Source organism: Caretta caretta, chromosome 1 (assembly GCF_965140235.1).
Source record: "Caretta caretta isolate rCarCar2 chromosome 1, rCarCar1.hap1, whole genome shotgun sequence".
NCBI classification, from domain to species: Eukaryota; Metazoa; Chordata; order Testudines; family Cheloniidae; genus Caretta; species Caretta caretta.
The window spans coordinates 192,523,663-192,812,020 of NC_134206.1; the positions used below are offsets into that span (position 1 = coordinate 192,523,663).

At 42.4% G+C, this 288,358-nt stretch overlaps 5 protein-coding genes across 21 annotated transcripts; 2 read left to right on the forward strand and 3 right to left on the reverse strand.

The window, feature by feature from the left end:
* Nucleotides 1-537: 537 nt before the first annotated feature.
* On the reverse strand, nt 538-60,088 carry ZNF654 (zinc finger protein 654). Of its 2 annotated transcripts, XM_048870255.2 has the most exons (9): nt 59,908-60,088; nt 39,972-40,117; nt 32,807-32,888; nt 30,507-30,642; nt 19,068-19,270; nt 18,012-18,151; nt 7,595-7,736; nt 2,434-4,732; nt 538-2,044 (listed from the first exon to the last, which is right to left on the reverse strand). In XM_048870255.2, the coding sequence occupies exons 1-9, from the start codon at nt 60,037-60,039 to the stop codon at nt 2,037-2,039; spliced, it is 3,288 nt and encodes a 1,095-aa protein (XP_048726212.2). In that variant the 5' UTR covers nt 60,040-60,088; the 3' UTR covers nt 538-2,036. The 2 variants fall into 2 exon arrangements, with proteins under 2 accessions (XP_048726212.2, XP_074974260.1); XM_075118159.1 differs by lacking the exons at nt 30,507-30,642; nt 32,807-32,888 and adding an exon at nt 59,115-59,216 and having other exon boundaries at nt 59,908-59,999.
* A 451-nt stretch (nt 60,089-60,539) lies between these two features.
* On the forward strand, nt 60,540-66,432 carry CGGBP1 (CGG triplet repeat binding protein 1). Of its 3 annotated transcripts, XM_048870288.2 has the most exons (3): nt 60,540-60,687; nt 62,168-62,733; nt 63,543-66,432. In XM_048870288.2, exon 2 carries the CDS (start codon nt 62,184-62,186, stop codon nt 62,685-62,687), a length of 504 nt encoding a protein of 167 aa, XP_048726245.1. In that variant the 5' UTR covers nt 60,540-60,687; nt 62,168-62,183; the 3' UTR covers nt 62,688-62,733; nt 63,543-66,432. The 3 variants fall into 3 exon arrangements, with proteins under 3 accessions (XP_048726245.1, XP_048726230.1, XP_048726235.1); XM_048870273.2 differs by having other exon boundaries at nt 62,168-66,432; XM_048870278.2 differs by having other exon boundaries at nt 60,548-60,687; nt 62,173-66,432.
* A 5,714-nt stretch (nt 66,433-72,146) lies between these two features.
* LOC125645155 (OX-2 membrane glycoprotein) lies at nt 72,147-215,697 on the reverse strand. 12 transcript variants are annotated; one of them, XM_075118196.1, is made up of 10 exons: nt 215,203-215,697; nt 209,593-209,743; nt 200,343-200,457; nt 199,010-199,091; nt 197,710-198,030; nt 196,783-197,055; nt 189,392-189,502; nt 184,723-184,807; nt 159,872-159,917; nt 158,685-159,675 (listed from the first exon to the last, which is right to left on the reverse strand). In XM_075118196.1, the coding sequence occupies exons 4-10, from the start codon at nt 199,065-199,067 to the stop codon at nt 159,625-159,627; spliced, it is 945 nt and encodes a 314-aa protein (XP_074974297.1). In that variant the 5' UTR covers nt 199,068-199,091; nt 200,343-200,457; nt 209,593-209,743; nt 215,203-215,697; the 3' UTR covers nt 158,685-159,624. The 12 variants fall into 12 exon arrangements, 11 of the variants coding, with proteins under 11 accessions (XP_074974297.1, XP_048726318.1, XP_048726311.1 ...); XR_007359221.2 differs by lacking the exons at nt 158,685-159,675; nt 159,872-159,917; nt 184,723-184,807 and adding exons at nt 72,147-75,905; nt 135,405-135,477; XM_048870361.2 differs by lacking the exon at nt 184,723-184,807.
* On the forward strand, nt 81,924-103,464 carry BTLA (B and T lymphocyte associated). 3 transcript variants are annotated; one of them, XM_048870304.2, is made up of 6 exons: nt 81,924-82,126; nt 94,523-94,843; nt 96,129-96,164; nt 98,343-98,498; nt 99,600-99,646; nt 101,810-103,464. In XM_048870304.2, the coding sequence occupies exons 1-6, from the start codon at nt 82,039-82,041 to the stop codon at nt 102,149-102,151; spliced, it is 990 nt and encodes a 329-aa protein (XP_048726261.1). In that variant the 5' UTR covers nt 81,924-82,038; the 3' UTR covers nt 102,152-103,464. The 3 variants fall into 3 exon arrangements, with proteins under 3 accessions (XP_048726261.1, XP_074974272.1, XP_074974279.1); XM_075118171.1 differs by having other exon boundaries at nt 98,355-98,498; XM_075118178.1 differs by lacking the exon at nt 98,343-98,498.
* Nucleotides 215,698-265,319: 49,622 nt separating the features above from the next.
* Nucleotides 265,320-279,505, reverse strand: LOC125645191 (OX-2 membrane glycoprotein). The gene is made up of 5 exons (XM_048870407.2): nt 279,411-279,505; nt 277,415-277,750; nt 268,457-268,762; nt 267,773-267,918; nt 265,320-265,710 (listed from the first exon to the last, which is right to left on the reverse strand). The coding sequence occupies exons 1-5, from the start codon at nt 279,457-279,459 to the stop codon at nt 265,606-265,608; spliced, it is 942 nt and encodes a 313-aa protein (XP_048726364.2). The 5' UTR covers nt 279,460-279,505; the 3' UTR covers nt 265,320-265,605.
* Between the last annotated feature and the right edge of the window lie 8,853 nt (nt 279,506-288,358).

The following is a 288,358-nucleotide window of genomic DNA, read 5'->3' on the forward strand; positions in this document are numbered from 1 at the left end:
CGCCCCCAGCATCTGGACCCCCTCCTCAGCCTCCCACACCAAAACCCTCCTGCTAAGTTCTATTCCCTCCTCATACCCAGACCCCCCTCCACTGAGCCCCAACCACCTTAACCCAGACCCCCCGGCAGAGTCCCATTACTGTTGCACCCAGAACCCTCCAAGAAGCCCCTGTGCATCCAGATCTCTTCCACACCCGGATCCCCCACTGAGCTGTCCGCACCCAGAAACCTTTCAACCCAAATCTGGATTCCCACACACTAAGGCCCTCCACACTTGGATCCTGCCTGGCTGAGTCTGCCTGCCCACACCTGGTGCACCTGGCACAGAGAGACAGGGCCCTGGGCTGTTTCTGGGGCAGGTCCTGTCCTTGCACTATGTTACGGGTGGGTGCAGCCTCATCGCCGAGTCCGTATCCTGGGGTGGAGGGGGAGCTGCACAGTGATCTTCCACCTCCGTGCAGCCAGTGGCCTGTGCTCCCCAATGCCATGCTGGAGCCTCCACATTTATTTCACAAATGAAATTTGCAGAACATTAATATATTGTGTGCAGAATTTTTAATTTTTTGGCACAGAATTTTTGGCGCAGAATACCCTCATGAGTAAAACTCAGAAATGCCTTTTTGTTTTGTGTGTCTTTAGGTCTGTTAGGCGACATATTGAAACTTTCCATCCTTACAGACTCATTCTGGATGCCACTTTTACCAGCAACCTTTTGCTGCCCAAAGTACTTAAACACTTTGCTTTACATTGCTGAGCTCTTTCATTGGTTTCTGATAAGGACCACCACCTTTTTCAGAGAGACTGCCACTGCTGGCTGTACTGTGTTTTAAGGTTGATCTGTTAACATTTTCCCATTCCTCCTTTACATGACAGAGCATTACTTGGTAAATCAAAACTCAGTGCTGATCACTGAGGGATGCTGAGTGGGTACAGAAGTTTCTTCCTGATCTATTTTTGCTAATAACTGACATTCTTTGCTTTGTTCTCTGTTCTATCTTCATTTAACTCACATTTTTAAGAGAAAAGCATCTCTATTAAATTTTATCCATCAGTCATACTAAGAATTAAAGGACCTTTATATTTGGATATTATTTTAGCGCTATACTCCAGTTCAAATTCATCTTTCTTCACTCCGGGCATACATTATTTTTTAGCCTCAATCTGTATGGGTTAGTACCAGCAGCTGCTGTACACATACGCCTTGTGTTAAATCTCAGTGCCTGTAATGGACTTTTTATTTAACATTTCCAAAAAGTCAGTATGTGTAGTTTTGCCCTATACTTTAAGTGGGCTTTTAAGTGCATCTGAATTGTGTCTTGTACAGCTGATATATTTAATATCAGACTCTATATTCTGTGTTTTAACTTTCTGGCTATTGGAACACACTGTCCATCTTAGACCTCTCTCTCCACTCTTCATTTTGGATTCTGAACACAAGTTTATTAAATGACCTCCGTGAGTTTTCGTTAAAGACACAAACTTTGAAAAAAGAATGTCCATTTCCTCTATCAAATTTTTATCCATACCATGAAAATAAATGTAATATTTCTTTAAATTAAATCTTTTTAATAATGTGGAGTGACACCCTCTGAACATGCATGGATAGGAAGGGTCTCTCTTATTAAAACTTTTTAATCCAGTGAACAGGTTACAGTGGTGTTTCTTCTCTAAGGCAACAGCCACTTCTCTTCTCGGCCTGCTCAGCTGAGTGTTTTATTTTTCTTAAGCGCTCATGCCGGACACACTGTGCTGCTGTTCTTTGATCATACACTGAGAATTCATGGGGCTTTCTGGATAACTGGTACTTTGGGGAGTTTGTAGCAACCTTTCTGGACTCAAAACCTGCACAGCTCCTACTATTCCTGTGTGAGTTCTATCTCGAAAATGTGCTTTGTCTTTTATCAAGGTCACATTTTTCTTTAGTAATCTGAGTCTGCTTTATGATTAAGGCCATCTGGGAAACAGCAAACTGATGCTTCTTCGTGTAGTGTTTTCTCACACCACTCCTCAATTGATACATCTTCCCGCAACATTTAATCAGGCACCTATAAAATAGATTAAGTTTGTTAGGTTTCATTTTGTTCCCATGCAAATGGTGCTTTAAATTGGAATTTTGCTTGAGTTTGTCAACATGCCTAGTTTTGAACATGCAAGTAGAAAATGCATAGATTAAACTACCCAAGTCTATCTTGTCTGAATGCTCTCTCATCAAAGCTGTCTGGCTGATTTTCAACTCTCATTTCTTTTCCTAAACACTTAGTTTGACTGAGTTTATCTTCTGGTTTATTAAAATACTTGGTTTTTATTCAGGTCATTACCACTCAATGTCTTTTTTTAAATCTGCTCTGTCTTGAAGCCTGACTGTTTCCAAGGACCATTTCTCTGTTAGTTTCTATCTCTAAATGTATGCATCTAGAAGCATTGTAAGACTTACTTTCATCATCTGAATCGAATCCAAAGAGCGTCTGACATTTCTTTTGTGCAAGGTGAGCCTCAAGTGCTTCTGAGTTACAGTAGATGGTCAGGCAGTTCCCACATCTAAATCTTTCTGCTGATTTGCTACAAGCTTTATCTTGCTCAGAATGGGCATCTATTTTATCAGTGACAGTTTTTCTACGTTTTGGCATGCTAATGTATCGTTCATCAAGGTAACTTGGAGGCAACGGTCTAACATATGGTTTTGTCACAATTAAGCCATACGAAGTATTTTCAGTTGTCTGATTTGGTTTGGAAGGTGACTGAGAGACTGCAGCAGTATTGTTTTGTGGTATATCATTGCAGTTCTGTAAAACTGGTATTGACCCATTTTCTGTCCTTGTTTCATCTGCCACTCTGTCCAAAGCTGCATCTGATGAAGCTGAACAAGTCTGCTCTAGTTCCATGTGCCCATTGACCAGTTGGTCACGAACATTACAGTTTTCAGAATTTGGCTGTACTATAGGCATCTTTTGGTCTATCAAGCTTAAAACTGTAGCAGTAACATCAGATGAATTTTCACTCCCATTCTGAATTACATTGTATGCTTTCTTCTCAATACTCTGGATATATGTCTTTGGTTCTGTAGAGTCTTTCCTTGCCTTCCAAGTTGGAACTGGTAAATCTACAGCTTCTTTTTCACTACTAGATGCATCTTTTTCTTGAAAACCACAAAGTGACTCTGATAGCGTATCTGATGAATTTTTTTCATTTACTTCAGAACACTCTGTTTTGTTTAAATAATGCTGAGCCTCATGTTCATACAGCAAAGGAAGCTCTTCAAAAAGCTCACAGCACTCTGCAAAATTGCACTGAGCTTTAAAAACACTATGACTTTTTGTATGTTCCACAAGCTCAGTGGACAGCTTAAATCTCTGATTACAGTTAAAATGTAAACAAAAGTAAACATTTGGATATACGTGTCGCTTCAGGTGGTCTATGAAATGCTGAGAATCTGCAAACTTTCTCTGACAGAACCGACATTTTCCTTTATTCCACTTCATTATATGCTGCTGCACCTTCAGATCAGTTGGGTGAGCTTTTCTTGCATGTTTATTGAGAAATCTTATCTTTTTAAACACTCTAATGCAACTGTTGGCAGGGCACTTGAAGTTACCTTCTTGATCCATAACATCCAGATCCTTTTGAGAGCACAGAGCTCCATTTACTTTGTGAAGTATAGGAGACTCTTGACTCGGGCTATCGCCACCCTCAGGCAAACTCTCCGTAGTTAAAGGTTCAGGAGTATTATTTAAACAGTTGTCACAACTGCCATTTTCAATAACATTATCCTGTTTGCTTATATGATTTTCAGCCACATCCAATTCCTGGTCAAGGTTTTGTACTTCTGTATCAGTACTTGGAACTACTGCAGCCTCTGGTTCATTATCTTTAGAACAGTTAAAATTCCCATTTTCAAAAGAGACAGATGCATGAGAGCAATTTACTTCACTTAAAGCAGGGGTTTCCTGATCATCGTTATGGGTAGCAGCAAGATGCTGTCTTTGTATTTTCTTGACATGATTCCTTAAGTGCTTCAGCATGATTCCTCTTTGCCTGAATTTCCTACAGCATATTACACATGAAAAACTGCCCTTTTTCTGGTGAGCCTGTGCATGCCTCACAATGTGACCACCAAGAAATTCCCTGTTGCATAATGCACAACGGTGTCTTGGTACATTATGATCTATTTTAGATGCTCCAAGAGCTGCATGGTTCTTTCTGGCATGACCTTTAGATTGGGCTTCAGAGGGGTCTTCAGGGTCAAGCTCCCCATTACTTAGATCTGTTAAAGAGACAACTTCTTCACTCAAAGCCTGATGTTCCGTCGGCTTCTCTGTATTAGCAATAGAATTTTCCAGTGTACTTTCACCTAAGCCAACAGATGCTTTATCCCCCAACAGTGATAAACAATTCTGCTTGATCATCAAAAAATTCCAAAACTCAGGATCAAAAAACAAACCTTTCTTCAAAATTGGAAGCAATTCAAAACGTACACGGTTCTGAACAGAACTAGTGTGCTCATTATACTCTTCATCTGCACATTTATATAGATGTTCAACAGTGTAATATGATTCTAAGGTGCGCTCAAGAAAAAAGATAGACAGCGCACAAATTCGGAGTATCTCCAAGTCATTTGGCAAAAAGTGAGCAATCGTTTTATATATGAGACATTTCATGATTGGATCATCACGAAGGTCCAACTGCAGAGCACATCCACATATTTCAACACAAATCTGCAAACCATCTTCTCCAACCTGCAGAAAAGAAATTAAGATTAATTATACATCATCCCCTGCTTTTATTGTTGGCTTGCGACAGAGGCATGTTTGAATGCAAAATAAAGCAGGAGCAACAAACAAAAATTCAGTTCTAAAACAATACTTGAATTTCAACATAACTTTGTTTTAAAATATTTCAAAGCTAAGCAGAATTCAGAAGGCATCTTAGTTGCAAAGTCCTCCAAAAGCAGATTTTATTAAATTAAATAAAATTTAATATAAATAAAGCAATAAAATAAACTACAGTTATGCTGAGCATAACATTTGGTTTGCACTGCAGGCTGCATATCTAGTGCTGTCAACAAAGCTTCAGATACTTTTGTATTGCACACTTCTGTAGTCAAAGAGACAGCAGTGTTTTGGTTAAGGTTTGCTGAAGCTTGGGCTCTCTAAATTGGTCTCCATCTTGACTCATTTAACTTGTACTGCATAAAAAATGAAAACTACAAAATTTTTCAAAGGTGACAAGTGATTTTGGGTGCCCAACTTGACTTATCATAATGGCCTGACATTTCAGAAATGGTGAGCTATCATCCTGAAAAATACTAATCACTTGAAATTTAAACTAGGCCCTTAAGTGAAATTTATAATTAACATGTGTTTCTGAAAATTCCTCCTATCTGAGATGTAAGATATTTTGATAAAGGAAAAATTTGGGAACAAGCTTTTATTATAACTATATGTTGCATACATCTTCAATATCTATGTATTAACAAGTACATACATATTCACATATTTGTTGGGGCATTTAAAAATCTAAATGGCACTTAAGTGTTTAGTTAAATCTTACTAACAGAGCAGTACTAGATTAACCTAACCATCAGGGATATTTTTTGGAGTATTTACTTAGAGTCAAGACATGGTGAACATAATAGAATTGTTTCACTTGTGTATAACTATACTGTAACATTAACAAAATAGGTTTACTATGGTTCAAGTGAAAAAAATGATTACACTCTTCATCCACCTAAGTCTCAGAATGCCAGGAAGACCGAATACATTTCCACTACTATAAAATCTGCTGTCAGCTGTAAAGTTAGTCAGATACTAGATGTGGAATTTGAGCTATTTGGCACATTAGGATGAGCAATGCTGCACTTTATTACAAACTTCTGTGAGACATGGGAAAGCATATAGGACAAGTACAGGCTGAACCTGGTACCAAATGCCATCAAATGAGTGTCTGAAATACAATGGGTTTTAGCATCTTGGTTTACTCTATTAGCTCTTTTGCATAGAGCTTGTAGAACTTTCTTTTTTCCAGGATCCAGGCTTGATTAATAATCCCTCAGGACACTGCCACTATCATACAAACTCAAGATTCATGTTAAAAGAAATAGATCTATACCTTGGCTACAGACAAAAAGGCAGAGAACCAACTAAGTTTACCATGTCTTCTGCGTAGAACCTTGTTTAGCCAAAGGTAAGTAATACCACATTAAATAGTCCAATTCTTCAGCAAATATATTGCCAATAACAAGGCTACAATTAATCATGTCAGTTTCTTAATTCAAGGGGTCTCAAATGTACATAGTGTGGGACTTGTCTTAGTAGAGGCTGCCTCACAGATCACACTTCCTCTCATTTGAGATTGCCTGGGTCATCAGCTCTCCCACCAGCAAACAAGTAACATCCCTCTGTCAACTGCAGCAATTGCTTACATTGCAAAGGAATATTAGAAAAGCATTTCGAGTATTTTTAGCTCCTTTTAATACAAACAATGAAAACAGCACCATGTAACCAGCCAGGTGTTTGCAGACCACCAGCAAGTGCTGTAGGAGCCACTTGTAGTGGATGGGACGATCGTTTGGCAACTACTGATTTAACGGATAACACCTGCCTAGAGACCATTCAAAAATCTCTATTCGCCTCCTAAATGGTAAATATATACAGCTTGCTTGGGAAAGTACTTCAAAAAGCTTTAGCAGATGTGCTCTTCTGGAATTAGGATGCCAACGGACACAGGACAGATATGAGAGGCCCAGTGAAAGCCATTAACAATAAATGGTGGTACATTTAATCCAAGCGGTAAACAATTCTATGGAAGATACTATTTAATCAAAATGACAACTGAATCTCAGCCACAATGAAGAAAACCCAACAAAAATACTGCAAAATGATCTTCTACTAATCTTGATCTAATTGATCGAATACGAAAGAAATCAGCCAAACCCATCTTCTCGGTGAGAAATATAAGTCTACAATGTTTTCATTCCCATTTTCTTTTGTAAGTCTACAGATGCTTTGATCATTTAGATCACTGGAAGTTTAACTCCCCTCCGTGTGCTACAGATAAGTTACTTGTATTGATCTATTGACACCTATTGTGTTGTAGTATCCTATTATAGCTCATTGTAGAGTGGCTGTTGCGGAAGGAACTCTTAAAGGTATCTGATTTCTGCATGAAAGCATGTTACTATCATTACAACACTTAAGATTATGAGAACAGTAATTAAATTCGAAAACAAGTAATTTTTCTTTTTCTAGTTTGTTTACTTTGTGCATTTATTTATTAGAAATGGCAACATTACGTTGTGTCAATTTCCTCTTTTATTTATGTGGGCTCCTCCTAACCCTATAGAAATAGGAGAGAAAAACAATTTAAATAATAGGAAAAAGTGCATTTGTAAAACCACAACAATGGACAAGGGAACTCAGGGTCATATGAAGTACCCAGAAGTTCTTTTAGCTAGTTTTTTGGGTCTTGACTTAATTTGAAATTAATGTTGTCTAGCTATCCCTTCTTTCCCCCTTTGCTGCAATGGACCAGCACACAAAAAAATGAGGTCGCAATGACTAAGTTAAATTGGTAATACAAGAAAAAATATCACCACTTACTTCATCCTTAATGACCTTCATGAAAGGGAAAATTACTCTGACATTCGTAGCTATCCTTAAAAGTTGGTAGCACTGATCAACAAATACTTGTTTCGAAGGGTTAGATTTAAGCAGCAGTTTACTCCACATAAATATCAGGTCCCTATAAATATAAAACAAAACAGCTTTGTTAAGCTATGGTTGAAATAGAGCTGGCCCTAAGCAAGATGTGTTTCTATAAGCAGCTTGACTATGCATATTGTTTGCATGCTAGTAATTCTGTAACTATAATCATATTTGACAGTTAAGAGCAAAGCTAATTAAAACCACAAATATATGCATGAAGTTACATGATGGAAAAATGTCATTTTTAAAGCATCTATGGTATACCCTATCACGGACCAACTGCAATATGCAACAGAAGATTAATGGATCCAGCTTAGTATCATAGAGAACTGGACAACAAAACAAAAAACTTATAGCATTTACCCCTCCTTTCCCAAGATTATAGGGAAGATGACAGTCAGGATGGCCATGCCAATATATCAATATATTCTGGGATTAAATTACATTCACTTTAAGGTGGGGAAACTTTCAGGGGCACAAATGTCTGAGGGAGACAAAATGAAAGGATGGTAGGGACACACTCTAATCCATTCCATTATTAGGGGAAGCCTATGGGTTACCATTTAGAAGATATCGATGTTTTCCATGTGCAAGTCTATATCACTATTGTACTGTCCTTTTCTGACAAGTGACATCTTCTGTACTATGCAATGTTGTTGTAGCCATGTCGGTCACCGGATATTAGAGAGACAAAGTGGGTGAGATAGAATCCTTTATTGGACCAACTTCTGTTGTGAGAGAGACAAGCATTCAAAAATTTGTCTCTCTCACCAAGAGAAGTTGGTCCAATAAAATATTACCTCATCCAGCCTATCTTCTGTACGAGCCCTTTTAGCCTGTAACATGTATATGGCAATATCAGGCCATCTGTTGAGGATGCTAGGGGAAGTCTCTGGCCTGCATATTCAGGATGAATATAGAAAAAAAAAAGTCTCCTGCCTTTCCATGCAGCTTGACCTCTTTGATGTTATCCATCCCATAGTTGGGTGCAGGGGGGAGTGGAATCTTGTGAAGAAGGAAATGAAGTCTGTACCATCTTGGTGGACAACCCAGTGAACCTCTAATGAGCAGGTACATTTGCAATTTACGGGATACTATTGGGATCCAGGAAGTGGGAGGGCGGAAGCCTGCCCACCGCTAAGGGGTCCCCCCCAGCTTAAGGGGGAGATCCACAGGACCTGGAAGCCAAGTGATTTCAGGGGCCAACTAATAAAACAGGATAGTAGGCAGAGTTTTCACTGGGATACATGCTTCACAGCTGAAAACTGGTAGAGCACATGGGCAACAGGAAATAAAGACAATTTCTTCCAACTTTAACTATGGAGTCACTACTGTGACTTCCTGAGAGATGGATTCAATATAAGATACCTTTCAAAAGAAAGAAGCTTAAAAATAAAGTATAAGGCACCTATACCCCAGAAAGAGGTTCTTGAACACCTCTAGAACAAACCTAAGCAACCACCCTGTGGTGGGGCAGAACCACACCCCGACAAAAGGGCTGAACCAGGCCAGAGAGGCTGTGCGAACCAGCAGCCAACCAGTGAAGGCCCGGAGAGAGCCAATCAGGGTGGGGGAGGGGCAGCCAATCAGGACCGAGCAAGGTCCTATATAAAGGCTGCCCAGCTAGGGCGCAGGGCAGTCTCTCCCTGACTGGCAAGGGAGGAGGACTGGCTCTTGAGCAGAAAGGTAGCACCTGGGACAGAGCAGTGCTGGGGAAGGGCAGAAGGAGCTGGGGCGCTCCAGCCAAGGAAAACCCCAGGCTGCAGGCCCTGCTACAAAGGGCTGAGCAGGTGCACAGGACCGAAGAGGAAGCGGCCCAGAGACAACAGTCTGACAAGGGGAAAGGAGAGCGGGCAGACAGGCTGCCACTAGAAGGTCCCTGGGTCGGGACCTAGAGTAGTGGGTGAACATGGGTCCCCCCCTTCCCCCTTGTACTACACCTGGCTGAGGAGGAGCGTGGCCTGATACAGGCTGTGGCGGACCCCTGCGACAAAGGGGCTCGACTTTGAGGCTGCAGTCGGCCACTAGAGCTGGTGTAGACAGAAGACTGCTAACACCACCAAACCCCCGGAAGGGGGTGAGACTGGAGCAGTGGGCACTGCCGGATGGCAGTGTCCTGAAGAGGACGCCGCCGAGCAGGCAGCAACACAGGTCCCCAAAGCAGCAGAGCCGATGAAGGGCAAGGCACCACACGCAAAAGGTGCTCCATGACTGGACAGAGCTAATTCCTGGAGTAACCAGCAGGAGGCACCAGCAGTGGGTCCTGACCCCGTCACACACCCTTAGTTAATAATTTAAAGAATTACATAGAACTACCTTCCAAATTTCATGGGTTAAAAAAAGAGCCAAGATTGGTTGAATCTCAAACTTTTATGAAATGAGCCTTGTCATGACCAGGTTGCAGTCCTATCAAACTAACAATGAGATGCGATCACGCCATTTGGATTTTTTTCTAGTGAATCCCACAGAACCTAGTGAATTAGTATAAAAAAACCAAAAGGTTTGGCTGACTTTTTAATCTGTGCCAGATGTAAGTCTAGCAAACTGTTTGACATCAAGCTTCTGAAGAACAGCCTCACTAAGCAGAGGAAAAAACATTGCCAGGATTGACTGAATATGGATAGAACACAGACATCACTTGAGAATTTGGGATGTTTCGACAGCTCCACGGTACATTTAAAAACACAATGCAAGTTGGTTCTGATACTAGATCTTGAATCTCACTTATTCAGAACTTAAGTCACTTCCCCCAGGAACATTAAGTTCCAAGTAAAATCTGAGCTCACAGGTAGTGGACTAAATTAAAAATGAGCTTTCCTCAGTGTAATCGCATATCTTATCATTGTGTAAGTGTACGAAGCTAAAAAAAAGACCAATAATTTTAGCCTCTTTGCATTTGGAACTACCTATACTGTGAAGCCAGCCCCCCAAAAAGAGCCTGAACTGATAGCCATTTTTATGCACAAAAATATTGTTCCAACAAATTTCACGAGGGGAAAAAAACCTCCTGCCTTAAGGATTAAACAAAATCTATGAACCACACACTTGTAAAGCTTGTGAAAGCACAGAGAAACTGATTATCTTCTGCATAATCAAATAGCTATTTCAACCCTTCACAAACATTAAGAGAAGATGTTCAGAACCTAAACATCCAAGAGAAGAAAGCTGAGCAGCTAGCGTGGGGCATATAAAAGTATTCATATGGGCCTTTTAGCACAGGATTTTGAAACTTTTCCCCTCCAATTCCTATGTCCACCAAATAGAATACTCATTGTCAGTTTTCGTGCTATTTATAAACACCAAGGGTAAAATTTTCAAAAGCATCCAAAAGACTCAAGAACCCTAAGTCCAATTTTCAAGCCATTTAGGCACATAGGAACTTATGTCTAACTGAAAGTGAATAGGATCTAGACTAAGTGGCTCGGTAACTTTTGAAAATGGGACGTAGGTTCTTAAGCCACTTGGATGCTTTTGAAAGTTTTACTCTAAGCCTCTATCCTCTCGGGGGCCAGACTGACAAGAAGTGTGAACACAGGATATGGTGCAGAGCTTCCCTGGTTCTCTGACCAATGTAGCCAGACATTCAGCCTGACGTGATCCATTATCACCATCCTTAACAAATGCTGAAAACAGTATTTGCCACTGCAAACAGCATTTGAGGCTTTTTGAGGCTGTCTCTCTCCTGACCTAGACCTAAAACCTTTGCTACCTATGTTAAGAGGAAAGGCAAATGTGACCTATTTCCAGTAAATGGAAGAAACATCCCTGCACATAGATATTGGTAACACTAGATGTCCGTTCTGAATGATTGTAAGTTGATCCCTCTGGTGTACCCTACACAAAAGATATTGAACTAACTACCAAGGAGCCAAAGGTCAACAGCAGATCAGATAAACAGATCAACAACTGTATTTCTTTCATGCCAAGCAAGTGACCATGACAAATGTCTGGAAACTATCAAATCACACACCTGGAAGGTGTGATCCTGTTCTAAGTTTGCTTAGGTCAACATCCTCGTTGTCAGTTTGAATCATGACTACCTTGCTATACTTAAAATGGTCGTAGAGCTGTTTTTAAACTAAGGGCTGGGGGAAAGCAGACAAGTGCAGAGGACCAACATGGGTAAACTAGAGTTCCTCGTATTAAATAACGATATTGATATAACAGGCAACACAGAAACCTGATGGAATGAGGATAATCAATGGGACACAGTAATACTAGGGTACAAAATATAGCAGAAGGACAGAACAGTTTGTGCTGGTGGGGGAGTGGCACTGTATGTAGAAGAAAGCATAGAATCAAATGAAGTAAAAATCTTAAATGAACCCATATACTATACAATCTCTATGGATTGTAATTCCATGCCTGAATAATAAGAATATAGCAGTAGGGATATATTAAAAAACACCTGACCAGGATGGTGATAGTGACTGAAATGCTCCGGGAGATTAGAGAGGCTATTAAAATAAACTCAATAATAATGGGGGATTTCACCTATCCCCATATTGACTGGGTACATATCACCTCAGGAAGGGATGCACAGATAAAGTTTCTTGACACCTTAAATGACTGCTTCTAGAACCCACAAGAGGAGAGGCAATTCTTGATTTAGTCCTAAGTGCAGTATAGGATCAGATCCAAGAGGTGAATATAGCTAGACTGCTTGCTAATAGTGAACATAATATAATTCAATTTAACATCGGAGGGGGGGAGGGGGGAGGAGGAGGAGTAAGAGAACATCACAGCGGCCCAACACTGTAGCATTTAATATCCGAAAGGGGGAGTACAGAAAAATGAGGTTAGTGAAACAGAAATTAAAAAGGTACAGCATCAAAAGTAAAATCCCTGCAAGCCGCATGGAAAATTTTTTAAAGACCCCATAATAGAGACAACTTAAATGTATACCTAAATCCCACAAAGGGTAGGAATAAATGGTAAATTTTCAGAATGGAGAGGGGTAACAAGTGGTGTTCCCCAACGGTCAGTCCTAGGACCAATCCTATTCAACTTATTCATAAATGATCTGGAGAAAGGGGTAAACAGTGAGGTGGCAAAGTTTGCAGATGATACTAAACTGCTCAAGATAGTTAAGACCAAAGCAGACTGTGAAGAACTTCAAAAAGATCTCACAAAACTAAGTGATTGGGCAACAAAATGGCAAATGAAATTTAATGTGGCTAAATGTATAGTAATGCACACTGGAAAAAACCCCAACTATACATACAATATGATGGGGGCTAATTTGGCTACAACTAATCAGGAGAAAGATCTTGGAGTCATCGTGGATAGTTCTCTGAAGACATCCACACAGTGTGCAGCGGCAGTCAAAAAAGTAAACGGGATGTTAGGAATTATTAAAAAAGGGATAGAGAATAAGACTAATATCTTATTGCCTTTATACAAATCCATGGTACGCCCACATCTTGAATACTGCGTACAGATGTGGTCACCTCTTCTCAAAAAAGATGCTGGCAGTGGAAAAGGTTCAAAAAAGGGCAACTAAAATGATTAGGGGTTTGGAACGGGTCCCATATGAGGAGAGATTAAAGAGGCTAGGACTTTTCAACTTGGAAAAGAGAAGACTAAGGAGGGGGATATGATAGAGGTATATAAAATCATGAGTGGTGTGGAGAAAGTGAATAAGGAAAAGTTATTTACTTGTTCCCATAATATAAGAACTAGGAGCCACCAAATGAAATTAATGGGCAGCAGGTTTAAAATAAATAAAAGGAAGTTCTTTACTGAGCGCACAACCTGTGGCACTCCTTGCCTAAGGAGGTTGAAGGCTAGGACTATAAGAGTTTAAAAGAGAAGTGGATAAATTCATGGAGGTTAAGTCCATTAATGGCTATTAGCCAGGATGGGTAAGGACTGGTGTCCATAGCCTTTGTTTGTCAGAGGTTGGAGATGGATGGCAAGAGAGAGATCACTGATCTTTACCTGTTAGGTTCACTCCCTCTGGGGCAACTGGCATTGGCCACTGTCGGTAGACAGCATACTGGGCTGGATGGACCTTTGGTCTGACCCAGTATGGCCATTCTTATGTTATGTTCTCAAATTAAAAAACAGCATGAGAACCAAAGAAGTGCTACCTTGGCTAAACAACAAAGTAAAAGAAGCAGTGAGAGGTAAAAAGGCATCCTTTAAGAAGTGGAAGTTAAATCCTCATGAGAAAAATAGAAAGGAGCATAAACTCTGGCAAATGAAATGTAAAAAAATATAATTCGGAAGGCCAAAAAAGAATCTGAAGAACAGCTAGCCAGACTCAAAGTAATAGCCAAAAAAAATTTAAGTACATCAGAAGCAGGAAGCCTACTAAACAACCAATGGGGCCACTGGACGACAGATGATAAAGGAGTACTCAAGGATAAGGCCATTGCAGAGAAACTAAATGAATTCTTTGCATCGGTATTCACAGTTAAGGATGTGAGGGAGATTCCCAAACCTGAGCCATTCTTTTTAGGTGACAATTCTAAGGAACTATCCCAGATTGATGTGTCATTAGGAGGTTTTGGAACAAATTGATAAACTAAACAGTAATAAGTCACCAGGACCAGATGGTATTCACCTAAGAGTTCTGAAGGAACTCATATATGAAATTTCAGGTCTACTAACTGTCATCTGTAACCTATCATTTAAATCAGCTTCTGTACCAAATGACCAGAGGACAGCTAATGTGACACCAATTTTTAAAACGGGCTCCAGAGGAGACCCCAGAGATTACAGACCAGTAAGCCTGAATTCAGTACCAAGCAAACTGGTTGAAACTATAGTAAAGAACAAAATTGTCAGACATAGATGAACATAATTCGTTGTGGAATAGTCATCATGGTTTTTGTAAAGGGAAATTATGCCTCACCAATCTACTAGAATTCTTTGAGGGGGGTCAAGAAGCATGTAGACAAGGGGGATCCAGTGGCTATAGTGTATTTAGATTTTCAGAAAGCCTTTGAAGAGGTCCCTCACCAAGGCTCTTAAGCAAAGTAAGCAGTCATGGGATAAGAGGGAAGGTTCTCTCATGGACTGGTAACTGATTAAAAGAAACAAAGGGTAGGAATAAATGATCAGTTTGCAGAATGGAGAGAGGTAAATAGTGGTGTCCCCCAAAGGTCTGTACTGGGCCCAGTCCTATTTAACATATTCATAAGTGATCTGGAAAAAGGGGTCAACAGTGAGGTGGCAAAATCTGCAGATGATACAAAACTACTCAAGATAGTTAAGTGCCAGGCAGACTGTGAAGAGCTACAAAAGGATCTCTCCGAACTGGGTGACTGGGCAACAAAATGGCAAATGAAATTCAATGTTGATAAATGCAAAGTAATGCACACTGGAAAGCATAATCCCAACTACACATATAAAATGATGGGGTCTACATCAGCTGTTACCACACTCAAGAAAGATCTTGGAGTCACTGTGGATAGTTCTGTGAAAACATCTGTGCAATGGCAATCAAAAAAGTGAACAGAATGTTGAGAATCATTAAGAAAGAGATAGATAAGACAGAAAATATATTGCCTCTATATAAATCCCCTGGTATGCTCACATCTTGAATACTGCATTCAGCTGTGGTCGCCCCATCTCAAAAAAGATGTATTGGAATTGAAAGGTTTAGAAAATGGCAACAAAAATTATTAGGGGTATAGAACAGCTGCAGTATAAGGAGAGACTAATAAGACTGGGACTTTCCAGCTTGAAAAATAAGACAATTGGGGGGGAGGGGATATAAGAGGGCTATAAAATCATCACTGGTGTGGAGAAAGTAAATAAAGTGTTTACTACTTATAACACAAGAACTAGAGGCCGCCAAATGAAATAAATAGTCAGCAGGTTTTAAAAAACAAAAATAAGTATTTTTTCACACAACACACTGTCAACCTGTGGAACTCTTTGACAGAGGATGTTGTGAAGGCCAAACTGTCGCAGGGTTCAAAAAAGAACTAGATAAATTTATGGAGAATAGGTCTATCAATGGCTATTAGCTGGGATGGGCAGGAATGGTGTCCCTAGCCTCTGTTTGCCAGAAGCTGGGAATGGACGGGGTGGATCACTTCATGATTACCTGTACTGTTCATTCCCTCTGGGGCACCCGGCACTGGCCACTCTCGGAAGACAGGATACTGGGCTAGATGGACCTTTGCTCTAAACCCAATATGGCCGGTCTTATGTTCTTGGGCTCTGAAGGTCCTTAGTCCTCTAGTGTGTCAAGGACTGCCCTCTCCTCCACAACATCTATGTGCAGTTGATCCTGGAGAGACCAAGTGCAGCTTTGTGTAAAACACCTATACGTGGGTGTTTTTATTTCAGGCAGGATGCATCTGTATTAACTACATTTGGATCAGCAGACTTTGTTAATCCTTAACTGCAGATTAGACTGATGGCAGCCGAGAGATGGACTGGCTCAGAGGCCATCCTTCTGTGTGAGGGTATGTGAGTGAATGGCTCATATTAAGAGATCTCAGGATAGACCAGGCTTGCTTCAGGTGGAGGTGTGCCACAGATACTGACAATATATGTGGCCATCAGCCCAACATCCTTGCAGATACTTGTTGGTCCTGGCAAATCCTCTTTGCTAGATCCATAGGGCCCTGGATCCTGACTGGGGGCAAGATGGTTTCTTGCTACGCATGACACTAGCTGAGGCATTCCAGTAGCCTCAGAGAAAAGCTGAGACTTGGGTACTTTATCTTTATGGTCTCCAGCCCTCTAATAATGGCACTGTGAGTCTCAGATCTCTTCACAAATGTTGCCCATGATGACTTAACTTTTTGAGGTCTGAAGAGTTATTTTGAAATGTGCGCAGCTGAGATAGCTAAGAGTTTTTATAAACAGCCCAGTAATTATTCCAGCTGTGGACAAAATTATTTGCCCCAGTACTTTTAGAAAATTCAGAAGCTTTTGCTGCTTCTGGTTAAGGACACCAAGCACCAAAAAATGGTAAAGTGTTGCAATTCTGAAGACAAGTGATAAAGCATGAAGCACCTTTACTGGAATTTCTGACCCTGAATGCAAAAGCAAACATGAGGATGAGGAGATCTTTGGTTATAGTTTTTACAACTGACTAAGTACAGTGGCTAAGCCAAAGATCAATTGTATGAAACTTTTAAAAAACTTAAGGTAAAGGAAACAGAGTGAAAAAAATGTCTGAAACCCAAATAGTAGACAAATTATTCATTTGTAATCATGAATTGTGGGTAAAGTCTGCATCTGTATCTTTGTATGAATGCCAAAAAAATAATTTCAGGTTCAGAATTAATTCAACTTTTTTGCTCCATCGTAAGTAGTAACTTTTACATATGAGATATAATACAAACTTTAGCCAGAAAAAATAAAGTTTCACATAATCTCTGTGAACTCCTCTTTAAAAAGGCAAAACCCTCTCTTGTCTTTCTCATCTCCCTTGATAAGCCAGGAAAATATTGGGATCTGAGGATCCATATTTGAATCTGATTTTAAACCCTCTTTTGATCAGTCACAAAGCAGATCAGTAGGATTCAGCAAAACTAACGGAATCTTCTTGCTTCACCACCATGTTAAACACACAAACTAAGTGTACTTTAATAAATGTGTCAAATTTTACCTGGTTTAAGAAGAAATTTCAGAAGTAAAACAGATTATTCTCTGCTCAGACACCTTTCGGACCTCAGAGGTTGGAGCAATACTTGCTTTGATGTATTCTAGAGAATACATGTTATCAAAAAAATCTCAAGCCCTAGCTTTTCCTCTGAAGGCATGGAGATTTTTTTAAATTATGTGACTCTTATCTAAATGGGTACATTTAACTGTGTGATTCTGCAGGTTCTTTGGATTTGTAACACAATAGCCAAGGGAATAAATTAGATTGGAATTAACAAAATTCTCAAATACAGCAGATTTTCAGAACAGATTACAGATCCCGTTAGATATTAAAGCATACATCCATGGGATGCTGTAGGTAAATTACAATAATGTTGGTGCGGCTATTTAAAAAGCTGGATAGCAAAATACTTGTGGTGCCAGAAAATTTAGAAGTAGGTTATATTTACTGATACTGACAGCAGTGCAAGTCTCTAGTTTAGACACTCAGCCTTCTGCTGCTACTTTGAAGCTATCATCAAGTATAATGAATGTAGCATGCATCCACTACAAGAGCTACCTCCCATGTATAACTATATAGAGACAGGCTAGATATGCACAACATGCATACTAGAAAAGAAAGAACAGTTACAACTACAGTTTTAAAGTTTAGCTGCATCTTAAAGTTTACACACTTCACTTCCATCTTGGCAATAAGCATTTATCTTCTAAGCTCCTTAACCAGAAAGAAAGTATTTACCAGATACAATACATGTCCCCATTTTGGAGCTGTGGGACCAGGAACGATTCACACAGCTGTAAGGCTAAGGTAGTCTTCCCTTCTTTTTCAGTGTTGCAGATGATCTCAATTCCACTCTTGCAATCAGTCCTCAATAAGTGCTATGCAATTAAAATAAGACCAGTTTAGATAGGTTTGCTAATGCAGGGGGGGAAAGTTGATCACACCTTGCTATACTAAAGTAGTCATTGATATCTCCAGGAATTGCTACTGACAGGGATTCTTTGGCAAAGGGTTCGTGTTTTTCTGCAGATAATCATCTAAGACAAGTTGTCTTATGCCCAAATAAATTTGTTAGTCTCTAAGGTGCCACAAGGACTCCTTGTTGTTTCTGCTGATACAGACTAACACGGCTACCCCTCTGAAACCTAAGACAAGTTTATCTGTTAGGCATCAGATATTTAGGGTAAAGTTTTCAATGGGATTTAGGGGTTAGTACATATAAAACCTATTCTTTCTAGGCATTGTGTTGCCCTGGAAGCCCACCTGAAAGTTTTAGCTTGATTTTTGACAAATTAGACACAAAACACACTCAGTTGTAACATGTACTATCAATATTACAAGTTTCTCCTATTAAAAGGAGAAACTATATAGTGCCATTTCACATACCAGCATAAACAGAAAGAAACCACTTTTTTAGAAGTTTAAGAAATTTGACAAGGCAGAAAGAATTAAACTGAAAGTAATCTAAAATTAACCTCTTCTGGTATAGCCACATTGTTTAAAACAACTATTCTACTTTGTTACAAAATGTCTCTGAATCTGTTAGAGAATATCTGGGGAAAATTGTGCCTTCAGGTAGGTATATGTAAACGACCAGTGAAGTCACTAGCAGTTGTAGGTTCAGACTTCAGCCCTCAGAAAATAAATTCAAGTGGATACCAATTAGGTCACCTGCTGTTCGGACATTTGGCTGCAGTATGAATAAAAAGTTTCATATGTTTCTCTTGATGACTATACAGGAGAAGAGTATAATATATTACTAGAGGCATAAAAATGTACACTGACACACAGTACCTCCTGGAATAGCTGATCTTCTACTGGAGACATATAAAGACAGGTGAAAAAAGCTTGATGGAAATACAAATCTTTACTGATTTCTGGATGATTTATGCAAGATTTGATAAGAGCCATTGCCTCTGGGATGCGTTCGCAGGCAATAAGGTATCTGGCACGTAGTTCAAAGAACAGTGGATTTTCAGAGCTTAAATATTTGTTAACTGTATGGAAAAGAAAAATTTAGAAGTAATTAGAATCTCAAGTCCCCATAAAAATATTTAAATTACACACATTTTTACAGGCCTTATCTACAAGTTGTATACTCAACTATCTGCGAATGAAGCCAATCATGTATTTAAGTACCATATTCCAGTATTTAGCTTCAAGTCTGGAGTGAGAGGCATTACTACACTGACCAAACTAGTGGTCTTACTCATTTAGTATCCTGTCTCCAACAGTGACCAGTATCAGCTGCTTCAGAGGAATGTGTAGTAAACCTTGCAGTAGGCAATTATGGGATAACTTGCACTCAGACTTTCTCTCTCACCCCCAATAGTTAGAGTGTGGCTCATGTCCTGAAGCATGAGGGTACATCTACCTTCCAAAACATTCTTTAAAATGTCGAACAATCCTGGATGTTCTTGTTATACATAAAAATGGGGAAGGTGGGAATGAGAGAAGATAATCAAATATAATTTAGTTTCAGTTCACATACTGCATGTTTTAGTTTTTAATACAAATGTATTTTATCTGCTTAGATAGATGGAAAACTATAGCTTCTGACAACTATTTTTAAGATTCTGATTTACACAGGGCTCTTTTCAGTAAATACGGTGGGGCGTGGAAACATTTTGAAGTTGAAATTCTGAACTGTTAGAGAACTGAATTTAAATAAAAGCTAGAAACTTCCAGAACTGTTCAAGCTCTGTTATCCCCACAAATACATTCCATAAAAAGAAAAGTAAAAGCTAGGGCATTTGTGCAGTATTAAATGACTACCTACAATGTTATGCTGTGGACACCAGATTTAATGAGTCACACAGCAATTCCAAAGCTAACCTAGATCAGTGGTTCTCAACCAGGAGTCTGGGGCCCCCAATGGGGCCACAAGCAGGTTTCAGGGGGTCTGCCAACCAGGACCAGTGTTAGACTTGCTGGTGCCCAGGGCAGAAAGCTGAAGTCCCACTGCATGGGGCTGAAGCCTGGGGCCCTGAGCCCCGCCATCTGTGACTGAAGCAGAAGCCTGAGCAACTTAACTTCATGGTGCTCCCTATGGCATGGGACTCTGGGCAACTGCCCTTCCTGCTATCCCCTATCGCTGGCCCTGGCTTTTATATGCAGAAAACCAGTTATTGTGGCACAGGTGGGCCGTGGAGTTTTTATAGCATGTTTTGGTGGCTTTGGAAAGAAAAAAGTTGAGAACCCCTGATTTAGATCACCCCAGTTCTACTGTCAAAATGCATTTCTATTTGAAATTATAGGATAACCTCAGACTTTAGTCAATATATAGTTCTCATTAATATCTCCACAAGCCACAATTCCCTCACATATCATTTACAAAAAGACAAATGTTTAGATATACAGTTTATTTCATCACTTCATTGCATCAACCCAAGGTGTCCTTATAATTAGGATTAAGTTAATCTCAGCCTTAAAGGTGCACTAAACAACAAAGAGTACGTTATGGTTTACTTTCAACAAGGACACTAGAATACTACTTATGTGCAACACAACCAAGTTACAGTTGCAGTAGAAACCTTAGAACATATTTCTAAAGACATTTAGGAGCCTAAAAATGCAAAAAGGCACTTTGTAGACATTCAAAAGCACCTAATTATCTTCAAAAATCTGGCCCCCCGACTGAGTACTCAATTTTCAATCTGAAGATTGTTCTCATGCTAGATTTTACATTTAATTTCTTCAATTTGAAATGGAAAAAACTTAAGCGTGTTAATAAAAATAGAAAAAACTAAAGCACACGTGTAACATAGCAGATTTTAGATCAAAGCTTACATTAACATATTCTCTTTAAACTTGAACAGTTTAAGACTCATTCCAGACTACAAAATTGCAGTGTGATGCTTCTAGTTTGAGGAGCATATGTTACATCCTGTCTGTTGTGTACACTGCGAGTACTCTGGGGCGGAGACTGTGTTAGTTACATGTCTTGGACAATGAGGCTGATTTTTAGAGGTATTCTTAGCTGCTATCAAAACAGAGAAATAATAGGTTTATCATAATAGTGAAGTAAATTACTTAAGTGTACACAGCTGTATGACAATCTTATGTAATGCAAATAGTTAGACTAATTCTACCTCAACTTTAAAAAAAAAAAAATCAAAGGTACCTGTATGAGAAAGTTATGAGCAAGTGAAAAAGGAGTGGGAAGGATTTAAATGGAAGGCAGAATTCAAGCATGAACTACAGTAGTTACTGCAGACTACCACTAGAACCAAAATCACTGATATTTCCAATTAAATTAAAAACTACTTGTGTAATGCTAAATCTGTAATTAAAGGTAACCCAACCCTCAAGCACATATTTTACATGCAAAAAAAAAAAAAAAAAAGTCCCTGACAAGCTATGAGATTTCATATTTAACTCCTACCTCTGCTCATGTCAAAAATACTGAGCAATACGATTTGGTACATCATCCATTTTCTCTGAGTAATGAATGGAAAGTCTGCAGTACTATTTCAGCGAATTTATAGAGTTCCCTTTTTCAGATGATACAGCCATGGGTCACCATGCCCCAGCATCCAAAGGTGAGAGAGTTCAATTTCACAGCAGGAACCCTTGACTACTGACTCTGTCACCTACATGGGGACTGACCACAGCCATTCACTTCAGACTTTTAGGTGCTTTTTGGTTGATTAACCCCACCTGTTTTCCTTTCCTCTCCTCTCTTGCATAGAGGGCCCTACCTTCCCAGGCAAGAATACACATGCTGCTGATCTAAGCCCCAAAGCAACAGATAAATCCTAATTACAGGTGCAGTATTTTAACAGGTGTTAATTTAAGAAAGGTAAGACAAAAATAAAATAAAGCATCTATTCTAGTCCAGACAAGGACTATGCAGAATCTTGCTTGAATTTACTGAATGTTCTGATTATAAAGGTTGGTAGCAGAAAGCTTTTATGTCAGAGTCTCTGCCCCGTCTAATTTTAACTCCTCCTGCAATTCATGGCAGGCTGCTTTGAAGACTCAATCGTCTGCCTGAAAGGTCCATGTATCTCTGTATCCAGGAAAGCACTTTTTTTCCCCCCAATAGTAAAGCCTAGATCTTTTTCTAAAGATTGCCCTTCTGCATGGCCATCTGGAAATATTGCTGAAATGCATGAGAGCAAGCAACCATTGCTTGTCCTAGCCTACTCCTCTGTCTACAAATTGCAGGACCCAACACAGCATAATAGTTATTCACACAGTACACACTGTCCAAGTGATTTCCATAGATGTAATACTTAGGTTTTATCATTAAGTCCACAGACAGATGGATGACAGACAGCCGTCACGGGTTAACCAAAGGCAAAATGCATAAAAATCCATGATTTTAAAAAACAGGGCTTTTTAAATTTAAATTGATTTTTATTTATTTAAATACAGGTGCTTTTTAAAAATAAACCTACTTAAAGTAATGACAGCGTATAGAAAGATTTAAACTTACATGATCTATTATCATTTAAACTAAAATACAAAGAATAAAATTAAGCAGTAAGTTTGCTGCCAAGTTTTTTTTTAAACTATGTATTTAGGAAGTTTTAACCAGTTTACAAATCCTTGCCAAGTAAATATCAGAACAAAACAAAGACTTCACTTTTGTTTAAAGAGACATATAGGAATATAGCCTTCAGATCTTTCTATTTAACAGGGTATTACCATATTACAAAGTAAGCATCATTACAATATCTATGACATTTCTAGTGATATTATTAAATTGAGTGAAATCTTTATACACACTTAACAGACCAGGTATGTCTATCAAATGTTAAGATCCAAAAAACTGGATTGGTGTGCTGGGTTTTTTTGGCCACGTGCACGCAATTTCAGTACTGACAAAAGGGTAAGCAAATATCTAAGTATTTATCTGTCCTCTGCCTATTTTACTGGGTATATAATTGGTGTGAATTTTTCCATAACCTCCCATTTTTTGAACCATTCTGCAATGGTTAAGCTATTTTTCTTTTTCCTATGAGAGGCTACCCAGAGCTGAGCAGCTACGAGCAGATGAGAGATTAATTCTTCTTGTCCTTGTGTGAGACCATTTCCACTAGGAAGCCCCAGGAGCATTATCAAAGGATCATTTGGTAATAAATATCCAACAAGTTGTGACAGATATTTACCAATTGTATCCCAATACTCTCAAGTGACTGGACATGTCCATCATATATGCATAAAAACTCCATTTTCACCACAATTTCGCCAACATTTATTCCAGTTCGTTCAGTCTATTTATATTTTTTAACTTGGCTTGTGTGAAGTAGCACTGAAACAGTATCTTAAATACATTTTCTGCAGACTGAAGTTGCTGGTCCTCTTTTCCAGATCAAACCCCATTCCTTTGGCTTGATTCGTCTATCCACATCATTTTAAAAGCATATATGGACATTTTTTGGTTAGGAAATCTGTCTGCACAGATTGATATAAATTAGTTACAATTTTCTGTTTTCAAATTGACTAGATGCCTTCACTTCCATTAAAGTTAGCTTACTGTATAAAAGTTTTTTCTGGAAAGCTGATTAACTGTGTCTGACTTGAAAGTCCTGGTACCAGGGAAGAGCAGGCCAGTTAAAGTTATCCTTAATCTCTAAATAAGAGAAAAATTTACTGAATAGCTGGCCAACCATGTTTATTCCAAGACTCACCCAATCTTTGAAGCTCCCTGGTTCGCAATTTGAGTTAAGATCTGGATTATTTGCAATGGGTGTCGATGTGGAAAAAGAACTGATCTTACCTCTAGTTCTATGCAAAACCCATAGAGAAGCCTTTGCTAAGAGGGGTGTGTAAATTTCTGGCAGATTTGATTTTTTATTAATCCATAATCGCCCAGCAATGTTCACACTGCCACAATTTTCTTGTTCAATACAGACCCAGTGTTTGGCTGGGCTAGAGCACCCCCAATCCACTACTGCTTTCAGCTGGCTGGCTTGATAGTACCATAGAATATTTTGAACAGCCACGCCACCCTGTTTAATGGGACCATACAAAGTATCTGCTCTCATTCTTGGTCCTTTCTGATTCCATATAAATTCTAACAACATCCTCTGCATTCCTACTAGGGCTTTGTCTAGGATAATTATAGAAAGATTTTGAAATAAAGATATCCTTGGCAGAATATTCATTCTCACTGTTGCTATTCTTCACAACCAAGGAACTGCATACTTTTTCAGAGATCTGGAGTGCTGGCATAGTGTTTGACATTTAAATCATCGAGCTCTTCTAGGTTGTTCTGAAACTTGAATTTCCAGGTCTCTTACAGAATATGTTGCCCATTTGTAACCAAATGTTTTCTGGAAGAGGACCTTTTCAGAGTCTGGCAGATTTATAGCTTTATTTTCTTGAAATCCAGACAGTTTCCCAAAGTCCCAAATTTCTTTCTAAACTAATTTTAGGGAAATATTTGGTTTAGATAAAAATATTACATCACTTGCATATACTGCTATTTTCTGATGTGTTCCTGCAACTTTGATTCCTGTGATGGATCCATTGTCTGTTATTCTCTGTACAAAAGGCTCCACAGCTAGTGCAAAAAGTGAAGGAGACAATGGACATACCTGCCTAGTCCCTCTGTAATTCAAGAAGAGGAGATTTAATCCCATTAACTCACAAACTTTGTTGCCAAGTTTTGAAGAAAGTCAAACCAATGAACTGGGGAAGTCACGAGGTAAACTCCTGGAACCAGTCTATTGAAGTACTAAACTTCTGACAGAAGTAAAAAAAGGTTATCAACCTTTCGTAACTGTTGTTCAAGATGTGTTGCTCATGTGTACACACATCAAGCATTGAATGGACGCCATGTGCACAGTTGCCAGATATATTTCTCTTAGTGATATCTGTAGGGCCGGCCCTCACACTTATGTGCTGGTATAATGGGCACCACCAGCCCCGTGCCCTCTCAGTTCCTTCTTGCCGATAACTCCGAGAGAGGAGGAGGAGTGTGGGTCGTGGAATGGTCATGATCAACACATCTCGAAGAATAGTTATGAAAGTTTGGTAAAAGTTTTTCTTCAAGCGCTTGCTCATGCCCATTCCACATTAGGTGACTCACAAGCAGTACCACTGGACGTGAACTCAGTTCACGGATGTGCTGACTGCAACACTGCCCTTTCGAAACTGGCACAGTCCTGGGCCTGCTGAGTGATGGCATAGTGGGACATGAAGGTATGAACTGACAACTATGTTGCGGCCCTGCAAATGTCCTGGATTGGTACTTACATGAGGAATGCTGCTGACGAAGCCTGAGCTCTCATAGAATGAGCTGTCAGGATGGCCGGAGGCAGAACCTTCGCCTGCTCCTAGCTAGCCTGGATGCAGGTGGTTATTACAGGATGAGATTCTCTGGGATGACACTGGCAGACTTTTCATCCTGTCTGTCACTGCTACAAAGAGAGTTATGTTGACTTGTGGAAGGGTTAGTCCTTTCAGTGTAGAAGGGGAGGGCCCGTCAAATGCTATGGTATGCAGCCAGCATTCCATATTGGTTCCATGAGCCTTTGGAAAAGACATGGAGAAAAATGTCCTGGCTGTTATGAAACTACGATACCACCTTTGGTAGGAAGGCTGGGAGGGGAAGTAGCTGAACTTTCTCAGACACGGTATAAGGGGGCTCTGAGGTCAAGGCTCTGAACTTGGAGACCCTCCTGGCCAAGGTAATTGCCACAAGGAAGACAACCTTCCACAAGAGGAACAGTAGAGAACAAGATGCCAACAGCTCAAAGGGGGACCCCGATGAGCCTTGACAGCACCAGGTTTAAGTCCCATGGTGGAATCAGCTCGCAAACCTGCGGGTAGAGCCTCTCTACACCTTTCAGGAACCACACCATCATCTCGTGGGAGAAGACTGATCTACTGTGGACCAGAGGATGGAAGGCTGAGATAGCAACCAAATGAACCCTGATCAACGATAGAACCAGACCTTGATGCTTCAGGTGATAGCCCAGAATGGACTGTAGGGACAACCGGCACAGAGAGAATTTCCATTATGAGGTCCAACAAGTGAAATGCTTCCATTTTGCCACGTAAGTCACATGGGAAGAGTTTCCTGCTGCTTAACAAGATCTGCTGGGCCTGCTCCAAGCAGACTTGCTCTTCTGGGTTCAGCCACACAGCAGCCATGCCATATAGGGAGGAGAGGTTCAGATGGGGTAACCAGCCTTGGTTCTGCAAGATCAAGTCCGGGGGTGGTGGGAGCCCCAGTGAAGCCGCTACCGAGAGGTCCAGAAGCATGCCGAATCAATGTTGACGAGGCAATGCCAGGGCTATTAAGGTAACCTTTACTTTGTCAGTCTTGATCTTTAAGAGAACCTCGTGAACCAGGAGTATTGGCGGAAAAGCGCACAGCAGTCCCCCCACAGCCCAGGACAGCAAGAAGGTGTTGGAGAAGGAGCCCTTGCTGAGCAGAACTGATATTTTCTGTTCTGTCTGGTGGCGAACAGGTCCAACTGGGGGGTCAGTCACTTCTGGAAGGAACCACTCGTGATGAGAGGACGACAACCTGCTGAGGTAATCCACTAGCACATTCTGATCTCCTGGGAGATGCGCTGCCTTGAAGTGGACTGCATGATCCACACAGAAGTCCCACAACCAGAGGGCCTCCTAACACAGGGTTGAAAAGCCATCTCGCCCTTGTTTTTTGATGTAAAACATGGCGATCCTGTTGTCCATTAAGATCTGCCCTACTCCACCTGACAGATGGGGAAAGAATACCTAGTGGGCTAAGTGTATGGAAGTGAGTTTCCTGACATTTATATGCAAGGAAAGTTCTTCCTGGGAGGAGAGGCCCTGGGTTCCGAGACTGCTGAGATGGGCTCCCTTGTCCAAGGTCTGAAGCATCTGAAACTAAGGTCACTGAAGGATACAGGGCAGCAAAGGGCACGCTGTTCGTCACTGACCATGGGTCCACCCACCAAGTCCAAAACACTAAGATGGCCGATGGAATTGAGAGAATCATGTCCAAATGGTGCCTGCCTGGAAAACAGACTGAGGCCAGCCACATCTATAGGTGTCTGAGATGCAGCCACACATACTGCACTATGTAAGTACACGCTGCCATGTGACCTAGCAACCTGAACCACACCCCAGTGGTTGTGAGTGGGTGCACCCCGATGAGGGGATTAGGTTTGACACAGTTTGGAACCAGGCATCTGGTAGGTTGGCTCTGTTGAGTCTAGCATTGCCCCTATAAATTACCTGAACAGGGACTAGCGTTGACTGTTTCTTGTTTATTAACAGGCCCAACTCTTGACAGGTAGTCCATACTAAGTTGACGTTGCACTGGATTTAAGCTTGCGAATGGCCCTTGATCAGCCAATCGTCGAGGTACGGAAAGATTTGGATGCCTTGATGTCTCAGGTAAGCCGTAATTCCTTGGCCTGAAGCCCCTCAAGATCTTGCACTTGTCTTTGATGTTAGCTTCCCTGAGGCACTTCGGACAAGCTGAATGCATGTCCCTCACAGGCATGGCTTTACTGCAGGTGGAGCACGCCTTGAAACGTGGAGTCTTTGCCAGTCTTTGGGACAAAGTCCCTTAAGACCGGGACAACTATCTATACTTTAACCCTTACTGTTTTAACTAAGATAACTAGAGAGAACTATACACAACAGAAACTACGTCAGGTCAGAAAATCATACGAGAGCAAGAAGCTGTTTCTGCAACAGTCATGGACGGTAAGAAGGAACAGAGGGGGGCCGGTGGCACCCCTTATAACAGCGTATAAGTGCGGGGTTCCCAGGGGCGCTAGGGCCCGACCTGAGACCATTAAGGGGAAAATCTCCAGCAACTGCACACATGGCATGTGCACACCTAATCAACATGAGCAAGCACTGGAAGAAGAATCTCATTTCTTCATTTCAGTTTATTCAACTAGTTCAGTTTGACGACTAGTTCATTCAAAATTAAGAAACCAACTGGGAGTTGAAGAAAATGCAGGAAAGCTTGTTTTCCTCTTCCAATCCTTATGAATAAAAAACTAGGTGTTGGTGAGATCTATGGGCTCTAAAATCTTGAAGGACATGATGACCAGAAACAACCAGTTCATTAACTAGAGATAATACTGCCTTTGATTAGTCAAGTCAGTTTTAAATGCAAATCATGTTAGTTCAACTTTTTGAAACTTTTAATGAATCTAATACCTTTATTTAAGAAGAATGTTGCAGTGCTGTTTGTGCATTTTTAAACTGAATTTGAATTCTAACTAGAGCTTAATATAAAATCACAAGAAAAAAGTTAATCTAAAATGCATGGTTTGCCATTTTGTAACAAGAAAAACGCAAAAATTAAGAATCTGAATAAAGGTAACGTAAACTATTTAAATTGTTAACTAAATGTGTAAAGATAAAGTATCCTCCTGGTTAACAAAAAGAAGCACCACATTTAGTGTAAAGGCTATATTTAGTTGCAAACATGTTTTAAGTTACCAAATAATGAAAATAACGAAGTACAAACACAAAACTTGGTTAAAATTGATTATTTAAATCAAGGTTTCCTGCTTCCTGATGTAACCTCATGATTTAAATCAAACCACCCTGACCAAAAGTACCCACTGCGGGAGCAGTTTGGTAATGTTTAGAAAGATAAATATAGCCTAAATGTATTATTTTTGTAGTACTGAATTGCTCACACTAAGGATTCAAAAATCCTCCTATGCTCACTGAAAGCTCTTTCCAGAAGATTTGGGCTTTAGAGGCAGCCAAATTTAAGTAGCAACACTTTTTTTTTCTTTTTTAAAAACAAGGAGATATTTGCCTGAAAGGAAAAGTATAAAGATATGCTACCACCTCAGAGATAGATGTGTGAGAGAAAGCCAGTAGAAAATATGAGCTAAAATACTTAGCAACCGGAAGGAAGGGAGATCCAGCCTGAAGTCATCTTAGGTAAAATGATCATCTGAAGGCTACAGCTAATTTTATTGTGGGAGAGACAAAGAACCAGGTAGCAGGAAAGTATGCCGGGGAAAAGCTTCTACATAATGACTAGCCAGGCAAATCAGAAAATAGATAGCTCTTAGGGAAAGGACTGCATTTATTTTATTTATTTATTTTGAAGGCCAAGAATTTGGATCAAGCCACCTGAAGTGTCCAAAACTGAAGTGAACGTGCTATGTATTTGAGCACTCTCAGAACATCCTGTTGATATTATAAAAAGCCCAGATCCTTTTGGACTTCTATCCCTTCCATTGCTTCTATTACTTCCCTTACCTTCAGATCAGTACAACCAGAAATCCTGGTGGAATTTGCAGCGTGATACAAAACTCTCAAACATTTCCATCCCACCCATCATTATTCCACTTTCAGACAAATGTACCTATAATGAAAGGTACACTACTGACACCTCTGAAGACCCAAGTCCTTTTGTCCACAGACGAGGTACAGCAGTCAAAGCTTCCCCACATTATCTTACTAAATTCCCTCCACTTTGTTCTGGAACAACCATCTATGCTTGAGGGAGGCAACTCAGTTTCCATGGCCTTTCAGTCTTTACCCTCTTAATTAATGCTACCATAAAAGGTGAGAATTATAATGTACACACTTGTCCATTGAGTGAACCAGTTTGTCTCAAGAAACTATGGTGACAACTAAAAATTGGAAAACTAGTGAAAGATGGTGACATCCTTTAGTCAATATCAAATTGAGCCACTTTTGAACTAGTAAGGAAGAGGTAAAAAGGTGCCATAGACCACTGCTAGTAGACCACATTCCCTAGGTTAGCAAAGACATTTATTTAAAATAATTTGTTTAATATAGTTCATAAGGTTAGTGGTACAAACCTTTCACTAATCACCTCAAACCTCAAAATCAGTTTTATTTTCTTGTATAAAGCTATGCATACGTCAATTACCTTGATGTCTTGTCTTGATAGAAATTTAATGAAGAGCTTGCCCCTCCTCCCAAACTATTGTGTTGACAGGTAAATACCTGGCTTCAACAATATTATATGTGATTACTTCAACTAAAAAAAACAGCCTCAGGGTCTCTCGCATCAACATACATCAGAGTAACTGGCTCATTATTCCCCACAGGGTGAGCTAACAGTGAACAAGTTTTTCAAATTAGTACCTATTATATAGGACACCAAGTATAACATGTATAGTAAATTATATCAAAAGTACAACTTGAGTACCATTGACACCACACTTTCCCTGTCAGTATTGCCCCAATATGCACAAATATTTTATAAAATAATACTTAAACATGCATGTTCTAAACTCTTTTTAAAATGTGTGTGTGTGTTAAATCAAGTACCTAACTCCTGAGATACAGGCTTTGCTTTAAGAACTGCTTGTAATACTGGATCTTCCCATGGCCCTCCATCTCTGATAATTCGAGTCACTAATTCCAGGTTCACATTTCCGTATCTGCATAGGAGGTTCTGGCATTCCTAGGAGTAAAAAAGTGCATTAGATTTAAAACTGTCAAGAGGTCTGACAGACCTGGTTTAGTCATTTAATGGCTGAAAGAAGTCCAACTTCATGAGAAGGGTTTGAAAGTTACCATACAAGTTAAATACGTTTTATAAAATATTGTAAACAAGTTTTAAGAAATATTTATTTTGAGTTAAAACTATGATATCGTATACATGTTGACTGAAGCTGTATACATGTTGACTGAAGCTATATATTAAAATAGTACCCATCTAGCTTTTCTGTAATCTACAGGTTATACACAAACCCTAGTAAACATCCTAACAATGCCGTCAACTAAGTCTGACAAGTTTGTGCCATTTCCCAAACGTTTGGGAAGCTGTCTTCTAGACTCCAATTAAGAGATATTTAAGTGGCACACATAGTAGGGCAGCTCTTCAGCTTGCATAAATCAGCACTGATTTACAACAGGTGACGTTTGGTTCAGTCATGCAGTCTATACTCTGGTAAGTTTATTCACTTCTGCCATTAAAATTAACAGTACAAAAAAGAAGTTATCCTGGAACAAACTGGTGATTCTGGAATGTCCTAAAGCAGATAGGGTTTTAAAACCCTATAACTCTTATATCAAGCCAAGTTTACCTACTTCCAAATGTTTACTTATAGTATCTGATAGCAGCAGCCACAATTTTTATGCTGCCCGAGTTTTTCTTTCCTTGTGATTTACTGGTATAAAGTAGCCTTTGCCACCAGCATCAATTAATAACTTAACACCACAACCTGGTATCAGTCATCTGCGAAAAGAAACAAGGTACTAAAAGGAAAGTAAGATGGTATCTGAATTTCTTTTCAGATCATTCTATTCAATAGGATTTATCTATCATTCCATTTTATTGCATACTGAAGTGTCTTTGGGACAATCCATATATTTCATGGAAGCTAGAAAACAGCTTCCAGGCATTTACAATTCACTGCTTTAACATTCATTGCTGCTTTAGGTTATTTTAGCTACTACGTTCTTCAATTCATTCCTAAGTTTGTCTACTATGTTTGGGTGAGTTGTGTTTGATGGTCAAGGAACTGAAAATGATTTTCATCAAGACAATTTGCATGTAGGTGTTTGGTTGAAAAACAAATCTTACAAGTTTCCTCATAAAAAGAGCATTTTGACCATTAACGCACTATTGATTTAAAAGAAAATCAAACTAGTGTGTGTCAAAATGCAAAATGACAACTGATAGGCAAATGGTTTAAGTAAATCAAATAAAAAGGGACAAACCCAAAAAGCTAAAATAAAAACAATTTAAGGGTAAAGAAAAAAAGGCCCATATTTTATCAGTTTCCTCATACATCCCCTCTCTATTTTATAAATTCTTTACGGCAAGGATTAGTCTCAACTTGAATCTGACATAGCAACCATACCTTTAGGTGCCCTAAATATTAACAAAAAACAGTCCCACAAAACTTAAGCAAAACAGACTACACCATGACATGCTGCATTCTTTAAGTGTCTAAACCGGCCCCACCCAATTCTGCAGCATGTGCCTAGGTAACTCATGTCAGATGGTTAATGAGAACATTACCGTTCAATTATAAAGCAGTTACTAGATGTTCGCATCCTATAATACTAAACACATAAGGCACATAAGTGTGAACACAGCCTAGTCCTAAGCAATAAAAGAAGACAGTTTTGCTTTTCCAGTCCACTGTCTAAAATTGTGGATGAGGAAACTGTAGATTTAAATCATAACCTGGAACACCTGATTACTTGAATGACACTAAACTCTGGTCAGATACTTAAAGGAAAGCTGTCAGAAATTAGTCTGGTGATGGTATCTGTATTTAAATTTTTTTTCTGTCTCTTCAAGAAATTCACAAAATAGAACCTTATTAATAATCAGTCATCATTACAAAACAAGGATTGTGCTCTAATTTATTTAGGCTTTTGATATGAACAGTAGTACCAATGGCAAGCGAACTAAAAGATTTTTCCTCTGATAAAATTAGAGAGGGGAAGTGTAAATAAAATGACTCACTATCTTTCTTCACTCTACTGAAGTGTTCTACCAATGCTTGCATCCTCCAACACTCATGAAAGCATGACTTTCTACAAACAGGTTTATCTTCAAAAAACAAAAATTGTGTTTTACAAACATAGAAGCAAGCAGCAACTGTTATTACCTGGATTGAACCTAGAATATCTTTTAAAGGATCTTCATAGAATTCATCTTTTCCAAAGAACAGCAGCAATTCAAAAAAACTCCTACAAACACAAGTAATGACAAGTCAAAAACTAAAGCAAATCATTTCAGCTGTCTTCAGAGCTAGGGATCCTGAAATTATTTGGTACCTAGGCAAACTACAAAAACTCTATTACAAACAGTATTACATATCACAGCAGTTAAAATATAGAGTGTAGTGTTTTCCACAGCACTTACCATTTGTTTGACTCTGACCCAATTTATACCAATAGTAAGAGCTAGGCAAAAAATGTTCAACACTGAAAATCCCACCCATAATGTATGAAAGCTATCCTCAGTTCTGCACCACTTAACTCAATACTTTTGGCTGTAAATGAGAAACCTCAGGTCTGGCCCACCCCTAAAAACTCAAACTACTGTGTAACTCATATGATTGAAACCAAATTAGAGATTTTTACTTCTAGTGTTAACTCAAACAGCTGCTGAAAGCAAGAAAATAGATTGAAGAGTTGATACTTCCTCAACTTTTGGATCTGAAAATTCCCAATATGATTATGATCTCAGGCCACTCTTTTTGCTAGAGAACAAAGGCCTGGACCTATCTGATATTTCTAAACACAAACAGAAAAAACCCTTTGGGGACAGAAAATGCTTTTGATTTCCTTTATATATCAAGATGATGCTATAAATTAAAGCAGAACTGTGTACAACACATTTAACTTGGTTTCTGCTCACTCTAGGCATTTGACATGGAGATGGAAATTGAATAGAATGAGGTGAAATTGTCTCCCTTTCCAAATACATAGTGTGCCATTGTAACAAAAAGATGGCAATACAATTGCATAATTTATATTTGAAACTCAAAGCCACAACACTCAGGAAAAGATTCACAAATTTCTTCTTTTCAGATTTTTGAATCTCATTAACAGCAGCTGCTAGATGGGATTAATTTTAATTGCACTGCACAAAGATTTAGCCCTGAGTTATCACTAGTCACAGCTAAGACTCCATGAAATCCTCTGAAGCTGTATTTCTACAAGCCTGAGTATTCGAGTGTAAGAAAAATTAGCAATTTGAATTTTCACAAATGCTAGAATATACTTCCATGATGTATAATTCAAGTCCTTGTGAAACATACAACTCTTGTCAGTTAGCCTGATAACTTTGCACAGGACTTTGGGTGATAGAGACTTAACCCTTAACATGTTCCTTTCTATTAAATGTCAAAGTCACAAGTAATTTACTTTCTCACCCACAAGTTTTCCATTCCTTATTTTATCTTGTCACTACATACTTATTAATTGTCAAGGTCATGTGTGACTGAAACTGTTGTACCAGAAAAATGACTAAACAGTTGATAATTTGTTTTGTATTGTCTATGGAAAACTTTTTAAGGCGTTTTCAAGAATAATGTTTTGTTTTTACAACCCAATGAGACAATTTAGCTTCTGTGTGACAAAATTCAAACTGGCATACAAATGAATACAAAACTGGTAGGTCTTAATTCTGACCTATTTTCACTGCTCCTCCCCTATATTTGTATAGTTTCTATGTCTTTCCCCTCACTCAATCCCTTTCTCACAAAAAAAAAATGATTTAAAATTTCTTTTTGTAAGGAAAACTGCAGAGTAATAAGATACTGTGCTCTACTCACAGCTCAATCCTTGACAAATCCTGCAGTAAGTCAGTCTCTAGCTAGAAGTAACTCACTTGCCACTATGTGAGCAGAGAAGGAGAGCAGTGAAGTATCCCGTGGCAAAACTCCCACCTCTGCAAGATGCAGACTAACTTCCCTCCTGACACAGAACTGCTGGAGTACAGCTAAGCACTGCTGTGCTACTCTACTCTACTCTATTTTAGCTTACCACGTAACTTGAGCGGATTTCTGTAGGGGTCCACTACATCTAGTTCTGAAGAAGAGTCACTAAAATTTTTTTTTTCAGTACCTTAACTATAAAAATAAATGTACAGAAATTAACCAACTTAACTGCTAATAAAATTCTGCTATTTGATAAGGCAACAGGACTAAAAATCACCCTCAGTGTTAGAAATCTTGAAAAAACTCTAGTAGAATGGTTCAAAGATATATCAGAGGTTGTCATGAAAAATTAATGCACCAATGAAGTACCCAGCAAAATAGACAGAGGACAAACATATTTGGTTTACCATTTATTCAGTGCTCCGACAAAGTACATTCATCAGCCCAAAAAAAAAAAAAAAAAAGCATAATTCTATTTTTTTTGGGGGGGGGGGGGAATATTAACAGTTAACAGACATGCCTGGTCTGTTAAATGTGTAATCATTAGAAACACATTATGGGCATTGTAATGATACTCACTAGAACATGTTACACAGAGCTCCGATGACTATATTACTGTACAGTGTCTCTCAAAACAAATCTTACTATTGTAATAACTATTTTCTTTCTGATATTTACATAGCAAGGATTTGTAAACCTGTTAAAACTTCCTAAACAAACAGTAAAAGAAAAAAATAATGGCTTCCAAAATCAGGTTACTAGTATGAGTAACTGTAGCAAAAGGGCTGATTTTAAGGTTTTGTTTGAAGAAAGTTAAATTTCTAGCCTTTGGGGTTCCAAAAGTAACTTTGCCAATACAGCACAAACCCACTGGGATCCATGCCATTTGTTTGTTATAGCCAGGGGTTCGTTATAGTGAAAGAGCCCCACCGCCTTGAGGGGTGATACAGCTGATAGCTCCTCCAGCGCTGCTGCAGCCATGGGGCTGGAGGTGGGATCCAGGGACCAGGTTTATTATAGCTGAAGGTTCATTATTAGGAACATTGTTATCAGAGTGTGAAAAATCCGCACCCGGGAGTGATGTAATTATACTAACCTAACTCCCCCATGTAGACAGTGCTACGTCAACAAGAGGGTTTGTCCCATTGACATAGCTACTGATTCTCGGGAAGGTGGGATCACTACGCCAACGGGAGAAGCCCTCCCATCGATGTAGGAGCAGCTTCACTTAAGTGCTACAGTGGTGCAGCTGTGCCAATGCAGCGTTTTAAGTGTAAACCTGTTCTCAGATTCTGATCAGTTTCACTCTGCTGTTCAGAATTCTTTGGGAGTCAGAGGAATTCCCGTGAATCATGCCCATATTACATGCAGCTCCTGATTGGGAAAGTTATGAGGAGTACTAGAGCAAGACAGCTGAATTATTTATTCAGAGGATGCAAATTCAGAGTAGTATGGGAAAGGGAATAAAGTAATGAAGGCACTAAGTGTTTCAGCCACAAAGCTCTGGAGCATGGCCAGAGTAGCAAAGGTCCTTTCTCTCACACCCAAATAGTTTTATGTACCCAAGACCAGACAAAGCTCCTTTTTCATTAGAGAAGCTAGTGAGAATGGAGCTTGAAGTTTATCAGACTGATGCCAATCATGGGCGGTCGTGAAATATTAAGGCCCAAACAGGGCTTCTGTGCAAGTCCCAGCATCCTCTGCCTTTGCAGCTGCTGAAGGTAAGAGAGGACTGATCTTAGAACGTACGGGTGGAGACAACTTATCCCTGTCTTGAACACTTTCTCTGCCTGGAACATTTATTCCTTCAACTGTAGGTGTCAGATAAACTTTAAGTAGTGAAAGACCGTTTCAGAAAATTATTATAAAACAGCTTAGAAGTTTTGGTCAACTTAACAGTTCATAAGTTACCTAGAAAATAATCAATTAAAATTCACTTTCTATATTCACTACTTTTGAAATTCATTTTCCAAATATCTCCTAAAGTAAAAGGAAATTGTTTCACTCTAGCTTCAACCCTAAACCGATTGAAAGGAATTAAAGGCATGTACAAATGCCAAGAAAATCGAAGGTGAACAGAATATCTACGTTACAGGCGGCACAGCTGCACTGCTGTAGCATGCCATCTTTCCATCAACGTAGGTAATCTACTTCACCAAGTGGCAACAGCTAGGTTGATTAAATAACGTTTCAGTCTACTTAAGTCATTTCTACGCTCGAGGTTAGGTCAGCTTAGCTACAGTGCTCGTGGTATAAATTTTCCACACCCTTGAGTGACACAGCTAGGTTGATCTACATTTTAAACATAGACCGGACCAACAAACATTTCTGTAAAAGTCATGTTCTTTATAAAGGGAAGTATGGTTGAGCTCTTTGTACACTAAGTTGCACCTAATTCTTCTCTATCCAATGATGAATCAAAAAGTTACTTTGAATTTGTCAAAAAAAGATATTTAAAGATATTCTACATTAGAGTCTCTGTTTTTAAAACGGCATGGTCAATTTTTGTACCTTCCTTGATACTAAAAGCTGTAGTGGTTCTTTTGCACAAGGGCCCTTTAATCTCAATCCTAAAGGAAAATCAGATCAATTTTGCTAATTGAAACAACAAATACCTCCTGCTAACCACAAATTTTCACTGCCATTCTGAAGTAAGATCAGTAAGTTTAAGTCACATGTCATGTGACTGTTTGGAAAACTACCAGCCTCGGGAACTCTCACACTGCTTGGGAAAGACTACACTAACGCGAGCTAATTATCTGTTTTTATTTGGTTTCTGACTGAATTTGGGATCACCTGCAAATACCTTCATTCTAGTTTTTATTAAAAGTGAATTGCAGATATAAATTTTCACATTTCTTCAACATGCGCTGCAAGCTTAAATCAGCAGGCTCAGACGGCCATTCAAAACAAGACTGAAAACTTCCTTCCCCATCGATCTTTTTTACATACATATCAAAATTACAGTAGTTAATTTCATCTCTCCTGATGCTCCAAAATGTGATCTGACACACCACACCTTTTTTAAATAGGTATCTACATTCGTGTTGTTTACTGCAATTTGCCACACCATCTTTTCAGACAACATCGGTGCTACAAGTCAGTGCTTGTATACGTTTGTTTACCAACGACCCCAGTACACAGCTCCTGTATTAAAGTGAATATAGATGTTGCCTCATTTATTATGAATGGTTTGCTTAGTAAGTGCACAGAGAGAACAGCAGCCTCTGCTCTCAGTAGTTTACCATCTGGTTACCAAGGAAACCCTGCTCAAGTGTAGAGAAAGCCCATATGGGGTCAGGCAGATTCCTGTTTTTATTTCTCTCACCCCCCTTCCCTCCCCCCCTTTCTCTCCCCCTCTCTCCTTTCAGAGCTAGGACTTTGTATTGTGTGTGGTGTATTTTCTGAAAGACTGAGACTTCAACACCCTTAGGGCTAGCATACTTCAGCAATGTTTCCTTGGTAACTGTTATGCCCCAGAATAATTTTGTGACATCACAGCAAAACTAAGCCAACCAAAGCAGGGTTTTTTTTGTTTTTTTTCTTTGGGGGGGGGGGGGGGGAGGGAAGAACGGGGGAATACTTTGTTTTGTGCTCAATGCTCCTAAAATTCGTAAGCTGGGGGTAAGCAAGCAATTAAGGACAATCCATTCCCAAACTCACGTGCATAGGTTTAACATAAGGGGTGATAGCAGATTGAGAAACTCATTCCACCCCCTTCTTGGGCAATTAGCCCCAATTTCTGATCAGTACCTAATCTAGACTAGGACAGACACTAAATTTGGTGTCACTGTTATTTATTATTTGTGTTGTAGTAGTACCCACAGGCCCCACTCAGGATCGAAATGACATTCTGCTATGTGCTATACAGACATGTATGAAGGTATTGTCCCTACTCTGAAACACTACATTTTTCTTAGAATGTATTTTGTTTTTACAAGATTCACAGTAGCTAATAAGCATCAACTATGAGCCAGGTATTAAACAACTTGAATCATGCTTCAGAAAATTACTCATCTTTCTCTAAAAGGCAATACTATGACTATATTCATTCTACTCTATAGGGGCAAGTAGTTTATCCTCAGGTACATGTGACCACCATACCTTGATAAATCTATTTTTTCTGGTTTCGCTCAACAGTTATTCATTTTTAAGAGTTATATTTCCACATAAATCTACTCTATTCTTCAGTTTCACTTTTCTAAGTATATCATGAGTGCACAAAATAAAAGCGTCATGTCTCCTGGGATCAGTGATGATAGTTCAAAGACTAGGTAAAAAAGGTGGGTCTGCCAGCTCACGCTGAAGATGCAAGCAGGAGATGTGAAGACCAATAAAGTGTTCCCCTACAGATATTTTTCTAACCCTCGGTTCATGGAGCTAACACAAAAACCCACACTGAGATGACTAATTCTGACCAAGTGAAACTAGTAACAAAACCAAACTAAGAAGAGTTAAAACCAGAGATCAGCAAGACAGGGCTGTTCCACCTGCTGGACAAAATAATTAACTCATTTACTCAGCCAGAACTAGCTCTTATTTGTGAGAGCAACTCTCAGTATGCTTTCAAATTTCCTCTGTCCGCCTACTGATGACAGGAGCCAATATCTATAGGATACAAGAAGTGTTTGTTTTTATTTTGACATTTTCAAGTTTTTGGCATCTACTTCACTGAGTCAGAAAATAAATGTTATGGTGAGAAGGATTTTGTTAGGGCAAATTAATAGGATAACAAAATCATCAGTTCAAGATGTGTATATTAACCCTAAGCAAATCTTTTCCTCAAAAGAAAAATGTTTTCTTAACTATCTTATGTAACAAACTCTTCTCCAAAAAGTGTTTTGTTGAAGAATCAGATTTAGAGTCACAATTTAAACAGTTTTTTTCCTGTTACATAAACGTTAGGCGATTACAATAATTTTTAGTTTATTTACTTTTTGCATTTCACTGCTTGGACAACAGAAATGTACCAGTCAATTTCACTTTTGTTCATAGCCATTTATTGCCACAATGCCACAAGGGTTGGTTTGCAAATATTTCAGAACATAACATTTAAAATGTCAGTGGAAATATAAAATGATCACAGGCACACTTCTATTGTTAATTAGGTGGTTTTGTTAAAAGAAACCCCACACACGTTCACAAGTTTGACCTGAGCATGTTCTTTGAGTAAATGTGATACAAAAAGAACAGGCTAAAGTCATCCCTTTCAGAGCTTCCTTTATTTAATTCACCAGGGATAAGTTTGGTCTTGTGTATTTAAATAGTAGAAAGTAAGACTGCCTTTACAAAACAGGACCTCTTATGACATGCTGCTTTCATTACAAAAGTAGAACACTAACAGTTAGCCTATAAATGGAGTTAATAGGAAAAAGGATGTACTTACAAAGCAAGGCTACTCAAAACATATTGTACGTGCTCACATTCAGCTGGGAATGATACACAGGCAGACGTGAAACAACAAAGAGCTGTCTGAAGCACCTGAAGCTGAGGCAAAGGAACCTGCCATCTTCCAGCATAGTCTTCAACAATCTATAGGGAAAACAGTCACAAACCTGTATTACAACAGAGAATGTTCTCTTATACCAGAAATAGTAAAAAAGGTCTGTAGTTTAAAGGGAAAAAAAGGCTTTTAATGATCAGGTTTCATAGAGGATATCAATATAAAACCACAATTCATTCTTCTACGATGCAACAGTTTTAAAATGTTTCATATACATAAATTTTTTCGTGTTCTTTCATTTTGATAAAGCAAAAATATAAAGGAAGAAGCCCTGTCCTTCTTACACCACAAAATATGGACCAAAAATCATTTCTGACTGATTCTTTTCAAAAAGCAATGGAGGAAGAATTCTTCTCACATGCTATCAGATTAGCAATTATGTTCTATGCTTAAATACATGCTTTTGTTTTGCAACAGAAGAAAAAGGTATAGTCTGCAACCATATTAAGACCTACCACTTTAAATGTCACTAAGCAGGGGAAAAAACGGTTGTTTTCTGATTGACATTCCTTATTCCTAAAGTCAAGAGCAAGTCTGGACTTTTCCCCTGAAAGGCACAAAAACATGGAGAATTGGAAGTCTCACCGCTTCCAAGGCAAGGGGGCAGAATTTTAACTAACAGGCTTTTCTTCCAAATAGACCGGACATTTCAGTTAACTGTTTATGAAAAAGCCCAAACAGGATAAACTATGTTTGTTGGAAAGGAGTACTTGTGGCACCTTAGAGACTAACCAATTTATTTGAGCATAAGCTTTCGCGAGCTACAGCTCACTTCATCGGACAAGTACGCCTTTTCTTTTTGCGAATACAGACTAACATGGCTGTTACTCTGAAACCTATGTTTGTTGGTTGGTTTCATGGTTAGAAAATCCCTTAAAAAGAAGTTCACATCTTGTGTGCAACATTTTTTCTATGTATGTCACATTTAAACTTATTGACTACTCCAGTTTTGTAGGAGAAAAAGTACAATTAGAGAAAGGAAAACAAATTTAAGAGAGAAGTACTTAGAAATACATACTGCTAGCACAATGTACTTTTCTGCAGAAATGACTCTTTCCTAAATATGAAGTACATACAAGTAAAAATAAAGGGTTTGATAGCTAAATGTATTCATCATTATAAAACACTTCTTAAGTGCCCCTCAATATAAGCATGAACAGGTTAATGTGTTCTCATGGTCAAGTCTTGTATGTTCTGCCAAAACATTATTGACAACAGGTTCACCTTAAAAATACAAAGAATTCAAGTGTATGTACGCACACTATATACCCCTCCCTTGATAAATTAGTTTCAACACACCAGTTCGAAGCCTTGGCCAGTTAAAATATGAGGCCAAAATCATCCTTGGTTTAACTCCTCTGCATTAATAGAGTTATCCTAATTCGTGTCTGCATGCAAGATGTTTACAACTGTTAATTACTGAATCCTAAGTAGTCCTGGCTTTTTATATTTTTACACTATTAACAACATTTGTAAAATGTAGCCCATCCAAACTAAACCCCAAACAATTAAAATTGAGACTGTGGCCATACTAGGAACACAAAATAAACTCTTGATGAATCTTATGTAGCACTAAAGTATTACAATGTTCTAAGTAGGCTTTAGAGAATTCTATTCTTTTTTTTCAATTTTTATCAATGTTAGTTTTCACACTTGTGGGAAATTATGGGGAGGTCAGACAATTATTTAATTAAAGGAGATATTGGGATTTAAAAAGTTAAAGCTTTATAACCATTAAAACACAAACTATCAACATCACATATCAGAATATACAGAGTAAATATCCTTGAATAAAACCCTAGTAAGCTCTTAAGTGGCATTTTTTTTTTTTTGCCCATCTGTAAATTTCTGTTATCACTGATGGAAATTTGTGTTTTGTTATTTTGTATGTGTACAATGAAACTGACATTTACTGACATTTAATTGATAAAAATCTAATTCTTCCAAGCCTAAAGTTATCAGAAATGGAACTATAATGATATACTACTGTATCTAAGACTGTATGCAACACAAATTTACAAATACATCAAAAATATTCCTTAACTGATTAAACTTAGGATAGGTCATCAGCACAATAAAGAATGTGAGATTAAAATGAAGATCATTTAGTTCCCATCCAAGGCCATATCCATGCTACAGTTTTCAACTGTAATCCCCATAACAGGCAGAAGCATGGCCACATTAACCAGTGACCAATAACTCTGTTCCATTTGTGTCCATACAGTACCATTCCTGCTACAACAGTATTCATGCATTTACAACTACCATATACTGTCTAACTATGTTCCTTTCAGGGCATCTGGGAAAAATCAGAGCAATTAAATGAAGAAAAATAGAATGTTCAGAAAACATGTACACTGGGTGGCAGTGCATTCGGATGTCCTACCACTGTTCTCACAGCTCTGTGCGGACCAACCAGACCAGCTACGCAAACATGAATAGGGTATCCATTCTACGATCCAAAAAAAGGCATGACCATTTACAGGAAGCCAACCATGTGCCACCTACATCTCTGACAGGCAAAATATTGTTAGCCGATTACCAACAACAATTCTAAATATGCTGTATGCAAATATAAATGGTTAGAGCCGAGCCAAAAATGGCAGTGCAGAAAAAAAGGTGATGCTACCTGGTGGCCAAAGTACAGGACTGATTTAAAAAATGCAGATTCAAAATGGGCTCTGACTCAGGCTGTATCTACACTGCCACTTTCAGCACTAAAACTTTAGTCCTTCAGGGGTGTGAAAACACCCCCCCCCCCCCGAGCGACAAAAAATTTAGCGCTGAAAAGCACCAGGATAGACAGCTACCACCGTTCGTTCGGGGTGCGTTTTTTTGTTTTATTTTGGTTTTTTAATCGCTGGGAGAGCTCTCCCCAAGCGATAAACTATGTCTACACTGCGCACATTACAGTGCTGCAGCGCCGTAAGGTGGGCAGTGTAGACATACCCTCAGACTTCTCAGATACCTTTGGGCAAATCACTTGACTGCTCTGTGCCTCAATTCTCAACTGTAAAAAGGGAATATTACTTTTGTGTGTCACAAGTATGCAAAGAATAAACTCCTTTATTTTTTTTGTGGTGAGCAGATGTTACAGTGAATCGTAACACAAATAGCCAAGTTGAATGGATGAGGTCCAAAGCTGTGATGGGGTTCCTTTTCATTTCAGATTATAACACATTCAGAACAGATCCAGTCTAGAAGAAACTGTGTGCGTTTCCTACTTTACTTAGAGTGGACTGGGTGATCGGATATGAAAATTTTCACTTCTGCGCCTCTGGATCAAATCAGTAGTTACCAAAATCCATTCAAACTAAGATGTTCACTGGCCTATGGGATATGAGTAGGTGGCATCGGTCCTGGTTGTAGCAGATATCTGTCTGCAACATGAACACCTCAGGCACAATTAGCACCTTTGGCAGATGGTTGAAGGACTGAATAGTCATGGAAACTAAACTATGTTTTCAAATTAAGATTTAGTCTCATACAAATCAGGACTGGGATTTAAGGATGGTGTGGAGGGACGTTTTCTGTTTCTACTCTATAAGCAAATGAAGATCTTCCATCTCTAGGATATTACACCAGTATGTTTATTTACACTATTCTATTAACTTCCAAAAAATGTCATTCATTTGCAGATAAACCGATCTTAGTATTACACTTGTTTATAGACTTTGACAGAACTGGCAAAGGAACATATGAATTTCACACGCTGGATCAGACCAGTCATTTAGTTCCATATCCTGTCTAAAACAGTAGCCAGTATCAGTTCCTTCAAAGGAAGGTAGAAGAAACCCCATAGTACCACCTTATGGCATAACATGCCCAGGGAAGGTTTTTTCCCTGACCTCCAATAGTTAAAATTTTGATTTATACTATGAAACATGAGACACTGAATAGCTTTCAATACTTGGGTTTTTTATACTCATTAGATTAATCCTAGATATTTTTGTTACCACTATAAACCATGTCTGACCCTTTGTGAATCCTGCTAAGCTTTCGGGCTCAGCAACATCTTGTAGTACTGAGTTCCATATGCTATTGTGTTGTGAAAAAAGTGCTTTTATCCATTTTGAATTGCTACCTTTCCATTTCATTCTAATTCACTTTGTCTCCCCTCTATTTGAAAGAATATGTATGCATAAATAAGCACGAGAGATGTGAAGTACATATGTCTAGTGCAGGGATGGGCAAACTTTTTGGCCTGAGGGCCACATCTGGGAATAGAAATTGTATGGCGGGCCACAAAACTTCACAAAATTGGGGTTGGGGTATGGGAGGGGTTGCAGGCTCCGGCGTGGGGCCACAAATGAGGAGTTCAGGGTGCGGGAGGGGGTCCGGGCTGGGGCGCTGGAGTGCGGTGTGGGGGTGGGAGGGGGCTCTGGAGGGTGGGAGGGGGATCAGTGCTGGGGCAGGGGCATGGGGGAGAGGCTCAGGGGTGCAGGCTCCAGGCGACGCCTACCTCAAGTGGCTCCCAGAAGCAGCAGCATGTCCCTTCTTACGCGGCTCCTTACGCGGAGGCGCAGCCAGGTGGCTCTACACACTGCCTCATCTGCAGGCACTGCCCCTGCACCTCCCATTGGCTGCGGTTCCCGGCCAGTGGGAGCTGCAGGGGCGGCGCTCAGGGAAGGGGCAGCGTGCAGAGTGGACGCCCCCGGCTGCCCCTACGTGTAGGAGCTGGAGGAGGGGGGCCATGTGGCTGCTTCTGGGAGCCGCATGGAATGGCCCGCAACCCCGTTCCCCAGCAGGAGCTTGAGGGCTGGTTAAAACGGCCAGTAGGCGATAGTTTGCCCAACCCTGGTCTAGTGAGTCGAGCATGCATTCATCACCTCCTGCCAAAATTCATGTCCTGCCACCCATCCAAAGAGTAACTGTAAATAACCAGCACTCAAGAACAGCGCAACCATCAAAAGGAGACATGCTTTAAGTACAAAGAGTAATATGCTTAGGTACAATCACTATCACAAAATAAAGGAAAAACAAGATCGAAAAGGATGAAACGTGGACAAACAAGAGAAATGTAGACAGGAAGACAGAAGTTAGCTAAACAAAACGGAAAGACTAGAATAGCGGTCCTGTGTTTCTTTATTCATTTTTCAATCTACAGTGAGGTCTCCATAAGCCCAAATCTATGAAGTTAGACATTTTCTTCACCCAGCTAACTGGAAACACCAGTACATGGAGGGAAGAAATATACTGAAGTATTTGTTAAGGAAAGAAATTCCAGACAAGATTGAATATTAGTTTTTTGGGGGAAATGATCCATATTTATTTTAAACTTGCTTGTATACTTAAAGTTTGAGCTTAAAGCCCTCTCAACAGCTGTGAATTCTATATTAAAAAAAACCTGAATTTTTCAAGCTGAATTAGCATGCCATACATTGCATATCTTGAAACTGTCACACTACTATGACCTTTAAAAATAAATTTGGATCTACATTTATAATCCAGACTACAAAATAACTATTGGTTTACAAACACTGGAGAAAAGAAGAAAGCTGTAATTCATAGGGTCTACCAAAATTCCTGGACCAAAGAAGGTATCTGCTACCTAGTGTTTAGTCACTGCTTAAAACAGAAAGATTGGTTCTCCTGACTTCACTATTCTGATCAGTTTCTCAAAAAGAATGACAACTAAATAAAATACCATCAGAGACTGCAGCAGACAAAAAAAGCCTGGCTAATCACTTCAAATTCCTGTACTTTGGGAATGGTTCTACTCTAGTACCAGCACTGATCTTAATTACAGTAACTGATGACTAATACACGGCCAGGTCAGCTTTATCCCGGAGTAAGGAATTATGGCCCATTTCCACTACAGGTTATTAAAACTGAACTATTTAAGTTTAACTATAGTTTTAGTTGGAGAAGTTGCTCGTTGCCACTCCTAACATATGCATACTGTTGTCAGTGCAAAATAGATGCAAATTTTCACCCCGGAGTTCAGTACATTTTAGCGGTGAGTGAGCACTTAGTAAGACCTTTTAGGACCCTTAAGAAAGAAATGGGTATTATCTATGTACAACCAACTTTCAATTAATGAAAACATTGTGAGGCAGTGCTGCACCTTCCCTTTGCGTGCAGCAGTCTGGTCTGTGCCCACTGTGGATCAGCTTCCTGAAACCACCAGCCTCCGGCAACTTCCAGGCCTTGTTCTCTCTCTGTAGGCACACCACCCCCAAAAACTTAAGAGGATTCCCTGCAGCACCCACTGAACTCTCAGAATTACCAGGCTTACAATTTGCAAAGGAACAGTACATCAGTTTGTAAGATTCAACTCAGGACCATTTTGCTTAACACCACAGCACAGATATATTTATTGTGAAAACGAGTAAGTTTCTCATCAAAGAAAAGAGATTTGAGTAAATAGTGAGTAAGAACATTGGAAACAAATGGTTACAAATAAAAAAGTAACATTTTCTGCAGACTAAATTTAACTAACAAGAAGCTTATCTCACCCAAAGTTCTCTCCAGCATTTTCAACCAAGCCTCATTAAAACATTTTTTTAATTAAGCAAAAGCGCTGTCCTCTTACTTCCTCAGTGAAGCATGCCTGGGTGTCTTCTAGGCTCCCAAATATAGTCAAGCAAACTTTGGTATACACCTCAAGATAAATTTATCTACCCCATGCTGTGTTGCTTTTTCCCCCCTTAGTTTCTTTCTTACAATCCTACATTTGTATTCAGTTCAAAGGGGTGATCCAGGGGACACACTGTGAACAAGACAACAGTCAATTTAAACGTAAACAGATAGATGACTAAATACCTCCTCTGACAGAAAACCTGTTTTTCACCATTGCTCGTGACCGTACCTTGATAAACTTTAAGAGTAATTTTCCTGTGCATAAACACAACTTCTTATACAGTATCTGTACATACGTTTCACTATACTCATGACCAGTGTAACAAGAGCTATCATTTGAGGTCCCACATGACATCACTTGATGGACTATAATGTACACACCAGTCTCATGAGATTCCCTCTGCATCACCTTGCCAATTGTCATTAAGAGGTCTTGGGTCACAAATTTTTTAACAGTAATTTAAGATATTAATTTGAGGAAAAAACTTGTTAAAGTGCATGCAAGCTAATTCTAATAAATCAAATGCCAGAACATTTCCTGCCCTGCTTCCAATGCAAAAAGCTGCAGCAGGGAACACTTTCCACAGGATTCCTTCACAGAAAGGATTCCTGCACTTTCAGGTGAGGTTTGCCTTCCTCCCATAAAGGCTGAGCAGCTTGCCCCCAGCCTTAGCCTCCTGTGTAAAGGCCTTAGACTCTCATGCTGGCCCTGTACTCCTGGCAGCATGGCTCGATACAATATCACTACTAGGTGCTGCAAGATAATGAGTAATAAGAATAGTTCAAGTAACCAATAAATAGCAGTAGGTGGACAAAGAATACTATCCACAAGAGTTTTCTCATTTACTGGTGTTTACAATTACTTTTTTCATGACCGTGTACTTCAAATTATAATGGAAAATTTAAGATTTGATTTACTTTATTTTTACAGCCTAAATTAAAAATATAGTTCAATTTCTATTAAAAATTTTCACCTATGACTGTGCTGCTGTCTTCAGGAATTAAGAATATTGCAAACATTCTGACTCAGCAGGTATTAGAGGTCAAATTCCGCTCCTAATTACACTAGCCTAAGTTACGAGTCAACTCTACTGAAGTCAACGAAATTATTCCACATTAACACTCCTTCACTATGGAAAAAACAGTGTTACAAGATACATGCTAAGGTAAATTTAACAGGACAAAACAGAGGCACAGTTTACCTACACTGTGCTGCAGCCGCAATTCTTTTTGGAAAAGTGGCATTTAATTTTAACTTGATGTTCTACATGTAAAAATGAGATATACTGGTTAATCAGTTTTTAATTTGCCAAAGTAAGTCTCTCCTTTTGTACTTGAAAAAAGAAGTAGTTATTGGCTATTCTAAAGAAAACAAATTATACAACTAAGTTGTCATGGGTCTTAAGGCATGAAAACTAAGTTTTGCCGTAAAAAAAAGCCATCCAGATGTTCATTGGCATGGGTATTTTTCTTGGGACAAAGTTTTGTTCAGTGAAAACAAACATGGATTTCAATATTAGTGTCATTTGACTAAATATTTATATTTCTGAAAGAGTAAAATCATATTCCCCTCACCTTATTAATATTAATTTTAATCTTCTTTTTTTAGGTCCAGTTTGGATTAGAGAGCTGTTGACATTTTTATAAAATTGGCTACTTTATACAGAGTAACTGATTTTACAAAGATGAAAAAGGCAAATGCATCTGAGATCACCTCCAAATCAAACAAGAAGGTGCAATGACATTGCTAGTACTCAGATAAGAGGTAGGGGGGAGGAATGGAGTCCCATGGGGGGTGGGGGAAAAGAAGAGACTGACAGGCCGAACCCCTCACTGTGGCAGGGGGAAAACATCCCTGACTCCACTAGCTGCAGTGAGAGGCACAGCCACAGAGGGCACACAGCCCCTGCTCCAGAGCTGGCCCAGCTACGGGACAGGGGTGCGTGGCCCCCAATTCAGTCTCCGCCAAGCCCCGGCCGTAGTGGAGTGGGGGCACACACGGCTCTGGGAAGTCGCAAGGGGGGCGCTTGGCCCCAGCTGCTGTCCCTGGTGAAAGCAGCGGGGCTGGGGTACATGGCCCCTACCAAGCCCGGGATGCACTGGGTCTGGGGGGCCTGACACATGACAGGTTCCGGCCCCAGATGCAGCCTCCCCCGGATGAAACAGCAGGAGTGCAGGGTCCTGGTTCCAGCCAGTCCATTGTAGGGCAGGGGTGCAGTCCCGCCTCCTCCTCCCAAAGCCCTAGAAGTCAGGGAGGTCTGGTAAAGTCACAGAATCCCATGACCTCCGTGACTAAATCGTAGCCTTAAACATAAATAATGGTTTTGTAGAAACATTTGCTTCAGAAAAAAATATATTAATGTACTATTCAAGTTACCTTATGGAAAATGAATTTTTCTCCTAACTTTGGTAAAGGTTGAATTTGCAACCTTACCTCTGTACTACTTGTATATATCCATACGGTAGTTTTTGATTACATGATCACATGGTATTTCTGCATAACTTCCATAATTTTTCACAACTTCATATAGGTTTTTCATTCTTGTTATTTTGTTGCATAGTTGCTCAGTAAAATTTCTTTTAGACTTTTATGCTAGTTCTCTTCCAGTTAAATCATGTTGCAACTGTCAACATCTATATATTATGTTTAACACGATATTTTTCATTCTTTTGGGAACAAATCCTGTTATAGCAGAGATATATTTTGCAAACTGTTTTTCAAAGAAGCAATTAAAAAAATACAATGAAAGCGGTCTTAGAGCATATAGTTTTAACATAACCTAGCTTCAAATTGTCTCAAAACCAACCGATACTTCTTTTGCATATAGGATATACTTTTGCAAAAATCTGGGTAATCCTTCTTTAATGGATATTTACATACAGAATACATGATTGTACTTTCACTGGAACGTTATCAATATCTGATTTAAAAATAAATAAAACAAAAATGGATTTCCCCCCATAAGGTGAGAATAATTTGTTTTCACACGGTAGCATTAAATACCAGCTGTTTGAGCAGCACCAGAAATGTACTTGTTGACAGTTTATTTAATTTAAAACCCATAATTTGTCAGCCCCTTTATCAAAAAGCTAAATCCTAGAATTTTACACCTATAACTGGTTAATCAATATTAAAATATTTTACACTAATAACTTATGTTAATAATATCCTAATGAATCGTCATTACCACAGCTCCCCCTAAACTGTGCAAGCATGTACTTATGCACCTTGCTGGAATGGACTACACGATGAATAGTGCAGTGGTTCTCAAACTTTTTTACTGGTGACCCCTTTCACACAGCAAGCCTGTGAGTGCAACCCCCTTTATAAATTAAAAAAACTTTTATATATTTAACACCATTATAAATGCTGGAGGCAAAGTGGGGTTGGGGTAAAGGTTGACAGCTTGCAACCCCCCATGTAATTACCTTGCGACCCCCAGCTTGAGAACCCCTGGAATAGTGAGTGTTACCACAGAAACAAACCCTTTCAGCAGGAGACATCTACTTTGTAGCTGGGGAAGAGTTGGCTTTGGCGCTCATTTTCCTCCCAAATGGAGGAAGAGGATGCTGGTTCTCCTACTCAAAGAGATGCAGGTCCCTTCCTCCAGCACCCATTGTGACCCCTTTTTCCCCTCAGCCAGGAAGTGCGAGTTGTAGACACGGGAGTGATTATCTAAGGCTTGATTGCCCCTTCCTACCAGAGCTTGTGGGAAAAGAAGAAAAGATTCAGGCTTGACCTTTCCCTAAGCTTGTGGGATAGGAAATAAAGAGTGAAGATCCCAGTGCCAACACTATAGAACAGAAGAGGAAAGAAAATCCGAGCACACAGGTAGTGTATTTTTTGTCAAATCCAAATTTCAAGGTCAAGGTCTCGCCAAGATCCAGAACACTCCTCCTGCCCCCCGCCAACCACCCACCAGCTCCCCACCCGGAGAGTAGGGTGACCTTATTTCCCTAAACTGAAAAGGGGACACACGGGGCAGGCGCGAGCTGCCTGGTGTTGCCACTCCCCCTCCCTGTCCTAAGTTCCTCTGTGCCCCAACTGAGCCAAGTAGCAGAGATGGAGGCAGAGAGGAAGAGGAATGGGTATGGGCTGGGATCTGGCAGCAACGCAGGATGTGAGTACTTTTGAGTCAGAGCCAAGAGATGAAGCTATTGGACTATGATCCAGCTAGCGGTGCAATGCCCCTTTGGGTGCTGGGATAGCAAATGGGCAGGAAGGAATCTTCAGGTAGCAGGAGGGACCAAGGAGACTTCAGATACCAGCCCTACGCAGATGCGGGGAGGCCGGGATGTGGCAGAAGCTGACCGGAGGTGGACTAAGGAAGGAAAGAGACCGGTTGGGGTGGGTGGGAGGGACTGGAAAGGGCTCTGGGGACTGGCTCCAAAGGACAGGGGGTGGAGAGCACACGAGGACAGGGTGGGGGGCTCCGGGGACCACTTGTGGCTGAGGTGAGGGGGGCTCAGGGACCACATGGGGGCAGATGGCACTGAGGCCAGGATGAGGGAGGGCCCCAGGTACCGCTCGGGGGTGGCGGGGGAGGGTGGGCATGAGGCCAAGATGAGGGGCACTGTGTTGCACTCAGTGCCCCGGCACAAGTGGATGCTGCAGAATCCTGTCAGGCGCTTACCAGCCAGGTTGCCTAGGGCCCACGAGTCGCAGCTCCATGGCCCAGCTGGGCTTGCTGTCTCCAGGGAAAGAAGACAAGAGTTTGAATGAGGGCCTGGACAACACTGCCCTCAGATCGAGCACGTGACACCCCACTGCTCCCTGACTGGAGGAGCAGGGTATATTGCAGACACATTAGGCTGTCTGTGGGGGAGGTGTGTGTGGAGACATCCCACTGCAAACATTGCCGCTTATCCCTCCCCCACATCACTGTGCTGCTGCCCGTGGGACTGAGGCTGCACAAACAGCTGTCCAGGGACACCCCATGCCCCACAGCCCCGCCCAGTAGGGGGTGGAGGCCCTGCACTGGGGAACAGGCACAGCCCATGCAGTCCACTGGAAAACATCTGGCGGTCCAGATCTGGCCTGCAGCCTGCTTATTGACTACTCCTGTCCTAGCAACTTCCCCTGTCTCCTGGTGCACAGAAGAGCAATAAGAATAGAGACTCCAGAGACTCACTAAGGCCTGGTCTACACTACAATATTAGGTTGACCTAAGGCAGTTTACATTGACCTAACTCTGTACGAATCTATACTAAAAATGTAGATCCCACCAAAGTAACTTGCCCACTACATCAATGTAACTCCACGTCCAGGAGAGGCGTTGCGCTTAAGTCAATGTAATTAGGTAGACGCTGTGTTACTTATGTCAACTATTGCTGCCTTTCAGAAATCATCCCACAAAGCTCCACACTGGCAGTTAAAGCTGTGCAAGCACTCCTGGTGAGGACACACACCATCAACACAAGGAGCGTAGCGTGGACACGTAAAACTAATTAATTCACTGCAGTGGCTGTATGCTGACGTAACTTAGGTCGACTTAATTTTGTAGTGCAGACTTGCCCTAAGACTGGAGGAAGGACAAGCACTAGTTTATTTGGGAGTGGGAGTAGCCAATTACCAGATTTGGGGGGTGGGTGTACAGGGTCATCAGCAGTTAACTGACTTGGGGATAGGCATAAAGCAAAGATGGACTAGATGGTTAGGAGAAACAGTAGGAAGTAATTGAAGGGGAAAATACTAAACAAGCAAAAGATGAGTTGGCATGACCAGGGGAGAATGTAAACAAGGACAGAAGGACTGAATTCAGGGGAGGGTAAATAGGAGCAAGTGAAACAAATGAATAATTTGGTAATATGAATGTGAACAGTTAAGGGATTATGCCCACAGGTATTAAACATTTCCTGCATGATGTTTAGAAATCAGTAGTGACTACAATTAGGCCGGCTTTCTGGGAGAAGTCCCAACAAAACAGCAAACCAAACAAACTGCACCAATGTAGTTCACAGTAATTTTATTTTTCATATTAACAGTGATTTGCACAAGGTTTGCAAGTATCTGACCAAGGAGCCCAGAGTTCTACTACACCAAGTTTCCTGGGCAAGTTATTAAATGGTTGTTTTTCCATTTGTAAAATGGGGCTGCTAATTTACACCCAAATAGTCATTGTTATGTAAAGTGCTTATATGAAAAAGGGTTCGTAATGGACATTTTCATACAATCTTTAAAAGTGGCGACAAATCTAAGTTTAGAAGTAAGATTTTTTTAAAATTTAAGACCAAAAGAAACAATTTAAACCAAAAAAAAAAAGAATCTCACTACAACCTTAAATACACCCATACATGCTTAACACGTACGCAGAACTAAAAAATTTGAATGTTTATTATAAGTGAAATGAACTTCATTCCTTTTTATTGACCAACCCGAGAAAAATGCAGCAAATATGTAAAGTGCACTGACAGATTAAATGAATTTTTAAATTCCATTGGCTTCCAATAATCCAAGATGTTACACACAAGTTTATTTGCAACATATGATTTTCCCTTAGTAGGTTTCAAACAACTGTATTAGATCCATTTAAAAATAAAATCCAATAATATTTATTCTGAAATTGGCAAAATTAGCTTCTATTGGACTTCTGCATATGAAACAGCCTGAGAATCAGGGCCTACACAAAAAGAAAAGCATGCTAACCTGAGGGAGTGGCTATAAGAACTTTGATAGATTTTGTATTATCAGATATTGATACAAGGGGCTGTAACATACATTCTGAGGCCTTGAGAACTACCTTTTTATTATGTGAGAGGGTTAAGATGCAGAGTTATGCATAGGGATTGAACTCTGCAACTCCCTAGAATGTCAGTGAGATTTCAGTGGTTAAATTCCAATGCATAACTTTGAAAAAATATTAGGTATGAGACTCATGAAGGCCCCCAAATACATGAAGGTAACTAGAGGTTGACATAAACCCACTATACTAAGGTTTGTTTTTTGTTTTGTTTTGTTTTTTTGGGGGGGGGGGGGGGGCGTTGCATGTTTAAAAAGTGAACACACTGTTGAGTCTGACTCTAGTTTAAACTGAAAAGTTTTTTAAAAAGTTGTATTTAATAGAAGGGTAATAAATGATTTACCCAAAACAAAAACTCAAACATTCACATTTTTCCTACATTATGGACATATCCAATGTCTTTGTATCTGAATTCCACATGAAAATGAGGCACACACTCAAAACAGATATAGATAAAAACAATATTTAAGACACTACCGTAGCCATTTTATTTCCCGTGAAAAATGCAACAAGTTACACCATTTTGGCCTAAATGCTTACCAAATTCTCTTTTTAATCCCTAGCCTTTTATTTTTAAATTAGAAGCACTGACCAAGTTTTTCCAGTAGCGTCTTAAAAGGTTTTATAAACAGTATTTTCAAAATTGCTCCCTGGCTAAAACATGTATTAAACCATTTCAGCAAGTAAGTTTTCACTACTAAATTATTATCTGAGAACAGAAAACCATTATAGACGAGCTGGCATCTGCAAAACAAAACAGAACCAAACTGTGGTGCAAATGGTGCCACCTCCCTCTGTGCAGGGCTGTAAATTGATGTCACAGTAGAGGATAGCAGGCACTGTTCAGTCCTTACACTCCTTTGCTATTTAAGACCAGTTTTCAGAGTAGCAGCCGTGTTAGTCTGTATCCGCAAAAAGAAAAGGAGGACTGTAGCTCACGAAAGCTTATGCGCAAATAAATTTGTTAGTCTCTAAGGTTTCAGAGTAATAGCCGTGTTAGTCTGTATTCGCAAAAAGAAACGGAGTACTTGTGGCACATTAGGGACTAACCAATTTATTTGAGCATAAGCTTTATTTATTTATTTATTTGAGCATAATCCGATGAAGTGAGCTGTAGCTCATGAAACCTTATGCTCAAATAAATTGGTTAGTCTCTGAGGTGCCACAAGTCCTCCTTTTCTATTTAAGACCAGAATCATTTAGTAATCATTTTAGCAACATTTAAAATAAAATTTAGTATCTTTACACAACCGTATAGACAACTATATAAACCCAATCACAAAATACTAGCTATGGTGAACTTGAATTTAAATTATTAACATATATGCTGTAAACTGATCTACAGAGCTCCCTTTAACCAAGTCACTAGATAAAAGATTTCCACAAGTATTTCTTAGGAACACAGAAAGTAATCTTCTCAAATTTATGCACATTAAGTGACCTGAAAAAAAAAATCAAGTCAGTCACAGCAGTGTTGTGTAACATCAAAACATTACTATGCACTCAGGGGGGCTTACTCACTACACTGATAAGGCATATCTCAATATTGTTTTTACCATAATTGCAGTGATCTGTCAAGATATTTCCATTTTTATGTGCTTCCACAGTTTACCTTTAAGGTTTGTTTTCAAAGCAGCTAACACTGGAAATACTTTCTTTTGCCAGGACAACATCCATAAACACAATTATAACCCTCTAGAGAGTTGCCTTAACCTTCTACTTTAGCCTATCATTTGTCTGGAGCCACCATTTCCAGTTTTGCACCCAGAGGTAACAACTTCCAAATGACTGTTGTCACTGAAAAGAATAAAAACAGAAGTCACTGAAAACAAAACATGCGTTAACGACTTCAAATTTTATGTGCACCATTACTTGTTTTTGTAAAGCTCTTTCAGATACTCAGTTAGAAAGATACTATTGAAGGGCCATGTATAAAATATCAAGACACAGAGGTGGTCACTTTCAGCCTGTACTGGTATACAGAAGCTTTGAATTAAAGATCTTTAATTTTACACAGTTAGAAAGTTTGAATTAGCTCTTCTATACGAAGAAATCATGCTGTGCTGACAAAGAACAAAAACAGCAATCCAGGGCACAAAAAAAATAGTCTAGAAGCAATCTCTTGCAAGTAATCCATTGCAATAAAGGAGTGGTCCTAAATGAACAGCGAAACTAACAAAAGTCTTTAGGTCCTTGTATATATGTTTATTGTTTTAAGTTACTAAATACATTCTACAGAGCTTGAAGAGTTAGTTGTACACTCCTTTGTTTTCTACCAATTTGGTAAATAAGCACAGACATGTACAAACAGAGATATGCTATAGATATGTGTATTTTAATACAGATTTAATGGATATGGGTGAGTATTGCAATAAGTCACACTGGAGTAGGACACAATTGGGTACTAGGTGCAGGCTACCTAAAAGGCTGTCTTGGGTACACTGTGAGGCACAAGACTGAATACCTTCAGCCACTCAAGAAATGCAGCAATTGCCTACTAATACACAATCTGGATGGCTGACTGCTATTGAAATATGGCTCATTCACGTCACATTTTTTAATTTATTTTTTCAAAAGCTTTTTTAACATTTATGTGTAGGTTTAAGCAACTCATTGCCACCCTATAAAAAGTACTTCAGAGTGAAAGAATAAGAAATTAGCAGGGAAATTATATATACTCTCTCTACTATTCTGAAAACAATTATTTTCCTGACTTTTTTTTTTTAAATACCTATTCACTATCACCAGAAGCTCATTTACCCTTTCAGAAGCAAGTGTTAACTTGCTTTCTTTTATAAATTTAAGTCCCCTGGTCTGCAGCAATCTCCACCTATCCAGAGCCTTTGCACCCTGCAGAGCCCCTCGCAGAAATCATGACCTACATGTAGAACATAAAGCATCCATACTTTACCTTTCACCTACGAAGTCTGGCACAAGTGGCTGAAATGGCTACAAACTGCTTCAGAAAAACCATTGTCGGAGAATGAGACAGTTTTAAACTGTCACTTACTACCTCAACCTCCTATTGCCTCCCACTCCCACTAACTGCTGGTTTTGTCTTTCCCCAACATTCCCCACCTCTATTCCACATAATGGGCTCAGGTATTTTGTGAGGAGCTTTTTTTTTTTCTGATCAGATCCCAGCTGCAAACTATTGCATGCTGGCGCACATCTATGACATCATTAAAAAAAAATCAAGCAATTATGTCATTTTAGAGAATCTATGTACCACCACACTAATCCCTTCTTACCCTCTTAAAATGTAGGCACACCTATCTAGAAAAGCACTATTTGATATAGAATATACAACAGAGATATTGTCATAACTGCCTCTCCAGCCAATACCTTAAATTGAAATTCCAATACAATAAAGCACACTTCAACAGAGTAAGGGGTCCTTCTGTTCCAACACATGGTACCTCTTTATAACATATCCCAACCATAAAAATCAGCTGTGTACACATTCCGCAGAGTGCTAGGATTATACCTGAACCCACAATAATATTATTTGCTGACGCTGATTTATACCACTGTCCATATTAACTTGCAACCTAGTTATTTTAACAGTTTGCTTGCTATTTTGGAAAGGAACAAATAGCTTCCTTTAGACAGTTCAACCTCATAGCATCTTTTCTAAGAAATTATCCACACAGCTGCTTTTTCTCTTTGACCAAGGAACAGGAATACAGTGATGTTAATTACATTCCACACTACTGAAGAACTTCAGAAAGGAGAAGTACAAGCTTTTTTTATTGGTACAAAAGGGAGGGAGGAGGTTCTGAAGTGGCCTGTCTCTTGGTTGAACTTAACCAGCACAAAGCTCAGATCAGGAGTCTAGAATGTTGTGATGGGTTCTGAACTGAGTGAAGAGAAGATACTGTTTAGAGAATGAAGAAAACATCTAAATGAGAAAAGGAATGCCAAAGTAACATAGCATTTAATAGCAAGACGGATTGTTTTTGAGTTAGTTTTAAAAGGAGAGAACAAATTGAGAGAATGCAAGTCATTGGGATCTAGAAATTTATATCATCATTCTATATTAGTGAGCAGTTCTGCTGCACGCACACTGAGGTTGAGGGCTTTTTGCACCACTGCAAACCTCACTATAAATGTACCGCATTGATTTAATATGGGGCTTGTACATATGCAACTTAATCCTTTTCCAAACTATGATAAATCATAGCTGCAAACCCTGCTTTACACAGCTGCAGCTCCTCTATGGTGGGGATTTGGAATAATGCAGCTACACAGGAATAGAAATCCCTTATGCCAGTGGTTTTCAAACGTTTTAGGCTGTGTAACCCTTTCTAAATAGTGTGGTCCACCTTGTACCCCCATCTGAGACATGTAATGACCCTAACCGTGATTGGATTGCCAAGTCTTACTAAATAAAGTACACTGTCCACCAATATAGGATTTTTTTCACATATCTCTTGACAAGTGCTCAAATATACCAATGTGAAAACCACTGCCTTATGTTGACAAGCCTTGAGACTCAAGGATACTTCCACAACACGCCAAGGATTATACCTTGAATAAGAACACAAATTTGCATTTACTGTTCATCTAGCCAACACTAAAAATCAGATAGAATGAAAACAAGTTCTGACACTTACTTTGATTTGGATTATTGAAAACTTGTATACTGTCTGAAGAAAAAAAACTGAATCCTTCACACACTCAAAATTAGCACCCACCTCCACTCTTCAAACAGAAGAGTAAGAGGCTGGGAAAGTTTTGCAAAATCTCTAGCCAACAAAACTGCAGCAAAACCCAACTGTTTGGTGCTTTAAAACACTGTATTGCTAATAAAATGGATTATACATTTTTTGTATCCAAGTTCCCTCTCTGGTCTTGGCCTCTTCCTGTTGTCTATTTATTCATCTCCCTGTGTGGGTGGTGGGATTAGCATATACAACTATCACCTCACCAGTACTTCTTCCTGAGGGAAGAGGGTGCATTACAAAACAAGTTTCACTGGAAAGATTTAAGACCAAATGCCTATCCTTGGATAAAAAAGTATACCATTCCCTGTCAAAATTAAGACAGCCCATCAATTTCAAAGTCACAACTTCTGTCTGAATATTTTTCCCTACTATTGTTGCAAGCAACAGTTAAAATATTATAACTGAAATATTTGACAGATTTTTCAGTTTGTACTTTTGACATTGTGTGCTGGCAGTTTATGTTTATATGAGTGTCTCACAACAAAGGGGAAAAAAAGTTTGAACAACAGAAATATGGCTGTAAATCCACTACCAAACTATTTTCGACTCATTTATTATTTTTATTTATACTACCATAGCGCACACAGTCATGGACCATGCTGTGCTAGGTTCTGCACAAACACAGACCAAATGGGCAGTCCCTGAACTAAAGAGCTTACAGTCTAAATCTCAATACACTCAATGTCAAGTTAGTGTCCCATTCAAAGAGACAACAGGAAAGCAAATTACTGAAAACATAAAATATCCAGCATTCTGGCAATATCTGCTGAGAAAATATGGAACTTTGGTAGACGACCCCCCCCCCCGCCCCGTCCTAAAAGTCTCCCGGAGCTGTATGTCAGAAGTTTAGAAATGAAATACATTCACGGACATTTTCTAGGCCAGATACTAGATAGCTGGGTGGCACTTAAATGGGACAATGCTTCCTCAGAAGGTACTGCCTGGTGTCCAATTAAAGGATACAGAAAAAAAACTACCTGCAGTTTTCGGGTTAGCTAGTCGGGAAGCTACTTCAAGATGAATGTCGGAGGCAACCCAACCATTAGGAAAGGCGTTAAGAAGAGGGCCCTGGTAGTACGCTGGGAGAGACGCTACATTTAGAGGAGTGTTTCCTACCGACGGTCAGTTTCAGAAATCCTCCCCGCAAGGATCCCCGGTCACACAAAAGCCACACAACCTGTTTGGCCCCCAGCGCACAAGAAAACAACTCAGCACGTGCTGCCATTTCTCTGGCCAGGGGGGTGCCAACGCCTAACCTGGGGTGGCTGTACAGCCTCCCACCCCCGCCGCAGCCAGACCCATGACCCACCCCTCCTCTCCTCCCCGGCCTCACTTCCCCTAGCGTGGACACGCCCGAGCCCGAGCCCCGGCCAGTCCTCGAGCGCCCAGCGCTCCCCTCCGACCCCGCCCGTGACACCGGGGAAGGCCGCGGCAGAGCCACGGGGCGGTGGGGGGCGGCACATCCGGCAGCCAGGGGAGGAGGCCGCAGATCGGACGGGGAGAGCGGCCGCCCCCAGTCACCGCCAGGGCTCGGCCCCAAACCGACCCCTCGGGGGGAGGGCGAGACTGGGCTCCTCGCTCTAGGGACGGGACGACACCTGCCGGACGGGCCCCCTCCCCCTTCGCGGGCCCGCGGGAGGAACCGAACCGAGCCGCCCTTCCCCCCCCCGGCCTGTGGGAACCGAACCGGCCTCAAGCCACCGGACACCCCCCAGGCTGGCGGGGGGAGGGGCGAGGAGCGGCCCGGGGGCGGGGCGGGGCGGCGCTCACCTGGCAGAAGCGGCGGCAGTAATACTGGCTACTGAGCGCGGGCGAGACCCCGGCGAGGAGGCGCGGCCCCGCGATGGCCTCCAGCTCCTCACCGAGCCGCTCCGACTCTTGATCGCTCTCGTCTTCCGCCATGCTGCTCCGGCCGCCCTGCGCGTACCGAGCCCCCCGCCCCCGCCCCGACACACCGGATGGCCCGCCTGCTCCCCTGCACCTCACATCCGGCACCTCCCACCGGCCGCGATCTCACGGGCTACTGAACGTGCCAATCATCGGCGCACGGGAGAGAGGGAGGAAAAGCGGCCCACGATCTTTCACCCTTAACTCCTCCCTTCGCCCTGTCTCGGATCGCTTGCGCTTGATTGGATGAAAACTACCGTCGTTACTTCGGTTCTGCCTTGTGATTGGTAAGAGGTGAAGTCAATCAATTTCAGAACACTTTTTTTCCCTACATCTGATTGGGTTTGATATCCGTCCCTCATAGTGAGCATCCCTCCCCCCGCCTCCAGATTGGACGAAAGAGCTCTCAACCATCAGATTTTTCCCGCCCCCAACTCTGCCAATGGACGGTAGCTTTGCTCATCTTTTTGCAGTCTCGCCCGGCGACCAGTCCCCTTTCGGTGTACAGCTCACTGATTGGAGCAGACGTCGCTAGGCTGCCACGTCCCGCCTACCGCGGCGGGTTGGGTGGGTGAATCGGTGCGGCCGCTGGTTGTGCAGTGCCCGCTCGCCAGGGGGCGGAGATCGGGGGCTGCCCGGCCGGGCCCCGGCCGCCCTAGGGTGGTAAGACGCGAGATGGGTGGGAGAGGGGGGCGCTGCGCTCTTGGCCCTGCGCGGGGAGCCGGGATCGGCTCGCGGCTGGGGCGGGTAACGGGGGGGCGGGTTGTAAATGGGGCGGGGGGAGAGACTAGGTGGGGGGGGGAGCATGGGGGCTGCGGGCGGGCGGGCGGGGGGGGGGGTGTTTCATTCCGGGGGGCCGGGTCCGCTGCAGGAGCGGGGTGGGCGGGCGACAGCGGGTGAGTGGGTGTTAGCGAGCGAGTCCCCTGCGAGAACCAGACACCTCGCCCCCCGTCATAGCTCTCAGCACCCCCTGTTTCAGTCTCTTTTCTTATCCCTCCCCTAGACACCCACCGTATGCTGCCTTTGTGACAGCAAACTACTTACTGTGAAGGGTTTAGGCCAAACAGAGGTAACATCTGTGCATTCGTCTCAGAGATACATCACCCCATGCTTCAAAAACCTAGGCCCCACTTTTGCAATGAGATGGATGCAAGTTGTCTGTTGATTTCAGTGGGGCCCTGTGAAGGAACAAGGGTTGCCTGTTCCTGTCTAATGCTGTGATCAGTAGGGCTTTCTGTTGGTAATCCCTTAACACTCTTATTTTCAGACTCTAATTTAAATACATATGTATTTGGGATATGAGTCGACAGAGAGTGGATATTCTCAAATTAGTTCTGACAAAGGGTCAAGTGTTTCCATTAGCAATTTTTGGCAATGTCTTGTTAATACTACATTGAGAAGGGTGTATTTTCTGGAATAAAGGGTATTGATTCGAAGGAGGTAAACAGAATGAAGCAATGTTTACTCTCAAAACAGTAGTTATGCATCAAAATCCAAAGTTTGTCTAATAAAAGTAGTTGGGAAGAAGCTACATTTCTCTAACAGTAAAAATCTCTTCTTAAAGTACACATCTAATTTCCAGTGATGAGCAGTCTGAATTTATTTAAAACTGGGTCCTGCCTCCTCTGCAGCTATAGAAACTTTAGAACATTTTACCCTCGTTCATGAGAAATTTCTGCCTCAACAGAAACCTATTCACCATGGCATGAGGCTACACATTCTTCCATTCATGTAATTTTGTCTCAGCTCCTGGAAATTTGTCTGTTGTTCAAGATAAATACCATGTCAGCCAGTTGGTGTAAACATTTTAAAATAGAATAGCTGTAGGTCCTTGTGTCTCTCACAGGCTGTTCAAGGTGACTTATTAACCAAACAAATCTGAATCATAAGTAAAACTCTGCATTCCCCAGACTACTGTAGGATAGTTGAGTGGGATATCTAAATTATCTTGACGTTTCTATATGTTGTTTCTTGAGTACACGTCTCTCACATTGGCTTCCTGGTGGTCATATCTAGCATGTACAATATTTTGCACACAGTTATATCTAAAGTGAATAAAATACATCTAGATATATAAATGTGGAGCCTAGGCCACTTGACTTACGTGAATCTGATATGTATTTGTCTTGTTTTTTAAAAAAAGCGTAGTGAAAACAACAATGGAGCGATTTGGAGTGAAAGCTCCTCCTTCCCGTAACCGTTCTAAGACGGCTTTGTATGTGACCCCTCGGGATCGTGTAACCGAGTTTGGGAGTGAACTGCATGAAGATGGAGGGAAATTGTTCTGTACTTCCTGCAATGTGGTCCTGAATCACGTTCGCAAGTCTGCAATCAATGACCATCTCAAGTCTAAAACTCATACAAAGCGGAAGGCAGAGTTTGAAGAGCAGAGTGTCAGAAAGAAGCAGAGGACTCTGACTGCTTCTCTCCAATGCAACAGTGCTACTCAGACAGAGAAAATCAGTGTCATCCAGGACTTTGTGAAGATGTGCTTGGAAGCTAACATCCCACTTGAGAAAGCTGACCATCCATCGGTGCGAGCTTTCCTGTCTCGCCACGTGAAGAATGGTAGTTCCATTCCGCAGTCAGATCAGCTAAGGAAAATGTACCTGCCTGATGGATATGAGAATGAGAACCAGCTCCTCAGTACAGAAGACTGTTGAGAAGATGACTATTTTCGGGATGGAGTATTAAAGTTACATATTGATGGTGTGGTTTATTTTTATATTCATGCATACACAGTGTTATATATTGGTTTTACAGCTTATTTTGTATTACTGTCGAAATGACAATCTATCACCAAAATTAGTGATGTGCCACAGACTCTTGATAATCCTACTGTAGAGTTTATATCCACTGTGATTCAGAACTCATTTTCAAGGTAGGGAACATCATATTGCTGACTATGTAAAGGCCAACCATAACTGGTTGTGACATTAACAAACGCTCACTTGTGCATGGGAGACTTTCTATGCCAACTCAATCACCAACATGACATCTTCATTACGCAAGAAAAGACCAAACAGTAGGAATTACTTTACTACATCAGACCGATGGACCATCTTTGTCCAGTATTCTGTCTCTGTCAATGACCAGGAATAAGTCCTGTACTGTTAGAGTGCAAAAAGTCATATAATGGCCAATTACATAGTAACCTGCACACAGAAGCAAATTCTAACTGCTGGTAAAGGTTGACTTATGCCTTGCAGCATGGGGACTTATATCCTTTTTAAAAACACTTTTTATCCTATCTCATGTAACTCTGGATGTTCTTGTCTATCTAAATACCTAATTATGGCTTCACTTTTCTCTTAAAGCAAGGAGTTCCATAGGTTTGTTACACATCGCATAAAAGAAAAAGCAGTTTCTAATCTCAGTTTTAAATTTGCTGTCTTGCAGTTTCAATGTGCCTCCTTATAGTAAGCCGACAGACTAGTGTCTTTGAGCAAGGTGCTGGCCTATGAAACACATGCCTGATCACAGTCACTTATACTATATTTTGCTGTGTGTTTTCCTAGCATGACAGCAGAAGCAGAACATCTTTTTAATCTGTTACCTATAAACCAGAACCCAGCTGGAGCTGATCAGGACATGGGAGCTGCAGTTCAAGAGCCCTACTTGAGGATGGGGTCACTTAAGCTCTTGCACTCATATCCTTTTCCTGGGTCTTGTGCTTGTCGCAGACTAAGTGACCTCAATGTGTTTTTAAAACAGTTAATGTTGATGCCAAATAGCTCATGTAGCTATGAGGTAAGTGTACCGAAAAGGACGCAACAGAAGAATAAGTGTTATCTGGGTTTCAGTTCCTTTTCCAAGCCAGTGCCACATTCACTGGATCATAAAAAAAGGGAATTACTGTGTTTCAGTAATGTATTATCTCTTTCTCTAAATTGTGTAATTCTCAACCCTTTTCACATCTTTTTGAGGGGGAGTTGTGTTATGCCTATATTAAGTATGATGGTAGCCCACTAAACTTTAGGGTCCAAGAAAGCTCTTGGGTGAGGAGAGAGAGAATATTGTGCAGAGGGAAGTAACACAACTGCCTTTTCTGCCTGCCTCCTCAGGGCTGGGATTCTGTGAGGTGCTGAGCATGTCCTAGGCAGTGCAACATGCCCTCCACTCACCATAAGTGTGCTGTCTCAGGTTTAGCTCCTATTTTACTGCTTTTTCCCTGTCTTGGTTTTCACTAACTATATTTCTCATTTTTCTTCATTTTGCCCATTTAGTGCTGACAGTAGCATTAACTAATTGCGCTTACAGGTGGGGTTGTAGAGGGACACAGATTAGCCTATTAATTTGGTTGGTTTCTGCAGCTCGGTAGTGTAAAATGCACATCAGCTTGAAGAGAGGAAACAGTTTAATGTGGACTATTTTTATGCAATCTTCGAGAACTTGTCAGATGAATGGCTCAAAGTGTATTCACACAATTTAATCATTTCTTTCTTGCAACTGGTTGCCTGCTGTGCAAGGTGTCTTTGCATAGACACAGCAAACTAAATGAATAGCGTGCAGGCAAATTGTTGCACCGGTGCTGAGCCCCATTGAAGCCAGTGAGGCTTGACATAGAGCAGTCTCCCCATTCAATATCAATTGCTGGCTTAGGACTTCAGAGAGAAATAGTAGATGAAATCTTTCTCCTCATCTTGGATGTCTCAATTTGCCTTCACAAATGTGATTAGCTATGGGATGTGTTTGTTCCAACTTAGGATCATGCATTGCCTGTTTCATATAAATCCTCTTAAGACATGAATATAAGTCACCAATGCCAATAGCCTTTTCTATTTTAAAAAAATTTTTCTTCCATGACAGCTCCTCTTCTTGTTCAGTGGAGTCATGCTATCTGCACTTCATTAATCAAAGTTAGATATCATTGAATTAATTTTCTACTCCATCCATACAGTTGTGGTAGGGTTGAATCACAGAGGGGAAACAGTTGTAAGTATTGAGAAAACAGCTTGAGTATGAATTTTTGAAATCAGTCTTCCATTAAAACAAAGAAAAAAGTGCAATTTTAGGTGCTAGTTTGAGATGACTAATTCTGGCCTTGATTTTTTAAAATCATTTTACAGGCTATTGTTGAAATTAAAGTCACTTTAAAAAGACCTAAACAGAAATGTTTTTTCTGCTCTCTACTATCAAACTAATAAACCCGCTTCAAAAAGCTATGCTAGCATTATGATTAAGGATACACAGACTAATGAAACAAAAAAGGCCACTTCGGTCTTGTGTTGGAAGAAACAAAATGTGTCAGACAACTTTGGTAAATAAATTATGTTGTTTTTCAAGTATCTAAGGAGATTACTACAGATAATGGAAAATAAAGCTCTTGATGTCAGCCTTTTAAAACACTATATTTGTCTATATAATGTGATAAAAATCTGTGGTCTAAAATTAGACTTCCATTATATCAATTTACAAGTTTGATGTAGTTCTTCACAGGCTTCCTCAAATACTTCAGTGCCAATTTTTCTTTTTTAATGAAAAGTCAATGCTAGCAGCACACCCTTGTAACAAACCTTAGGCGTGTCCAGATATCTTGGTGTCACTAAGTTTGCACAAATGTCCAAAATAATAATGGAAATACAGTGGGTGTTATGAAAAGAATAAATAGACATGTTAAATACAAGGCACATACTGTCTATATAAGATAACGGGTGCTGTATAGTGAAACCTTTTTGAAGTTTCACTGTAGCTGTACTAGTGGAAAAATGATAACCATTTTTCTCTCTTGAAACTTTGGTTCAGAAATACCAGACATCAGTCTGTTATGGCAAGTATTCATAAATAAAAATATTAAAAATACAAGTGGCATTCCAGGCAAATTTGAGTCTTGAAAAAGTAAGTGTGACAGGCATGTGATATCGTAGAGTTAGGGGTCTGCTGCATGTGAGTTAATTTATTATGTTTCTTCTGTAATTCTAATCCAAAATGTGGATTCCATTTTAATCCAAATTGCCTTTGAGACACTTGTTTTCTTTTAAAATTAGAAATGGGTCCCATGCAAAGTCCCAGAAAACCCCTGCAAACTTTGTCATGCTCAGATAAAAATTTTGCCCTTGTCTAATTACACTTGGTTTTGGGGGGAAATTTCAATGAAAACTTCAATTGGAGCTCATCTCTAACTTTCATAAATAAGAGACTGTCTTAAGAATTCAGTATTTTATTAAATAGTTTATTTAAAAAATCCCATGGGTTTTCCTTACTTTTACAAGAAATCTGCATTATTTTTCCAAATGCTTCCTTGCGGGGAGAACTCTTAGTCAGTGGGGTGGGATGGTAGAAACTTCTGGTTTTCAATTACCTCTAATATGGTAGAGTTAGGGGTCTGCTGCAAATGGCTTTACCACTGTTAAAATATTTGCTTGTTGTGGTTGTTTTTTAACCTTGTAAATAAACTAGATTAACTAATTGGCATCTGTACACTACTTTGAAATGCATTTTTAAAAGCCAGTTTTCAGAGTAAGAAGGTAGGCAAAAACAACATTCCATATTTCACAGTCGTTTGTGTGTTTATGCACCAGGTTTATTGTAGTTTGTTCAGGCAGTTTGTGTGTCACCAGGACACAACCAATTCAAGTTCTTGATTTTTTTTTATTTATTTATTTCTTTTTTAGCTCTAATTATTTTAAAAGCATTTAGAAATCTGTAATTTGGCTGGTCATTAGTTCATACATTTTGCATAGTTGGAGAGAGAATGGTTTTCAATTAAAAGAGAAACTTGGTTCTGCAAAGTGTTGGACAATCTCATGACAGAAAAACTCATTAGCCTGAAAAGGATTATTTTAGTCTGGGTTTATTTTTGTATTTTATTTTTATTTTTTTTACTGCTTGTACGGAACTGAACAGTAAAGCTCTCCAGCCCTGGTTTGTTTGATACCATATTGACCTAGTTTTCACAGAGTCTCTGGAAGTCTGGCAGTGAGATATATTCTTTGTTTATTGTGCTGACTTTGTACTCATTGCTAACTTTTATTTGCGCAAGCATGTAACCTGAGCACTCATTGTCTGTGTAAGATTTTAAAGTTGTGTGTTGAATTCAATAAATTTTTAAGCAAAAAAAAAAGTTGACATTACCAGCTGTTTGAATGCACCATTACATATGAAGTTCTTAGAGGAACAGCCGTGTTAGTCTGTATTCGCAAAAAGAAAAGGAGTACTTGTGGCACCTTAGAGACTAACCAATTTATTTGAGCATGAGCTTTCGTGAGCTAGAAGTGAGCTGTAGCTCACGAAAGCTCATGCTCAAATAAATTGGTTAGTCTCTAAGGTGCCACAAGTACTCCTTTTCTTTATATGAGGTTCTTGAGTCACAGAAAGCTTGCAGTGATTACTAAAGAGGCCCTCCTATGCCTGTTTTTAAAACTGAAGATTTTATACTCGGTCAAAATGGCATGGAAAGAGTTTAAGAAGTTGATGTTCAAGGAGGAAGGATATCCCAGTGATTAGGATGCTAGCCTAGGACTGGAATTGGACTCAGGTCTGCCAAAAGTCACCTAGTCTCTCCATGCCTCAGTCTGCAGGTGTAATATGGCAATAATGAGTGTTGTGAGGATAACTATGTTAAAGATTAAGAGGTGCTCAGATATTATGGTAATAGGCTATATAGATAGAGTCCTTTCGTTGCGTAAACAAACACACTTATGTATAAACTGCATTATCTTATACAGCTTAAATTTCTTCATTTGTAATGCAATTTATAAAATTACAAAGATAAATACAGAATAAATAAGAGTCACTAGATATATAAATATGTCTGGGAATGAATAAAATATTCAGAAGTTGCTGCAGTTCAGTGTCAAGGAAAGGCAGCGGCCTGTCTCTGGAATCCTGAAAGAGGATGGCACTGAGGCTGGAAGTGTTACTGACAAGTAAAGGACATTGTCAAGTGGCAGATCCCCCACTACAAGAATCACACGATTTGCTACATAATCCCATGACTGTTCTAATGCAGTTTAACTATTTAAATGCCTATGCAATGACCTATGAATCAGATGTTTCATCCATGTTTATAAAAAGTCCTACTTCCCCATTATCATCATACTGTAGTCCTGGTAAGAACAAGTATTGTGCATTTGCTGAAGCGGACCACTTCTGGTACGACACAGGAAATGTTATTTTAATTAGCCTGTGTTCTGCTTTATCTGGTGATAAATGGAAAGATTTTTATATTTTATACTAGTTTTTCATTATGTAGTTAAAATAAAAGCAAAGTTAAAATTACAAAAGAATGCTTTAAGAGCAAATACTTATACTATACTTATAATACTAAATAATACTTAGTCCTGCCGTTAATGCAGGGAACTGGACTAGATGACTTCTTGAGGTCCCTTCCAGTCCTATGATTCTATGAAAGCCATCCCATAATGTGGGATTACAAGCTGGTGGTTATACCAAAGGAGGTGAGCTTGCGCACGCTGATGCATACTTTAAGCCTAGTTTTTATAGTGGTTCAAAAAATTACAACTATTGCAGTTTTGCTGGGTGATAATATTGCAGCAAAACAATAATATAATGCAAATAAAACAAACTGCAATATAAAAAAGGAAACCAAAAACAGTGGAAGGTAGGCCTGGCTTGACCTGCATAATAACATGGGTGAGGTCTCATTTCTTAGGAGACAGGATTTGGGAGTTAAATGAATCAGCAGCCTGGAAACAGAATGGGTTTGCTAATTAGGATACATTAATGGGTCGGTAAGCTAAGTGACAGAATGTCTGTACTAGCTAAGATAAGGGAAGACACTCAAGGAAGCATTTATAATAGACAAGATAAACCTAGAACACAAGATGAGGTACAGAGAAAGTCATGCATGGACAGTGCTTCTATTGAGCATGCTATAACGGGCTGGTTCCTACAAAGTAACCAAGTCAGTCCCTAAGTGTGTGATGCTATGTATATGCAATGTAGTGTGTAAATGTACACAAAGGAAGAGGTTTGGTGTGTATTTTTAGATGTATGGTATGCCCTACACCCACCCCCTATGCTTGAGTCTGATCAACTCAGCGTAGCTTTCCTGTATGCCAAATAAAGATATCTGAGTGACAAAATCTGGATTGAACTGACTTCTTGGAAAGCCGAGTGGAAAGAGGTGTTGGCAAGAATCCCAACATGTAGGTTCCTCCTCCTACTGTCAGAAGCAGTCCCTGAAGCATCACCTCCATCTCAACTGAACACTGAGTGAGTTAAGTCTAAATGCCTGAATTTAGGTCTGTTGTAAATGTTAAAAATAGTGTGCAGTGTAGTTGTAGCCATGTCGGTCCCAGGATATTAGAGAGACAAGGGGATGAGGCAGTATCTTTTACTGGACCAACTACTGCCTCACCTACCTTGTCTCTCTGATATCCTGGGACTGACCTGTCTACAACTACACTGCATACCACAATACAGAACTTGGGCCAGTAAAAGATATTACCTCACCCACCTTGTCTCATTAAAAATAGTAATTAGACAAGATGAAGAATAAAGATCCACAGTCATAAGTATCTCCAGGCAGGTGATATGTGTACTCCTGGTACCTCAGAAGCAGCCACCTATCAAAAGAACATGTAACTCCATGTGGAAAAGATGTGTGATCAGGGGCAATTTAGTTCTTCATATGACCTGCCAAAAGCTGTTCATACCTTCATGACCCAAGTCTACTAAAGATTAACTTCATCCACTCTTAAATTGAACAGATATTTCAGCCAATCATGAACTAATCAAAGATAGGTTAGTGCCTCATCAACCCCGTGTTATGAACTTCACAGTCTATTCCCTTCCCTCCCCTGTTTTTGTTGTTGTGGTATAGTAAAGTGCTTCTGACATAAGCTCTTTTAGAACCTTTCAATTCCTGTCAGTTTAAGTTTCTTGGAAGGTCATTCTCTTGGCTCAGTGACTTCAGCTCCTCATAGAGGTCTTTTTTCTCTCACAATTAATTTTTCTGTTTTCTTTGAAGTACATTTTTAATTCTTACATTGATCTTATTAAATGTGCTACTTTGGGGGTTGGTCTTCCCGCATGGGTTGAAGAAACTAATTGCACCACATAAATTAGCAGGGAGTGTTGCTTGTGGCAGCCGGGAGGGGTCCTGGCTTGTGTGCTTCTCCTATTATTGCTACTCTCAAGGTTCAAAAACATGAAGATCTTGGAGAGTTTTGCCAGTCTTATATTAAGGAGCTAGCACACTGGAGAGAGCATCTCCAGCAAAACTCAGTGTTAAAGAGCAAGGGGATATTTTCAGGGAAGCAGAATTACAAGGCAAATACTTTCTCCTTTTTCACATAGATTAATGCATAGCTGGTTAGGTGCATTATGAGCAACAGTGCACTTACCTCTGCCAGATTTAGGGTAAGAGACTAGACAGACTACTGGCTTGAGCTGGAGTGTGAATCTTGTCTTCAGCTGAAACACTTAAGAAAAGGGGAACTTTAATCCTGATTTTGGTGTGCACAAAGAGCTAGGTATTATTATTTTTACTCTATTCATAACAATAGACTTCTCCATCCCAATACTACATAGGAGGAAAAAAGTGAAGTTGGATGACAAAACATACAACAACGTTTAAGGCTCTCAGCTCATCCTACTTTTTTGGTCTTTTTTAGACTATGCTATTCCGGGCAGGGACCAAGATATATCCAGTCTACAAGACGTGTCAGGAGTAGGCTTCAACCCTGCTCTTACTTTTGAATGTAGTATTGTAAGGAAAATGGCTTTTGGAACAGAACACCTTGGATCATGCCCAGACCAAGGACTCTATACACATTACTGAATTCATTCTCAAACTTCATAGCATGATATGATTATCATGGGACAGGATAACAACTGACTTTACATTTGTGTCTTCACAGCACTAGAGAAAACTGTTGGTCCTTCATAAATAAATTGAATGAACATGAGCTCATATTCTCTAGTAACACCCCACTCCCATTGAGTGCATACCAACAACATTTTTAATGGACCTCTAAGCTGTTTCACTTCAGTGAGACACTGCATGACTGGGAGAAAATAATGGCTTTAGCTGATCCATTGGATCACCTATGCTACAGAGGAAAAGTGCACATTCCTACAATTATGCTCTGGCAACATGAGAAAAATTGATTCTAAAAATTTTAGAGCTATTGAACTTTCTTGTACATCCCTCAGTTTGACTCTTAATGTTATCTCTCTACTGTCCTTCACTGTGTCAGATAATTTCTTCATCATCATAAATCCAATTTTCGAATCCAGCTTTGGAACAGAAACAAAAAAAATCTGATACCTCCTTTTCTTATATCCATTTTGGTGGACTTTGTTACTGTAAATACAGTATACTACAATAATTGGTTTTAAATAACTCTTTTATTCTTCCACCATTTGTCGAGTTTGTATGGCTAACCTGCCCAGGAGATAGGATGTCACTACTATAGAATAAGATCAATAATTCAAGTAAGGTATCTTATTAAATATTCAGGATTATTAAAGTATGTTTTCTGTGCAGTCAGCCCCTTCAAAATAACTCCCAAGTCAGTCTAGATTCTAAAAACCCACAAAACTTCTAAGTCACTTATGGAAATATTGTCAGATAAAATTGCCATTCTCAAGTCTAATGAAAACTTGCAGCATAATGCATGTGTAACATACTCTTGCATCAGAGTTTGACTCAACCAGGAGGGAGGATACCACTCACCTTGCTAAATACAAAGGAAGTTGGTTATATCTACTGAAATTGCTCAATATTAGCAGGGGTTGCAAAGTGGCCACAACTGTGGGGCAAGAAGTCGAGGAGTCATATATAATTGAGATTTGTTGGAATTTGATGAGATCAGTCACCTTGAGATGTAGCAGAGAAGGGATTTGCAGCTAGTGGTAGGCAGTAGCAGTTTTATTGAGCTTTTGAAAGGACTCTGCTTGAGGGCTTCTGATCAGTCCGCACCCACAGTATCTTGTTTATCTCCTGCTTTTCCAAAGCTCCAAGTACAATTATCAATACAGGAACTCCTCACTTAACGCTGTAGTTATGTTCCTGAAAAATGCTACTTTAAGCAAAATGATGTAAAGTGAATCCGATTTCCCCAAAAGAATTAATGTAAATGGGAGGGAGAGGGGTACGGTTCCAAGGAATTTTTTTTCGCTGGACAAAAGACTACACACACACACACATAGTATATGTTTTAAACAAACAATTTAATACTGTACACAGCAGTGATGATTGTGAAGCTTGGTTGAGGTGGTGGAGTCAGAGGGTGGAATATTTCCCAGGGAATGCCTTACTACTAAATGATGAACGCGCTGAGCCCCAAGGGTTAACACATTGTTGTTAATGTAGCCTCACACTCTACAAGGCAGCAGGAATGGAGGAAGGAGACACAGCATGGCAGAGAGAGAAGGAGACACACAGAGTGTGTGTGTGTGTGCGCTGACTCCATGGATGCTCCAGGGCTGGAGCACCCACGGGGAAAAATTAACACCCACCGGCAGCAAAGCTCCCCGCCCCACCTCACCTCCGCCTCCTCCCCTGAGCGCACTGTGTCCCTGCTCCTCTACCTACCTCCCAGCGCTTGCCGCCGTCAACCAGCTATAGCAAGCTCTGAGAGGGAGGGGGAGGAGCGGGAATGTGGTGCGATCTGGGGAGGAGGCGGGGATTTGGGGTAGGAGTAGGAATGGGGCAGGGAGGGGGCGGAGATGGGGGTGGGGACTTTGGGGAACGGGTTGGAATGGAGATGGGAGGGGGCGGGGCAGGGGTGGAGTCGGGATGGGGCCGGGGGGCAAAGGGAGGTCGAGCACCCACCGGCGCCAGTAGAAATCTGGGTGTGTGTGTGTGTGTGTGTGTGTGTGTGTGTGTGTGTGAGAGAGAGAGAGAGAGAGAGAGAGAGAGAGAGGAACATATGTCATGTGTGAGAGAGACGTGCATTGGCCCGTTAAGTATGCTGACCCCACTCTTAGTATACTGCCTTTTTAAAGTAGATCAGCAAGTTGAGACAGCAGCTGCTGCTAGCAAGCTCCGACCTAAGCCCTGTCATGTCCCGCCCCTGGTCTGTGGAGATGGGGTACAGGAGTGGGGGGCAGAACAATTGAGATCAATTGCGAGATCAATTGCCTTGACATCTTCCAAGAGGGCACATAGCTCCAGGGACTGTCTGAGTACCTCCGATGCCAGAGCTAGATAAAGGTCTAAAGACCCTAACCAGTCAGACCTACACGTGTCAGCACCATCTCTTGGCACTGGAGACTGAGACACGAGACCTTCAAGAATGGTGCCAACCGCCCAACCAGACCAACTTTGAGCACTACGGCACCGGCATCGACAGCTTTACCAGCACTGACATCCATTTCAGCACCAAGCAAACCCTCAGCACCAATCAAATCCTCAGCATCGAGAAAGTCCTACACCCGAAGCAAGTCTTCAACTCCATCTGCTGGCTGCTCAAGAGAATGCACCTCTCCCTCAGCACTGATACCTGTGCAGATGCTGATGATGCTCCTCCCTCCTCTCTAAGAATTCAGATACCCCAAAGACATACTTGTATCAGATATGCCTGAGTCAACACTACTCAGACACAACCTCCCTCCACTTCTGCCCTCCTCTCCGGAATCACACCATTCTTCCTTTTCCCTTCTGAAGATGGCACTGTCCTTCCCCAGCGATGCAGAGGAGGAGGAGTACTACGTTACACTCTCATACTTGGGACTGGCACAAAAGTCATCCTCTACACAGCTTCACTATCCACAATTCTAAATATCCAATTATGAGGCTCTCATGAACAAGTACAATTATCTGAACTATTATAAAATACAGACTTTCCTACCAAGACCTTCCTCAGGACAAAAAAGAGCAACTCCAGGCCCTCTTGTCTGAAGGACACCTCTCAGCCTGTACAGTTTACAAGACTCTTTGGACTCTGTGGATACTGCTGCCCATTCTATTACAATTGCTGTAGTCATGAGATAAGTGTCATGGCTGCACCTCTCTGGCCTTCCTAAGGAGGTATAAACCACCATTGAGAACCTACTCTCTGAAGGTCCCAAATTACTGAATCTCCACACTCCCTTAAGGACTCTCGAGCAACTCTCTGCTTTCTCAGTATTTACACACCAGTGCCAAAGAGATACCTGGGGAAATACCAACTTCCCTCATGACCCCAACCACCACAATACACTCTCCAGTGACACTACGATACTCAACACCGTTGACAGAAGCCCCCTACCAAGCGCAGATATACGACTCTTCAAGGGGCTACCTCTCATGCATGTTCGACCAAACAACAATTTTGAAGGGGTGGTTGGGGCCCCGAAAAGCCTCCTCCTGTTCCAGTCACAAGCACCATCTCTCTGACATCCCACCAGTCTGGCGACCGCCCAGCCCCTTTCTTTCCATCATGGCAGCTAATTACCTCAGACAAGTGGGTCCTAGAGATCATCAAGGAAGGATACTCCATCCCTTTCCTCTCTCTGTCACCTCCCCTCTCTTTCCCAGTCCCCTTTCAAGGACCCTTCTCACAAACCCATACTACGAGAATGGAACTGGAGCCATAAAGCCAGTCCTATCCCAGCACAGAGGGAAGGGTTTGTACTCCCATTATTTATTTATCACAATACACCCTGCCCACATATGGTTCCTCTGATTCATCATGGGGATTGGTTTCTCTCAATACAAAGTACTGCCCTTCGGAGTCTCGACAGCCCCTCATGTGCGCTCTATGTCCTTGCGGTAGTGGCTGCCTACCTACGCAACGAGGGCATTGTCATCTTTCCATACTTAGATGACTGTCTCCTCAAGGCCACATCCAAAACTGATGCCCTGTATGCCGTCCAAATGACAACGGACCTTTTCTTGAGCTTCAGCCTTTGCGTACACCTAGAGAAATCTACACTAACAACCATGCAACACTGGAGTTTACAGTCAATTTTGTATCCAAGGAGAGAATCTGCCCTCACGTCTTAGACAGGACATGTTTCCAGCTACTCAACCACATGGCAATGGTCATGTTCGTGGTGAAGTACACACGGTTATACATGAGGCTTGGCTCCAGGCTTGGCTATGTACAGTCTATGTACCTCACAGACATAGCCTTCCCAAGCTCCTATCCCTGCTTATTAAGGTCAAGGACTCACCCCTCTGGAGGACACAGTTCAAGAACATCTGTGTTGGGGTCCCTTTTCTTCAACCAGTGCCATCCACGATTCTAACAACTGATGCCTCCTTAATCGGTTGCCTCATACAGTGCAGGGCAGATGGCCCTTAACCGAATCCACCCTACACATCAACCTCCAATGCCTGCTGATGCTTTCTCCCACTGATCGCACATTGCACTATCAGAATCATGATGGACAATATTGCCTGCATGTTCTACAGCAACAGACAAGGTGGAGCGAGTTCCCATTCTCTGTGTTTGGAGGCCCTGAAATTATGGAACTGGTGTATCCAACATGGCACATACCTTCCTGGGTGCCAGAACACCACCGTGGACTCATTAAGCAGGAGATTCTCCCATGATCACAAGTGGTAATTAGATACGTTAGCCCTTCAGCACATCTTCAACCGCTGGAGATTCTCCACCATACATCTCTTTCCCACACTGGAGAATGGCCACTGCCCTCAATTTTGCTCAAGAGCGGGCTTAGGACACAGATCATATGTATTCCTCATAACATGGGACGTGCTGCTACTTTATGCCTTTCCTCCCTTCCCCCTTCTGTTCCGAGTACTCCACAAGATCCCAGGGTACTGAGCCCATGTCATCCTTATATCTCCGCAATGGCCACAATAAATCTGGTATACTTACCTCATTCACATGATGGTATGCCTGCCAATCTCTCTCCATCCGACTCTGCAACTTCTTTCACAGGATCCATCCTCCATCCCAATCCACAGCTGCTCCACCTGAAAGCATGGCTCCTCCATGGTTCCAGGATTCAGAAATAACCTGTTTAGAAGCAGTTAAACTCTTCAGTTTAACAGTTCTAAGTACTCTTGAACAGCAGGCGCGATACAACTAGATGCACTTACCTCCACAATTGGACTACATTCCAATCCTGGTGCACCTCCAATCAGGTCAAGGCAACAAGCGCTCCATTGCTACTTATCATGGACTATATTTTATACCTTAAACAATTGGGGTTATCCAGAAGCTCCATTTGTGTGCATTTGGCAACCATCATGACTTTTCACTATGAGATAGATAGCCACTCCGTCTTCACCCACCCACTCACAAAACTGTTCCTGAAGGACCTCCAAAAATATTTACCCTCACATATGGGATCTAACTCCAGCTTGGGACCCCGACCTTATCCTATGCTTTCTTACTAGACCTCCATTCGAATCAATGGCAACGTGCTCCTAATGTCCATTAGGGAACTCAAGGGGAGGGGGGACAGTCCGACTGCACAGCATTTTATATATGTTCCTCTCATGGCGTGAGATGGGGAGTTGTGCACGTGTGGTCAGATGGGCCCTGCTGATGAAGATCCCCGATCCCAGGTGCAGAGGCACTGCCCACAGAGAGACATCTCCAAGAACCTCAGTTATTTCACAGGATGAGTCACCGTCTCTTTTAGTGTTTCACAAGCTGTTTTCTAAAAGAAATTTACGTAATTCAGTCATTTACATTTAGAGGCCCAAAAGGTGTAGAAAATGTCAGAGTCCAAACAGGTTTCAGAGGAACAGCCGTGTTAGTCTGTATTCGCAAAAAGAAAAGGAGTACTTGTGGCACCTTAGAGACTAACCAATTTATTTGAGCATGAGCTTTCGTGAGCTACAGCTCACTTCATCAGATGCGTACCGTGGAAACTGCAGCAGACTTTATATACACACAGAGAATATGAAACAATACCTCCTCCCACCCCACTGTCCTGCTGGTAATAGCTTATCTAAAGTGATCAACAGGTGGGCCATTTCCAGCACAAATCCAGGTTTTCTCACCCTCCACCCCCCCACACAAATTCACTCTCCTGCTGGTGCTAGCCCATCCAAAGTGACAACTCTTTACATAATCAAGTCGGGCTATTTCCTGCATAGATCCAGGTTTTCTCACTTCCCCCCCACCCCCATACACACACAAACTCACTCTCCTGCTGGTAATAGCTCATCTAAACTGACCACTCTCCAAGTTTAAATCCAAGTTAAACCAGAACATCTGGGGGGGGGGAGGTAGGAAAAAACAAGAAGAAACAGGCTACCTTGCATAATGACTTAGCCACTCCCAGTCTCTATTTAAGCCTAAATTAATAGTATCCAATTTGCAAATGAATTCCAATTCAGCAGTTTCTCGCTGGAGTCTGGATTTGAAGTTTTTTTGTTTTAAGATAGCGACCAAAGGAGTACTTGTGGCACCTTAGAGACTAACCAATTTATTTGAGCATGAAGGAGTACTTGTGGCACCTTAGAGACTAACCAATTTATTTGAGCATGAAGGAGTACTTGTGGCACCTTAGAGACTAACCAATTTATTTGAGCATGAAGTCCAGAACAGAGTCCAGAAATGCCTCAGGATGGGCAGATGGTCTAAAAACTGCCCAAAATGGGTCAAAGAGATAATCAGATACCAGCCCCCATACAAGTTAATGCAAAAGCCATCATGGAGAGAGATCCTCCACGGTCAGCTTAGTCACCAGCTCCAATGTGATCTCCAATAATCGTCTTGAGCAATACAACCCAACAATCAACCCCCAAAATACTCCCAAATCCACACACGCTACACAGTCCAGAAGATGTCGCCCCCAAAAAACCAATGCCCATATAACCTAGTTCAAAAAGACCAAATGCTAGTCACTAAAAACTTCAGAAATAGCCTGGAAGACCACCCCTAAACAGCACAAAAGAAAAAGAGACTCCCACTGTTCCCTAAAAAAAATAATTAAAAATAGAGGCTTAATCAGTCCCCAAACACCAAACCCAAATCCAGCTCCAACCCCCCTTCAAAATGTCCCTAATAGCAGAACATTCCTCAACTTACTTAAAGGTTAAACATGACAAAAATTCATCCAAAGAAGTTCCCCAAACCATTGAAATAGCATAAAAAAGTGAGCTAAAGCAAGCCAAAAAGGTACCCAGAGTAGGAGTACAGTGCTTAAGGTTTGAAAAGGTCCAAGAAGTGCCCAGAAATGCCCAAGAGGGTTTATTTGTTTTATAAAAATATCAGGAAATGGTCCAAAATGATTTTTTGTTTTCAAATGGGGTAAAGCAAGCACCCAATAGCACTCAAAGGGTCCAAACATAGCCCAATGGTAAAGAAGGTGTCAAATCCTATCTAAATTGTATCATAAAAATGTCAAGAACTCATGCGGTCCAAAAGCTGCTCCAAAAGACCTTACCCTTTTACTTGCTGAATTGTTTGGACAAATAATTTTCAGGCTATGAGTTGCTTGCCAACTGTTCACTTTAGACAAGTCACTATTTGAATGATGTGGTTATTCACTACACCATTCAGTTATATTATTTCTCCTCCCTAATTAGATAAATGAAACTTTAGTAGAAAAAACAGTGATAAAACAGCAACAGCAAATATTACACTTCTAGTATAAATAATCATTAACACTAAAATGCCTAGAATTTTCATGATCATGAGCATTTTCCTTAACATCTTTCTGTCCCATGTAATAATGTGCACTTGCAGTATATTATTTAGTCACTAGATGTCTTTGCGAGCCACACATAATTCTAGATTGGGTCCTGTCACTGGTAGACAAGAGACAAAACTAGTATTTAAGCTAAGTGGAAGCCTTCTGTATGTGTCCATAGTCTGTGGTTGTTTTCTTTAATAAATGGGTCCTGATTAGGATGGACTGAGATTCCATATTTCAGAACATTCCTCAAATGCACGTGAACAACAAATTACATGGATCGATAAAATCGTAAAAAACTGAGCTAAGCACTTTTTTCATGAACATTTTGCAAACTGTTTTTAAAATATTGGATTAGTATTATTCCTAAATATTTTATGCTATTTTTTCCCCCACTGAAAGATTGCCTTGAAAACTTGTCTGGATTTAGATCTTCATTAGTGGATCATCTACAAAAAGCAGTTTTTTCCTTCTGATAAATGTATTATATGCAGAGCGGGCAGTACTGCTTATAGATATAGTTGCTTTACAATTCCCCTTATAAGACCATGTTTGTTCAGTTGCTTGTAACCATGCTAAAACTTTAACTGTTTGGGCTGAAATTTTCATGCCAGGTATCTGTCTTAGGTTGATTTCTTTTCTTTTTTCTTTCTTTTTTTGAGAAATTTCAGCTTAAATGGTTCTGTTGGTTTTGAGACTGAGGTTAGAAAAAAATAAGTTTTACCCATGTTAAAAAAAATTCTTACAATTTTTTAGATGCGGAGCTCCTGCATCTCCATGCTTGGAAGCAATGTCTTGAATTTGGTGCATCTGTGGGCAGAGTCTGGTGCCAGGAATATGCTTTTGGCCATCTCTGCGAAAATTCACCCAATCTGGGTCAATTTATAAACCACTGAGAAATTGCTGTTCACACACACTCCAAATCTTGTCGGAATTTGGCAGCTAAATTCTCTGAAGATTCCATTTGTACCGAGCATGAGGAAACTTACAGTTGATAAATGCAAAGTAAAGGACATTGAAAGGAAAAAAATAAACCACCCATATGCCTTATGAAGTTCTAAAGTACCTGTGTCAACCCAAGAAAGGGACTAGAGCATCACTGTAGATAGCTCAATGAAAACCTCTACTCAGTGCACGGCGCTGGTCACAAAAGCAAACAAGAAGTTACAATGGATAAGAAATGGAATAAAAGATATTATCAGAAATATTAGAATGCCTTTATATAAATCAGTGGTGCTGCCTCATCTGGAAACTGTGTGCAACACTGATCACCCTATCTCCAAAAAAATTGCAGAACTGGAGGGAGTTCAGAGAAAAGTGACACAAATGATCAAGGGCCTGGAAAAAACCTCTTCTCAAGAGAGACTGAAAATATTGAGTGTTTACCTTAGAAAGGAAATGAATAAGAGGGGACATACTAAAAATATATAAAATAATGAATGGTCTAGAGACATTAGACAGGGAATATCTGTTTTCCTGGTGTCATAACACAAGATCTGTGGGAATTTCAGTGGAAGTAAAAGGTGGGAAATTCAAAACAGATAAAAACGAAATACTTTCTCACATGTGTGATGGAAAATGTAAATGGTGGAACTCCTTGCTACAGGAAGTCATTGTGGCCAAGAATTTAGCAAGATTCAAAAAGAGATTGAATATTTATATGGATATTAAGAATTTGTGGAGTTGTTATAATTAAATGTCAATGAATGTTTGGAAGGGATTTTAAACCCCCTGGCTAAGGGTTTAAACTAATCTCTAATTATCAGAGACCAGGATGAGCATATGTGGGGCAGGCAGATTATCCCACATCTGCTACTTCAGAAGTCTTACACCTTTCTCTGAAACTTCTGGTTTTAGCCACTGTCAAAGACAGGATATTGGACTAGATGGACCTTGGGTGTTAATGTTCGTGATTCTTATGTTCATGCTCCATCCCTTCACGGCTCTGACATGTGACTGCACAATGCCTGTTTCATCTTCACAGAACAAGTGAGTATATTCCATCTCAGGGGCTGATATATATAACTGATGTTTCTACGTGCTGGGGGGCCTCTGGGTGTTGGAAGTGAGAGCAGGGGGACTGTCACTTCTGTACTTTCAATGGACCCCCTGCTGGCATCCAGGCAACGAGGAGGTGAAGGAGGCACCTGCCTGACTGGAAAGCACAAGGGGAGAGTAGGTTGCAAGACCCAGAGGGTAGTGAGGAGAGAAGAGGGAGGCAGAACAGGAACCAGAGTTTTCAGGGGAAGCAGATGTAGAGGGAATGGAAGCTTGTGAGAAGTGGCTGGTGGATACGAACAGCATTGGATGGGGGAAGGGACTGTGGGCATATACAGGAGCTGAGGATAAGGGGGTTCTGGGGGGAAAAAGGTAGCATGTGCTCATGTAATTACACACCGTATCATTATGCATATGTACAAGGGAGCCAAACTGAAGTTGCACAGGCAACCTTAATTCTGGCATTTCCTAAACTGAGTGCTTGACTTTGAAAGAAGAAGTTACTCACCTTGTGCTGTAACAATGGTTCTTCAACAATGGTTCCCTACGAGTGCTCCACAACCCGCCCTCCTCCCTTCTACTTCAGAATTCTTGCCAGTGACTCTGTGGTAGAGAAGGAAGTAAGGGGCAGGGGGCCTTGCCCGTACACGCTGGCTAGCCTCATGGCATGGCCCAAGGAGGGACAGCGCATGTGTGGGCCTAAAGGCTACTGGTACCAAAGTTATCAGTTCAGTTGTACAGGGACGCAAGCCAGAAGTGGCAGAAGCTCCCTAAAAGTGTGTGTGTGTGTGGGGGGGCACCAGAACCTGAACTGTGGCCCTGTCCCCGTCACCGACCGCTCTTTCTCCCCAAGGCCCTGCCCCGCCTCTTCCCACTTTTAAAAGTGATAGGGCCATATCCATGTTCTGGTTCTCCTGATGCAAGCATACCTACAGTGGAGCACCCACAGGGACACTACTCAAAGAACCACTGTAATGTTCCTTTAATGTATGGTTTTTTTAAAATGTACTATGAAAATAAAATGGAATAAAGAAGCGATCCAAAAGGGTTGGAAAAAGTGTGGGGGAAGAAACCCTACTGTGCAGGTGTTAGCTTTGAATTTACTGTTGTTTGTAAGATTAAAATCTCAGCCTTAGTGTTGCACTAACCGAGGATTTTCTTATAGTTTTAATTCTGTAGTTCCACTTACTGCACTGAAAAAGCACACAGGGGAAAAAGAGAAGTTTTGCAGTTCAGAGATTTTGAAAGTAAGCAAGTGATGGATAATGATACAACCACATAAAAGTACACCATGTAACTTGTCAGATTTTTGCATAGTATGCTACAGAAAACTTCCCCGCCCTTTTCCCCACCCCCAAATCTCCTTCCCTGTCTAAACTTTTCAGTCAAGAGAATCAGTTCAGAGACACTATGGGCAATCACAGAGGGGTGTAAGTATCTACACAAACTGCACTTCTTTAACCTCAGAGGAATTTCTCCCATCTCCACCATGCTGATGAAATGAAGGCTCCTCCAGGCATGCGGGCGAACAGAACTGTACTGCACATCCTTCTTGTGGTGCTGTCTCTGGATCACTGTCAGGTTTATGGTAAGATGCTTTATCAATCTAATGTGACTTAAGTTACTAGCCTTCATAGAAAGCCGTGTACTCAAATGATTTTCAGTGCAGTCTGGGTGAGGAGAAATTCAGACTGTGAAACTGTGGTATGCTGGATTATGATGGAATAAGATACAGGACGTGAATCTAATAAGGTAAAATAATGAGCACATGGATAATGGATATTAAAACCAGGCCTCTAAGTTACTGTCTTGACTGAAATTCAGCTAATTGGAACGGGGATCTCTCCAGTTCCTGACCAAAGCCTCTGCCAGCTGTGCAAGGGTAGAACCCAAGCACCTTGTTAAAGTCCTAAAGTTCTACCAGGTGTGGTTTGACCCCAGAGTGCTGGCAGAGTGCTTGCATGTCCATACCTAGAAGTTACCAATGTGGCCTCAGTCACATGTCCTAAAAAATCCAGGGCTCTAATTTTCCTCTCACTTTCTGCAGTGAAACTGTTGACTTTAACAGTGGTTCTCCTGATTTATACCAGTATAAGGGAGAGCTGATCCCTGTATTTACAAAGACATTGTGCCTAATTCATCTATGATAATTTTTCTGAACTCAGTGGCATTACAACAGAGACTTTAGCCCATGTGATTATGGAAAGAGAGGTTCTGGGTTATCTCACAAAGAAGAACAGCCCTTTAAATTTATCCTTTGTGTTCGTGGTTAAAAAAATTTTTTGTCAACGATGACAAAGACGAGCACATCTATTACAACTGCTTATTGCCTCTCATGTGTTTGCTACTTTTAATTCAGTCTGGATTAGTCCAGTCCATTCCATTTGTCCAAAATAGTGTGAAACAGTGCACATAATATGCTGTAAGCATTAAACTGATTTTGAATAGTTATGCTATGTTAACCTTAAAGTTGTATTTCCACCACGGCTATAATTTACGGCAAGGTACATAGTCGTAATATTGACGAAACACTGCTATTAATAGCATGAGACAACGAATTAAGTTAAGGTGCATGTCATTAGCAGTTTAGCCACAGATCATGGGAAAGTCAGAGGTGTGGGGTAAAGGACGTGCCCTGCCCAGTTAGCGATGTGATCGTCTCTACCACTGACTCAGTGTGTGACCAGATTTTGGGCAAGTCACTTAATCTCTCAGTAATTTGTTTTACCCATTTTAAACTAACAACTATCTACCTCAAAGATTTTGTGAGCTTCTACAGCTACTGACCATCTCCCTCAGGGCTCTGTGGAAGTCTACTCTTCCCTTCTTAAGCTTCCTTGTTGAACTTAGTGTCACTCTGCCATTGCCCACTCCCATGTCTGGCAAATGGCCAGTGTCTCAGATAATCACTTCTCTGCCTTATTCCACATGGTCCATGTGCATGGGTCAGCCTCTCCAAATTCATCACCTTAGCCTCTCCACATTTAAGTCTTGTCAAAAATCTATTTTTGCTGCGTGGGCTATAATGAATCTTGTTTTTGTTCCCTTTCCCTGACTCTACATCTAATGCTGTCTGTCTGTCCTTTTTGAACTCCTCAGAGCAGGGGCCATCCATTCTTATGTATTTAGAAAGTGCCTTGCATATCATGCATGCATGCAAACAAATAACAGAAAGGCATCAGAAATATTACACAGTGCTGAAATTTGCAAAAGCAGTCTCCATTATTGCCCCATGATTTCATACGTTCATAACTTTCTGACACATTTACATTTTGGCCATGAATTTCTTATGCTTGTTATTCGCCTAAAAGTGCATTTATCTGAAGAGTTTAAGCCAAATTGCTTCAGCCATTTTTGACATAGGACTGAAAATGTTTCCCCTCCCCTAACACGGACAAAAACTGACCCTTTTTGCCTCTACAGAGGCAGCTCACCCTTGACACTTGATGTAAGGAGTCATCAGTAAGGAGTGTATGCTTTCTTAAATTTGGAAAAAGTAGTATTACCTCACAGGCACAAAATGTCAAATGAGTGGAAAATCTCTGAACATGCTCAGTATGCCTCTATTATTTTTAGCCTAATAAAACCACACCAACTCTGTGACATGAAAGTGTATTTTTTCCCCACCCAGCCTGATGGGCACAGGAACTGCTGCTCTCAAGCAGCTGCTGAGGCAATCTGCATGGAGAATACTATAGAAGTCTCCCCAAAACAGAGTCCTGCCAAAAGTATTGCCTTAACATCAGGGAAAGGAGAAGATTGGATGGAAAAAATGAAGGACTCATGGTTTTTGACTCTCATACCAGTATGGCTGCATTGTACACTACTCTGCAAATTCTAAACTTCTGTTAAAAAAAACCAACAACTTATTATCAAGCTGCAGCCAAAGTGATTTCTTTCCATGGTTGACATGACCTTGCAGAGAACTTTCACCAGCCAGAAAACAGCAACAACTTTTCTATCAAGCACCTCAGTGGAAAGATGAATTTCAAACAGTAATTGTTATTGTTATTCACAGGAAAATTTCTCTTTGTAGATAAAGAAGTACGTTGATGAAGCATTAAGAAAGCTCTGATAAAATAAAGCAAAGAAAGGCAAAAAATAAGCATCTAATAACAATATTAATTCAACCATGTTTCATTTGTGGAATATTTTGTGACTTTTTAAAAAATATCATATTGGATATTTAGCTATATAGAACACGACATTTGTGCAACATGACTGAGATAGTTCTGCTGTGGGAACCTTAATGTGTGCACTCGTGTTTTATCCATTAGTCCACTCCAAACGTCAAGGAAATCAACTAGAAGAGTGCCTTCTGCAATACTCCTCTCTTTGGTCTCCTTTCCCTGTATTGCAGATGGGAGCAGCAGCAGATTTGCCCCTGAATTTCTCTCTCTCTCTCAGGTAGCAGATTAGCATAACAAATTAGCAGATGTCACTGCCACTCTATGTTCTTTAAACCAGAGGCTCTCAACTTTTCTAACTACTGTGCCCCTTTCAGGAGTCTGATTTGTCTTGTGTACTCCCAAGTTACACTCACTTCAAACTACCTGCTTACAAAATCAGACATAAAAATACAAAAGTGTCACAGCACACTAGTACTGAGAAATTGCTTACTTTCTCATTTTGACGATAAACTTATAAAATAAATCAATTGGAATATAAATATTGTGCTTACATTGCAGTGTACAGTGTATAGAGCTGTATGATGTAAGTTAGGTCGACATAATTTTGTAGTGTAGACATGGCCTGAGTCCTTCTAGAGTGCCTCTTAGCATAGTACCTCTCTCGACACTTACAGCAGTGCAGCTGTGCTACTGTAGTGGTTAATGAAGATGCTACCTGTGCTGATGGGAGAGCTTCCCCTATCAGCGCAGGTACTCCACCTCCCCAAGAGATGGTAGGTATATCAACAGGAGAAGCCCTCCCGTTGACATAGTGCTGTCGACACTAGGAATTCAGTTGGTGTAACTGCGTTACTCAGGAGTGTGGATTTTCCACACCCATGAACAACATAATTATACGGACGTAAGTTTGTAGTGTAGACCAGGGCTGAGCATATAAAGAGTTTTACATATCAAGAACACAAATATTCAGAGAGTTGGCAAACTGGTTTTCCAAAATGTAAGATCACCCAAGCCCCAAACTTTTGTCCCAAACTTTATGTTTACATGTGATCTTGCAAACGGGGGTTGGTTTGTGCCCTTTGTTGTTTCTTTATGATGTCTAAGTGTGGCTCAGAAAGTTTGCTAAACAAACAAAAATGTTCTTGCTTTTGTTCTGCCTTAGAAATATCAATCATGTCATAGAATTTAAGGCCAGAAGGGATCACGTATCCTCTAGACCAGGGGTTGGCAACCTTTCAGAAGCGGTGTGCCGAGTCTTCATTTATTCACTCTAATTTAAGGTTTCGCATGCCAGTAATACATTTTAACATTTTTAGAAGGTCTCTTTCTATAAATCTATAATCTATAACTAAACTATTGTTGATTGTAAAGTAAATAAGGTTTTTAAAATGTTTAAGAAGCTTCATTTAAAATTAAATTAAAATGCAGAGCCCCCTGGACTGGTGGCCAGGACCTGGGCAGTGTGAGTGCCACTGAAAATCAGCTCACATGCTGCCTTTGGCACGTGTGCCATAGGTTGCCTACCCCTGCTCTAGACTGACCTCATGTACAGCACTGGCCACCAAAGACCACACGGTCTGTTCTTAGAAACTAAGCAGCATCAAGTCTAATTAGTACTCAGATGGGAGACCACTTAGGTACTGGAAGACTCAGGAGGAATTGCTCTTCCCACCTAGTCAGTACCCCAGAATGGAACTAGGGGTTGCTAGCATTGCTCTTTTCTTTAGATAAAAGGTGAAAGCAAGCTCCTGGCCAGCTGTGGTTCTTAAAGGGAGTGATTTTTACAAGAGCACAGGGTCTTGGCTTCACTGTTTTTGACAACAGATTCTTACGTGACTCAAATGTAAACTAGTACCAGCTGTTAATTGAAAGATCAGGATGGTCAATTTTTAACACAGCTAACTCAACCCATGGGTAGAAAAGTGTTGCTATATCTCAATTAATCAGATTCCACCTGCATGATTAATCATAAACACCCAGTTCTCCAGTTCTCCTTAATGTTTTCCAGGACAAAAACAAGGGTAAACAAAATTGAATTTCTAATGTAACCAAACGAACAACAAAACAAAATAAAAAAAGAAGGGCTGTCAATTAGTCGCAAGTTAACTGACGCAATTAACTAAAAAAAAAGTATCAAGATTTAAAAAATTAATTGTGATTAATCACACTGTTAAACAATAGAATACCAATTGAAATTTATTAAATATTTTTGGATGTTTATCCACATTTTCAAATATATTGATTTCTATTACAACACAGAATAGAAAGTGTACAGTGCTAACTTTATATTATTTTTTATTACAAATATTTGCACTGTAAAAATGATAAACCAAAGAAATACAGTAGTATTTTTCAATTCACCTCATACAAGTACTGTAGTGCAATCTCTTTATTGTGAAAATGTAACTTACAAATGTAGATTTTTTTGGTTACATAACTGCACTCAAAAACAAAACAATGTAAAACTTTAGAACCTACAAGTCCACTCAGTCCTACTTCTCATTCAGCCAATTGCTAAGACCAACAAGTTTGTTTACATTTATGGGAGATATTGCTGCCTGCTTCTTGTTTACAATGTCAGCTGAAAGTGAGAACAGGCGTTCCCATGGCACTTTTGTAGCTGGAGTTGCAAGGTATTTACGTGCCAGATATGCTAAACATTCGTATGACCCTTCATGCTTTGGCCACTACTCCAGAGGACATGCTTCCATGCTGATGATGCTCATTAAAAAAATAGTGTGTTAATTAAATTTGTGACTGAACTCCTTGAGGGCGAATTGTATGTCTCGTGTTCTGTTTTACCCGCATTCTGCCATATATTTCATGTTATAGCAGTCTCGGATGAGGACCCAGCACATGTTGTTCATTTTAAGAACACTTTCACAGCAGATTTGACAGAATGCAGAGACGGTACCAATGTGAGATTTCTAAAAATAGCTACAGCACTCAACTCGAGGTTTAAGAATCTGAAGTGCCTTCCAAAATCTGAGAGGGATTGGAAGGGTGGAGCATGCTTTCAGAAGTCTTAAAAGAGCAACACTCTGATGAGGAAACTACAGAACCTGAACACCAAAAAAAAAAAGAAAAGCAACCTGCTGGTGGCATCTGACTCAGATGATGAAAATGAACATATGTCAGTCCACTCTGCTTTTGATTGTTATTGAGCAAAACCCGTCATCAGCATGGATGCATGTCCTCTGGAATGGTGGTTGAAGCATGAAGGGACATATGAATCTTTAGTGCCTCTGGCACGTAAATATCTTGTGACGCCGGCTACAATAGTGCCGTGCAAATTCCTGTTCTCACTTTTAGGTGACATTGTAAACAAGAAGCAGGCAACATTATCTCCTGCAAATTGTAACCAAACTTGTTTGTCTGAGTGATTGGCTGAAGTAGGACTGAGTGGTCTTGTAGGCTTTAAAGTTTGACATTGTTTTATTTTTGAATGCAGTTTTTTTGTCCATAATTCTACATTTGTAAGTTCAACTTTCATGATAAAGAGATTGCACTACAGTACTTGTAAAAGATGAACTGAAATATACTATTTCTTTTGTTTTTTACTGTGAAAATATTTGTAATCAAAAATAATAATATAAACTGAGCACTGTATACTATGTATTCTGTGTTGTAATTGAAATCAATATTTTAGAAAATGTAGGAAACATCCAAAAATATTTAAATAAATGGTATTCTATTATTGTTTAAGAGAGCAATTAATCATGATTGATTTTTTTAATCACGCGATTAATCACAATTAATTTTTTTAAGCGTTTGACAGCCCTAAAAAAAGCCTTTAAAGTATAAAGCATTGGAAGGAGGATTTTCCTCTCAGTGAGGTTATGGCATGTGCATTAATGTGAGTGGAGATATTTACCTCAGTGACACAACAGAAAAAAAAATATCCTTATTTATGAAGAATCCATTCTAACCAGAAACTAAAGTTTGGATCTCTGCATTCAAAACATTAGAGCAATCAAATGATCTAAAAGAATCTCTGCTTTCTGCAGTATAAGTTATTAGAGGACTACAAGGAGTAGTTTGATACACAAGCAATACATATTTTATAGATTCCTTTGTCCTCTTTGAAGTCTGGCATCCAAATACTGATCATGTGTGGCCACCCCTGTTTAGCTTTTCAAGACACGAATTCCACTACATCTGACATCAACAGGCCAGCTTTTTCAAGGCCTCAGCTAATGACTCTTGAATTACCATGCACTCACACATCTACAATATCATTTCTGGAGTTGGTTAGTTACACCACTATTGTGAACTGTTAATAAACCACAGCACAGGAAACAGGCAGAAATGTTCAAGAGATATACTCACAGTAAAAGGAAGGTGAGCATTATTCACTCTCAGTAAAGCTTGTAAGAGCTCATATAAACTCTGTATAACTGCACTAAAGTCCAGAGTTTCCCCTTGCTAATGGATACTCTGGTTAATAGAGAAAAAAAGTCTCCCACTTCCTAGGATGCTATGTTTTATTTAGGCACTTAAACCAAAACAAATCAAAACCCGAAGGCTTACCTCAGACTACTTCTTCCCTAAGTCAGAGGCACACTACTGCTTTTTAAAGAGAACCTGCAAAGAACTTTTCAAAAATTGGCCTTATGCCCCTTAATTACATATAAGGCAGGCCTGAAATATTTTTATGTTTGTTTTTTTTTACTGCTTGTTTTTCCGCTTAGAAAAACCTGGAATGTCAGATCTGATTTTCCACTGGCTTTGTGGAAGGCTATTGGGAGGTCTCAAAGCATATTCATTGTAGGCTCCAACCATTTAACTGAAGGAGAGAGTATGCTGGATTTGAACAAAGACTTCCTTTGTCCCAAGTGTTTAGTTATTGCAGTTAAATAGGTATAAACCAAAACCCAAAACTGGATGAATTTTAAATAGTCTGTCCGAAATTGTCTTCCACTGCAATACCTCAGGTTTCACTCATCTGATTCTCATGATGTTACCATTGCACTAGCTCTCCACTCTTCAATAGCATCTTTCAGCCTAGACAGGAACTGAATCTTTAACATTAAAAACCAAGCAGACGTGGCTTTTTTGTTTTTTTAAGGTATACACACACAACATTATGCAGTAAAGAAACAAAAAAGGGTACAAGCCCATTTTCTTTTTGCAGATCACTATTAGCAGCAGCTGGGTGACCTTGGGCAAGTTACTTCCCTCCTCTGTGCCTCAGTGTCCCCATCTGTGAAATGGGGATAATGATACTGACCTCCTTAGTCAAGTGTTTTGAGATCTGTTGATGAAAAGCACTAGATGAGAGCTGGGTGTCATGTTATTACTAGGGCTCACACTTATGGGCTGAAGGAAGTGGGCATGGGAGAGCAATCCTTCTGGCCTGTGAGGAGTCAGTTTTGCCTCCCCAGCACTCTCATCACTGCAGCAAGCCTGATTGTTGTGGTTTCCTACAAGTGACGCTGAATGAGCAAATAGCAGTACTTGCATTGCAGTCAAGGACAGCATCCCACTTCTCTGAACACTGACATCAGACAGGAAAGAAAAGGATACTGCCCATGTTCATCACTTTGTGCCTACAGAGTCCTATTTCTACAAACAAGGCAAAGAGATTGTTCCATAGTGAGGGCTTTCTGCTGCCCCAGCACTTGCTATTGTTCAAATGTTAAGATAAAGATGTTTTGTAGTCACAAACACACACGCTTTTTTTAAAAAAGAGGGGAAAACATGAATCACATTGTCCTGGCTGAGAAGCAGATGAAAACATTTTATTCAAACTCGATCTTTAAAAAAAATAAATCACCTTTTGGATGAGACAAAGTATGAGCACTCTCAATGCAAATGGAAATTTGTGTAAAGTTCAAAGCAAGTGAAACATTTGTGTTAAGCATGGAATGGCTCCTTCTGTCTTAACTGATAGCATTGCAGGGAGTTTACAGGAGGGGAATTTCCCTCAGTGATCATCTATGTAGGCTGGTTACATTTGGTCTGGAAAACTGAAGTCCTCAATCTCACAGCAGGTATGGCACAAGCAGCAGAAGTGCAAGTTTTCCATGTTTCAGTACCAACTTGCCTCCATCAGACTGCTTCTGTGTCAAGAGCTCCCTTTCCTGGCTTTTGCTTGTCAAACCCTGTTCAGGAAGACAAGACTGGATTAACTCTCTTGTGGGCCTGGGGCTATTAGATTTTGTGGGGGCCATGGGGGTTGGGAGTGGGCTCAGGGCTGGGGCAGGGGATTGGGGTGCAGCTCCAGCTGGGGGGGTGGGCTCTGGGCTGGGGGTGCAGCAGGAGGTTCGGGGTGCAGGTCATTCTGGGGGGGAGGGATAGCTCAGTGGTTTGAGCATTGGCCTGCTAAACCCAGGGTTGTGAGTTCAATCCTTGAGGGGGCCATTTAGGGATCTGGGGAGTTGGGAATTGGTCCTGCTTTGAGCAGGGGGTTGGACTAGATGACCTCCTGAGGTCCCTTCCAACCCTGATATTCTATGAGTCTATGAGTTCTATGAGTCTATGAGTTTGGGTGCAGGAGGGGGCTCCAGGCTGGGGTAGGGGTGAATGAGGGGGTGCACGGGTGGCTCCTGGTTGGCAGCATAGCAGGGTCCCTGGATCCCTGCCTGCCCTGGCTCTATGCTTCTCTGCTCCCCGAGGTGGCTGGCATGTCTGGCTCCCAGGCAGAGGGGCCGCCGCTCTGTGCGATGCATGCTGCCCGTGCCCACAGACACTGCCCCCACAGCTCCAGAGCTGCGGAGCCGGCACTGGGGGCAGCACGCAGAGATTACCCTGAATGCCCTTCGCCAAGGGGCCGCAGGGGCACATTGGCGAGCCAACACTCGCAGCTCCAGCCCCAGGGGATGGCACTGAGGCTCGGGGACTGGTATCCGGCCCGCGGTGCGGAGACTTGCTGCGGGTCGGATGAAAAGAAGCAGCGGGTCGCATCCGGCCCCACTTAGCCTGAGGCTCTGGGCTGCAGCCCCTAAAGCTCCTGCATTAATCCGGCCCTGCAGGAGGATAGCTCAGCAACCTCTTTAAGGGTCTGAGCCCAGCTAGGCTCAACCACACCTCTTTGCCACAATCTAGGGTGGTCCTTCCACTCTATCAGGGTATCTTGTCCTGTCCTAGATGATTATTTGGGTGATGTCTGCTTTTTAGTTAAAGACGTGGTTGAAATGGAATGTGGTTTTACGAACATTTACAAGAATTAATCTATGTTGTTCTTTAGTTCCCGCTTAGAAGAGACTGCCCTCAGCTACATATATCATCCCTTAGGAGTGTTTATGAAATGTTAATTGGGTGATTCTTCCTTAACTAATAGTGAATGGTGATGTTTTTATTTCTATACCACCATAAAAAAGCATGATGATTTGCAGACAAGGCGAATACCACATCCCTGCACTGAAGAGCTCAAGATCTAAGGCCCTATTCCTCCAGAAAAGTCTGCATGGGCAGACCCCCGCAAAGCTCACTGTAGGATCAGGAGCTAATTTACAACAAGACAGGGAAGTTATTGCTGGTGTGAAAAGGGAAAGAAGAAAGAAAAAGCTACAGAAATAATATAACAATGTTGCTTTTGCTACTGATGCCAAAGTAGTGAGGGTTACTAAAGGTTTGTGTTAAAGCTGTGTCAAAGGAAGGAAAGACTAGACTGCGTAGGCCTCCTAGAAAAATAGATTTTGAAGAGAAAATGGCAGGAGCAGAGTTGGTTTGTGTTACTGACCATGGACAGCTATTTGGATGAAGGATAACACATTTAACATAAAAAGAAAAGGAGTACTTGTGGCACTTTAGAGACTAATCAATTTATTTGAGCATAAGCTTTCGTGAGCTACAGCACATTGCATCCGATGAAGTGAGCTTTAGCTCATGAAAGCTTTTGCTCAAATAAATTGGTTAGTCTCTAAGGTGGCACAAGTCCTCCTTTTCTTTTTGCGGATACAGACTAACACGGCTGTTACTCTGAAACCTGACATTTAACATATTTAGGGAAGAGCCATCAAGTATATACAGTATTAGACAGGCTTACTACAAAAAACTATACAGCAAATTTAACATTCTGATATAGGCATCTGTCACTCTCAGTGATAGCATCGAAAGGGCTGCTGGTAAGGTGTGATCATTGCAGGTATTTCTGGAAGATTATTATAGATGTTTTAATTGTTGTTCTGGTTGAAACTTTCTGCTTTCTAATTCTAGCTCTTTGTTTCTATTTTCAGACTATTCAGCCACGCGCAGCTGTTGTGCACTGCACACTAACAGTCTATTTGTATTTTCCTCTCCTCAGAAATGGAAGGGTCTGAGCTACAGACAAAGATGATGATCTCACTTTCTGATTTAGGCTCCATTCCTGCAAAAACTTTCACATGTGCTTAACTTAAAGCATATATTTAGCCCTATTGAGTTCAATGGGACTAGGACTGCATGCATGCTTACAGTTATATATGTGTGCGATTGCAGGAGAATATTAAAAACAGATTAATATTTTGTAGGTTTAGAAAGTTAATAATTTATTTTATTCCAAGGCAACTGCTCTCAAAGTCCTCTGTGTGCCTTAAAAAAAGTAACCTGAAAACACAGTTTACAATAACTGGACACCACTATTAGATAGTAAGCTATTTGAGGCAAAGATTGTTTTTATTTTTATATACAACACACTGGCAGCACGTTGTCATGACTAACCAAACCACCAGCACCTCAAATAAATCCAGAGTAGCAACAAAGTCTGAAAGGAAAAACGGGGGGGAACCCCTCCCCCCTAAACCCAACACACATAATTGTGTCCTTTCTTCCTGACAAATAGGATTCCAAATTCAGAAGTAAAATGTGAGGAGCAAATTACACAACAGTGGGAGGAAGTGGGTTTAAGGGAATCTAAACTGGCACCACATTCACATTCTTCCAGATGGTATGCTCAGCAAGTTACCATAGCTTAAAATCATTCATACATCATTTGTAAGGGCTTGTCAACACAGGGGGAGAGCAGGAGGTTAAATCCACAGCTTTTTGAGTTTATCTGCTTTGACTAGACTTGAGTATACACAATGCAATTTATTGTGAGCACTGACTCTGCACTTATCTCAAACTCTGGATTCCTCTTTCAAAGTGAACTAAACTTTGCTGTGAAGTGAGTTAGTCTAGTTTATTGTTCGTGTGCACACAATGCTGCTGCTAACTACTTTGGCAGTTTTCCAAAGGCTATACCACACCACTTTGGAGGCGACAGTTACTGACCTATCTACCTCTGTGCCCTGCCCTACTCTGGAGTCAAATTGATCAGATGTCCCCTTCCTTGTTTGGATTTAGGAGTGGTGGACAATGTTGGGGGAGAAATGAGGCCAGATTTAAGATACTTTCCCCCTCTCTATTTTTCAATTAATGCACAAAACCTCTAAGTTGTGTGAGAGCTAAGGGGGCTCTATACATAACACACATAACAGAAAACCACAAAAGCAAGGAAATGAAGAGTGAAGGCATCTAATAGTACATTTCTCCAACCAGAGAGGCATAGCTCACCAGTAGTGCAGCCAGCATAACCTTAACTCTGTCCCAATTTTGCAGAAAGTGCATTTTCCATCAAAAATCATTTTGACAGAGAATTCTTAGCCTACTGTAATGTCACAGCTGGGCTAGATTTGAACCAATAGACAAAAGTTGCATCACATTACCAGTCTTCTGCAAGAGCCAGTTCTGTATCCCTTGAGATGAAATAACCCATAATCTGTGCTTTATCTTCTTTCAGTGACCCATATAGAAATAATGAGGAGACAAGGCAGAGAATGGGCAATGACAGTCAGAAGAGTAACAGTAATACTAATTCATAGTAATAAAGCTAGAGGGGGAAGAGACACTATGAAACAATGATAATCTTTCAGGTTTTTCTTCACTTCCAGGAGACGTGACTGTGAACTGTACTGTTGAACTTCTGGTTACAAGAGGTTACAGATACCCGAGAAAACCTGGGGACTCCCTCAATATAGAGTGTCCAGTGAAGTACTGCACAGAAAAGCCGGCCATGAACTGGTGCAAGATACAGGAGACGCACTGCTCACTTTTGAAAGATGGGCCAACGAGACATACAGCCTGGAAAGACGGGAATGTGTTTGTTCTGAACTTTGTACCTGTTCATAAGAACGACAGTGGATTATATCGTTGTCAAGCTACTGTAGGAAGTTTAAGGAGTGAGAGCCATGCAGTAGAAGTTCTTGTTCAAGGTAAGCATTAGAGGATAACTAGTTTTGAGGGAATTTCTCTTTATCAGAACTGATTCTAAAGGTTAAAAACTCATTCTACTTGGAAGTCTGTTTCTACAAACAAACACACTATTCAGTGGCACAGTAGTAATCCAAGTGGCCTTCTAAACATGCTGACCTCTCCTATTCTGCTCCTGTTAATGTCTGCCTTCCCTCTTTACGGCTCTCTTAATGGTCATTAGGAAGAAATCACGAAAGACCCAAGAGGATCAGGAAAAGAAAAACACAGTCATGGGGGATTCTAAAACTCTTGGGATTTAGGATGATCCATGAAAGGTCAATCTAGTCATAACAAATATAAGTCAGTCAAAGCCAATGAAGGTCAGGAAAGGTACAGTCTGGTCACAAGCTGCACAAATCAGTCAAAATGCAAAAAGGTGCATGTTACTGGACAAGGTCAACACAGTACAAGGAATGAAATGGCTTAGGAGAAAATCATGCTGAAGACATTTGTCTTACAGAGAATACAAAGGGAGCGTATGAGTTTGTGCTATGCCTCTTGGAGGCATAGACTACAGTACAGTCCCAGCAGCAAGAGGGATATGCTGCCCTTGGGATCCGGGCTTGGTGCGGTTCCCAGAAACAACTCAGAGGTTTCCTCTAATTCATGACAGCTCTGCCTGGGCTGCTTATAAGCAGCTCTGCAACCAGGAACTGCTCAGTATGGCTCCGGCACAGTCCTGGCCTAGTCCAGCTGTAAGGCTGTCTTACACAGTGCCTGCACCAGGAGAATTCTCTTCTAGCGTGTTAAGGAGCTTTAATGGCCCCTGTTCATTGCTGCAGCAGTGTACATAGGGTGCAGGGATAGAGAAAATCCCTCACCGCATTTATTGCTGAACCTTGTGAGGAGGTTTAGCCTGTGCCCAGCTCATACTAGTCTCTTGGTGTGAGCTAAACTCTAATAGAAAGCGCTGAGCAAATAAGAAAAAAAAAAGTATTCACAAAAGTATTTTGAAAAAGTGACATAATATCTATTTGCAGATGATTCACTTGGCTGGTTTTTTTAAATGTCAAAGAAGACTTTGAATAAAGTGTGTGTGTACTACTCAAGCAGCCTTAGGAAACAAGTTCTGTGCCCTCCCACCAATTGCCTTCTTTCTTGTTTTGTTGTTCCCCTTAATCGAAAGTAGAAGTCATGGAGACTTCACTATAAGATTGCTCTTTGAATATGGAAAACATAACCGGGACATAAAGTTTACCAAGTTCTCAGCTCAGTTTCAATTCTTCTCCTGCTTTTCTTTTTCAGAAGTGACTACAAATGCCCCTACAAATCCACTATCAAGTAAGTTATGATCTTCTCTTGTAAAATAGGGGAACTATCTCATATTTATATGACTGTGTGTGGGGAGGGTCATATATTTTTGCACATACTGAAATACTGTTTAACCCCATCACTAAATCACTGTTGCTCACGCTATAGCTTGAATGCTTCACTTGGAACTAAACAGCCATCACCCATGCCAGAATCCCCTGCTGCTGCCCACCCTAATGCATGAATATATCAGTGTAAGCGAGACAAAGCGAATTAGACACTCCATCATAGTGTAACAGATTGTTCAGTTCACACACATTTCTCTCATACTGCGTAATACATGCTACTCATGCTGTTCCAGGAGTCACACTGTATCAGAATTGTAGTCTTTGATTAATTTACAGTGCAAAAGGCACAAGGCACCAATAACAGGTTCTTTTACTCAGGTGACTACTTAAATATTTGTTAGAGGAAATGAGATTGGTGAATCACATATATAGAGATATGAAGACTTTATTTAGTACCCAAATGCAAGCAAGCAAGGATAATTACAGTCATAAAAAAGTCAGATGAGGATAGAAAAACAGTTCCCTACAATGTGCATATTTACAACCTTATGGAGATCATCATGAGTGAAGATGGAATGAATAGTACATGGAGAAGCACTGTAAGCGGGAGTGATGACAAGCTTTCCAGCCTGATGTTCCAACTAAGGACTGAGTGTACCTTTTTTATACATCTTTCCATTACACCCACACATGTATGGGACCTTATTTGATTGAGTCTCAGCGCCCTGTCCTTGTAAAGCAGGTGTCAAAGGCTTGCTATGTGAAAGGGGTCACCAGTAAAAAAGTTTGAGAACCACTGTTGTATAGCATTCTAAGGGGCCAATGTTAGAGTTCGGGCTACTTGCATGGCCAATTTGCGACAATGTATTTCACAATAGTTTTGATGGGTAAACTTAGTTTTGCTGCATGGTTACATATACCAAAAAGCCCCTAAAATGCTATTATTTTAAGTTTAGTCTATTCCTTTGCAGTTTACTTGTTTACCACAGGATACATATTGCTAAAAATTATAATTGTAGGTTAAGTACTTATGCTAAATATTTAAGCCTTATGCTATCTACTAGTCTCTGTTAGATGTTAAACTTGTTGCAAAGCCTATTTCAACTATTTATACATGTTGTTCTTCCCTACTTACATTACAGCTTGAATATCCGCATTTATAAGCATGTTAGCTTTTAACATATAGATTATAGTTTAAACACAAGCATAAACTTTCCAAGATCAGTTTGGGGTCAAGGATCAACAGAACATAAACAACATCTTAAAGAGTGGTAGTGGACAATAATTACCCAAAGCCATAATTTGTTCAGGGGTGTCACACCCACACACTATGAAGGGCCATATACTCTATAACCAATGATGCACAGCTGTGACCTTGTCAACAAAAGAGGATGTGTGTACCCTATACATTACATGGGTTTTAAAATAGATACGGGGGAAATAATCCTTACTATCTTTGTCACCCTCATTTAACATACTGTTCTCTTGAAATATTACAGGCAGCAAAGGTACAAAATCTCATAGTTCCCCACCAGCCTGACTCCTCTGCCAGACCTTCTACTTTCTAAGCTTTTCCTCCTGCCGTCCCTTAAAGGGAACCCAAAGCTCCTGAGTCCATAGTTGTGCACCTAGATATGTGGCCTGATTTCCAGAAGTTCTGAGCACCCAGCAGCTCTCATAGACTTCAGTGGGACTTGCTGGGTGCTCAGCACTTCTGAAAATTAGGCTGGTGCCAAAGTCTGGACTCAGGAGCCTGTCTTTAGGAATCCATTTCAGAAAGTCTTGGGCTTTGTGTTTAGTTGAGAAAAATAAAATGGAACCTCCCAAGTTAGTTTTTTCTATGCTGCAAAAAATACAGGAAATGAAAAAGAGAAGAGGAGGAGAGAATCTGGAGCAGAAAAAGGAAGTTTTGAGCAGCCCCAACCCCAATCCCCCTTAGAATTTCAGACAGCCTTTCACCCCTCACTAAATATATTCCTAATGAATACTTCAAAATGCTTGGTTAACTAGCTTAATTCAAATTATTCTAAAAAATGTGCGGTTAGCAGATTAAACAAATTGGTACATTGAATTTATGAACTAATTGGATGGCTCAGAATAATCCAGCCAACATCCTATATCATGTACTAATAAATCTTAGAGGAATTTGCAGGTGCCACTAATGTCACAGAAGCTCCTCAAGGACCTAGCAGCAACAATAAGAAGTGGATTATTTATGCCCTATCATCTCTGGGGGCATTGTGTCTCCTCATCCTTATCTGCTTATGCCTGTTGTGTTGTCTGCGGTGGCACTCAGGTGAGCTCTCATACCACCTCCTGTTCTTCCTTGTGCTCCTGCGGGCAGAGTCATTTTTTCTTCTTTGGTTTCCACTATTTAAAACGTCTTCTTTAAGTACTGTTAAAATGTCTGAGAACAATCATCCCCAACTGACAGTTGAGCTAGAACATGGCCAAGGCCTAGCTGGTTATGATGATGATTTTTTGGCTGTTTTATTTGTCACCCATGCTATTCTCATCTAGCAATAGTGCAATAGTTATGGATAAAATAAGAACCCACCCAAACCTCAAACTCCACTTCTTTAATAGTTTGAAACGCTGTGACTTGCTCTTTGTCTCTCCCTATCCCCATTTTACAGAAAAGACATTAAACAAGAGTCTTGACCACTTTATCCCTTGCTACAGTTCATAAGAATGGGAGAGTTAACCTTGCAGTCCTGATCACACTCCAACTAATTACATTCTGCTTCCCTAATTTCCCTTTGTATTTTCAATTAGATACAATATTATTCTTCCCTTCTAAAATGTAGGGTCTTGGGCTGTTACAAAGATGCTATCCTCCACCTCAGAAATGGAACCCACAGTTCCACTACATTGTCATTTCAGTGGTGGGAAATGATGGGTCATTTCCCTTACCTATTTCTCAGTGGCTTTCTGAGGGTTAGTTGGTTAATATTCGAAAAATGCTTTGAGACTTACCAATGAAAGGTGCCGTAATTGCCTACTAGGTGGCTCAAGTTTATCGAGTGTTTTCCATGCCTGATGCCTATGGCTAGTATGTTCTTGTTTATGACTAGAACCGCCTCCCCTCAAGGTAATCTAGGAGAATCTCTCCCCCCCCCCGCCCCTCAATATACTAGGAAGATATTTTTTCCACATTTCTGGGGCTACGGAGGGAGTCATATTTCCCAATAAGATGTAGAATATGTTTATTACCCTTTGTCAAAATAGATCTTCCTAATCCAACCTGGGCATACTCTAACTGGATTTTCATGTTTTGAGGTGTATCCAGTAAGGAAAGGGGTATTTTACTGATGTCCATAACCCTTTTCTACTAGCAGAAAGACAATTCTCACAGTTGTTTTATTGATACACCATCTTCTTTTCTTTTTCTCTCCAGTGAAACCCAAGACAACCCCAGTAACCTCACAGAAGGAAATGAACATGGTGTGTTTGAGCTCTGTGCTACCAGGCCTTGTCATATCCTGTATTATTGAGTGCTGACAAAGTGCTTAGTATTTTACAAACATATAGGAAGACAGTCCCTAGCTCAAGGAACTAACAGTCTAAATAAAAGACAGAGAATACCCCTCAGTCATGTAACACCACATAGGCTGAAGTTGCAAAATTCAAGTGAAGTAGTTTTGTTTTATTAGTCCACGTTCTATAGTTGTTGGGTCGCAGCTGTATAAGGACTTGCGGAAGAAAACTGCTTTGAATAGGGTTTTGAAGGGACAGAGGGATGACATTTCAAGTATATGGGAAGTACGGAAGCAGATGCAAAGAGGATACAGATGGGGTTTTTAGGACAGGAGCCTGGAAAGGGAAGTGGAAACGCATAGAAGCAGAGATCCTGGTAAGGTTGGAGCTGGGTAATGCAGTGAAGGTGAGGACAAGAAGTTTGAACTTGACATGGAAAGTGAAAGAAATTTTTTTTAAAAATGTGGCTATCTGTATTACCGTAGCAGTTAGGAACCCCAGTCGTGGACCTGGACTCCATTGTGCTCGGCATTGTACAAAGGACAAAAAAAAAAAGACGACCCTTCCCAAAAGATCTTATAGTCTAAGTATAAGACAAGAGGCAATAAATGGGTACAGACAGGTGTGTATCAGGAAACCATATTCATTAGTATGACAGGCAATGGCCTCAATGCACCAAGAAGCCAGAGGCCAGTGATCCGATCAGAGTAGCAAGCGAAGGAAGATAGCGTTAGCAGCAGCAGCATTTTCTGCGGACTGCTGGGGGACTAGAAATGACAGTAGGCAGCCAATGTGGAGTAGATTGCAGTAAGCAAGGTGAGGGAAGACAAAGTGGGAAGGAGTGAGAGGGAAGAGTGGGTTTCAGAAATGTATAAGAGGAACTGATAGATTTGGAGAAAGGAGAGACATGGAAGAAAAAAAAGGAAAGACAGGAGTCACATTCAATAACTTAACAGGCTGATATAGAAGATGGAACAGCTGTCAAAGGTGATGGAGAAAAGAAGGGAGAGGGATAAAAAGTAAAGAAGGGGCGTTTCAATTTTGTCACTGTGAGCTTGATTTGTCAGTGGAACAGCCCAGAGACAGCGTAAATGTGAGATTGCAATGAGGGGAAGAAGGCAAGAGATTTGTGAATCACCCACCTAGTGATGGTAGCTGAAACTGTGAGACTGGATGACCTTGCCTAGTGAGAGTACAGAGGGATAAGTGGAGGGGACAAAGGACAAAACCCTGAGACAAAAGGAGAGGGGAGAAAGGGAGAAGTTACTCGTGGAAAAACGGAAAGATGGTGGAGAAGAAGAAGAAAATTGAAGCCCATGGAGGAGAAGTGTCAAAAAAACAGTGGGAAAGATGAGTGAAGAAAAATGGTACTTAAATGTGGCCAGCATGAGGTCATGTGACACTGGCACGGACTGTTCCAGAGGAGTTGAAAGGTCACAAACCAGACTGCACAGGATTCAACAGGGTGTTACAGGAGAGAAGATTGAGATAGCAGGAACAGATGTCCCACTCAAGGAGGGAGATGGAATTTAGGTGGATAGGCAAGTGGGGTCCTAAGGAGGGTTTCTTTAGGAAAAAATATATGAGTGAACTTGTAAGCAGACAGAGATGCTGGACAAGGGATGAAAGAAGGAAAGACAGATTCAGAGATGGAAGGATGGGGACAAATAGAGAGAGTCTTGCAATGTGAGACTGGATGGGTGATGGGCAGGCAGAGCCATGGAAGTGAGAGGCACAAAACGAGTGAGTTAGGAGAGCTCCTGCAACGCGATGTTCAATTTTACCCTGAAACTGATGAGATCACATGGAGAGAGGGTAAGGGGGAAAAGAAAGGAGACAGAGAGTTTGGGAAGGGAAGTAAAGGTAGAGAAAGGCTTAAAGATGCAATGATTTCTAACTTTATCCCATAAATTGGTGCATTACCCGAAAGTATATTCCAGGGAACCTGGTTGTCCACCTTTGCTCCAACGTTTATCCATCATTTTTAATGCAATTTTGAAGTGGTAGAGCCCACCTGAATGAAACCTTATGCCGCATCTCTGTTACATCTCACATGTGTGCTTTGTCCAGCCGACACATATCTAATATACAGTTCCACACAGAGCTGAACACCGTTCTGTTCTCTTGCAGGTCAGCAGAGCTACATGTGCTCCATACCACACCGATAGGACCACGCATGCCCCCAGTGAAGGATCGACACTTTACTATTGCTCCATGGCTAGCCTGCAGCAGCCACTGGATGACAGCACAATTTATGATAATCATGTCCCTCACTGGAATGGTAGCAGGGCAGCAGCTGGCAATGCCTGTGACAGTGCTGCTGTTGATTCCTACCAGCCCACATCCGAGAGCGAAGATGTCCTTGTTTATGCTTCATTAAACCATTCTAGTATTATAGAAAAGCTCCCGAGAAAGGAGCAGAATGTGGAAATGGAACTTACAGAATATGCCACCGTTTGTGTGAAGAAATAGCCCTGGCAATGACATCTCTTTAACTCGGCCAGCACCGTAACGGTTCATGTCCTGCAGTGACTCAAGCGTTACAGCAGGAACATAAGTACACCTTCTTCTAAACAAAGAGGAATTCTCATCAATAAAAGCATACTGATTCTTATGATATGTTCTGGAATTCACACTTAAGTGAAGCCCATGTTCATGGTTGGATATTAGCAACCGCATGTTTGTTATCTTCCACATGCGTTCATTTGAAGCTTTCATATTCCAGGAACGCCCCCTGCTCTGATCAAGGCACTGCCCAGAACAAAGTCAGAGTTTGGACAGGATCAATAAAAACTGAATAATAAAGGTTAGGAGCACTGGAAAAGAAAACAAATTTAAAGGACAATGAGCTCTATTAGGTCCACTGGGGGAAATTATGAATTATTTTTGTTGAAGAAAATTTTTCACGATAAGAATTTTGCTTGAAGAACATATTTAAGCATAAGACTTATGCACCACTGGGAGGTGTTCTGTGACTATGAAGAACATATTCACCTGCTACTAACTAAAAAGCAAGCTAATGTTTTTTTTTTGTTTTTGTTCTCAACCAGCAGCCTATCCCCATCAGTGTAGGTGGGGTTATTTAGACAGTATGAAAAAAAATATAAAAGAAAGAGATCATGTTTGCAATGACAGACAAAAAAATAACTATGTGAGGTTAAAGAGGCAACAAAGAGGAGGAATGTATTGATAAACTGCAGGATACACAAACAGGGTAATAGATGCATACATTAATTTATGCATTTACTGATAAACAGATGTCATGTTGATAAGACTCATTACAGATGCATGGATGACTCAGCCTGTTCAGATGGAAGCACAGACTATAGGTCAGGGTTTCTCAAACTGGGGTTTAGGACCCCTCAGGGAGTCGCAAAGTTATTATATAGGGGGTCATGAGCTGTCAGCCTCCACCCAAAACCCCGCTTTTTATCCAGCATTTATCATGGTGTTAAATATCTAAAAAAGTGTTTTTAATTGGGGGTGGGGGCGGTTGCACTCAGAGGCTAGCTATGTGAAAGGGGTCACCAGTACAAAAGTTTGAGACCCAGTGCTATAGGTGAACATGGAATTCATTTTTCTGTGGAAAATTCATTTCTGTGGAATTCATTTTTCTGTGGAAGCCAAACACCAGCAGTTTGCTGAATGCTGCTGTTCATCTTCTTACATGTAAAATGAACAGCCACCGTATCACCTGATTCTCACACAGCTCTACTAGCTTCCCATTTAGTTCAGGATCTGGCTAGAAATTGCCCTAATTTTTAAACACTTTCTATGGATTTACTCCAACCTACTTCTGACACTTTGTTCCTCCCAGCCAGGCTCTTTTCATGGCCTTCTCCGCATCCCATCACATCATCTCAAAACGGTTGGCAAAAAGAGCCTTCACCCTTCATAGATCCTGCCCTCTCCGTCCTCTTTCAAAATCCTATCTGAAACATATTGTCTCCCTTGTTTATATCAACTGATTTCCCCCCACCTCTGATTTCATGTTTAACTGTACTGTTTGTTTATGTGGAGAGCCTGGGACATGATTGCATGAAAGATATTATGCAAGACCAAGAGGTATTGTGCTGCTGAGATGATAAACAAACAGGAAAAAGGAGTAAGTGTATATCTACACAGCAAAGAAAAACCTGTGGCTTGCTCGTGCCAGTCAGCTCAGGCTATGGGGCTGTTTCATTGTTGTGTAGACTTCCAGGCTCAGGCTGGAGCCTGAGCTCTGGGACCCTCCCATCTTGCAGACATACCCTAAGTGTCAGTTTATTTATTTCCTATAAATATTTCATTTGTGAACAGGCTGATTTTTTATTTATTCACTTTTCCATAACTATTTGATTAACAGTTTGTGTGGTCAAATTTCAGCGTACAGGTTGTTCACAAATCGTTCCCTTAAAACAGTGTTTCCCAAACTTGGGACCCCGCTTGTTCAGGGAAAGCCCCTGGCGGGCCGGGCCCCGGTTTGTTTACCTGCCGCGTCTGGAGGTTTGGCCGATCGCGGCTCCCACTGGCTGCGGTTCGCCGCTCCAGGCCAATGGGGACTGCGGGAAGCGGCGCAGGCCGAGGGACATACCGGCCGCTGCTTCCTGCAGCCCCCATTGGCCTGGAGCAGCGAACCGTGGCCAGTGGGAGCCGCGATCGGCAGAACCTCCGGATGCGGCAGGTAAACAAACCGGCCCGGCTTTCCCTGAACAAGCGGGGTCCCAAGTTTGGGAAACACCGCCTTCAAGTATTCATAATTGGCTTTCCTGGGATTCTGCTTGGTTATTTAAGTCACATGATACTGCTTTTGTTCGCGGACTGAAAGATGGAACTTTTTTGAACAGGATAACAATGAAAGATGAGGAATGAATGTTCTTACTCAGGCTTGATCAGCTTTTATTGGCAAGTAAGTGTGGGTAAGTAGCGTACAAACAGCTTTTCTCCAAACACTGGCACAAACAAAAAGCCATTCATGTCAAACTTTGTGAATACAAAGGGGACACCAGAATGCCATTTTAAATTTGAAAGAATGTTTGCAACTTTGGTTTACGCCATTTGATCAGCTCTTGCTCGGCTACCAGGCATCTGGTGCTGCAAAAAATGTACTTAGGAAGAAAATTACTCATAGCAATATTCATATCAACAGATTAGTGCTGCAACAATGAGAGTCTTGGTTAAAATTCAGACCACAATTCAAAAGGAAGGATGTACTGCTTCTGTCGTTCGCAGGGTGCACGTAACATACCAGATGATTTGTGCTCAAGTTAATGGGAAAGAGAAATGCTTGTATCTTATCTCTGTACTATGTCAACTAGCAGCACAGGTATTGGCAGATTCTTGACCATTCTTTCCCATTGCTAATAAAGAATATTTATTATTCTGACGGTACATTCTTCTGTGTTAATTTCACCTGCCTGAGCTAAATCTGTAACGCTAACAAAGCCCTCATTGAAGTCAGCGGCAGTTTAGCCCGCATAAAGATTACAAGATCAGGTCCTTAGTTTTTAAACAAACACAAGCCGTAAATCATTGCTCTCCTTTGTTAAAATAGAGGTAACCACACACAGTTAATTTATTTGCCAGAAGAATTTTACTATGAAATGTTCTGTTTTACGCTGAGCCAGATGAAATAGTATCTATCTTATCCTGGGAGAGGGGCCACTGAATTCAATGGGACTATCATGGAGTAAGGTACACTCCTTAGGCTGGCAGAAGTGGGCCCCTAATGACATCAGGTGTTCAGTTAATGAAAGTAAAATGCTTTTCATGAGCTACAAGTAACTAGGGTGACCAGATTCCAAGTGTGAAAAATTGGGATGGGGGTAATAGGTGCCTGTATAACACAAAGCCCCGAATATTGGGGCTATCACTATAAAATTGCGACATCTGGTCACCCTATAAATAACTAGGGGGCGTAGTTACATGCGTCTCTGGAGTGAGTTCTGCCATGTTCATCTCAGGAAGCATGTGAAAATGGGAAGCAGCAACTGCCATTAAATAAGATGCAGGTGCAAGACTGGGAACTTTGGGTTAGTGTGCTCCCTGCAGCCTCACGTTTGCTTTGGAAAGTAAGATCTCTGCAGATAAACAGGAAGTGCCTTACCACCAAATGTGCTAACTGCAAAATATAGTAAAAGGAGCTGGCATGCACTTAAAATGGGTTCGGTTTTTAACAGAAGACCAGACATCCTGAAGCAGTGAAATGTAAAGAGCTGAGAGCACCTACTATTTAAGATGGAAATAATCTGTGCAGATAAAATGCAGCCTGCTCAGCCTCCATGGGCCTTTCTTCTCCTGGGAAAGATTGAAACTGATTTCCATTTTCAGTTAATCCTGTAACATGCCATGGCTCCTAATCCAAAACTAGAAGGACTATCCCATTCTCTGGTTCAGGAGTTAGTATATTCTGTTTTAATATCTACAGCACATGCCAATAATTCAATCAATCATTTTTAAGGCTCAGCTGAAAGCCCCAGAGACTGATATACTTTAGTTTTTTAAGGGTATATCTACACTGCAATTTAACACCTGTGGCTGGCTCACGTCAGCTGAATCAGGCTCACGGGGCTCGGGCTATGGGGCTATAAAACTGCAGTGTTGATAGTTGGGATTTCTGGGACCATACAAGCGAGGGTAGGGTCCCAGAGCCTGAATGTCTACACTGCAATTTTACAGCCCTGCAGGCCAAGTCCTGCAAGCCTGAGTCAGCTGACACAGGCCAGCCACGGGTGTTTAACTGCAGTGTAGACATACTTTAAGTCAGAGGCACAGCACCAGCAATGCCCGTGCAAGCTTCTTCCAATTTGTCAGACCCATGTACCTCAACCCTTGACTTAGAAGAGCCAGGTCTAGGGGCCAAAGGGTAATTCATGAACTTGTCAAAATATGGTGAGAGAGAAATATGAAAAACGTTACAGACAACGTTTACTTCGCATTCAACTTACACAGCCACTGTAGCACATTAAAGTAAGAAAAGAAGCCTAGGATCCATTCCATACCTGACCAGCCTTTCTGAAATACAATGTGAGGCTGTACTGCATATATTAGAGACACAAGGTAGGACAGGTAATATCTATTATTGGGCCAACTTTTGTTGGTGAGAGACAAAACAAGTTTTTGAGCTTACACAAAGTCCAAACCAGAAAAGCTCTGTGTAGCTAGAAAGCTTGTCTCTCTCACCAACAGAAGTTGGTTCAATAAAAGATATTACCTCACCCACCTTGTCTCTCTAATATCCTGGTTACAACAACACTGCAAACTGCATATATCATGCATTCTTCTTCTTGATCTTCCTGGTTACTAGCAAGGTTTGTATCACACATACTGTATAGACTGTGTATTCAGACAATATGCCAGAAACACACACACAGGGATGTATTTTGCCCTCTGTTACACCCATGAAACTCTGAGGATGTTACAGGCAAGTCTATGGAGTTGAGCGTGTGGGTCAATTAGAGCAGGATTGAACCATCACCTTTCATGATAGTTCATTGACCTCATTTGCACAAGAAGAGCTTGTAGTTACAGTATAAGCGATGCCAGGTAATTCTGGGAACAACAGGCATGGTATTCAACCTTTTAAAAGGATTATGTACTATGCAGCAAATGGGCTTTTAGGACAGGGAGTAAAATACCTATGCCATCTTTTACTGTTTCATTTTCCCTATTCCCTCCCAATCAAAAATTTAGTTCTTTAGTAGGAAAAAATAATAGTAAATAGCGAGGTAAGTACTGATTTGCAGATTTGCAGGCCCAAAGGTTTGTCAGACCTGGGACTATCTCAAGTGAACCACAAGTTCTGTTTTCTCCCTTGACAGATCAGGAAGCTCCTCAATGAAGCAGAAGTTCTCTGAGGGAGCAGCAAGCTGTGTCTCTCCAACAAGCTGAGCTGCAATCGTCTCCCTCTTACTGTATCCTATCTCTTGTTACTTACAACAAAGAGCAGGCATGAGGTGTGGGGACAAGAGCAATAGCCAAAGATGCCTGAGAAGCAGAGTTTGCAGCTCCCCAAGGGAAGAAGCATCTCAGATTGTTGAACCTTTTGGTTTGTCAGAGAGCAGCCCTTGGTCTGAGGCACTGCCAAAGTGTGTCATTATGTTCACAGCATATTCACACAGCAGTTAAATTAACATTAAATAACTCAGGAGAGTGAGTTTGTGTGTGTGTGGGGGTGGAGGGTGAGAAAACCTGGATTTGTGCTGGAAATGGCCCAACTTGATGATCACTTTAGATAAGCTATTACCAGCAGGACAGTGGGGTGGGAGGAGGTATTGTTTCATGTTCTCTGTGTGTATATAAAGTCTGCTGCAGTTTCCACGGTATGCATCCGATGAAGTGAGCTGTAGCTCACGAAAGCTCATGCTCAAATAAATTGGTTAGTCTCTAAGGTGCCACAAGTACTCCTTTTCTTATTGGACGGTTGCAACATACCTACTTTATTTCTTAGAATTCAGAATCCTAACACAAGAACCGCAAAACAGAGAGAGACAAAGCAGGCTGCTCCCTGTGAGGCACAACTCATACCATCTTGCTCTAGGCTAGCTTTCTGCAGACAGATGCTGATCACATGCTTCACTACAGAGCCCCTCATCTGCAAGCAGGACCCAGAAACCTCTAACCTTTAAAGTGCTAAATTGTAATTTTAACACAGTTTTCAATACACCACAGTCATGTCTGAGGAAGGATGGAGGGCCATGAGGAGAGGGAAACAAAGGATGTCAGGGGGCTGGGCAGCCAGGCTCCTCACTGGACTTTCTGGCCCTTGCTACACTGCTATCCCCCACACCACTGACCCATTTCCCTGACCCCAATTATCAACTAGCTCCAAAGTTCCATGCATCTCCACACCCATCAAAAGTTTTTCCACTGTGAATGGAACAGATAAGGGAGGGGAAGGGACAGAGAACCAGGGAACTGTGGAATAATGCTGCATAGTGGGTCTGTGTACAGTTAGTGCCATTGTGCTGCCCAGCTCCTCAGTTCTGTTCCCCACCTTCCCTGCCCACACTGATTCCATTAGTCAAATCTCCAGTCTCTGCTCCTTAGGATGTGGGGAGGGTGTGCAAGAGACTACAGTAGCAGTAAGACTTTAGGGGAGGGAAGGGGGAGTGACCAGAAGGGGTCACAGGCAGTGGTGAGCTGGAGCTGGTTCACGCGACCCGGTTGTTAAATTTTGAAGCCGGTTTAGAACCGGTTGTTAAAGGGGTGGGCAAACTGTCCACATGTGGCCCACGGGACCGTCCTTTCTGTCCCGCCTGAGCTCTCGGCTGGGGAAGCTCCCCTGAGAATTTTAACTCACCCAGCGGCACTCCGGGCCTTTGGTGGCACTTCGGCGGTGAGTCCTTCAGTGCCGCTGAAGACCCGGAGCGACTGAAGGACCTGCCGCTGGAGTGCCGCAGTGACAGAAGGAACCGGTTCTTCAGCTTCTGACAGCTCATCACTGGTCACAGGGAAGATGCTTTGAAATGGGGATGCAAGAATGTAGAGGGCAGCAAGGCGGACAACCTGGCATGAGTAGAAACACAGGTGGGGAGAGTCTCAGAATTAGGGCTGGGACTTGCAGGTCGAAGACTTCCGTTAATGGATTTTTAAATAGCAGCAAAATTCCTCCACAAAAACACTACATTAATTTAGTGTTAAACTTGCTCAAGTGTGTTTCCTGCCAACACACTAACTAAACAAACCAACAAAAAAGATAATAATCAAGGACAGCACTAATTAAGGCAACGTCAACATCCCAACCAACTTGAATTCAGACATCAGAACACCCAAACCCTCAGCTTTATCAACTGCACAACCAACTCCCTTTCAGTTTCATCACACAGCCAGCCACAGTGCACACTCCCAGTTCCTCACAACTGCATGCAAAGGCAAAACCTGAACTCTGACCTCATCCTTTTCCCATCAACAAACACGACACTGAAGATGCATACAGGGGATCTCTGTAACTGAAACTGGTGTTCTGCTGCACATTTGAGTGTGGTTGGGAAGAAGTCGATGCGTGCACTGTGGGTAGTTATATATTAACATTAAAATAGTTTGTTGTAGGGCTGAGTATTATGACATTTGACTTTAAGTCATAGAATACCAGGGTTGGAAGGGACCTCAGGAGGTCATCTAGTCCAACCCCCTGCTCAGGGCAGGACCAATCCCCAATTTTTGCCCTGATCCCAAATGGCCCCCTCAAGGATTGAACTCACAACTCTGGGTTTAGCAGGCCCATGCTCAAACCACGGAGCTACCCCTCCCCGCATTCAGCTTCCCATTAGCTGAAGCTGGTATGCATGTTTACATTGCCCTCCGTGGTGGTTTCCTTGATTTTTAGCAATTGCGTTGGTAGAATTAAGTCTGATGAAGTGTATTTCCTAAGTTAATGGTGCAAGATATACGAAACAAAACTCAACTTCACTAAGGTCCTTGAGCTCTGCTATTGGACATTTCTCACCAACTCAATGATAAACTTTGCTGCTTTTCACATTTCTCTACGTGCGTTTGGTGCTTCGGCGAGTTTTCCATCCGCATGGCAGTGTTCGCAGCTGAGCCAACAGGAATGCTCTTTTCGAGTCAGATTGTGTGAAGTATAAGGGTATCAGGGCAACCCAGGCACATATTGGAAGTCATTGTGTGGTTGCACATGACAGTCTTTGAACTGAGCTCAAACCTTGGTGCTGTTTTCTTCGCAGCAGCGTTTGCTGTCTTCTGCTGATTTTTCCCAGACATATAAACCCTTATACCTGACAATGAATCACAGATAAATTTCCACACCACAGCTGCAAAAACAAAAAAGGGACAGAGACACCTTGAGGAAAGGTTTCAAAGTCACAGCCGTGTTCATCTGTATCCGCAAAAAGAACAGGAGGACTTGTAGCACCTTAGAGACTAACACATTTATTTGAGCATAAGCTTTCATGAGCTATAGCTCACTTCAATCAGATGCATTTTCCACTGCATGCATCTGATGAAGTGAGCTTTAGCTCATGAAAGCTTATGCTCAAATAAATTGGTTAGTCTCTAAGGTGCCAGAAGTCCTCCTTCACCTTGAGGAAAACATTACTACAGAGCACACGCGTCACTGGTATATGTAAAAGGAACATTAGGATGCTGTGGTCGGGAGCTAATTGCAGCAGAGAAACACTCACTGCTGCATCCCAGCCATGCAGTGCTGAGAGAGGCTGTGGTCCAGTGGCCCGAGAACAACGCTAGCAGCCAGTAGCTCCTAAATTCCAACCCATGCTGAACACCAAGTCTCCCTGTGGCCCAGATCCCTCAAAGGTAGGTAGGTGCCTAACTCCCATTGATCTTAATGGGAGTTAGGAACCTAAATACTTTTGAGGATATGGGCCTTGGCCTCAGTTTTCGCATCCGGAAATGTGGATACTATTACTTGCCGCGCAGGACTTGCTTACCAGTGGGGGTAGTATTAGTTAAGGCACACAGAGTACCTTGAAAACGCTACGTCTTGTTGTTAGAACTCTCATCGCTTGTACAGCATTTTGTTCACAAAGACAGCCCTACGGACATGTTTATTCAGATCCAGACCTGGGATTTTTGTCATCGTACTTTACGAAGTCTTTGTATGTTCCATAACCATTCATTAAGGGCCAGATCCTCAGCTGATGTAAATGGGTGCAGCTCCACTGAAGTCAATGGGGACTGGGGCTAGTCTATTTTACATTAGCTGATGATGTGCCTCTAGATGTTTAAATTCTATTGACAGATATTGTTTTAACTGAGTACTGTATCATTTCCCGTAGATTGGTATTTGTGGTCTGCGTAGTTCAAGTGGGCTCATTTCCTTCCTTTCTTGCAACTCCCATCTGCTGCTCTGGAACATTGTCTCTCTTGGTCTGATAAGTCAAGTCTTCACTGCAGAGTTAGCTGGGGTGTTGCCCCAAACTGCCCCTTCCATCCACACAGAAAAACCTCGAACCTGGGTTTGAGAGTGCTTTGAGCCTGTGCTAGCAGTCATAGCTGAGCCCAGGCTTTGCTTCAACCCAAGCTGGCGACCCACCTACTTTGCCATGAGAATGCAGGCTAATCAAGCCCAGGTGCTGTTAGTCCTACAAGACTATCTCACAATTCCATCTGGGTCGTACTTTCTTGTCTAGCTCCTCCCTTATCACCTACAGTGGCTCTCTGTTTCTGCTGCACTTCGACAGCATTTCATCCAAGAAATCCTCCTCCCAAGAGGCCAGTTGGCCAGACATTGACACCAGCCTTCTGATAAAGCTGTGATGTGATATCAGTAAGACCCATAATTTGGGGAAATGGATCCACAATGTCATTTTTATGTTAAGTGGACCAATGAAAAAACAGAGAGGCCCAGCAGTCAGTCAGGTGCACTACAAATCACGCTGTGGTTTGCAGATTGAATTCCTTAACAACGCTCTCATTTAAAGTTCTTGCTGCCAAATGCCGTGCTTTCGCCTTCAGAACTGTCTGCGTTAATAAGGAGTAGCTCCGCTTGGAAATTAGTCACATAAAGCATGGCTCTCCTGTCACTCTCAGACAGCTGCTCTGTGCTAGGCGAGAGACAGTGAAAGTACACTGCTAGCGAATTCATAGAGGAACCCAACTTAATGCACCACTGCAGACCATGGGCATCCCACCAGAAATCCTTGCCAGCACAGGCTAGTACAGAGCCATTGTGGATGCAGTTACACAGGTCTGGCATGGCAAGGGCTTTTTAGTGGAGATCTGCTGCCCAGGCTAACTCTGTAGTGAAGATAGTAGAGATGGGATTTGTTGACCTTCGGAGTATTCTACAAGCCTTATCTATTTTCTATGATTTTAAAAGGATGGTTAAAGTAGGGTCATTTTTACTGTACTATTGCAATTTACAGCTTTTTTTCAATCTGTTCATTAATAAGCCAAGTGATTTGTACTGGGGATTTACCCTCTGTAAAGATGTTTAAATAAGTCTGCTCTAGACCCTAAAGCCATTTGAGATGTACTTTCAATATAGGCGAATACGTATTTAGTGCCTGCCTTGGCTCAGGTGCTGGTCATTGCTATCAGTAGTTGTTGCCAGGAAGAAGTGGCTGACTACAGCAGAGCCATGAGTTTTTGTGAGGAAGCCAGATGTCTTCGGTTAACTATAGAGACAACCTCAGTCATAAAAGGAAAGTAAAATGAGAAGTTACCTTATGTAACTGTGGTTATGGTGATGATATCTAGCCTCAGCCCATGGCCTGATAAAGGGCATGCAATTGTCTGTTATCTAATGCATGTGGCTGTAAAATCCTTGGTGTCATCTATCAATTTCTTCTTCTCTACGGTCAAGAAGGGTCAGACTTTTACAAATGAAGTGATGACAGTGGTTCTTTATGTCCCCTCCCCCCCACATCGCTTCTCACCCCTAGCTCAACACACTTCTCTGCAAGGTTGACTATGCCCACAGCTTCCCATTTTAACCATTAATCTTTTATCAACATTAGAGACCATGACAAGAGACAGAGAGCCGTGAGGCTGCAAATGGGGGAAGAATCAGTTGACACATGGGAAGTTTAATTTTGGAAAGCTACTGGCACATGGTAGAATGAAGGCTGAGCAGAATGGTTTCCACCTCTCCCCTCACCCTCCAGTCTCTCACCCTCCAGCATGGTTTCCACTCTCTCCGCACAGCTCTATCATTTTAAATCTGAGCATAAAGAAAAGCTGAGTCACACATGTTAAAATACTGTAGCTCCCCCATTTATGAGAGAGAGAGAGAGAGAGAGAAAGTGGAGAGCCACACTCCACACCCTCAACCCCACAAACCCAGTGACACTGGGAGCCTGACTGGCAAGACACTGACAATCACCCGCTGCTCTTTTTAATACCACATTGTAAGGAGCAGCAGCTATTGAGAGAAGCCTCTGCCAGAATGCAGAATACCACAGAACTGGCTGACCTGATGAAAAGAGAGAGAGAGAGCAAATTTAAATTAATAGAATCATAGGACGGGAAGGGACCTCAAGAGGTCTTCTAGTCCAGTCCCCTGCACTCAAGGCAGGACTAAGTATTATCTAGACCACCCCTGACAGGTGTTTGTCCAACCTGCTCTTAAAAATCTCCAATGATGAAGATTCCACAACCTCCCTTGGCAATTTATTCCAGTGCTTAACCAATCTGAGAATTAGGAAGTTTTTCCCAATATCCAACCTAAACCTCCTTTGCTTCAATTTAAGCCCATTGCTTCTTGTCCTGTCCTCAGAGGTTAAGAACAATTCTTCTCCCTCCTCCTTGTATAACAACATTGTACGTACTTGAAAACTGTTATTATGTCCCCTCTCAGTCTTCTCTTTTCCAGACTAAACAAACCCAATTTTTTTCAATCTTTCCTCATAGGTCATGTTTTCTAGACCTTTCATCATTTTTATTGCTCTTCTCTGGACTTCCTCCAATTTGTCCACATCTTTCCTGAAATGCGGCACCCAGAACTGGACACAATACTCCAGTTGAGGCCTAATCAGTGCAGAGTAGAGCGGAAGAATTACTCCTCGCGTCTTGCTTACAACACTTCTGCCAATATATCTTGGAATGATGTTCTTGCACCAGTGTTACACTGTTGACACATATTTAGCTTATGGTCCACAATGACCCCCAGATCCCTTTCCGCAGTACTCCTTCCTCGGCAGTCATTTCCCATTTTGTATGTGTGCAACAGATTGTTCCTTCCTAAATGGAGTACTTTGCATTTGTCCTTGTTGAATTTCATCGTATTTACTTCAGACCATTTCTCAAGTTTGTCCAGATCATTTTGAATTTTAATCCTATCCTCCAAAGCACTTGCAACCCCTCCCAGCTTGGTATCGTCCGCAAACTTTATAAGTGTACTCTCTATACCATTATCTCAATCACTGTTGAAGATACTGAACAGAACCAAACCTAGAACTGATCCCTGTGGGACCCCACTCATTACGCCCTTCCAGCATGACTGTGAACCACTGATGATTACTCTTTGGGAATGGTTTTCCAACCAGTTTTGCACCCACCTTATAGTAGCTCCATCTAGGTTGAATTTCCCTAGTTTGTTTATGAGAAGGTCATGCGAGACAGTATCAAAAGCTTTTCTAAAGTCAAGATATACCATATCTACCACTTCCCCCTCTCCACAAGGTTTGTTACTCAAAGAAAGCTATCGGGTTGGTTTGACACAATTTGTTCTTGACTAATCCATGCTGACTGTTACTTATCACCTTATTATCTTCTAGATGTTTGCAAATTGATTGCTTAATTATTTGCTCCATTATCTTTCCAGGTACAGAAGTTAAGCTGACTCATCTGTAGTTCCCCGAGTTGTCCTTATTTCCCTTTTTATAGATTGGCACTATATTTACCCTCTTCCAGTCATTTGGAGTCTCTCCTATCTTCCATGACTTTTCAAAGATAATCGCTAATGACTCAGATATCTCCTCAGTCAGCTCCTTGAGTATTCTAGATGCATTTCATCAGACTCTGGTGACCTGAAGACATCGAACTTGTCTAAGTAATTTTTAACTTGTTCTTTTACTATTTTAGCCTCTGATCCTACCTCATTTTCATTGACATTCACTATGTTAGACATCCAATCACCACCAACCTTCTTGGTGAAAACCGAAACAAAGAAGTCATTAAACACCTCTGCCATTTCCACATTTTCTATTATTTCCCCCCCCCCCCCCCCATTGAGTAACAGGCCTACCCTGTCCTTGATGTTCCTCTTGCTTCTAATGTATTTGTAGAATGTTTTCTTGTTACCCTTTATGTCTCTAGCTAGTCTGATCTCGTTTTGTACCTTTCTAATCTCCCCCTTCATACTTGTGTTATTTGTTTATGGGGGATGAGGGGCTTGATTTAGTACTCTCTCTCAGATGGGTATTTCGGCTGGGTCTGCATTCTGGAGGGGTACTCCTGTCACCGGGGCTATCAGTCCTGCACCTTTAACCAGCACAAAATTCACTGAAAATGTCCCCTAACACACTAAAAAACATTATCAATAATAATATAAATATAGACACGATGAAATATATCATTACCCCAATGTTATAGATGAGGAACCTGAAGCACAGATATGTTAAGAACTTCTTTAAGAGCAAGTACATGGCAGGCCTAGAACTCTGGTCTTCTGGCTCCCATTTCTGTGTGCTAATCACTAGACTGCACTGCCTTCTTAAAAGCTGTACATTTCAACTTTAAAGCCAAATATATGTAGTTTGCAGGTGTTTTGGTCTAGGTCCATCTGTGCAATAAAAAACCCCTTTACTGCGGCATTACGAGGTGTTAAGGGCACCATATAAACGGAGCAGCTGTTCTACAAAACAGATGCACACAGCTTGAAAATCTGTTCCTGAACTGAATGCATTTATGCAAGCACCATATGCATCAACCTTGGACCTGACTCAGCTGGTAACACCTGGTGTAAAGACTGTGGAAAGAAAAGAGGAACTGCTACCAACCTCCAAAACCCCCTATTGCCCATACATTGAGCTGTGAAAACACTCCGTCACTTCAGGAAGAAGCTGTAAGTATATCAGTCTGTTGCCTTACCGAAATGTCGCGGGGATGTACAGACACAAATTACTGGTGTAACTTAATTCTTTGGTCTGTGATGGAGTGCTGCAGAACTGTGCGTTTCAGGTTTTAGGAATTCCTGCAAACCTCAAACCTGAGTTCAGATCATGGAGCAGCTCTTGTTTCTGAGTTGTGCTCTCACACTTTGTTTGAACAAACTCGGAAACTCCATGGACACCGCCAAGTAGAAACAAATGATCCCAGCGCTACCGGAAACTAGCCTACGTTCACTGAAGCCTCTGAAACTTCTTGCAAACCTGACCCTATTTTTGGATTTGTAACATGAATAGCCCAACTCAAATGCATAGCTACTGTTGGGCTACTGCGTCAACAAGTGGGCCTCTAAGCCACACAGACAGACAAGCCACCATGCAGCTTGGGTTCCAGCTTAGTTTCCTTGATATACCAGGCAGCACATCTACTCTTTACAACACACAAACATCTAGTGGCCGAATAATTTACCACAAGCGCACTTACCATTGCAGACAAGTGCTCACTTACCCTTTCTCCCCACAACTGTTAAAGCTACCCATTGAACTGGTTGAAGGCATGAAAGGAGCTGGAAACAGGCCCTTTTTTTTTCTTCTGAGACAGCTAGAGAAAGAAGAACTCATCATCTTCACAAGAACACTCATATGGGTTATCATCCTGCCTGAGCATCCCTGCAGAGAGAGAATGAGAGAGGCAACAGGGAGGACAGCATCTAACCTATCTGAACAACTTGCTGCCAGCCAGCAAACCCATTTCCAGTCACTGCACACTACTTCCCATCTATGTATTGGAGAGTAATAAACTTTCCTGTTATTTTAGTTAGAGGTAGTTAGGTTGACAGCTAATGGATATTACAGCAACATCTCCACTCTAAACAGAAAGACCCTATGCAAAGCAGATTACTCACCACATGCTGCATCAGCACAGTGCAGTGACTAAGGCCCCCAAACTATGAGTTATTACTATTTAAAAACCGCCCAAGTATCAAGGCTTTTTGGACAGATAGAACAGAGGGCTCAGAGAATAAAAACCCAGTGTCTAATGGCTAGATTTCTTCAATAATCTGAGAAAAACTCAGAGTTACTATAGATTTTTACGAGAGTGTGCTGCTGGTACAGCTAAAGAGACTTCTGCTTTTTCCCTTTCTGTGAATGAATTACATTTTTAAAAAATATTTTAAATTGATATCAAACATGGATATTATGTGACGTACCAGATATAGCAGTAAAACAGGGAAATTGATTGAATCTAATATTATAAATAAAATGTGTATAAAGGGAAGTCAACTGTAAGGGATATAACTTTGGGCAAAATATTGTAAACTTTAACGACAAGGTTTACCTCATGGACAATCCTGTTCGAAAAGAAAGAGGGTGCATTCATATGGATTTATTTTAGGTTAAATGAAGAAGTAAGGATAATGTGCTGTGTTGAAAGAGGCAGTAAACAGAAGGAGCTGAAACCAAATACTGTGTTTATAAGGACACTTGACCACTGAGTGGAATAAAAAGAAATGTAACTGTTTGGTTAATAAGGCAGAGACCCAGCTCAGCCATACATACTAAGGTCCCACCATTATTGTTAAAATGAGGGGAACAGAAATGGAAGATTTATACAGCTGCCTGGTCTGCTAGAGAACAACGGTTCTTGAAGTGACTTTGCATTCAATAATGGACTATTAAAAAGAAGTTTAAAGAGAATCAAAGAATATAGTGGGTCTTAGGTCTTATAGTGGTATAAATTATATGACCTTTAAATTGGACATTTCAGCAGCAAGCAGAATTGATGGAGAAACTGCAACTTGAGCAAGCATAGCTGCAAGGAGGGCCAAGAGATGCACTGCAAAGGGGCCCATGCAAAGTGACTTGGAGTGGTAATTTGCTAACCACAATAAAACAGCCTGTGTTAAAGGTATGTCTCAAGATGGTTGGGCCTAACTTGCCTTACACAAACTGGTGTGACAGATGTGTTACACAAAGAGACTGGAATATTCCAGTTCCAGCAACAAGTATTCAAAATCTGATGTCTTGTTTCCTGATTGAATGGTGAGAGAACACAACTCTCATTTTGGTTGGATATTTAGCAATGCTGGAATAGATAACTAACTGGCAGAAGTGAGGCCCTGTTCTGAGGGACTCAGTCAAAAATCTAAACAAAATCACCTTCCCAAGATAGTAACTGAGCACAAGTGTTATTTTCTGTTGCGGTTATGTGATTTGATTCTGAAAACCCGAATGGCCAAATCATCCAATTTTCTAGTTTATGTTAGCCAAATCATATTCCAATGCTTTTTTGGGGGTCTTTTAAAATTAGTTGCTGCTATTAAGGTTATTTAATAAAACTCTATAAAACAAAATTCAGCTGTGGTATAGGTAATCATTTAAGTAGTTGTTTAACTAAGGTGTGTTTTATACCCCATCTTTCTCACGACAGTGTGTTAGATATCACTTTTCCCTTTGCTCCAGGCACAGGTGCCTTTTGACAGCCAGTTAGATTGAGAGTGAGGAGTTCCCATTGCCATGCATGTGCAGTCATCTCTAATTACCTGCTGATATTGCTGGTTACTTGGCTTTCCTTTGGTTCGCATGAAACTTATTCAGAAAAGTCACATTCTCAGATTTGATTACAAAGCACAGCTAATTCAGTGTCCGTCATCATTAAGGTGAGGAGCACCGGAATTGCAGACAGGCTCTTTTACTTCATTTTCCTCAAACTCAGAACTTTTGGGTAAGTGTCTTGAAGTGGGCTCTCAAGCCATCTTATTTATTTAGGAACGATCCCCACAGTGTGAGGCGTAAACAAAGATGGGTAACATTTCCAAATATTTCTCCAGTATAGACAAAGCCAGAATGAGTTGCTAGGAGGCTGACCGAGCTGAAGATGTGACAAGTGGAGACATGAATCATTGTGTGATAAACCTAGCAGCTTGGGTGACAGGAGAGAGGCAAGCAGACATTCAGGTGTAGGAGTTCTAACCTTACTCAGTTAAGAAACAGTAAGGTGCAGCATTTATCCTAACTGGTTTTTTTCATAGCATATTTCATTCTTGTTTAATTCTGTTTCCTATGTCACATAACTCTTGCTTTATTTAAGTCCAGCGGTACTGGTGGTAGTTATGAGAGGACTATCACTTGGGACATTCCTGAGAGAACGAAACTAAAGCAACACTAGAAGGGGTTAAGTGGGGAGAAAAGTACCAGCTTGAGTACTCAAAGGCAAGAGCCAGGAAGGGGGGGCCACACATGGTAGACCTCAGGTAACAATAAGCAAGGGAATATTATTTTCTCACCTGACCCTAGCCTTTAAATATGACTGAGGCATTGCAACAGAAGTTACATGTTTTGTGTGGTGGGTTTTTCCCAACGCTAAATGACAGGTTTCAGAGTAGCAGCTGTGTTAGTCTGTATTCGCAAAAAGAAAAGGAGTACTTGTGGCACCTTAGAGACTAAACACATTTATTTGAGCATAAGCTTTCGTGAGCTACAGCTCACTTCATCTGATCCAACGCTAAAATAAGTGAAAGGTTGTCTTTTCTCCTGCACCCACCAGGTGGCAGGAAAGAGCATACCTTCAGAGCTCAGGGACAAGCTCTAGTTTCTTTCTACACTGAAAGTGCCCTGTTCCAGCAGAGAATTCATGGTCAGACCCTTACACCTGATCAGAGGTTTGGTGAATTCAGTGGGACTCTGCAAAGGTATAGTGGGGCATCTGCCTGCACATGTTTGCAGCAGTAGGGTCTAAAATTAAATCCAAGTCATAATGACCCCTAAGGCTTATTTAGTGGAAGCACCCTGACAAGTTCCCCTTTCTGTGATGTTAAGATTTTTTACTGTTGTTATTTTAAAAAAACATTTCACCTGTTAATGTGTTACTGCACGATAGGACAATGCCCTTGAGTGCACAGATGCAAAATGCAACTGATTTCCCTTCTGAGAAAGATAGAGGTGTTTTTCAGCAGTTCTTTAGAAAAAGAAAAGATTATGCTGCATTTGGCCATGTGATCACCTGGAAGCCACGTTAGTCTGTGTTCCAGTTACGGGGACTTGTCTGTTTCTGAGTTGCAGCGGGAGAGAGGGGAACAAATAAGAGCTCAGATACTAGGAGCCTTTCCTTTTTTTTTTTAGGGCTGTCAAGAGATTAAAAAAGTAATTGCAATTAATCGCACGATCAGTCGCTCTGTTAAACAATAATAGAATACCAGTTAAATTTTTGTGGATGTTTTCTACATTTTCAAATATATTGGATTTCAATTACAACACGGAATACAAAATGAACAGTGCTCACTTTATATTTATTTTTTATTACAAATATTTGCACTGTAAAAAAACAAAAGAAATACTGTGGTATATTTCAATTCCCCATTACAAGTACTGTAGTGCAGTCTCTTTATCATGAAAGTTACATTCTTACAAATATAGAATTATGCACAAAAATAACTGCATTCAAAAATAAAACAATGTAAAACTTTAGAGCCTGCAAGTCCATTCAGTCCTACTTCTTGTTCACCCAATCGCTCAGACAAATGAGTTTATTTACATTTTCAGGAGATAACGCTGCCTGCTTCTTGTTCACAATGTCACCTGAAAGTCAGAACTGGCATTCGCCTGGCACTGTTGTAGCCGGCGTCGCAAGATATTTACATGCCAGAGGCACTAAAGCTTCATATGTCCCTTCACGCTTCAACCACCATTCCAGGGAAGGTGTGTCCATGCTGATGACGGGTTCTGCTCGATAACAATCCAAAGCAGTGTGGACCGACACATGTTCATTTTCATCATCTGAGTCAGATACCACCAGCAGATGGTTGATTTTCTTTTTTGGTGGTTTGGGTTCTGCAGTTTCCGCATCGGAGTGTTGGTCTTTCTAGACTTCTGAAAGCATGCGCCACACCTCGTCCCTCTCAGATTTTGGAAGGCACTTCAGATTCTTAAACCTTGGATCAAGTGCTGTATTTTTAGAAATTTCACATTGGTAACTTCTTTTCATTTGTGAAATCTGCAGTGAAAGTGTTCTTAAACCGAACAACATGTGCTGGGTCATCATCCAAGACTGGGTCATCATCCATAACATGAAATATATGGCAGAATGTGGGTAGAACAGAGCAGGGGACATACAATTCTCCCCCAAGGAGTTCAGTTGCAAATTTAATTAATGCATTATTTTTTTAACGAGCATCATCATCATGGAAGCATGACCTCTGGAATGGTGGCCAAAGCATGAAGGGGCATATGAATGTTTAGCATTTCTGGCACGTAAATACCTTGCAATGCCAGCTACAACACTGCCATGCGAACACCTTTCACTGTCACTTTCAGGTGACATTGTAAATAAGAAGCAGGCAGCATTATCTCCCATAAATGTAAACAAACTTGTTTGTCTTAGCAATTGGCTAAATGAGAAGTAGGACTGAGTGGACTTGTAGGCTCTAAAGTTTTACATTTTTTTGTTTTGTTTTTGAGTGCAGTTATGTAACAACAACAAAAATCTACATTTGTAAGCTGCACTTTCATGATAAAGAGAATCACTACAATATGAGGTAAATTGAAAAAATACTATCTATTTTATCATTTTATAGTGCAAACATTTGTAATTAAAAAAATAAAGTGAGCATTGTACACTTTGTATTCTGTATATATATATTCAGATATATATTGGAAAATGTAGAAAAACATCCAAAAATATTTAATAAATTTCGATTGGTATTCTTCTGTTTAACAGTGCAATTAAAGCTGCGAGTAATTGTAATTAATTTTGAATCAAGATTAAATTTTGAGTTAACTGCATGAATTAACTGCAATTAATCATCACCCCTATTTTTTTTTAAATGGGTGCTTAAAGAACTGCTTTCCTTGAGTTATATGAAAAGTTACACTTGCTCACCTCCCTCACTGCTTTGTCCTTCAGGACTGTGTTTCCAGAGAGAATCTCATAGCAAATGTGTAAGAATCCAAGTTAAATGGATCCTTTTAACAAGCTGTTTTCAAATGCTGCAAAGATAGCACCATTTTTTTTAAGCCTGCAATTTTCACTTGGGGTTTTATTGGTTTACACAGGAATCCCCACACAGAGCATACTTGGTTAATTCTGCCAAGTGCGTTCAGTTTAAAAATCTTCTCTCATCCTCTGAATTTTGAAGTGAATTTAGGGTTGGTGGAGGGTGCCAGCCTAGCAGATCGAAGAGCCTTCTTTTTATCCAAGGAAGAGATACAGCATAGGCAGAAGCACTGCGAATCCCCTCACACTGCTCCCCTCTCCACACGCCTCGTTCCTCACTTCGGGGGACCCCTTTCCAAAGCTCCATTCTACAGCCTATTCTATCCTTGCCCTCGCTGCTGGGAGCAAGTTATGCTGTGGACTGTGCATCCCTAAGAACCAATTACCAACCTGAAGTAATGGATATATTTTGGTTAGGTCATTCAATAGCTCTCAGACGATGACAGCTTTCAGTCACTACTGTCTACTGATATGGCCAAATTCAAAGCACATTATGTCTACACTCAAGATTTTATCTTCAGTGGACTGATTGCCAGTTAACTTGAGGTAGTTAATGTATTTGTAAGGGCTAGTCTGGACACTCCTCAAAAGTTTGTGGTTTATCAGCTAGGGTAAACCATAGATAGCTGTAGCCCTGAACAAGCATTTAGGCTATTCAGAGCCAAAAATCATGTGGTTCCCCCCCGCCCGCCCCTTCAGGCATATAACTAATGCAGGTTAGTTATCTTACTGTAAAACCCTAGTGGGGACAAGGCACGGGTAATATTTACTGTAGCTAGATGAAGTCGATGCTATAACCCCTATCCATGGTTGAGCTTGCCTAGCTATGTCATGAAGAAGACTACAGTTTTACAGCGAGATAGCCCATGTGCATGAGTTATGTTGCTGTAAACATACCCTTTTGGGGGCAGTGAAGGTGCAGCCTTAAAACTAGTCTGCACTTGAAAAGCCAATTAGGATTAAGGTTTGGTATTGTAGCAACCTGCACAGAACCTGGAGGGAGGAGCACAGGTTGCAAGTGGGAAGAGTAAGGAGAAGGCATCAGGAAGCCAGAGTGTGTGCACAGGACTTGATAAAGTTGCAAAATCTCTATAAATAGTTCTGTTAATAAAGAGCCAATTCATTTTACAACCATGCAGTGGTTTTTGTCCTATGGGGGCCCCCTGCAAAATTCAATTCAAGGTCCCCTTCCAGGGGCTGAGAGGAAAATGGGGGGAAGAAAGGGAGCTGAGAGAGGCCCAGGGAAGCAAGGGGTCACCCACTCCCACAGCCTGTCCCATCCCTGCCCCACCCCGGTACTCAGCTCTGGTTCTGGCTCAGGGTCCATTCCAGACTCCCAGCAGCTTGGGCCGATGCACTCCCCCACCTAGGCCCAGCACCTGCCAGCTCAAAGGATGCTCTGCAGCAGAGGGAAAGGGGCTTCCTAGCAAGAGAGCACAGGGACTGAACTGCTGGTGAGGGCCTTCTGTTTGGGCCACCAGGCATCGGCTGTTCCTTCCTTCTCCCTACTGGGAGCTCTGCTGTAAAGGCCACCTAACTACCCAGGTCTGGCTGGCCCAGGGTTCCTGGGAGCTCCAACACTTGTGCTTTCTGGCTGCAGAACATCCACCAAGGTGGTGAGTAGGGATGCGGTATGGCACTTAAAGGTGGTTCAGCCTGGGAATGCTGAAGCTAGGACCAGGCAGGGAAGTACAGGTGCCAGAGCCACCAGAAGCCCGAGCTGGAGCTGGGGAGAGGGGCAGTCCTTATGCGTAACCCCCAGAAGGGAGGAGATGGAACAGCTGACACACAGTGGGCTAAACGGAAGACCCTCATGGGCTTGATCTGGCTTTCAGGGGACTCCCTTGCTGCCTCAGAGCCCCTGCAATTGTTTGGGTTGTAGGTGCCTAATGCCGCCACTGCAAGCATGGAGTCCTTGCATCTTATTACCCAGGGTGCAGTACATGAAATGGATGTATACATTTAAAGCATAATAGTTATGTCTGAATAATTCCAGGTATGAACACTTAAGAACATAAGAATGGCCATACTGGGTCATACCAATGGTCCATCCAGCCCAGTATCCTGTCTACCGATGGTGGCCAATGCCAGGTGCCCCAGAGGGAGTGAACCTAACAGGTAATGATCAAGTGATATCTCTCCTCCCATCCATCTCCACCCTCTGACAAACAGAGGCTACGGACACCACTCCTTACCCATCCTGGCTAATAGCCATTAATGGACTTAACCTCCATGAATGTATCCACTTCTCTTTTAAACCCTGTTATAGTCCTAGACTTCACAACCTCCTCAGGCAAGGAGTTCCACAGGTTGACTGTGCGCTGTGTGAAGAAGAACTTCCTTTATTTGTTTTAAACCTGCTGCCCATTAATTTCATTTGGTGGCCCTTAGTTCTTATATTATGGGAACAAGTAAATAACTTTTCCTTATTCACTTTCTCCACGCCACTCATGATTTTATATGCCTCTATCATATCCCCCCTTAGTCTCCTCTTTTCCAAGCTGAAAAGTCCTAGCCTCTTTAATCTCTCCTCATATGGGACCCGTTCCAAATCCCTAATCATTTTAGTTGCTGTTTTCTGAACCTTTTCTAATGCCAGTATATCTTTTTTGAGATGAGGGGACCACATCTGTACGCAATATTCAAGATGTGGGCATACCATGGATTTATATAAGGGCAATAAGATATTAGTCTTATTCTCTATCCTTTTTTAATGATTCCTAACATCCCGTTTTCTTTTTTGATTGCTGCTGCACACTGTGTGGATGTCTTCAGAGAACTATCCACAACGACTCCAAGATCTTTCTCCTGATTAGTTGTAGCTAAATTAGCCCCCATCATATTGTATGTATAGTTGGGGTTATTTTTTCCAATGTGCATTACTTTACATTTATCCACATTAAATTTTATTTGCCATTTTGTTGCCCAGTCACTTAGTTTTATGAGACCTTTTTGAAGTTCTTCACAGTCTGCTTTGGTCTTAACTATCTTGAGCAGTTTAGTATCATCTGCAAATTTTGCCACCTCACTGTTTACCCCTTTCTCCAGATCATTTATGAATAAGTTGAATAGGATTGGTCCTAGGACTGACCGTTGGGGAACACTACTAGTTACCCCTCTCCATTCTGAAAATTTACCTTTATTCCTACCCTTTGTTCTCTGTCTTTTAACCAGTTCTCAGTCCATGAAAGGATCTTCCCTCTTATCCCATGACAACTTAATTTACGTTAGAGCCTTTGGTGAGGGACCTTGCCAAAGGCTTTCTGGAAATCTAAGGTTTCAGAGGAACAGCCGTGTTAGTCTGTATTCGCAAAAAGAAAAGGAGTACTTGTGGCACCTTAGAGACTAACCAAATAAATTGGTTAGTCTCTAAGGTGCCACAAGTACTCCTTTTCTTTTTGGAAATCTAAGTACACTATGTCCACTGGATCCCCCTTGTCCACGTGTTTGTTGACCCCTTCAAAGAACTCTAATAGATTAATAAGGCATGATTTCCCTTTACAGAAACCATGTTGACTTTTGCCCAACAGCTTATGTTCTTTTATGTGTCTGACAATTTTATTCTTTACTATTGTTTCAACTAGTTTGCCCGGTACGGATGTTAGACTTACCAGTCTGTAATTGCCGGGATCACCTCTAGAGCCCTTTTTAGATATTGGCATTACATTTGTTATCTTCCAGTCATTGGGTACAGAAGCTGATTTAAAGGACAGGTTACAAACCATAGTTAATAGTTCCGCAATTTCACATTTGAGTTCTTTCAGAACTCTTGGGTGAATACCATCTGGTCCCAGTGACTTGTTACTGTTAAGTTTCTCCATTAATTCCAAAACCTCCTCTAGTGACACTGCAATCTGTGACAATTCCTCAGATTTGTCACCTAGAAAAGACAGCTCAGGTTTGGGAATCTCCCTAACATCCTCAGCAGTGAAGACTGAAGCAAAGAAGTCATTTAGTTTCTCTGCGATGACTTTATCGTCTTTAAGTGCTCCTTTTGTATCTCGATCGTCCAGGGGCCCCACTAGTTGTTTAGCCGGCTTCCTGCTTCTGATGTACTTAAAAAACATTTTGTTATTACCTTTTGAGTTTTTGGTTAGCTGTTCTTCAAACTCCTTTTTGGCTTTTCCTATTACAGTTTTACATTTAATTTGGCAGTGCTTATGCTCCTTTCTATTTACCTCACTAGGATTTGACTTCGACTTTTTAAAAGATGCCTTTTTATCTCTTTCTGCTCCTTTTACATCGTTGTTAAGCCACGGTGGCTCTTTTTTTAGTTCTTTTACTGTGTTTTTTAATTTGGGGTATACATTTAAGTTGAGCCTCTATTATGGTGTCTTTGAAAAGCGTCCATACAGCTTGCAGGGCTTTCACTCTAGTCTCTGTACCTTTTAATTTCTGTTTAACTAACCTCTTCATTTTTGCATAGTTCCCCTTTCTGAAATTAAATGCCACAGTGTTGGGCTGTTGAGGTGTTCTTCCCACCACAGGAATGTTAAATGTTATTATATGCTTTTATATATTATATGCTTTTATATAATATATAAAATATTATAATATAATAATATATGTATATAATAATTATAATAATTACAAATTATTAAATAATAAAAATTAAAAACAATATGCTTAATATGAATAACAATAATTATAATAATTCATATATTTAAATAATAATATATTTATATATTATAAGTTTTTATATATTATATACTTTTATGCTGGAATATGAGTGCCTCATCCTGTTTTACTTGAACCAATGAACTAAACAGGAGCAAGGAACTCACATTCCAGAATAAGAGTGTTCACATATGGAATTATTCAGGAATATCTGTTCCTCAACAGCTATTCCTAAATAGCTCCATATGTTAACAAGTCCTTAGAGAGTGTCCAGACTAGCCTATACTTCAAATTAATCGGTCATTAATTATCTTGAGATTAAAAAAGAACTGTGAAGATGAAAGACCATTTACAATTCCCAGCTACTCCATCCCAACATGGTCAAGTTTCCAATGAAAAACACACGAAGACTTTTTAAAAGCAAATGTTTGTGATTTGAAAGAAAATGCAAACTCTGTCCCAAAGATTCTCTCAATAAAAGTTACCTGTTAGGGAAAGTCTATTGACTACTTTGTCTCTTTGCTGTCTGTGCCTCTACTCATCCTGCTCTGTGGACACTTTATTTTTGATTCCTTTGTAAACTTGGACAGTTTTAACTGTTGATTTTCTCATGAGATGATAATTAGATCTGTGTGTCTTTCTCCTATCAGGATTTAGACTTCTCTGATCCAGCATAACTTGTCAGAAACAAAGACAAGTTTTTCAACACTGAAGTCTCTTTCCTCCAAGTTTCTGTTCGGTTAAAAATAAATTAAACAAAAGGATGGATGAGGGAGGAGTAGGTGGGGGGATCTACACCTCCATCTCCATTCTCCCTGGGATCAATATTTTTCTCCCCCAAGGCCTGGGGAACAAATACCCTGATAGCTGCAATCTGGATGCCTCAAGCTTATTGTCCCCACATGATATTCCAGCATCTCATTCTTCTAGGATCACATCTGCTCCTTCAAACACTCCGTTATGAACCACACTCTCATTTTCCATATTGCTACTGCAATTTCCACAGCCCCAGTGCCCCCCTGTGATTTAATAAGTGAAGGCCTTTCTTTTACAAATCTCTAGGAAAAGGTTTCCTCAAATAGCTTACGAGTCCTGGTGCGGACCTGCCTCTGCCTTAGCAAGTGGCAGAGGCTGCAGTGCCTTTCCCGTTCCTGAGGCGGCAGTATTCTTGCCTCCCTGTCTTACTCCGTTGTGGGAGCAGGAACAGAAAAGTTCTCTTCAGCAGAGCATGGAATAGCCTCCCGGAGGAACAGATGGAAAGTGAAATTAAGCAGAAGAAAGGGAAGAGGAAAAAGGAGGCAGTGAGTCCTTTTTTTTTCTTCTTCTTTTTAAGTGGGAGGAGAGAATGAAATGGTCGGGCCATTATGACTAGCTTAAGTGGAGCCTTGCCAATAAGAAATCCTGCCCTGTTCCTATTACATCCAGACTTCCAGGGCTCACATAGCTCATAGCAAGATTACTAGTGGTTTAACCAAGGAGAAGCATGCTTTTGGCTCAGCTAGCATGCCTGCTTTTTATGGACTACCAAGGTCCCAGTCCAGCTATAGTAATATGTCAGGTGCACATAACCTGGCTAAATTCAGGCAGACATCAGAGAGTGATGCAACGCTGACTTTCATTGACCTGCACCTGCTTTACACCATGTCTGAATTTGGTCCAGCGAGTCCAGACTCAGAGTGGAAGACCTCTCCAACTGGTTAAGCCATTCTAGTTTACAGCTATCAGCTGGCAGATGCTCTGCAGTTAATTAAATTATTGTAAGCGGATAGTTACTGTAAACCACATGGATGAAGGGAATCACACTATTCATGGTAATCTAACTGGGGGGGGGGGACTTGTATTATAAATCCCTCTTAAGAAGTAAGAGACATTCCCTATTGTGGTTTACAAAGGAAGGGGGTTATTGTAGGGGTGGAGGGGCAGCCAATTATGATGTATGAGTAACACGGTGTTTTTTTCAACAAGATTGGGGGAAGGGGGAGGATCAGGGTGAAATTTAAGATGCATCATGCAAAATAATATTTCTTGATTCCAGCCCTTAGCCTCCACCTCCTCTGCCCACACCCAGAACATTTTTAGGAGAGATTGTACAACCTGGCTAGAAGTGGGAAATTCCTTGGGAACACAACATTGGTAATGGTCTGATAAAACAGCTTGCTCAGCAGCTGAGAGCTTGCGAGGAAGGACAATTGCAGGAAGATGTTAAATTGCAGCCTTATCTCTAACAGCCAGAAAGATTAATACAAAATATAAGCAATTAAATAAAATCATAACAGTACATCCTTTAAAAAGCGACTTTCCAACCATTTCTACTTCCCCCAATATCAGAGATAACAACATGCTGTAAAAACTGCCAGACTTATGGGAATTGGAGGTGGAGAGTCAAAAAGCCAAAATTAAACCGCATTTTTGGCTGTTTTAAAAAAGGTCCCGTTTCCCCCCCCATCCCCAAATCACAGAACATGCCAGGGAATTGCTGGCACTTGCTCTATGTCTGAGAGCAGCAGCTGATGTTTCTCTTCAGTCTACAAGGGCTTCAGTCCACTTAATTCTGATCATGAGAAAGAAAAGGTTACCTCCTATTTGACTGGGTCACGGGGGAGTTTTCACCCTACGGGCCAAACTCCTCCATGATTTACAGTCAGTACAAGCCTATCACAGTCAGTGGGGTTGCACATGACAATCTCTGGCAGAATTTGGCCCAATTAGTGTAAGGAATAAAAGTGAGTGTAAGGAGTATGGTTACTAAGAGTCTTCTTTCCAGCTCTACATGCCTCTCTTAATTAAAGACAGAGTCAGCGGAAGAACCCCCACGAGGGAATAATACCCCTTAGCTCTTATATAACACTTGTCATCAATAGACCTCAAAGTGCTTCACAAAGGTGGTCAGCATCATTCTCCCCATTTTACAGATGGGAAAACTGAGGTCTAGAGAGGTGAAATGACTTGCCTAAGGTCACACAGCAGGCCAGTGGTGAACCAGGAAGGAGAACTCAGGTCTCCTGAGTCCCAATCCATGGCTAGGATTCCTGTGTTCTGTTCCCCCACACTGCCACTGACTAGTTGATTTTGAAACTTTTGGCAAAAAACGCAACCTCTCCATAGCTAATACACTAATCTTTGTGAAGTGCTCTGAGTTCATCAAAGGGAATACTTGCCCTATGCTAACCATGGAGAGAGCCAATGCAGTCAAATTAATTTGGTCAACCCTCAACCTTTCTGGCATTTCAGGCTGCCCTCTTTCTTGCTTCATGCTTTTCCCCAGCCTGCCTCTGTTCTAGCACTTATAAAAATGTAACACAATAAAAGAATACCTGCTTGGAACCACTGGGAATCAGATTCAACCGCTCCCCCCAATCCTCACCACAGTGCTTGTGCACTGGCTATGAACAAGCTTGTTCTTTGCAGATACTGTAGTAGCATAGACAAAAGGGGGGAAAAGTTGCATTTAACATCCTGATATTGAAACAACACAAGGGAGAATAAAACTCATAACTGGTATCATTGCATTGAGGAAGGACAGAAATACATTTAAATAATTGTCTGTGGTTTGAAATTAATAATATTTTAACCAGACATAGCTAGTTGATAAGAACATAAGAGCAGCCATTCTGGGTCAGACCAAATGTCATCTAGCCCAATATCCTGTCTTCTGACAGCGGCCAATGTCAGGTGCTTCAGAGGGAATGAACAGGACGGGTAATCATCAAGTGATCCATCCTCCCCAGCTTTTGGCAAACAGAGGCTAGGGACACTTCAGAGCATGGTTTTGCATCCCTGCCCATCCTGGCTAATAGCTATTGATGATCCTGTCCTCCATGAACTTATCTAGTTCTTTTTTGAACCCTGTTATAGTCTTGAACTTTACAGCATCCTCTGGCTAAGAGTTTGGTGAAGAAATACTTCCTTTTGTTTTAAAATGGCTGCCTATTAATTTCATTTGGTGACCCCTAGTTCTTGTGTTATGTGAAGGAGTAAATAGCACTGCTTTCTTATTTACTTTCTCTACACCTGTCACAATTTTATTGACCTCTATCATATTCCCCCTCAAGTCATCTTTTTTCCAAGCTGAAAAGTCCCAGTCTTATTAATCTCTGAAGCTGTTCCATACCCCTAATCATTTCTGTTGCTCTTTTCTGAACCTTTTCCAATTCCAACATTTTTTTTTTGAGATGGGGTGACCAGATCTGCACACAGAATTCAAGATGTGGACATACCATGGATTTATATAGAGGTAATATGATACTTTCTGTCTTATTATCTCTCCCTAGCTGAACTGCCTGGGGTCCATTCGGTGAATTAGATTAGGAATGCTTATTTAAAAATGTTTTTCTAACCCCACCGAGCCTTTTTTCTCCATGGATCCTCAGCGGCATGATCCATTTAAGCCAAGAGAGCCAGATCCTGAGATGGCATAAATTGGTGCAGCTCCACTGAAGACAAAAGGAGCAATGCTAATTTACCCAGCTAGGGATCTGGGCTAAGAGTCTATGGTCTGTAAACCCAGAAACCATGAAGGAAAGAAGAAACCAGATGGGATGGGGAAAACTTGAGTCAGAACCCATTGAAATGAGAACAATTGCAATGAAAGCCGTTTCTTAGCCTGGTCTTTGAGATGCCTCATTCTCAAGATGTTTGGCTCTCTGATTTCTTCCTTCCGCTGATGTTTTTTTGGCCAGTTTTCCAAATGGCATGCCTTTGTGAGTCAACACCACCATTTCTAGCATCAGATTTCCCATGTTTAGTAATTGGTCTTGGCCAGATGGAAGACATTCACCTACAAAGCCAGAGGCTGCTAGAAATGATGGGGTTTGACTCACAAACGCAGGCTTTTTCCTCTCACTCAGTATGAAATAATGGCCTAGCATGATTGTCAAGACAGTGGTTCTCATACTTGCTCATAGCATGCAGCACATGTTAATGCCCTTAGGATCAAGGATGCCTTGACTGACTCAGAGTCCTTCCCTCCCATTCATGATCATGTAACACCCTTGTGGTAATTACAGCAACTGCTTACATGGAAAGCATTTAATATTTTAATACAGTTTAACAGCTGTCGTCCCAGCTAGCACCTTGTGAGTAAGCCTGCTCCCTGTGGGCCAAGGATTAGAGTTTGGGAACAGAGCTGGTCAAAAAATTTCTATCCCATGAGAAATTCAGATATTTTTACATTTATTTTCCATCTCAAATCGGGATGAAAAGTTGAACTATTTGTTTGCAGGATGGAGAATTAAAAAAATGTTGATTTGGAAATGTTGATACGCTAGATTTTGGGTTGGTTCAATATTAATCTATGTTTGCTTGCGATGCTACGGGTGCCCCCATCTCCCATTTTTCTCTATTGGCAAAAGGAAGCCAAATTAAGATTGCACAGGCACCCTTCGTTCTGCCATTTCCTAACTTCAGAGTGCTTGGCTTTGCAATTTTAATAGTGTTCTTTTAATGTAATGTGTGTGTGATAAATGCTAAATATAAATCACTCATTTATTTTGTGTTTTTGTGTTTTCTCTCTCTGCAGCCATCACTTGTTCTTGATGCTCTTGATCTTACGGCAAGCGCGCAGAGAAAAGCACCACAGTCAAAATGAGGCATAGACTCCATACAGGATCAGGTGCTTCAGAGGAACATGGGATAATCTGACATCATGAAGGTTTCATCCTAAACTACAGTACAGTTTGGTTTCAACCCTGAAGTATGAAGTTTTTTCTCCTTTCCACAATTATTTGTTAGCATGAACTATAATAGTTCTGGCTATTGTCATTATCTGTATAAATGTCCTATACCTCTTTCAATCTCACGGCATTCTTGGTTTCAACATTATCATGTTGCAATATGTTCCACAGTCTAATTATGTGTTGTCTGAAAAAGTATCTCTCCATCAGTTTTGAATTTATCACACTTTATTTTCATGTAACATCCCTTGGCTAATTACACAGGGAGAACAGAACCTACTCTCTACCTTCGTTAGGCCATTTATTATTCTATATATTTTTATCATGCCCCCTCTTGCTCATATTTTCTTTGGTGAACAATCACAATCTTTTCAATCTCTCTTCATATCAGAGTCTTTTCATACCTCTAATCATTTTCAGCTCCCTTTAATTCTGCAATGTCCTTTCTGAGATGGGGTGACCAGTGCTGCACATGAGGCAACACCATTGCATATTCTAACACCGTGGGGTTTTTTTTTTGTTTTACTTCAGTTGCACATTGACCAGTGGTCTTTACTGAGTTGAGATGATACAGTCAATTTAGTACACTGCAATACGTATGAGCAGTTTAAATTTTTTCTTCCAATCTGCATTATTTTACGTTTATCAACACTGAACTTCATCTATCATATTGTCCATTCATGTGAGTCCCTCTGAAGTTCTTCACAATCTTCTCTGCACTGCAACTAAGTAATTTTGTGCCAAACTATCTACCACAACCTCTACCTTCAGATACAAGATCTCCGACACACCGTTATATGTTTTGTTAAATATGCCAGCCCAGAAGTCTGAAAACGTGTATGTCTAAATTTAGGCTCCTGAATCTGTATTTGGACACCTACATGAAGGTGGCCTGATTGTCCAAGGTGCTTAGCATCCGCGAATTCCACTGAAGTCAATGGGAGCTCCAAATACTCTGACTCTGAAAAACCAAGACGCTTTTATTTACATGCCTAAATACAGATTTGGATGCCTAAATTTAGGCACTCCAGTTTAGATTTTTTGTGTAAAATTTTCAAAAGCATCTCAGTGACATGGGATCCTAAATCCTATTTTCAAAAGCACCTCAGTTGCTTATTACCTTTTATCCTTAAGCTATAAGAAAGTTGGATCCTGGAATGCAGAGAGAAGAAATAACATGAAGGCTAAGGGGCTGTTAAAAATTGTGTACCAAAGTGCTTTGAAATGCGTTTGTGTTACAACAATATTTAAGAAAGTCATAATATAAAGAAACCTATAATAGCTCCTTTCTCCCACCTGTTGTTGGTTTGATCTACTGAGGATGTAAGCTCTTCAGGGTAAGGATTTTCTCTTCCTATGTGAATGTACAGCACCTAGCATAAAAGGGCCCCCATGTAATGTTGATGAGGACCCCTAGGTGCTACTGTTAGATAAATAAAACAATAATCTGCATGGTACTGAACTGAATCTAAGACCTTGGCTATCAACATGACCGTATGAGAACCGGAATTTTACTCTTTTCATAAAGACCTTATGCTAACATCACATGCAAGGTATTTTAATACAGTAAGTGTCCTATTTATGGAGAGATTTCTTGCTATCAAGTAGGTAAAATTCTTATTCTTTGTTCTCACTTTAATTGAGCAAGACACACAATAGATACATCTGTTTTGCTTATTAGTTTGCATTCATGCATACTCATCTGAATGTGGAAACATGCTTCATTTGAACTCTGTACCTCAATAGACAATTTTTCCCCTTGTAATTTTTAATACCTTTTTATTCTAAAATAATCTCTGCAGATTCCCATGACTGCTAGCCAAATCTTGCATAACCCATTGGATGAAAAGCCCGTTTTATGGGTCAAAGTGACTTAGTTCAAATCTTTGAAGGGTTATTTTTTAGAAGAAATTCTTTGTAATGGGCCCCATGACTTCTATTCTTAGTGTCAAAATTAATCATTATTTTTTGGTACTTAGTTAGAGAGATAATCCACATTTAGAAAAAAAACATTTAAACAACTTTCAGTCTGAGCAGCAAAACATAACATACAGTAAAGAAAAATTCAGTGCAATAATTTTTGCCTGTGTACTAAATGGAAAGGAGCCAAATGAGGACCATATAGTCAAACTTTTTTGAACTTTATGGGATGTTTAACCTTCAGTATCTGGATGCAAGCCTTCCCACCATAGTTTTGGTTCTGACTGGATTGATTTTTTGGTGACAACTCATCTGACAGAGATCTCAAACAGCTAGGACAATGAAAACCTATTCACATGAATGTATCTCGGGGGGGGGGGGGGTTTGCTATTCAGGATCAAAATCTCGTGAGATTGCTTCATTAAATTACAGTGCCTTCCAATCCAGATCAAACCTGAACCATAGCCCACCCCACTGCAGCCAAATTAAAATATTGCCCTGAGCAAAGCATTCCTCTGTCAACTGCTGAACCTGCTAGTATGACATAAGAACTTGAAATGTGTGACAAATGAGATGTGGAACATCTGCAGGGGTTCCGCATGCCACCCTATATTACAGATTATATTTAACTATAAAACATGTTTTCGATTACATTTTCTTACTGTGTGAATTAAATAAACTAGTTCTATCTTGTGGAACCATAAACCCCATCCCAATATGGGTCATCAAGAAGGTCACAGACCTTAAACACAGGCCCCTACGCTTGAGCTAAGGATTAATTTATCTTCTCTGGGCACTGGGCACAAGAGGGGGATGTGACACACACTTTGCTTGTGGGTTACACAGTTATCTGTTAGACAGCAGTAGAACATTGGGGGTTAGGAGCCCACAAGCCTGAGTCAGCTAATGTGTGCAATATCCTGCAAAATTCACTAGATTTGAGAGCTCTGGATCCTGGTTATGAGAAGAGGCTACTGACACTGTTCAGTGAAGTATAGAGAGAAAAATTACTGTACCTTGAGTAAACCACAGGGACTTCGGTATGGTTCTGTGAAAACAAAGCAGCAACAGGAAGTCACAGGGGCTCCTCTGGAAATAAAATACAATAGCAGAAGCAAAGTTAAGATTAAATACGCGAACAGCTATCCTACTGAGGGGGAAAAGGTGGCAGCTCTTGGGAGTGAGAAGACACACTCTAGTGAAGACATTTACCTCTGTCTACAATATAGTTCATTAGAAGCAGCCAGCACCCTGAATAGCCCCACGCCGCTTGCTTCCCTTCTGGACTTGTGGCCCCATAGCACCACGCTGTTTAGCACGCTCCCCACCCAGAAGCTGCTCTGGCCCCCAGAGCTAGCTCCACAGAGAAGTGGTGGGTGTGTGTAGTAGAGAAGGAGTGGGACTTAAGGAATATGAGAAAACATCTGCCTTAACGAGGGCTGGATTTCCAATTAGGCACATGCTTAGGGGCACCAGCATTCTAGGGGTGCCTAAAAAGTGGGTTAAAAGTTTCATTTTTTACAGAAGACATGAAGGTCAGCTGTAGGTGGGGGGAGGGAGGAAGCTAAAGGTGCTGTGTGTAAGGGCACATAAGGTGGAAATCCAGCCCTGGCCTTAACCTCAGGATTTTTGCGAGAATGGGGAAATTGGTTAAAGAAGGTTGAGAGCCATGCATTTTGTTTTGGGGGGCAGTAGGGTGTATAGGATTTCTCAGACTCTAAGGACAGTTTGTGGCATCACAGCCAATGGTGCCCCAAGTGCCACAGGCACAAACAGCACAACTGAGGAAGTTATAATAAAGCACACAGAGTAAGAACAGAAAGCTGGTACCTGTCCAGTGTGGAGACAGTCTATGATTTACTGAGACCCACTGTTTCCCATAAAGCAGATCAGTTCTTACATTATGGAAGATTTATATGAATGAATATATCTTCCCCAAAATGGCAGAAAGGAAGCTGAGGAAGAGGAGGAATTCACCCCAAAGGAAAAGCTCCGGCTTTTCAGTCTCTTTTGAGGTAGATTTTTAGGACAGCAAATGCCTCTCCATTGCTACTGCTCTGAAGACTCCAGCTAGAGGGACCCTCGAACAGCACTCCCAGCCTCTGCCCCAAAAGCAGGGAGTGGAGGCTGAAGATAAGATTTGTTTAACTTTTTTTCCTTTAAAAAATTAGAAGTCTGCATTACTTTGTTAAACAAGTATTTCACATGTAGGATTCCACACACTCACCAATGCTTGTTTACTCTGTATGAGCAGTGCAACAGCTCACTTATTTCTAGTGAGGCTCTTTGCCTAAACAATCCTTTACGTTTTCACAGCTACTTTTCATCCAGGCACATCCTGAAATGTCTTACAAACTATCACAGGACATGCTCTCTTTCTTTCTCTCTCTCCCTCCAATGATACAATGAATCCAATCCTAAATAAGGCACCTAGTTGTCCTCCTTCCAAGGTATAGAAATCCAAATCAAAGTCTTCCCTTTTATGGGCAAATAGACCCCAAAGTAAAAAGCCAGCATGCTTTATAGTCTAAGCACAATGTAGTGACAAAGTCCCTTCTTCCTTTGATTCTAATCTTTCCCAAGAACCAGCCACTGCCTTTCTCTTCCTCCTTTTGTACATAGCACCTGGGCCTGAGAGGATAATGAGCCCCAGCTGCATTTTCCCCAAGCTACTTAACCACACCTGGTTCCAGGCCTGACAGAATTAAAGGTGTTTTGGTCTTGCCTCCAGGTATGGGGCCACTGTTCAGGCCCCATACCCTCCTCAGGACCAAGAGCAGTGGGTGCTATCCAGGGTTCTCTGCTCAATGTCCCTTTGTTTTGACCCTTTGACCTTCACACCTGCCCTTGTTATATTTTCTGTTGTCCCCCGTAATCATTTGAGTTCCCGAGCTCAGTGGATCCTCCCCATAGACTGGGGGAGGGACCTTTAACCATGAGCCAGCTTGTGCCCACCCACCTCCCTGGAACCCAATAGGACCAAGAGGGGTGGTATACCCTATCACACAAACTACGGGCCAAATTCTCTATCAATCTCATTGACTTCAATAGAGTTGTACTGATGTAACTGAGCCCTGGTCTACACAAGGACTTTAGGTCGAATTTAGCAGCGTTAAATCGATGTAAACCTGCACCCGTCCACACAATGAAGCCCTTTATTTCGACTTAAAGGGCTCTTAAAATCGATTTCCTTACTCCACCCCTGACAAGTGGATTAGCGCTTAAATCGACGTTGCCGGCTCGAATTTGGGGTACTGTGGACACAATTCGATGGTATTGGCCTCCGGGAGCTATCCCAGAGTGCTCCATTCTGACTGCTCTGGACAGCGCTCTCAACTCAGATGCACTGGCCAGGTAGACAGGAAAAGAACCGCGAACTTTTGAATCTCATTTCCTGTTTGGCCAGCGTGGCAAGCTGCAGGTGACCATGCAGAGCTCATCAGCACAGGTGACCATGATGGAGTCCCAGAATCGCAAAAGAGCTCCAGCATGGACCGAACGGGAGGTACGGGATCTGATCGCTGTTTGGGGAGAGGAATCCGTGCTATCAGAACTCCGTTCCAGTTTTCGAAATGCCAAAACCTTTCTGAAAATCTCCCAGGGCATGAAGGACAGAGGCCATAACAGGGACCCGAAGCAGTGCCGCGTGAAACTGAAGGAGCTGAGGCAAGCCTACCAGAAAACCAGAGAGGCGAACAGCCGCTCTGGGTCAGAGCCCCAAACATGCCGCTTCTATGATGAGCTGCATGCCATTTTAGGGGGTTCAGCCACCACTACCCCAGCCGTGTTGTTTGACTCCTTCAATGGAGATGGAGGCAATACGGAAGTAGGTTTTGGGGATGAAGAAGATGATGATGAGGAGGTTGTAGATAGCTCACAGCAAGCAAGCGGAGAAACCGGTTTTCCCGACAGCCAGGAACTGTTTCTCACCCTAGACCTGGAGCCAGTACCCCCCGAACCCACCCAAGGCTGCCTCCTGGACTCAGCAGGCGGAGAAGGGACCTCTGGTGAGTGTACCTTTTAAAATGCTATACATGGTTTAAAAGCAAGCATGTGAAAGGATTACTTTGCCCTGGCATTTGCGGTTCTGCCTTTGCAAAAGGTTTCTGGGGAGGGCAGCCTTATTTCGTCCTTCATGGTAGGACACTTTACCACTCCAGGCCAGTAACACGTACTCGGGAATCACTGTAGAACAAAGCATTGCAGTGTATGTTTGCTGGCATTCAACCAAAATCCGTTCACGCGGTGGGAGGAGGCAAAATGCGACCTTGTAACGAAAGCACATGTGCTATGTATGTAATGTTAACAGCAAGGTTTACCCTGAAAGAGTGTAGCGACTGTTTTATAAAATGTGTCTTTTTAAATACCGCTGTCCCTTTTTTTTTCTCTACCAGCTGCATGTGTTTCAATGATCACAGGATCTTCTCCTTCCCAGAGGCTAGTGAAGCTTAGAAAGAAAAAAAAACGCACTCGCGATGAAATGTTCTCCGAGCTCATGCTGTCCTCCCACACTGACAGAGCACAGACGAATGCGTGGAGGCAAATAATGTCAGAGTGCAGGAAAGCACAAAATGACCGGGAGGAAAGGTGGAGGGCTGAAGAGAGTAAGTGGCGGGCTGAAGAGAGTAAGTGGCGGGCTGAAGACAGGGCTGAAGCTCAAAGGTGGCGGCAGCATGATGAGAGGAGGCAGGATTCAATGCTGAGGCTGCTGCAGGACCAAACCAGTATGCTCCAGTGTATGGTTGAGCTGCAGCAAAGGCAGCTGGAGCACAGACTGCCACTGCAGCCCCTCTGTAACCAACCGCCCTCCTCCCCAAGTTCCATAGTCTCCACACCCAGACGCCCAAGAACGCGGTGGGGGGGCCTCCGGCCAACCAGCCACTCCACCACAGAGGATTGCCCAAAAAAAAGAAGGCTGTCATTCAATAAATTTTAAAGTTGTAAACTTTTAAAGTGCTGTGCTTAAAGTGCTGTGTGGCATTTTCCTTCCCTCCTCCACCACCCCTCCTGGGATACCTTGGTAGTCATCCCCCTATTTGTGTGATGAATGAATAACGAATGCATGACTGTGAAGCAGCAATGACTTTATTGGCTCTGCAAGCAATGATTAAAGGGAGGAGGGGAGGGTGGTTAGCTTACAGGGAAGTAGAGTGAACCAAGGGGCGGGGGGGGGTTCATCAAGGAGAAACAAACAGAACTTTCACACCGTAGCCTGGCCAGTCATGAAACTGGTTTTGAAAGCTTCTCTGATGCGTATCGCGCCCTCCTGTGCTCTTCTAACCGCCCTGGTGTCTGGCTGCGCGTAACCAGCAGCCAGGCGATTTGCCTCAACCTCCCACCCCGCCATAAACGTCTCCCCCTTACTCTCACAGATATTGTGGAGCACACAGCAAGCAGTAATAACAGTGGGAATATTGGTTTCGCTGAGGTCTAAGCGAGTCAGTAAACTGCGCCAGCGCGCCTTTAAACATCCAAATGCACATTCTACCACCATTCTGCACTTGCTCAGCCTGTAGTTGAACAGCTCCTGACCACTGTCCAGGCTGCCTGTGTATGGCTTCATGAGCCATGGCATTAAGGGGTAGGCTGGGTCCCCAAGGATACATATAGGCATTTCAACATCCCCAACAGTTATTTTCTGGTCTGGGAATAAAGTCCCTTCCTGCAGCTTTTGAAACAGACCAGAGTTCCTGAAGATGCGAGCATCATGCACCTTTCCCGGCCATCCCACGTTGATGTTGGTGAAACGTCCCTTGTGATCCACCAGAGCTTGCAGCACTATCGAAAAGTACCCCTTGCGGTTTATGTACTCGGCGGCTTGGTGCTCCGGTGCCAAGATAGGGATATGGGTTCCGTCTATAGCCCCACCACAGTTAGGGAATCCCATTGCAGCAAAGCCATCCACTATGACCTGCACATTTCCCAGGGTCACTACCCTTGATATCAGCAGATCTTTGATTGCGTGGGCTACTTGCATCACAGCAGCCCCCACAGTAGATTTGCCCACTCCAAATTGATTCCCAACTGACCGGTAGCTGTCTGGCGTTGCAAGCTTCCACAGGGCTATCGCCACTCGCTTCTCAACTGTGAGGGCTGCTCTCATCTTGGTATTCATGCGCTTCAGGGCAGGGGAAAGCAAGTCACAAAGTTCCATGAAAGTGCCCCTACGCATGCGAAAGTTTCGCAGCCACTGGGAATCGTCCCAGACCTGCAACACTATGTGGTCCCACCAGTCTGTGCTTGTTTCCCGAGCCCAGAATCGGCGTTCCACAGCATGAACCTGCCCCATTAGCACCATGATGCATGCATTGTCAGGGCCCATGCTTTCAGAGAAATCTGTGTCCATGTCCTGATCACTCACGGGACCGCGCTGACGTCGCCTCCTCGCCCGGTATCGCGTTGCCATGTTCTGGTGCTGCATATACTGCTGAATAATGCGTGTGGTGGTTAATGTGCTCCTAATTGCCAAAGTGAGCTGAGCGGGCTCCATGCTTGCCGTGGTATGGCGTCCGCACAGAAAAAAGGCGCGGAACGATTGTCTGCCGTTGCTCTGACGGAGGGAGGGGCGACTGACGACACGGCTTACAGGGTTGGCTTCAGGGAGCTAAAATCAACAAAGGGGGTGCCTGTACATCAAGGAGTATTTCAGGCAGGACTGCACGGAGGGTTCCAATAAGAAATGGTGCACCTAAGTTATCGTTGTTATTGGAACAAGGAGGTTAGCCTGGCCTCTGATTGATACATGGCTAGATTTACCTCGCTGCACCTTCTCTGTGAGTGACTGCAGTGTGACCTAGAGGAATGAGTCCCCTAGACAGGGGAGGAGGCAAATGAGTACAAAACAAATCTGGTCTATTTCTTGTTTTGACCCACTCCATCTATCTTTTACATCTTTGGCTGGCAGCAGACGGTGCAGAAGGACTGCATGCCATCCACATCTCATGGCTGCTCGGCAGAAGATGGTACAGGACGACTGCTAGCAATCCTCATCTCTTGCCTGCCTGGCAGAAGATGGTACAGTACGACTGCTAGCAGTCCGTATCGCCTGCCCGCTCACCATAAGACGGTTCAATAGGACTGACTGCAGGACTAAAGAGAATGACCTGGTCAAGTCACTCCAAATTTAGTCCCTGCGACCATGTCTGCCCAGGCGCTCCCAGCCGACGCGGCCAGGAGCACCTCGGACACGACGAGGACGACTACCAATCGTATTGCACCGTCTGCTGCCAGAAGGCAATGGGTTGCTGCTACTGTGCAGCAAAGCCGTACCGCGTCTGCCAGCACCCAGGAGACATAGGGTGACGGTTACCTGAGCGGGCTCCATGCTTGCTGTGGTATGGCGTCTGCACAGGTAACTCAGGAAAAAGGCGCGAAATGATTGTCTGCCCTTGCTTTCACGGAGGGAGGGAGGGAATGGGGGCCTGACGACACGTACCCAGAACCACCCGCGACAATATTTTAGCCCCATCAGAGTGCTCCATTGTGACTGCTCTGGACAGCACTCTCAGATGCCCGATTGTTTGCCATTGCTCTGACGCTGGGAGGGGCGCTTACAGGGTTGGCTTCAGGGAGCTAAAATCAACAAAGGGGGTGGCTTTACATCAAGGAGTATTTCAGGCAGGACTGCACGGAGGGTTCCAATAAGAAATGGTGCACCTAAGTTATCGTTGTTATTGGAACAAGGAGGTTAGCCTGGCCTCTGATTGATACATGGCTAGATTTACCTCGCTGCACCTTCTCTGTAAGTGACTGCAGTGTGATCTAGAAGAATGAGTCCCCTAGACAGGGGAGGGGGGGAAGCAAATGAGTACAAAACAAATCTGGTCTATTTCTTGTTTTGATCCACTCCATCTATCTTTTACATCTTTGGCTGGCAGCAGACGATGCAGAAGGACTGCATGCCATCCACATCTCATGGCTGCCTGGCAGAAGATGGTACAGTACGACTGCTAGCAGTCCGTATCGCCTGCCCGCTCACCATAAGACGGTTCAATAGGACTGACTGCAGGACTAAAGAGAATGACCTGGTCAAGTCACTCCAAATTTAGTCCCTGTGCCCATGTCTGCCCAGGCGCTCCTGATCGACCTCACAGAGGCGACCAGGAGCACCTCAGACATGACGATGACGGCTACCAGTCGTACTGTACCGTCTGCTGCCACAAGGCAAGGGGTTGCTGCTACTGTGTAGCAATGCCGTACCGCGTCTGCCAGCACCCAGGAGACATAGGGTGACGGTTACCTGAGCGGGCTCCATGCTTGCCATGGTATGGTGTCTGCACAGGTAACTCAGGAAAAAAGGTGCGAAATGATTGTCTGCCCTTGCTTTCACGGGGGGGGGGGAGGGAACGGGGGGCTGACGATATGTACCCAGAACCACCCGCGACAATGTTTTAGCCCCATCAGGCATTGGGATCTCAACCCAGAATTCCAATGGGCAGCGGAGACTGCGGGAACTGTGGGATAGCTACCCACAGTGCAACGCTCCGGAAGTCGACGCTTGCCTCGGTACTGTGGAAGCGCTCCGCCGAGTTAATGCACTTAATGCACTTAGAGCATTTTCTGTGGGGACACACACGCTCGAATTTATAAAACCGATTTCTAAAAAACCGACTTCTATAAATTCGACCTTATTCCGTAGTGTAGACATACCCTGAGAGGAGAATTTGACAGTTGATACACTGTCCTCAGGAAACACTTCACTATCACCGCAACTTTATGAGAATTAACAGATCTTTTTCTAACATAGCTTTAAAAAAAGAGAAAACACATGAAATGGTTTTGATTAGATCTTACTGAAAGTGAATTTTCTCACAGAACTTTCCTCTACTAATCTCATATCAGTTGGATCTGTCTCTCTACTAGGAAAAGATATCTGTGTCTACATGTATCATATCATATCAAAAACACACTGGAAAAACGGAGCTGTCTCAGCAGGAAAAAAAAAGCTATTAACCTGAAAACTCATTTGTATATTTTAGAACAAAAAAGAAATTCCGTGGTTCTTTTAATTACTCTTTCCACAGTTGTTATCTAGTAAGAATTGCCCTGTTTTTCTTGGTGACAGAATATGAGTCACTCAGATAAGACTTACTAGTCAAATGTCACCGATGGTGCATTTTTCAGTAATTTCCTTTGTAGCTATCTATTGATCCTGTTTAGGGCATGTCTCCCTGAAAAATGTTTTCACTGCTTTCTGTACATGTCTCTTCCGGTTTCACAAAAAAACAATATTTTTATCTAATTTGTGTAAACCTCACCTGAAGGATCTGTTGGCCATCTAAGCATATATGCACTTCAATGTCCAACCCTTCGCACCAGGTTTGTCCTCTGCTGACCATGATCTGTATGATGACTCCCTGTGGGCATTCTCCCCACCCCTAGCAAGTGCTCCCATAGATAAATACAACCACATGGAGGTCAGAGCCCAGACATTTCTGTGAATGGTGATGATTCCAATGGCAGCTCTGCCACATTACCGTTATATATGCAGTGAGCTGGTATACCCAACCTGGGCTAGCATCTGCCTATCTCCACTACATCCCCTGTGAGCACTGAATTGTGCTGGGATACAGGGGCTGAGGGAAGTGGAGAGACAAAGGACAGACAGAATGTGAGAGAAAAGAGTGACTATGTGGGGGGAGAGTGAGCAGGGAGATAAGAATGGGAAGCCAAGGCAATAAGAAGATAGGGGGAGAAGACTAAAGTATAGGGGAATTAAAGAAATGAACAAAAAATAAAGTGAGATAAAGGAAAAAGAGACCGAAGCACAGAAATATAAAGAAGGAGTGGGGACCTTTTTCCCCCCTTCCCCACAGCTATCAAAATCCTTCTTTGCTCATCTCCCTGCCCTTACCCAATGCCATTCCATACAATCCCCCCCTCACCCTCACCAACAACAGTGTCCTGTTTTTTCACTAATGTTTTCTGATCTAAAATCCTAACCTGATGTTATTGTTTCTTCCTGATGATGCTCACGCACATCCTGACCTGAGAGGTAGTGGGCCACATAATAAGGAGAACAACCCTGTGCCTAGTATGGGACCACTTCAAACCTCCTCCCCACAAAGTTCTGTCTTCAGGAAATTAAATCACACCATAAAGGAAACCAGCTCACGGTGGTGCTCTAACACATCCAGCATGGGGTAGTTCCACCATTGTCTTGAATCTAGTTGCCTGGATCAAAAGGAAGAATTGCTCACCCGGAGCAGCCAAGACAGTAGTCTAGTGTCTGACCTCTTCCTGCATGATAATTTGGAAGGAATGAGCTAGAGCGTGGAGAGAGAACAGCAGAGACTTTCTCACAGGCTTTATTGGGGTATGACTAAAAGGGCAGTGGTTGCTTGGAGTACTTCCCTCAGTGTTAGGGAACAGAAGGAAAACAGGATTCCTGACTTGAATACAATTGGAAATGTTTCACTAAGTTGTGTCTTTTGGCAGAGGTCACAGAAGCTAGTCTTTGCTTGTCTACCACACTAAACATAACATTATATATATGCATGCCAAAGAGGGAGGCAAAACAAAGTCTCCATGTTATTCACCCTTCCAGGATATCTGGCCAAGTTGAGGGAGGTTACCCGCCATCTCATCATTCTGTACAAGCACATCCTCCCCTCCTTGTCTCCTTCTTCCTGGCCGGAGCCCCCTCTCCTTCTGTAATTAGGAGAGTGGCAGTACCTTTGGAGTTTTACCATCTACAGGTTGCAATGCATACTACATCTGGGATGCGCTGCTGAGAGATGGGGTAGTGGCTGGGAGAAAGGGGACTTTTTATGGCAGTGCTGCCAGTTCCTTTGTTCCTAGAAGACAATGCTGTGCCAGTGTTGTACATGTAGATCTTGATGTGGCCTGTCAGTTAGACTTCAGCATGTTTTTATATATATATTAAATGGGATGTGCAGATGAGAAATAGTTTGTGTGTTCATTAAAAAAATGGTGATATGATGGAGTTCACCAAGATAATATTCAGATAATCAACAAACATGTAAAACCACACTGGTTGTAGTACAGAACATTAGTGTACCCATTGATAACCTTCTGCATGCTGAAAATGTATCACTCATTCCTACTCTTCATTTTCCTATTTCTTAGCCAATTTTTGATCCATTCTGCACTCTCTTATCCTATTTCTACCAAATTTCCTTAATAGCCCCCTGTAAGGGACTTCGTCAATAGCTTTTTGAAAAGCCACATTGGTTGTCAGACATATTCTCTTTTTTCCCTGTTCTACTGAGATGTTTAAAGAATTATAATAGGCTAGAGAAGTATGATTTTTCTTTACCCCTTTCAGTTCCTGTTCATCTAGGTGTTTTGCAGTTCTATTTAATTATCATTTCTACCACATTACCTGGTATGAAATTAAAGTTTACTTGTCAGTAATACCCAGGAGGATCACCACTAACCCACTTAGTAAAGATAGGAACAACTTCTGTCATTCTCTCGTGCAGTAATTGATTTTACTGAGAAAAATGCATATTTTTGTCAGCAACTCACCTACTTCTGTCTTGAATTCTTTCAGAATTCTTGGATGTACATCATCTGGCTGAAGTAATATATTGCTCTTTAATGTGTCACTTTCTTCCAGCATCTTTTGACATAGAAGCAGAGAGGTGTAGGACTGGAAGGGACCTCAAAAAGTTTTCTAATCCAGTCCCTTGCACTCAAGGCAGGACTAAGTATTATCTACACCACCCCTGACTGGTGTTTGTCTAACGTACTCTCAGTCTCTAACAGTATCTTAATCTGTATCACCCAAAAAGGAGTAGGTAATCTAAGAGGGATACAAAGATGATATTTAGCATCTCTGCAATAACCTTATTTCCCTTTATTTGCTTTAGTAGTCTGACCAACAAACTGATTCTCTCACAGGTTTTCTTCTTTTGATATACTGAAATAATTTTTTATTTGTGTTTATATTGGAACCATCCAACATGCTATGGGTTGCATGTTAATTCCATCCCTGTATAATAGAGAAAAAGAGACATTTTACATAATAGATCCAACTACATTAACCATGTGAGAATTATATGGAAACAATCCCCATAACATGATAACTAGTGGTGGGTGATCCTCAAGAGGTTGAGTTTGGGTATTCCACAGCCAGAAACTTTTTGGAAGTTAAGCATCCAGATGCGGATCTGAACCTGCCAGAGTCTGCAAAATTTTACAACATGCAATTTCTGATACAATATTATATCATATATTATATAGGCTGGAACAACAAACAAACAAATTGAGCACTTCTGTCACAGCATTTCAGCACTTCCATTTCTGGTGGGAACCAAAAGACAGAAGGCATCCTTATGAAAGCAACAAAATCAATGATAGAAGCTTGAAAAAGCAGCAAGCAAGTACTGCACTATTCTCAGGTTTGCAAAATAGCCACACCACAAAGTGAACAAACATAATATGTCTTCTTTATACGCACCACTGGCTTAGTCCCTGGGTCACCTGGAAGAGCAGCATGGAGTTCTTATCCATACGCCAAGAAGAAAACCTAGAACACTTCAGTTGGGTCAGTATTAGCTCCCATAAACATTGCACACATTTCTCCCCTCAACCCCCCACCATACTTGGATACAGTGCTTGCTTCTCACTGGCTTATTTTATATCCACACACACATTTGCCTAAGCCACAGAATTTGGGTCTTGATGTAAACTTCTTCAACGTTCAGGGGTGTTCAGATCAGGGGGCTAGCTCAGGCTCAGTTTTAGACAAAGTGATACTAGATCTTTGTGAGCTGGAGATTTTATTTACATTTTCATATAAAAACCCCTTCAGAATATCAGTAAGAAAGGGCCCATAGCCCCTATAGGAAATACTAGCTGTTCTCTCAGGGTGCAAGAGCTAGCTTTGCCGAGGGTTATGAAAAGAAAAAGTATCTTTCACAGACCTGTAATAATGTACGTTAATGACTTGAAGAAGAGCTCCATGTAAGCGCCAAAGTTTGTCTCTCTCTCACCAGCAGAACTTGGTCCAATAAAAATTATTACCCTACCCACCTTGTCTCTTTAAAACTGACTGGCATTTATATGACCCATTTAGTCCACAGATTCCAAAGTGCTCTGTAACCTGTTTTACCAGTTATACACAGAGGTGGGATCTTTATTAAAAATGCTACAGCAGGAGAGTGAGTTTGTGTGTGTATGGGGGTGGGGGGGAAGTGAGAAAACCTGGATCTATGCAGGAAATAGCCCGACTTGATTATGTAAAGAGTTGTCACTTTGGATGGGCTAGCACCAGCAGGAGAGTGAATTTGTGTGGGGGGGTGGAGGGTGAGAAAACCTGGATTTGTGCTGGAAATGGCCCACCTGTTGATCACTTTAGATAAGCTATTACCAGCAGGACAGTGGGGTGGGAGGAGGTATTGTTTCATATTCTCTGTGTGTATATAAAGTCTGCTGCAGTTTCCACGGTACACATCTGATGAAGTGAGCTGTGGCTCACGAAAGCTCATGCTCAAATAAATTGGTTAGTCTCTAAGGTGCCACAAGTACTCCTTTTCTTTTTACAGTAGAAGTGTTACTATGGTATTTTAGACGATCTTCAAGCTGCATTGTGCATTGTCCATAGAACAGATACCCTGTTCTTTTTGACAGGTGTCAGAGTGGCAGCCGTGTTAGTCTGTATCAGCAAAAACAACCAGGAGTCCTTGTGGCACCTTAGAGACTAACAAATTTATTTGGGCATTAAATAAATTTGTTAGTCTCTAAGGTGCCACAAGGACTCCTCGCTGTGTTTCCAGTTCTTTCTGCTGGTGAAAATGGGGAAGGAGAAAGAATTCCTTGATCTCAGTACAACCTTCAATACAATGGATGAGTCAGTCCCCCAGGCCCATCTCCATAGACATGTAGGCATGTCTAGTTCCCTTCTATTTTCTGCTCCTGTTTATGAAGCTGTATTTTCTTTCACTCTGGCCCTTGGATTCTGCCTCTCCTTCTCTGCAGTTCCAACTCCCATAAAGGTCCCTTTCCTGTCCTTGCTATTTCCCTCCTCTTCTTGAGGAAAACAAGTACCCACAGCGTGTGGGGGAGGAAGGCGGCAGGAGCAGAGAGGAGGAGAAACATTCTAATGAATAAGAACACAGTGTACTCGTCTGTGTCAGTTTAGCTTCTGACCTTTTGTTCTATTGTCAGAACATAGGGCAGTATTCCATTTAGCTAGAAAAACTTTCTTTTTTTCTTTTTTAAAGAATCACTTATTTTCAGAGAAAGCCATCAATGATTTAAGTGACAGCTCACAAACCAATTAAAACAATCTAGTTTTTCTTTTTTCAGTTCCATAAATGGAAAAAAGCTAGGTGGTTTAGGTATATGCCCAGTTTCAGCTATCTCATAGCTACAGACAGCCAATAGATGGTGCCTCCTATGACACGAACGTTTAACATCTTTTGTGGCCTACAGTGACTGCCTCTGTGACAAGACGGATAACCTGCTTTTCCTCATTATTTTAAAATCAAGAATTTTGTATCTATTTATGGACAATTAGCCACCCTGCCTACTGGCAGCTGGCCCAAATTGATACAGAGAGTGTCAGTGAGACTTTCCATCACATGTTATTTAATCGCTGAATATCAGCCTTCGGGAAACAGGCTAGATCAGCAATCCTGTTTTTGTCTAATGGCTGTCCTCCTCCATGTGAGATAGTCCAAAGCTAAAGATAGCCTTCACACAGCCTTTGAAAGCAGCGCTATAGCTGAAGCAGCATTTTGCTGAAAGCCAGGAACCATGCCGCCTAGAAAGGCTAACCTTTACTGCTTACCTGATTCTGCACCTGTCATTCCATTTGTCTGGCGAGCTGGTTTAAACGTTAACATTTGCAAAGGTACTTGGGGGATTTGACACATCTTGCACGCATTTCAATGGAAGATATACAGCTAAGTCCCCTAGACAGCTTTGCAAATCTCAACCAAATATTCTGACAGCAGAGGAAGAGACGAAAATTTCAGACCTCATGCAGTTTAGCACATATAAACAATGGCTCGAGGGGAGCAAAAAAATCTGCTATGCCCTCAGTGAGCTTTTATGTCCAAACTGGTTGTTAACAATTGTGCATTGTATGACTATTATGACTATTATGCAAGCAATCGAAGGAAGCCAAGATAGTAAAATCAGCCTCTCTCTACCCCCACCTCAAGTAGAGGAGGAAGATCCGAAGAGTCAGGGTTAGGTCAGCTTTAAGAAATCTACATCACTTGTCAATAGCCTCAGGGTCCATTGCCTCACTTTAAAATGATAAAAAGACAGCTAACAAAATCCAGACCCAGAATTTGTGCAAATGTATCATCAGTTAGGCATGACCCACCCAAAAAAAAATCTCCAGTCACATTTCCTAAACTAATCTACTGAGCTTTCAGCCAACAGAGACAAGAAATTCCAGCCCACAAGAAGACAATAGCGAGTCTACGTTAAACATGGTGAGATATATATTTGGGGCCAAATCCTTGTATGGTATAATTGGAGCACTGTTGAAGTCAATGAAGCTAGAAGGACTTGTAGGACAGCAATCATGCAGTCTTATATTTTTAAGACACAAAACATTATTCAGGACAGTTAGGCCATCTCCTAAGCTACTGTAAATATTGGTGTAGCTCCCCTGCCCTGCAGCTATAACTGAAGGCAGCATCACTGAACAATAATAGTTTTCAATTCATTTCTCTGTGACATGGAATTAAACATTTATTAAATCCAAACAACATTTGTGTTTCAATGGAACAGATATTGTAGTGTAGTCTAGCTGCTGGCAGGGCCAGATTAACGCAGAGGCTTTAGACGCTGCAGCCCAAGGCCCCGGGCTAAGGAGGCCCCAGCGCAGCAGGGCTCAGGCAGCCTGCCTGCATGCTATGGCCCCATGCTGCTCCTGGAAGCGGAAGGCTTCTGGAACATCCCTGCGCTCCCTGTTATAGGGAAGGAGGCAGCTCTGCATGCTAGCCCCGCCCCCAGCACCGTCCCCGCAGTTCCCATTGGCCGGGAACCAGGTGTGGGCAGTGCACGGAGACACGCTGTCTCCCTCTCCCCAGGGGCATGCAGAGACGTGCCAGCAGCCGGCTGTTTCTGGGCACAGTGGCCATGGCATGCAGGCAGGCAGCCTGCCTGAGCCCTGCTGCACCGCCCACCAGGAGCCGCCTGTGGTCAGCACCTCCTGGCTGGAGCCAGCACCTCACACCCCCTCCTGAACCACAACTCCCTGCCCCAGGTCAGAATCCCCTCCTGCACCAAACTCCCTCCTAGAGCCCGCACCCCTCACCTGCTCCTGCACCCCAACTCTCTGGCCCAGCCTGGAACCCTCTCCTGCACCCGAACTTCCTCCCTCTAATAATATAACAGTTGTTCTAAGGCAAGAAGTAGGCTATTTTGAATTAACAACTATATTCTACATGTTTTAAGACTGGAATGTAACCAGAGAACGGCTTTATGTTAATTAAAAGGCAAGTTTAGTATAGCGTTAATATCTTCGATGCCATAATTGTGATCATTTTGTTTTAAGTTAGGAAAAAGACTTGTATACAGGGGCCCCACAAAATCTAATAACCCCGGGCGCACAGGAGAGTTATGCAATCCCCATGCTCTTGCCTTCTGTAATCATTTTACCTCTAGATTCTTTACAGTTAACAGAGTGGCAGAAGCAAAAGCTGTAGTATTTGCACTGGGAAAAAAAAAAGCAAGAGTTGTACAGACTGGTGCTAAACTACAAACGTTTAAAATAACGTGGTAAAACCAACACGGCAAACTCTTTTTGTTATTGTGGCTGCAGCGATTGCATTTTTAGTCAGTTTGTCACTAGAAGCCCCTTGTAGTTTTTTTTTACTTTAAATAATTTTGCTGCAGTATAGCAAGCCATCTACAATAGTAATGAGACACACTATTGAATAAAATAATGTCTAATCCCCTGACAGTACACTGCACTGTCAGTGAGAAAAAGATATCCTCTTTTAGTTAGCAAAGATGTTCATTCTTTTGCAACTGCTGAGAGAATTTTTCCCATGATAGGACTAACATGCTAAAAATAAAGATTGTGATAAAAAAACAGACTAGAATCCCTTATATTGATTTTTAGGAGCTGTTTTCTCCATTACAGACAGTTTAACCCCTTTTTAGGTTTTAAGACCAGTTTAACATTTCTTACCCTAATTTCTTTTGCCAACATTAACAGAGATGAATCTGCAGGAGCCACCCTACGAGGGTGCAACTCTCTGATAAGCTTTCACAGCTGAAGTCAGTTGAAACATTCAGACTTTGTGGCAAATAATATTGGGAGAGTGCTCCTGAGGCATGCATCCCAGCTCTTACACAAGATTGAGTGCTAGCTGAAAATTTATGGCCTGATGCTTTGTGCACCTTGTGTGATCATTCCCGCCTGTGCACGGTGAGTGCAAAGGGGATACAAATCCTCCCCATGGCTGAATGGTAGCATTTTACATCTGCTTTGCCCAGGTATAAACAGCAATACAAAATATTACACCTCCAAGAGGCACAGCACATAGTGCACTACGGGGCAGTGGGGACAACAGTGGTTTTGAGCCTTGCACCCTCCTAATCCTAGTTTGCTGTGTCTGGGGCCTGTCTAAATTACAGTAACTCCTCAGGATGCCTCATCACATCCTATTGGGCTACATGCTATCACTCTGCCTCCAATATGATCCTCACATCCCCAGAACACCGCCTGCACACTCCTATGCCAGCACTTGCAAGGGCGTCCTAAGAAGGCAACTTCATGGCTGTCTTCCCTAATTCTGGTGCTACAGGACTTCTCCCTCAGGTAGAAGCAGGGCTTTTAGAGCCACTCTGTGCTGCTTTGGGCCTCTTACATGGTGTACGGGGGCCAGAGTGGGGCGGGGGAGTGAAGAGCTCATTTCAGAGTTTGTCATCCAGGTAGATAGCTAATTAGTGCCATCTTCTCTAAAAATTGGAACTATGCTAGTATGACTTCCAGCACCCCGTATTCACACCCTGCACTCCAAAAATCTTTGTACAACATATATCTTGTGAAGTATCATTTGAAAAGTAATAACTTGCTGGTCAGTAATATCATAGTGTACGTAGCAACATAAAGTTATGAATTTCCCCTGCGTGAAGTTGATAGCACATGTTCAAACCCTGAGCGCTCCGATTAGGCAGGAATGGTTACGCAGGTCCGTCGTAAACAAAGGAACGTGTGTTCATATCAGTTTATACATAAGAAGTAAAGAAGGTGTGACACTGGGAGACCAAATGCCAGATACCGCCAAGACTTCATTGCTGGAAACCAGTAGTTTTCACCTGTGTGTTACTATGGTTAAGATGGGTATTGGACTTATAACAATGCATTTAGTGTTTAGACTTTATGAAATGTTTGTAAGCTGCTGCACGTATTAATCTCACTTATAATCATTTATCACATGCTATAAGGTAATATTAAAGTTTTTGCTTTGTAACAGTAAAAAATGTTTGCTCTGAAACTGTGAACCCACTCAGGAGGGACGATCTTCTGCCCATCAAGCAGGCCTATCCAAACTAAACTGGCCTTTATGGGCCATTAAAATACAATGACTTTGTTAACTGCCCCCTCACACCCAGGAAGAATCTACTGTGCAAAAGGGCTTCTCCCATCAGCTTGAATTCTGGAAGAAGGAAATAAAAATAGCTGACAAGATAATTGTTCATATTTTGCTGTTTGGACTGTCTCAGGGCCGGAGCTTTGAAACAGAAGCAGAGATCCCCACGATCTCCTGGGTTAGCCCTAAAAGACATTCGGAACTGACAGGGGCGAGCAAGCCAACAATCTAAACTTTAGTGCTATGGACCTGTCCTGGATGAAGCTTCAGAGGGTCCTTCAAAAAATAAATATAGAACTAGATCTCCCTGTTCCCACACAGAAAGAAAGTGACTGTGGTTTGGTTAGAAATGTGTCTGTAAAGATGCAGTTAAGGGAAGCACATCTACAGGGGATTGGGGATGGCTTCCAGCCATAGGTCATTAGGTTAGGGCTTTGGAAAGTGTACTTGACCCATGCCAAAATGGCCTTCTCCTGAGAATGACCTGGCATGTGGGTCACAGTGTGGTCACAGAAAGCACTAATCTGCCTATAAGAAGTGAATGCTGATGGCTACTTAGGAGCAAAAGTGATGCACCTCTCTGTCTTTTGTCATTAGAAGCTCTCAATGGCCCTTTTGCGGACTGATGTGGTTACATCAGCAGTGGACTATTTTTCTGGTGAACTGTAAAACCAAGCAACTGACTGCTACCAGTCAGTAAAGATCCCATGTGTTTTTGACAAGAATAGCCATGCTAACCCTGCTGTCCTGGCTAAATGCCAACCTAGGTAATTAACTTCTGCCTGTCTTTAAAAATACACATCCTGTTGTCGTTTTTAAAGTTAACTCCTCCTTATTCTCCTGCATCTTATTGTGTCGTGAAGCTGATAAAGAATGGCTGCTGTGTCCCATTCTAACCCTGACTGGATTTCAGTGGGTAGGTGAAGAGGTGTGTGGGGGGAGGGAGGGTGTCAGTCAGAGGAGCAAAGCCTCATGGCAGTAAGGTGGAATGTCCAGACAAGGGCAGGTGAAGACAGGAGAGCAGAGGGAGTCAAGGAGATGGGGAAAAGGTCATTTGGGGGGCAGATGGAAAGGGCATTGTGTGGTTATGCAGAAGCCGAGAGGAGGGATAGTGAAAGCTTATGCTTCCTCTTTCTTGGAGGCTGAAAGAAATGCTGATTTGTGCCTCATGGATGGGGGGGTATGACAACGTGAAAGCAGCACATTTACAAAAAGAAAAATGGGTCTTTGTTTTGAGCTGGTGACATGGTTGTTGTTTTTCCCTGCAAATTTAGCTTTGCCCTTGTCTGCTGGGGTTTCTCTGCCAACCCTCTTTAATCACCAGTGGCATATGTGGAAATGGAAATTATTATCTCCAAATTGTTATCTGACCTCACCTTCCTGCCTTTATTATGCCACTGAAACGGAAGTGAATTCTCAAACCTCAGAGTTAAAGCATCCCTCAATGGGTGTCAGTCATAAAGACTGAAGAACTGAGAGGGGAAATATCTGTGGGCAGACATCAATGCCTCTGAACAGTACATTTACTGTAATTGAAATAAGCCACTGAGGGGAAAACAGACAATGAACAGACTGATCTACTGCTTCTGAGCAGTAAACATATTGTCACCCACAAAGGAGGGGTGGAACAGTTTCTTAAGGGAGACTGGGGAAGCACATGGGGAAGGGGGATGCTCTGATTGGCTATGTTCTTGTAAAGTCAGGTATAAGGAAAGGAAGGATGGTCAAGCAAACTTCTCCCAGGTCACTTGTGCTTGCTATTTATTGCACAGTGCACTTCAGTTACCAATCAGCAGTACCTCTTGCTCTTTCATTCCTACCCTCCTCTGCCAGTGCAACTCATCATAGTTTATATGTTGCTCTGGTTCTGAGCCCTACGCAGCTCTACCAAATGCATTTCAACTCTAATCCATATCACCTTCTGCTCTTCTAAACCAGGGAAGAAATATTAAGAAAACTGTAATAACAGAAGACAAGGGAAAGAAAAACATATACTCATGACTAACTGCATAGAATCACAGGGCTAGAAGGGACCGCTAGGGTCATCTAGTCTAACACCCTGCCAAGATGCAGGACTTGTTGTGGCTAAACCTTCCAAGACAGATGGTTATCCAGCCTCCTTTGGAAAAACCTCCAGTGAAGGAGCTTCCACAACTTCCGTAGAGTCTGTTCCATTGTCCTACTGTTCTTACAGTTAGCAAGTTTTTCCTGAGATTTAATCTGAATCCACTATGCTGCAGTTTGAACCCATTTCCTGTTGTTCGTCCCCCCTGTAGCAAGAGAGAACACCTTTTCTCCATCTTTTTTTATGGCAAACTTTCAAGTATTTAAAGACCGCTATCATGTTGTCGCTTAATATCTTCTTTTCCAAACTAAACATACTCCGTTCCTTCAGCCTTTGCTCATGTGGCTTGCATTCCATCCCTTTGATCATCTTTGTTATTTGCCTCTGGATCCTTTCCAGTTTTTTTACATCCTTTCTATACATGGTGACCAAAATTGGACACCGTACACCAGCTGAGGCCTAGTCAATGCCAAATAGAGCATTCTATCACCTCTTGTGACTTGCATGCTATGCCTCTGTTTATGCAACCTAAAATTGCATTTGCTTTTTTTGCAACAGCATCACATTGCTGACTCATGTTGAGGTTGTGATCCACCACTCCTCCCAGATCCTAGTCAGTGGTGCTGCTGCCAAGCCAGTTATCCCCATTCTGTATTCGTGCATTTGGTTTTTCTTCCCTAAGTGTAGCACCTTACATTTGTCTTTGCTGAATTTCATTTTGTTGTCTATAATCAAGTTCTCGAATTTATCAAGATCCCTCTGAGTTTTAGCTCTGTCCTCAAAAGTGTTGGTAACCCCCACTAGCTTTGTGTCATCTGCAAATTTGATCAGTATGCTCTCTACTCCTCCATCCAGGTCATTAATAAAGATGTTAAATCACACTGGATCCGGAGCAGATCCCTGTGGAACTTCACTTGAGACTTCCCACCAATCTGACATCATTCCATTAATAGTTACTCCTTGTTTGTGGTTGTTTAACCAATTATGTACCCACTTAATGCTAGTTCCGCCAAACCCACATTTCTCCAGCTTACTTATCAGTATGTCATGTGGCACTGTGTCTAAAGCCTTGCTGAAGTCCAGGTATATTATGTCCTCTGCATTCCCCCGTCCACTGAATTCCCCCATCCACCCTGCACCCAGGGGCTGTAGGGATGTGCAGTCACTTCCGGGAGGAGCGCAGGGCCAGGGCAGACAGGGAGCCTGCCTTAGCCCCGCTGCACGCCAGACTTTTAGCAACTAAAATCTCCCGGGTTGGCTTCAGTAGCCTCCGGGAGATAGAGCCTGATTCCGGGAGACTCATGGTGAAACCGGGAGGGTTGGCAACTCTAAAGAGACAGCATGTTGACACACTCACTTTCTTCCAACACACACACACTCTCACATACACACTCCCACACCACACACTCTCTCTCTCTGCCCCCCCCACATTACTCCCCTTACAACTCCCCCCTTCCATTAAAAAGCAGCTGGCAATCTAGTAGGATGCCCATGGAATGATGGGATTGAGAAACCTGCATCACGTGACGCTGTACCTGCCCCATGTGGCATTGCAAACCCTTCCCAAAGCACCCTGCAGCCACTTGCACAGTGGGATAGCTACCCACAGTGCACTGCTCTCTATGGTGATGCAAGAGCTGCTAGTGTGGATGCGTTCTGCTGACACGAAGAGCATAGTGTGGACACGCAACAGCGATTTAAAGCGGTGGCTGTATGTCAGCATAATTTGTGGTGACAAAACTCTGAAGTGTAGACAAGGCCTAAGACTATGCCATTATCCTTCTAGTAAACTTCATCTAAATGCTAAATGCAGGCCTTTTGATCTAATGACAATTTAGTATAGTTGCATACATAATGTAAAAGTAATATAGACTTACAAGACATGAAAAGGATTTAGGAACTACAGGTTAATTTGGTTACACAGATATACATTTAACAGAATGTAGGTAGATACAATTAACATCTATTCTTGATTTTTATCAGCACAAGAGAATGGCCTGTGTCTGCTAAGCTATTTACATACCTTTGTTACCTCCACATAGTGAATTAACATTTCTTTGAGGTCATGCCCTGAGCTGACTAGCTGTCAGAACCACAGGGACATTTTGCAGAAGCCATTAACAGCTGTGGGAGTTTTTCTGAAAGGTCATCAAGTGGGTTAGGGTGCTGCAAGCTCAGAATTCCTCCAGGAGTCACCATCTGTCCCTCTCTACTAAGGGCTTATTTACACTACCCAGTTTTGTTGACAAAACTTATGTCAACACCCAAAAGTCGACAAAACAAAAATCGCCAAAGGGTGTTCACACTTGCTCCCTCTGTCGACAGATCACATCCACCCTGGGACACCATCATCGACAGGGTGAGCAATGCACCGTGGGTATGTATCCCACAGTGCACTCTTGTGGGAAGGAAGAGCTGATCGCTGTGCATCTTGGGATTCTCTCCGAGTTCTCCCACAGCCCCCTCAGCTGCCAAGAGCAGCACCAGGAGTAGCTCTGTGAGCTCTCCGTGCTGAGGAATGGCAAAGCAGCACAGCAGTCTGTCCCCCTCCCCCCGCAACAGCCGTCTGTATTTATATTTAATATAATATTTGTACTGCTTTCTGTATTTTTCACTCCATGCATCTGATGAAGTGGGTTTTAGCTCACGAAAGCTTATGCCCAAATAAATTAGTTAGTCTCTAAGGTGCCACAAGGACTTCTCGTTGTTGTTGCCTGCTGCTGTGTTCCTAGTGCAGAGCAGAACAGGAGAATTCCAATGATCTGCTCTTTGTTTGTTCCCCAAAGGGAGCAGCTTTGAAAGGAGAGGGGCATGCAGAGATCAAAACACTGAGCAGAGCAATCAGGGCAGGCATTGTGGGATACTGTCGGAAGCCAGTTCTGTCAACAAACCAATCAGCAGTGTCTACACTGGCTCTTTGTCGACAATAAAGGAAAGGGGAAAGAGAAAATTCTCTGATAGGGGTGGAAGTTTTTTGTTGCCGAAACTGGGCGTTTTTCGCGACAAAAGTCCCATTGTAGTGTGTACACTCTTGCTGTTTTGTCGCCAAAAGGCAGTTTTTGGTGACAAAACTTGCCAGTGTAGACAAACCCTAACTCTCCATATTCTGTCAGCACAAGGCTCAGACAAGGAAACAATTTCCCCCCTTCATTAATATTTTCAGATAGGGCCCAGGACACTTAAATCCCACTATCTTAACATAGTTTTTTAAAGGGAAGAATGACAGTATTCTACCCCGTATCTGAATTTTCACCATCACAGAAACATCTTCTCAGAGTTGGATTTTTCCCTCTCCCCAAACTGTCTTCTGTCCTTTTGAACTGCGAGTTGAATGGGTGTCAGCTCACAGCCGTTTGGTGCAACAGCACATTTAGGTGGCGGGTGCCAGAATCTAAACTTAATCTCTTTTAAAATGAAAGTCAGCAGCCATTATGGCTGTACAAATAACTATACTTTTACAATTCATCCAAAAGACTGCACCTCCAGCAACACCTTAAAACCATGCTGGGGCTTTGGGTCATTTCTAACTTGTGGGAAAGTACCACCTACTAAGTCATGAACACAGCTCCTTGCAGCGGCTGTGTGTCTCTCTCTGCCAGGTACCAACTTGCTTGGCTTGTTTCTGTTTTGCTCAGATGGAGGAAATGGGATCACAGTATAAAGTAATGTGCAGGCTACTCAGAGAACAAATGCATAGAGCCTTTAATTTTCAAAATAGCTTTATTTGGTCTTTTTTCAGCATAGCTAGAACACAATGATGAATAATAGAATCAATGAATTAGTAAGAGAGGTAGCTTCAGGTGAGAGAATCATTAAGCAGCAATAACAAAGTCCCTAGCACAACAGTAACTGTCAGCAACTATCTCTAATGGCCTTACAAACACAAAGATGAATACACATTAATGCACATACAAATGCTTGTATCACACTGGGGTATTGAAACAGCTGCAGCTCTGGAAAACTGAAGAGATCTGTCTTTCCTCACACAAATAGATTTGAACTTTGAATCTGAAACAGTTACTTTAGTTTCAAGAAACTCAGCTGCTAAATGTTCCCTGTTGCCTTAATAAATATGCATATAGTGTGTACATAAAACTGTAACCCAGCATGTCTTACAAAAAGTTAAATAACGTGAAACATGACTGATGCAAGAACAAAAGTTAATGGAATAGAATAGCCAAATGCCTTATAGGAAGGTAATAACAGTGCTCTAGATGGGATACAAGGCTTAAACCACTACTGCTCTGTCTGGTTGATGGCTTGTCTTAATACTCATTCACCAGTAGTGCCAGGTAAATGAAGTGTGGCTGGAGCCATGTTGAAGATCAACAGCAAGAGGAGGAATGTAAGGAAGGGAAGCAACAAGTCTTGTGAATGAATTCCATGGACAGATGATCCGGATCCATCAGTCATTCACTGCTGAAAAACCACCTGATCAGCTAGATAGGAGGAAAGAAGCAGGTGGATAGTTGCTGTCCAGTGGGACTGAGACAAATGACATTAGGTTTGTCCCCTATATATCTGAATCTGGTGCCAGGTTTTTTACTTCCTATCTTCTAGCTACTGAGTCTAGGTTGGATCACACTTCCCTTTATTGATGTAACTTTCAGGCCACTCCAGGTCACTGCTTCTAATGCTGAATCAGGTTTGCCAAGGAAAAGATCCAGTAAATGGGTTAAGATGCTTTAGATTCTAGATGGAAAAAAAAAAAAGGGAAGAAAATCTTGTTGATTGTTGAAAGCAAGAAAAGAGGACTGACCGACTGCTTAAAATACAGCAGCAGCTGTAACTAAAGGCTCCCCTAGTCACATTATATTGAGTGTTGGATTTCTTATCCACAGACAGGCTCCCATGTAGCTTGAGTTCCACCTTTATTTCCCTTGCTTACCAGGAAGCATACTTCATCTGGAAATCTCCGTAGCACAGAGAGACATCTAGTGAAAGAATAACACAACTGCCAGTAAATATATAATTATGTAACATGTGATCTTTAGGGTTTTACCCAGGACCTATTGACCTAACAACAAGAGCTCCAGTCTGTTAGTTCAAAGACTATACAGACTCAAATCTCTATGAGGTCCAGCCACTAAAGGCAGACAGAGCACCTTAAGGAGTTACAACTACATCTACTCATGCTCGGCAGCTAGGTCTCCATGCAGCAATTGCTTATCTGTTATCAGGTTCCCCTGTGTGGGCTTCAGTATACTTCTGACAGCAGTCTCCTCAATGCCAGGTTTACTACTTTCTCCCAAGGAAGAGGATTCTTAAAAGTGAAAGCCTTCTGGAGGCTGTGTTTTGTTTTTTGTTTTCTAACTAGAGAAAGTGCCTTGAGAATCTGTTTCTGAAAGAGGCTCAAAAGAGATGATTCAAAAGTTAATGACTAGAGCATACTCTGTGCCAGTTTTCAGAGTAGCAGCCGTGTTAGTCTGTATTCGCAAAAAGAAAAGGAGGACTTGTGGCACCTTAGAGACTAACCAATTTATTTGAGCATGAGCTTTCGTGAGCTACAGCATCGGATGCATCCGATGAAGTGAGCTGTAGCTCACGAAAGCTCATGCTCAAATAAATTGGTTAGTCTCTAAGGTGCCACAAGTCCTCCTTTTCTCTGTGCCAGTTATTTCTCTTTTGGCACAAGCTGTCCCGATGGAACACCGTCCTTTTCTGTAGATTCGTAACAGTGGTGATGGTGGGGTTGCTGGTTTAACTTGATGGAGCATTTTATAATAGATCACTGAATCAAATCCACCCCAGGTCAGTAGTGAGTAGTTACCAGTGGTAGTTACCAATGGATGACTCTCCAGGACCATGAATAAAAATCAGAATAAAAATAAAATAAAACAAACCAAAACACCAGATTTTTAAAATTTAAATTGGAGTTTTATTTTTGAAAACAAACATGTTGAAAATTAAACCTAAAGTTAAGGCCTGTAACAAGGCCAACTGCCTCCTGAGTGACCCCTCATGGCTGGAGATCACTCTGCAGCACCCCACCCACTGTTTCTCCTCTCCTTGAGGCTCCTAAAGGACCGCACTTGGGCTTCTCTGAGTTACCACCAACCATGCCCGCTTTAATTGAAACAGTTCACAACAATCCTCAGAGTCCCAAAATGACATTCATCACCACAACAGAAAAGTTTATACTTAGCTGTGGCATGTTCTATCACCACCAGAGCTCTTCTTCTGCCCTAATCTGTTCTCCCCTCCCTGCTCAGCCTTCCAGTTCTGGCCTCCAAGTCCAGACCCAATCAGGGTTTCCCACAGAAGGCTCCAAACTCCCCTGATATCAGACATTTCCTGCAAGAGCCTTTCACTTTCTGCAGTTTCCTGATCCCCCTCATCCCCAACAGCTTTTTATGGGGAAATCACATGATTTCTCAGCTGTGGTTCATTCAGTAATCAGGTTTCAGAGTAGCAGCCGTGTTAGTCTGCATCCGCAAAAAGAGCAGGAGGACTTGTGGCACCTTAGAGACTAACACATTTATTTGAGCATAAGCTTTCAGCTTTGAGCATAAGCTACAGCTCACTTCATCGGATGCATGCAGTGGAAAATGCAGTAATCAGGGTGTGCTCACCCCAGGCCCTCCAACCCATAACAGGCAAGCCACACCTTACACGGGCTGAAACATACTATAATCTACTAAAATAATTTTTTTAAATTATATGCTGAACCAATGAGCCCTCCTTATATACTGTGAGTCCAAGATTTTGTTTTATATACAGGTTTCAGAGTAGCATCCGTGTTAGTCTGTATTCGCAAAAAGAAAAGGAGACTAGTGGCACCTTAGAGACTAACCAATTTATTTGAGCATGAGCTTTCGTGAGCTACAGCTCACTTCATCAGATGCAACCAATGAAGTGAGCTGTAGCTCACGAAAGCTCATGCTCAAATAAATTGGTTAGTCTCTAAGGTGCTACTTGTTTTATATACAGAATCAATTGGGGGCAAGCCATCTTTAACAAACTTTTGAACTCCAGCTCTATAAATATGGCACAACATGCCATGTACTGCCTTAAGTTTTTATATTATTTTTGGTCTTTAGAACGGAGTGAACTCTGGTAATTTACTTATTTCCAGTTGTTAGTTGTTTCAGCCTGTTGTGCACAAAAGATCTGCAGAAACACTTTTAGTTTCACTTTTTTTCTTATGTAATCTATACATTTAAAGTAGTTTTATTTAACTAATTAAAACAATTTTTAAATGCTGATTGATATGTGCATTTTTTAATTCAATTCCAATTTCCATCCAAAAGCAGCTTGATAGAAATCATGGGTAAAAAGTTACCTGGTAAATAAGAAACATATTTTCTACCAATGAAAAAAATGGAGTAATTAAAAGTCGAAATATAAAAAGAATATTCAGAGTCTTAATTTTTGAAGGATGGCTACATAGATGGTTAAATCAACGTGCATCAATGTGTATCGTGTATCTGTCTGGTTAAAAAAAAGTCATACCAAATCTAATGTAAAAGCTATATTTAACTATAAATAATCAAATCAACATCTCTGTCTGTGACAGCATCAGAGGCAAGAAATTCCCATCTCATTACATCATGAGGCCTGGGAAACTATACATCTGGGATCAAATTAAAGGTCTGATTTAAGAGTTATTGTACAAAACAAAATTGTATTTGGTTTATTCTAAGGACCTACCCAAATATATAGTAAGAAGATTAATTGTATTTTTCTTCCAGAAAATAGCATCCAGACTCTCTGTGCATCATAGACTAGCTATTATTACATAGTAACTGGCATAATCCTGACTGCTATAGTGCAGGTTGCCAAAGAAACATGTTTTGATAGTTATATCAGCCTTTCCTTAAGAAAATAAGGACAAATGGAAAACATGATTAAAATGGGTGATATAAAGCAAAGTTTTCTGTTTGTTGAATTAAATCAACCATGTTCTAAATCAATCCAACTGCTCTCCAGAGGCCTATGAAAAATGACTTGCTATGTTTGCAGTCCATTTCCCAGTGAATAAATATCCTCTCATCACAAAGATTACACAACAAATGGCACCTTGCTGTACAGATACAGTGGCTAAATGGACCCAGCAGAAAGAAGTTCCAGCCAAGTTTTCAGGAACAATATTGGGATACTTTAACTGCTGCTGCCTGTGGATTATTGATAAAGGTTTTAGTCCCTAGGACAATCAAACTGTTACTTTCAAACAGCAATGAGTTCTCCTAAGTAAGTTGTTTTGCATATATAAATACAAACATATTCAATAAATACCCCCAAAACATTGTCTTCTGCTTCCAAACCATCATGACACAAAGTTCACGATATTGCACCACATGATGATGTTACATTACCCGAATACTATCATAGATTTAATAAAGAGAGACCCCAACTTGAACATACAAAACTGGCACAATTACATACACAACCAGAGCAAACAAACACAGTTGTAAGTGCAACTATATATTCACCAGGTGGCACTTATGAGTGCCAAGTCCACTGTATACTGAAATAACTGGGCAAAAATAAGAAAGCGTGTTCAGAGAAGAGTCAGGGACTATAGCTATATATACAACAGCCTGAATGATCATCTCATCTTAATGGAATTTTAAGCATCTAATTTTAGGTAATCTATTTGCACATGATAGGAATTATTGATTATTTACTGGAATCATTTAGAAAGCTTTGCTTTCCATTTCCTATGAATTCACTCACTGCGGGATAGATCAAGATGATATTATTCTGACCCTAATTTCCTTGGTAGTGCTATCTTTGCGATAAAGGAAGACTAACAACTAATTTTTGGATGAGACTTCATATTTTGGAAAAACGTTATTGCATAATAAAGACAAAAATAAATCTTGCATAATTTGTGTGCAATTCAGATGAAAACAGCTGTTTTAAAACAAATATTCCCTTGCAGCATTTGCAGCCTACACATTGCCACTTCGAGAGTTTGAAGGTGAGATTGAAAATAAACAAAAGCTAAATCAATGTTATTGTAAACAAACAGAATAGAATAAACAGTGAAAAGCAAATGCGGTATTGAATTTTCCCTATTTTTCAATAATGCAAGCTATTACTAGTAGCACATAGATAAGAACATTTGTTCAAAGTACATATACCTAATTTTTCAAATTTTACTCACAATATTGGGAGTCCAGCTTGAGACACCTAAAAAGGAATCTGATTTTCAGAGGGCAGTGCTCAGCTCTTCTGAAAATCGAGTGTCAGAGCCAGGCGGTAGGCAGCCAGATCTAGTGGTTAGTAACCTGATTCAGGAGTGTCATGTTCATGTTACCAGGAATCAGGCAGGAGCCAGTCAAATTAACCCCAAGAAGGTTAGACAATATTTGGGTCACCAGGAGTCAAGCCAAGGTCAGGATACCAGGAATCAAGCAGGTCAGAGTCTGTAGCATGAGGCAAGAGGGCTGTAGTGAGTGGAGTGGCCTCCCTCCAGACTTGAGAGTGAGGGACCATTCCACTCCCCGTGATGGGCAGAGCCAAACCCTCCCCACCCCCTGCCGGAAGTAGCGGGGTACAACAGGAAGTATAAAAGGGCGGGCTCTGCAACACAGTTGAGGCTGCACAAGGGAAGGAAGCAGATGTCTCTTCTAGGCAGGTTGACCCTTCTGCAGGACCCTAGTCCAGCAGCCGAGCAGACCAGAACTCTACTGAATGAAGAGGACCCCAAGGAGTAGCTGAAGAGGCTGCTGCCCCACTATGAGAAAACGAGACAGAACCCCAGCTCGATGGAGCAACGCTGACTAGCTGGAGTAGGAAGTAGCCCTGGGGAACCAGACTTCAGCCAGACTGTGTTGCCAGGAAGCCAAGCAGCGGATTTTGGTTTCCCTGCCAACCCAGGGGTGGGACTACCCACCACTAATAGGGCCCTGGGCTGGGATCCAGTGAAATAGGGTGGGGTTGGGTCCTTCTACCCCTTTTGCTGCTACCCCACACCTAGGGATTGGTAGCACACTCACCCTAGCCCTGAAGGCCTATACCTTGATTGTTGGTTGCCCCAGCCAGGAGGTTGTGGGCTCTAGATTATTGATTGCTGTCTGTCTTAGCCAGGAAGTTCAGGGCTAAAGACTGCTTATTGCTCTGCCCCGCTTGGGGGCCAGAGCCCCTCTGACATTATCTGATTAAAATGTGACCATGTAGATTATTGTTACTACTACTGTTATACAATTGCAACAAAGCTTGTGCACAGTATGTCATGTAAGGTGTCTAAAAAATTATGGTTTGCTGAACATGATTATCCTATTTGTATCATGTATCGCTTTTGTTTCTGGAGTTATGTACATTGACTATGTACCTGTATTTCAAATGTGTTTGCTCCTGTGGTAAGACCCACAAGGTATTTAGCCATCACATTGTGAAGGGACTATTAAAGTTGAATGGCCCATCAAAGAACACTTAACTCACAATGGGCCATGGCAGAAGCTCATCTACACCTAATGGACTTTCCTGTGGATATTCTAGCTAGAGTATGGGTGATGGTTCCTGCTATGACTCAGCGGCGCATGCAAAGGCCTGTGTTGAGACCATGTGACACTAAACACCATCGTGTTACCTGAATTTTTCCACAAGCTGTGCGGAGGGCTTTGTTTGAAACAGTGGCTTTCCCTCCATATAAACTAGGGCAGAAACTATAAAAGGCCCAAGAAACATCTCCATTTTGCCTCTTACCTGATCTGATCTCTGGACTATGAACTTATGCTAATGGGAGTATTCTAACCAAGGGACTGCAGACCTTCCAGATAATTGGGAGCAACCAGAGATTTAACCAGTTAGCAGTTTATGCCATCACTGCTTCAAGAACTCTTTGCAACACTAAAGCTCACCATCTCTACTATGACACTGATTTCACAGCTGTACTCATGTCTGTTTGTATAATCTTTTAACCAATACCCTCTTTTATTTTTTAAAAATTTTAGTTTAATTAAGAATTGGCTGGAAGCATGTATTTGAGTAAGATCTGAAATATTCATTATCCTGGAAGGTAATGGATCTGATCCTTTCGGATTGATTGAACTTTCATATTTGACATGGCTGTCTGGCGGGAACCCAAGGGCTGGATTGCTTTTAAGGAAACTGTGTTTTGGCTTCTGTGTAACCAATAAGGTATTATAGAAGTTGTTTTGTGGCTAGCTTGGAGGATCTAAGTATTGGAATGACCACCAGCTTTGGGGATTGTCTGCCCCTTTCTTTGCAGTTTGCCCTAATAGAGTTACCTCAGTGTGGCTCCCCTGGGACTCTGGTCACAGCCTTAGACTCTTAACTGTTATTTGACCACCCAGGAGGCTGTGAGCTATAGACTACTTGTTGCTTGGCCACAGCCAGAGGGGCCTGAGCCCGACTACTGTTGCCACATGCAATGAGGTGGAATGGCCTCCCTCCCCACTTGAGAGTGAGGGATCACTAGAGTGTCCATACAATAACCAGATAGTGCCTAGTAGTGCAACCAATTTCCTGTACCTCTCTTTGTGTTTAAATAGGAAGCCCTGACCAATCAGAGGTCCTGTTGTTCCTCAAGCAGGCCCAAGGGAAGCCTCCCTCATGTAACTTCAGGTTGTATGGTTGCTCCACCTGGTCAGTTGGGAAGAAGCTGCTGGCTGAGAGCAGGGAGATAGCACTCAGTTGGGAACCTCACAGACTCAGGTTCAAAAGCCACAGGGTCATGACATCAGGCCCCCATAAGGTGATGAAAACTGGGCACCAAAAAATAGGCACCCAAAATCATGAGTCAATTTTGACCATGATTTTAAAGTTGCACAAATAACTTGATATGACAAAATACCTGTATTGCCAACTATCATGGTTTTTTTTTTAATTCTTTTATTAGTGCCAAAATTTTAGAGCATTCTGGAACCCATCTCACGATGATGCAAGAAGCTCCAGGTGCCTTGCAAATTTTTGCCCTGCCAGAATCCAGCAGAGTCTCTACTCTCGTTCTCCATTCTCACAGGAGGGGGGAGGATGCAAAGAGCCCATCAGCTCAGTGAGGCTCCACTCCCTCCTCCCTGCCCATGAGCAACCCAGACAGAACTGTGCCTCCCCTCCTTGCCCCTCCCCCTGCTGCATCCAGCCTGGGAAGAGGTAGAGGGGGGTGAAGAGGCACTGGAGCTGCGCCCCCCACTCTAGAAAGGGGAGAGGGAACCCCTCTGCTGTCAGCCCACATCTAGAAAAAGTAGGGTCAAGAACCCCAGGTGGGACAGAGATGAGGCTGGGCTGAACTGATGGGGAATGTGGGCTGGGTGCAGACTGAACTTTTGGACAGGGCTGGGGGACAGGATTAATTGGTGGGCAGGGAATGGGCTGATGTCGGGGTGAGATCTCATGCAGCAGGGGCCAAAATCACGTTACCCAATACATTTAGGAGAGTGAGCAATGGTAATTGTCACACACACACAGGAGATGGGCAGGAGGCGTTCAAAATCAAAAGATGGAAAAAATAATATCATGTTTTAAAATCTCATTAGTTTGCGGGGGGGGGGGGTCTAATTCAGGGGTTTTGATCTTGAGGTTAGCAACAGTGAAATACACACAACAAAAAGACACCTGACAAAAGTAACTATAGTGGGAATAGTTTACAACTACATCTGATGTTTCATCCACTGAGTTGACGTCTGATTCACTGTAAATATTTATTCCAATAACAAACAACTTATTCAGAGGGAGACCCACCTTTAGATAAGAAACTACATAAAATCTGACAGCCCAAGGCTGCCAAATAAGCTGATCTAGAAATCCTATTGTATCATGAGTTTTCACAATTTATGTAGATAAAAGAGACCGAAATGGAATGGTTACTCTCCTTACATGGCAGAGCCAGCGTTAGCATTTCAAAGATCACGTGCAAATAATTTCTGTGAGGAATTAAATAGGGATTTGTAAGAGTGAAACAACTGTTCATATGTTAAGGTCATGTTAATTTTTTCCTCCATATCAGTAAAATAAAGCTTTCAAAGGCCAGTGATTTTGAATATGGCTACATGATTTGAATGAACAGCCAAAAGGAGCTATTAGAAATCATTTTACACCGTGAAATGACACAAATGAGGTGTGGGAGGCAATTATGTGAAATTCCCCCCTGTGCAGAGAGCCAACAGATGGCTCATTTTGAAGACTATGTACTGGCCCTTTGCACACAAGAGAATTTCTCTCTTGGTTACTGAGTTACCATGTAGCTGGGAGCACAACAGACTCTTTCTTCTGTAACAGATAAAATCTGAAAGGTTTCATGTGTCCACACTTAGATATACACAACTGCATGTACAGCAAATACAATTAGTTTCAGTTGTACTTGGTCCTCCAGGAAATAAATGCAATTGCCCATGGAATTTTGCATACACACGGTCAAATTCTGATTTTGGTCACACAAGTATAAATCTGGAGAACCACGATGGACTGAAACTGAGGAACTCTACATTTAGAGAGGTGTAACTCACAGAAGAGCGATGAAAAAGCAATCAGGTTCTTAAAAGAAGAATTTTAATTGAAGAAAAAGTAAAAGAATCACCTCTGTAAAATCAGGATGGTAAATACCTTACAGGATAATCCGATTCAAAACATAGAGAATCCCTCTAGACAAAACCTTAAATTACAAAAAGACACAAAAACAGGAATATCCATTCCATTCAGCACAACTTATTTTATCAGCCATTTAAACAAAACAGAATCTAATGCATATCTAACTAGATTGCTTATTAACCCTTTACAGGAGTTCTGACCTGCATTCCTGTTGATACTGGCAGATGCATGAGTAATCCTGCATTCGTAATTCTTCTTTTAAAAATAACTCTAAGTACAAGTAGAGAGCAGTATGGGCATAGTGTATTATTAAACCAAGAACAGTTCATAAATACTCTTACTTTTGTGTTGTGCAATGTTTATCCTTGGATAGGGCGGGGAGGATTTGAGTAACTTAATTACCACAAAATTACCCCTTTAATTATACCATACGTCACTGTGAGGGATTGTTGTAATGGCTTTCTTTGTGTTTTGTAAGATTATTTTCCACATGGATCCAAACCAACTCACTGTGGCAAAATGTATTTCTGGAATTGCAGAATATTCATCTGTCTACAACCAAAATACTCTCCCCTTTACAAGAAAGCCACACCAGACTAAACAACGGCAATTCTAAAACAAGACTCCAGGGTCAGGACTCTAGTGGCAATGAGACATTCTGACTGTGATATTCTGCCACCCTGGAAATACAGGAGGACTTCAGAGTTACGAACACCTTGGGAATGGATATTGTTTGTAACTCTGAAATATTCATAACTCCAAACAAAACATTATCATTGTATTTTAAAAGTTTACAACTGAACACTGACTTAATACAGTGGGTTCTCCTTTCAGGTGAATTTTCAGTGTCAGACCTGCTGGGTCATTCTCAAACCAAAAACCCGGGCTAAACCTTCCAGTCAGGGGCAATTACTACGTACCAGCAGTAGTGCCACATCAGACACTTCGGCATAGATTTCACAATCCATTTTTGCCTACAACAACTAAATCTTCAGCACTTTTAATCACAGTGCTGCAAAATAGCATTGAGACAACAGAGGAGTAATTCTGAAAATAAGTACTAGACATTTACATGAGTAAGAAGTTAATCAAGACAGTGTGTTCCATTCTTCCAGGGAAGAATTGGTAGGGGAAGTAGAAGTGGGTGGCAACCTGGGCAGCAGTGACCATGAGATGGTTGAGTTCAGGATCCTGACAAAAAGAAGAAAGGAGAGTAGCAAAATACAGACTCTGGACTTCAGAAAAGCAGACTTACACTCCCCTAAGGAACTGATGGGCAGGATCCCCTGGGAGGCTAATATGAGGGGGAAAGGAGTCCAGGAGAGTTGGCTGTATTTTAAAGAAGCCTTATTGAGGGTGCAGGAACAAACCATCCCAATGTGCAGAAAGAATAGCAAATATGGCAGGCGACCAGTGTGGCTTAACAGTGAAATCTTCTGTGAGCTTAAACTCAAAAAGGAAGCTTACAAGAAGTGGAAATTTGGACAGATGACTAGGGAGGAGTATAAAGATATTGCTAGAGCATACAGGGGTATAATCATAGAATGTCAGGGTTGGAAGGGCCCTCAGGAGGTCATCTAGTCCAACCCCCTGTTCAAAGCAGGACCGATCCCCAATTTTTGCCCCAGATCCCTAAATGGCCCCCTCAAGGATTGAACTCACAACCCTGGGTTTAGCAGGCCAATGCTTAAACCACTGACCTATCCCTCTCACCTAAATCAGGAAGGCCAAGGCACAATTGGAGTTGCAGCTAGCAAGGGTTGTGAAGGGTAACAAGAAGGGTTTCTACAGGTATGTTAGCAACAAGATGGTGGTCAGGGAAAGTGTGGGACCCTTACTGAATGGCAACATAGTGACAGATGATGTGGAAAAAGCTGAAGTACTCAATGCTTTTTTTGTCTCGGTCTTCACAGACAAGGTCAGCTCCCAGACTGCTGCATGGGCAACACAGTATGGGGAGGAGGTGAGCAGCCCTCAATGGTGAAAGAACAGGTTAAGGACTATTTAGAAAAGCTGGACACACACAAGTCCATTGGTCCGGATCTAATGCATCCAAGAGTGCTGAGGGAGTTGGCTGATGTGATTGCAGAGCCATTGGCCATTATCTCTGAAAACTCATGACGATCAGGGGAGGTCCCGGACAATTGGAAAAAGGCAAATATAGTGCTCATATTTAAAAAAGGGAAGAAAGAGAACCTGGAGAACTACAGACCGGTCAGCCTCACTTCAGTCCCCAGCAGGTCCTCAAGGAATCCATTTTAAAGCACTTGGAGGAGAGGAAGGGGATCAGAACAGTCAACATGGATTCACCAAGGGCAAGTCATGCCCAACCAACCTGATTGCCTTCTACGATGATATAACTGGCGCTGTGGATATGGGGAAAGCGATGGATGTGATATATTTTGACTTTAGCAAAGCTTTTTGATATGGTCTCCCACAGTATTCTTGCCAGCAAGTTAAAAAAGTATGGATTGGATGAATGGACTATAAGGTGGATAGAAAACTTGCTAGATTGTCGGGCTTAATGGGTAGTGATAAACGGCTTGATGTCTACTTGGCAGCTGGTATCAAGCGGAGTGCCCCAGGTGTCAATCCTGGGGCCGGTTTTGTTCAACATCTTTATTAATGATCTGGATGATGGGATTAATTGCACCCTCACCAAGTTTGCAGATGACACGAAGATGGGGGGAGAGGTAGATAAACTGGAGGATAGGGATAGGTTCCAGAGTGACCTAAACAAATTGGAGGATTGGGCCAAAAGAAATCTGATGAGGTTCAACAGGGACAAGTGCAGAGTCCTACACTTAGGAAGGAAAAATCCCATGCACTGCTACATGCTGGGGACTGACCAGCTAAGCAGCAGTTCTGCAGAAAAGGACCTTGGGATTACAGTGGATGAGAAGCTGGATATGAGTCAGCAGTGTGCCCTTGTTGCCAAGAAGGCTAACGGCATATTGCGCTGCATTAGTAGGAGCATTGCCAGCAGACCGAAGAAAGTGATTATTCCCCTCTATTTGGCACTGGTGAAGCCACACCTGGAGTACTGCATCCAGTTTTGGTCCCCCCACTGCAGAAGGGATGTGGACAAATTGGAGAGAGTCCAGGGGAGGGCAGCAAAAATTATTAGGGGGCTAGGGCACATGACTTATGAGAAGAGGCTGACGGAAATAGGGTTATTTAGTCTACAGAAGAGAAGAGTGAGGGGAGATTTGATAGCAACCTTCAATGACCTGAAGGGGGGTTCCAAAGAGGATGGAGCTAGGCTGTTCTTAGTGGTGACAGATGACAGAACAAGAAGCAAGTTGAAGTGGGGGAGGTCTAGGTTGGATATCAGGAAACACTATTTCACCAGGAGGGTGGTTAAGCACTGGAATGGGTTGCCTAGGGAGGTGGTGGAATCTCCATCCTTAGAGGTTTTTAAGGCTCGGCTTGACAAAGCCCTGGCTGGGATGATTTAGTGGGTGTTGGTCCTGCTTTGTATAGGGGATTGGACTAGATGGCCTCCTGAGGTCCCTTCCAACCCTGTGATTCTATGATTCATTCAGTGAGGTTTAAATGATTAACTAGACATGCAAAATAAAAGAAATCACATCACAACCTGCTACTTTAGAACCAAGCCTGGCTACACAATAATCTCAACAGGGTTGGTGGAAATTTTTTCATCAAATCTGTTCTATGATGGAAAATTGGGTTTTCAAATAAATGAATTTTTTAGCAAAAAAGTGTCTGCTTTCTGCTGAAAATTTTGGGGATTTTTTTGGTAGAAAAATGGAATGTCCAAAAATCTGAAAAAAAAAAAATCAGTTCTGAAATGCCAGTGTGATGCATTATGTGAGTTGCAGTTTGGTTCCCTCATATTTCTGATCTCCTGGATGGGCCAGGCTTCCCAACTGGCCTTCATCTCCCATGATGCATTGTGGCCATGCAACTGCATGAAGCACTGCCTCATTTTACTAAGAGAGGAGACTGTGGTGCCTAATGGGAAATGTAGTACAGCCAGAGAACCAAGTCTGTAGAGAGAACAGGAGCATGAAACATCTGAAGTACAATTTCGATGAGACGAGGCTGGCAAATTAAATATTGTGGTTTTTGGCCAGAACATTTCAGTTTTCGATTTTCACTGAAAACTCTAAATTTTCCATTGAAAAAGCCCTCCATTTTCTGACCAGCTGTATGTCTCAGTAACTTGCTCTTGATTTTTGTCTGTACATGAGAGAGAATATGTATGAGCACTGAATACTGTTCAAAAGCTGCAGTTCTCAAATTGTGGAGCCTTGGCTGGTGGACCACAGAATTCAACTTTTTGATAAATACACACCTGTGGTATTAAAAGAGGAATGATCTGCAGTATGAGAGAGCTGGAAAACCTCTGGCTATGTTACTTATGACAATTTGAAACATCTTGCTCAATTTCTCTCTCTGGGAGTAGCACAGATAGGATAAAAATTACAAGGGCTATAAAGTCATGTCATTTCAGGACATAAACTGATCAGCAGCTGGGGTCAAGAGGATATTCGCCCCCACCCCACATGTTACAGTATGGATGTTTAACACCTCTCTCTGGAGAATCCAGCATTGACCACTCTCAGAGACAGGATAGTACAAAAGATGGTTGAAAAACTGTCAAAGGAACAGTTTTCTGACGGAAAAGGTAGTGTCATCAAAATTGAAACGCTGTATGAGAATGTCTCAATTTTGACAAACATTTTTGATGGAAGACAGTTGAAATTAATGGTTTTGACTTTCTTGTTCTGGTAACATCAATGTTTCATTTAGTTTTACTTTACAGTAAAATATTGATTTTAATATTATATACCTATATTTTATATTTGTATTTATATTAGAATGTATCCATAGTATTGAAAGGAAACAATTCAATGTTTCTGAGTGACTCTTAGTGTCTACACTGTAATTTTTAGCCCCGCAGCCTAAGCCTCAGAAGTCTGAGTCAATTGAACCAAGTTCTGAGACTCAGTGCTGTGGGTTTTTTATTGCAATGTAGACACACTCACAGTGTTCTCAGCCAAGACCCTACATCTGTTGGATCAGCTCCCTCTGAGAATCTACCATGCCTTCAGGGAATGATGCAAGTCTTTTAACTAATTAGGCTTGAACTACTGTAGAACAGTAATTTTACTAAATCATCCTTCTGTATGTTGATGTTTTGTATTTCTTTTTAATTACTGTAATGTACTCAGATACAATAGTGGTGGATATCATGGAAATATTTAAGTAAGAGCTTCTGGGGCAGAGAGTCTATTTTATAAATCTAGAGATATGTCAAGCACACCCCCACTCATTTCACCTGTTTATGGAAAGCCTTGTCCATCTGTGGTTTATAAATGACGGACTTGCAAACATTACGCTTCCAGCAACGTAAGGAAGACAGCCTGATATCTTTGTTCATCTCACGTGACACTTAAAATTTTTATTCTTGCTAGAGCTGTAAAACACAAATTCTTGCTTTTGGCAAAATCGGGGGTAAGAGGGGATACTTTTCTCTCCAAGTTTTGATGAGAAAAAACAAAACCATTTTCATTCACACCTCATATATATTTTTGGGAAATATGAGGTGGTAAAAAGCTAATTTTGCACAGAATAGTGTGGAGCTGATTGGTGAAAAAAAGCAAAATTTTTAAAATTCACAATTTTGCCTTTGGATGTAAGTTTGCCATTTTTCCAGCAAAAAGCCATATCATGGCAAGTAGGTGAGAACCTTTGTCCTGGATCAAATTAATGAATACACAAGTAAACATCCATTTTCAATCTCAACTACAAAGCAAAATTTGGTGGGTTAACTCAGATAAGTCTAAGTGAGTGGCAGCATATCAAGAGGGAGTCAAAATTTTGGCAAATTTACATCTTCTACATTCTCCGGCCTACGTCCCGGATGCCAGTGGACACTTAACAGACTGCTTTACTTAGGCTTGGTCTACACCTAAAAATTTTACTGGTATTACTATTTTGGTTAAGGATGTGATTTTTTTTAACTGACATATTTATATCAGTAAAAGTCTTAGTGTGGACATAATTATGCTGATATAAAGGTGGTTTATACTGGGATAGTCATTCCCCTTTCGGTACAGGAACAGCTATACCAATATAAAACACACATATAAAACAAATGCATCCATACAAGGAGGATTGTAATTCTTTAACTATACTGTTATAATTAAGGTTGCACAACTTTCTAGTATAGACAAGCTGTTAGATGCACACTCACTTACTTTTGTGTAACTTACAAACCCTCTTAAAAGTCACCTTTGAATATGGGTCTAAATTTGCACAGCAAGACGAAACAGCATCCCTTTGCTAACCCACTTACTCCTATGACAATAGAATTATTACATATTTAGGGTGAAATTATGCTTCAATGGAAATCCATGTGAATTTTGTCATTAACTTCTATCAGACTAGGTTTTGGCCCTAGTAAATCTGAGGCTATTCTGCTGTGCAATCAATTTCACTGCTTATCCGTCCACTATGGCATATTCTGTAGTCATTCCAGTGGAAGACATGAAAGATCTGTTTTGGGGCTACCAATCGGACAAAGTCCAGTGGTTTCTTTCTAAGCCACAAAGATGCAATGCTTCTTCATATGATCTTAGCCATTAGTTATGCCAAACTAGAGGGGAAATCTCATAAAATCAGAATTTCTTGGCAGACGCTTTTGTTACTTGATTGGAGAGTTTAGCTAAGAGAACATTAAATCCAACCTTTTCCTCCTCAGAAGAGATTCATATCAAGTTTTGCATGAGTTCACCTTTATTCCAGCATGGTTTGCCAAAGTCCCTAGTGAGGACACACAGGTTAAATTTAGCAGCATAGAAGATGGAAGTCTGGCAGATTATAAAACAGTATGTTGTCATCATGAGACAATTACATCATCTGGTCGGCAGTATCAAGTGAACAGCGTTGTTAGGGCTGCATCCATGCTTGGCTGAGCGTGAAGCTTCAAGCTTGTAGATGCTGTAGCCTTAACACTTAAGACTAGAAATATTTGGAACATTTCTGACAAAATAAAATTTAGACAAATTACGCTTGTAACAGGTTAGCCTGCCAATTTAAGGGTGAGAGGCCCAGGATAGACAGCCCTGTTCAGCTAGCCCCACCTTGCCACACCTGTACAGGGTGTAGGATTTAAAGGGGAGGAAGGCCAGCAGTTAGGGGCTGGGAAGGTTGGCCTGGGCCCAGGCCCAGATAGGGTGTCATAAATATAAAGGGAAGGGTAAACACCTTTAAATCCCTCCTCAGCAGAGGAAAAAACCCTTTCACCTGTAAAGAGTTAAGAAGCTAAAGATAACCTTGCTGGCACCTGACCAAAATGGCCAATGAGGAGACAAGATATTTTCAAAGCTGGAGGGGTGGGGGTGGGACAAAGGGTTCTCTCTGTCTGTGTGTGGCTTTTGCTGGGACCAGAGCAGGAATGCAGGTCAGAACTCCTGTAAAGCGTTAATAAGCAATCTAGTTAGATATGCGTTAGATTCTGTTTTATTTAAATGGCTGATAAAATAAGCTGTGCTGAATGGAATGTATGTTCCTGTTTTTGGTTCTTTTTGTAACTTAAGGTTTTGCCTAGAGGGATTCTCTATGTTTTGAATCTGATTACCCTGTAAGGTATTTACCATCCTGATTTTACAGAGGTGATTCTTTTACTTTTTCTTTAATTAAAATTCTTCTTTTAAGAACCTGATTGCTTTTTCATTGTGCTTAAGATCCAAGGGTTTGGGTCTGTGTTCACCTATGCAAATTGGTGAGGATTTTTATCAAGCCTTCCCCAGGAAAGGGGATGTAGAGATTGGGGTGATTTGGGGGGAAAGACGTTTCCAAGTGGGCTCTTTCCCAGTTATATTTTGTTAGACGCTTGGTGGTGGCAGCAATAAAGTCCAGAGACAAAAGGTAAAATAGTTTGTACCTTGGTGAAGTTTTAATCTAAGCTGGTAAAAATAAACTTAGGGGGTTTTTCATGCAGGTCCCCTCATCGGTACCCTAGAGTTCAGAGTGGGGAAGGAACCTTGACATAGGGCTTAGCTGCTAGGCTGAGGTTTGAGTCAGGCTGAATGCTGGTGTCTGGCTGAAGATGATGACGGCAGGCTATAGGAGCAGGCTGAGTGGATGGCTGCAGCTGGCCCTGGGCCCCCAGCTGAAAAGAGGCTGAACACTAAAACTGATAAAGGAGGTGGGGGAGAGAAGGACAAGGCTATGAAGGAGAAGCAGCAGGGGATGAGGAATGGTCTCAGCTTGGAAAAAAGAAAAAAAACACTTTACATTTCAGGATTTGAAGAAGAAGGAATCCATAGAAACAAACAACAAAAATAGGATAAAAGTCAACATTTCATCCAGGACTGGCTCTAGGCACCAGCAAAGCCAGCACATGCTTGGGGCGGCACAATTCCAGGGGCAGCATTCCCGCCACCCTTTTTTTTTTTAATTATTTTTTTTGCTTGGGCAGTTGGGGAAGCAAATTTTTTGCTTGGGGCAGCAAAAAACCTAGAGCCAGCCCTGATTTCATTGTTGTCAAATCAGTGGCAGAAGATGTGAAAATAGGAGAGGTTAATGCCCTGAAAATGGCAGAATGGCTCAAGTGCAGTGTTGGTGACATACAAAGAGCTAAAAAAATGCAGGGTGGAAATCTATTGATAGAATGTACACATAAGTAGCAACCTGAAAAGCTTCTTAAAACTGTAACCATAGGGAAAATGAAAGTTACTTGTCAACTGCCTAAATTCCTGACAGAAGGAAGAGAGGTAATGTATGGAGTGGTGCTAGGGCTGTCCAAGGATGATAGAAAAAAAAAGAGTACAGATGAAGATAGTATTGTTTGTTAAACAGTTACTTTGTAGGAAAGAGGGAGAAACATGGCCACCTACGGCCGTAAGCATAACACTTAAAGGTTGGATACTTCGGGATACGGTCTAAATGGAGTATCAATCTTGCTGGGTAAACCATATATTCCCCCCCCCCCCGGTGAGGTGCTATAAAATTGTCAAATGTTTGGATATGCTGCAGCTATTTATAAGGGAACAAAGAGGTGCAGTAAATGTGGAGTAAATCACTCATATGAGAATTGTGTAGAAGGAACAGAACCTAAATGCAGCAATTACAGGAGAAAGCAAGGTGCAGCATATAAAGGATGTGCAGTAGCAGAACAAGCTACAGAAATACAAAGAAATAAAACCATTCAAAAGGTATCCTATGCAGAGGTTACCAAAAAGTATCTACGGCAGAAAATAGTAAAAGAAAAATACTCAAATATGAGAAAAGATGTATGGCATAATAGAACACACATGTGGTCAGGGAGGAGAATGTGAGAGGAATGGGAGATGATGTATTGCTTCTAGGTAAAGAGAAGTTTATAGAAGTAATTAACTACCTTGCACACAGGGAAAAAACCTGAAAGGATTAAAACCAGCAAAAGCAGCAGAAAAATATCTAAAAATAGACAATCTCTTGATAGACCACATTTACGCAATTTTAAATAAAGGCAATAATACAGATTAATTAAAATGGTTTTACCAATCCTTAGCTGGAATGCACATAGTTTAATAATGCATGGACAGGAATTTAAGAAAGCCATCTTTGAAATGGGAAAAAAACCTGATGTAATGTGTGTGCAAGAAACACAGCTAATAAGTAAACTTGTGTTCAATCTATTGAGGCATGATATACTCTGCAGGGACCGAGAGGAGACATGGATGTGCAGAAACTAAGTTTTAACTATAATGCTATTGAGTTTCCCATGCAGAACAAAAACACTTACCGGTATATACGGATTTATAATGTTTATAATCCATGTAAAAATTAGTTATTTTAGAATCAGAAAAACTGGTTATTTTAGAATGTCAAAAACCCATTCATAATTTGCAGAGACATTAATACAGGTCATAATAAGTTATGAGGAAGTAAGAAAACTTACCTAAATCATAAATGCTTAGAACAATTTATTGATATGCGTAATATTGAATACAGTATTTAATTCTATGGATGGATCCTTTTCTGTTTTGGATGTGGGAATTGCAGCAAATCATATAGCTAGTAAATGCCGCTCAGAAATTTAGAGAGAAGATAATGGGAAGTGATCACTTCCCATTAACTTATTGAGTGCCAAGGCTGAGAAAATGTTGAAAACACCAAAAGAGTCCTAGCTGGAATTTTCGAAAAGCTGACCAGGAGCTTTCCTAGATTAAATGTGATAAATATTTATGTAGTAACTGTACAAGTGACAACCTAGGACAATTCTACAACAAATGTAATAAAAGGAATTACAACAGCAGCTGATCCGGCCATTTACAAAACATCGAATTGCCCTGGGATAGTCAATAGGGAGATTGGGGGCCAAATCCGGACCACCAGACTCTTTTGAATGGACCACAAAATCTTTTTATTTCCTTTTTATCATTGTTGTTATTTCTGTAGTATTTTCTCTGGAGTCTGGACCTTGACTATACCTTGACCAAGAAATTTGGACCTTGATAAAAAATAATTGATTACCCCTGCCCTAGACTTAGAAATCTGGTTCCCTGGTGGAATGAGGATTGCAAATGATCAATCAAGGTAAGACATAGAATCATAGAATATCAGCGTTGGAAGGGACCTCAGGAGGTCATCTAGTCCAACCCCCTGCTCAAAGCAGGACCAATCCCCAATTTTTGCCCCAGATCCCTAAATGGCCCCCTCAAGGATTGAACTCACAACCCTGGGTTTAGCAGGCCAATGCTCAAACCACTGAGCTATCCGTGGCAGGTGTATCGATGCAAATGAAATTTGAATAGCTTTAGGGACATGACTCTTGTGGTGGGCTTAGGCATATAGTCTCTTTGGGCAAGCAGGTGTTTGGGAAGTTTTTCAAACTCTGCTTATAATACTTTCTTTCAATCCTAAACTCAGTTTTGCAAAGTAAAGAGTGCCCTTTCTTTTCCACTGTTGATGGGAAATGAGCTTTAAAAACGAGTCAAATGTTTGTATGCTTGGGATTAGTTTGTATGTAAAGCTGATAAATGCTAATAGCAAGAAATATAATCTAAACTAAGCAACGTTGTGTTGAAATGCACAAATGCTAAGAAAAGCAGTTTTGTTACTGGGAGAGAACATGTCCTGGTTTGTGTGAAATTTACTTTGCAGGTGCCAGCTTGGGAATCACCAGTGATGGGTTTTTTGAACTTGAAGAATTGCCCAGGTAAGCAAACCAAAAAATAGACTCTCAGGACCAGCAAAATCAGCTATCTTAGGCTGCTCTCAGCATGCTCCTCAAAGCAAAACACGTGGGACTCCATTTGTTGTACCCTGCCCCCCCATTGTGCAGTAATTTATTCCTGTGCAAAATGGGTATAAAACACTGCCTGATCAGAAAGGGCCAGGACAGTCGTGATTCTGACCTCTGGCTTTGTGTTTATTAAAATACAGGATTTTTTTTAATTTTTTTTTTTTAATTTTTTTTAATAACTACATTAGGGCAGCACAGGACTCTTTGAATCTTTGCTTCTTGTCTTTCATAAGGCATGCAAGCAAGCAAAACACACAATGAATAGTTAAGACTTAATGAATTACAAAAGATGTAAGGTGGTGGCACAAAGGATTATCAAAAAGACAAAAAAAGAAAGTTGGAGAAATTTCTGTGGGAAATGGAACAAAGATGCAAAGCTTTCCAAAATTCTATGAATGAATGGGATTCGATGTAAAAGTAAATGTATACTTGGTCTTATCGTAAACAATGAAACTGAGGTGTCCAGCCTAGGAAAGGCAGACATTTTAGCAAAAGAATTCCAAAAGGTCAGTAGCGATATGAATCAAAGCAATAAGTTTCATGAGGAAAACTGTGAACTATTAAATGGCTGGAGAGAATATACTGATGATGTGTTAAACAAAAATTTTAGTATGAAGTATTGCAGCAATTAGAAAAAGGAAAAAATACAGCTCCCAGTAAAGATAATATAAAGTAATGAAAATGCTCCAACACTTGTCAGAAGGGGGCCAAAGATTCTACTGCATTCTATAATAATATATGGGAAAAGGATTGCTGCCAATAGAATGGAAACAAGCAATGGTAATACCAATTCGGAAGCCAGGCGAGGTCCATTCAAGACCTGATGCTTATAGGCCTATTGCCCTCACAACATGTGTGGGGAAAATCATGGGAAAAAAGTGATACATGTAAGATGAGTGATATATTTGGAGAAAAATGATATTATAACTGAGGTACAAAGAAAAGTAAAGGAAGATGTGCAGTTGACCATATAATAAGATTAGAAATGAAGGACAAAATAAGCATAAGGACTAAGAACTTTATGCTAACAGTCTTCCTGGACACTGAAAAAGCATCTGACATGCTATGGATAAAAGGCCTCCTATAAACTAGCCAAAACTGAAATAAAGAGAACATTTTTGGTGGATACGGGCCTTTTTAAGAGACAGAACTATACAAGTCAAAGTGGGGACAGCTTTATAAAAAAGCTACAAGCTTACAAATGAAACTCTACAAGGGAGTATTATTAGCTCTACTTTGTTTTTCATTGTGATAAATGACCTCCCAGAAAGCATGCAGTCGGAAATAGGTACTTCCCTTTTTGCAGATGTCTATGTTATAAGAACTAAGCATAAAAGACAAAGTAGCTAAGGAAAAGACAAATGAGGAACTTCAGCAGAATGATAGGGGATGTAAATTCACTTGCAAAAACAAAGGGAACACTTTTAACCAGGAAGAAAATTAGTGAACACTGGAACTTATTTCTTTATGGTGAAAAAATTCATATAGTTCAAAAGTTTGTTTCTGGGAATAGAGTTTAATAATAAATTAAGTTGGAAAGGTCACATAGATAATATCATACAAAAGTGTACAAGTAGGATGAACTTACTTAAAAGTGTAGCTGGAAACAAAAAGGGTGCAGATAAGATGGTATTGATGATGATGTATACAGCAAGACCAGTTTTAGACTACAAATGTCAACCTTTTGGTTCAGCCTCAAAAACAACTCTTAGAAACTTGGAACTGCTCCGGGTCCAAGCTCTGTGATTGGCATGTTGTCCAATGAGACCACCACCACTGCAGATACCCACGGAGAAGCACCTATAAATCTAAGGATGGAACTATTAGCTCTAAGCTTTTGGGCAAAGGTAAAAGGGAACCATGAAAACAGAAGTTCACAACAGATTTATGAAAATTACTGGGAGCTTAGTAGACAAAATTATATGGATTGCCACCGATTTCCTCAGAATATCAGGAGATACGTAAAAAAAGAAAAATTGAGAGAACTAAAAATTTGTAGTGATGGGAAATCAAATTACAGCTTGAAAGTTATTCCCCCATTAGTGGTTTTGGAATTGTATGAAAAAACTGAGAGAAGAAGAATCCTCACACATTATGGCCAATGAAATTTCTGAATTTATTGATGAAAAATGGGGCCAGCTTTGCCAAGTCCATACAGATGGATCAAAAGATGATAGAACAGAGAGTGGGAACAGCCTTCTATGTTCCCAGTCTTGGAATCCAGAAATCTAGAAGGCTATCAAATTATGTGACAGTTCTGATGGCTGAAGTAATGGGAATAATGTTGGCACTAATCTGCAACCAGCTGCAGGTTTAATTTTATCTTATTCCTTGTCAGGCATTATGACAATCAAAACAGGGACTTTGGAGAGTGGACATGACATAATAAGTGACATAATATTCCTAACATCAGAAATAATGCAAGGAGGTATCTGTGTAACAATGGTGTAAGGGGACTGTTGTCCCCTCACTAACAGTCAGTGGGGGTGTTTTAGTTGCTAGCTCCCAGTACTCAAAGGGGGAAGGGTCAATGGGGAATCAGGACCCTGAGACCGCCAGTCCCTAGGAGCAATGGGGAGAGGCCAATACTCCAGGTCAGCCTGAATGACAGGGCGGGCAGGCTAATCAGGAAGTCAGGAGGCCAGGGAGGTCCCGACCTCTGTGTGAGCTGGAATTGCCTGGGTCAGACAGAGTGGGGCTGAGCTAAGGAGAAAGCAGGGGCCCGAGCTGAGCTGGGGAGCAGAGCTGGGCCAGATCCAGAGAGAGCAGACCCTGTCCTGGGAGCAGAGCTGTAGCAACCGGAGGCAGAGGGGCCAAAGAAGCAGCCCAGGAAGTTGGAGGCAGAGCAGCAGCAGCAGCAGTGCTGAGACAGAGTGGTGGAGCTGGGGCTGGAGCAGTCCGGAGCTGGGTGCAGTGAGCAGCTGGGAAGAGCGAGGGGGACCCTGGGCAGCGGGCCCAGCACAGGGAGACACCTCAGCCAAGAGGCTCTGCAGGCCAGGCTTGGATCGTGACCCTGCCTCCAGGGGGCGACACTGGGAAGAAGGGTCCTACCACTTGGAGCCTGGGAGCATGTAGCCACCACCAGAGCAAGTGTCCAACCCGCAGCATCCCTGCAGCACACCCAGGGCCTGAGAAGAAGGCCTGGGACTTACAAGGAACAGACTCTGAACTGCCCTGACATTCCAGAGACACTGTTTGTGATGTTCCCTGCCACAGAGCGGGTTGATGTGTTTAATCTTTCCCATTTTTCCTTATTCTTTTTAAAATTAATTGTTGATTAAATAACTTGCATTTGCTTTAAATTGTATGTAATGATCAGTGGGTCAGAGAAGTGCCCAGTGCAGAGAGAGTACCCCGGAGTGGGGACGCGCTAGCCCCTGTCCTAGGTGACCACAGCAGGGTCGGGGGTTAAGCCCCCCAGGAATCCTGGGCCCAGCCTTGTTGGGGTTACGAGGACTCTGTCAGACAGGAGAGTGGAAGGGGAGTCCTCAAGGGCAGGGAGGCCACTGGGTAAAGGAAGTGGGAGTCAGGACTCAGATCCTTTCACTAGCCCACTTCACTCGGGTAGTGCAGAAGCCAGGAAAGTTCCCCACAATAGCGGGACTATTCCTCTGCTTACAAATGCATGGATTCTGGCACATATTGGAATATCTGGATTTGAGAGGGCTGACAGAGCTTGAAAAATGAGGAGGTGGATATTAAGATACCATTAAGTAGACAAGAATGTACAAGAATGGTCATGAAGGAGCTTGCAAAGGAATGGCAAGACCTATGGACTAAGGAAACAAAAGGATGAAGAATGATGTATGCTCAAAAATCAAAGATAATATTATACTCCACATTCATCACAGAAAAAGCAAAGTAGTCATTTTTAGAGTGTTAGTCTTAGATGATACATTAAACTTATTAAAAAGATATAAAGCTGGGTTAGGTAAAGCATGCAAAACCAATGAAAATGTTGATCATCTTCTATGGCATTGTGGACAATATTCTATGGAAAGAAAGGTTCTTTTTAAAAAAAGAGCTGGCTTGGAATCAAATATTTTTCTCAAAAGGGAGAATGTCAGGGAAATGGAACAATAAACAAAAAAGCAGCCTTGCTGTGTTTCCTTAAGGATATTAGACAGAGCGAAAGGATATTTTTTTTAAAAATGGCTAAAAATTAATAAAGAAAAATGGCGGTCATAGCCTCACATGATGAGGCTGCTGTGCCAAAACACAAGACAAAGACAAAGTTAGGGGCTGGCTGTGGAGGAGAGCAGTTGAGCTGGGTTGTGGCTGGAGAGCTGAGCCCCAAGAGTGGTACTAACTCCTGTGTGGAGCCTCTGGAATGAGGCTCCAGGGAGGCAGTCCTGGGGCTGGTGCTCTATCATAGAAACTGGGAGCTGAAGAGGAGCCCAAGAAGGATGGGAAGCCTGGGGAGTTTAATTTTGTTTGTAGTTCTGAGCTCTACTGAAGGGCCCAGGGATAAGTCCTGGGATCTGCTCTTCTGCAAAAGAAGAGTGATTCTGTTAAGTTCTGTTTGATTTTAGAAGGACTTCACTGTGGACCCAATGGGAGACGGGTAAAGGGACTTTGAAGAGGTCAATTGGAAGAAGCCAGCTTACAGCAGGACTTAGATACCCTGGAAGGTGACTGAACTTTAAGTGTGCGGATGGTCTGCAGAACCAAGTTGGCCGACAAACGGGGCACTAGAGTGAGAAGAGTCTCTACAATGCTGCCTGCATCCTAACCCAAGGGGGAGCTCTGGTGGCAATGCTGTTTCACTGAAGCTGAAACATTTTGCATGCACACATCTGGTTCAATGAAGTTTTGTTGGGAAGATATTTTGAGAGAGATGCACACAACCTCTCTGGCACTCTTCAGCCTGGAAGCTAGGGCACCCGCCTAGGATGTGGTAGACCCCGCTTTAAGTCCTGGCTCTGCCTGGTTAAGAGTGAACTACAATTAAAAATTCTCATCTGAATGAGACAGAGTACCTTGAATTTGGTTCTCCTGCATCCCAGCCAATGTCCTGTCCTCCAGGACACATGAACAGACACTTGGGGAGCTCAGGTTTCAATCCTAGATAGGTAGAGAGAGACAGAGATACACAATTCTGTTTTCACAAAAACCTTTGAAATGTTTTGTCTCTGTGAAACAAAAACAAATTTTAAAACCTTTCAAGTTGCTGTGGAACAGAATTGTCCTCCAGTCAGCTCTACCTGAGAATACTGACAAGACACAGTGAATAGCTTTTTCTGGCCTAACCCTCTGGTCTCTTAGCTCCTTTTTTCTCTTCCAAGCAAGTGGAATCAGACTGACATATGTATGATTTGTTCTTTGTTCCAGCAGGCTCTGGCAACAATAAATTAGTAGCATAAACTGCCCACGCAGGATGTTTGTCTCTTTCCTTACTAATTTGCTCTGGCCAACACTTTTAAAAGCAGTAATGGATTGCAAAGGCAGCCAAGAGGACATCAGTCTCTGCAACACCAAGTCTAAAGGTAACAATTTTTGGGGGGAGTAAACTAAGAAGAAATGAGGGGAAGAGCGAGAGTGAAATCTGAAGGGGACTCCTTACAAAACTGTGTTCACTTTGAAATATGATTATAGTTTGAACATGATAAAAGGTTACTGTGGGTGTGTCATAAATATAAAGGGAAGGGTAAACACCTTTAAAATCCCTCCTGGCCAGAGGAAAAAACCCTTTCACCTATAAAGGGTTAAGAAGCTAAGATAACCTCGCTGGCACCTGACCAAAATGACCAATGAGGAGACAAGATACTTTCAAAGCTGAAGGGGGGGAGAAACAAAGGCTCTCTCTGTCTGTGTGATGCTTTTGCCGGGAACAGAAAAGGAATGGAGTCTTAGAACTTAGTAAGTAATCTAGCTAGATATGCATTAGATTCTGTTTTGTTTAAATGGCTGATAAAATAAGCTGCGCTGAATGGCATGTATATTCCTGTTTTTGTGTCTTTTTGTAACTTAAAGTTTTGCCTAGAGCGATTCTCTATGTTTTGAATCTGATTACCCTGTAAGGTATTTACCATCCTGATTTTACAGAGGTGATTCTTTTACTTTTTTTCTTCAATTAAAATTCTTCTTTTAAGAACCTGATTGCTTTTTCATTGTGCTTAAGATCCAAGGGTTTGGGTCTGGGTTCACCTATGCAAATTGGTGAGGATTTTTATCAAGCCTTCCCCAGGAAAGGGGGTGTAGGGATTGGGGTGATTTGGGGGGAAAGACGTTTCCAAGTGGGCTCTTTCCCAGTTATATTTTGTTTGACGCTTGGTGGTGGCAGCAATAAAGTCCAGGGACAAAAGGTAAAATAGTTTGTACCTTGGGGAAGTTTTAACCTAAGCTGGTAAAAATAAACTTAGGGGGTTTTCATGCAGGTCCCCACATTTGTACCCTAGAGTTCAGAGTGGGGAAGGAACCTTGACAGGGTGGTTCCATAGTTCTTCTTGCCATTATATGAGCTCAAACTTGCTCTATTAACTAAACAGAGCAATGATTCCCCCACCACCCAGGTCCCAAATGGCCTGTGCTGCAAACAGCCTGAGATTTAGAAAAAAATATAGCAGAAAAAAACCATTTCTGCCTGTCCCACCACCAGCAGCAATACAGATTCTGCAATCAGGACTTAGCTGACACTTCTCTTGATGATAGAAGAAGCGAAACAGAATCCTGCTCCCTCTGCAGGACTCATGGCAGTGCAAACTGTTTGTGACAATTGAGTTAGTAGATGTGACTTGATGATGCTCAGGGAGCTGACCTGGTGAGTGACAATGTGCTGTTATTAACTATTTTTCTGATTTTGTCTGCTTTTTTATCAGTTTGGGGGTAAGCAAAAAGCAGCCAATACAATGCAGACCTATTGTACACCATCTTGTATGACTGACCCTCCAACTAAAATGGGAATTAATTTAAGAAAATTGTCTACCAAATAACTCTTGGGGGAAAAAATCATACACAAGACGAAGAGTCTGTCAGCAGTTTTCAGTAAATAGATAAAAACAAGTAGAAAACCAGATGCTGGAAAGTGAAAAAAAGTGATTAGACTGGGCAAGTTCTGGAGAGTATTTTACAGCATAAACTAAACAATGAGGCCTTCAGCGAATCTGATGTTTATTAAAAGGATGGGAAACACCTTTCCTCAGTTTGTCCCTCACAGCAAGGAATATAAAAGGAGGTTACAATGACCTTAGAGAAAGTACTGTTGTGCAGAGGACTTTACTCTAAGTTTTCCAAACTAACAAAAGTACAACTCAACGTGTTCTATAAAACTCTTTGTATGTAAAGAAAAGTGAGAAATTAATAGACTGGTCCAGACCTGCACTGAGTACGTTAAAAGAACTGAGGTAAAGGGTCCTTCCAGACTTCTGGTAAAGTCACATATTAACATAACAATGAGCAGGCAGATTTTAGAAATGGGAGGAAATATTTAGATTTTAAACGATCAAAACGTATTTTGATCGGTTAATGTTACTGGGATGAAGTTGCCGACAAACACTGGCATATGGGACTCTGTGCTTCTCTATCTTCCACTCTTTGACCCCAAGCTCCAACAGTGAGCTTCTGGAACACACACAAGCCTCTTCTGGGCTCGCAGCATGAAAAGTATTCTGTGTTATATCTGTCAGGATGCAACATCACAACACAGCACTGCGAACGTGGTGAGTGTGTAAAGGGAGGTCTGTCAAACCGAATTTGCAATATTTGCACTGAGTTGAGCAAATTTTCAGTGAAGAGACTGATATTTACTTCCGGAGAGCGCTAAGCTCCAGCTGATGATAACTATTTCAGAAGCCATATTTGCAAAGCTCACTTGCAAACCTTTGCATTTCAAGCAGTGTCTCCAGAGACCAGTGCTAGTTGTCCATATATCCAAATCTCGGACAATTCAAAAGCAATTGCATTCTGCTCTCAGCCTCTCCCTGGGTGGGTTTTTCACCATCCATTTCATCACTATTGTAAGAGGACACAACTCTGCTAGTTTCAGTGGAGTTGCACTAATTTATGCAATTGGGATATTTTGACCTAAAGATTCATTCTGATATATTTTGATTGGAAAAAAATACACTCTTATGTTTGTTTAATCAAAACATGTTTCAAGAAGGAAAAAATAGTTTGGCTGCTTCGTGTTGTTTGCATGGAGGAGGAGATTTCTCTCTCTAGCTTGCCGGGCAGATTCTTTTTTTTTCCTGGGAAAAAGTCAACTTCCCAATTCTGCAGCTTGCTCCCATCAAATCTTTTCAGAAACCACATCATCTCTTCTATTTGTTTATAAATTCATTTATATTAATTGTCTATGCACTTTTGCATTAATTCAGATGTTGTTAGAATTAGCTACATTACAAGCTGGGGCTGGGCTCTTACATTTTATAGCAACATAAGGAGTGCAGACCTTTCTGTCATTTTGAATATTTAGGAGTTAATAAAAATAAATACAAATAAGGTTTGGGTTGAGAGGAGCAAGAGCGTGTAGGGTGGGGGGATGGAAACAAGGAGACCATGAAACCAGGCAGCTTGACTAAGTATTAGGCCTGGGAAATTAGGAGAGGCATTGGGGTTGCGCACAGCTGTTCAATGAGGAGGTCTAGTCTCCCAGTGCTGGAGCCAGGAGTGAAAGTAAGGTGGTAAACGCCAGTACAGTGCACTGGTAAGAAGTGGCCACCGGTACAGGTCCATATCACTGACTTTAAAGCGCTGCCCCTTTTGAGCCCCCTGTCCATGTTTTACTGGTGGAGGGGGAGAAGGAAAATTGAATTTTCCCTTAAAGAATTATTGTGTTTATTTGGGAGATAAAATTCATTTATTAGAGTGTGAAGCAGAGGGAATTTAACTTTAGGAGGGAAAGCCCATAACCACCACAACATAGCACTTGCTTGCACGTATCAAACAGAAATGGGTTTTTCATGTGAAACCTGCACAGAACAATGGAGGCCAGAATCAGCTCTCACCAAGACTCCCTCTTGTCCATCTTGTTGCAAAGTAATGGGATTTAGTGAATGATACAGTTTAAATTGGGTGTGGGGGGTTGTTTGTTTTTCAATCTTTATGGGACCATAACAAGATTGCGTGTGCTCTGCATCAGTAAAAAGATGCCAAGGACTATATTAGGGAATCTGATCAGTAATTAAAATCCAACTGATGATCAGGTGAGATCCCTTCTTCTGATGGCGTCTGTGAGTGGGGTCATTGTTTAAAAATGAGGGAAGAAGTCATCTGTTTCCTTCCTGAAAATCCTCTCAGAGGAGACTTGGATTGGACTCCTGTGTAAGACCCTGTAAAGCCAATAGAGACGGGAAGGGTACCTGATCTGCGCAGTCATAACTCTGAACATGAGATTCAGAAATTATGCTTTGCTGTGACTTTAACCTAATTCTGCTAATCTGGAGTTAACTGAAATGATATGCATAGTGTATTATCCTCACCAAGAGAATCTCAGACAAATAGTTTCCAAAATTGTAAGAAACTGAAGCAACCTCTAATAAACATGGAAATAAGACTCGCAAATGTACCTCTCTCATATGGTACTACCACATACACCTCAGCAGGCACAATTTATCCTGTGCAACTGCCATTTTACAAGCGCTTAATACCACCTGTGTGAAAGCAACACAGTCAATCAGCTATTGGCTTTCACTTGAAAGAGTGACTCACCGCTTTGCTTTTTCCTGCGTCTTCTCCAGCATACCACAGTCAGAACCAACACAACAAAAACTATGAGTAGGGCCGCTGTGGCCAGCAACCAAGGAACTGAAAACCACCAGCCTGTGGGAAATAAAATCAAACAAAGGCACTTCAGATACATGAGAGAATGTAGAGGGCGTAATGGGGAACACGGCGATGGTGGGCTCTTTCCAAGTTCTATTTAGGTCATCACTAGAGTTGTTCAGAGCAACATTGGCTGAGTAAATTTATCTTTGACAACACACAAGTCAAAATACCTGCAGTGCCCATCTTCACCACTTATTTCTCCCCTATTCTGTTTCCACATCCTCTGGGAAATCAGAAAACATTTCATCAAGCTAACAAGATGTAACCAGAATCATTACCAGCAAAGAAACCTTACTGTCTCTCCATCGCTGTCATGATAAATAAGCAGGACCTTGTGTATTCAGAAGCCATGATATTTTTTGAAGAATCCTACCCATTCCAGATTCCAAGTTTTCATTTATGAAAGAAACATGCATTTCTTCTTAGTTAATATTTCTATTGTAGTTGCAAAGGTTAAATTAACCTTCAAAATATGAATTGAGTGCATGTAATGATGCCTGCAAGCAGGCTTAAACAATAGTTCAAAGACATGTAAACTGCTTTCCTTCATCTCAAAGCGGAATTAGCAATGGAACCCCAACGATGACAATTTAAGGGCTTGATCCAATTCTCATCTAAGTTAATGAAAAGACTCTCGCTGACTTCAATGAGAATTGGATCAAGCCAAAAATGTCCATGGTGTCAATAAGAGATGGTTGAATGTTTTCATCTGAAATTGTTTTTCTTTGAAAAATTGCAGGTTTGTCCAAATTGACACATTTTGCGAAAACAGTTCGATTTCACATACCTTTTTGATTTTTCAACAAAAACAGTTAAAAAACCAAAATATTGTTTTCTTTTCAAAACTGAAATTTTCACCTCTTTTCAAAAACCTAAACCAGAGATTCAATTGCAGATGAAATTAAAATGGTCATTTTGAATTTTTTCAATAAAAATATTAAAAATCCAATTTTTTGGTGGAAAATTTTGATCAGTCCTGGTTGTTAACCATTTGTGTTAAAAAGATCATTAAAAATCATACAGCTTAATTGATTCAATCCACAGTCCCAAACTGCCTTGCATGCCTTCCCAAGTGCTATAAAACTGGAAGGATTGTCTTACAGTCAAGGCACCGAATATACTATAATTCGGGCCATGTGGGTTTCATTCCCATTTCTTTCACAGGATTCTTGTGCGACCTTGGACAAGTAACTAAAGACTGAGTGCTCAAAAGCAATCAGGTTCCTAATTTCTATTTAAATCAGTGGAAATTAAACAATGAAAGGAGCACTTGTGGCACCTTAGAGACTAACCAATTTATTTGAGCATGAGCTTTCGTGAGCTACAGCTCACTTCATCAGATGTATACCGTGGAAACTGCAGCAGACTTTATATACACACAGAGAATATGAAACAATACCTCCTCCCACCCCACTGTCCTGCTGGTAATAGCTTATCTAAAGTGATCAACAGGTGGGCCATTTCCAGCACAAATCCAGGTTTTCTCACCCTCCACCCCCCCCCCCCCACAAATTCACTCTCCTGCTGGTGCTAGCCCATTCAAAGTGACAACTCTTTACATAATCAAGTCGGGCTATTTCCTGCATAGATCCAGGTTTTCTCACATCCCCCCCACCCCCATACACACACAAACTCACTCTCCTGCTGGTAATAGCTCATCTAAACTGACCACTCTCCAAGTTTAAATCCAAGTTAAACCAGAACATCTGGGGGGGGGGGGGTAGGAAAAAACAAGAGGAAACAGGCTACCTTGCATAATGACTTAGCCACTCCCAGTCTCTATTTAAGCCTAAATTAATAGTATCCAATTTGCAAATGAATTCCAATTCAGCAGTTTCTCACTGGAGTCTGGATTTGAAGTTTTTTTGTTTTAAGATAGCGACCTTCATGTCTGTGATTGCGTGACCAGAGAGATTGAAGTGTTCTCCGACTGGTTTATGAATGTTATAATTCTTGACATCTGATTTGTGTCCATTTATTCTTTTACGTAGAGACTGTCCAGTTTGACCAATGTACATGGCAGAGGGGCATTGCTGGCACATGATGGCATATATCACATTGGTGGATGTGCAGGTGAACGAGCCTCTGATAGTGTGGCTGATGTTATTAGGCCCTGTGATGGTGTCCCCTGAATAGATATGTGGGCACAATTGGCAACGGGCTTTGTTGCAAGGATAAGTTCCTGGGTTAGTGGTTCTGTTGTGTGGTATGTGGTTGTTGGTGAGTATTTGCTTCAGGTTGCGGGGCTGTCTGTAGGCAAGGACTGGCCTGTCTCCCAAGACTTGTGAGAGTGTTGGGTCATCCTTTAGGATAGGTTGTAGATCCTTAATAATGCGTTGGAGGGGTTTTAGTTGGGCGCTGAAGGTGACCGCTAGTGGCGTTCTGTTATTTTCTTTGTTAGGCCTGTCCTGTAGTAGGTAACTTCTGGGAACTCTTCTGGCTCTATCAATCTGTTTCTTTACTTCTGCAGGTGGGTATTGTAGTTGTAAGAAAGCTTGAGAGAGATCTTGTAGGTGTTTGTCTCTGTCTGAGGGGTTGGAGCAAATGCGGTTGTATCGCAGAGCTTGGCTGTAGACGATGGATCGTGTGGTGTGGTCAGGGTGAAAGCTGGAGGCATGCAGGTAGGAATAGCGGTCAGTAGGTTTCCGGTATAGGGTGGTGTTTATGTGGCCATTGTTTATTAGCACTGTAGTGTCCAGGAAGTGGATCTCTTGTGTGGACTGGACCAGGCTGAGGTTGGTGGTGGGATGGAAATTGTTGAAATCATGGTGGAATTCCTCAAGGGCTTCTTTTCCATGGGTCCAGATGATGAAGATGTCATCAATATAGCGCAAGTAGAGTAGGGGCTTTAGGGGACGAGAGCTGAGGAAGCGTTGTTCTAAATCATCCATAAAAATGTTGGCATACTGTGGGGCCATGCGGGTACCCATAGCAGTGCCGCTGATCTGAAGGTATACATTGTCCCCAAATGTGAAATAGTTATGGGTAAGGACAAAGTCACAAAGTTCAGCCACCAGGTTAGCCGTGACATTATCGGGGATAGTGTTCTTGACGGCTTGTAATCCATCTTTGTGTGGAATGTTGGTGTAGAGGGCTTCTACATCCATAGTAGCCAGAATGGTGTTATCAGGAAGATCACCGATGGATTGAAGTTTCCTCAGGAAGTCAGTGGTGTCTCAAAGGTAGCTGGGAGTGCTGGTAGCGTAGGGCCTGAGGAGGGAGTCTACATAGCCAGACAATCCTGCTGTCAGGGTGCCAATGCCTGAGATGATGGGGCGCCCAGGATTTCCAGGTTTATGGATCTTGGGTAGTAGATAGAATATCCCAGGTCGGGGTTCCAGGGGTGTGTCTGTGCGGATTTGATCTTGTGCTTTTTCAGGAAGTTTCTTGAGCAAATGCTGTAGTTGCTTTTGGTAACGCTCAGTGGGATCATAGGGTAATGGCTTGTAGAAACTCGTGTTGGAGAGCTGATAGAGCCAGAAGAGTTCCCAGAAGTTACCTACTACAGGACAGGCCTAACAAAGAAAATAACAGAACGCCACTAGCGGTCACCTTCAGCCCCCAACTAAAACCCCTCCAACGCATTATTAAGGATCTACAACCTATCCTAAAGGATGACCCAACACTCTCACAAGTCTTGGGAGACAGGCCAGTCCTTGCCTACAGACAGCCCCGCAACCTGAAGCAAATACTCACCAACAACCACATACCACACAACAGAACCACTAACCCAGGAACTTATCCTTGCAACAAAGCCCGTTGCCAATTGTGCCCACATATCTATTCAGGGGACACCATCACAGGGCCTAATAACATCAGCCACACTATCAGAGGCTCGTTCACCTGCACATCCACCAATGTGATATATGCTATCATGTGCCAGCAATGCCCCTCTGCCATGTACATTGGTCAAACTGGACAGTCTCTACGTAAAAGAATAAATGGACACAAATCACATGTCAAGAATTATAACATTCATAAACCAGTCGGAGAACACTTCAATCTCTCTGGTCACGCAATCACAGACATGAAGGTCGCTATCTTAAAACAAAAAAACTTCAAATCCAGACTCCAGCGAGAAACTGCTGAATTGGAATTCATTTGCAAATTGGATACTATTAATTTAGGCTTAAATAGAGACTGGAAGTGGCTAAGTCATTATGCAAGGTAGCCTGTTTCCTCTTGTTTTTTCCTACCCCCCCCCTCAGATGTTCTGGTTTAACTTGGATTTAAACTTGGAGAGTGGTCAGTTTAGATGAGCTATTACCAGCAGGAGAGTGAGTTTGTGTGTGTATGGGGGTGGGGGGGATGTGAGAAAACCTGGATCTATGCAGGAAATAGCCCGACTTGATTATGTAAAGAGTTGTCACTTTGAATGGGCTAGCACCAGCAGGAGAGTGAATTTGTGGGGGGGGGTGGAGGGTGAGAAAACCTGGATTTGTGCTGGAAATGGCCCACCTGTTGATCACTTTAGATAAGCTATTACCAGCAGGACAGTGGGGTGGGAGGAGGTATTGTTTCATATTCTCTGTGTGTATATAAAGTCTGCTGCAGTTTCCACGGTATACATCTGATGAAGTGAGCTGTAGCTCACGAAAGCTCATGCTCAAATAAATTGGTTAGTCTCTAAGGTGCCACAAGTACTCCTTTTCTTTTTGCGAATACAGACTAACACGGCTGTTCCTCTGAAACCAATGAAAGGAGCGTAACTCCTTTTGAGTATTCAGCCCTTAATTTTTTAATGCTTCCGTTTCCTCTCTATAACAACTGGGCTAATAATACTTCTCTACCTCACCAGGATGCTGGCAGGACAAATTCATTAGCACTGTGATGTGCTCAAATACTTTAGTGATGAATCCAAAAATACCTATAAAAATTGAGCCTCAAATGTCTCCCTCCCAGCTACCCAAAACACCAGTCTCCACTGACATTGTTGGGTTGGCAGTAAAAAAACAAAAAGTTGATGTCACACTGAAAATATAGGGGCAGAGAGCACGTAACTGAATTCATTATTAAAATAAACAACAAGTGATACTGTACTGACTGAATTATTCATTTTCATATTTAAGTCAATAAAGACAGGTTTCAGAGTAACAGCCGTGTTAGTCTGTATTCGCAAAAAGAAAAGGAGTACTTGTGGCACCTTAGAGACTAACCAATTTATTTGAGCATGAGCTTCCGATGAAGTGAGCTGTAGCTCACGAAAGCTCATGCTCAAATAAATTGGTTAGTCTCTAAGGTGCCACAAGTACTCCTTTTCTTTAAGTCAATAAAAACGCTACATAGAATTTTCAGCCTGAGGCATGGGTTTGCCACAGGAACCATGGGGCCTTGTCCCAGAGAGCATACTGATACCAGTCAGCTCTGTGTTCTTGGGGAACCGGGGCGCAGTATCCAGCCTGTTTGACTCATGAAAGACACCCCCCGCCCCCAGCCTCTGCTTGAACCAAAACCCATCAGAAGAAAGACTTACAGAAAGCAATGAAAGGCGGTGGGAGACACACATAAACCCCTCCTGACAAGGGTGACAAGATTAAGGCAACTCCCCTCACCTCATCTGCATCAAAGATGGGACAGGGAGGCATCTCTATTAGCATACAGAATGGACAACAGAGATTCCAAGGCACTGAACTCTGGGACCAGAAAAACAGGGAAGCACTGCATCCGGGGAGATCTCTGCTCCAGATGTTAATGAACCTACGCCTGCACACACCCAGCTCAGCAATTATCAGACCAATTCTAGTAATGAATCCTTGACTGATATCCAAAATACTGAAACTGCCCAATTGCATTGTGAGCTCCCTGGTAAGAACCAAAGGAGTACTTGTGGCACCTTAGAGACTAACCAATTTATTTGAGCATGAGCTTTCGTGAGCTACAGCTCAAATAAATTGGTTAGTCTCTAAGGTGCCACAAGTACTCCTTTTCTTTTTGTGAATACAGACTAACACGGCTGTTACTCTGAAACCTGGTAAGAACCACCACCCATAGCCAAGAGTGATCAGTTCCTATTGTCTAGCCTAAAGAAAACCCGTGAGTCAACAGTTTACCCATAAACAAATCTAGTGTTCTCCCTTGAACCATTGTTATTTCCCTACAAAAAACCCCTACCCACACTCAAGTAAGTGTTCTGATGCCTGGATTCAAACACCGCATCCATTCCACTGGGACTCCCTCTTCTCCTGACTGATCGTGCTGGGGGCTCTGCCTGTCTCCTGAGCTACCATCATCACCTGGGAACCCCAACCAGTTCAAGCTTCGTGGAGTGGTGAGACCCCATCTCTCTCTTTCTGTTTTCTTTTCTACCTCAGGTATAACTTTTTAACCCTGACTTGTTTGATCAGTTTTTGTACTCCTTAATCATGTAACTGTTGTGTCTGTTTAGGCTCTCCTGGTGTGGTTATCACTTTTATTCAGTAAATAACTTTTATGGTTAAGCTGGTTGCTTCCCTCTTGCTCTCTCTGAACTTTACTCTTTTGTGTTTCTGGCTTTCCCATTTACTTTGCAGCAATGCTCCTCTTACCTAAGCTAAAGATCCCTGCAGTGCCCCAAAATCCTGTGGGGTTTGCTCATCAAGTGGGTTACTACCAGAACAATTGTAATGTGAAAGTGGGGATAGGGACGTGCTGAACCTGTGACATGTGAGGGTAGCAGCTTGGAAGTGCTCCTCGACCCAGACTACCGAGTCCAGGGGCAAATAAGGGGTCAGCTTGAAAGTGTTGCTTGACCCTGTCCACTCAGACTTGGTTTGTTAGTCTGTGTGTGTGTGTGTGTATGTGTGTGCGTGCACACCTGATTCTAGAGTTGAGGAACCCAGCCCTGGGGCACCTAGGTCCTGCAGGATAGCTCCATTGGGAGGGGACTTGCAGAAGGGAGAAGTAGAGCTACATACAAAAAACACAAGTGACACAAGCAGTACATTGACAGAATTACAGAACCTGCCCCCCTCAGAAGAGTAACCCTAATAAATGAGCATACCCCGAAGTAATGGGAAATCTGGTAACAATACAGAGCTCTCTAACTTTTTTTCCCCTCCAGAGCACATAGTGATAGACTGCCGACTCCTGCACCAAACCCCAATGCAGTGCTGAACTCAGAGTAGGATCCTCTCTCTTTCTCCCTCCCCACCACACAAACACTTGCCTCTCCTCTTTCTTGGACGTTAGTTTCCCGTTATCTCCCCCCATCCAAAAATGGGGCTGAAGATATGCTAGTACAAAATCTTGCAGCCAAAAGGACATTAACACTGGTCATGTATATATCACTAACTGACCGTCTTCCACTTTCACACTGTAATCTCTGTCTTTCTCCATGTGCCGTACTCTGCAGATCAGCAATTGCCCAGCCAGGCTTGTAGAACGGTTGACATAGAGTTTGCTGATGACGGACAATGTTCCATTGGGGTGCGTGACCACCTCTTCTGTCTTTTCACTCTGAGCTTTCGGCACAATCCAGGAGATCACAGGACGAGGCCAGGCATTAGCAGAACAGGTGGCTGTCAAGTTGCCTTCAGAGATTATATAATGGAGAGATCCTCTGAGCTGCTCTGAAACACACACAAACACAAGGAGCTTTTGATCAAATGGAATAGCATCGAAACCAATGTACCTCATTGCATTCTGATGCAGCCCCATAGGGAAGGAATACAAACAAGTCCACCTGCCCCAGACCCTTGCTATGATTCATTCCCTATTCCCTTGGTCCCCTATATTGAAGGGAACTATCATGGAGGCATTAACTTCTTTTGAGATCCCGGAATTGAGGGTTTCTACCAAGAGATAAATCATGTGGCCGCTTGACAATGTTCTCCTAGCTGCTACCAATAGTGCTGTGCAATGAGGCTCACGCAGCCTGAGTCCTAGCCATGACTGGGAAGACCCTGCAGGGAGGAAGATCCCCCTCCATGAGTTTTAGGCGGCACTTAGAGGACATTAAAGTAAGGACGCTCACAGTGAGAGTCTCCACATGCAGTAACAGGGGCCTGCAGTGAGGCGGCTCACATTGCTGGAGTCCCTCTAGCAGCAACAGATAGGGTATTCTTCTAACGCAGTTCCAGCTAGTACAGACATGGTACTGCTGTGGGGAAGCTCCCAGTGCTGGAGTCCTTGATGCAACTGACCAGTGGATGCTGCAAGCAAATGCTGCAGCTAGAAAACACCTTCCCTTCCCTTTAGAGATTCTTCCCCACAGAGAACCTTACCATAGACAGTAAAGCAGGTGTCTTGTGGGATGGCTCCGGTGGGAAAGGTATTAAAGAGGCATTTGTAACATCCATCATCCTGGATTCCAACTCTCCAGAGGGTGATGGCCGTATCATTTAGTGACAGGCGTGTGAAATTTAATCGACCTCGGTATGTTTCAGCAACAGTTACTCCTTTAGATACACTGTACGTAGCCAAATTCTCTCTAGTATTTGTCTTCTGCCATGTAACTTGCAGAATGTCATAAGATCCCATCAGAAGGCAGCTCAAGGTCACATTGCCACCCACCTCCACCACTTTTTTCTGTATCACTGTGTCTGCTGTAGTGATATAAAACAATACATGAAATAGACAAATATCACCTTCGGTCATGCTTAGAAGTCTCTTGCTGACTTTCTGGGCCAGATAACCAGCAGATGTAAATTGGGGCTATTCTATTGACCTCAGCGGAGCATTGTTGATTTACATCAGCCGAGGTCCTTGGCCTCCATCTTTATTAGACCATCAAAAAGCCACTTACTGCATCTCCTTACCAACCCCTCTATGCACCTACCTCCACTTGATTAAATCCACATATGGCTTCTGGTTCTCCCAAAAGATTTTTTTTTTATAAGAGGTTAAAGGAAGACTGGCTAGCAAGAGAGACCCAAAGCCATTCCCACAGAGTCAGATGGAGAAAGAATCCATTAAGTTATCTATGTACACAGAGAAAGAGGGAGACTGAAATTAACTGGTTTCTGAGAGCAGTGGTTCACAAAGTTATTTGCTTGCATCCCCCTTCTTTCTGCCTGAAGTAGTTTATGGCCCACTCCTGCCACACAAGTACACATACCAATTAAAAAAAAACCAGCTACGTGCAACTTTCACTAAATAGTAAAAACATTAAGGCATTGATTCAAACAGAGCCATTTAAGTATATAGTAATGTAAATTTTAAGTGAGATACTGCTTACTGGTATCACACTGTTGTTACTGGTGTGAGGGGTGCACCTGGTTTTGTGTGTGGAGAAGAGCCATTCCATCTTGGGCTGGTAATACCATACCACGCTTACTTCTGTGCTGCTAGCAGTGGCGGTGCTGCCTTCAGAGCTGGGCCCCTGGCCAGCAGCCGCTGCTCCCCAGAAGCCCAGCTCTGAAGGCAGCCAGCTCTCAGAATACATTCCGTGCCCCCCCGTTTAAGAATCTCCGTCTTAGAGGACCCAGTGAGCTGTCACTTTACTGCTCTGGTGGAGCCTCAGGAATCAGAGACCAGCCCCCACACCCCTTGTAGAAATCTGAGAGGAAATACCACTGGCCTCACCTTCTGCCCTGCAGAGCATGACAAAGACCACAGTCAAAATCAGACCTTGGCAAGTCATCTGAGAACTGATCTGTTCTTTCACCTGGAGAAGCAAGAGAGATTTGATACATGAAGTTATGGGCTTAACAGTAGATCTATTTCCAATGATAATGCTCCCATTTATGGAGCCATGACAAGACCGCTCTTGGGTGTAACAGGAACACATTTGCAAACTGCAGAGAGAGTCCATTCTAAAGTCCATTACACTACCAAATGCGATTGAGGTGTAGGAGCTGGAAAGTTACCTGAAGTTAAATCTCTTTCCTCCCCCCACACCTCCAAAGTTCTACATTTAGAGCTAGAATTTCAAACAGCCTCTAAGGTTGTGTAACCCACACACCTTCTGGGTGTGGTGTTCTGTCCCATCTAGTGGCACTGAGATCACTTAAAGAGAGAGCAATTAATGAGTCTGCTCTACAGCCTTAGCTAATAGGCAGTTGGCTTTTAGTTCATGCAGCAGAGGCTCATGCACTAAGCTCCGGATACCCCCGGTTCAATCCTGCCCGCCAGCGACCAGGGTCTGTCGGCGTTACAGTTGCACCCGAAAAAACTTTGTACATGCACTGTACATGCAAAATAGGCATTTGCTCATGTAAATCATGTTTGTGCACCCAGCACCTATATGCATGGAAAACTCTTGGGCCCAGTTTTGGAGGTATAATTGAAATGTTGGCATTTGGAGGCTTAGAAGTACCAGGGATGGAGACATACAGGGATTTGGGAGCTTTAGGACTTTGCTGGATGTTTAGTTGTTTTCTTATGATAATTTTATCTACTAGGATACAATTATTGTCCATGAGTGAGTCACTCTGCTGCTCAAAGGCTAAACTGGCCACCAGCTGTGGATGCTGGGTACAGAAATAAACGTCTCCTCTACGTATAGCATGATTAGATGAGTGGTCTCTGTCACAAATATTTCTAAGGCACTTGTACCTTAGTGCTATAGCATCTAAGAGCTACAGGGGTATTTATACTAGAGCTGGTTGATAGCCAGGACACATATTTTCATTAAATTTTCACAAAAAAGTTCATCCTTTTTTGTGAAAATTTTCAAAATTGTTAAATTTTCATTCAGCCCTGGTTTATACCCTATGTCTGGCAATGGCCACACTGGAGACAAGATACCAGACATGATGGATGTGTCTTCCTTATGCTTTCCCCCTTCAAAGACAGGGAGAAAGTAAGAGGCACACAAACACATGCATGTTTTCAACAGCATTAATAGCAAAGCATCCATATATAGTATTGTAACCGCCTTTCTTCCCTGGGTTACTCGGGAGCAGGCAACACTCACTTGTGTCCCTGGGCACCTGACGTTGTTGACATTAAAGGAGATCCTGAGTATCCCAGTGGTGATGTTGGAAAAGTGGGAATCCTCTGTCCACCTCTCTGCTGCAGTCCCTTTTCTCCTAAAGGAAGTTAAAATTGGTGGTACCTCCACCTGGCTGTTCCCTGTACACACTCAATGGCGTGCCTTGGGAACCACCAGGAATAAACGCCTTCAAATAGTAATAATAATAATAAATAATAATAATAATAACAACAACAACCTGTGGCATGGGTCTAACTCAAATACCAATTATAAATAATATACATCCAATATACTTAAATTAGAGCTAATGTAACGGCGACAGACCCTGGTCGTCGGTGGGTGGGATTGAACTGGGACCTCTGAAACTTAATGCATGAGCCTCTACCGCATGAGCTAAAAGCCAACTAGCTGTTAGCTAAGGCTGTAGAGCAGACTCATTTTATCTCTCTCTCTAAGTGATATGGGTGCCCCTAGATAGGACAGAACACCACACCCAGGAGGTGTGTGGGTTACACTAACACTCATTTACTTAACAATTTAAGAAACAGGGTATAACAGACTAAAATTAAATGTCACTACTAATTTAAATCTACAGAAACAGTTGAATAAAATCAATTAACAAATATACTATACAGTAATAAATTAAACTTAACTGGCATTTACACTGCCACCATTCACTGCACCCCACAGTGCACACTCTGGATCTCAGAGTCCTAAACACTTGCTTGCGTGGGTGCGCTTGAAGATCTGCAGCTGGAGACAGCACTCTCTTGGTTCCGTGTATCAGTCCAGCCAAGTCAAAAAGCTGCAGAACCCCTCCGAAACTGGAGCTGGCCCCACCAAATGTCAGCAGCTCTGGGTCCTAGTTCGATGGGAAGATCACTATGCCTCTCCTCAGACTCAGTCTCTCTGCGGTGCCCCTTCCCTTGCAAGTACTTTCCCAAACAGGAGTGTGGGCTACTCATAGTTCCTTCACTGCAGCCCACCTCAGTCAGCTCTATGCACAGCAATAGTCTCTGCTCTTGACTCCAGTGAAGCCATCAACAGCCTCTGAGGCTCCCTGCTCGATCAAAGCCCCTGCAGGCTCTCAGCAGCAGCTTCTGGCTTCCTAGCAGCAGCTCCCGGTATGGACCAAGCTCCACAGCAGCAATCTCACTTCTTTTCCCAAAATAGAGTCCACCGCCTGTTCTCCCTGCAGGAGGAGATCTCTCCCCCTTTCCCCAAGGCATCATGGGAGTTGTAGTCTCTAAAGCTAGATTGCAGCACACAGGCTTTTCCCTTGGAACACATAGAATCATAGAATCATAGAATCTCAGGGTTGGAAGGGACCTCAGGAGGTCATCTAGTCCAACCCCCTGCTCAAAGCAGGACCAATCCCCAATTTTTGCCCCAGATCCCTAAATGGCCCCCTCAAGGATTGAACTCACAACCCTGGGTTTAGCAGGCCAATGCTCAAACCACTGAGCTATCCCTCCCACCCCCCAAAAAGTTCAGAGGCCCCTCTAATAAGGGGTGCCTACATTCTCCCCCCACCAGAAAAATCCTTAATGTCCCCATTGAGGAACCAGAACAAAGAAGAAAAACAGTTTAATTTACAATATAATACATACATTCTTAATTCCTACTGCTAGCTGGGGTAACAGTCAATGGAAGATAAAGTGTAGGCCCACTAGAATTGGAACAATTTAAGCATCTAGCCTGAGGTAAGCACCACCATAAAAAACGCTTGAGCTTATCACATATTCTAGTTTGGAATCCACAGGTGTTTTAAAATCTTTCAGCACAACCACCCCACAATGTACTATGGGGATGGACACCTCACTGCTGACTCCAACCACATCATATGTGAACCGCTGTGGGGGCCTGAATTCTTGCTGGAACCTCCTTAAGGGCTGTACCATCCCTTCTTCATCTTCTACAGGAGGTGTTAATAAAGCTCCATCAGAATTAGCCATTGTAGAAGGAGCAACATCTGTAGCAACCTTGTTCCCTACAACTAAAGACCCAGGGGGATTGTTGCATACATCTACGCCCTCCCTGAGGACTTCTCCCACCGGAAAGAATGGAAGAGCTTCAGGGTTTAAAGGAGGTGTGCTAATTACGCTTTCAGGTTGATCTGGCTCAAGTGGCAGTACAACAGACCCAGTAGATATATCTGAGGGTTCTTGATACATAGTTATATAGTCGGGGCAAAGCTCCTCAGAATCAGTCTCTGATGTCCATCATGGTAGCAGGGACTGGCACAGGATTAGACCACTTATGGAGTTGTGGGAGGAACTCTTGGACGTCAGAGCTCTTCTCTGGTTAGATGATCTGGGTAGAGAGGTAGGCTCGATATCTGATGGAGCATCCATTCTGACGTGTTGCCCCAGAGGAAGTAAGTGGTTTTGATGTAAAGTCTTTAATGGGCCACCATTCTTTTCAGGCTTTAGTTAAAGACAGGTAGCCCAGGCATTTGATTCTCCACAATGTAGGTCTGCGAATTCCAGCAGTTTGCAAGTTTATGTTTTCCAGGGAGACCAAGATTTTTTTGATAAGAACACGATCACCGGGTTGCAGATCACAGTATCGCATCTTCTGGTCATAACGTTCTTTATTGCCCCGGTTCATCTTATCAGATGCCACCTGAGCAAGTTGATGAGTAGCACACAGGTCTTTTTTTAAATTAGCCACATACTGGAGGTAAGACTGGCGGGAAGATCTATCCACTGAGACCACAAAACAGAGGTCTACTGGTAATTGTGCTTCATGCCCAAACATTTGGAAATACGGAGAATACCCAGTGGCCTCATTTTGGGTACAGCTGTAAGCATGCACAAGCTGGCTAACATGCTGGCTCCATCTAGATTTCAGTTTGGTATTCAAGGTTTCCAACATATTAAGCAGGATCCAATTGAATCGTTCAGGCTGTGGGTCTCCCTGTGGATAATAATATACCTAGCATAGTCAGAAGTTCTTGAATTAATCGATTTTCAAAGTCGCATCCTTGATCAGAGTGCATCCGCTTGGGCAGCCCATATTGCACAAAGTACTTTTCCCAAAGAGTTTTAGAAACAGTAGAATCTTTTTGATCTTTAGTGAGAAAGGCCTGTGCATACCTTGTAAAATGATCAGTTAGGACTAGCACATTACAAGTATTTCTGCTATCGGGTTCAATTGTGCGAAAATCCATATAGACCAAATCCATAGGGCCTTCACTGTGAAGACGAAACAGTCGAGCAGTTCACTTGTGTATACACCGGCCACATGTCTTACAATATTCCTCAACATCAGTCTTCATCCGTGGCCAGTAGAATTGGTCTTGTGCAAGCCAGTAGGTCTTATCAAACCCAAGATGCCCACAGTCATCATGTAAAGATTGTAGTACAGCTTTGTGAAACTGTTGAGGTAAAATCAGTTGTTTTTTTGCGTGTTGCCCGGGATGGTTAGTGATTCTATACAAAAGTCCATTCTACAGGGAAAATCGATTCCATTCTTTCATTAGGAGAGGAATATCAATGTGCCTGTGCTTATCCACAGCATCAGGATTCCCTTGATCAACTGCCAGCCAAACCTTTCCAGCACAGGCATCATTCTGTTGTGTGGCTTGAAGCTCAGAACGATTCAAATGGGGAAGATGGGAGGTGTCTAAAGAAGCAAGCTTGCATTAAGCTTGGGGAATAGCATCAATAAGGCAGGCAGGTAACATTTTAGTCAGTTTCCCACTAACAGTAGAAACTTGACACAAAGCTCAAACCCCAGGGGCAGATATCTCTTCCCACTCATCCTCAGGTGCCGTCATCTAGACAATGCATCAGCATCCAAGTTCTTGCTACCTGGGCGGTACACTTTAGGCTGATGTTGTAGCTGGACAATGCTGCTAACCACTGGTGACCAGTGGCATCCAGTTTGGCTGATGTTAAAATAGAAGTCAAAGGATTATTATCCATGTGAACCTCAAACCTCGTCCCATACAGATAATCATGCAGCTTGTCTACTATAGCCCATTTTAAAGCCAGAAATTCAAGTTTGTGCACAGGGTAGTTTTTTTCAGTGGACGACAAGCTTTGGCTGATGAAGGCAACCGGCCTGAACCCCTCAGGGTGTTCTTGGTATAATACACCTCCTAATCCATCCATTCTGGTATCCACATGCAAAACATAAGGCTTTTGAGGATCAGCAAATGCCAAGACGGGAGCTTTGACGAGGCTTTCCTTAATTTTCTGAAATTTTCTTAATTCTTCCTCACCACAACAATTGGGAGGGATACGGGTTTTGTGACTCAGAAATTATTCCAGCAGCCATCAAGCCATGTAAGTGTCTCTGAACATCTTCCACATCAGCTGGGGCCAGGCGACAGGATCGTTCTCGAAAAGGTTCAGAGTCAGTTAGACAGATCTCATGCTGAGTACTTTTTGCACAGCCCACATCCCACTCATATCGGGAGAAGACATCAGCATGTTCTAACATTTTCCTACAGAGGCACTGTTTCCATTCCTCAGAGATAGGGGAATCTCCATAATCAAAAGAATCGGGTGTCAAGTCAATAGTGTTGTTCTTGTCCGCTGCAGCATGCATCTGAGGTACTACATCAACTGGGCAATCACTGTCCCACGCCGAATGATCACTTCGTGAGCAGATACATTTCTAACAGTAACTGTGATCCTTCTAGCAGACCCTGCCGTAGTCGCTTGACCTCAGGCCTGACCACAAATCCTCCAGAGAGAGAGATTTCCTCTGTTGTTTCCAAGAACAACAACTGATCAGTCGACTGAATAAGAAACTTAGGTCACTTTATGGGTGCTGCCGGGTGGTATGCAGACATTTTTTTTCTGTGCATACCACACATTGCTGTATCTGTTAGCATCCTCATCAGAAACAGAGAGATTCTCCTTGGAAGAATTTATAGGCTACACGGATGTTAGGGTGAATAGGCAAGGTATTGATGCATTGTTTTTTGCATACTTTGAAAAATCGCCAGACCAGACTGGTGTTGGTTTCAACCAAGATTGCAACATTACTCTTGACACAGGAGTCTGGGCACAGTAGGACTAAAGTGTCCAGCTTCTCAGGAGCTCCCATAATGGACTATGGGAACTCAATATGAATGGAAAAGTACCCCTCATATGGGTATTTTTGATTACTCAACCCCCAGATTTGCAAATTATCTAAGGGTTGGATGGGCAAGTGATGAAGGTGGGTGTTGTAAAATGTCTTATATAGAATGGTGACCTGCGAACCAGTGTCCAGAAAGGCTTGAGCATAAATGCCTTCTACTTGAATAGGGACAATGGGAGCTGGACTGACCAGTCCTTGGGAAAAATCCCTCCAGGTACGAGCAACCTGTTGGTAGCACTTAGTGGAGCATACCTTCCTTGAAACACCAGTTCGCTCCTTCACTGGGCTTCTCTGAAATTTCCAGAATTCTTTCTGGCTTGGATAAGCTTGCAGGTGACTATCCGTTAATCCTCTTTTGCTTCACAGTCTTGTTTTGTGTGACCATTCTCCCCACATTTGTAGCAGATGTCGTCACTTCTACAAGTAGTTTCCACAGAGCCTCTTGAACGACAGGTGGTAATATCAGCACCTGCATCATTGGTTCTCACAAAGGCATCCCTCCTTTGTAACTTAGGATATCTGTCAGGTTTTTCCACTAGAGTATGCAGCTGGAGTAGCTGATTAATGTGCTCAGTTAGACACAGCAGGCCCTTCTTTAGGTCAGCTATTCCATCATGAGGAGCCGCTGCCAGTCAATCCTCCTCTTCCTTAATATCCCATACCAGTCTGGAGAAGGAGGGGGGATTCCAAAGTGAATCAGAAAGCTGCAGTTTCAGGGTTGTTAGAATGCCAGGAAAAGCATCCTTCAGTACTTGCTCCATCCTCACCTGATCCAAGTGGGTAGCAAGTGTTCCCTTCTTTACCAGTACCTTATGTAGTAGCTTATCCAGACAGCATATGCACTGTGAAAGTTTTTCACCTTCTTCTTGATATGGGGACCAGCTATGCCACCATCAAGCTCCCAAGAAAAGGCATTCAACATAAACAAGAAACATTGTACTGGTGACATCCTCACTGGTAACATTCCATCTCTGAATACTAACAAAATACTGCTGTGTCCTGGCCCTTTCATCTTGTGCACACAGCTTCTAATTAATTTACTGTCACTGTGACAGCTACCCTCTCTCCGCCTCCTTGGCTCACAAAGGGCCATTACATTAATGTAGGGTGGAGAACACTTGATGACAATAAAGAAATACACTTATCTCAAGAGTGACCTCCCAAGGCAAGGATCTGCGTTTCAGGAGCAGAGAAGGAAACAGATGTGACAAGAACAATAAGGAGTGCAGCATTACTCAGAAGAAAAACAAAATTCTTGCATTGTCAATGGAAACACAAGAGACATAGTAAAAATAAGAAGTGCCCTCCAGCGAAACAGTAGGAAAAAGATAAAGACCGATAGACAATGAGGGGAAAGGTACCTGAGAAAGCAGCTGTTTCCCAGGACACCTGACCACTGAAAAAAAATCTCTCCTTGAGCCCAGAGTCCTGCAGCCACGCAATCAGCCCTTAAGGCTTAACAGAAAAAAAAACCCATAAGCCACTATTTATTATTATTGTTAATAATAATAATACCACCACCTGCCCATCAGGTTACTCTCCAAACACATGTATTCTATTTTGTAAATCATTTAATGCATATAGTCAATAATGAATTTGTAAGGAGATGATGTAAAACATCTAGTTCCTGGTTAAATTCAGCTTGCCTTGCTGCACTGCCAAGTCACTTAGTAATAAAATTCTTCACTATGGTGGCATTTGATCCAGTTGTTCTCAGTGACTTCAATCTGCATGTAGATTTTAAATCTTCTAAGGCAGTTTAGGATTTCCTGGGTGCCAAGAGGACCATGGGCCTATATCAGGTATTTATTGGTTCAACTGAGACAGCTGATCACACTTTGGACCTGGTTTTTGGATTGGGATTGGAGGCTAAGTAACTTCACTTAAACCCATGTCACAGATCAACCATTACCCCTGCACTTTGAGGTTGGGGCTCATCTTTCCTTTTGAGGCAAAGGACCTGTTTTGATGGTCTGCCCCCAGAAATTAATGGAGCCAGAAAGATTCCAGAACACTCTGAGAGAGAATTTCATTCGACAGACAGACCACTGCCTGGATGGGTTTAGTGGAACATAAAGGGTATGTCTACACTTCAATAAAACACCCCTGGCTGGCCTATGTCAGCTGACTCAGACTCACAGAGCTATGGTTGGGAGGCTATCGAATTGCAGTGTAGAGGTCTGGCCTTGGGCTGGAGCTCGGGTTCTGGGACCCCTTATTAGAGTATTAACATACCCTATAACACTTTTTATCCTCCATCCCTAGGTACACTCTTCGCTGTCTTGTTTCTCACAGATCACCTTTGATTGACAGATGATCTGCCACATTCAGAAGAGAGAGAAAAGAAAATCCTTTGTATTTTCCTCCACCAGAGCATCTTCAAAATCTCAGACAGCACATTTGTTTTGGATGACAAAGTATCTGATAAATCCTAACGGTCTCAGCTTAGTAGTTAGCTGGGTTCCTCTCACTGTGAGAAAACTATTTGTTATTGTATGGACAAGATTGATCAACTTAGAGACAGGCTGTCTGTTTCCATGGTGACCAAGCCAGGTCTTGAGGGAACAAGGTAAAGTCCTAGTCTTGTTTGCTAGATCTTCAGCTGGTAATGCTCACTGAGTGTGACACTCTGTATCTCAGGGGAACACCCTGCACCCCCATCTTCATCCTTATAATAGGATCGTGTGGTATCCAATGCAGAGTTTGTCATGGTGCACTGAGCACTGTTGTTATAGTAATGTTATAGGTTGTAAAATTTCATGTATATAGTTATGAGGCTGAAAATGTGTCCTCATGGCTTAAAACAAGCCCAGAGAAAACTCTCCAGGAACAGAAGGGCAGTTCACATCTCATCAGGGCATGTATGGGACAAACCCAGCTCAGCCTCATAGGAACAAAGAACACTGGCCTAGTCAGCAACAAAGGATCTGTTGGACTCTTGAGTGAGTCACCCCTCTTCCCTTGGTCAGTTTGGGACTACGATGAGGTAATGCTCACCTGACCCTGAAAGAGTGGGGGGGAGGAAGCCAAGAGGGAAGAAAGAACATGATAAAAGGGAGAGATGTTGCCATGTTCTTCCTCTCTCTTCCACGTCGATCTACAGACATCACCACCAAGTGACTGAAGCACTGATCAAAGGGGAGAGCCTGGCTGAAGGGCAACCAGCTAGCCTGTGGTGAGAAGCATCTAAGTTTGTAAAGGCATTGAAAGTGTTAAGATCAGCTTAGAATGCATTTTGCTTTTATTTCGTTTGACCAAATCTGACTTCTGGTGCTTTGACTTAAAAATCACTTAAAATCTATCTTTTGTAGTTAATAAATTTGTGCATTTGGTTTGAAGCATGTCAGAGACTCCCCTTCAGATAACAAGCCTGGTACATATCAATTTCTTTGTTAAATTGATGAACTCATATAAGCTTACAGTGTTCAGCGGGCATAACTGACCACTGCAAGACAGAGATTCCTAGGGTTGTGTCTGGGACTGGAGATACTGGCTAGTGTCATTCGGTTGCACAATCCAAGCAGCTTACGTGCCAGATGCTGTGCATGAACAGCCCAGGAGTGGGGGTTCTCACAGCAGAGCAGGGTAAGGCTGGCTCCCAGAAGTCAAGGATTGGAGTGACCTAGCAGATCACCGGTCCAGATAACACCAGGCGAACGTCACACTAAGGTACTGACTGAAATGTTGAAAGAGCTTTAGCCCACAACCTGTGTTTTAGATCCATGTGCTTCCTGGCTGGTGAAGACCAGTGGATAACCACAGGATCTGTTGCTTGCGGAGATTGTCGATGCCTCTCAGAGAGAGGGGGCAGGGTGTTGATTGCTTTGAAGGAAACATAAGTGCGACCTTTGCTCAGGAACTCATAATTTGATGTTGACTATCTTGCCAATTATCTATCAGTATCATATCACCTCTTTTTGGGTAGATTGTGAAGAAGGTTGTGGAAAAACAACTCTCACCGTATCTAGATGCCCTTGATCTCTTTGACTCTTGTCAATCTGGTGTGGACCTGGCTTTGGCACAGATACTGTGCTGGTAGCTGATCCCTTCCTAGCAGTGGATGAAGATCAGGTGTCCACACTAATATTATTAAATGCATCAGCTGCCTGACTGATCACAAGGGTTGACAACTCACCTAGGGACCCCAACAGCAGTGGAAGGGGTTGCTCTTCAGTGTCTTTGTTATTTTCTCTCAGAGTTTGCAATGGATAGTTGTGGGCAACCATTCCTCTTCTCAGAGAGTCCTCAAGCATGGGGTGTCACATGGTGCCATTCCATCATCCTCCCTATTCAAAATGTATATGGGGGTGTTAAGGAAGTCAGCAAGGAGGTATGGGGTGCAATGTTTTCAATATGCTGAAAACACCCAGCTCTATGACTCCACCTCGTCAGACCCAGATGATGCAACTCAGTGCCTCAACTAGTGTTTAAATGAGACTGGGGTATATATGAGAGTAAGCTGGATGAAGCTCAACCCAGACAAGTGAGGATGGTTGGTTAGGGGAATCAGAGGGGATGGTGGAGGGAGTAGTAATCCTGTTAGCTGCTAGGAATAACTTGTATTAGTTACCAGAAGAGCTGGTCAGAAAATAGCTCCCCCCCCCCCCCCCCCACACACACAAACACCTCTTGGGAAAAATTTCAACATTTTGGCAAAATACTAAAAAACTAAGTATTTCAGCTGAAACTAAAACATTTCTATTGAAAAAATGGCATTGCAGGTCCTTATAGGAATTGTAGTTTGGGTGACTTATGCTCCTGTTCTCATCTAGGCGGCTGGCCTCTGTGATTGGACTACATTTTCCATGATGCACCACTTGCTCCCTCTTGGTGAAGGGGGAGGGTACAAAATAGTTGATCAAAGTGCATCATGGCTGGTGATGGCCCTGCCAATAGAAAAGAGAGAAACATAAAGCACCCAAATTAGCACTCCCATAAACCGTGGCGGTGCCACTTTAAATCAGAACGTTTCTGTTTTCATGTGTTCAGTTTTTTTGATGAAATATTGACGTTTTCCACAGAAAACAACCACTTTTGTGAAACAATTTTTATTTAGTCAAAACCCCAATTTTCCAGTGAAAGTCACTGTTGATAGAACATCTTTGACCAGCCCTAGCTAGTCAGATTCACAACTTGGGGGTGATTTTAGACCCTTCCAACTTCTGTGTTATGATTATATTACAGTCATAATTCAGTCAGATTGTTATCATCTGCGTCTGGCTAGGCAGTTACAACTTTTCCCAATGATTGTGGGCCATACCACTGTTCCCCATGCTTTTATTACCTCAAGATTAGACTGGTGCCAAGCACTCTGTGGGGCTACCATTAAAACCATTCAGATTCTGAAGATGGTGCAGAATGTAGTGCTTTTTTATTAAGGCAGGCACTTCACTGAGAACACGTCACCATGTCTCTGGGATCTGCACTGGCTGCCTGTTGGTTGCTGGGTGGAGTTTAAGGTGTTGGTTATGATCTCTAAAGACCTAAATGGCCTGGAACTGGACTAGCTGAAGGATCACCTCTTGCGCCAGGAATCATACTGCCATATCCGTTGTCTCACAGGGAATAGGTGCTGACACCAGGGGTGGTCTGGGGCTGAAGCACCCATGGGGAAAAAAATAGTGGGTGCTCAGCACCCACCAGCCACAGATGTTCGGCGGCACTGCACCAGCAACACAGATCAGCTGTTTGGTGCTTGGGGGAGGACCTTGGGGGAGCGCAGAGAGCAGCAAGTGGGGGGCAGCAGGGAAGCGGGAAAAGGCGGAGTGAGGGTGAGGTTTCCAGGGAGGGGGCGGAGCCTCGGGGCAGTGGAGCACCCCCGGGGAAAAATAAAAAAGTCAGCTTCTGTGTTGCAGGGGCACTCAAACTGAATTCCCTTCACTAAAAAATGGAGGGGCCAGATAGAAGGACGTTCTCCGTGAGGGTGCTAGGACTCTGGAACTTGCTTCATCTCTCCGTCCAAAATAGATTGAAATTTGGTAACCTTCCAAGCACGCTACAAAAGATATTTGTTTCACCAGACTTGAAGAGGGCTGAAGGTAAACTTCCTAGAATGATGAAGGGGCAGAAAAGAGGGTTTTTTGGGGGGGCTAGTTGACTGGCTGGATTCCTGTACAGCTAATTATTTTAGTGCTTCTGAGATTTAATTGTATGCAATGGTATGTTATGGTGCCTCGAGCCCTGGTTAGGTGTCTTTTAGTTATTTAAACTGAAATCAAGAGTAACCAAACTGCTTTTTCAAGATTCCTAATGTGCAACAAGGATTACCAACATCAGCCAAACTGACTGACTTTTTCTGTGAAGAACAATTTCTGTGAAGAAAGAAAAACACTCAGAGATTATTAGCTTTTTTCAGCAAGATTCAAGGAAAGCACTGGAACACAGAGTTAATTGCAAGTTATTTCCTGTGTCCTGTTATCACTTCTGTTCTTAGGGAGGGAGGCTGCAATTTAAAAACAGAACTTCTTTCAATTTCCCAAACAAATTAGAGGAAATGGTAGCATACAGTCACACACAGTAATGAACAATCTATCAATAACAGACTAACACGGCTTCTACTCTGAAACCTGGTTTATTAATATAGCCTTTTAGCCATAGGTCATAGCTCACAATACAAAATAAATGCAAGTTTTAAAATAAACACAGCTCAGTCAGATGGATACAGATTTGAACAATCTGTCTTTATGCTTCAAATGGGCTAAATTCATCCCTGATGTAACTCTATGGAGAAGAACAGTTATACCAGGGTTGAACTTAGACCAAGGTTTTCCATCACATGGAATAAAACGGTAAAACTAGAATCTACCAGCAATGACACAACTAAATAAGGAATTTGCCAAACAGCAAATACCAGCTACATTCAGCTGGTGGATCATAATCCAACCATAATTCAGCCATAATCAACTGATGGATATTTGAAAGCGCACACATCCAACCATATTGAGGGTAATGGCTAAAGGAAGAATTGCACATTGTGTGAGTATTTCTCGACCACAGAGATAAGTGCCTTAGATATATGATGTCACATAGCCATGTAAAGATGCCAATAAAGTTTTGGACAGAATAAAATACTAGTGATTGTGTTTTAATGTCATGCCCTGTCTTTTCTGTGGCTGGTAATGTCACTAATGGTGTTAATCATGGGGATCGCAGGGGTTACATTTGTGACTGGCCTTTGCTCCTTGGCAAGAGGAATGGGGGAAGTGAGGGGTGAAAAAATTTCTAGTGCTGTCTCCTGATTATGTATTTGCACAGGAACTAGTCACACTGTGCCATTTGCTACAGAGAGGAAATTCACAGCGTTAGTGATGGTTACTACGGTTCACTCGGGAACAAAAGGTTCTGCTGATGTCAGCAGGCAGATGAGATGAGTGAAGCAAAATCCCTGTTCCTCCCAACAGATTGGAAGTGGGGTGCTTTTAGAGGCCACCCTGCAAGGAAGTCATCCCTAGAGCTCTTGCTCCAGGCAGCTGGGGGATGGTGCTGTGGTCCTAGTACTCCAATCTCTAAATCTTACTGCTACTCCCCGCTGTGTCCCAGTGCCTGGTAGGTCCTGTCTTTGGCCCACCCTGGGACTCCTGCTAGTAGTTTATGATCTCTCTACTTCAGTGGTTTTCAACCTGTGGGCCAGGGACCCTGTGAGGTCCACAGACTATGTCTATTGGGTCCGTGAAAGGTTGTCCTTACTGTAGAACAGTGGTTTTCAACCTAGAGGTCCGTGGAGGTCCGCAGACTATGTCTAAGAATTCCCAAGGAGTCTGCACCTCTATCCAAAATTTTTTAGGGATCTGCAAATGAAAAAAGGTTGCAAACCACTGTTCTACATAGTTTGGGTCCTTGTTTAATAGAGGACTTGAAAAGTGTAAAAAATTGATTTAACCTTGTTTGAAATATAAAATTGACCTTGGTGGTTTCCTATTCTTCTCAAAAACAAGTTTGGGTGGCTTTTTCCCGGTTGTATAGCTTTCTATATTAGAAAGGTCAGGCCTTGTGTCCTAGAATACACTATGGCAACTGAGGAATTGGCATAAATACAGAGAGGGAGAAATCTGATCATAAACATTTCCATTAAATCATTCAGTAGGTTTAAAATTCTTGTTTGTTGTTTTTTTCTTGAAAACATCCATTTAACCTGAAGAACTGAGAAACACTTCTCTGAAAAGACTTTTGTTCTAGACTGATCACTTCCCACTGAAATGATTCGGAGACCTCTGACAAGTCTTGCAGCAAACCAGGCTTTATATTCCTGATAGTTCCAACGTTAAAAAATAAAGCAAACAGCAGCTCAGCTTCCCCTACCCCGCATCCACTCTCTCTCTCTCTCTCTCTCCCCCCATGTCTTCTTTACATCAAAAAGAAGCAAATGCTTTTCCCTTTCCCTTTCAGGTCACCATTAAATAAAAGATCATTATACAAATATATACTTGCTAGATGTGGATACATATATTGGCTTACAACAGCTTCTCCCCATGCCCCCTATCTCTTCTATTTACAAATTCTGATGGACAGAAGGAATTATCACAACATGTACAAATTACAATTGTAAAGGATTTCAACCCCACAGATTTTCAGAAGCATGCAAACTGGTGTGTCATTAACTGAAATTAAAATAAAATCTATTGTTCTTTGAAAGATCACTATTAAAAAACCCACAGCCAGTTGTGTTATTTGTGGGTTGGGTGGTTTTGTTTTGTTTTGTTTTGAATAATCAAGTATAGATTTAAGGAGTTTAAGGCCAGAAGGGACACTACATCATTCTAGTCTGACTGCTTGTATGTCACAGGCTATTAAATTTCCTCCAGTTACTCCTGTATTGAACCCAATAACTTGTGTTTGGCTAAAACTTATTTTAGTAAAGCATCCGGTCTTGATTTAAAGACAAAGAATCCACCACTGCCCTTGGTAGTGTGTTCCAGTGGTTTAAAACCTGTGCTTTATTTGAATGTGTCTGGCTTCAGCATCCAGCCTTTGGTTCTTGTTATGGCTTTCTCCCTTAGGCTAAGCACCCCTGGTATTTTCTCTTTGTGAAGTAAATAATATGCAATCAAATGGACAACCTCTAACCAACCCCCGAGTTAAAAAAAATGGGACAGACCCGCAGCTGATATATGTGGGTGTAACACCCTTGACTTCAGTAGAGTAAATGTCAAAATAGATCAGGTGAGGAGCTGGCCTTTTGTTAATTAAGAAAAATATCTATATTAGTATTACCACGCAGTTCTCATAATTGTATGTGCAAAATTGTTTTATACATTGTGTTACATTTACAACAATTCAAGAGCAAAGAGAGCAGTTTTAAAAGACTATCTAGGTTGCTGCTCTAAGAGTGCCAGGGAGGTTGCTCAAATGAATGCTTTGAAGGGTGCTAACAACTCACCAGACCTTACCCTGCAAGAACCAGATGCTTCCATTTGATCTCTGATACAAGCAAATTTACACAGATACTTTATATTGTCTACCTCTAAAAACCGTATGAGTTGCTCCGTTTCATATCTACATCCTGCTAATTAGACTGGTTTTCACCCAGGATGCTTAGACTACCTCCAACCTTAGGCTGTTTTTAAGAGTTGTCAAACACCTTTTTAACCTTATGTTTTTCGTACACATCAGTCACTGGCTTCTCCTCCCCTCTCCACCCAAGCCACAGATGCAAAAGGACATGTACAGACGATAATATTATTAGTGCTCCTGCGGAGATTTGCCCTTCTCTGAGGAGAATCTATGCCTGTTGTTTCAGCCTCCTTACCCTCAGTCAGATCAGATTACCGCTCCTTGATTTTCCTCCTCCTTGGGAAGAGCCGGGCTTTGGAACCAGAACTTCCAGGCGCCGTGCAACCGAGTCCACAGCGAGAGCCTCTGCCAGCCGAGAGTGCACACCGGCAAATGAACTGCTGCTCCGGGGTCTCACAGGGCTGTCCTCACAGAGTTGGATCAACAGCTCTCTCCCCCGCCCTCTTTCTGTGGGTTCCAGGCTGTGTATGTATATGAATCTCCCCACTGTATTTTCCACTGAATGCATCCGATGAAGTGAGCTGTAGCTCACAAAAGCTTATGCTCAAATAAATTGGTTAGTCTCTAAGGTGCCACAAGTACTCCTTTTCTTTTTGCGAATACAGACTAACACGGCTGCTACTCTGAAACTTTTCCAGCTGTGTGGGCTGCTGCTCTGTGGCAGGGAGAGGGAGATCTGTCTGCATTGCTCTGTCTGCCTCCACCCCTGCACAGAGCGAGTCTAATGAGATTCCCAAATGCCCCCACTAGCAGGACGGCTGAGAGCCCGTGCACCCATTAACCCCCGCCCCCAGCCCTCGCAGCAGGGATTTCCCTACACCCCCCCGAATTCTCTCGCCTCCACCCCAGTTTTGTGAACTAGTTACATGCAGTGTTTCCAATTTAGTGATTGTTTGGAAATTTGAATTGAAATGGAAACATTAATAAACACTTTAAAAGCATATAAAGTTTATGATAAAATAGGTTGTATCTGAAAAAGTATAATAGATTTGAAAAGTACGAACATAGACTAGCTTCCTTATACAGCTGTTGTTTTTTATGACAATGTCAGTGCAGTCATTTTGGAGATGTTTGCTAACCTAATAATTTCAAATTATGAATTGTAAGCAAAGTCTAAATGAGCTCTCCCTGACAGCTAGTGATGAGCTGGGGGCTGGGAGAAAGGCTTCAGGACCAGATTGTATTTACATTCACACCTAATCCACCTAGGTATCCAGCAAACAGAGCTCTGTTGCCCAAGTGACAGATTTTGGCTGGAGTTGGGTTACAAATCACTTGAATGCAGGGGGTGGGGGGTGTTAATGAAATGTTGTTATTCTTATTGTATGAGTAAAGGGCAGTAGAACTGTACTTAGCCTGTGCTGACTGAGGGCATCAAGAGGGGACAGGTGTTTTGCTTGATGGTCTGCCTCAATCACAAGTACTATTTGATCTGCCCCTTGACACTGTTTAAAGACAGAGCTGATCAGCCTCTGAATTAAAATTATTGGGAGCCCTAAGTACACCCATGATATGGGGTAAATGATAGTTCCACTATAGCCTTGCCCCATGCGCCTACCCAGAGCGTGAGGGTCCCCTTTCCTCCCACAGAGGTAGCGACAACAGCATGGGGCCCCCAGTTCCCACCTCAAGAAGCAGCAGCAGACAGCCCCTCTCCCCAGAGAGGATCGGGGTGGCCGCAGGGGAGCCCCAGTCTTTACCCCAGCATCTGGGGTGAATCTGCTTGGCTGGGCCAGGCCTGCTGTACACAGAGTCCATGACCGGCGTGGTGTTAGGAAGTGTCCCAGAGCAGCGTGTCTTGGAGTTAATATCCCATAGGGAGTCATGGGTCAGTTCACAGGTCTCGGAGTTCTCATTTCTGGTTTTCTCTAAACTCAGACTTATATCCTGGATTCTTCCCAGGCTAAACAGTAGTGATCCACGTGACAGTTTGAGGGATATGGCCGTGGCCAGTTATGAATTCCATTTGGTTTTATGAACATTATTTGTACTTGTAACCATCAGTGCGGATTAGAACCTATTATGTAGCAGGAACAGACTGTGTCTGGGAAGCTGAAACAGGGCCATCAAAAGCGCATTGTTTTATCCCCATTACTATTGACAGACCCATTGACTTTTAATGCCTCTTTTCCCACTAATCCCCCACATGGAGGTTGGAGCATGGAAAATCCTCAATGGAAGCAGAGAGACAGAAAAAGTGTCAGAGCCTGCTTTTACAAATAACAAGCTCTGTGAGCAACCAAGACAGCTAGTCCACCATCAGAAACAGAAGACACAGCAGGAGGAATGGAGACAGGAGGGGCTCTGTTTCGCCCCCCCCCCCCCCCCCAAGACACTGACCAACACTCCCAGTGACTCTCAGGAATGACAAGAGGGCAGGGAAGGTATAAAATTATGTTCAGGCTTTATTGTTTTGCCTTGATCTGTAACTCTGTGCTGTTGACAACTATAGTTGCTTTGCAGAGCTTATGTTCCTTATTTTACCTGCCATGTGTCCCTGTCACCACTTCTTGGGCTGGTCTCTGGAGGGGCCTCAGCTGCTCCTGATTGACCCTCCTTACTTTGTTCTTTGTCAGCCCAGGTCCTGAACTCTCACCTCCAATTAAACCTGTTAGTCCTTCACTTTATGGGCTTGCAGTCTTATGGCTAGTTTCCTGGAGGTAGCCTGGTGCAGGGCAGTCACACCCTTTGCTGTCTCAGGCCTTTCTGCCTCCCTTTCCTTCTCTGTACTCTCCCCTTTCTAGCAGGCCTTGTTTCCTCTATTGGCCGCAGCTGTGGTGCCTGCCTCCATGACTGGCAGCTGTATGGGGCTGTGATCAAGCTGCTTGCTGGTAAACAGGAGAGACTCTCCTTTCCCTCTGTCGATGCTCAGTATATCATTTGTAAGCCCCATTACAGTCCCCAAAGAATTAAACTCTAAATCAGAGCATTCACGCGGGTGCAGTGTGGGAGAGTGCACAAAATGACTGAGGAGATTTGGGAGGGTCATCTCTGGTTTCAGGGTCTAAGGCCACATCCCAAGGAAGCAGGCCAGGTAGAGAGTTCTGCATCCAGGAGCAGGGCTTGGAGATGCAGAGGTAGAACCAGTGACTGGATGCTGCCCAGAGTCATCTGGCTTGATAGCATGTGGGCTCCAAAGGATGGTGACAACTAATGCAATCTAGTGGCCATGCACCAGTATACTCAGTCAGCGCTGTGAAAATACCTAATGGAGAAGCTATGCTGACTGTTCCTTGTTTCCTTTTGCTTGCACGTGTCCAAGATCTCCTTCTCTCTTAAAAAGAAAAACAAATGACGCTAGTTACTTTGAAAAACAGATGAAACAAGAAAGAGACAGCAGCATGTCACAACACGAACGGCCAGGGATGCGTGGATCAGAGAGTGAGAACCGCTGGGTCAGAATGTTCAGACCATGACACAACAGCAAAGGTTCTGCAGCCAAACGAGCTGTAAAGAGACTCGTGTGTGGCTGTTCCCAGCACAGAATTGATGTCTGCAGCTCCCTGAAGCTCTCTCCTTCTGTCAATCTCTCTTGCACTTCCCCTCCTCTGAAGGGAGAAATGCTGCTAATGAAAGAAGCTGAGAGAGAGGCACAGAGCAGTTAGGGAAGCACAGAGAGAGGAACTGAATGATCAAGTGTGTCCATTCACTCACACCGCAGTTATGAAAGAAATCTCAACTGTCAGCTTTCTTCCTTACCTTCCCTTAGTTAATGTTCTTATTTTAAATAAAACCTCAAAGGGGATCACAGACCCAAAGAACAATTCAAGTAATTTCAGTTTCCCAAAAGAGCACTTAGACCCAGCTGGGTCTGAATCACTCAGCAAAATGGATCCTGCATCTGGGCTACAGCATAGGAGGAAGGGGCATCTTCAATCTCCTATCAATGGAGCCTGGAAACTGAGTGGAGAGGAGAAGCCAGCAAAGTTTGGAGCAGACCTGCTTTTGGCTCCAAAATTAACTCAGCAAGGATCCTGGAGGAGATCTCTTTGGATTGAGCCTGAATAACCCAATATTGATCCCTTGGTGCCTATTTTCCCAGAGAACTACCCATTAACCAGGGAGGAGAGTAGATTTTGTTTTTTTTCTATGTTACCAGCCCTCTGTGTTCTATGACAATCTCACTGCATCTAGCAGGGGCGGCGCTACCAATTTTGCCGCCCCAAGCAGTCGCCACCGCTGTGCCCAGAAGAGCGGAGCTGCCACCGAATTGCCCCCGTGGGACACGGGCTGCCACCCCATTCCGAATACCGCCCCAAGCACCTGCTTGAAAAGCTGGTGCCTGGAGCCGGCTCTGGCATCTACCCTAGAGCTACAGTACGTGGCCTCTCCCCGTCATCCCTAATGAGGGAAAAAAAAACAAGTTCATGACAACACTATAAAATTGAGCAGTTTTCAATAATCAAGAAAATTTGCCTTATTTTTGCCATTCATTTTTGCATTTCACTCAGCTTGGACATGAGAATAGACTGCTCTGTTTCACATCTAATTATTTTGACTTTCTGGATCTCATCCCCTAACCAAAGGCTACAATGTTTGAGGATATGTTGGGGCTGCAAACACAGCAGGGGACTGTTCATGTATTAAAAAACATATCATTAGGTACATAAGAATTGGATCAGACCTGAGGGTCCATGTAGTCCAGAATCCCTTCTCTGACAGTGACCAGTAGCAGATGTTGCAGAGGAAAGTGAAAGAAACCTCAAGAAGACCCATACAGACCAACCTGCCCATAGTGGAAGTTTCTTTGTAACTTCAGTTAGAGGTTGGCGTATGCTGGGAAGCAGGAGAGTTTATATCCATTTCACACTTTTACAAAGGTACCAAACTAAAATGATTAACGATTTTCTTATCATCCGTATAAACATCCTGCTCTTCTGTAACCCCACCGAGCCCTTGGCCTCAGTGACATTTTGTGACACTGCATTCCACAAGTTAATTGCGCCGTGTGTGAAAAGGGGATCCTTTTATCAATGTTCAAACTGCAGCTTTTCATTTTTATTGACTCTCTCTTTTTTTTGCATTAGGAGGGGACAAAAAAAAAAAGAGCACTGGATTGCCATACTATTCCTTATTCCCTACGCCACTGACCGTCTGTCGTATTTATCTCATCTCCAAGTGAAACAGTCCCATGCTTTTCACTCTCCAGATATGGAAGGTTTTCCCATTTTCCCATGAATCATTTTCTCTGTGTCCAATCCTCCTCTCTTTCTGCAGTAAATATTTTTTTTAAAAAAAACCGTGAAAATATTTGTATTACTCTTCAACTGTGCAACAGCCTCCCCCCTTTTTTTTAAGTGAGTGAGTAATGGCACAGCTATTTTCTTATAATTACTCAGGCTGAACTTGCACAGAGCAAGGACACAAATGTTTGGGAAGGAGTTAACTATTGACCCCAGTTTTATTTGTATCTCAGAGGACACCTATTTCCTGCTGGAACTCTCTAATGCCATCTCATTAGCTAAACACAGCAGGAAATCTGATCTGTAAGTGCTGGGAAATTTAAAATTCATTTGCTTATTCTGATTAAAAAGCAAGAATGTAGACAATTATCAGCAGCTAACATGAAAAATCAATTCTGAACTGTGAGCCCTCTCTCTATCTCCACCTCATTACCCCTCCCTCTCTGCTTGCCTGACAGGACTCTCCATGTCCATTCTCTCCTCCCCACTCCCCTTGTTTATGTCCCTTATTCTCAGCTCTCTCTGGGGCTGAATCACCTAGTGATCCCCCTCATGCATCTGGATACGAGTGTGAGGATACAGTGAAACTCCTGCTCACCTATGACTGGAGCTCCAAGCAAGCAGAATCCCCAGAGCTGACAGTCAGAATTCACAAAAAGAAAAGGAGTACCTGTGGCACCTAAGAGACTAACCAATTTATTTGGGCATAAGCTTTCGTGAACTACAGCTCACTCAGCTGCTACTCTGAAACCAGTCAGAATTCAGGCCACCAAACTCTCTGCAAACACATCACTGAGCAGGTTTATTCCTGCTTAATATTTTTCTTTCCTTAACCTGCAGGCAAAGTTTCTCTTTCCATGAGAAAAACTTTGGGTTTAGCACCTTTTTCATATTCTTTAGTGACTAATCAGAAGACATTTAACACTAACACTGACCTCCAGTTCCACTCCTACAAGATTACCAGTGTTTATCCAGGTTTCAGAGTAACAGCCGTGTTAGTCTGTATTCGCAAAAAGAAAAGGAGTACTTGTGGCACCTTAGAGACTAACCAATTTATTTGAGCATGAGCTTTCGTGAGCTACAGCTCACTTCATTGGATGCATACCGTGGAAACTGCAGCAGACTTTATATACACACAGAGACCATAAAACAATACCTCCTCCCACCCCACTGTCCTGCTGGTAATAGCTTATCTAAAGTGATCATCAGGTTGGGCCATTTCCAAATGGTCTGATGATCACTCTAGATAAGCTATTACCAGCAGGACAGTGGGGTGGGAGGAGGTATTGTTTCATATTCTCTGTGTATATATAAAGTCTGCTGCAGTTTCCACGGTATGCATCCGATGAAGTGAGCTGTAGCTCACGAAAGCTCATGCTCAAATAAATTGGTTAGTCTCTAAGGTGCCACAAGTACTCCTTTTCTTTTCACCATTGCAAACATTCTTGTGGCTACTATGCCTAGTGGCCACATTTTGCAGTCTCATGTGTGGCATTTAGTGCAAATGGTTAGAGCTGGCCAGGAATTTTCCAGCAAAATGACTTTAATGGAAAATGCAGTTTCTGTAAAATCAGATTTTTTTTCCATGGGAAAATGTAAGTGTTGTCATAAATATTGATTTTCCATCAGGAAAACCAAAATATTTCAGTTTCTTGCACTTACCTGAAACATTTTCTTTCAAGTCAGTTCAGTATTAAACAGTCTCCTGATGTTTCTCCTCTGCTCAGCTTCTCTTTCACCGCTGTGATCCAACAGTGGGGCAGTGAGAAGGGCAACAGAGAAGAAACATAACTGCTTAGCTAAGAGTAGAGCTGGCTCCAAAGAGACCTCTTGCAGTTAGCAGCAGCAACTGCAGCTCATTCCTGCAGCCCAGCTTGAGTGCATGAGCATTGCAGGGCTGTGTGAGCAGGTGTGTGTGCCATTTGGCACCCCTGAATGCACGAACCCTTGTTCCACAAACCTAACTGTCGGCTTTCTCTGCCCTAGCTCGAAAACATGCAGTGCTGGAAATCCAGCCCTTCCATGATGTTCCTGGAGCCACCCTTCCCTGCTTCCCCACTACCTGTCTCTTACGCCTTGTCTACACTATGGGGATAAGTCGACCTAAGTTACGCAACTCCAGCTACGTGAATAACATAGCTGGAGTTGACATAGCTTAGGTCGACTTATTGTGGTGTCTACACCACGTTGTGTCAAAGGGAGACACTCCCGCATTGACTTACCTTACGCTTCTCGATCTGGTGGAGTACCGGAGTCTACGGGAAAGCAATCTGCGGTCGATTTAGCGGGTCTTCACTAGACCCACTAAAATCAACCCCTGGTGCATTGATTGCTGCAGCGTCGAGCTCTGGTAAGTGTAGACATGGCCTCTGTGTGGACCTTACCTGGTGTTAGCTAACACTTGGTAACTAACATGAGGTAAAATTCTAGCAAAAACAAGGCAGTGTATAGTTTCCACATGCATTAGCAAGCTGGGGGTGGGAGCTTAGTGTTTATGTGATGTGCAAAAACTACAAACTGCCTTGTCCTTGCTAGGAGATCACATGTGTTAGCTCACACTTGGTAAGAACACACCTTTTCTCCTAAGAAAGACAAGGGCCTTATAGAATGCCGCCCTCCCAGACACCCTGAGCCCCAGATCTTAACATGCCCCCTCCCACAACTCAGAAACTTGACACCACCGCACCATAGACCTCACTCTCCCCTTCTTGTATTAGAAATATCCATGCCCACGATCCCCAATCCCATTGCTCAGAGCCTCAAGAAACACATTCTTTCAGCCTCTGCTCCTTAAACTGCCCTTGCATCTCCTCAGTGGCCTGACTCTTCATTCCTATGCTGGAAAAACGTACCACCTTGGTACTTACAGATAGATGGCTAAAATAGGAAAAGCCTCATGCTCCTTGCAGAGCTGTGTTAGGCCATCATAAACAGGCTAAGCCTGGTTGTTAAAGGTTATATCCCTTGTGCAGTAGTGCACTGATTCTGAGTTATACTTTTGTTTTATATGTGACCTGTTGTTCCTATTATCCTTACTCAGTAGCTCTTAAATTTTAGCCTTTGATAATAAATGTAGGCTTGTTTTCACGTATAACTAACCTCAGTGCTGTGATGTTATCAAGGACCGGATCCTGAGTTGTCCCAGTCATACTGTGTGTACACTGTTCTCTTGGGCACAGCAAACCTGGTGCTTTCTGTGAGTGTCCAGTGATGGGCTGGATACCACACAGGGATGATTTCAGAGGAGCTGGGCTGGGCCATAGGCATGACTATGGGTGATCTGGGGCTGGAGCAGCCAAGCAAAAAAATTGGTGGGTGCTGAACACCCATTGGCAGCCCCCCCCCATCTGTCCCCCCTCCCCCCAGCGCTTCCTGCCCAATGCTATCCGCTGTTCCGTGGCATGCAGGAGGTGCGGGTGGTGGGGAAGAGGTAAGGTGTGGTGCTCTGGGGAGGGGGTGGAATGGGACAGGAAGAGGTGGGGCAGGGGCAGTGCCTTGGGGGAACGGGTGGAGTGGGGGGGCAGGGATGGGCTGGGGTACAGCGCGGGGTCTAGCATCCCTCGGCGCATGAGAAAGCCGGCGCCTATGGGCTAGGGTATATCTAGCATTACCTGTAAGGCAAAAGTGTAGGCTGGCAAAGCACTGAGGAGATTGTTTGAGTGGCTCACAGACTGGTGGTGTCAGGGAGCCGACATCCCATTAAGCACACACAAGTCTCTCTTGTTAAATCTGACTCTCAGTCCTTGGGACCCCAAGAAGCAAGACAGAATTCCTACCCATATGGCTCAGAGTCAGCCAGCGTGCCTCAACCCTAGGGACAGGACTTTCTTTCTTCCTTACATGCTAGTCATTTATAAATATTTGAAACAGAAACCAAAAGGGGTCACGGACCCAAAATAGCACATGAACTTAGTTTCCCAAACGAGAAGCTGAATGTGGCCATTACCTGCTAGGTACCTCAGTTATCCACGAAACCGATCCTGCACCTGAGCCAAACATGGGACGATAGAGAACGCAAGTCACCTCTCACTGGAGCCTGGAAGAGGGAGTAGCTGGGGTGAACAGCACAGAGCACAGTCTCCTCAGCCTTCAGTGTCACTTTACAGACAGTTTGGAGGAGGTTTCTTTAGCTTAATTTTTCATCTATCTCCCTCCTGTATTTTTAAAGAATATTAGTAACAAAAAGAGCCCACATAATGGTATTGGGTCAATTCCTAGATGGAAATGGTAGAATTGCCACTAATAATTCAGATGCGACAGGTATGAGCAATAAATATTTCTGTCCTGTATTTGGCGGGGGGGAAAAACCCACATCACGTAGTTATATCACATGATGCTGATTAAACACTTTCCATTCCTCTGGTAACTCGAGACAATGTTAAACAGCAGTCATTAAAGTTAGACATTTTTAGATCAGTAGGTCCAGATAACTTGCATCCCAGAGTTTTTAAAAGTGTTGTCCAAGCAGTTTGTTGGACCATTTGTGGCAGTTCAATGATGAGACAGAACACAGCTTTATGCAAGAAAGCAGGCTGGTCAGCTGAGATGGGCGTTCTGCCCCCCGCCTTCCACCTTCTCCTTTTATTATATTTCTCCCCCCTAAGCATTACACACTGCTACAGCAAAAAGATACACAAAAGAATGTATGACATTGATTAATATACTTAGTTGCATCTTTTAGCTACTACAATCCTGGTTCTCAGGCCTTGAGCCCAGGCTAAGAAAGCCTCCCGCAGTTACTGTCCCAACAATCAAGTTTTCATGGTTCATATCTAGCCCTTGTCCTTGGATAGAGCAATGTGTGCATTGCTTCTACAAAACAGTCAAGGTGTGCCCTGCCTGCTTCCAGGTGGAATAGCTAAACATGAACCCTTCATCCCCCCGTTTTTTATTTAATGATAATTGGCCATCTCATTGTAGCCGTCAATTTGTTTTGTCATGCTATTTAACTCCCAGACAGACAAGGACATAACTTGGGGAGCTTTCCAGGGCAAAATTTCACAAAATCTTAACAAGGAAGGAATACATTGTACACAGCAGCAGCAAAAAATAAGCCCAATAATTACAAACACAAAATAACCAAAAAGCTGTCGCAGCCATTCTAGAGAGGGCAGCCAACCTGTAAGCCAATTCCAAAAGCCCTCAAACCCCAGATCTTGGCGTATGTGTGTTGTAAGATTGGCCAATTCAGCCAATCTAGTTTCTATGGAGCGACTATTATCAGTTAAATTAAAGCAACACATGTGCTGAAATGTGGAGCAGCCTAGATGGTGTTTTAGGAGCAGAAAATCAATGGCTGCTCTGTTATCCAAAATTGCATCTCTTAATTCGTGTTGTTCTGTGTTAAGTAAGGCAATAGCCTGGGATGTTGTATTAATTGCCTTTGCTGCAAAGCATGCCAGGTTATTTAAAGTTCTGGCTGAATATGTGGCAAGCGCGGGGACCCCAACAATAGAGGCCGCTAAAGCAATATACTCAGCATGACTAAAAAGCTCAACATCTGCAATACAATCATCTGAAAGGGGTACACTTCTTTTACTACGATTTTGTCCAGCAAAAGGCAATATAAGGGTCATTCTACTAAGACAGCAAAGGGTGCCATCACTTAAATTTGCAGGAATATAATTAAAGGTGCGAGAGCCACAAGTAAAAAACCATCCTGATGGTAGGATGATATGGCCATAATTATATGAAACATTAACAGCATGGGAACAATTTAAAAGGGGTTGAGAAATTTTTCGACAGCCCAAGGGCACCTTTGTACTAGTGCAGTTAACTATACGCGCACAAGTAACATTATGAGCCCCGGCCGGGTACGGTGTGTGGAGGGATATAGCCGTGCGAGGCAGAGTATAGTTGGCTGGGCCCCAATTAGCCATGCTAGAATACTGGGAGGAAAGATTCGCATAAGCAGAGAACAGTGTCTTATTCTCCATCTCCTCAGGGTGATGACATACTGGAATAAGGCATGTGCCTAACAAATCTCCGGCTGCTACAGAATTAGATAGACAAAAGTGGGTAACATTTGCTATTGAAGCCAATCTTTCCCATATGTTATATGTCATTCGGGCTCGTAGCGGGGGAAGCGCGTCCGAGCCAACCCCTACAGGAAATAGCAGGCACAAAAGGCACACAATCATCACAGAATTAGCAGTGATTTGGGCAAGAATCGCCACAAACAAAGTCTCAGGAGTCTCTGGCTGTTGATCTGCTGCCAGCCTTCGTTGGGCCGCGGCAACCAATGCTTTTACTGCTCCCCATGTCACGGGCCGGTTTGGGACACTACGCCTCCTCCGTTTCCGTCCCGTCGTTGTCGACTCGGGGGGCAACGCGGTCTCCTCCAAGGTCAGCTGAAACTCTGGTATGGGATTCGACAGTCCCTGGTGCCATGCCATGTTGTTTAAGTGCCGGTCGCACACACCGAGCTGGAACCCACAACGGTCCTGCAGGGAGAGACACAGCAGCATATCCCCGACCCCAAGTGATTAGAGGTACTGGGCCCAGCCACTGTGGATCGGGCAGCTGACGATAAAAGACACGCGGTCTTTCCAGTACCTCAGATTTGTGAAAATGCCGATCCGCAGGGGTCTGCTGATCTGCATTCAATGTTAAATTATTTAAAGTAAACAAGAGGATATGCATTTGTTGTTGAATATCTCCTAAGGTTCGGAGACGCAGCTCCCCTTGTTTTAATTGTTTGTCCAGCAAGGTTTTGAGTGTGCGATTGGCACGTTCAACAATGGCTTGGCCCGTAGAATTATAAGGGATGCCGTGTTTAAGACGGACGTCCCAGCGGGCACAAAAGGTGGAGAGGGCTGCAGAGCAGTAGGCTGGGGCATTATCTGTTTTAATTTGGCAGGGGCGACCCATAACAGAAAAGCAGGCCAGCAAATGGTGAATAACTTTGTTAGTGGCTTCCCCACGTTGTGGGGTTGCCCAAAGGAAGCCCGAATAAGTATCAACGGAAACATGTAAAAACGAATAGGGGCGGAATTGTGGCACATGAGTAACATCCATTTGCCACAGCTGATTTGCTGCGGTACCTCGGGGGTTAACGGCATAAGAAAAGGTAGGAGCAGCAGCAGCACAGTGGGGGCAGGAACGAACAATGGAACGTGCATGATCAGCAGGAATGTGAAACTGCCGGGCCAAAACAGAGGCAGACTGATGAAAAAAGGCATGGCTTTCAATGGGGTCAGAAAAAAGGGAATTTACCTGACCACGCAACGCGCGATCGGCGCGTGCATTGCCCTCAGTGAGTGGCCCAGGTAGAGGGGTATGACTGCGAATATGAGCAACAAAGTAAGGGAAATGACGAGTGGCAAGAAGATGCTGCAAAGACAAAAACAGGCGAAGGAGGTCTGCATCCACCTGAGGGGTAATGAGGGCAAGGGGTAAATGATCAAGTACCTGATAAACATAATGGGTATCCACAATTAAATTAAAGGGACAATCAGCAAAAAGTTGAAAGGCCAAAATAACAGCAGCCAATTCTGAACGCTGTGCAGAACGCTGAGGCAGGGTAAAACGAGAATGCCAACGAGGGGGGTCACCCAACTGATAAGTGACTACACCTCGGAGGGGAGAGCCATCAGTAAAAAGAGTGACAGCGGAAACAATGGGTTGAGAGCGGCTAAGACGATGAACAACTAGGGGTACCTTTTGGGTAATGACCAACCGAGGATCTTTTGGAGGATTGTAAGAAATCTCTCCCACATAATCACAAAGAGCAACCTGCCAGGCCAAGGAGGTGTGGCACAAAGAGTCAAATTCAGTACGGGACAAGGGGAGCACAATAGCAACTAAATCAGTGCCAGTGAGTTGCACTGCACGGTGGCGGGCTTTACGAACAAGATCAGATAGGGCATCTAAATACGGATAAATATTTCGAGGAGGGGTGGATGAAAGGTATAGCCATTCTATAATAGAGACGGCTGTGTCTGTACGAGGTACAAACAGAGCCGCAGTTGGCGTATGAGGGGTGGCAAGAAGAACTAATCGTAAGGGACGGACCTCTGGGAGTCTGTCCACAAACTGCTGACTCAATGCTGCATTGATTTGTCGAATGCAGGCAGTATGTTTTTCAGTGATGGCAATAACTGCACCCGGTGCCCGGGCTCCACGGAGGAGCTCAAACAACGGCTGCAGCATGGAAGTGGGGAGACAAAAGTAGGGCCGAATCCAATTTAAATGACCCAAGATCTGTTGCAATTTAACAAGGGTTAGGGGTTGAGGTAGAATTAATTCCGGACGAACCGGAGCAGCATAGGTTTGTAAAACCTTATATCCGAGGTAGTGGTAGGGATAAGAGCGTTGGATTTTTTCTGGTGCCACTAACAGGCCATTTTGGCCGAGAATCTGAGATAAAGATTCAAGCTGTTGTGCCATGACCCGGGGACCACTTAGCAAAATGTCATCCATGTAATGGTAGACCTTTAGCGAAGGGTACCGGGCACGAAAAGGGGCAAGGGCCCGATCCACAAAAAGCTGACACAAGGTTGGACTATTTTGCATTCCCTGGGGCAAGACCTTCCACTGATATCTTTGAGAGGGTTGCTGATTATTATATTGTGGCACCGTAAATGCAAATTTTTCATGATCTTGAGGGCAAAGGGGGATGGTAAAAAAACAATCTTTTAAGTCTAACACACAAAGTTGATCGGTTTGAGGAATTAAATTTGGATTTGGCAAGCCAAATTGCAAGGGGCCCATAGGTTGGATGCGTTTATTTATTTCCCTTAAGTCATGTAACAGCCGCCAAGCACCCGATTTTTTCTTAATAACGAACACCGGGGTGTTCCAGGGACTAGTGGAGCTCTCCAGTCGCTGTGCTTGCAAATGCTGCTGCACAAGCAACTGAAGTGCTTTTAGCTTTTCTAGAGGGAGGGGCCACTGGTCAATCCATACGGGCTCTAAGGATTGCCACACCAAGGGTAATGCGGAGGGCACGGTGGGTGAGGGAGGGTTTTGGGCCATCAGATGTTAATATCGAGGGTGGTGTCCAACTTTGTAAGTAAGTCACGGCCCCAAATATTAAGGTGGACAGGGAGCACAAAAGGGCGGATAGTAGCAAGGGTACGGCCTCCCGGTTTAGAGACCGTGACCCAAGACAAACTTTGGCGCCCGGGTTTACTACCCCCGATCCCCCACAATTCTTTAGAAGGAACCGTAGGCCAACTAACCGGCCACTCCAGATCACGAATCACCGTAACGTCAGCTCCAGTGTCCACCAGCCCTGTAAAGGGAACATCATTTAAGAGAAGTGTTAACTGAGGTTTCGAGGGGCGGACTGACATTGTCAGAGCAACAAGTGGAGAAGATGCGCTGTGAGACGGCGAGTGAGACAACGTCGATCCAAAGCCGCCTCCGCCCCGAGTTCGATCCTCGGCAGCTGGCACCTGATAGGGGACTAAAATCAATTGTGCAATTGACCGTCCACGCGGGAGCGACTGTGGAAGATGAGTCCACACCTGAACCTTAACAATGCCAGTGTAATCAGCATCAATGACCCCTGGAATGACAAAAAAACCCTGTTTTCCAGCATGTGAGCGAGGGAGAACAAGACCTACAAAGCTGGCAGGGAGAGGTCCCGTCACCTGTGTAGGTATGGCACAGACCTCCCCTGGCAGCCGAAAGTCAGTGTCCTCCTGCATGATCAAATCAAGCCCTGCACTTCCAGCAGTCGCTGCCCTCATAGAGTCTATGGATTTTAAGGCAGAGGAGCGGTTGTCTGAGTGGGAAACACCCCCGTTTGGCCCTGGGTTCGGGGGGGACCCGTCGCGCGGTTTCCCGACCCGCTACGACACTGATTAGCCCAGTGATAACCTTTCCCACACTTGGGGCACTTCTTTGAGGGTCGGGCTGGTGCCTTAGATGAGCGGCACTCCCGCTGAAAATGATCCTCCTTACCACAGCGGTAACAACGCTTCCCCTCCTTCCCAGTTTTTCTGAGGGCGGCAGCCAGAACTCCAGCCTTGTGGGCATGTGTGCCAATGTTCTGGCACGCCCGCAGCATGTCTGAGAGCTCTAAAATACCAGAGGCTTGCGCTGCCTGGAGAGCACGGCGGCAATCCTCGTTTGCATTTTCAACTGCCAATTTTAACAGGAGCTCGTGAGCTGCCTCAGTGTTATCCACCTACCGGAGGATAGCCTCATGCAATCTGTTGGTAAAATCCAAAAAGGACTCTGAGGCACCCTGACGGATACTGACAAAGCTTTTGGTAGGCTTGCCTGAATCCGGGATCTTCTTGAAAGCATGCTGGGCACAGGTGGAAATAATGGGGAAAATGGCCTGAGGGAGTTGAGACTGCATTTGAATAGTAGCAAACTGGCCCTCCCCTACCAATTGATCATAAATGATAGCCCCTGCGTGTATCTGAGCTTGGCGTTCTGCCATCTGCCGAAACTCACTAAGCCAAATAACATACTGACTAGGTGATAACATCATGCGCAGCAGCGTTTTCCAATCCTCAGGGACTAGGGAGTACCCAGTACCTATCCCTTCAACAAGACCACGCACAAAAGTGCTAGTCAGGCCAAACTCACGAATTGCTTTCCTCACCTCTCTAACCACCGAGTATGACAAAGTGGTCCAGGTGCCCACGGGGTTGCCCTGGTCATCATTCTGCCAGGTCACCGGGCAAACTGAGAGCAGATCAGCCAGCTCCTCAGCTGTAAGATCTGATCGAGCTTTCGCCGCGTGAACCATTTGTTGCACCAGCGAAAGCTTCTGAGCAGATGCAGATGACCCTCCGGGGGGCCCCGGAGCATGGGGCCCCACGGAGGGAGGGTGATCACGCACTGGCTCCGGTGGGGAAGGCAAGGGAGGCGGTGGTAATGAAGACACCGGGGGCAAGGCAGGGAGAGGGGGGGCTGTGGGTACGGGAGAGGGTCTTTCCGAAGCGACATGCTGGGTTGTGTCAGTAGAAGGGGGGATAGCTGCAACGGGGATGGCTACAGGAGCCGACGGGCGTGGCGAGAGCACCAGCCTCGTGAAAGAGGGCCTATCCGAGGTGACACGCAGTATTGCGTCGCGACAGAGGTGCCAGGCATGTAAAGCCTGCACGGGCGCCCGAGGCTCTTCGTGCAATGTCTGGCCCAATCGCTCCCAGTCCGCCAGCTTAAGGCTTCCGGCTTCAGGATACCACGGGCACTGGGCACGGACCTCCTGTAGCAGGAGAGTAAGTGCTCGAGCCGGGCAGTCATGCTGAGCCTTACGCAGCAAATACTGCAGCTCATTGCGGTGTTGCACTTGCAAAGCAGAGAGGGAGCTTCCCATACTTACCACAATGAAAAATACTCACCGGGATCCACGAAGCGGATGAGTGACGCGTCTGAAACCCTTGCCGGGCGAGGTGAGTGCTGAGGGCCCCACGTTTGGGCGCCAGTTGTGGCAGTTCAATGATGAGACAGAACACAGCTTTATGCAAGAAAGCAGGCTGGTCAGCTGAGATGGGCGTTCTGCCCCCCGCCTTCCACCTTCTCCTTTTATTATATTTCTCCCCCCTAAGCATTACACACTGCTACAGCAAAAAGATACACAAAAGAATGTATGACATTGATTAATATACTTAGTTGCATCTTTTAGCTACTACAATCCTGGTTCTCAGGCCTTGAGCCCAGGCTAAGAAAGCCTCCCGCAGTTACTGTCCCAACAATCAAGTTTTCATGGTTCATATCTAGCCCTTGTCCTTGGATAGAGCAATGTGTGCATTGCTTCTACAAAACAGTCAAGGTGTGCCCTGCCTGCTTCCAGGTGGAATAGCTAAACATGAACCCTTCAACCATTAATATTGACTTTTCTATAATTCTTGAAACACTGGGGTGGATGTTTCAGAACACCAGAATAAAGCTACTGTTCTGTCAATATTTTAAAAGGGGATGTGTCTATGTACTGTGGAAAAAATACCATGTTAACAAGACCTGGAAAGGCAATGGAAAATAATTTCCTATATTATGTTTTTAAGTCTCTGTATTAAGGTCTTACAAGATAAAACTACTTCTACAAACTGAACTAATTAACTGTCACTGGCTTGATCAGATATTTGTTCATGATGTGTTTATGCCACAGACTTTTGTACTCTATTATGACACTGCATTGCATGTAGATGGATGTCCTCAATACTTATCTTGCAATCTCACATTAATTCAGATGCTGGCATTTTCTTGAAATTCTAAAATTGAATGGTAATGTCACTGGTTTTTTCCTCAGCTCCATGGAAGGCTTTTGTCTTTCTCTAAATGTTCTTGAGAGTAGTGTAGATGTAGATTTTATGGTCTCCTACTCTTTCAGGAATTATGTCTGTGTATTCTGCTTTGAAAATAAAACCACCACCAAGAGCCCCTCTCTCTTGTCCCTCTTTCTTCCACACCCCTACAACAGGGGTGTAGCCAGGTCTGACCAAATCCAGTGTCAGACCTTTGAGTTGTTTCAATTTCCCCCTTTTCTTCAGTTAAACCACCACAACTGTTGCTGTTGAATTACTCTCCCGTTTTGGGGTGTCTTGTTGATTAACATAAAATAACAATTGGCGTCCCCTAGCTTTCTTCTCCAGGCTCAGCAGTCCATTAAGCTGGGTCTCAGAATTGCCTCCACAATTTTGCTCCTGCCTCTCCCTGCAAATAGTTCCAGACAGAACTTTTCTGCTGGTTGGTAGGGAGAGCTTCTTCCCCAAACATCACTGACCCTGGGTCTCCTCAGGTGCCTGCGAAAGCCATCCCATTCCTTTCAAGTTTCTTTACCCTTTTACCTTGTATCAGGGACACCATGCCCCTGCTCTCACTCATTTCCCAGATCTCTCTGAGCAGGGGAGATCTGCTGGGCCCACTCCAAACTGTAGGCTTCCTTGGAGAACCTCCTCAAAGTTTTTCATAGCCCCTAGTTTTCCCCTCTCTAATGGAGCAGGTTCCCTCTTAGACGAAGTTCCACCCAATGCTACCATCAGATGCCTGCTCACTAGCTCAAACCCATCAGCTAGGAGGCAGATAACTAGTCACACCATAGGCAGGTTGAACCCAATTCCTATGCTGTACTGCATTTCCCAGTCAGCAGTTCACACCTTATTCTTGCAAGGATGTTTTTCTTTCAGCTAGTAAGTGCTTTTGCATGTTTGCTTTTTAAGACAGACATTACCATACCTTTCTTACATTATCCCTGCCTTCCTGATGAGTGATTTGGAGTGTCTTCTTACTGGGTGTGGAGGATGTTAAGCAACCGAGTTCTCTCAGCCTCTGAGGAGATTTGATTTTGATTTTTAATTACAGATAGTTCATCTCCAGTTTCTTTTTATACTGGTTATAGTCAGTTTCTGATTAAATACTATATTGGTGGCATTTGTGAAATTGTCCTTGTTTTTTCTATATAAACTTGACTTTGTTCCAAATATGGCCTATCTAGATAGTGAAATATATAATCATACTATTCCATACTTAAGACTGAAGCAGATTTTTCTCTTCTCTTTTTCAGTTGTTCCTGTTTTCCTATTTTTTTCCATGTTGCACCTTGAATCTGTTACTTTTAAATGATGAACGAATGAATAATTTTAAATGAATCAATTGAGTGAATACCTTTACATGATGTCTTTGCTCAAAATGGCAGAACGTAAATGGTGTTAACAATCATATGAACAGACAAAATAATTTCCTATTTACAAAGCAAGAGTGTTGCTCTGACATGGTTACAAGAGACATCTCTCTGATTAAAGGCACAGGGAACTGAAAAGCAGTTGGCTCAGAGAAGTCGGTACTTCCTTTTCCCACTGACAGAACAACAGTAGTACCAAATTTTAGTGCACAAATCCATTAACTCTAAATTGTAAAAGAAACCACAAGGTAAGTCAGGAAGGTACATAATTCCAGAGGGGTGAACTGACAGCACCCTCAGAATATTGGACATCTCTGCCCCAAATAAGGGAGCATCTCCCTTTGCAAAAAGATATATTTGTTTTCTCCACCTATTTTGGGTTTTCATGTATGGTTGGAGAGTTTTATGCCGCTAAATCTGCACAGAATCTGCTAAAGAATATTCTTTGACAAGAAGATGCACATGAGAAGGAGGAAATTCCAATGCTTAGGATGCTACCCTGGGACTTTGGACACCTGGGTTCAATAACCCACCCCTGCACAGACTTCCTGCGTGACCTAGGTCAAGGCCCTCTGTGCCTGAGTTCTCCATCAGTACAATGGGGATAACAGCACTTTCCTACCTTACAGGGAGGATAAATACACTAAAAACTGTGAGCTAAACAGTTACAACTATAATGGGGTCCTATCAGGGGCCAAGGCTGTCCACACACACCCTCTGTTGGCCCAGGTGTAGACCCACTGCCCACATCTGGGGTTATGCCCTTTGCTTCTTTCTTAGTAATTACTTCACAGACTGCTTTTGCCATTCCTCCAATTCTGAGGTTAGGTATTTATTTATTTGATCAACCCCATTCCATGCACCACAATCTTCAGGCCTTTGATCATCTTTTTCTGGGTGCACATCTCAGTCCCCCCCTCTCCCCTCCCAGTCAGCCCAAATTAATGTCCTCCCATTCTAGGATAATTATAGTCATTTACAGTTCAGATAACTGCCCTGCCTGGTAATTTAGGTAATTGTCACTGTTTTTTACCTGGCCATTTTTGGGCGCTCACAACTGGCTTGAGTTCCTGTCTCTGCCCAGGCTACCTTTTTCCAGAAGGGCTTCCATGCAGCATTTCAGTGCAAACCCTTTCTCCAAACTCCCTTCCCATCCTACTCTGAGCTGCCTTGCTGTCACATCTCCCTCTTCTCTCTACAAGTCCCTCCTTAGTTTCAAAGCCAAGTGCCGCCCTGCCTCTCACCAGGCGCCCAGCTGGATGCACCTGCTTGGTCATCAAGAAGGCCGGACCCTCTTCTTTTGAAGGGGCCAGCCACCCTGTGACAGGGCCATATAAGTACCTAAAATATATAGATGCTACTGGAGTGTCATATTATGGATTAGGGCCTACCTGATATCTAGAGAGAAAACACTACTACTAGCAACGGGTTCCCTTTTTCTCAGCTAAGCGCTCTTAATATTCTAGGCTGGATTTTTCCTTGATGCCTTTAGAGAGGCAGCTATGTTAACAAGTGTTTCTCCATTAAATCTCGCCCTGATGGATGTTGGTATCCAGCTGGAATACCTACAGAGATTAATTATCTAGGCGCGTTAATGATTTGCTTATTCAGCAATCGTTGTGACAAGAAACCATTCTGGATTTTTAGGAAAAAAGACTTTCTACTGAATAACAATACTGGTGAAATGAAACAAACTGATTTTTATGGGGTGCCGCTAAAGCCCTATTGTGTGGGAAGTTATTTTAAATTGCCTCTTAAGGGAAAAAATGCTTAGATTGTAGAATTGGAAAGGAGCCGGAGATCTTCACAGTTAAACCATAAACCATATGTGCTCTGGTGATCATAAAACATTATTGATATTGACTAATCTAAGTGAAACACTCAATAAGATCCAAAATGAAAGAACATTATCACTTCAAACTTTGTAAGAGCAGATTTTTTATTCTCTGGCAGTAAAATGGACGCTGTTGGCTAAGTAGCCCTGTACACATGTACAAAGAAAAATCACTGAAATTAAAGCAGACAAGAAAGTTTACAAGGATTTGGGGGGAATTAAAAAACTGCATTTTACAATTTCTCTACATTGTATTCATTCATAGGAAGTATTAAAATGGTACATCTGCTTTTCTATCCAATGTCAGTCTAATCTATCTAGATTTCCAGATCAGAATTGCCCTCTTTGATTTTAGAACTCCTGCTGTTTGCTCCAAATGAACTTTCCTCTGCATTTCTCTCCACTCATCTAACAGTGACTACCTCTTTTTCTTTTCACTTAATTTGGCCACAGTTTCTCTACCTTGGGAAAGAGAGAGGACAGGCTGGGAGAGATGTTCCACTTGTGTCTGAACTCTTTAAGAGACAAAAAGAAAAGGAGTACTTGTGCCACCTTAGAGACTAACCAATTTAGCTCACGAAAGCTCATGCTCAAATAAATTGGTTAGTCTCTAAGGTGCCACAAGTACTCCTTTTCTTTTTGCGAATACAGACTAACACGGCTGTTACTCTGAAACCTGTCTTTAAGAGACAGGATTTTTTTTTTAAACTGAGGTCAGTATAGCAACAATGAAACCCCATTCAATTTTTTCATCTGCCTGATGTAGCAGGAAACAAGTAAACTGAAGATTAAAGAGTCTAAAAGGGGAGATAATTACTTTTAAATGTAAATTTCCATGAAAAGGGTGTCACAGCTAGAGATGGGTGAAACTTTTCAACTGAAACTTTATTTTTGGCAAAAAAAAATGAAGATTCAGTGACACCAAAACTTTTGGTGAGTTTGCGTCAATTTTGCTGAATTGTTTTTGTTGGGGAAAAAAAGTAAAAAAAAATGGTTTCCAAAAGCTGAAACATTTTGATGTCTCCAACTGAAAAACCTTTTTGTTTCAAAATTTACTTTAAAGGTGATTTAAGAAATTAAACGTTGAAGTGCTTAGCCAAAACATTTTGTTAGAACCAGAAATGAAACATAGCCTAGATCTGCTGAAAATTTTGAAAAAAAATTGTTTTCGGTTCGACCCAAATAATTGTTTTTTCAATTTTTTGGAATTGCCAGCAAACCAAGAAATCCATTATTCACACAGCTCTAGCCGCAGCTATTCCTTTGGGGGAAGGGGTGGTGGCGAGAAGGAAAGGCGTGTGACCTGGTTTTGTTCACCTGCATGTTTTCCGTCTCCAAGTCTCAGGTCAAATGGATTCTCTGAAAGAGACACATACCTTTTACGTACCATAAATTGAGGGGAGAGGGAAATGAAGTCATCACTCTTTCCCCTCCCCCTCGCTTTTTAGCTCTTTTTGTGTCAAAGTCATGTTGTAAATAGGTCCTCTCTCCAAGCTAGTCCACAATGCTTTGGAAAAGTTCTTCATTGGGGCAGGTTTGAATGCTGAGTCAATGATATTGGTTTCTCTGCTTTTTTCATTTTCAGTAGTGAAAGTTTACCTTCTCTCTAATTTTTAAAAAACGGAGTCATCAATCTCTTCAATCCCTTCCATAAATGAATGATTCAGATTGCCTTCCTCGTACTTTTCTTTTCCTTTTGAAAACACTGATCTGGGTACCAGTGTATCTGTTTGACTCTCCTTTGATTTTGAAAACGGTTTTCTCTTGCGCGAACTTCCTGGGGTTCCCTATGTAAGAACAAGTGATACAGTTATGTGGTACTAAAGGTAAAGGTTTAAATTATCAGAGAAGGAAAAGCAATGGGGGAAAACACTAGCACACAGATGAACTGAACAAAATTCCTAGAAGCCAGTACCATAAATTAGAACTAACACATTAAAAAGGCAATGGGTATAAATGAGTCAGATTAAGGAACAAATCAGTAACCTGGTGGTGCTTGCAAGATGTGAAAGTTTTATAACTGCCACTAGTCATATTATTCTCCTTTACATCCATGTGACCAAAAGGGCAGAACAGAGAGTTTTGGGGAGAAGCATCTGTGCGATGCTGAATTTTGAAGAATCTAAACTGTGAACTGATTCAACCCATCCCTTCCCTCTACCCCAGGTACCTTTCCCCAGCTCCCCAGTCCCTTTTTAAAGTAAAATATTAGTGAGGATCTTACTTCAAGTGTCAGATAATTCTATCGGGAATCACAGCTTCTCAAAACAACTGATTTCCTGGCAACTGATTTATCGATTCTAAGTCCAGAAGGAACCACTGTGATCAGCTAATCTCACCTCCTGTATAACACAGGCCATAGAATTCCCCCAAAGTAATTCCTAGATCATATCTTTTAGAAAAACATCTCATCTTGATTTGAAAATTTCCAGTGAAGGAGTTTCCATCACATCCCTTGGGAAATTGTTCCATTGGTTAATTATCCTCTCTGTTAAAAATGCACATGTGATTTCCAGCCAGAATTTGTCCAGCTTTAACTTGCAGCCATTGGATCTTGTTACAACTTTCTCTGCAAGACTGAAAAGTGCATTATCAAGTATTTGTTCCCCAAGCTGGTACTTGGACTGTGATCAAGTCACCTTTTACCTTTCTCTTTGTTAAGCTAAATAGATTGAATTCCTTGAATATATTACTAGTGCCCATGTTTTCCAATTCTTTAATAATTCTTGTGGCTCTTCTCTGAATCCTCACTAATTTATCAACATCCTTCTTCAGTTGTGGGCACCCAGACCTGGACATACTATTCCAGTAGGGGTCGCACCAGTGCTAAATACAGAGGTGATAATAACCTCCCTCCTCCTACTCAACATAGGAGCAACACGGACCAATGAACTAGGAGTGGAGAGAACTGGCCTCTATCACCAGCACAGCCGCTGACTCACTCTGAGACCATGAGCAAGTCAATTCAATGCACTCTACCTCAATTTTCCATACTTTCAAAGAGGGATAATAATATGCCCCTGTGGCAGCATACAGGAGGCAGAAATGGCCCCCTGAGAATACTCCCAACAGGTTTCCATGAGAGGGCAGGCCAGGGTGGGAGGAAATGTTACCAGAGCTCACCATAGTACATCTAGTCACCGATTTCCAGGATAGGATCCACCTTTCCCAAAATGTAGGAAATGAAAAAGTGACCTGAAGCCACCTTCTCCCACTCTCTATTTCTGACACAAATACAGAAGCAGAGTAACGGAGAATGGGCCTTCATCACGTCTCTGACATTCTCTCTCCCTCCACCTCTGCCCCTTCCTTACACTCATTTCCCTGAAACCACCCCCCGCCCCCTCCAATTATCCTTCTTTTATAGTAAATTGAGACAGACCAATGATTCTTGGGTTGCAGGAACTGAATTTCCAGCAGCCAATGTACTAGATACTGCTATGGGAAGCAACACGACTAACTGGCCACTGCAATAGAATAGGATCAGGCTTCTACTGCCAGCAAAGCCATCACCTTGACAGCTGACTTTGAGCAAGGTATTTAACGTCCCTCTGCCTCAGTAGTCCCAAGTGTAAAATGGAGGAAATGTTTACTCACCTATACATAGGACTTTGAGATCTATGGGTGAAAAGCACTATGTACGTGATAAATTATTATTAAGGCAGATTGTAGGACTACACGGGTGATAAAAGCAGTGCTTAATTTGTGCCAGGGCTGAGCCCCGGCACTTCATGGCTTGTCAGTTCAGAGCCTTGGCACCTGTGGGTTTGCCACGTCAGATATGAAAGAAAAAATTGCTTGAACCCTAGCACCTCTTTCATCGCAAATTAAGCACTGTGATAAAAGTGAAGAGCAAAGCCAAACCAGAAGCACTTTAAGGTTTTGTGCTGTACCACCCCTTTATGACATGGTCTGAACTTCCATTGTCTTTAAAAGAAAGGCTTCCGTTCCTGTTCATTTTCACATTGAAATCTCATCACTGTCATGCCTTCCCTCTTCCATATTGTTGCTGGAGGTGCTCAGTGAGTTCTTTGGGGGGCCTGAATGGTGATGTCACCTGAGGTGTCAACATGAGCTTTGATTCTCCCTCCCCTCAACTGAGATGGAGGGGGCTGATTCTTAAGGAAACACAGAGGAATAGGAGGGAGAGCTGAACATCAGGTTAGAGCTTCTTGGAGCATCAATATTCAGATCCTCCAAATATCTTGCCAGACTCCTGCACAAAAGATGGGAAGTGAGGGCTTGATGTTCTCCAAAGTGAAGAACATGTGGAACATGTTTGTAAACGCATGTGTCTATCTGGACAGATAAGGAAGTCAATTAGCCTGCAAAAGAAAGTCAATGTAATGTTTAAGTGTCTCTTTTAAGGAGGACATCCAATGTCTGTATTGTAGCTGTGTCAGCAGTGCTTAATTTGTAATGAAAGAGGTGCTGGGGCTCAACAATTGTTTTACTTTCATAACTGATGTGGCAACCCCAGAGGTACCGGGGCTATGAACTGCCAACCCTAGAGGTGCCAGTGCTCAGACCTGGCAAGCCATGGAACAAATTAAGCAGTTTGTGGCAGACCTCAACTCCCTAGCATTCGGCATTGCTAGGTTGTTTGCCTCATATAAGACATGAATGTGAATTGCCTGTCTATGATTTGCTGTTACCTCATTTTGATAGGAAACACTCTGGCTCTTAGGTGTTGGCAGGCACTGGTGTCTGTCTCCTCCATCTTGCTTCAAATTCTTTTTCTCTGCAAGAGTGCAGGGCATGCTGCTACTCATTGGTCTGTGAGGTAAATATTGAATATTTATACAGTGCCCAACAGTGTGCTAGACATTTTACAGAAATATGGTCCTTGCCAAAAGAATGTAATGTCTACTTAGATAAGAGGAGACAAGTGACAATGACTATAATGGGCTAAGACAGTGGAAGGGGAGACAGATCTCAAAAGAAAAGTCCTGAGGTGACTAACGTTTATGATGACATCCTGGTTGTTCTGCTCTATGGGAGAGTTCTCCTTTCATTTCAAGTGCCACGATGAACTGGAATGGGCTTGCATAAGTCCCTTTGTAACAGATCTGGCCTTTGGGCCCTGTGAGGGGGAATCTCAGTTTCATTTTTTTTAATGAGTAAGTTTCTTTTCCTGTGAAGCTAGATATAACACAGAAATCAATGTGAGCCAATGATGAGGCTGAAGTGGAACAAGCAGCTGGACTCCTCTTCTGCAGCGAGAGACTGGGGAGCAGTATGTTTCTGGGAGTGTTGAGAACAAAAACTGCACTCTGTCCAAAAGGACTAAGGCCGGCTGCGCTTGTGAAAACCGTTCAGTCACCTCTGAGGCTGGTACTGAGCTGTATCTTGCTCATTCAGGAAGCATCAGTGCTGCAGGGTATCTCCATTATTGTGTGGTAAAACTGGGTGGTCAGAAGGGAACCATCAATAGCGATTCTGAAGCCACCGCAGCCTGCCATTTTCCCCACTGGTGCCCACCTGCTCATGCTCAGCCTGCAACTGGAAGAACTTTGAAACCCATCTCACCTCCGCTATTCTCCCCACCCCCACTAGCAAGGGAAAGAGTGTGGAACTGATACAATGTGTGGCAAATTGCCAGTACAATGATGATGGGTCCCGCACTACTTCTTCTTGGGGGGGTTCACGGCACAGTTTCCTGCCCCTGAACTAGGGTATTTACTGTCCCACTAGTAACCCAGAGAAGGGTAGTGGAGAGGGAGGGACCCAGGCCCACCCTCTACTCCAGGTCCCAGCCCAGGGGCCCTAGGGATAGTGGTAAACCACTTGAACTAGTGCTTCCTTCCCCTGGGCTACTTCCCTCTCCTGCTCTTCAGCTTGTGGGGCTTCCTTCCCTCTCTCTCTGCACAAGCCGGGTGTCTCTTTACCTAGGGTCTTGGTCTTCTAGCCAGCCACGGCACTTCTCCAAACTCTCCTCTACTTCAATTCCTCCAAACTGCTCTCTGCTCCAACTCCTTCCCCTAGCTGATTGAAGCAGGGGATTTTTATCAGGTGACTAGTTTCAGGTGCTCTAATTGGCTTCAGGTGCTTTTAATTAATCTATAGAAACCTTTCTTCCCTCTACAGAGAGTAAGACTTCTTCTCATCCTGGGACTTACATATCTTTCCTATGTTTCAGAGTAGCAGCCGTGTTAGTCTGTATTCGCAAAAAGAAAAGGAGTACTTGTGGCACCTTAGAGACTAACCAATTTATTTGAGCATAAGCTTTTGTGAGCTACAGCTCACTTCATCGGATGCATACTGTGGAAAATACAGAAGATGTTTTTATACACACAGATCATGAAAAAAATGGGTGTTTATCACTACAACAGGTTTTCTCTCCCCCACCCCACTCTCCTGCTGGTAATAGCTTATCTAAAGTGATCACTCTCCTTACAATGTGTATGATAATCAAGGTGGGCCATTTCCAACACAAATCCAGGGTTTAACAAGAACATCTGAGGAACAGTGGGGGGGGGGGGGAGGGGGAGGAATAAACAAGGGGAAATAGGTTACTTTTTATAATGAATCAACCATTCCCAGTCTCTATTCAAGCCTAAATTAATTGTATCCAATTTGCAAATTAATTCCAATTCAGCAGTCTCTCGCTGGAGTCTGTTTACGAAGTTTTTTTGTTGAAGGATAGTCACTTTGAGATCAGAAATCGAGTGACCAGAGAGATTGAAGTGTTCTCCGACTGGTTTATGAATAATTCTTGACATCTGATTTGTGTCCATTTATTCTTTTACGTAGAGACTGTCCAGTTTGCCCAATGTGCATGGCAGAGGGGCATTGCTGGCACATGATGGCATATATCACATTGGCAGATGTGCAGGTGAACGAGCCTCTGATAGTGTGGGCTGATGTTATTAGGCCCTATGATGGTGTCCCCTGAATAGATATGTGGGCACAGTTGCAACGGGCTTTGCTGCAAGGATAGGTTCCTGGGCTAGTGGTTCTGTTGTGTGGTATGTGGTTGCTGGTGAGTATTCGCTTCAGGGTGGGGAGGCTGTCTGTAGGCAAGCACTGGCCTGTCTCCCAAGATTTGTGAGAGTGTTGGGTCGTCCTTCAAGATAGATTGTAGATCCTTGATAATGCGTTGGAGGGGTTTTAGTTGGGGGCTGAAGGTGACGGCTAGTGGCGTTCTGTTATTTTCTTTGTTAGGCCTGTCCTGTAGTAGGTGACTTCTGGGAACTCTTCTGGCTCTATCAATCTGTTTCTTCACTTCCGCAGGTGGGTATTGTAGTTGTAAGAATGCTTGATATATCACTCTCCTGCTGCCTTCTGGCCATGCTGTATCACAAGTGGGACAGAGGTGGAGAGTATTTTACCCAGGGAACATTGAATGCATCACTGACTGAGACAGAACATTTTGGAAGCAGACCCTTGTTAACATTATGGCAGCACATCACTAGCTGGAGGTGTTTTTGAAGCTGAAGGACAAGATTTATAGTCCCAGCTTGCCATGTGTAAGATTTATCCAGCAGTCAGTCTGCTGCACATGGAGTCATGATAGCATTCCATGATAGCATGGAGTTATTCTGCACAATCCTACTTCTGAGTTTTCTTCCAGAAATATAATAATTCTCCCATCTATGCAAAAATCCTAGAAAATAGATGAGCCTTGCAGCATATCCCAAAGATCAACAGAAAGCCCTACAGGAATCCAGGGGAAAGGATATTGTATATGCAGGTCTCAAAACTTGTCAACACTTTGGATACAGACTACAAATTTCCTGCCGGCCCCAAAAACTGACAGAGCCCTGTCTACATGGGGGAGTTAGGTCGGTATAACTATGTCACTCACGGGTGTAAGTATAGGTCTGTTGTGTAGACCTGGCCTAAGTCTCATTTAAAAGGCACCTAGAAGCCTAAACTCATTGACTATTAATGGAATAGTGGCTCCTAAGTGCCTAAATCACTTTTGAAAATGAGACAAGTTCCTAAATCAGTTAGGCCTTTCAGTACTGAGTATAACAACATGTAAATACTTCTAAAAATCTGGGACAGACACCAACGTTTGTTTTCAAGATCTGAAGAAATTCAGGTGACACGTGCTTTATTTTAGGCTACATTATAGATTGAGAACATCATCTCTGAAAACAGATCAGAGAGGAAAGGATGTGTTTTGTATGTGTGCACTGAAGTTTGTAAGTGTAAATGTTATGTGGAAACTTTCCGTTGTAACATGGTGTTAAGCTATGGAGCAGGAAAGAGGAGTGCAATAGAGTTCTGTAAGACAATTTACTAGAAAATGATCATTCAACTTACTTATTCCCTTTGCTTTTCTTGCGTGTCAGGATGATGATGGTGACTCCTATGGCATTCAGAGTAAAAGAAATTAGGCAAAGCACTTGCCAGATACATATTCCGCTCTCCTCATCAGATGCTGAAATGCAAATTAGCAAACACCAAATGTTACACAGAACCCAAATGGATGTCAAAGCGTTTCTTATGTTTCCTGTCCAGATACTGGGAACCAGCAATCATTGAGTTCTAAACTAAGTTTAGAAACTGGACATGTTGATTAACCTCTCTGGGTATCAGTTTTTTGAAGTATAAAATGGGGATATTCGTTAGAGCAGGTCAATTATTCATGATGAATAAATAATCTGATGATAAAACTTTTCTTTTGTTTCTGAATTGTTCACAAATCATTGCTGATCTCTGGTCATGTCTTCCTTATTCACAGAACAGTGTACCAGATTTTTTGAACAGATAGGGTAATATGAGCTTTTCATTTCCATTATCAGCTCTTCTAAATGTGATCGGTCACCTGGGTTACACAGTTCTGTTTCTGCTCTCTGATTGGATGGAAGTTTTTGTGAACAGGAGAACAAGGATTGATGAATAGCCAATAATAAATAGTGAGTAACCTTGTGCTATATAAACACAGAGATTTGTTCATTCTTAAAATAGGTATGAATCATGTTTTTGCATTATTCTTCTAATTCTAGTAACACATATTTCACAGATGTGTTTTGAGGATTAGTTAGTAGCTGTGAAATGCTTTGAAAGTGCTTAGTGATTCTTAATAAAAATTACTATTAGTGAAGAGAGAGTCCCATGAACACTCATTTATACTGCTATTGCCTCTTAGACCTACTTGAAAAATGGAAAAAAAACAGGTTGCAAGTTTCAAAAGTGTCTCCATTTCACAGAGTTTAGAATGAACCCTTTTAAATCAAAGATTCAACAATGTGGGTTTTTAATATATACTCAATTTGAATATATTCAATTTTATTGTCAAAATCATTATTACATTTTTGTTTAGCAAAGTTGTCAATAAATGAAAAAGTAAAAATGAAAATGAATATTCAAAAAATCAGTTATGTTGAAACTGACCAAAAATGAAAGATTTTGATCGTTACAATACTTCTTGTAAAAAATTTCATTTCTAAAAAATAGCCCCTTTGGTGATCTTTTATAAGAAATAAGGTAATTTGTTGTAAGAAATCCTTAGTAGAGTACATCCTTTAATCTAAAGCTCCAGAAACAACTCTAGGATTGAAATATCAGGAAAAGCTTTGTCTTCTGAATACCTAAGAGTATGTCTACACTGCAAGGGAAGGCCTGATTTTAGCATGGGTAACAATAGCAGTGAAGATGTGGTAGCACATGTGGCCGCTCAGGCTAGCCACCCGTAGGTGCTCCAGTGGAATTAGTTACCCCCTGGCACCATCCAAGCTGCCACAGCCACTCTGCTATTTTTAGCACACTTTCTCCATCTAAGTTAGCATATTTCTGTCTACCCATGCTGGGAAGCACCCTGCCAGCTGCTGTGCAGACAGACCGTCAGGGTTCGTGTTCATAGCACACTCAGTGCAAGCCGTAACTCGAGTGTTATCCTTAACTCGACTCCCATCCACACACAAGTCTCTAGCTCAAGTTAAATGGTGTTTTACATTTGCGTGAGCTGGCCTATCAGGGGAGCAGGTTGAAATAGGAATGGTGCTGAAATTACAAAATCTCATTAGCAGCTGATCCAAATCACTCTGCTTATCAAAGCACTATGTGTAGCTGCAGTGTAGTAACTCAAGTGCATTAACTTGAGCCCGCTGTTGCAGTGAAGAGAAGTCTTCAGATATGAGCCATTGAAAAAAAAGCACGGTTCACAGGGCAAGTCTATGACCAGGCAAGATTTAAGCACAACTGAATTCACTGTGATTTTACATTAAAATTTTCTTTTTAATTCACTGGAATAGAACCAACATTCTTTGGACAACTTTTTTTTTTTTTTTTTGGTACGGCTTTTCTCTGCTCTCCACTCCCCAGACTATCATATACCAACACCCAGATCTAACCTACCTTCATATTCTTCTAGCGGGTAAATTATCTTCTCTTTCCTTCCCACAGGGTGGTTTATTATGCAAGTCAAAGCCTGGAGGTTCTTTGATCGCAGGAGCCTCACGGAGACGTTGCACGTGCTTGTCACGGTTACTGTGCCATTTGCATTCTTAACTCCCTGTATCTGAGGCTGGTCAATCAGGATGCCCTCAGGCTTCCATGTGATTTCTGGGGCAGGTTTTGCTGTAGCTGAACAGATTGCAGTCAGGAGCCCCGGGGTACTGGCATTTGAATGGAGTTCAGTTCTTACTGCAGAAATCGCTAGGAGAAAAAGTAGAGTGCAATGGAAATGTCAATATTCCTTACACAGTAACCAAAAAACTAAAACATTTTCAAAGTTTTTAATAGAAAAAAACAGACTATTCCTGATATGTTCAATATGTTCCTTTATAGTCTTAGATTTTGTTGTACCAATAAAATAAAAGCCAGCAGGATCTTATTAAAGGGGATAAGGCAAAATGCCACATTTATTGTGAATATAGAAAGAATCAAAGTAAGCAGTTAGTTATAGCTATAACATTCCATTCAATTTCATATTTATTCACACACACACACACACACACACACAGGTTCTGCAAGGTTGTTATCATAGTTACCAGCCTTAGAGTTGCTCATGCCAAGCCACTGGCCAGGTGGCCTGGACAGGAGGAGGGAGCAGGGCCTTGTCAGATGCACATCTGATGCTCCTGAAAGTTGGTTTGCAGAATCAGACCCCAAAGTTCTCACTTTCTAGAGTCCATTTTTATAGGAATTTCTTCCTATGCCAGTCTATGGGAATTGCTTCATCATGCTGTTGCTGAATCAATCAGCAGCTGGCACATTCCTGACGGCTCCATGCTGCCAGATGTTATCTTGTTCTTTGGTTCTCCCATCCTTGAGGCTGTGGGGTGGATTCCAGTCTGCCCTCCGGGGGTCCTCTCGTTGTTTCCACTTGACGCCTTCTTCGGCTGATGGACACTGGATTCTTAGGCTGGCACCTCCCTGATCATTCATTTATTATCCACACCAAGCATCCATCCACATACATCCTCTATCTCTATTTTTATCACAATTGTTAAAGCGAGATAAATACAACAAAAGGGCGGGGAGTCTCTGGGTGCTGTTTCGGTTGTTACAAAGTATCGCTTTGAGTCTCTCTCTCTGTGAGTACTTGTTACAAAGTATTGCTTTGAGAATAGACTCCCTCTTAGGATGTACTAACACAATTAGCAGCTTGCAAGTTTCACACTGAGAGGGAGAGAAACAGTAAAAACAAGAGATCAAAAACCAAGAGACCTCTTAATTAGTAATACCCTGGAATTTAAACTATGGGGAATCAAACTCATTTGTGATTTTAATACAGAACTTCTTTAATATGATCCAACAATTTTAATGGTGTATTATTATATTTTAACTGTTTGGTAGGTGTATTTATGCAGGAGGCATAGGGCTGGAAATTGAAGAAAACTGGGCCAGATGGTACCTTCTTCACAGATCCACAGGAAACTCCCTGCACAGTCATGTGTCCTGTTGCTGTGATGGGAAAAAATGTGCTGATAAACACTTTTGAGGCACCATCTCCCTGTCCCTAAATCCAAGGAGAGCCCTTCATTGAATGGAGGATCCAAATATGGGGAAGGGGAAAGTTGGGAGTAAGCCTGGAGACACATCCTCTTGCATCAATCCAGGAGAAAATCCACTCAGAAATTGCTGTATTAACTTCTGAGTGGAAATTCTCCATGCTATGGGAGCCCCCTTTGGGAGTTGGATACAAGAACCATGGCCAGAAGGGAAAGCCCTGTCAATTCAGCTCCATAAAGCAGATCAGCGGTATGCCTGGTATGTTCACAGGGCCTCTACACTGATGGACCCAGTGGAACCCTCAGTGGATTTTAGGGCATCAGCAATACTTGAGGAAGAACTAACTTCTTCTATAGGAGTGCAGCGGGGCTCGGAAAGGGTTAAAAGCTAGCCCTTGGAGAGAGGACTGGGGTTGAAAGCAGCCAAGGGAGACTGATTGGGTAGGCAACCGCAGGTGTGGCCACACCCAATTAGGGTCCAGCTGGCCCTGATAAAAGGACTGGGAGCTGGGCAGGAGGAGACTCACTTCAGTGGGGGAGTGGGAAGGACCTGGCTGCTGGCTAGAGAAGAGTATCTCAAACAGAGCAGTGCTGGCGAAGGACAGGCAGAGCTGGGGAACTCTGGCCAGGCAAGTCCCCAGGCTGATGCCATGCAAAAAGAGCCTGTGGTGGTACTGAGGCTGCAGCGGGGTAGCCAGGCCAGGAAAAGGCAGCAGGTCCAAACCCCCTTGCCAATGATGAGCAGCCATTTCAGACTACAGTTTGCCCCTGAGAAAAGGGGCTAGATGAAGACTGGCAGTCAGTCACTGAGGCAAAGTGGGCTTCAAGGAATTGGGGCTCTCCAGGGAGGGGAGGACCCCGAAGAGTGGGGTACTACTGGGGGCAGTGCCTGAGAGAAGGGGCACCACAGGCCAGGAGGGATGTGGGGCCTGAACTAAAGTGTGGGGGAGAAAAGGGAGAAGCAGGCAGCAGGAAGGGAAACACTGGCCAGCAGGAGACGCTCCAAAGCTGGAAAAGCTAATTCCCACACCAACCAGCAGGAGGTGCTGTACTAGTGGGTGTTCCACCTTGCAACAGGGAGTATGTAGCAACAGCACCTCCTCAGCTGAAAACTACTGAGGAAACATCACAAGAGAAACCTTGTAAAACTTTCCTTCACTCGAGACCTCCTGTGGATTTGATCACAAGGCTGGGGGAGGGGCTTGTTCTGCTATATAATCATGAACACAGCTAAACTTTGGGTCTACAGTGATGAAACCAACATAGTCTTTGAGAACCTGTGTGTTACACAAGGAGGAGAAGGATGTTAGAGGACAAACTGACTTAAACTTGGATGGGCTTCTTCTACTGATCTAATAGCTGAATATTGTTGTACATTAGAACATCTTATACTGTTTCATCTCATGTCTCTGCTGATTCTGTGTCTCTGTATTTATACATTCACAACCTTTTATATTATCAGGTCAAGTGCTAGCAATCCCTACATTTAGGTTGTGTAATTTTTTTTTTTTTGGTAAAAGAATAATGTGTTTTTAGAAGCTCTAAAACCTTCCTGGTTTGCAGCAACCCTTTGAAATTCAGCAGGGGGAAAGCCCTCTAGCTGAAGAAGTGCCTTTTCTTTGTCCCATGAAATTCCATTCAGGTTTAGCTGAGTTCTCAACAGTTAAAGATCACCATTCCCTTTCTCTTGCTTGCCAAATTAATAATCAAAGATTTGAACACTGAACACCACTGCCAAAGCAGCAGCAGATGCACCAAACTAGGAATGGTTGTGAGAATAGCTATAGCAAGAAGAATGTGGGGAGATCTGGACTAGACAGAGAAACATGCCCTGAATCTCATCTCTCCCAGACTTGCTGCCCCAGCATGGAAGAGGAGTCCCTGTCTCCTGGGGATAGGGAAGAGAGAAATCTGGGCAGGGCTGGCTTCCAATCTCTGGACCTAGCACATAGTGCCAATGAGCCGTTCCCCCTCTGGAACAGCAGCCTTCTCCGGCTGCCAGTTAGTGTTGTGGAGGTAGCAGTCTGGTGCAACAGCAAAGGCTCAGGGATCCAATCTTATTGATGATACATGATAGGGGCTTGTTACAGGTAAACCTAAGATAATTTGTTTTAACCTTGTCCTTTAGTAAACATATCAAATTACACTAAAAGACTACATTGGAGAAAAGTTATTTAACTGTATTAGTACCTTTTTGGGCATTATACATGATACAACTTTTAATTACATGATCATATATTTTTTCTAGACTACCCCAGCCTCCTTCAGTGTAGTGGGTAGGGGAGAAAAAGAGGTTAGAATTAAGGTTGTTTGGTGATCATACACACAGAATTTATTTTCTAACTTTTGTGTGCTTAACTTTGCAACCTTCATAACATTCTTTTAACACAGAACGTGTAAAAAAACCACCTAACTAGATGGTAGAGATTTAGTAAGAGATACCACAAAAACCATTTCCATGTTTAGAAATAGTTCTTGTGAAAGAGTTTGTATACTCAACATATATTTTTAAGTTAATGAAATCAATATGCAATGGATGTGCCTTCTGTCTCCCGCTGGGGCTGGGAAGGAGGGGGATCTCTCCCTCACCACAGCAGCCACAGAGCTGAGGCTGAGAAGGAGGGCCATCTCTTCCTGGCAGCTGCAGCCCTGGAGCTGGGGAAAGTCGCCTCTTTCTCTGGCTGCCGCAGCCCTGCACATCCCAAATTCCCCCCACTCCCTCTTCTCACCTCACTGCCACTCCCACCTACCCCCTACTCCCCCCAAGGCCACCACCTCACCTTACATGTGCATCTTCACCAGGGGTCAGGCACCAAATTAGTGGAGCCACACCTGCATAGCTCCACTAATTAGGTGGGTGGCCCTTCATTCTCTCGTGTGCAGCCGCCAAGGTGTGCACCTTAGATGGAACTACCCACGGACCACCTGAATGGAGCTCTCACAGTTTGAGAGCCTCTGAGCTAGATGTTGTCCAGTCTAATAGGGTTGAGAGTTTAGACTGTTTATCTTTATCAGCGAGTTTGTATGAAGTGTTTGGTAATCTGCTAAGGTTTGCAAAGTCTGGTGTATATCCACTTTCCATTGATGAAGTGTCAAACCAATTAATACATTTGCACTGCCCATCTTGAGAAGCGCAAGATGGTATATTCCTGAGGTACAGTGCTGGGAGCTGGGGGGATTTGGCTGGTGCCTTTCTCTGTGTGATTCATGAGTGGCTCTGGGAGAATTCAGACAATCTAGCTGGCTTTGGGGGCTCCTCATGCAGTTGTGTTGAGAGATAACAGCACCTGGAGGGGTTTGCTGCTTGTCACTAGCAAGGCATTGTGAGAGACAGCCCAGGCTGGAGACAGTTAAGGGGGGTACAGTGGTCCCGCAGTCCAAGGCTGCACCTCGGGGAACCCGTCACAACAAGGTTGAATAGGCAGTTTAGCACAACTTTCCTAGAGACTGAAAATCATGGTCTTACTAAATACAATGCATTTATGGCTTATTTCTAAGGCCCTACTTAATTTGTGATGTTGCAGAAATTGCAGATCTCGCAATATTAGGCTTCCACTGTAATTCTGACAGGAGACCTCCCGGGCAGAGTGGGGATCCCGAGGTTAGCTTTTCCAAATTACTGCAAATAATATGGCTCCATTTTTACTTTTCTGTGATTTTCCATGTCTTGTCTGCAACTCAGTTGCAATTATTTGACAAGTATCCCATGACTTAAGTGTGGCCTTAATTATTCTAACAATCTGTAACCCACTATGACTACAGGGGTGTTAATGGGTTACTGGACTTTGAATGGTCCCTTAGATTTAGAATATGTGCTAACTGCTTATGCTAAACAATCTGTTCAACCTTCTATTTAGCTGTGACACTCCCAAACCTGAAGAAAAGCCCTGTGTAGCTCCAAAGCTTGACTCTCTCACCAACAGAAAAATGGTCCAATAGAAAATTACACTGACATTCTGGGTCCAATCCACTAGAGGGTACTGCACCATTAGAGAAAAAGGGTTTAAAACTCACATTGTACAATGAGGCAAATTTCTCTGCCGAAGGAGCCATGTGGAAATGCGTTGAAGATGCACTTATAACATGTTTCATCCTCCAGTATCACATTACGAAGAGTGATGGATGATGCTTTCAGACTTGTATCATTGAAACAAACTCTCTTCTTGAAAGGCCCTATGGATTTAGTTCCATGTGCCTTGCTGTAGGTAGCTATGTTTTTGAATGAAGAGCCTTCCAGCTTCTGCCAGGTGACTTGTAAAAATCAAAAGAGGGTCTGAAGTTACATTTCAACGTCACATCTTCACCTAAGGCTGCTGCAGGAACTCTCTCACAGCTCACTGCTTCATTGGCACCTGGAAATAGAGCCACATCAAGGATCACATTAAAAGAGAGATGGCAACGTCCACGAAGGAAATGTCTATGACAGCCCTGGAACACCACATTGTGCATGCATGTATTTTACATAGTCCCCGGACCACCATGTGGATACTGTATGCAGCTCAGATGATACTAGCTGCCTTGGTCTTCTGTGTGAGAGATACACTTCAAGCGTCACACACTGTCCTTGTCTGTGTGGTCATGGGAAAGTAATAATTAACACAGCATGAGGTTTTTCAGGCTAAGTTAACAGCTGGTTATAGGCACGCTAGAAAAGGAAATGCTATATATGATCCTTGTTTTGCCCAAGTAACACGAGGAGAAATAGGTCCTCTGGACAGCCTGCTGAAATGTCCCTCCATCTGCCTCTTTCCTGTCTGGGGAATCCGTGACAAAACAGCAAGCTGCAATGACTTCACAAAGCCACAAGATGGCAGCAGGTATCACAGAACTGAGAGGAAGTTCACAAAGGAGCCCTTTATTTAGCCTGTTATAAGCCCAGAGCAGGGGTGGCCAGCCTGTGGCTCCGGAGTCACACGCGGCTCTTCAGAAGTTAACATGCGGCTCCTTGTACAGGCACCGACTCTGGGGCTGGAGCTACAGGCGCCAGCTTTCCAATGTGCCAGGGGGTGCTCACTGCTCAATCCCCGGCTCTAACACAGGCCCTGCCCCCACTCCACCGCTTCCCACCCCCTCCCTGAGCCTGCCGTGCCCTCGCTCCTCCCCCTCCCCTGCAGAGCCTCCTGCACGCCACGAAACAGCTGATTGGGAAGTGTGGGGAGGGAGAGGGAGGCCCTGATCAGCGGCGCTGCTGGTGGGTGGGAGGCGCTAGGTGCAGGGTGCGGGAGCTGATGGGGGAGCTGATGACATATTACTGCGGCTCTTTGGCAATGTACATTGGTAAGTTCTGGCTCCTTCTCAGGCTCAGGTTGGCCACCCCGGCCCAGAGGATGCAAAATGAAAATTCTTCACTGAAATCCTCCCCGGAGGGGAAGGGATAAAATAAAACACAAGCTTAGACAGTGATCTTTGTCCAGCGAGTGCAGCCTCATGCACTTCCTGAGCTCTGTTTCAGATTCATCGAGGTAGTGCCAGATTTAAGGGGTCTAAAACCTTTTTCTAGCGTGGGCCAGATCTTACAGAGATCGACTCACAGACACCTCCCCTTCCATTCTGTAGCATGTGAATTAGCCTCCATCAAATTTGTCATTACACCATTAACCTGCACAGCTTCAGCAACTCCTCACCTGACGAAGGAACAGCAGGGGCGGATTAGTGAGAGTTTTCGGCTGTCTAAGGAGAAGTTTATCACAGAGTTTCTTTGCTCTTCACTTCCTCTCCCTCTCCTCTTTGGTCTGATCCCCTCTTCCCTTATAATTGTCTGCCACCTAGTCCTTTCCCTATCCTGCCCAGTCCCTTTCTCTCCGGGGACATCATGCTCCCACTAGTAGCTCCTTGTTCTTCCCTTCCCAGTGGAGAACCCAATGCTGACTCATTTGTTTCCTTCAGGTTTTAGAGGTGTGGAGCCCTTCCCACCACCTTTTAATTATTGTTTAAATAACGATGCTTCTAGAAGTATCTGGAAACAAGACAGACAACACAGAACCATGTGCCAGACCAAGGCTCTGTAGTGCAGAATATGAGAGCTGCTGGGTTAGTGTGTTCAGATAGGAGAGTGACACTTCTGCAGCCTGAAGAGATCTAAACTGTTCTTGGTGTGTGGCTACTCTGGGGGCTGAGGGGGAATAATTGTTCCCTGGAGCTGTCTCCTTCTCTCAGCTTTCCTCAAGTGTACACAACTTCCAAAAAAAGGGGAGAGGGGAGACAGAGCAGTTAGGGAAGCACAGAGAGAGGAATTGAATGGCCAGAGAAATACTACATGCTGAATCATGCAGGATATCGATGAGACTGATCCAACCTGCATGCTAGCAATGCTTCCTCCACTCATGTCATCAGAAGAGACTTGTGACATGTATCTGGACTGTCCACCTTTCTTCCCTGCTCCCTCTTGGTTAATTAATATGATCTAAAACAAAACCCCAAAGTGGTCACAGACCCAAGGAGCAACTCAGGTGAGCTTAGTTTCCCAAAAGAGCACTTGGACCTGATTTACATTTAATTTGCCAGCAAAACTGAGGTAGAGCATGGGAGAAAAGGGCATTTCCTGTCACTTATCACTGGAGCCTGGAAAGATGAAGACAGGATAATGCAGAGAAATGAGCTCCCAGCTCACAAACATCTTAGGGTCGTGGGAGTTCTCTCTGGATTTATTCTTTCATTTCCCTCTTTTACTGCAGGGACAGTCTGTCAGGTGATCCCAGATTCTTCCTCTGGCACCTTCCCCACTCCCTCATTAACCAGGCAGGAGAGCAGACTTTGATTTTTGCTGTGAATGCTAAGGCACTCTGCTTTCTCTGTGAATTTCACTGCTCCTAGTCCTCATTCAGGTCGTGTTTAGTAGCTGTTGTAATCCTAAAAACGAGGGACTGGAATAGGATTTTGAGCCCTTGAAGCAATACTTGGCTAATAAAATTGTTAAAACCAAATTTCTAACACCACTTCAGATTAACAACATGGAACACAGTTTAAAATAAATGAAATGCACTTTCTCCCATTTGCTTTTTCACTTTCATTCACCTTGGACATGAGAATAAACTGGTCTGTTCCATTTCTGTTCTAATCAGTTTAACTTTCTGGCTGTCAAGCACAAACCAAAGGCTGCAATGTTTGGACTACTATGTAGGGTTGCAAACACGGCAGGGGACTGTCCATTTTGGTAACACCTAAATTCCACTGGAAACTCACGAAAGCTGTAGCTCACGAAAGCTTATGCTCAAATAAATTGGTTAGTCTAAGGTGCCACACGTACTCCTTTTCTTTTTGCGGCTGTTATTCTGAAACTGGAAACACAGGCATTGCCATACTAGAACAGATCAATGGCCCATCTGACTGCGATGAGTAGGAGGGGCAGGAACCCCCTGGTGGGAATTTATAGAATCACCTCTCTACAGTGGCATTTCTTTGTAACTTCAGTTGGAGGTTAGCTAAAACACTAAAGTGGGAAAATGTATATCTATTTCACACTTAAATATATCCTAAATAAATAGCGGTGGATGTTCTCATTATCCAGCTAACTGTCCAATTCTGGTGGATCCTGCCAAGCTCTTGACCTCAGTATGCTGTAGGGATGAGTTCTACAAGCTTATTGTGCATTGTGTGAAAAAGCGTATCCTTTTGTCAGCTTTAAATTGGGTGCTTTTCCTTTTTATTTAATGTCTCCTTTTTGTATGATGAGAGGACAAGGAGGAGTACTTGATTTCTGTAGTATTCATTATTCTCCAAACCATTATCGTGGCCACTCTTGTTTGCCCCAATCTTTTCATTCTCTCTAAATATTGAAGTTTTCTCCAGCTTTTCCTGTAATTATTTTTACTGGCTGTTTCAGAACTGCTTCCTTTTTCTGCAAAAAATATATATCACATTAATAATGTGCATTAGTCTTGAGTTTTGATAAAAATGTGGGGCCAAGGTGAACTGATAGTGTCTTTCATCACCTGCACTGCTAATTTCTCAGGGCTTTCTCAGGCAGAACTCATGAGAGTAAGGATGTGGGGAGCTGGCAGACCTGAGTTTGGGAGGGAATTTGATATGGACAGTTGCATTCTTAGTTGAGAGGACATGCTTTTTCCCTCCCAGAATTTTCTGATTCTATCCTATTAGTTAAATTGATCAGGACATTTTTCTCTAATTGCTGGGAAATTCAAAATTAATTTGTTTATATTTATTATAAGTGGGAATATATAGAATTATTGGATAAAGTAAAAAAGAAAAAATTCCTCTCACTTCCCCTGCCAAAACATGCAATTACTAACCCTTGCTAGTATCATTATTAACAATTTAGAATTGCCTGACAGGACAGTCCATCCGTCCATTCTCTCCCTCACTCTCTCCCTTCTTTATGTTGCACGTTCTCAGCTCTGTTTACGACTGACTCATCCAGTGATTCCTACCATGCAACTGATATACAAAACAGGATAAAGGATAAAGGGAAACTCCACTCACCTGTGAATGGAGCTCTAAGCAGGCAGAGTATCCAGAGCAGAATGAGCCAGAGTTCAGGCCACCAAACCCTCTTCAATAACATCTCGGGGAAGGTTTATTTTATTCTTATGGATTTTTTTCCCCTTTTCCCCCTGGATCTGCAAAAGGAGCTTCTTTCAAAGGGTGACTTGAATGTGGCACCTTTTTCTTGCTTATGACTCATCTTGTCTGATTGGCCACAGCTCAAAACGGCTGAAATTCCTCTGTGAGATTCCCTGCCTGCATCCAATTGCACGCGCTCTCTCTCTTCCCACTCCTCATCTCCTAGTTGCAGCTGCTGTAAGTGTAGCTGACACCAGAGTGCCTGTCTGGCACCAGCAAGACAGTGGACCGGGTATGTCAATCATTAACCAACTGCCCCAGCCCAGGGTTTTCACTGGAGCAAATCGACTGTTCGCAGAATAGGGTGCTCACTCCCCTTCCTCTCGCTCCACTTTCCTAAATCACCCACAGAAACCCCTTCTGTAGACATACCTTAAATGAATTAGCCCTTCCCCTACACAGCCTCAGCATGATTTCCTCCTCAGATTGCACAGGCTGACGCATTTGATTACTTACCTAGGGCTCAAAGTGGCACTGCACTGGGGGAGTTTGTGGATCTCCCTCTTAATGCATCTATCTTATCCATACAACGCTTCATATTCCCGCGTGATCCCCTTCACTGCTGCCCAACGTTCCTCTGGGTACTACAGTCATCTTTGCTTCACAGAAATGCCTGAGGAGGTAGGCCGGGCTGGAAATCCAGCTCTTCATAACTCATGATGTTCCCGGAGCCACTTTCTCTGGCTTTCCCATTACCTCAGCCCTTAGAACCCTCCCCATAGCATAGACTTCCCCTCTTCAGCTGCTTTCCCTTACACACCTCAGAAACTTCCCCAAATAGTCCCTACTTCCCTCTTCCAATGCTAAACACATGCGCACCCAAAGCTCCCCCTTTCGGCGCCTGCTCTGAAATCTTCCCACAGCCCAGAGCCTCCAAAACAGACACCCCCTGCTCCTGCTCCTCCCTGTCCTCAGCCTTCCACAGGTCAGAATCCTTCCCTCCCCCACCCTTATCTGCCCAGAAACGTGAATGGTTTTATGACCACATGACTGAGTGCCTCTACTTATACAGTTCCCCTTCAGATGCACACAACTCAAAGGCAGGAATCATCATATGGGGAGGGGGATATGTTCTATTTTATGCTGAATTTTGAAGAATCTAACCTCTACATTGATTCAAGTCAGCCCCTCTCTCTGCCTCTCTTTCTGCCTTCCCACGCCCATCCCTTCCACACTACAATTATTCTGTAAAAAACCTCATTTCTCCTTGAGCCAGAGCAGCTTCGTAGTCTCACCATAAATCACAACTTCTCCAACAGCCCCTTTCCTGGGTGCAGCTATGGGAGACTGCATGGTCCTCAGTACAGAGCACTGGACTAGGAGACTAAAGACAGAGCTGGCAAAAGCAGCAGTCACTGAATCAGCATGTGTCCTTAGCCAGGTCACTTCACTGCTCAGTGGCTCAGTTTTCCCAGCTGTAAAATGGGGGAGAAAATGCTTACCTATGATGTAAACTGCTTCGAGATGCACAGATGGAAAGTACTATGTCAGTCCTAAGATTATTTTAACAGGTTCTGGGTATATACAAGCTTAGCAAGGAGAGCAATACAGACAACAGGAGCTTTGGGGTTTTGCCGTTTATCACATATCAAAGACAGGTTCAAATTTTATTCTGCTCATTTTTTTGTATTGGGCATGTGAGAACTAGTATATTTCCCACCCTCGCTTTTCGCAGGTAAATTCTTTGAAAGACCAGTTCATTGATGGCAGGTGGGGCTGTAACCTGAACTTCAGCTCTCCCTTCCCACAATGGGGGAGGGGCAAACCAGGGGTGATTTTTAAGGCTCCGGGAGAGCAGAACTGAGGAATAGGGGGAGACTCTCAGTTTGGAGGTGGGAGGGGGAAGAAAGATTCTAATCTAGTGACAGCCTCACGTAGTATCATGCTTCAGGTCCTCCTAAGGTCTTGCCCAGTTCTTCAGCAGAGACAAAGTGAGGAGCTGATATTTTGAAATGTAAAAAAGCAAAATGGGAAGGAAAAACTTTGAGCGTGTGAGGCTGTCACATCAGAAAGGAGCCTTTTTTTTCTTTTATTTATTTATTTTGCTGTTCATTTTTAAAGCTGGTTGTGAATTTGTTGTCAGATAAGAAAAATAAACTTAAAAATTAAATGGCAAGCAGCTAACTGAAGGAAGGCATGCAATATCTGTATCACAGCTGGGATTAGACATTGACAGGTCAAGCACCACCCTTTTGAGACATCAACAGGACAAGCACCAGTTCTGGCAATGCGTCACTCACTGAAACTATCAATGTAAATCATATCTGTCATTACCTTCTTTTCAGAGGAAACACTGGGGTCACTGGCGAATGCAGCTGCTCTTTCCTTCCTCCTCATTCTTGGATCTGATGCTTTTTCTCTGCAGGAGCACTGGGCACGCTGCTATCCTGCAGCCAGATGCCATTATTTACTTATGCAGTCCCACAAGGGTGGCAAGTGCTTTACAGACAAATAAAGACATAATCCCTGCCCCCCAAAGTGTTTACAAACTAAGTTTTTAGACATAGTGAGACAAGTGATAAGAAACGCAGTCTGGGAATAAGGGAGAGGGAGACAGGTTATAACAGAAAGGTCATGCCGCCAGTAGGATTTGTTATGTTCAGATGGTGATTCTGACATACAACAGAGCTCTCCTTTTGCTGAACTGCTGGACACATCAAAGCTGAAGCAGCCTGGGGCTGGGGGGTGAGGGGGCACAAGAGTCATGCAAGTCCTTTGTTAACAGAGTTGGCCTTTGGGTCTATGCAAATAAATCTCAACTTTCGTGGGGTTTTTTAAATTAAATTTCTAAGCATTTTTAGGATCTGGGCTTGTTAGGAGACTGTAAGTGGGATCTGTTCTGTTCCTGTACCTTAAAAGGAAAGTCCATGTGAGTTCTGCTTCCTACTGCAAGCTTAAGGAAGTACTTCTTCCGACAACACAGAGTCAACCTGTGGAACTCATTGACATGGGATGTTGTGAAAGCCAAAAGAGTAACTGGGTTCAAAAAGAATTAGATAAGTTCATGGAGGACAGGTCCATCAGTGGCTATTAGCCAAGATGGTCAGGGACAGAACCCCGTGATCCAGGTATCCCTAAGCCTCCAACTGCCAGAGTCTGGGACTGGATGACAGGGGATGGATTGCTCAAAATTGCCCTCTTCTGTTCATTTCCTCCGAAGCATCTGGTACTGGTCACTGTCAGAGCCAGCGTGCTGGGCTAGATGGACCATTGGTCTGAGCCAGGATGGCTGTTCTTTTGTAATGAAGCATAAGATTAGATGAGACTACATATGCATGTAGGCTATTTCTTGTTTTGAAATAGTTTTTTCTAATATTTTGTTCCAGGCACTAAATAAAAATACTTTGTTTTAAAGGGGGCTTTTGGTGACCATCACTGGTCACAAGTTCCCCAAGGGAAGAAAAGCAGGACCCCAAAACCAAATTGAACCTGCTGGGTGATAAGCGCTTGGTTTATATGAGGGTAGCCTGACCTAGACCTTGGTCTAAGACACGGACAATCGCAAGATTACACCCCAAGACAGGTGAGGGCAAAAGGTCCAAGACCTGAGCTGGGTGCACTCAGAGAGACAAGAGAGGAGCAACTAGTCCTATAACCATGACAAAAAAATAAAAATCAACACAGCATGAGGGCAAGCTCTATTACCAAAGTAATAGGCCCAGTGGAGAACCTTCTGGAATTTACACCTAGACTGACTGTTCCTAAACTCTAATTCACTCTTTAGAATTGTTACAGACATCTCAGTCCTTGCAGTGAGAAGTAAGGAAGTTGTAATGACTCTATGCAGACACGAGATGGCAGCAGGTATGACAGAGCTCAATGCCGTGGAAGAGGCTCACAAAGAGGTGCTCAGAAGTTGCAGTAAGCCTAGAGGCCACAAAATGAAAATTCTTCCCAGAAAGCCCATCCTGGACACCAAGCAGTGAATTCAGAGGCAAAGTTAGAAAGTGATCTTCAGGCAGTGGGAGCTCCCTCTAGCACCTTTAAGCTCTATGTTGGGTTTGCAAAAAGCAAGTCAAGACTGCTTGGTTCTACAACTTTTTCCTAACAGTATTGCCAACCTCTAGTATTTAAGAAGTCAGTCACAAGAATGGCTAAAAATCAGATTTTTATTTTGCTTTCTCAGGTTTGAACTGTCCAGGTGCATTCGAGTTAATTTTTTAAAGCTTTTCTCCACAACACCAAAGGCTAGAACCTTAAAAATAATAATAATAAAAATATTTTCTTGAAATCACATGGCTCTGGGAGCTGGGGCTTTAAGAAAAACACCAGATATAGCAAGACTCAAGGTAAAATTTGAGCTGGAGCCCTTCGTAGAGGAACTGACTCCTGGTCACCTCATTTCCTTTTCCTGATCACGGGAATCACCTTCTGTCCCATATAACACTCCCCACCCCCATCTTTCATGTGACAGCTTCTTATTTGGTAGAGGAATAAGGTGTGGGAGGAAGGGGAGGATTTAGGTAACTTTAGCTGTCTAAGTTCTGAAAAGTGCTTTGCATCTCCTCCTCCCCCTGGCCTGGTCCCCTCCCCCGTTCTGATCATGTGAATGCACTACCTCACCACTTAGTTGTCTTTTCCTCCTTTCCCTTGCACAGGCTGCCCAGTCCCCTTCTCCCCACGGCAGTCTCCTCCCCACCAAAGCATTCCCTTCCCATTGGCTCCTCCTGGGTCTTCCCCTTCTATGCATCAGTGATCTCTACTGGAGAAAGCTGTGCTAACTTAACCAGGTTTCCTTCTGTCTTTAACAAATGCCAAAATTCCCCACCCTCCCACCCTCCCTTAATCTTTTTTTAAAAACCGCCTAGATCCTGTGAGAACAGACCAGATTATGAGAACCGCTGCGTTAGAACTCTCAGACTGAGACCGGAGAGTCATGCGTCTGCAGCCCAAAAAAGACTTTCTTCCTTTGGAAGACTTTCCCCTGCTAAGGGCAACTCATTAACCAGGCTGAAGCGTGCCTGCTGTGTGTCTGAGAATCACACTGCTCTTAATCCTTGCTCTGGTCAGCTCAGCAGCTATAGGAACCACAAGTAATGCTGGACTACACTGCCTCTTCCCATCATCCCCCATGAGGGACTGGGATTTTAATTCACTGAAGGGACACTGGTTAAAGAATCATATTTTTACGTACGTTTCTTTAAAGGTGCTAGCACCTAGGGGGATGTCTACATGGGGATTAAAAAAAGAAACACCTGTGTCTGGCCTGGCTCAGCTGACTTGGGCTTGAGCTGCGTGATGAAAAATTGCTGTGTAGATGTTTGGTCTCAGGCTAGAGTCAGAGCTGTGGGACCCTGCAAGGGTGGAGCGTACCAGAGCTAGGGCTCCAGCCTGAGACCAAATGTGTACACAGCAATTTTTAGCCCTGCAGCCCGAGCTCAGCAAGCCCGAGTCAGCTGACCCAGGCCAGCTGTGGCTGTGCCACAAGGCTCTTATCCCCATGTAGACGTACCCTTAGATTATTACAATGGAATGGATTCTGAAAATCTCATGGTTTTCACCATGTATGTAGTTTGCTTTTTGCATGTCACTCACCTCAAATCACAAAAATAGTTTGGACTGTATCACTTCTGTTTCCAGTCAGTTTTACTTTCCAGCTCTCAGGCACTAGCCAAAGGGTTGCAAAAATTGGGTTGCTAACATTGCAGGGGACTGTTTCTTAAAAACCAAATAAAAACCAAAAACCCTGACCTCAGTAGGAATATAAGTAATGCAGTTCCAGCTCAGATGAATAGTCATCAATAGAACAAGAGGCCAGTATCAGATACTTACAAGTTAGATTCAAGAAACCCCAAGGGGGTAATTATTAAATTATCGGCCTATAATGGAAGTGTCTTCCTTACATCCTCCATTAGATATTGGCTTGTATCCCGACACAGAAAGGCTTGTATCCATTTCAGGGCTGTGAGCAGGAATTTGAATTTCACCACTTTTGGAGGGGCACGTCAGAGCAGTGGCCAGGGCTGGGGGCCGGAGCAGAAATACATATTTTTTTGATGAATATTGCTTGTCGTTTCCCCCCCCCCCCATCACACTATCCTTTAAATTCTGCCAAAGTCTTGGCCTCCCTGAAATCTCATGCCAGTAAAATTCTACCAGCAGGTTGTGCGTGGTTTCTTTTATCAGTTTTAAATTAGCTGCCTTTCAATTTTGTTCTATGGCCTCTTGCTCTTGTATTATGAGAGGGGTAAGCTGGAACACTGGCTTTACCCTCTCTGTACCATTTGATAGGATCACCTGATTTCCCTTTTGTACCATTAAATATTTTATCTATTGACTTGTCTTATTTGTCTCCTCTGCCACCTGCCCAAGTCCAAACCTTCTCTATTTCTGCAAAAGATTAAAAAGGGGAAATATTTCCATTCATCTTAACTTTTATAGAAGCTTGTTTAATTAAAAATACTAAATTATGAATCAAAGAAACCAGTCCTGGCTCGCTAATGGACTGCACAGTTAATTTCTCAGTCCTTAATCAAGCAGAGCTCCAATGGAGAGCAGGGACTTCAGAATTTGGACTCTGTCCTCTCCAGCGCATCCAACTTTTTCTGCCCACCAGAACTTTAATTTTTTGTCTTATTAGCTCAACTCCGCAGAGAATCTGAGCTGTAAGTGCTGGGAAGTTTTGGATAAATTAGTTTTCTTTTTCTCAAATTCTTTAGAATTATGACTGGTGAAAAATGAAAAATTCCCCAATTGCGAGCGTTTTCCAGCTGCATCTTTTTGGTTTCCTTTCCCCAGCCACCGCCAAGCTGCGCTATTACTAACCATAATGGTACTAATAAAGGCTTGTATGATAACACTATATTTATTCATTCTTTCCTCCTCACACTTTCATTTCATATTGTTTGTTTGCAGCTCTAGTGTGGACTGAATCATTCGGAACATGTATCTGAGAAACAAAAGTGAGACGAAACAAAGATTGCACTCACCTGGCGCCCAAAGCAAGGGGAGATTCCAGAGCCCACAGAGCCCAGTTTCAGTCCCCACACCAACATCTTGGTGGCTTATTCTTTCTTACTATTTTTTTTCCCCCTCTGGATGTGCATTTTCAGTAGGCGACGCTCAAATAAATTTGTTAGTCTCTAAGGCGCCACAAGTCCTCCTTTTCTTTTTGTGAATACAGACTAACACGGCTGCTACTCTGAAACCTGACATAGGATTTGGTGTCTTTTACAAATGATTCACTAATTACCAATCTGAAGCGACTTCTTGTTGTGCGAGTTGACTTTAGAACGATGCGCAGAACCAATTTTTCAGTTCGGCAGCTAAACAAAAATTTAAAAGAACATTTCGGGTCCACCCAAAAATGAGAAAAAAACCCCCCAAAAAACAAACACCCCTATTTTCTAGCCAAAAAAGGGGGGAAATTCTTTTGGGTTGAACAAAACATTTTGTTTGAGGGTTTTGTTTTTTAAAAACCTACCTTTTTCAAAATGCTGCCTGTACCATGTATTCACCCACCCATGTACTCTATCTGTCCCCTTACTCTGCTTTCCCCCACTTAAATTCTGCTTTGCAACAGTTGTAATTTTAGGGTTTACCAGAACACCGTGCATCATTAAGGATGGAGAGGAATATGGCCCAAAATCATTAATTAAATGAACTGGTTATTGTTTTTTACCAGAGCAAATTGACAGTCCATACAGCATGGCACTTAACCCCTCCCACCCATCCAACAACCCATCCAAACCCAGTTCCATGGGCTTATCCAGAGCCTTCTCTTCCAACCATCAGCCCTGCACATCATCTCCCAAAGAGTGTCACAAGATTGTAAACAAAAGATTGCATTAGGTTAGACAAAGTGCCATCAAATGTGCTACTCTAGGGGGTCTCAACCTTGTTTATAGCGTGGATCCCCCTCTTAATGGAGAAATTGCCTCTTGGACACCTCCCATCCCAGCCTCCCATGATCCTCTGCACAACTTCAGACACCACTCTGGCAGCTGTAGAAACACTTGCTCCATAGACCCAACTGTCAGCTTTCTCCTCTCTTGCTCAGAAGATGTGCTCAGTGTTCATGAAGTTCCTGGAGCTCCAACCTCCCTCCCCAACCCCCTCAGACCCCCCCCACAACCTAGCAATCTTCCCCCCACCACAAGCACCCTCTCAGCCCCAGCTTTTCCATGTCCCCCTTTCCATAGGACTCCCAGAAACCTGCTGCGTCCTACTGACCTTACTCCCCTCTCTCCTTGTTCAGAACCCTCCATGCCCAGAAGGGGGTCTGAGCCCCTCCTCCACACCCAGCTGCTCTCTAAGCTTTTCCCTTCTGCTACCCACAACCGCCACGACAGACACCCTTCAGCCTCTGCCTCCTGAGCTCCCCCTTTCTTTCCTTCCCCCTATTCATAACCCCCCTCCACCACACACAGCCCCTACAGCTGCTGCAGAGAGTGCTCTTTCTACATCCTCTCCTGTCCTAACTTCCCTCCTCTGTCCAGACTCATTCTGCTGACATGCTGGCTAGCTTCAAGCACCAGCCCTTTCTTTTCCCCATGTTCCCTTGCTTCAAGGCCCAGCCATAGCTTTGTTCCTTCTCCACTCTCCAGTGTCTCCCCCTCCTTTGTCCTGCCCCCATAATGAACATCTGGTGCATGGCCTCTTCTCCCTGCTGGGCTAAGTATCCCTTTATCGCCTACCCCCAATGCTCTCCTCCAAACTCCTTCCTGCAACTATGATGCAACAGAGTCAGGGCACGTGGAGAAACCAATTGTGGTCAGAGCAGGACACTGCGGAAAGAAGGGAAGTTAGTTGCGGGGAATGGAGAAGGGATGAGGAGAAGAGAACAAAAGGTTCCCCTTCCTCTGACATTTTCTCTTTCTGGGAAAAGCCCCAAGATCCTGTTAGTGCCAGTTAACAGATTTCCCGTTACTGATGGTTTGTGGCTTAAGGCCTGCTCCTGGCTCCAGTCCCTCAGGGTAGCTACTGGCCCTGCTGCAGCCTTTGGGTTTATCTCTAAGAACTTTGAGGTTCAAGTCCCCATGTCTTACAGAAGCTTATTATAGGGGTCACTAGTGGCTGCTGCTTTGCTGGCTCCTCTCATTGTTATTTCTCTATCACTGTATTCGCAGCAACTCTCAGAGGAGTACCCACCACAAAGTTAATTCTTGCTTTATCTATTCCCTCTTTCAGATAGTTCAAAACTCCCAGCATCATAAAATACAGCACAGCCCCCCAGGCCTCGAAGAAACAGCCTTTGGGTTCGTGGCATTAGAAGCAACAACAAACAATACGCATAATACAAAGATGTTAGAAAATACAAAACTTGTGTTTTATTGTGCAGATCTGCAAAACTATAATTTAACAGTCTCTGATAAATACCTACTGCATTATATATACAACTATGCTTATTGGCTCATTTATTCAAACATAAATAGAAATAAAAAAAAATTTGTGGGATTTTTTTTTTTTATAAAACATGGCAAGTTGCACGTAATGTGATTCATGTGGAAGTCTGAGATGTTACAAATACAGCTAGACATCAGTTTCACACATCCAAACCCAGCAATGTTTTCATTTCACCACGGTAAGGCAAAATTCTCCCAACACCATGCATTCATCTGTCCAAGAGTTCTCTAAAGGGAGGAAGCTTGTCAGGGCCTTGTTTATCATTTTTAGTGTGCTGTCCATGCCTCATGTCCTTGGTGCATATGGGAAGAACCTGGCAGAAGAGAAAAACATTGCTTTTTAATAAAATGTGAATGATTTTGGTGCTGGAGTAAGGCGCAAGGCTGACTGCCTTGTCTGCTGATGGACTGCTTCTGCCTGTACCAGAGATGGAGGACAAGTTTCTCCCACATGGTCCCACCAATGGGACTCTAGTGATTAGAGCAGTACAGCCTCCAAAAGCGATCTTTAATCTTAGCCTCTCTGCACAGTGCTGCTTTCTCTACAATGTTGAGCTGTTGCTGAAAGTATTTTCCAGCAGTGGTTCCCCTGATTTTGTACTGAAAACTGTTTAAGGACCATACTGTAGATCAGACTAAACCATTTCCATTTTGGTTTCTCAAAACACAACTGAGGCTTGCTTCCAACAAGATAGGCATCATAGACCGGTGAATACGGACGGAGTCAGATCTGGATGATCTCTAGAAAGTCACTTCACTTTTTCTGTGCCTCAATTTCCCTACCTGAAAATGGAGTTAATGATATTCACCATCCTTTTCAAAATGCTTAGATATAAAAATGAAAGGTCATAGGCAAGAACTAAGTAGCAGTGTAAGGCATGCACAAAAGGGAGTGCTATGATTTTCCATTGATAGTGAAATTTACACAGTGATTGATTTTTGGGACCTCCCTCCCCGCACCCCCCTCTGCCACATACACACACAAATAGATGGGGTAATTTCTAGATACTCCCTATCCTGGCTCAGGTACAGGGGCAGCTATTTTAATCTGAGCCCTATTTCCTACAGATCTCTGAGTCACCTTCTGCTCTGCATTACAGGTGTGTGCTATAAGTTTATGGTTTCAAGAGTTCTAAAACATTTATTGCCTCAATTTAAAATGGTTCAAAGTATTAGGAATATGTGGCTACAAAACCGTAGTTTCAGTTTGTTGTTTTACTCTATGTTAGGCCAAGCCATGGGCACAGAGCACTGTAAAGGAGCAAAAGGCTTAAGCCAAGTGGCTTAGTGTTATTAGGCTATTTAATCAAATTGTTCAGCCATGTGTGATGGGGCAAGGCCAGATGGCTATAGAAAAGTAGTGGGAGACAGATATATTAGCTCCAGGCTAAACCAATCCTTGGTACCAGGATAAGTGAAATGGCAGCTGCTCTAGGTCAATTAAGACACCTGGTGCCAATTAAGAACTTTCCAGAAGGCAGGGAGAATGCTAGGTTGATTGGGACACCTGAAGCCAATCAGGGGCTGGCTGAAACTAGTTAAAAGCCTCCCAGTCAGTCAGGTGGGTGTGCCTGTCAGGAGCTGTGAGAGGAAGTTGAGCTGTTGGAGAGGCTGAGTAGTACACACCATATCAGGCACAAGGAAGGAGGCCCTGAGGTAAGGGTGAAGTGGATCTTGAGGAATTGAGGGCTGCTGTGGGGGAAGTAGCTCAGGGAATTGTACATGTCATGTTTCTAAAAGGTCAGCTACCATAGCTGATACTATTAGGGTCCCTGGGCTGGAGGCCAGAGTAGAGGGTGGGCCTGGGCTCCCCCCCTCCCCACCTTTGCCCCCTGATTAATCACTGAGACTGGGAGACAACAGAGACTGTGCAAGGAAGGATAACTTCTCCTCACCTCCCTCGCTGGCTTATGATGAAAATGGCTCAGTAGACTGTGACCCTTGTCTCTAGAGAAAGAAGGGTTACGTGGAGGGTCACAGTGAGACTATGAGGCTAGCGAAATCCTCCAGGAAATGCGGGACCCACGGAGGCAAGGACAGAGCTTTGTCACACATGTTAAACTGGTTTTGAGCCATTTTAGTTTGAGCCCTGTTCCACACAGACCCCTGAGTCTCTCTTTGCTCTGTATTACAGGCGCCTGTACTATCAGGACCAGAAGAACCCTGTGACTTCGAAGACTGGAGCCTGAGTTTGACTGTGTTACAGCAGCATTGTCATATTCTCAAACAAGATTACACAGGAATCACAAAACACTCAGAGGCAAGTTTGACAAGTATTGACAAACCCAATGTTTAAAGTCTAGGTTCAGTGTAGCAGCCATGAGTTTATTTACTAGCACAGACTAGCCCCTGAAGAGGTATTTTGGGAAGACTCACCCAACAGAGATCAGCTTTGTTTCTATCCATTTGGTGTTGTCGCTTCCAGCGGATGGACAAGATGCAGAAGCAGATGCACAAGAGCCCCAAGGGAATCAAAGCAACCAATACGTAGATTGTTACAGCATCGACTGTTGCTGATTGGCCTGTAGGGAAATCAGTAAGCCTTTAACATGGTCTGCCACTGAATAACTATCTGTCAGACACTCCTTCACCATTCTCCAAAGGAAAGAAGAAAAAGGGAAGGCTATGGGTACAGGGGTCTGACAGAGAAGGGAGAGGGGCAAACATGCAGTGGCATATATGAGGGGCACTTCCAAACAAAATTCCTTTCACCAGGGCCTCATGCACTGTTTATATACACAACAGTTTGTGCCCAAGGTTTTTGTGGGGGCCATTTTATTTCTGTGGCCTGGTGTTAGGTGAGTGTCACCACCAGTCACTCTTCTCTCTCTCCCATGTGTACCAGACCCACCTCCCCACTTCTCTCAGGTGCCCCAAAGGTCCTTGTCCTCTCTCCCTCCTGTGCCAAGAGTTCCATCATTCTCTTCCAGCTTTTCTGGGAGCACCTCCCTTTCTTCTGCCCCAGCCTCCCCTCCTTTGAACTGCCTCTTTCTCTTCTCCCTCCTGTATCAGAGAACACAGCTTCCTTTTTCCTCTTCCCCACACCAAGCTCACACTCACCCTGGACCTGCCCATCCTTGGACAGAGTCAGCGTCACGTTTAAGAGCGGATGTTGGATCACACAGCCAGCTGGGTTCTCCCAGTGAATCCTGGAGGGGACATGTGTGAAATTGCTGATAACAGTCACAGTCTGGTCTGAGTGATTGATGAGATACTGTCCTGGCTCCTGCTGAAGGTGATGGGACAGGTTCCAGCTGATCACTGGAGCTGGTTTCCCTGTTACTGAGCAGCTTATTTCCAGCACCTCCTCCTCACCATTGTCTGCACTGGACACGAGCTTGGCCTCCAGTATGGGCTCTGATATTGCTGTTAAGCACAAGAAGGAAAACCCGTTATTAACACTTGCAGCTCTGTCACTATGGTAACTTAGCGAGCATGCTTGGGCAAAGAGGAACTTGGTGCCTGTGTCTACTGTTGATTGAAGAGAACAAGGACGGCATTCGGTTTTACTGCTCAGTGCTGTCTATCGTCTCAACCTGACAGGGTCCAGCTTGTGATACATGGACTTTCAAAATGTCAGACAACAATGCCAAAATGAAGAAGTCATGGAGGCACAGGGTCTGCACTAGGCCATAGCTTTTAAACAATCCCTTAGAGGAACCCCTTCAGTGCACCAGACTCCCAGGGGGATTTCACTCTTCCTTAAGGGTATCCCACACAACCTCAACGGCTCCAAGACTGAGGGTTGGTCCACACAAGGAAAGTTAGGTCAGTCAAAATCCATTGCTCCAGTGTGTGAAAAATTCATACCGCTGAGAGACATAGTTAAACTGACTTAAGCCCCAGTGTAGACAGCACTAGGTCAACCTAGTTACCACCTTTTAGAGAGGTGGATTTACTACAGGGAATGAAGAATCCTTTTCGTTGCTGTATTGTGTGTACACTACAGCTCTATAGCTGCATTGCTCCAGCTGTGCCACTGTGTCATTTCTAGTTTAGACATAGCCTGAGCCTCTGGGCTCCAGCACACCTGTTTCACACCCTGAGCTCTGCCCCGCAAGTCCAATTGAGATGGTCTCTGAAGAGGAGTCTTTTTGTCCTATTCTGGGATCAATGCACCTCAGCTAGTATTTGCAGTGATCTCAGGCAGCCTTTCCAAAACAGAGTAGGGTTTGTTAGCCAACTAACACAGTGTTACCAGGTCCTTAGGTTAGTATAGAGATGCAAAGGCCAAGACAGAGTTCAGACTGGCCAGTGTCAGGGCTCTAACCAGCCAAGCTGCTGTAGAAGCCATCTTGGCCGGTTTCAGCCTGTCCTTAAATGACCCATTCAGACCTCCCCAGACAGTTAGGTGACCCAGCACCTCATATCTTCTGCTCTGCCTCAAAAGCAGCTTTTTAAACTCTTTGTGCTCGGTCCATAGCAATTCAAACTTCAGAGGGAAACTGAAGTATGCATCGGAATAATAAAAATATTAGCCAAATTCCCACATTCCTCAAAGAAGAAAGCAGCCAAATCAGAGGCGGGGAGAATAGAAACGTGGGTGTCACAGACCAAGACTCAATAACATCATTATCAGATTTCAACAATAGTGCTAAAGAGTCAGTAAAAAGCAGCAGGTGGTGTACATGGGAAGTAAAAAATCAAATGTAGCTCTAAAATTGGTGATCGTCTCCACTCAGCCAGATTTCTGTTTCTTTTCTGTTTAATTTTTTAAGGGGAATTACTGCTAGATGAAAGATTCTGGGGCTCTCAGCCCTGCAACTGAAGTCCTCTGTTTATACAAAAGTAGTGCAAGCTTCCCCACACAGACAACTTCCAATCAATGTATGATAACATTTACTGCATATTTCTGTGGTCATGTAACTGCAGCTGATCAGTGTCTGTCAATAATGTGCACATTTTTTTTGTTTCTTTTACATGACATTTAGGGTGTGTTTATATTTAGAGATTATTATCATTGTCAAGGACAAGATTTACAAAAATGGGTTCCTGAAGTTAGGTGGCAAAATATGGCTTTAGAAACCAGAGGCTTGGTTTTCACAAGTGCCGAGTGAGCATCCAGCAGCTCCCATTAACTGCAACAGGAGCTGATGGGTGCTCAGCACTTGTGAAAACCAATTCACTTATTCAGATTCCCCCATCCTGCCAAGATTTATGTGGGCACGTAACTTCACACATGTGAATAGTTGCATGACGTTCGGTGCGACCACGCATCTAAGTGACAGGTTTCAGAGTAACAGCCATGTTAGTCTGTATCCGCAAAAAGAACAGGAGGACTTGTGGCACCTTAGAGACTAACCAATTTATTTGAGCATAAGCTTTCGTGAGCTACGGCTCACTTCATCGGATGCATTCAGTGGAAAATGTTCACGAATGTTCCACAGTGGAAAATGTTCCTGTTCTTTCATCTAAGTGATGCATCTGTGTAGGATTAGAGCCTAAATATGGGATTAGGAGCCCAAACGTAGCCACCCATTTTTGAAAATCTTGACCAGAGTATTATGTAATTGCAGCCACAGCAGCTCTGATTTAATTTGAGTCAGAGCTAAGAGTTCTGCTGTGATGAATGAGTATATTATGTGGGCAATGCAATTTTTATGCTGTGATGAACTATTCATTACCTAACTTTGAAGTGCTGGGCTTGTGAGTGATGTGATCGATAACTTCATTGCCATCATTAGCAACTGTACCAATTTTTAAACAAACATTTTTATTTTTGGAAATTCCCAGGTTTATGAGTGTTTTATAAATCATTGCTTCCTCTTGCACAGGTAAATGACGATAGTATTCTTAAAAATTCATATTCATGGAACAGACGAGAAACTAACTTAAAGGAAAGTGTGGGATCAGCCAAGTTTATATTGGCTCCTGCAGATAGCTGTACCATTCAATATGCACCTGACAAGACTGGATGAATTTTCCAAGCCATAGTGGTAGGAGGGCAAAAGTAGGACATCATGTGGCAACCTTAATAATGGAGAGGCTACAGCCACTCCGTACTCAGAGTTGGAGACAGAGACATTCTAGAGGGGAACTGTCATAAATATAAAGGGAAGGGTAAACCCCTTTAAAATTCCTCCTGGCCAGAGAAAAAAATCCTCTCACCTGTAAAGGGTTAAGAAGCTAAAGGTAACCTCACTGACCAAAATGACCAATGAGGAGACAAGATACTTTCAAAAGCTGGGAGGAGGGATAGAAACAAAGGGTCTGTGTGTCTGTCTATATGCTGGTTTCTGCCGGGGATAGACCAGGAATGGAGTTTTAGAACTTTTAGTAAGTAATCTAGCTAGGTATGTGTTAGATTATGATTTCTTTAAATGGCTGAGAAAAGATTTGTGCTGAATAGAATAACTATTTCTGTCTGTATATCTTTTTTGTAACTTAAGGTTTTGCCTAGAGGGGTTCTCTATGTTTTGAATCTAATTACCCTGTAAGGTATCTACCATCCTGATTTTACAGGGGGGATTTCTTTATTTCTATTTACTTCTATTTCTATTAAAAGTCTTCTTGTAAGAAAACTGAATGCTTTTTCATTGTTCTCAGAGCCAAGGGTTTGGGTCTGTGGTCACCTATGCAAATTGGTGAGGCTTTTTATCTAACATTTCCCTGGAAAGGGGGGGTGCAAGTGTTGGAAGGATTGTTCATTGTTCTTAAGATCCAAGGGTCTGGGTCTGTAGTCACCTAGGCAAATTGGTGAGGCTTTTTACCAAACCTTGTCCAGAAAGTGGGGTGCAAGGTTTTGGGAAGTATTTTGGGGGGAAAGACGTGTCCAAACAGCTCTTCCCCAGTAACCAGTATTAGTTTGGTGGTGGTAGCGGCCAATCCAAGGACAAAGGGTGGAATATTTTGTACCTTGGGGAAGTTTTGACCTAAGCTGGTAAAGAGAAGCTTAGGAGGTTTTTCATGCAGGTCCCCACATCTGTACCCTAGCGTTCAGAGTGGGGAAGGAACCTTGACAGGAACACTAAGCTGATCTTATTTTTTATCTTATGTCTCTCTCCCTACAATGAATTTCACGTACATTAGATTCTATGGCATGAGCAGTTTTTTTAAGTTGTACTTAATTTGTTTACAGTGGTTGTGCTTGCTCATGAGACTTCACCATCAGCTTCTCACTTCCCCGCATCACTGATCAAGAGAGGGACTGTCACATTACCCAACTGATAGTGCTGATAAATTACAATAGCGTTTTTCTTAAAACTGCAGTGTCAGAGCCAATGGGGATTTCAGCTGGAACTTCTCAAAGTCTCCCATGTAAGTCTGGAAATCGAAGGGCTCAGTCTCACAAAGAGCATTCTGTTTCAGTTCACAAATAACACTTTGAACTTCTTCTTTTTTTCACTGGGTACGTAAAAATAACAGCTTTTGACTACCTCCGCCCACTGCATTGGCTTCAAAACTGGATTGTGACATCCAGAAACAGCGAAGCAAAACCTACACAGATCACACGGGCCAATGTTTCCTGCAATGTTCCACTGGGAGGGCTTTAGGGGATCATCAGCAAAGAATCATTTACAAGAATGTTTAATAATACACAGCACTTATATGACACCTCCCATTTCAAATCATTTTACCAAGTCACAGAGCAGTCACTGAGGCACAGAGGTATCGGAGCTTGCCTAAAGTCACATACATCTACACAGGGGCAGACTAAGGTAGCAGCAAGTTTCAGAGCCTCAGGCTGTGGACTCAGACTCGCGCTACGGTGCACAAATAGCTGCCTAGACATTACAGCTCAGGCTAGAGCTCAAGCTCTGCTGCCGCAGGAAGGGGAAGGTAAGTCTACATGGCTCGTTTTAGTGCCATAGTGGGTGCTTGCGTCTGTAGATCCGGGCTCGGAGACTCGCCGCCATAGGTACTTTTTTCCTGTATAGACATACGAGGAAATGGCAGTAAATGCTCCACTAAAGCCCTCCCAGTGGAACGTTGCAGAAATAGAACTATTGTCCCAAATCTCATTTCCTTCCAGTTCTGACTAGACTGTCCTCTGCCTACCCATATTAGAACAAAGGGTGATCACCACAGAAGACATATACAGCAGATCTCACCAATTCTCTGCCTAATTAGCTCTCCAACTTCAATATACAGAGGATGAAAAATGTTTCATTCATCTTTACTAACATTTGACAACTTTGGTTGTATTTAATTTTATTGTCTGTTATTAAATAATACAAAGGACACTCAGATATAAAGAATATAATCTACTCTAAGGGCCTGAACCTGATCCCACTGAAATCAGTGGAAGTTTTGCAACTGACTTCAAATGAGAGCAGGACTGGGTCTTATTTTAGGGCTTACAATTGTATCAGTTGATGTAGACAGGAATTGACTCACTGCATGGCCTTTGGCAAGTAACTAGTTTCTTTGCACCTCACTTGCTCCATCTATGAAATAGGGATAGTACTTATCCATCATGCTTTGAGATCTTCAGAGGGCTGGTGCCATCTATGTGTAAGTTATTTATAACATATCTAGATACACATGAACAAATTCCTAAAGGATTCTGTAAACTGGCCAATCTTGATTCTCCCTAAACTAGCCACTAGTTAACAATTCGCAAAAAGAAAAGGAGTACTTGTGGCACCTTAGAGACTAACCAATTTATTTGAGCATTTATTTATTTATTTGAGCTCAAATAAATTGGTTAGTCTCTAAGGTGCCACAAGTACTCCTTTTCTTTTTGCGAATACAGACTAACACGGCTGTTACTCTGAAACTAGTTAACAATTGTTTCTCTCCCTCAGATTTAAACTTCGGCAACTTCTATTTATTCTTCTTTCGTAATATTTTGTAGATCTTAAATTCTGAAGGATATCATGTAATAAAAAACATGTTGGAGGGGATGCTTGGAGGTTTTTTTAAACTCAGGGAGTGTCTCCTACACACTATCATTTTCACAAGGTTTCTCTCTCCTGTTCTAGCAAGGCAGCTTTGAAATTCCCACCTGAAAACCTATCCATTCCCCCATATCTATGCTTCCTGCACGTATGATATACACCACCTGATTTGACTTCACTTCCCTTAAACAGGTAGAAAGAAGTTACGGTGGCAACACAGGAAATAACGCACATATGAAATATAGAGGTCACAACTACCTGGCAATCACTAGAAGGTAAACTCCCTTGTAATCCCCACCAACCCCTCCAGGGCAAGTAAACTGGGATCTCCATAAATTGATTTGCACCTTGCTGTGAGAGTGACTGTGGGTTTCAGAAAGGCTTTGGGTCCATTCTCATATCATGTCCCTAGAGAGTAGGAATACTCCCCCCATCCTTTTTAAATATGTTAACTCCCATTAATAGCAACGAGAATAAATACATAAATCAGGGCTTTAAGTAGCTTTGAGACAGGGACACATGAATTGTGCAAAATGAGGTGCCTGTGCTGGGGACACCCAGTGCAGACTAAAAGATTTGTAATCTATTTGGACAGAGAGTGCAAAATATTTTTTTGAGGATAGCACTGGATGCGAAACAAAGGGAAAGGATCTTAGATATGATCTGGAATCCATCCAAGTGCTAAATCTTATTTTATATTTCAGAAAAGGTATGTTTGCCTTGTGTATTAAACAGTGATGAGATCCTTGTGTGTGTGATCCATCAATAACTAACATCCCTGATAAGGAGATGTCATACAGTCTTATTTGAGCACCTAGAAAGTTTAAACATTTAAAACAAACCATTCCCTGGCCTGTTCCTGTCTGGAATTATTAAGTGTTCTTGTAAACTGCCTGGACAATAGCCACTATTTGCCAGCCCTAGGTCAGTGGCCCTATGAACATAACTAGAGTCTTTTCCAACATCTTTTTAAATACAGTCACCTGCTGGTTTAGCCTCAGACCTCTCTTCCTTCACAGGGTGCGCAAGTGAGTGATGTAGAACAATATTTACTCTGTGAGGGTGAAGTCCCACCAACCAGGATAACACAGTCCCTACTGCTATTTTTTTAATTAGATGTTATCTCACCCTACAGGATCCTGAAGTACTTTATAAACTCTATTTGGTACAAAAAGCTCCTCAGAAATGCAGCTCTCTCTGTAGCAGATGATGGTAACCATAAGGTTTACATACAGGAGTGTGAGGAGAGAAAGAATTTTGGCCACCGGTATCAGGACAAATCCCTGCTCTTATCAAGAATGCTTTGGGATCTTAACACCCACATAGATCAGCCAGGACCTGGGCTTTTACAGTTTCATCTGGAAGACCCACATGCAGTAAACTTTATAGAATTCAATCTGTTCACTTGAGAACAAAGAGCCAAGTTAATGCACCTGGGATCTGATTCAGCAGTTCCACCCATTATATTTCCATCATTAGAGCCAACATTTACATGGGAGCAGAATTCACCTTTCCTGTACTTGAGTGCGACCTCTGGCCCTCAGACTGTGTGTCTCACACATTTGCTGGAATGTATCCTCTGACTAAGTTCTCCATACAAAAACCTTAGCTTTTAATTAGTGTGGAGAAAAGGAAACGTGGGATTCCAGTAAGAATGAGACTTGTGATTATCCCCAAACTATAATTAACATTTGTCACCAACATAATTAAGAGTTCTCTGGTTACTTGCAGATATAAAAGTTTCCTCAGTTACATAATAATAAAATTAAGATTTTAAAGGGATATCAACTCTCGTGCTTCACAACCAGCCACTAACTGCTTGTGGGGAGGTTTCTCCTAGCCCAAATGCATATTATGATGTAATTGTTGCATATATGGATTTTATACCTTCTTCTGAAGCATCTGCTACCAGCTACCATGGAAGGGCTATTCGTCTCATTCCATATGGCAAGACCCACCATCATCCATTTTAACCAGTATTGTTTAATTTATTTATAACAGCACTTCACCCTTTATGTAAAAGTAGTAGTATAATGTTAAAAACAAAGACATCTTGCTCATATGAGACCAAACAACAACATTCAGCCAGTTGTTTTTTTTTCAAAAGTAGAACAAAACCACCAGAAAACTCTCAGAAACTCCAAACACTAACGTTTGTCAATTAGAGAAGTGAACAACGGTGAGGTTAGACTGTATACATTACGACCTAAACCACAGAAACAAATGTTCCTGAGAGCACGTGCATTCGCAGAAAGTAAGTACTTTTCAAAAGGAGAAGTTTGCTATTGGGCAGATCAGAGCAACGCAGAATATAGGGCTGAGTGCTCTGTAGACTTTGGAGAAAATCTCCCTGGTTTCAATGGTAAGAGAAAGGACTTGGATGTGCAGGGCCTCCATTCTTGAGTTTACAGGATAAACAGAAAAGATATTTGTACACAATTCTTAATGCTATCCTGTAGCAAACAACCCAGTATTTTTTAAAAGCACATTTCCCTCCCCACTACCTAAAACGTTAAATTGACTTCTTCCCATAATTTGTCTCTTTAGGTTTAGGAATTAGTCATGGGTCCACTTGTCTCCTTCCCACCGGAAAGACAAAGCCTTTCTTCCTAGCCCCTTCGACTCCTCCACACTTTTTGTTCCTTCAGTTTTCCAGAAGTGTTTCAGGAAGAAAAAAAAAACCACCTTTAAACATCTGAATATTTTGTTTTGACTTTCTAAACAAAATATTTTGGTTTTTCAGTTCAAAAAGACTGTGTCAAAATTTCCTTTTGTTTCAATAAAAGCAATCAAAAACATTTTAAAATGGTCAAAATCTAAACAAAACATTTACATTTTGTCAAAACTAAACCTTTTGTTTGACCCCCAAATGAATTATTGTTTTTACTTTACAATTTCCCCCCCAAAAAAAATTTTTTTAGATTATTTTTGGTTTGACCCAAACTGTTTTGGTTTAGGTTTTTTTTTTTTTTTAATTACCATCCATTATTCACACAACTCTGCTCACCACTGCTTCCCTATCAGAGGTAAAAAACCAATGAGGAAGGGAAAATTAGGTCGCCTTCCCACTGAGAAAGAGAGAGATTAACCAGCGCTGCCACTAAAGACAATCACAAACTAGGGAAAGGCTGGAGTTTCTGAAAGGTCAAAGCCCCCCTTTGTGATGATGAGGTCTTACCATAAACGTTGAGGCATGTCCTGCCAGTGACGGATCCCATGGGAAATGTGTTGAAGATACATTTGTAACAGCCTTCGTCCTGCAGGGTGACTGCATGAACAGTAATGGCAGAGACTGTCAGCTCACTCTGGGTGAAGTTCACACGGCTGCTATAGTTACCCAGGATTCTGTGTCCGTTAATCCTGCTGTAGGTTGCTATGTTGCCTTTGCCCTCTCCACTCTCCTTCTGCCAGGTGACTTGCAGCACTTCATGATCCATGACAAGCTGGCATTGGAAAGTAACATTTTCTCCAATCTTGGACGATTGGACCTTCCTATGAACGACCTGCAGTGAGCCTGTGGGCAGACAGGACACATAATTTTGAGATTCCCTTTCATCCACCATGGCACATACTAAACAGAAATTCCATTATTTACCAAGGCAACACCCCTCTGCAACTTCTGAGTGAGAATTCTTGGCATGCTTTGCCTGCAGACCTTCCATAAAGAGATTCCCTGTGAATCAGACTGGGACATTAAACTTCACCACGACGAATAAAGCAACTCCTAGCCCATTCAATCCTAGGCCTGTCTGCTCAAGTTTCCAGCAAGAAAGCCAGTTCAGATCACAAGAACAAGGGCAATTACATTATTTGTGATGAGGACATTTGTCTGCTCGATCTGACTCACACAACACTTACTCTTAAGCTAATGAACAGCTCCACTATATTAATGATTTCTGGACCCTGTGGACATCTGTCCAATTGGAAGGGAATTCATAAAGCCCTAGCCCCCCACCTTGCCCTTAACACACATTTTGACATCCCCTACATACACATCTATCAGAGACCAGAAAGGTTAGGTCAAGTCAGACTGAAGTTTAGAGTGAATGCTTCAATTATAACTTATTTTCCAACCACAGTCCATGGACCACTAGCCACCTGCAGAGCCCTTTCTGACAGCTCGTAGAATAAAATGTTCTGAGAATCAGTATTAGTGGCAGGTTTCAGAGTAACAGCCATGTTAGTCTGTATTCGCAAAAAGAAAAGGAGTACTTGTGGCACCTTAGAGACTAACCAATTTATTTGAGCATGAGCTTTCGTGAGCTACAGCTTATCAGTTAGAAGGGGACATGCCCATGAAAACCTGTCTCTCTAAGCCAGAGAATCATGGGAGTGGAGCTCACCATGCAAAATTATTGTCCTTCTTCTCTTTAAATGAATAGAAGCAGGCTGAAATGCCATTAAGGCGACAAGTGGGAGATTTCCAGTCTTAATCTTTCACTCAACACTACTTTTCTCACAAAGCCAAAGTTAACATTACTTGGTTAGTTTACATCAGTATGTGTACCATACACCAGCATATGAAGAAAGATGCCAGCAACAACAGGCACAGCATTGAAAAGAGTGTTTTGTACATTCACTGCTGCTTCACAATCCACATGAGAAACTACATATAGTGTTCTTGAAGAGGTAGACGGTTGTCCCATAATACGATGTGGCTATATTTCCTTCACACAGGGTGGTGTGGCAAGGATCAATTAGCCTGTATATCAGTCATTACAAACGACCCCATCTTGACCAGAAGGAATCCATTTACACTCCATAACCAAAATCTCTGTCGTAACGTAAGCTGAAAGCAGTCGTAGTTTAGGTAGCTCGTTTGCTTATTGTAGTTTGTAAATAAATATGTCCACATACCTCGAGCTAATGGATACACTCCTTTTAAATCAAACTAAAGACACTATAAATAAAATCAGAAACATGAATAATGCAGTGACAGCACAGGAAGCATTATCAAGCTCATTTCTGCTTATCTCCAGGTCACATCACCAAGCACAACACAGCTGTGTGTCTGGCTAGAAGTGTTATATCATTGATGGCGTTAATCAGGAGGTGGTAAATGAGGAGCAAGGGGTTCTGCAAAGATCTTATAAGAGCTGTACATCACCAGGTTAGCAGGATGTTTGGTCAACAAAGTTTCACATACAATTTTAGCCAAAGAATAGAAAATTTACCTGCTGCTATCGCCCAGACCCAAGAGAAGAAAATGCATGTGAATATCATCTCAGCTGTGCGATCAACTAGATGAGCAGGCAACAGAAGGCATTCAGTTCTGAACTTCCCTTTTTATACACTACTCCCTTTTGGGACACGCCAGTTCGTCATCTACTGTAAATTATATAATTAGACTCTTCCCTTCCGCAATAACAGTACATTTCCTTTGTAGAGCAGCTATGAGAAATTCCCATTGAAACCTGTATATACTGATGACTACTGCTGCTTTGTAATTCAGAAAAACAAGTATTGGCAGCTAATATGGATGATCTTTCATCTGCACTCATGGAAATTTAAACACAAAGGTAAATGCAGTTGTGTGTATGTGTGTTCATCTGGCTACAAATAAAGGAGAACTAAAAGATGGGATATTGGGAAAGGGAAGGTTAGATGTCACGAGTGGATGCATGTTGGAGGATCTAATTTTCAATCTGCCGGTTGATAACAAGGAATATTATTCTGAAGGTCTCCAGCATAATCCCAACACTCCATAATTCTGCATGATCTACTGGAGAGAAACATGGGCTGGAATAGCCAACTGTAGTGTCAATCTTGAAGGAGATGTATGGACAGAGCGGAGTGAGAGTTAAAAAGACAAAAGAGGGTTTGTTGGAAATCAGGACTAAGGTGAATGGGAATAGCAGGGGTGTTGCAGGAAGTATTGCCAAACTCAAAAAAGATTATCTTGTGGTTTTTTGGCCTGTCCTTTGATATTCCAATTCCTCCTCCCCATCCCCTGGCTCTCCCTCTCTTTGTCAATTAATGCTGTCTCTTCCCTCAAATTTATTGGGTTAATGTGATTTTGGCCCCAACTGCAGAAGCTCTCACCCCCACATCTGTCTGTTTCCTGCCCAGCAAACAGTCCTGTCTCTTCAGTCTCTGGTTCGAGTCTGTCCCCCAGCCTCAGATCTGCTTCTCCGAGGCTCTTCGCCGCCGCCCCCCCCCCCACCTACCAGGCCTGGGTGATGCAGCAGAGTCCCTCACTCCCCTTTAAAGGCCAGGTGTTACAAGGTGGGAGGAGCAGAGACGTCAGAGGAGGCAGAGGAGGTGTTCTGTTCCCCCTCGCCCCATGAGAATGGCGTCAGGTTGCTGAGGAGAGGAAGAGAGCTCTGCCTGGAGCTGCTGATTGGTTGCTTTGGCCCAGGAAGCTGGCAAGTAGGGCAGGCAGCCATTCAGAGAGGGTTTGCTCCCCAGCATGGCTCAAATTCTCCTGGGGACTGTAGGGTCTCGTGTCATTGTCTGATGGGTGCTAGCCCCTGCCAAAATCCAGTCACTCAAAATCATCATGAGAGTTGGCAACACTATGAAAACTGGTGAATACTGAACACTGGGGAATATTCCAAATCTGTTTATAACATTTTCTGTGTACATTACATTTGTTTACTACAAAATGGTATGGTACTGTTTCTTTGAATTTTGGCAGTCAACTACTGGCATCTAATTAATCAGGGTTTTATATACAATAGCCCTGAGGTTTAACTCCATGTAACACTTTCTGAAAAGTCCTGAAGACAGAACACTAGACTTTCAGACAAGCTCAAGCTCAGATTTTCAGAAGAGCTCTGCTCCCATGCAGGCAGCTAAAGAGAAAGGCCAGAATTTCCTAAGTGCTCATACAACAGCTTTCAACGTTAACGCAATGGGCACCAAAAACTCTTGACAATGTGGTATAGATTGTGGGTAGAGTTGGCTGAAAATTTTTGTCCAAAACATTTTCTTGGCTGAAAAATGCAGATTTGGGTCAACCAAAACATTTCACAAATTTGTGTCAAATTCATTAACTAATTTTGGCTAATAAATAAATAAAATCAGAAAAAAATCAAAATGTTTCATTTTCACATTTTCAAGAAGAAAATGCCACGTTTTGTTCAGGATTTTTACTGCAATTTTGTAAAAATATTAAACTCAAAAGCCAAACAAAATGTTCGGTTTCAAGTCAAATAAAATGTTTAATTTTACTCAATGATTTTTTTTTCATTTTTTGGTTCACACGGTTGTAATTGTGGGTACCAAGCCTTTTGACAATTCTGGCCATAGTTCTTACTCTAATTTTTAATGGTTCAGAATGCACATAAAAGATAGTTAAAACTTAGAGAGGCAGCATGGTCTGGTAGACTGACCACATGACTGGCAGCTAGGTACTCCCAAATTTTAATCCCTGCCACTGATTTTCTGGGTGGTGTTAAACAAGTCTAAACAAGTTAAACAAGTCTCTTATTCTCTCTGTGCCTCAATTTCCTCATCTGTACAACAGGAATAATACAAACCTACGTTATTGGATGTTGTGGGTAGAACTTAGAGTTATTTTTATGAATCTCTTCATTTGATTAGTTTAGTCCATTATTCTCACTGTCAGTTGTCTGTAAACAGGTAATTATTCGTATTAATTTGTTGATAATGCAAATTCTTCAGTAGCTTAAGCCAGCAAATCTCAGCCTGTAGATTGCTCACAAACAGCCTTCACTCAGTTACTCTCTATTCAGAATTTGCTTCTTAGACGTCAATTGATTACCTGAATCCTATGATGTTCTTTCGGTTTCCTGACTGGATGACCTTTTATAAACTGTTATGACACACACAAAAATTGTTTTTTTATTAAGCAAATCTTAGATGCAGGCCTGAAATTTATGGTCCTTGTATGAATATTCAAACAATCTTTGAGTTGCACAAATATTTGTGAAAGGCAAACAAAAACAGCAGGCCCAAATCAAAATATTATTCCAAATTCTCCAAAATGTTCACAAAAACATTTCCTTTTGTGTCTTAGCTCTCATTCTGAGGATTAATTAATTAATGCTATAAGAATGTAAAGGGTTAAGTATCAGTATTACTATATGATTAGAAAAAATATTTTTATTGTGGGTTTGAATAGGCTGCTTGTTTTATGAATACCTAAATATGCTCTCTAGGGTGTCTTTGTAAGACAAACATATCACACTGCTACCAGGAACAAGTAATCTGGCCTGGATTTAAGAAGGAACCATATTCTCAATATTTCATTGCCACTTTAAATGAAACTCAAATCACTTCATGCTTTCATACTTCTTTTTTCTTTTTAAAGAGATCCTGACAGTGTGGTTTCTTTCTTTATTTTTTTAAAACATTTATCATTTTCAGTGTCCCACTCTGCTGCTTGATTCCTGCTAGGAAGCTGTTCTCCCTTTGCAGTGTTTCTGGCCCAACCAAAAATATTAAGTACTTGAAATTTAAGAAAGACTGTCCTTGTGAGATTTCCAGCACAATTTTCCAGATGCTAGAAATTCAGATAGCTTTAGCTGCAGAATGAAACACTGGAATACTGATTCCAAGTGACAGGAAGAACTTGTAGTTCTGAACAGGTGAATTTTGTAGTTTACAAAATATCAAATTTATAATTTCTCAAGGTGTCAGAATTTCTCATACCTGCGTTAAGCCAGCACAGCTCCACTGAAGTCAATGAAATTTGACTTACATGCATGCATGCACTTACATCAAGTCTGGCCTTAGCTCCCACATTTTTCACTAATGGGATACTGATCTGTAGAGAGAAAAGCCCAGATATATTTCAGGCTTAGCTAATGCAGTTTCTTCAATTAGTAGTGTTATATAATTATTATATTATAATATTTAACTGAAGCTTTTCCAGCTGAACTGCACCATCCAGTGATCAAAACAGGAACTTCATTTTATTATTTGTTAAAACTCTATCATGGTCACCATTAAGAGTTTGAATTGCTATTTGCAGGAAGCATAGGTGCTGGAACCCTCTGGCTTGAAGTCGTAACAACAACCCAAATACATAGTTTCCGCCTTCAGTGCCTCACAAAATTTTATTCACCCAGAGTGAATAAACTTTTATAGAAGAATAAAAATAACCATTCAACATTATGGTAAAGGATAGATATTGTAGCTGGTGTATCATAGAATCATAGAATATCAGGGTTGGAAGGGACCCCTGAAGGTCATCTAGTCCAACCCCCTGCTCGAAGCAGGACCAATTCCCAGTTAAATCATCCCAGCCAGGGCTTTGTCAAGCTGACCTTAAAAACCTCTAAGGAAGGAGATTCTACCACCTCCCTAGGTAACGCATTCCAGTGTTTCACCACCCTCTTAGTGAAAAAGTTTTTCCTAATATCCAATCTAAACCTCCCCCACTGCAACTTGAGACCATTACTCCTCGTTCTGTCATCTGCTACCATTGAGAACAGTCTAGAGCCATCCTCTTTGGAACCCCCTTTCAGGTAGTTGAAAGCAGCTATCAAATCCCCCCTCATTCTTCTCTTCTGCAGGCTAAACAATCCCAGCTCCCTCAGCCTCTCCTCATAAGTCATGTGTTCTAGACCCCTAATCATTTTTGTTGCCCTTCGCTGGACTCTCTCCAATTTATCCACATCCTTCTTGTAGTGTGGGGCCCAAAACTGGACACAGTACTCCAGATGAGGCCTCACCAATGTCGAATAGAGGGGAACAATCACGTCCCTCGATCTGCTCGTTATGCCCCTACTTATACATCCCAAAATGCCATTGGCCTTCTTGGCAACAAGGGCACACTGCTGACTCATATCCAGCTTCTCGTCCACTGTCACCCCTAGGTCCTTTTCCGCAGAACTGCTGCCTAGCCATTCGGTCCCTAGTCTGTAGCTGTGCATTGGGTTCTTCCGTCCTAAGTGCAGGACCCTGCACTTATCCTTATTGAGCCTCATCAGATTTCTTTTGGCCCAATCCTCCAATTTGTCTAGGTCCTTCTGTATCCTATCCCTCCCCTCCAGCGTATCTACCACTCCTCCCAGTTTAGTATCATCCGCAAATTTGCTGAGAGTGCAATCCACACCATCCTCCAGATCATTTATGAAGATATTGAACAAAACCGGCCCCAGGACCGACCCTTGGGGCACTCCACTTGATACCGGCTGCCAACTAGACATGGAGCCATTGATCACTACCCATGGAGCCCGACAATCTAGCCAGCTTTCTACCCACCTTATAGTGCATTCATCCAGCCCATACTTCCTTAACTTGCTGACAAGAATACTGTGGGAGACCGTGTCAAAAGCTTTGCTAAAGTCAAGATACAATACATCCACTGCTTTCCCTTCATCCACAGAACCAGTAATCTCATCATAGAAGGCGATTAGATTAGTCAGGCATGACCTTCCCTTGGTGAATCCATGCTGGCTGTTCCTGATCACTTTCCTCTCATGCAAGTGCTTCAGGATTGATTCTTTGAGGACCTGCTCCATGATTTTTCCAGGGACTGAGGTGAGGCTGACTGGCCTGTAGTTCCCTGGATCCTCCTTCTTCCCTTTTTTAAAGATTGGCACTACATTAGCCTTTTTCCAGTCATCCGTGTAGTGTAGTGTTATTATAACACTGATTTACTATATTCCTTATACTGGTACAAAGAAGCCTATATTCCCTAATTCATTGGAATACTGTGGTAATAACTATGCAAAGGCAAAGCTGTAAGAGTTTGACAGGGGCCACTATGTGAGAAACGACACATTGACTCTTATTGCTATCCTAATTTAATATGCAGTTAAACATTCTAATCCTTTTAATAATGATCTAGATTCTCTCTCCACTTCAAAGTAACTCAACAGAAGACTTCAGACTTATTCTAACCCAGTCGTGGAACAGTAACAATGCTGTGGGATTCATGTAAACTATCCCACCTAAGCAACCCAGGCCACGAATGAAACTACTAAAAAATATTGCAGAATGAATACGTTCAGGAAAAAAATCACAATCTGTTCTCCGAACAAATAGCCACATTCAAATACATTCAGCTCTTGTACGTGTGCAGCATAGACAAGTTTCATGAAGCAGAGAGTTATGTAACGCATTACTGGGGTTTCAGTGTCTAGTTTCAAGGAGCTGCCAGTAACCTGGACTCAAAACAAGGCTCTCACTTCATCCACCACAGAATTTCAGCCATTCCTAGAGTGAGGCAAACATCCATTTAACTGCAACCCCATGCAACAGTTTAGGACAGGAAGAAGTAAAGGATCCTGTACCCAAATGAAGGTCCTTGATGTCATGCTCAAGTGTTGGTAGACCGAATGCGTGGAAGCAGCGAGGCACAGCACTTGCAGTATCATAGTAAACCCTCTAAATCCATGCTGGGATTTGGAGACCTACAACATGACCAGGATAAGGAGACCAAAGTGTCTGTATTTTGGAAAGGCATAATAAATAAAATCCCACAAGGAGGAACTGTCCTTTAACTATTCTAGCCTATGAGCAAATTACTGCAAGGCTCCAGAGGGAGTGGAGGGCTGGGTGCCTGTAGAACCATGCCATGCTACCAGGGGGCGTGAACCGGGACAACCCTCTGTCAGAGTAGGCTACAGTTAACACCTGTTAATTAAGACTGTAAACACACAGTTAGCAAGTGTAGCATAGATAAACGACAGAGAGAAGTTGCTTAGCTGCCACATCTCTCACAGTGCAACATGTTCACCTGTAAAGCCACAAGCGCGCACCCTGCAGCATGTGCTGTGAAATCATCTTTAGACAGAGTCAGCTCTTTGGTTAACCACTCTCTGCTAGTTAGACCTGCACTTCAGGTGACACTGCTGCAGTGCTTCATGCCTTATTGCACCACCACTGGCGTCTTATCAGTGTCCCCCCCATCAATATATCTACGATAAAATGGCTTATTTAAGAAGCACTGGATCCCTGAGCTCTCCCCTCTGACTGATTTTGTTTCAGGTTCCTCCATTGTTCAGAGGTCTCATTCTTTCCTGTAACTCCATTGGCTCTGAGCAAACAAATAAAAGCAAGGAGAGTTTTTGTGCTGCTCTCCTAGTGGAATCATAAAAAGAAAGCAAAAATGAAATATAGCTGAGATTCAGTATCGATGTTGAGTTTTGGTTTTTTGTTGCCTTTTTTTTTTTTTAAACTAACTTTTGTTGCTCCGTTTCTCAGAAAAGCTGGGTAACAAGAGACTGTGGTTTCTGTTTGGCAAGAAAACCCAGCAGTGATGTTTTAGTCTCACATCTCAGTAACAACTCAGCTTCTCCTTGTTTGAGGGTAGAGGCCATGAGCAACAAACTGGCTTCTCTCTCACTCCAGCATCTCAGGAAGTGACAGCAGTCATTCTTCCCTTCTGTCTTCCTGTCCACACCCACACTTGTCAAAAAGAGATGATCTGCAGTGGAGATTTGGTATGCTGAATTTGGGTGCACATGAAGATGGTGTCATAAAGTGATTCTACCTGCCCACTAGGTTTTTGATTTATAAAAGTCCTGGTAGAAAATACAACTAAAACAGGAGTCAAAAAGAAGAAACTACCTGCTTTCCAGAGCTGCTGAGATTCTTTGAAAGGATGGGGAACTGCCTACCAAAAATGAGGTAGGTTCAATATCCATTTATGTTCAAAGATTGGCGTAAGAGACTAAGGAGAAGGGCTAAAGCTGATAGATGTTTTGTGAAACGTAGGAACAAACAGGGACAAATGGCACCCAAGACTGAACCTGTCTTATGTGATCACTTAAAGGGGCCATCAGAAATCTGTTGCTTAACTGAGATGATCTGCTAATCAAGGCCAAGTAAAATTGTACTCAATATGTTTAAAGATAGAAAATTACCTCATTATAATATTTAGCTCTTATATAAAGCTCTTCATCCGTAGCTCTCAAAGCACTTCACTGACGTGGTAAGTAACAACCCCATTTTATAGATGGGGAAAATGAGGCACAGTTCAACTGACTGGCCTGGGGTCACACAGGTCAGTTGCAGAGCCAGGAAAAGAGGTCAGAATAGATGATCACAACAGTCCCTTCGAACCTTAAAAAAATCTATGAAAACCCAGATCTTGAGTCTCAGTCCTGTCTTCTATCCCTAGCATGTGTTCCTTAAGGACAGTGTCTTGTACAGTTATACTGGATAGCAGGCTGCAAACATAAGAAAAGACATCACACTGGCTGTTTAAGATTCTTGGGATCCCTTCACTGTATCAAGTAAGAGAAGTACTCTATTTAAAATCACCTAGTTTCTCATAGGGCATACATAGGATGTCTAGCACCAACAAGTTGCAGGTCCAGCTCTGCCGGGGAGGGGATGGGGGGTAACGGTTTCTAAAAGGTTTGATGCCAGTTCAGAGCCAAAATTCTCAGCTGATGTCACAAAGAGGTGGGAGATGGTCGTAGATGTTCCCCTTCTAGCTCTGGCAGATGAACTTATGGGATATTTCTAGAGTTTAATCACATCCCAATGTGCCACTGTTCCATACTATATCTGTAGCTATGGTACCACCAAGAAAACTGTCTCAAGGGGCTGTTCCCACAGTACTATAGAAATACAGATTTCATTCAAAAAAAGTAGAAATAGTCACCCGATGACATTCCGGGGTGCAATCCAGACCAGCAAGGGGATATTTCACCCCTGCCTGCAACCTGCAGTGCCTCAGAATGCTTTGCTGCAACAGCTGCCACCTGGGCTGCTCATAGACAGACAAACAGCGTGCAGGGCACACCCAGAGTGTCTATATACAGCCACAGCCATGGTCCAGCAACTCTGACTCCAGCAGCCTATTACGAAACATCAGCCATGCTCTGGTTTCCAGTAGCCTTGGTTATTACTTGCAGGGTGATCCCAACATACTCCCAGTCCTGATTTTCCTCTCAAGAATGCGTGTTCTGCGATGTCTGGCCCTCTCCTGGGCAGTTCAGATAGATTAGGTCCATTACCCCTCTAAGGGGATCAACATACAACAGTCTGCTACTCACATCATTCGGTTTAAAGACAACACCAGATTAGTTTTAATTAAAGAATAAAACAAGTTCATTTAACTATAAAGAGATAGATTTTAAGTGAGTTCAAGTATTAAAGCAGGTTTCATAGTAGCAGCCGTGTTAGTCCGATGCATCCGATGAAGTGAGCTGAAGCTCACGAAAGCTTATGCTCCAATAAATGTGTTAGTCTCTAA

Excerpts from the sequence above, each read along its gene's own strand:
- ZNF654 (XM_048870255.2), bottom strand. The coding sequence starts at position 60,039 with ATGGCGGAAGACGAGAGCGATCAAGAGTCGGAGCGGCTCGGTGAGGAG. Across the intron at positions 30,643-32,806 it reads ATATTCTAGGTTCAATCCAG|GAATGCCAGAACCTCCTATG; the intron begins GTAATAACAGTT and ends TTTTACTCCTAG. Across the intron at positions 19,271-30,506 it reads GCCTGTATCTCAGGAGTTAG|TTAACAAATATTTAAGCTCT; the intron begins GTACTTGATTTA and ends TTTTCCATACAG.
- CGGBP1 (XM_048870273.2), top strand. The coding sequence starts at position 62,184 with ATGGAGCGATTTGGAGTGAAAGCTCCTCCTTCCCGTAACCGTTCTAAG.
- BTLA (XM_048870304.2), top strand. The coding sequence starts at position 82,039 with ATGAAGGCTCCTCCAGGCATGCGGGCGAACAGAACTGTACTGCACATC. Across the intron at positions 82,127-94,522 it reads GGATCACTGTCAGGTTTATG|GAGACGTGACTGTGAACTGT; the intron begins GTAAGATGCTTT and ends CTTCACTTCCAG. Across the intron at positions 94,844-96,128 it reads AGTAGAAGTTCTTGTTCAAG|AAGTGACTACAAATGCCCCT; the intron begins GTAAGCATTAGA and ends TTTCTTTTTCAG.
- LOC125645155 (XM_048870344.2), bottom strand. The coding sequence starts at position 199,067 with ATGACTTGCCAAGGTCTGATTTTGACTGTGGTCTTTGTCATGCTCTGC. Across the intron at positions 198,031-199,009 it reads CATGCTCTGCAGGGCAGAAG|CAGACACAGTGATACAGAAA; the intron begins GTGAGGCCAGTG and ends ATATCACTACAG. Across the intron at positions 184,808-189,391 it reads ACGCAGGAAAAAGCAAAGCG|GATTGAAACCTGAGCTCCCC; the intron begins GTGAGTCACTCT and ends CTACCTATCTAG.
- LOC125645191 (XM_048870407.2), bottom strand. The coding sequence starts at position 279,459 with ATGATATTCACATGCATTTTCTTCTCTTGGGTCTGGGCGATAGCAGCA. Across the intron at positions 267,919-268,456 it reads CAAGGATGGGCAGGTCCAGG|GCCAATCAGCAACAGTCGAT; the intron begins GTGAGTGTGAGC and ends ATTTCCCTACAG. Across the intron at positions 265,711-267,772 it reads ACAAAGCTGATCTCTGTTGG|GTTCTTCCCATATGCACCAA; the intron begins GTGAGTCTTCCC and ends CTCTTCTGCCAG.